At 42.6% G+C, this 285,253-nt stretch overlaps 10 protein-coding genes and 2 pseudogenes across 25 annotated transcripts in view; 6 read left to right on the top strand and 6 right to left on the bottom strand.

The window, feature by feature from the left end:
- Positions 1-11,331: 11,331 nt before the first annotated feature.
- On the top strand, positions 11,332-12,844 carry LOC103120561 (ubiquitin-ribosomal protein eS31 fusion protein-like; annotated as a pseudogene). Its single transcript, XR_001601676.1, has 4 exons — positions 11,332-11,391; positions 11,565-11,763; positions 12,092-12,159; positions 12,719-12,844. The product of XR_001601676.1 is annotated as a ubiquitin-ribosomal protein eS31 fusion protein-like (transcript).
- Positions 12,845-17,855: 5,011 nt separating this feature from the next.
- On the bottom strand, positions 17,856-22,222 carry CCDC163 (CCDC163 homolog). Of its 2 annotated transcripts, none has more exons than XM_016191640.2 (8): positions 21,801-22,222; positions 21,677-21,707; positions 21,333-21,523; positions 21,140-21,221; positions 20,786-20,972; positions 20,600-20,667; positions 20,252-20,319; positions 17,856-18,118 (listed from the first exon to the last, which is right to left on the bottom strand). In XM_016191640.2, the coding sequence occupies exons 1-8, from the start codon at positions 21,870-21,872 to the stop codon at positions 18,011-18,013; spliced, it is 807 nt and encodes a 268-aa protein (XP_016047126.1). In that variant the 5' UTR covers positions 21,873-22,222; the 3' UTR covers positions 17,856-18,010. The 2 variants fall into 2 exon arrangements, with proteins under 2 accessions (XP_016047126.1, XP_016047125.1); XM_016191639.2 differs by having other exon boundaries at positions 21,677-21,710; positions 21,801-22,220.
- Positions 22,223-22,331: 109 nt separating this feature from the next.
- MMACHC (metabolism of cobalamin associated C) lies at positions 22,332-31,751 on the top strand. 2 transcript variants are annotated; one of them, XM_016191638.2, is made up of 4 exons: positions 22,332-22,606; positions 26,455-26,649; positions 30,301-30,465; positions 31,242-31,751. In XM_016191638.2, exons 1-4 carry the CDS (start codon positions 22,526-22,528, stop codon positions 31,647-31,649), a joined length of 849 nt encoding a protein of 282 aa, XP_016047124.1. In that variant the 5' UTR covers positions 22,332-22,525; the 3' UTR covers positions 31,650-31,751. The 2 variants fall into 2 exon arrangements, with proteins under 2 accessions (XP_016047124.1, XP_007531057.1); XM_007530995.3 differs by having other exon boundaries at positions 22,351-22,606; positions 30,301-30,453.
- Positions 31,752-33,207: 1,456 nt separating this feature from the next.
- Positions 33,208-47,183, bottom strand: PRDX1 (peroxiredoxin 1). 2 transcript variants are annotated; one of them, XM_007530990.3, is made up of 6 exons: positions 47,063-47,183; positions 43,782-43,898; positions 38,865-39,018; positions 38,402-38,524; positions 37,538-37,668; positions 33,208-33,553 (listed from the first exon to the last, which is right to left on the bottom strand). In XM_007530990.3, the coding sequence occupies exons 2-6, from the start codon at positions 43,885-43,887 to the stop codon at positions 33,468-33,470; spliced, it is 600 nt and encodes a 199-aa protein (XP_007531052.1). In that variant the 5' UTR covers positions 43,888-43,898; positions 47,063-47,183; the 3' UTR covers positions 33,208-33,467. The 2 variants fall into 2 exon arrangements, with proteins under 2 accessions (XP_007531052.1, XP_060061988.1); XM_060206005.1 differs by lacking the exon at positions 47,063-47,183 and having other exon boundaries at positions 43,782-43,900.
- Positions 47,184-69,027: 21,844 nt separating this feature from the next.
- Positions 69,028-201,252, top strand: TMEM69 (transmembrane protein 69). Of its 7 annotated transcripts, none has more exons than XM_007538467.3 (4): positions 192,190-192,705; positions 192,931-193,097; positions 196,592-196,716; positions 200,191-201,252. In XM_007538467.3, the coding sequence occupies exons 3-4, from the start codon at positions 196,675-196,677 to the stop codon at positions 200,902-200,904; spliced, it is 756 nt and encodes a 251-aa protein (XP_007538529.1). In that variant the 5' UTR covers positions 192,190-192,705; positions 192,931-193,097; positions 196,592-196,674; the 3' UTR covers positions 200,905-201,252. The 7 variants fall into 7 exon arrangements, with proteins under 7 accessions (XP_060061984.1, XP_007538529.1, XP_060061980.1 ...); XM_060205997.1 differs by having other exon boundaries at positions 192,931-193,362; XM_060205996.1 differs by having other exon boundaries at positions 192,191-192,705; positions 192,931-193,291.
- On the top strand, positions 79,780-107,137 carry AKR1A1 (aldo-keto reductase family 1 member A1). Its single transcript, XM_007538460.3, has 9 exons — positions 79,780-79,945; positions 91,697-91,786; positions 98,191-98,310; positions 98,478-98,629; positions 99,599-99,794; positions 101,022-101,221; positions 101,474-101,546; positions 102,787-102,873; positions 106,987-107,137. The coding sequence occupies exons 2-9, from the start codon at positions 91,703-91,705 to the stop codon at positions 107,050-107,052; spliced, it is 978 nt and encodes a 325-aa protein (XP_007538522.1). The 5' UTR covers positions 79,780-79,945; positions 91,697-91,702; the 3' UTR covers positions 107,053-107,137.
- On the top strand, positions 115,782-140,698 carry NASP (nuclear autoantigenic sperm protein). 2 transcript variants are annotated; one of them, XM_007538462.3, is made up of 15 exons: positions 115,782-115,949; positions 120,408-120,458; positions 122,138-122,248; positions 124,798-124,878; positions 125,681-125,787; positions 126,433-127,410; positions 133,386-133,465; positions 134,923-135,005; positions 135,456-135,529; positions 136,327-136,515; positions 136,714-136,880; positions 137,641-137,697; positions 137,788-137,865; positions 139,160-139,303; positions 139,776-140,698. In XM_007538462.3, exons 1-15 carry the CDS (start codon positions 115,891-115,893, stop codon positions 139,854-139,856), a joined length of 2,340 nt encoding a protein of 779 aa, XP_007538524.1. In that variant the 5' UTR covers positions 115,782-115,890; the 3' UTR covers positions 139,857-140,698. The 2 variants fall into 2 exon arrangements, with proteins under 2 accessions (XP_007538524.1, XP_007538526.1); XM_007538464.3 differs by lacking the exon at positions 126,433-127,410 and having other exon boundaries at positions 115,784-115,949.
- On the bottom strand, positions 141,021-145,979 carry CCDC17 (coiled-coil domain containing 17). Of its 2 annotated transcripts, XM_060205964.1 has the most exons (13): positions 145,385-145,973; positions 145,204-145,278; positions 144,884-145,094; positions 144,622-144,787; positions 144,339-144,422; positions 144,133-144,251; positions 143,826-143,936; positions 142,825-142,964; positions 142,628-142,725; positions 142,278-142,481; positions 141,924-142,134; positions 141,742-141,852; positions 141,021-141,551 (listed from the first exon to the last, which is right to left on the bottom strand). In XM_060205964.1, the coding sequence occupies exons 1-13, from the start codon at positions 145,556-145,558 to the stop codon at positions 141,396-141,398; spliced, it is 1,860 nt and encodes a 619-aa protein (XP_060061947.1). In that variant the 5' UTR covers positions 145,559-145,973; the 3' UTR covers positions 141,021-141,395. The 2 variants fall into 2 exon arrangements, with proteins under 2 accessions (XP_060061947.1, XP_060061948.1); XM_060205965.1 differs by lacking the exon at positions 141,742-141,852 and having other exon boundaries at positions 145,385-145,979.
- On the bottom strand, positions 148,641-191,140 carry GPBP1L1 (GC-rich promoter binding protein 1 like 1). Of its 3 annotated transcripts, none has more exons than XM_060205981.1 (12): positions 191,064-191,140; positions 175,930-176,939; positions 172,713-172,827; positions 168,762-168,888; positions 166,345-166,631; positions 164,367-164,439; positions 161,342-161,535; positions 157,825-157,965; positions 153,952-154,110; positions 152,655-152,779; positions 151,752-151,854; positions 148,641-149,525 (listed from the first exon to the last, which is right to left on the bottom strand). In XM_060205981.1, the coding sequence occupies exons 3-12, from the start codon at positions 172,770-172,772 to the stop codon at positions 149,373-149,375; spliced, it is 1,422 nt and encodes a 473-aa protein (XP_060061964.1). In that variant the 5' UTR covers positions 172,773-172,827; positions 175,930-176,939; positions 191,064-191,140; the 3' UTR covers positions 148,641-149,372. The 3 variants fall into 3 exon arrangements, with proteins under 3 accessions (XP_060061964.1, XP_060061963.1, XP_007538523.1); XM_060205980.1 differs by having other exon boundaries at positions 190,994-191,127; XM_007538461.3 differs by lacking the exon at positions 191,064-191,140 and adding an exon at positions 190,458-190,616.
- A 10,071-nt stretch (positions 201,253-211,323) lies between the features above and the next one.
- IPP (intracisternal A particle-promoted polypeptide) overlaps positions 211,324-285,253 on the bottom strand; it is a 365,210-nt gene continuing 291,280 nt past the window's right edge. The window contains exons 2-11 of one of the 2 annotated variants that reach the window (XM_060205966.1): positions 267,330-267,465; positions 266,779-266,922; positions 260,665-261,006; positions 253,708-254,139; positions 233,908-234,063; positions 231,791-231,958; positions 230,002-230,139; positions 221,649-221,771; positions 216,247-216,467; positions 211,324-214,638 (exon numbers count right to left, since the gene is read on the bottom strand). In XM_060205966.1, coding sequence (XP_060061949.1) covers positions 214,414-214,638; positions 216,247-216,467; positions 221,649-221,771; positions 230,002-230,139; positions 231,791-231,958; positions 233,908-234,063; positions 253,708-254,139; positions 260,665-260,956 — 1,755 coding nt within the window. In that variant the 5' untranslated portion in view covers positions 260,957-261,006; positions 266,779-266,922; positions 267,330-267,465 and the 3' untranslated portion in view covers positions 211,324-214,413. Of the gene's footprint in view, positions 214,639-216,246; positions 216,468-221,648; positions 221,772-230,001; positions 230,140-231,790; positions 231,959-233,907; positions 234,064-253,707; positions 254,140-260,664; positions 261,007-266,778; positions 266,923-267,329; positions 267,527-285,253 lie in introns of those variants that run through there. The other variant, XM_007538465.3, reaches the window with a different exon arrangement.
- Positions 247,171-248,641, top strand: LOC132542528 (non-histone chromosomal protein HMG-17-like; annotated as a pseudogene).
- Positions 282,311-283,431, bottom strand: LOC103127568 (high mobility group protein B2-like). The gene is made up of 2 exons (XM_060205096.1): positions 283,400-283,431; positions 282,311-283,167 (listed from the first exon to the last, which is right to left on the bottom strand). The coding sequence occupies exons 1-2, from the start codon at positions 283,429-283,431 to the stop codon at positions 282,765-282,767; spliced, it is 435 nt and encodes a 144-aa protein (XP_060061079.1). The 3' UTR covers positions 282,311-282,764.

The raw sequence follows: 285,253 nt of genomic DNA, 5'->3' as shown, positions 1-285,253 counted from the left end.
GTCTAACAAGCAGTGAAGCAGTGTTGCAGGTGTCTCTGATTTCTCTCCTTCCCTTTCTCCCCCATATATATATAATGAATTCATCATGTAGGCACCAAACCCAGCAACAACCATGGTGCCAATAAGTAATAACAATAATAACTAGTGAATCTTTTATTTTTTATATTTTATTTATTTTGTATTTATTTGTTTTCCCTTTTGTTGCCCTTGTTGTTTAGCATTGTTGTGGTTGTTGACATCATTGTTGGATAGGACAGAGAGAAATGGAGAAAGGAGGGGAAGACAGAGAGGGGCAGAGAAAGACAGACACCTGCAGACCTGCTTCACCGCTTGTGAATCGACCGACTCCCCTGCAGATGGAGAGCCGGGGCTCAAACCAGTATCCTTACACGGGTCCTTGTGCACCACGTGAGCTTAACCCGCTGCGCCACCACCCAACTCCCAATATTTTATTTATTACTGAATAGAGACGAAGAGAAATTGAAAGGGGAGAGGGAGAGACAGAGAGGGAGACAGAGAGATACCTACAGCACTAACTCACCACTCGTGACGCTTTCCCCCTGCAGATGGCGACCAGGGGCTTGAACCTGGGTCCTTGTGCACTATAATGTGTGCACTTAACCAGGTGCACCACCACCTGGCCCCTGTGAATCTTTTATTTTATCACACTGACAGGAATCAAACCTGACTAGGACCTCTCACAAGCAAGTCCTAAGTACTACCACTATCCTACAGGCACTGCTTGTAAATTTTCCTCTCACGCTATGAAATTGTTTCACCTGTAGTGAAAAGAAAACTACACATGCCACTATGGAAAGAACACAGATTGCAGAGCCAGACAAACCTTGATCAAATGATGACCTAGTCTTCTCAACTGTAAAAAAAGAAATTTCTCAAACCACAGGTTGTTGTGATCTATAAAGCATCTTCTTAGTCACCACTTCTACTAGCTTTTCATCATGACCTGACTCCTATCACCACTGCACTACTACCTAAGGGGCTTTTTGAAGGAAACAAGTGATTGTTTCCTAGTGGCTAAATTCAGTGAATTCTTCATCCTCATTCTATTTGACCTGTGGAGCACCTGACATTGATGGCAACCACTTCCCTTCTTGAAACCCCATCTTGCTTTGTCTTCTATTACAAGTCATTCTGTTCTAGTTCTTGTCCCATCCCTTTAACCTCTCTTTCTCAGAGTCTATTAACCTTCAAACAATGATGTTTTTCCTGGTCCGTAGCCCTTTTCTTCTCTTCTTTCAGTACTGAAAGAAGGCTTCAAATGTCGGCACATAGTCACTGTTGACCCTGAGATTCATGTATTCAGCCCCAAACTCTTTCCCAATGTCAGACCCGTTTCCAGTTATCCATAGTAATACCTGGAAAAATGACATCTCAGAATGAACAAATTCATTACCTTCTCTTGTAATTGTTTCCTTTTAGTCGCGGCGGTTTTCATTAATGTTATCAGTTCATCCCATCAATGGAATCAGAAACCTCCCCCTTGAATCCTCTCAACTGTTTTGGGAATTCACAGAGTAGTTAGCAACCTCTTCATTTTCCTACCGCTATGCCAGGCCGTGCCCCGGCGACCAGTTTCCTGCCTAGCCAGGCTTTCTGCCTCCAGTCTTCACTTTCAATTAGTCCACATTTTCAGAGATAATCCTTACCAAAGGCCTGCTTACAAAACCTGCCCTGGCTCCGCATACCTACAGAATAAAGCCCAGATTCCCCAGCAAGGTTCCCTCTGAGGCGTGCAAAGAAAAGTTCTTTTTTTCTTAGTCAAACATGGATATCATTTCTAGCAAGATGTGAAGACTGGCTGAGCTTGGAGTCTCCAAAGTGTTGTCGTACAGGAGGGAGCGCCGAGGGGGAAAGGAGACAAGTGTCCCAGGCAAAGCAGGTCTGTCCCGGGGGCACAAGCGGACGTTTTGGAGGCACGAGCATGTTGCGGGGAGCCCAAGTCTCCGAGAAGGGAGGGCTCAGCGGGCTCAGAGGGCTCAGGAGCGAGTTTTTCCAGCAGATAAAGTTCCTGACCGAAAGGAACTTGTAAAAGGGATACCAGCCTCGGAGGCGAGGTGTGGTGGCTGCGGCTCTGTCCCGGGACCCCGAGGAGAGAGAAAGGGGGAGACGAGGGCTCGGAGCGCAGGGGGACCCCGGGTCGGTGCAGCCGCGCAGGCGGGCGGGCTGGCCGGGGTGCGGGGGTCGCGCCGCACGCGTTACCTGAGGCGGGACTGAGCAGCCGGAGGGGAGCCGGCCCGGGCGGGAGGGGCAGGCGGCGGCGGGGAGGGAGCATAGTCGCCCTCCAGCTCCGAGGCGGCAGCGGCTCCTTAGCCCGCACAGGCGACTGGAGTCCCTCGCGCAGAAGCGGGAGACTCTGCGGGGCGAGTGGCGGAGGAGGACGAGTAGACTACAGCCATGGCCCTGCCGTCAGGACGGCTTTCCCCGCCTTTCCCCGCCGGTGTGGCGGGGCCGAGAGGACCACTCGGCGGGCGAGCAGAGCGCCCTGGAAGCTCTGCAGGGCTCCCCTGTCTCTAGCGACTGAAACGCCTGCCCAGGCGGGCGGGGGGGGCGGGGTGCGGGGGGGCTGAGGGGCGGGGCTCCAACCGGTCAAGCCCTTCTCAAGCCAGCCCCTCGGAGCAGCCAATCAGAAATCAACGCTTGATAAACGAGTTGATAGGATCGCCCAATTAGCGTTAAGTGTACCACGTGGTATGAGATTGGCACAATGGGCGTCCAGGAGAGCCAATCAACAATCCTAGGCGCCAACTCCAGAGGACCAAGTCAACAAATCGGAAGAAAGGAGAGGTAAAACAGAAGAGGCTGTGTGTTAGAAAGACGGAACCGAGGGGAGAATACACCTGGGGGGAAACCCTAGTCCTGCAGCTTCTTAGAGGGCGGGACAGTAAACACGAAATGGACCAACCCAAATGTCAAATGTATAAACGAATCTAAGTCAAGGCAACAGAAAATGGGTTCTCCAGGCGCGGCTTTTGGGTTAGTGAAAGTATAGCTGAATAAGAACTTATCTGAAGATGATAATGTCACGTGAATGCAGCTGTCCGGCAAGATTCCAGGAAGGGGGGGTGGCAATAAGGTGGGTGGTAAATTTCTAATCTATTTAAGAGCAATGGGGGGGGGGGACCGCGCGGTGGCGCAGCAGGTTAAGCGCACATGGCGGAAAGCATACAGACCGGCATCAGGATCCTGGTTCTAGCGCCAGGATCCCCACCTGCAGGGGGGGGTCACTTCGTAGGCGGTGAAGCAGGTCAGTAGGTGTCTTTCTCTCCCCCCTCTGTCTTCCCCTCCTCTCTCCATTTCTCTGTCCTACCCAACAATAACGACAGAAATAACAATAACGACGACGACGATAAACAACAAGAGCAACAAAAGGAAAAAAATTTAAATAAAGTTTCTTAAAAAAAAAAAAAGTAATGAGGGACTCGGGTGGTGACGCACATGGTTGAGCGCATGTATTACAATGCGCAAGCAGCAGGGTTCGAGGCCCCGGTCCCCACCTGCAGGGGGAAAGCTTTACGAGTGATGAAGCAGAGCTGCAGGTCTCTCTCTCTCTCTCTTTCTCTCCTTCTCTGTCACCCTCCTCCCTATGATTTCTGACTGTCTCCAATAAATAAAGATAATAATAAATTTTAAAAATATTTTAAAAAGTAGGGGAGAATACAGATCCATGAAAGATGATGAATGACATAGTGGGGGTTGTATTGTTAAATGGGAATCTGGGGAATGTTATGCATGTACAAACTATTGTATTTACTGTTGAATGTAAAACATTAATTCCCCAATAAAGAAATAAATTATTTAAAAATATATATATATTTTTTAAAAAGTAGTTTAAAAAAGTAATGTGTTAGGTGTTAAACAGTGCTAAAATAATTTATCACACAAAGCGCAAGGACTGGCTTAAAGATCCCCGTTTGAGCCCCAGGCTCCCCACCTGTAGAAGGGTCTCTTCACAAGCTGTGAAGCAGGTCTGTAGGTGTCTGTCTTTCTCTCCCCCTCTGTCTTCCCTTCCTCTCTGTTTCTCTCTATCCTATCCTACAATGACAGCAATGATAACGATAACAATAACAACAACAACGATAAAACAACAAAGGCAACAAAAGGAAAAAAAATAGCCTCCAGGAGCAGTCGATTCGAGGTGGAGGCACCAAGCCCCAGCAATAACCCTGGAGGCAAAATAAATAAATAAATGAAAGAAAATAATAATAGTAATTTATCTACATATGAAATTCAAGAAAGTGGATGCTTCCTTCGAACTGGCTTGAAAAATAGTATTTTAGGCAACAAAATGGAATAAATACATATTTTAAAAATGGTTTGCACAACCATTAAAAAAAAAAAAAGAAAGAGAGGGGGAGTCGGGCTGTAGCACAGCGGGTTAAGCGCAAGTGGCGCAAAGCACAAGGACCGGCATAAGGATCCCGGTTCGAACCCCGGCTCCCCACTTGCAGGGGAGTCACTTCACAGGCGGTGAAGCAGGTCTGCAGGTGTCTATCTTTCTCTCCTCCTCTCTGTCTTCCCCTCCTCTCTCCATTTCTCTCTGTCCTATCCAACAACGACAACAACAATAATAACTACAACAATAAAACAACAAGGGCAATAAATTAAAAAAAAAAGAGAAAATTAAAGAGACCACTGAAGCTTTCTTCAATGGCAAAGCAGTGACTATCCAAGTCAGCTATTTTATTGTCCCCAATAAACATTTTTTTAATTTCATTTAAAAAAAAAAGAAAGAAAAATAGTATTTTAGGGGGTCAGACGGTAGCGCGGCAGGTTAAGAGCACAAGGCGGGAAGCACAAGGACCCACGTAAGGATCTCAGTTCTAGCCCTCGGCTCCTCACCTGGAGGGGAGTCGCTTCACAGGTGGTGAAACAGGTCTGCAAGTGTCTTCCTCTCCCCCTCTCTGTCTTCCCCTCCTCTCTCGATTTATATCTGTCCTATCCAACAACAACGACAGCAATAACAACAATAATAATAACCACAACAATAAAACAACAAAGGCAACAGAAAGGGGGGAAAAAATAGCCTCCAGGAGCAATGGATTTTTGGTGCAGGAACCAAACCCCAGCAATAACCCTAGGGCAAATATATACATGTATATGTATATATGTATATATATAGTATTTAAAATTTTTTTTACTTTTTTTATATTTATTTTCCCTTTTGTTGCCCTTGTTTTTTACTGTTGTTGTTGATGATGTCGTTGTTAGATAGGACAGAGAGAAATGGAAAGAGGAGGGGAAGACAGAGAGGGGAAGAGAAAGATAGACACCTGCAGACCTGCTTCACCGCCTGTGAAGACTCTCCTGTAAGTGGGGAGACAGGGGCTCGAACCAGGATCCTTACACCGGTCCTTGCACTTTGCGCCACGTGTGCTTAACCTGCTACGCTATCACCCGACTCCCAGTATTTAAATTTTTTAATATTTATTTATTTCCTTTTTGTTGCCCTTGTTTCCATTGTTGTTGTAGTTATTGTTGTTATTGATGCCATCATTGTTGGATAGGACAGAGAGAAATGAAGAGAGGAGGGGAAGACAGAGAAGAGGAGAGAAAGACAGACACCTGCAGACCTGCTTCACCGCCTGTGAAGTGACTCCCCTGCAGGTGGAGAGCTGGGGGCTCAACCAGGACCCTTATGCTGGTATTTTAAAAATTTATTTATGAAAAAGAAAAAGAAGAGAACCAGAGCACCACCCTAATAAATGTGATGGTAGAGAGAGATGCTTGAGAACTTAATGCTTAATACTTATTGTGCCACCTCAATGGCCACTAAAAACATTTTCAAAGGAATACAAATTTGATTTAGCAGTGTGGCTAAGTGGGTAGAGTACAAAACTTGCATGCCAGAGAACCTGGTTTGATTCTTGACAACTTATATGCCTGACTGTTGTGGTTTCTCTTTCTCAAAATAAAATGAAAACTAAGACAATGCTTGAGAAAATAGCTTTTTTTTTTTTTTAATCTCCAGGGTTATCACTGGGGCTCAGTACCTGCACTAGGAATCCACTGCTCCTGCAGGCCATTTTTTTCCCTTGTTGTTTATCGTTGTTGTTGTTGCTGTTGTTATTGTTGGATAGGACAGAGAAATGGAGGAGAGGAAGACAGAGAGAGGGAGAGAAAGATAGATACCTGCAGACCTGCCTTGCAGCTTATGAAGCTCCCCTTCTCTACAGGTGGGGACCAGTGGCTCAAACCCAGATTCTGGTGTAGGTCCTTGCACTTAGTGCAGTTAGTCAGGTGCACCACAGCCCAGCCCCCTCCCCCAATTTCTCTCTGTCCTGTCGAATAAAATAAATAAATGAATTGAAAGAAAAACTATTCAGCAGGCATATATTTCCTCATACTTTCAGTATGCCAGGAACTTCTGGATCTCAGGAGCTCATAGTCTCATGGCTGAATAGTTTGGAACAGCACCAGGGTTTTGAAAGTAAGGGCATACAAAGAAACAGTACAATATGGACCTTCTTGTACCAGTTCTTCTGGTATCTTTACTTGTCTCCTAATATATCTTGACAAGTAAATAAGATTTGAAGAGTCAGAATGTAGGTGGTATGTATTCCTCATGGCAAATCATTATTATTATTATTATTATTATTATTATTGGATAGTGACAGAGAGAAACTGAGGTGGCGGGAGACAGAGAAAGAGACAGAAAGACACTTGCATCTTGCTTTACTGTTCATGAAGCTTCCCCTTGCTTGGTGGGGGCCAAGGGCTTGATTGAATCTAGGACTTTTGAGTTTTTTGGGGGGGTTTTTTTGCAGGTGTTGGATGGTGGCTTGAGAACACACATTACCATGCTCAAGGATCTGAGTTCAAGTCCCCAGTCACCACTTGCAGGAGGAAAGCTTCACAAGAGATAAAGTACTGCTGCAGGTGTTATCTCTTTCTCACTCCCTCTCTCTCTCTCCTTTCCCTTTCAATTTATCTCTAGCTCTATCTAATAAAATAAATTACTTTAAAAAAATTTTTTTGCATAACTACTATGCTATCTCCCTAGCCCAAGAAATGTCTTCCTATGGTATACAGGCTATTTCAGAACTCTGAAAATGTAATGGCGAATTAATTAGTAAGTTGGTAATAGATTGGATGGACTAATATTTATTTCTAGTCAATTAATACAGAGATTCCAAAATATAGACATCCCTAATATAACCTGTTCATTGGAATTACTGGGTTGTCAAAAAAGTCATGACATATTTTTTGTTTTTCTTTCCAAAAATATGCCGATTTTTCCAACAACCCAATATAATACTGTAAAATCTAGTTTTCATCAAAAAGAGAGGCCAGGCTTTCCACCAAAAATAAGTTAATCCTGAACTGTTGAAAAAAAAAGTTTTATTTTTTACTTTAAATGATTTAGTTAAGAGAAAGAAAGTAGGAGGGAGAGAGAGAGAGAAACCAGAGCATGACTGACATGCAACACCAAGGACCAAATTTAGGACCACATGCTTAAGAGTCTAGTGCTTTAACCATTGGAACACCTCCCAGATCTCAGTAAATTTTTTTTTTTTGCCTCCAGGGTTATTGCTGGGGCTCAGTGCCTGCACCACAAATCCACTGCTCCTGGAGGCTATTTTCCCCCATTTTGTTGCCCTTGTTGTTTCATCTTTGTTGTGGTTATTATTATTGTTGTTATTGATGTCATTGTTGGATAGGACAGAGAGAAATGGAAAGAGGAGGGGAAGACAGAGAAGGGGAGAGAAAGATAGACATTTGGAGACCTGCTTCAACACTCATGAAGCGACTCCCTACAGGTGGGGAGTGGGGGACTCAAACTGGGATCCTTACACCCATCCTTGTGCTTTGCACCATGTGCACTTAACCCATTGTGCTACCTCCTGAACCCCTAGTAATTATTTTTAATATTTATTTATTCCCTTTTGTTGCCCTTGCTGTTTTTTTTTAAATTTTTATTATTTATTTTCCCTTTCGTTGCTCTTGTTGTTTTATTGTTGTAGTTATTATTGTTGTTGTTGATGTCATTGTTGGATAGGAGACAAATGGAGAGAAGAGGGGAAGACAGAGAGGGGGAGAGAAAGATAGACACCTGCAGACCTGCTTCACGGCCTGTGAAGCGACTCCCCTGCTGGTGGGGAGCAGGGGGGATCGAACCGGGATCTTTACACCGGTCCTTGTGTTTTGTGCCATGTGCGCTTAACCCACTGCACCACCGCCTGACCCCCTGTCCTTGTTGTTTTATTGTTGTTATTGAAGTCGTCATTATTGGATAGGACAGAGAGAAATGGAGAGAGGAGGGGAAGACAGAGAGGGGGAGAGAAAGATACACACCTGCAGACCTGCTTCACCACCTGTGAAGTGACTCCCCTACACGTGGGAAGCTAGGGGCTCGAACCAGGATCCTTCAGCCGGTCCTTGTGTTTTGCACCACATGCACTTAACCTGCTGCGCTATCGCCCAACTCCTAATACATACATTTTTTTTTTAAGACATGTGGTAGAGTGCAGGAGAAGATAGTGTAATTGTTATGTAGAGAGACTCTCATGCCTGAGTCTGAAGTTCCAGGTTCAAACAAAAAAAAAATTTTTTTAAGATTCTACTGGGCTAGAGAGATAGCATAATAGTTATGCAAAAGATTCTCATATATGAGACTCCAAGGTCCCAGGTCAATCCCTAGCACCACAAGCCAGAGCTGATCAGTACCCTGGTAAAAATTAGCTAATTGATTAATTAAAAATATTTTATTTATAAATTAATGAGTAAGAGAGAAAACATCACTCTGGCACACACAATGTCAGGAATTAAACTCAGGACTTCATGACTGAGAGACCAATATTTTATCCACTACTGGGTTGCTAAACTTCCTTGAGCAGATGAGGAACTTGAACAGGAACTGTCTTTTTTTTTTTAATAGGGAAGGGTTTTTTTAAATATTTTATTTATTAATAAGAAAGGAGGGGAGAGAGAAAGAACCAGACATCACTCTGTACATGTGCTGCTGGGGATTGAACTAGGGACCTCATGCTTGAGAGTCCAGTGCTTTATCCACTGTGCCATCTCCCGGAGCACAGAAACTGTCTTAAAAAGGGGAGGGGGGGCGGTAGCGCAGAGGGTTAAACGCACATGGCTCAAAGTGCAAGGACCAGCGTAAGGGTCCTGGTTCAAGTCCCCAGCTCCCTACCTGCAAGGGGGTCACCTCACAAGTGGTGAAGCAGGTCTGCAGGTGTCTATCTTTCTCTCTCTGTCTTCTCTTCCTCTTGATTTCACTCTGTCCTATACAACAACGACTTCAATAACAATAATAACCACAACAACGATAAAACAATAAGGACAACAAAAGGGAAAATAAATAAATATTTTAAAAGTTTTTTTAAAAACAGGTTATAGCATACAGAGTTAAGTGAACATAGTGTGAAGCGCAAGGACCTACACAAGGATCCTGCTTTGAGCCCCCGTCACCTACCTGCAGGGGGGCTGCTTCTTAAGTGGTGAAGAGGGTCTACAGGTGTCTCTCTCCCCCTCTGTCTTCCCTTCCTCTCTCAATTTCTCTCTGTCCTATCGAACAACAATAACAGTAGCAGCAGCAACAACAACAATGGTACAAAGATGGCCACCAGGAGCACTGGATTCATATGTAGTACAGGCGCGGAGCCCCAGTGATAACCCTGGAGGAATATAAGTAAACAAATAGATGAACTGTAAGGGACAGATGGTGGTGCACTCAGTTAAGTGCACAGGTTAAAATGCACAAAGACCCAGGTTCAAGCTCCCATCCCTACCTGCAGGGAGGACTCTTCTCCAGCAATCAAGCAAGTCTGCAGGTGTCTTATCTTTCTCCCTATCAGAGAGAGAGAAAGGAAGTAAGGAAAAAAAGAAGAAAGAGAGAGAGAGAAAGAAAAAGAAAGAAAGAAAATGAGAGAGAGAGAGAAAAAAAAAAAAAGGAAAAGATCAACTGTAGAGGTTGGGCAGTAACAGTGTACACATTACCATGCACAAGGACCCAGGCCCCATCTGCAGGTGAGAAGTTTCATAAGTGGTAAAGCAGACTCTTTCTCTCACTCACAACCTGCCCAGCCCCTCTCAATTTCTCGCCTATCAAAAAAAAAAAAAAGAGAGAGGTAAAGAATGGTTGCCAGGAGCTGTGGATTCATTATGCAGGCAGTGAGCCCTAGAGATAAACCTATTGGCAATAGATAGATAAATAAATATTTAAAAAATAAATATAAAAAAATTGTGTGGCGTGCAAGGACTGGTGTAAGGATCCCGGTTTGAGCCCCCGGCTCCCCACCTGCAGGGGAGTCGTTTCACAGATGGTGAAGCAGGTCTGCAGGTGTCTCTCTTTCTTTCCCTTTCTATCTTCTCCTTCTCTCTCCATTTCTCTCTGTCCTATCCAGCAAATATGACATCAATAACAACAACAATAACTATAACAATAAAACAACAAGGGCAACAAAAGGGAATAAATAAATATTTTTTAAAAATTGTGGGAGTCAGGTGGTAGCACAGCAGGTTAAGCTCAGGTGGCGAAAAACGCAAGGACCGGCTTAAGGATCCCGGTTCGAGCCCCCGGCTCCCCACCTGCAGGGGATTTGCTTCAAAAGCTGTGAAGCAGGTTTGCAGGTGTCTATCTTTCTCTCCCCTTCTCTGTCTCCCCTCCTCTCTCCATTTCTCTCTGTCCTATCCAACAACAACGACATCATCAACAACAATAACTACAACAATAAAAACAATAAGGGCAACAAAAAGGAATAAATAAATATGTTTTAAAAACTGTGTGGCTTAGTGATGCAGTGGATAAAGCAGTGGACTGTCTAGCATAAGGTCAAAAGTTTGACCCCTGGCATCACATGTGACAGGATGATATTCTGGTTCTCTCTAACCCTTTCATTAATAAATAAATATTAAGAGAAATGATTAACTGGGGCTTAAGCCCCTGATCCCCACCTGCAGGGGAAAATTGTCATGATCAATGAAGCAGTGCTGCAGGTGTCTCTCTTTATCCCTATCTCCCCTTGCCCTCAATTCCTTTCTGTCTTATCCAATAAATTGAAAAAATACATTTAAAAATGATTAATGGGGGTGACCCAGTGGGTGACACACTAGACCTACAAGCATGCTATATCTGACGTAGCATTTTCCAGTGGCTCAGTGGTAAAGTACTTTTCTTACATGCATGAGTCCTTGGGTTCAATTTCAGGAACATGGAAGCAATAAAAACAAAACTGTATAATCCATGGATGATGGAGAGTGGGTTTTACACATTGTTATCTCACTAGTTCATAAAAAAAATTAAAAATTTTGCCTTCCCATCCTCCATCTGAGGTAGACCTGCCACCAAGATATAGTTTTATGAAAACCCTCAAGAAGACTATCACACTTGGGTTGAGCCTTCAGATACCATAGAAAATGTAGCCCTAAAGCAAAGAGCTCTTGGGGTAGGGGATTTCAGATCCTAAAGTACAATGGTGGAGGAGGACCTGGGTTGGGAGTAAGTGTTTTGCAGAAAAATTGAGAAATTTTACCCATGTATCAACAACTATATTTACTGTAAACCATTAACCCCAATTTAAAAAATGCAAATATAAAAGCCAAGGTCCAAGATAAAGAAGGAATTCCTCCTGATCAGCCAAGATTAAATTTTGCTGGCAGACCTCTAGAAGATGGGCGTACTTTGTCTGACTACAAGACTCAAAAGGAGTCCACACTTCACCTTGTTTTGAGACTCATGTTGGTTCTAAGGAAAGGAAGAAGTCCTATACCACTCCTAAGAAAAATAAGCACAAAAACAACAAGGGCAACAAAAGGGAATAAATAAATGAATAAATATTTTTTAAAAGAATAAGCATAAAAGAAAAAAGGCTAGGGGAGTCGGGTGGTAGCACAGTGGGCTAAGCGCAGGTGGCGCAAGGACCAACGTAAGGATCTTGGTTTGAGCTCCCGGCTCCCCACCTGGAGAGGAATCGCTTCACAAGCTGTGAAGCGGGTCTGCAGGTGTATATCTTTCTCTCCCCCCTCCATTTCTTTCTGTCCTATCCAACAACAATGACATCAATAATAACTACAATAATAAAACAACAAGGGCAACAAAAGGGAATCAATAAATATTTAAAAAAGAAAAAAGGCTAAACTGGTGGTCCTGAAATACTATCAGGTAGATAAGAATGGCAAAAGTAGGGAGTCGGGCAGTAGCACAGCGAGTTAAGTGCAGGTGGCACAAAGCCCAAGGACCTGCGTAAGGATCCCTGTTCAAGCCCCTGGCTCTCCACCTGCAGGGGAGTTACTTCACAGGCACTAAAGTAGGTCTGAAGGTGTCTTTCTCTCCCCCCTCTCTCTCTTCCCCTCCTCCCTCCATTTCTCTCTCTGTCCTAACAACAACAATAATAACTACAACAGTAAAAAAAAAAAGGACAACAAAAGAGTAAATAAATAAATATTAATTTTTTTAAAATATTTTTTATATTTATTCCCTTTTGTTGTCCTTGTTTTATTGTAGTTATTATTGCAGTCATTGTTGTCGGATAGGACAGAGAGAAATGGAAAGAGGAGGGGAAGACAGAGAGGGGGAGATAGACACCTGCAGACTTGCTTCACCACTTGTGAAGCGACTCCCCTGCAGGTGAGGAGCCGGGGGCTTGAACCGGGATCCTTATGCCGGTCCTTGCGCTTTGCGCCACGTGTGCTTAACCAGCTGTGCTACTGCCGGACTCCCTAAAAAAAATTTTTTTAATGGCAAAAGTAGTTGCCTTCATCAGGAGTATCCTTCAGATGAAGGCGGTGCTGGAGATTTTATGGCCATTCACTTTAGCAGACATTATTGTAGCAAATATTGTCTGATTGTTTCAACATGCCAGGAGACAAGTAATTGTGTATGAGTAAAAGGCCATGAGATAGCAGTAACAGGGAGTTGGGCTGTAGTGCAGCGGGTTAACGCACCTGGTGAGATAACAGTAACAACAGTATGAATTATACAAATTTAAAAATAGGGTCAGTAGCTCAGTAGTAGAGTACACAAATGAGTAAAGATTAATTGTAAGTCCTTTTATAGATTATTTGGGGGTTGGGGAAATAGCATAGTGGTTATCCAAGTCTTTCAGCTCAAGGATCCCAAGTTCAATCTCTGAGCAGTACCCTGGCTATAAAGAAAAAAATAAAATAGAAAAGAAAAGAAAAGGGAAGGAAACAAAAAAGAAAAAGATTAGGAGGATCCCTAGAGAGCTGGGGTGGGGGGACACCCAGAGAAGTCCTCTTGGCCCAAAGTCTTTTCTGTTTCATTCTGGTAACAAATCATGTGCTGCCACCTGGTGACAGTTTAGATACCACTGTTCTACACTGCTTCAGTATAAAACCTTTATTTTTTTTTTTTATCTTTTTTTTATATTTTGCTTTTCCCCCTTTTTTTGCCCTTGTTGTTTTATTGTTGTTGTTATTATTGTTGTTGTTACTGATGTTGTCCTTGTTGGAAAGGACAGAGAGAAATGGAGAGAGGAGGGGAAGACAGAGGGGGAGAGAAAGACACCTGCACATCTGCTTCACCGCCTGAGGAAGAGATTCCAGGTGGGGAGCGGGGGGGCTCAACCCCAGATCCTTACACGGGTCCTTGTGCTTTGCACCACGTGCGCTTAACCCACTGTGCTACCACTGGACCCCCTCTTTCTTTCTTCCTCTCTCCCTCCCTCCTTTCTTTCTTTCTTCTTTCTTCCTTTCTTTCTTTCTCTCCTTTCTTTCTGCCATGGTTATGGCTAGGAATCAGTGCCAGCACTATGAATCTACCAATCCTGGCAGCCATTTCTTTTTCTTTCTCTCTTTCTTTTTTCTTTGATAGGTCAGAGAGAAATGGAGAAAGGTATGGACCGGCATCAGGATCCTGGTTCAAGCCTCTGGCTCCCCACCTGCAGGAGGTTTGCTTCATAGGTAGTGAAAGCAGGTCTACAGGTGTTGGGACTTCAGAGCTTCTCCCCATCTCTGTTTTCCCCTCCTCTCTCCATTTCTCTCTGTCCTATCCAACAACAATGACAGCAATAATAACAATGATAAACAAGAGCAACAAAAGGAAAAAATTTAAAAATAATAATAATAAAAGAAATTGAGAAAGGAAGGGGAGACAGAGGAGAGAGATAGACACCAGCAGACCTGCTTCACTGACCATGCAGCATCCTTTCTGCAGGTGGGGAGTTTAACATTTCTTTTGCCAGAGCCCTTATATGTTGTAGGCCTGTCTTCCAGAGAGACTGATAAATAAATAAGTGAAGCACTGACAGCAAGTGGAACTAAACAATGTGACCATTGCAGATGTATCACCTGCTCAATAGAAGATGTAAAAGGTTCAATTCCCTGCACCACCATAAACCAGAGCTGAGCAGTGCTCTGGTAAAAAGTAAAAAATAAAATAAAAAGAAGAAGTTATGGTACATACATTCAGTGTAAAACTACTCTGCAATCAAGAAAAGATACTGGAGTGGTCTGGGAGGTGGCACAGTGGATAAAGCATTAGACTCTCAAGCATGAGGTCCTGAGTTCAATCCCTGGCAGCACATGTCCCAGAGTGATGTCTGGTTCTTTCTCTCTCTCCTACTTTCTCATTATCAAATAGATAAAATCTTAAAAAGAAGAAGGGGAGTCGGGTGGTAGCACAGCAGGTTAAGCGCAGGTGGCACAAAGCGCAAGGACTGGCATAAGGATCCCAGTTCGAGCCCCCAGCTCCCCACCTGCAGGGGAGTCGCTTTACAAGTGGTGAAGCAGGTCTGCAGGTGTCTATCTTTCTCTCCTCCTCTCTGTTTTCCCCTCCCTTCTCCATTTCTCTCTGTCCTATCCAACAACAACGACATCAATAACAACAATAAAACAACAAGGGCAACAAAAGAGAATAAATATTTAAAAAAAAAAGAAGAGGAAGAAGAAAAAAGAAAGAAAAGGAAGGAAAGAAGGGAGGAGAGAAGGAAGGAAGAAAGAAAGGGAGGTCAGGTGGGAGAAAGAAAGGGAGGCACAGCGGGTTAAGCACACATGGCACCAACCACAAGAACCAGCGTTAAGGATTCCAGTTCGAGCCCCCAGCTCTCCACCAGCAGGGGAGTCGATTCACAGGCAGTGAAGCAGGTCTGCAGGTGTCTATCTTTCTCTCCTCCTCTGCCTTCCCCTCCTCTCTCCATTTCTCTCTGTCCTATCCAACAACAATGACATCAATAACAGCAACAATAAAAAAAAAAAGAAGAAAGGAAGAAAAGAAAAAATATCAAGGCCAGGTGGTGGCACATCTGGCTAAATGCTCACATTACAGTGCGCAAGGACCCAGGTTCAATCCTCTGGTTCCTACCTGCAATGGGAAAGCTTCACAAGTGGTGGAGTAGGGCTGCAGGTGTCTCTCTGTCTCTTTCCCTTTCTATCTCTCCCCTTTCAATTTCTCCCTCCCCTCTCAATTATTCTCTCTATCCAATAATAAATAAAGAAAAGAAAATATGATATTTTGTCCTGTATGATAAAATGGATGGAAATGTAAGTGACTATATTTAATGAAGTAAACAAGGAAGTTAAAGAAAACTAAAAAATGGTTTTGTTCATATGTGGAATAGAGAATTGAAACTCATGAACTTGCAAAAAAAGTGAAACTTCAAGATTCTATGAAAACTATGGTGGTTATCATTGGGGGTGGGAGGATACAGAACTTTGGTGATGAGTGCAGTGTGAAAACTATACACCTATAATCTCATAATCTTGTAAACCATTATTAAATCATTAGTTTTTTTTTTCACTTCTACAAATTCTCCTCTTCCAGTAAATTCTTTTTTTTTTTTAATTTAAGAAAGGAGACATTAACAAAACCATAGTCTAAGAGGGGTACAATTCTGCACAATTCCCATAACCCGATCTACATATCCTATTAGTTTTTTTTAAAACTGAAAAGCATCGGGTTAGGAGCAGAGGTACTGGGTGCCACAGGAGGAGGTGTAGTAGATGAGCTACAGAATCTGATCCCCGGCATTGCATATCCCAGAGTTACACTTTGGTTCTCTCTCACTCTCTCCACCTCTCTCATTAATGAATAATTAAATCTTGGACCAAGCAGATAGCATAATAATTATGAAAAAAAGGCTTCTTTCATGCTTGAGGCTCTGAGATTTCAGGTTCAATCACTAACACTACCATAAGCCACAGCTGAGCAGTGCTCTGGGAAATAAACAGATTTAATTATTTTTTTAGTTGTCCAGGAGGTGGCGCAGTGGCTAAGGCACTAGACTGTCAAGCATGAGGTCCTGAGTTCGATCCCTGGCAGCACATGTACCAGAGTGATGGCTGGTTCTTTCTCTTGTCCTATCTTTCTCATGAATAAATAAATAAATTCTAAAAAAAATTTATTTTTTTAAATGTTGTTTATTATATTTATTGGATAGAGACAGCCAGAAGTCAAGAGGGAAGGGGGTAAGAGGGAGGAAGACAGGGAGTTGGGTGGTAGCAGACTGGGTTAATCGCACATAATATGATGTGCAAGGATCCCAGTTCAAGCCCCTGCCTCCCCACCTACAGGGGGGTTGCTTCACAAGTGGTGAAGCAGGTCTAAAGATGTCTTTCTCTCTCTCTCTTTTTTAAAATATTTATTCCTTTTTTTGTTGTTTTTGTAATTATTATCGTTGTTGTTATTGATGTCATTGTTGTTGGATAGGACAGAGAGAAATGGAGAGAGGGGGGAAGATAGAGAAGGGGAGAGAAAGATACACACCTGCAGACCTGCTTCTCCGCCTGTGAAGTGACTCCCCTACACGTGGGAAGCTGGGGGCTCGAACCAGGATCCTTCAGCTGGTCCTTGTGCTTTGCACCACCAGCACTTAACCCACTGCACTACCGCCCAAATCCTCCTTTCTCTCCCTCTCTATCTTCCCCTACTCTGCCAATTTCTCTCTGTCCTAGCCAATTAAAAAAATTAGAATAAATAAATATTTTTTAAAAAAGAGATAGAGAGACAGAGAGACACTTGCAACACTGCTTCACCACTCATAAAGCTCCCCCCCACACACAGGTGGGGACCGGGGGCTCAAACCCAGGTCCTTGTACACTGTAACATGTGTGCTCAACCAGGTGCACTACCACCTGGCCCGATTTAATTATTAAAAAGAAGAAGGAGGGGGGAAGAAGAAGAAGGAGGAGAATGACGACAAAGATGATGATGACAACAGGAAAAGAAGCAGAGGGAGTTGGGCGGTAGCGCAGCGGGTTAAGCGCACGTGGCGCCAGACACAAGGACCAGCCTAAGGATCCCGGTTAGATCCCCTGGCTCCCCACCTGCAGGGGAGTGGCTTCACAAGCGATGAAGCAGGTCTGCAGGTGTCTGTCTCCCCCTCTCTGTCTTCCCCTCCTCTCTCCATTTCTCTCTGTCCTATCCAAAAACAACATCAATCATAACTACAACAATAAAAAACAACAAGGGCAACAAAAGGGAATAAATAATAATAAAAAAATATTTTTTAAAAGCAGCAGCAGAGATACTGAAGGAAGAGACCAGAGACTGATACATAAATGCAGGCTGGGCTGAGACTGAAAGGGCTGGAGTGAGTCTCAAGAGGCAAAAGCCAGAGATGAGAGGAAGCTCCAATTGCCCCAGTGTAGGACTCACCAAAATGTTTCACCCACCCCTGCAGCTCCACAGCAGTACTGATCCCAAAGTACTAACCTCAGGAAGTAAGGTATACCTACTTCATTCTACCCACCAGAACAAGACTTCCCATCTTTTTCTAAGTTCCACTGAGAACAGGGCTTATAGAAGGTAGATCTGTGTCTATGAGTTTAGACTTCAGAGACAGATATGACAGGAAGCAGTCAGATAAAAGAAGGTACAGCTAAGACTATGCCCTGTAAGTGCTGATTCACAAAAAAGAAAAAAATAATCAGGAAAAGCCAAGTCATTTTATTGCAGTTGGTGAACAGAAATTGGGGAGAATAGATACCAGTTATATGGGGAACCCAGAAATGGGAACTTATATGGAAAAGTGAGCAAAGATTTCATTCTTCTACTCTTACTCTTACAGGTATTACTTGTCACTCAGGAGCATCTTGGGTTCCTTAAAGGACAGGTACTCCTTCTCAAGGTTCTGGATCTTGAGCTGTAAGATACTGGGCTCCAGGTTAGAAAGGGTGCTCCACTGGAAATCTAAGAGGGAAAGAGAAGAAGAAAAAAAAATCAGCAAATGCTGATGTATATAGAACCAGGTCCTGGACTTTCCTTATGGATGCTGTGATGGTCGTGCTGGAATACAGGCCTAACTTGAGATAAATAATTCAAAGTTCAGCAACTTCACAAAGAGGTTCCATTCAACCCAGTTCCAAACAATTAGTTGACATTCACGTATCATTCAGATTCAAATTCTCCTGCACCCTCACTCCCCACTGAGGCATATCAATTTACTCCCACTTAGCTTCTTTAAAAGTGCCCAGCTGTGGGCCTGTGGTGCACCTGGTTAAGCATACACATTAATATGAATAAGGATCTGGGTTAAAGCCCCCGCTCCCCACCTGAGCTGTGAAGCAAGTACTGCAGGTGTCTGTCTCTCTCTCCTACTATATCTCCCCTCCCCCTTTTAATTGCTCTTTGTCCTGTCAAATAAAGAAAATGGGGAGGGGGGCTGGAGGATAGCACAGTGAGTTAAGCACACACGGCACAAAGCCAAGGACTGGCGTAAAGATTCCGGTTCGAGCCCCAAGCCCCCCACCTGCAGGGGAGGTTGCTTCACAAGTGGTGAAGCAGGTCTGCAGGTGTCTATCTTTCTCTTCCACTCCTCTCTCCATTTCTCTCTGTCCCATCCAACAACAACAACAGCTATAACAACAATAGCAATCACAACAAGGGCAACAAAGATGGGAAAAACAGCCTCCAGGAGCAGTGGATTCGAAAAAGGGCCACTAGCAGTAGTAAATTCACTGTGCAGGCACCAAGCACTAAAGATAACCCTGGTTCAGGAAAAATGCCCAGCTACTATTATTATCTAGAAGGTTGACTTTAGAGCTAAATGAAATAGATATGGGAAAGGTGCAGTGAGAGACAACTTAGATTGGAAGACATGAATGAAAGTCCTAGAAAGAGAAACAGAATCAGAAGCAGAGACAGTAATGTTGAGTCAAGGGGACTTTGCCATCATAGAAGTGCTCTCTTGGGAGTCAGGCGGTAGTGCAGCGGGTTAAGTGCAGGTGGCTAGAAGCACAAGGACCGGCTTAAGGATCCCAGTTCAAGCCCCAGGCTCCCCACCTGCAGGAGAGTCTCTTCACAAGCGGTGAAGCAGGTCTGCAGGTGTCTGACTTTCTTTCCCACTTCTGTCTTCCCCTCCTCTCTGCATTTCTCTCTGTCCTATCTAACAACGACAACAACTACAATAAAAATAACTACAACAACAATGAAAAACAAGGGCAACAAAAGGGAAAATAAATTTTTTATAAAAAAAAAGTGCCCTCTTTCTCAGATCAGGTTCCAGTTCCTTCTCCCTTTGTGCTCCAAATACACACACATACTTTTGCATCCCCATATCAAGTAAAGAATGTGTGGGGCCAAGTGGTGTCACAGCTGGTTAAGTGCACACATTATAGTGTGCAAGGACCCAAGTTCAAGTCCCTGGTCCCCATCTGCAGGGGGTAGGCTTCATGAGTGGTGAAGCTGGTCTGTAGATGTCTCTCTACCTCTCTCCCTCTCTATCTTCCCCCTCAATTTCTGTCTCCATCCAATAATTAGTTAATTAAAATATTTTAAGAAAAAATAAAAATCAAGTAGAGAATGCCCAGTACTGCCATTATGAACTATAACCAAGATACTCCTATCAGGTGAACTTTTTTTTCCCCTGATGCCTGGCATCTGTGAGACAAAACCCCTCCAATGCCATGGCACCCATATCTGCTGACCCAAAGAGGTTGTTCTCCTGTAGGGATCCTGGGCCTTTGTCCTGATAGCCTCTAGGATTCCAATGTGATCACTGGTCTCTTGGCCATATTTCGGCTGCTCCAACATCTGCTAAGCCATGAACCCAGGTAGGACCAAACCTCTCCCTTTCCAGGAGGGACACTCCCCTCCCCATGACACTCCCCTCCTGGTATCCTCATATGGACAAGAACAATTTCTAATGGCCTAGAGTAGAGAGAGTTGGAAGAAGTTTGCAGAGAAGTAAAGTCAGTTCAGGAAAAAGAAGAAAAGACATAGAGGTGGGAGAGGACATCCTGGCCTGCCCATTGAACCAGACAAACTGAGAAAAAGGGGTCTCTACAAAGAGACTTGAAGAGGTAGGCTGGATCCTTGTCCTACCTTCCAGTTGCAGGCCTGAGTCTGTCGACCTTCAGTCATCTGTTTCAGCAGCAGCTCTTGGTGCTGGCCTGGAGATGAAAGAAAGTGTAAAGGAGCTGTCTCCAACTTCTTTACTTTCCTGATCTTGTAAATCACTTGCTACTCAAAACTGAAGTAGATACATTCTCATTCTGCTGGTGGAAGTTCCCATGCTAAAAGAGGAGACTCTACTAGACTTTGGGAGGAAGAACAAGACAAAATATTTGGTCAGAGTTCTGCAAAGTAGTCAAAGCTATGGCCATACAGTGGGTGAGCAAGAAGGCTTTCCAGAAAAGATGAACTCATACCCAGCCCCAATCTTTTACTCACTCAGCTGGTCTTGAAGCAACTTCAGTTCCTCTCGCAGAACCTCTGACTCCTCCCATAGCAGCTGCTGCCTGCACAAGTAACAACCGTGTCATTCTGGAGCCAACGAACAAGCCCAGAGGAGGCCACCAGCTTCCCAGAGAACCAGTAGCACAGAGGCCTGAAGAAGTGGTCTTGCCCCTCACTTACTCATTCTGAAACTCTTGGTGAAGAACACTAGGAGTACTGCACTTTCTAGGACGTGTTTGTATTTGAGCTTGGCACTGTTCTTGCACCTGGCTTCGAAGGCTCTGTAGTTCCTTTCTCATCCTCTCCAGTCTTTGCTCCAGGAGAAGGGTCCTCCTCTCTGGGCCCCTCTGTAGCAACCTTACTGATGCTGTAGTGGGAAAGTTCAGGGTCAACCCCTCTAGGAACTTCATATATGAGCCTATAGAGACTCTAATTGCAAATGAAGAAACATGTGCACACATCAAGCTTATGAAGAAAATTGTGTGCATACTACATGTGATGTTGCGTGTATGAAGAAAAGAAGTGGCCAGATACCTTCCAAGGAGCAGATCTGGTGCTTTTGCTGCTCTTGATCTTCTAGAAGATCCTGCACAGTCTGCCTCAGTGTCTCCACTGCCTGCCCAGGCAGAAAAACCCTATGAGCTATTGTGAAATGGGCTTCCCCAACTCTTAGTACCCCCATCTCACACAAACAGTACACAGACATGGCCAGGGCTCCACACTTCACCTGAGTCTGGGATTGAAGCTGGGTTTGGAGAATAAGCACTTCATCTTGGAGAGGAGATGCAGTGTGGGTCTTGGCCCAGCTCAGCCTCCCTGGGGCAGTGAGAGTCTCTAGAGCCCAAGGTCCTGGAGTTTGGGCTCCTGGCTGGGGAGGCAAGTGGTGAGGGGAAATCCAGGTCCCAATCAAGTCTCTGGCTGAAGGAATAAGGGAAGGTCAGATAAAAGCCTTGGTTGAGGAACAGGCAAAGGACGGAATGCATGTTCAGGAACGCTTAGGCCAGGAAGTGTTGGGATTTGGAAAAAGACATACTAGGGAAAACTAGGGAGTATAAAGGGGGCAACATTCACCTGCGGTGGAAACTCCAAGGGGATAGAGCCGCTGCTACAAAAGAAACAAGTCGCAGCAAGTCAACCAGCTTTTCTCACAGTCCTTTAACCCACACCCTCTAATCGGACCTGGGCGCCCCTTCACCTTAATCCGGGCCACATTTCCGTCAGTAGCACTGAGAAGCTCATCGAGCCGCTCAGACCAGCTGCTATGCATAGCCTGAGGCAGGGGAATGGCCCTTAGGCTTTCTGTGTCTTTGCTCTTGCAGCCCGGTACATCCGAGGCACCCACAGCTTCAATGTCAGATCAGATCCAACAAAGGGGAGGCGGGAAACAGTATCAAATCAAACATGCGTCTCTGGGAAGAGTCAGGGGTATAGCGTTTTTAGGGAACTGGTGGGAAAACGCGATACCATACGCAGGTATCAGGTGAGAATTGAAGATACGAGTCTTGGTCAAGACCTCCGGAGAGGCAGCGAACCTGCGCCATCTCGCCGCCACCCGGGGCAAACCATCGCTTAGGCCAGGAAAGTGCAACCGACTGCCGCAGTGCCACTTGGGAAACTGAGTTTGCCTCTCACAGACACTAGCGGTGTTGGAGACTGCTGACCTCAGGTTCCCTGGCTGCAACACGTGTTCTCACACCCCCATCGTGAAGCTTGCCGGGAAACCGAGTCTTTCTGATTCTGTAGTGGTTGACTCCAATTAGTATATGAACTACATATCCCAGGATGCCTCAGGCAGTCAACTGAGAGGCCAACGGCGTTTTCAGTGGTCTGGGAAATGGAGTCCAAACTACCTTGAATCTTAATAACCTAGTTTATCCTTGAGACTCTATTCCCCAGCAAGCTCAGCGTGTAGCGTGCGTTATGGAGCCGCAAGCCGCCGAACTGAAGTTGAAGATTGAGGACACGTTGTGCCCTTTTGGCTTTGAGGTTTATCCCTTCCAGGTTTGTTTATCCTTCCTGAGACTGCAAGCGTCTAATTAGCGTAGGTACTAGTGGAGTAAGATCGAGTGTCTTCAGGTCCTTTCCAACTCTGCGGCCCAGAGCTCTGACCTGCCGGGACCTAATGTCAGGGGGGACTTGGGTTAAAAAGGTAGAAGAGGGAATCGGGCGGTAGCGCAGCGGGTTAAGCGCAGTTGGGACAAAGGACTGGATTACGAATCCCGGTTCGAGCCCCCGGCTCCCCACCTGCAGGGGAGTCGCTTCACAAGCGGTGAAGCAGGTCTGCAGGTGTCTGTCTTTCTCTCCCCCTCTCTGTCTTCCCTTCCTCTCTCCATTTCTTTCTGTCGAACAACGACATCAATAACAACAATAAGAACTACGACAATAAAACAAGGGCAAGAAAAAAAGGGAATTAATAAATATTTTTAAAAGATATATATAGTAGGAGAGCAGTTGCGGGGCGAGGGAGATACCATAGTGGTTATGCAGAGACTCTCATGCCTGAGTCCCAGGTTCAATACCCTGCACCACCATAAGCCAGAGCTGAGCAGTGCTCTGGTAAAAAAAAAAAAAAAGAAGAAGAAGAAGAAGAAAAGAAAAGCAGTCGCAAGTTTTCTTTTTTCTTCGACCCATATCATGACGTATTAATAAGTGGGAGTTGGTATATGATCGAGTAACCTCCAGTCACATTACATAAAAGGGCTTATGAGAGCAGAATGGTTCTTAGAAGCTCCTATAAAGAATTAGGAGAAGGCAAGGTCGGGAAAGTGTGCATGACTAGAATTTAGATCATGTGAGGAGAGAAAGGCATTCCTGGTGTTGAGCAAGCAAACAATTGACTGCTTTGTTTCCTCTACTAACAGAAGGTTAATTCATGATATTGCCAGTCACCAGTGCTGGGTTGGATACAGAAACCTTTCTGACACAGAAGTCTGGCACCACCACCTCCCCTTGTTTACATAGGTTCATTTCCTCCTTATCTATGTCCACTTCTGAATCAACTCAACTTAAACCCAGATGCCTTATCCTTAAAGGGCAGTGCATTCCCACTCAGAGGCCCACAGTCCTGCCTAGAAAGGATACAGAGGAATAGATTGAGGGCTGGAGAAACAGCAGAATGGTTATGCAACAAGACTTTCAAGCTTGAGGTTCTGAGATTCCAGGTTCAACCCCCAGCCCCACCATAAGCCAGAGCTGAGCAGTGCTCTCATTAAAAAGAAAAAAAAATGTGGTCTGGGAAATGGCCCCAGTCCCCACCTGCAGGGGAAAGCTTCACAAGTGATGAAGCAGGGCTGCCGGTGTCTTTCTGCCTTTCTATCTCTCCCTTCCTCTCAATTTCTCCCTATCTCTATTCAATAAATAAATAAAGATAATAGAAAAAATTTAAATATTAAAAATAAATAAAAAGAGAGAGAGATACATACAGAGAGCTAGCAGGCCACTGCTCAGCTCTGGCTTATGGTGGTCCTTGGACTTGAACCTGAGACTTTAGAGCCTCAGGCATTGAAGTCTTTTGTTTGTTTATTTGTTTTTGCATAACACTATCCTGTCTTCCCCACCCCAAGACACGGTTTCCAAAAAGCATTTGATAATTTTCAGGGAATACCCACCTGGTTCTGTCACTGTACTAGTCAAAGTGCAAACATTTCCTTTTTTTGTTTTTAGATTTTCTTCTTTTCTTTTGTGTATTTATTATTAGAGAGAAATTGAGAAAGGAGGAGGAGGTAGGGACAGAGACAAAGAGACACCTGCAACCCTACTTCACCACTCATGAAGCTTCTCCCCTACAGGTAGGGGCCAAGGGCTTGCTTGAACCTGGGTCCTTGTGCACTGTAATGTGTGTGCTTTTATGATAAGTCAGAATACTGCTCCATCATGTGCGATGTCAGGCATAGGAAGCATGTGCTATACCCACTAAGCCACCTCCCAGCTGCACAATCTCCTTGTTATTTATTCATGAATTCTTCTCTTCATTTACTTACATGTTTTGTTTTATTGTCATTAGGGCTATTGCTGGAGTTTCGTGCCTACATGATGAATCAACTGGTCCTGGTGGCTTTTTCTAGGAAGGAGGGTCTATCACCCTTCCTGCAGGAGGACCAGCGATTTTTTTTTTATATTTATGTATTCCCTTTTGTTGCCCTTGTTGTTTTATTCTTGTAGTTATTATTGTTTTTGTTATTGATGTCGTTGTTGGATAGAACAGGGAGAAATGGAGAGAGGAGGGGAAGGCAGAGGGGGAGAGAAAGAAAGACACCTGCAGACCTGCTTCACCACCTATGAAGCAACTCCCTTGCAGGTGGGGAGCCAGGGGCTCAAACTGGGATCCTTACACTGGTCCTTGGGCTTTGCACCACCTGCACTTGTGCTTAACTCGCTGTTCTACTGCCCGACTCATGAGGACCAGGGATTTTAACCTGGGTCCTTGTGCATGGTAATTTGTGCACTCTACTGGGTGTGTCATCATCCAGCCCCATATTTATTTATTTATTTATTGCTTCCAGAGTTATTGCTGAGACTCAGTGCCTGCACATAAATCCACTGTTCCAGCAGTCTTTTTTTTTTTTTTTCTCTCGATATTTTGGATAGGACACAGAAATTGAGAGAGATAGCTAAGACAGAGAGGGGGAGAGAAAGATAGATAGCTGAAGACCTGCTTCACCACTTGTGAAGCAGCCTCCCATCCCCCACAGGTGAGGAGCCAGTGGCTTGAACCGGTATCCTTTGAACTATGAGTGCTTAACCTGGCCCCCAATTTATTTTTACCGGAGCACTGCTCAGCTCTGGCTTATGGTGGTACAGTGATTGAACCTGGGACTTTGGCGCCTCAGGCATGAGACTCTCTTTACATAACCATTATGCTATCTATCCCTACCCCTTTATTTACATTTTATATAGATACAGAGTCAGAGAGAGTGAGAGAGACCACAGCACCCTTGAAGTTTCCTTTAATGCAGTGGGGATCAGGTTCAAACCTGGGTTGCACATTTGACAAAGTAGCACAGTATCCAGAAGTGAACTATTTCACCAGCCCTATTCTGCCTCTTCTAAACACCCTGTCTGCAGCCAGGGTAATAGCTAGGTTGGTAAACAGGAAATACATGCTTGAAGTTCACAGTTCAATGCCCAGCACCATATCTACCAGAGTGTTCTTTCTTTTCGCTCAAGAAATTATCTCTTGTGGAATAAAACAAACCCCATAACAATTTCAGACAAGTTATGAATAAAGAAGTATCATTATATCATCAGTGAAAATTCATTGGGAGTCTGGTGGTAGTGCAGCAGGTTAAGCGCACATGGCACAAAAGCACAAGGACCCCGGTTCGAGCCCCCCGGTTTCCCACCTGCAATGGAGTCGCTTCACAGGTGGTGAAACTGGTCTGCAGGTGTCTATCTTTCTCTCCCCCTCTGTCTTCCCTCCTCTCTCCATTTCTCTCTGTCCTATCCAATGACGACATCAATAACATCAACAATAAGAACAACAAGGGCAACAAAAGGGAATAAATAAATTAATTTAAAAAAAAAGAAAATTCATTGAATGAGCAGCCAGGCAGTGGTGCAACTGGTTGAGTGCACATTACAATGTGCAAGGACCTAGGTTCAAGCCCCCCAGTCCCCATCTGCAGAGGAAAAGCTTTGCGAGTTGTGAAACAGTGCTGCAGGTATCTGTCTCTTTTCTTCTCTGTCACCCCTTTCCCTTTTCATTTGTCTTTATGCAATAAATAGATAAAAATAAATTTTAAAAATTCACTGAATGAATGAGATACAAGCTGGGGAAAGATGTGAGAATATGAATGCTAGGTTTTATAAGATTTCTGACCCTTCAACACAGCCTTAATTTTCTGTTCTAGGTGGCATGGTACAACACACTCCTGCCTCCAGCCTTCCACCTACCCCTGCCAGGATCAACGCTGGCCTTCCTCGTCCTCAGCACACCAGCTATGTTTGACCAAGCCCTCAAACCATTCCTGAAGAGCTCTCACCTCAGAGAACTGACTGACCCTGTGGACCAGTGTGTGGCTTACCACCTGAACCGTGTTAAGCAGGTGAACAGGGTTCATGAATCTTCCCATCCCCACCCCCATCTTCCAAACCTGAAGCTACTTCAGGTTCCTCCAAGTTCAGTGGGGATTTTTTTTTTTTTCTGTACAGCCTTGGTTTATAGTGCTAGAGATTGAACCTGGGAATTCAGAGCTTCAGGCATAAAAGTCTTGCATAACCATCATGCCATCTCCCCTCCCCTCGTAAGTGCAGCTTTGTTTTTTCTTTGAGATTAATGGTTTACTATTGACAGTAAAATACAGTAGCTTGTACATCTGTAACATTTCTCAGTTTTCCATATGACAATCTAACCCCCTCTCCCCCCCTCCCATCACTATGTTCCAGTACCTGAACACTCCGTATCCCCCACTCCAGAATCTTTGACTTTGGTGCACTACACCAACTCCAGTCCTAGTTCTGCTTTGTGTTTTCCCTTCTGTTCTTATTTTTCAACTTCTGAGTGAGATCTATTGATTTTTTGCCTCTATGATTATCACTGGGGCTTGGTACCTGCACTGTGAATCCACTACTCCTAGAGGCTATTTTATCCCTTTTGTTATCCTTGTTGTTTGTCATCGTTGTTGTTACTATTGTTATTGCTATTATTGTTGTTGGATAGGACAGAGAGAAATTGAGAGAGGAGGGGAGGACAGAGAAGGGGAGAGAAAGACACTTGCAGACCTGCTTTACCACATGTGATGCGACCCCTCCTGCAGGTGGGGAGCCCAGGGCTCAAACCAGAATCTTACACTGGTCCTTGTGATGTGAGCCATGTGCGCTTAACCCAGTGCACTACCACCCAACCCCCGAGACTTTTTTTTTTTAACCAGAGCACTGCTCAGCTTTTTGGAATATTGTGGTGCAGGAATTGAACCTGGGACCTTGAAGTCTCAGGAATGTAAGTTTTTTGTATAACCATTATGCTATCTCCCTAATGCTTCATCTTGACCTACCTGTCATAAAATTAGGAGCCACCTAATGGGATAGAAGGATGTTCGCAGGAAGTTGGGTGGTAGCACAGCAGGTTAAGCTCAGGTGGCACGAAGCACAAGGACCGGGTAAGGATCCCAGTTCAAGCTCCCGGCTCCCCACCTGCATGGGAGTCACTTCACAAGCAGTGAAGCAGGCCTACAGGTGTCTTTCTCTCCCTGTCTGTCTTCCCCTCCTCTCTCCATTTCTCTCTGAACTATCTAACAATGATGACAATTAATAACAACAACAATAATAACTACAAGAATAATGAAAAACAACAAGGACAAAAGGGAAAATTTTTAAAAAAGGATGTTCTCATGCCAACCCTTGTGTTCTTTTTTAAACCAGAGCAATACTCAGCTCTGGTTTATGGTGGTGCTGGGAACTAAACCTGACTTTGGAACCTCAGGTGTGAAAGTTGTTCGCATTATATTATCTACTTAAGCCCTCCTTCTGCTTTTTTTTTTTTAAAAGATTTTATTTATTTATTTATGAGAAAGATAGGAGAGAGAAGGAACAAGATATCACTCTGGCACTTGTGCTGCCAGGGATTGAACTCAGGACCTCATGCTTGAGAGTCCAAAGCTTTATCACTGCGCCATCTCCCAGACCACTGCTTTTTTTTTTTATAACTTTTTTTATATTTATTTATTTTCCCTCTTGTTGCCTTTGTCTTTTTTTATTGTTGTTAGAGTTATTGATGTTGTCATTGTTAGGACAGAGAAATGGAGAGAGGAGGGGAACACAGAGAGGGGGAGAGAAAGATAGACACCTGCAGACCTGTTTTACCACCCGTGAAGTGACTCCCCTGCAGGTGGGAGAGCCAGGGGCTCCAACTGGGATCCTTACACTGGTCCTTGGGCTTTGCATCACTTGCGCTTAACCCACTGCACTACTGACTGACTCCCCTCCTTCTGCTTTCTTATGCCAGGTTCTACCACCTTCATCTAAAAGCTCACAGGTCTAACATGAATATGATTCTGTAATGGATGGGCAACTTTACGACCCCCAGATTAGTCTGTGAAATAGAAATAACCCAAGACCCCCAGATATTTTTCCTGTTTCCTTCATGCTTGGGGTTTCATCTTTTTTTTTTTTTTGAGACAGAAATTGAGAGGTAAAGAGAGATAGATACCTGCAGCACTACTTCTTCAGTTAGTAAAATTTTCCCAGGCAGGTGTGAACCAAGAACTTGAACCTAGGTCTTTGTGCATTTTAACATGTGCACTCAACCCAGCCCCCACACTCATATACACACACAGTTCCCACTCAAATATACACATATACATTGGGACTCTGGAGGGCAGACTCAAGTCATCTCTCCTAATGGAGATTTTTGAGCAAGATTGTATTTCCCTTCAAATTAAAAAAAAAATTTTTTCCCTTTTGTTTCCCTTGTTTTTTCATTGTTGTAGTTGTTGTTGTTATTGATGTCGTTGTTAGATAGGACAGAGAGAAAAGGAGAGAGGAGGGGAAGACAGAGGGGGAGACACCTGCAGACCTGCTTCACCACCTGTGAAGCAACTCCGCTGCAGGTGGGGAGCCGGGGGTTCGAACTGGGATCCTTACACCAGTTCTTGCACTTCACACCATGTGCGCTTAACCCACTGCACTACTGCCTGACACCCTTCCCTTCAAATTTTAAGGCCCCAAGGTCCCAGGTTCTATCCCCCACATCACCAGTGCTGTGGTTAAAAAAATAATCACTTCGTGGCATAAGGATCCTGGTTCAAGCCCCCAGATCCCCACCTACAGGGGGGTCACTTCACAGACGGTGAATCAGGTCTGCAGGTGTCTATCTCTACCCCTCTGTTTTCCCCTCCTCTCTCCATTTCTCACTGTCCTATCTAACGACGATGACACCAATAACAACAATAACAACAATTAAAAAGAGACAACAGGAGTCGGGCGGTAGCGCAGTGGGTTAAGCGCACGTGGCGCAAAGCACAAGGACGGATGTAAGGATCCCGGTTCGAGCCCCTGGCTCTCCTTCTGCAGGGGAGTTGCTTCACGGGTGGTGAAGCAGGTCTGCAGGTGTCTTTCTCTCCCCCTCTGTCTTCCCTTCATCTCTCCATTTCTCTCTGTCCTATCTAACAACGACATCAATAACAACAACAATAATAACTACAAGGGAACAAAAGGGAATAAAGATTTCAAAAAAGACAACAAGGGCAACAAAAGGGAAAATAAATATTTAAAAAATAATAATCATCACTTCAGGAGCCTAGCTGAGCGAGCACATTACAGTTTCACAAAGATCTAAGTTCAAGCCCCAGCTCCCTACCTGCAGAAAGCTTCAGAAGTGGTAAAACTGCTAGTTGTCTCCCACTCTTCCCTTTCCTTCTCAATTTCTCTAACGTAAATAAAGCCCTGCTTCACCACTTATGAAGTTTTCCCACTGCAGATAAGGCACCAGGGGCTTGAACCTGCATCCTTGCGCACTGTAATCTGAGCATTTAACCAGGTGCGCCACCACCTGACCTCTAGAAATATATAATTTTAAATCCCTTTAAACTTTAGCCCTCCTGGACAGAATAGTCTTCCTTACTCTAGAAGCCCCTGTATTTCCCTCCCCCTCCAAGGTTTTTTATCCTTTGAATGAAGTTTGAAGACCAAGAACTAGAACCTTTAAGAAAAAGGTCAATTCTTTATACCATGCTTAAAGGAGACATTTTCTTTCCCAGAGCCTCCCAGAGCTACAGGTGGAAATCATTGCTGACTATGAGGTTCACCCCAACCGGCGCCCCAAGATTCTGGCCCAGACAGCAGCCCATGTGGCAGGGGCTGCTTACTACTACCAACGACAGGATGTGGAAGCTGACCCCTGGGGAACCCAGGTCAGATGGCAGGTCTGAATGAATAAGAACAGAGAAAATGGTAGATAATCTCAGGCTACAAGGTCTCAAGTTACTATACCTCCCTTGGATGAAATTGCTAGTAAAAAAAAAAATACCCTGGGGCTGAAGATAGCATAATGGTATCAAAAATTCCCAGGTTTAATCCTCAGTACCACCATTAAAAAAAAATTACATATGTATTGTTTTTTTTTATTTTTTTTTAAATATTTATTTTATTTATTTATTCCCTTTTGTTGCCCTTGTTGTTTTATTGTTGTAGTTATTATTGTTGTTGTCGTTGTTGGATACGACAGAGAGAAATGGAGAGAGGAGGGGAAGACAGAGAGGAGGAAAGACAGACACCTGCAGACCTGCTTCACCACCTGTGAAGCGACTCCCCTGCAGGTGGGGAGCCGGGGTTCGAACCGGGATCCTTATGCCGGTCCTTGTGCTTTGCGCCACCTGCGCTTAACCCGACTCCCTATATATGTATTTTTTTTTTTTACTCTGCGTGCTTTCTGAAACTTGAAGATATATCAAATCAGAACTTCATCTTAAACCCCTATCTTACAAGTCTGAGGGTGCAAAGACCAGTGGTAATACTGAGGAAGTTGAGGCTTAGCTTAAAACCCTCAAGTCAAGATTGAGTTCCTAAGAGTTATCCAGAAGGGGACGGAGGCAAGTCTTGTAGGATTACTGTACAGAGTAAGCTGTGACCAAGCCTCACTTTGTTGGATTTGGTGTCAGGGTGCCCTCCATAACTTGACTTTCCTTTACCCTCTCTCCAGCACATAGCAGGTGTGTGTATACACCCTCAGTTTGGGGGCTGGTTTGCCATCCGAGGAGTTGTGCTGCTGCCAGGAATAGAAGTGCCGGATCTACCACCCACAAAGCCCCTTGATTGTGTACCTAAAAGAGCTGACCGAATTACCCTGCTTGAAGGTTTCAACTTCCACTGGCGTGACTGGACTTACCGGGATGTGGTGACACCCCAGGAGCGCTACTCTGAAGAACAGAAAGCCTACTTTTCCACTCCACCAGCCCAACGTTTGGCCTTGTTGGGCTTGGCCCAGAAGTCTGAGCCTTGCTCTGCTCCCCTGGAGTTTCCATTCACAGCACTCACACCCAAGAATTCCAATAGAGCCTGGGGCTGGCTGAACTCTGATGTTTCACCACTTAAATCCGCTAGTCCTTGATGGCCTACCTACCTTGGTGATCCTTATTTATTTATAAACAGTGGTACGCTAGGCCTTGATTTTGGCAAGGAAAGAGAACTGAGTAAAAGATGACTATTTTTTTCCCTTTTGTTGCCCTCATTTTTTATTGCTGTAGTTCCTGTTGCTGTTATTGATGTCTGTCGTTAGATAGGACAGAGAAAAATGGAAAGAGGGGAAGACAGAGAGGGGGAGAGAAGTAACGCCCCTGCTGTGAAGCAACACCACTCAGGACCAGGGCTTGAACCGGGACCCTTATGCCGGTCCACCTACAACTATTTTTTTTTTTAAAGTATATAGTAAAGCTCTTCAGTGAAGATAAATATTCAGCTTAGTCAAGACAAGAGGCAGATTTAGAATCCCCTACCTGGGACTGAGACTATTTCTATGCATTGTTTGAATACTGTTGACTCAGGAATTGACCATCCCTAAACAATAACATTAGCTTAATTGCAGTGGCAACTTAATAAACACTAATAGGCCTTATTTCCATACTGTAGTCAAAGGTGAGTCCTTGGAACATCTCCTTCAAGCTACTTTGCCAAGTTCCAAAGATAGCTTCTAACTTCTGTGCTCTGAGCACTAGGTAAAAAAGGTTTGCTTATGAAAAGTTCCTGTTTTTATAGTATTTTAATGTTTGTGTATCAGAGTGATGAGTTCACACACCTTAATGTCACTGGTAGCAAGTCCATCTATGGGGAGAAATATATATATGTATTTTTTTTAAAGATTTTATTTATGAGACAGGAGAAAGAACCAGAAATCACTCTGGTATGTGTGCTACTCCCAGACCACCCCAGTGTATTTCTTTAACATGCTAAAAAAACAAAGGCAAAGTGTTATGTGTGGCGAGGAAGGACCCAAAGACATCTCATCCACTTTACTATATGCAAGAGCCTAGGCTCAAACCTCCATGGGAAGCTTCATGAGAAGGAGTAGTTTTGTTATCACCCTCTACTAAAAAGTCCACCAGGGACACAGGTAGTTCCAAGGATAACCTTGTCACCAAGAAAGTACATGATACACAGGAACCCTGAGTTCTAAACCTGTATTAGCCTAAAGATCCTGAGAGGCTACCTCAGAACAGTGAGTGAAGGTTGTAACTACTCTCAAATCAAGAACAGAACCCGAAGATGAGACATGCCCAATACTGTGCACTTTCCCAAGTCCACAAGCCCTCCTTTCCCTCTGCCCTTCGGTGCCAAGATAACAGAAGTCTGTATTTTACAGTAGAGTCAATACTGAGTATAAGAAAAAGTCAAGCAAGTCTCTTGTCATGCAATCCGCCTCCCTATACTAAAAGGTAGTAATTGTCCACTGGGGTCTTGGCCTGCACAGCCTATACCATGAATTGTAGTGCCTTGGATATATATATATATATCTTGCTCTTGTCTCCCAGACAGTCTCTATGTCTATTTCCCCTCAATATAATTTCTAGTTTCTAAACAGCTTTTACTTTGCATTTTCACCTAGAGGGGAAAACAAAAAGTAAATTCTTCTTAAAAATAAAAGATAACAGTGCCCAATAAAACAGAACCAATATGGTCTCAGTTCAAGTTTAATAGAAACTACAAAAGATCAGAAGTAATGTCCCACAATAAACACCAGTTGGCCTGCCCTACAGCATACAGAGGCCATTCTCTCCAGGGGAAGAAAGACTGGTCCTCCCTAACCAGTGAAGGAAAGGTCTGTGCCAACCCCACACCACATTTGGGCTAAGTCTAAAATCTTAAGTATGACAATAATAAGCTTTATTTCTATGACTGCTCTTTGTAGCCTGGTCCTAAATTGGCCCAGGGATCACTTCTGCTTAGAGAAATATTCTTTGCTCTTCTGGACATCAGGCTTGATGGTATCACTACCAGGCTTCCAGCCAGCTGGGCACACTATAAAAGAAAAATACCGCTGATTAATAACCAGCTCAGAGATGAACTCTACCCTCCTCCCATGAACTGATGCCTCAAAATCAAATCTGAAATCAAACCGAATCTCTTCAAAAATGTGTATATATAGTAAAATACTAGCTTAACAGTAGGAAGTAAATAGATATTTCATGTTCCTTAATTTTTTTTTTTAACCAGAGCACTGCTCACCTCTGGCTTATGGTGGTGCAGGGATTGAACCTGGTACTTCATAGACTCAAGCATGAAAGTCACTTTGCATAACAACTATGCTATCTATCCCTGCCCCATATTCTTTATTTTTTATTGTCACTGGGGCTTCACAGCCCCCGGCTGACATAAATAAGAGCACTGCTCAGTTTTGGCTTACAGTGGTACTGGGGACTGAACCTGAGACCTTTGGTGCCTCAAGCATAAAAGTCATCTTGTGGGAGCCGGGTGGTAACGCAGAGGGTTAAGCACAGGTGGTGCAAAGCGCAAGGACCGGCATAAGGATCCCGGTTCTAGCCCCAGGCTCCCCACCTGCAGGGGAATCACTTCACAAGTGGTGAAACAGGTCTGCAGGTGTCTTTCTCTACCCCTATGTCTTCCCCTCCTCTCTCCATTTCTCTGTCCTATCTAACAATGATGACATCAACAATAACTACAACAACAATAAAACAAGGGTAACAAAAGGGAAAATATATATATATTAAAAAAAGTCATCTTGTATAACCATTATGCTGTTTTACCGGTCCTTAGTACTATTAAAAAAAAAAAACACTTTTATTTTCTACTTTATTTGATAGGACAGGGAAATTAACAGGAGAGGAGAAAGCAACTTCTGCAGACCTCTTTCATCGCTTGTGAAATGCCCCTCCCCCACCGCAGGTGGGGAGCAGGGGCTTGAACCAGGGTCCTTCTGTGTGGTATTGTGTGCATTCAACTGGGTGCATCACCACCCACCTTTCCCACCTTAATACATTATTCATAATGTTGGTACATAGCCCCAATGATAACCCTGGTGGCAATAAAAAAACAAACTGTAATGAGGTTGTACCTATGTGTTCACAACTGCACTATAAACCATTAACACCCCCCCCACCACCAATAAATTGTGTGTGTTTGTGGCGGGGGGGAGGTGTTTGGGAGAGAAGAAATAGCCAGACCTGCGTGTCAAAGGATCTCAAGTTCCAGCCCACTCATCCACCCACACTACCACAAGCCAGAGCTGGGCAGTGTTCTGGTAAAAAATTTTAAAACTGGGTTAAGTACATGTGGCACAAAGTGCAAAGACCAAAGTAAGGATCTTGGTTTGAGCCCCCAGCTGCCACCTGCAGGGGAGTCACTTCACAAGTGGTGAAGCAGGTCTGCAGGTGTCTTATCTTTTCCCCCCGTCTCCCCCTCCTCTCTCCATTTCTCTCTATCCTATCCAACAGCTATGACATCAATAACAACAATAATAATAACCACAACAATGATAAAACAACAAGGGCAACAATATGGAAAAAAAAGAGCCTCCTGGAGCAGTGGCACTGAGCCCCAGTGATAACCCTGGAGGCAGAATAAACTGTTGGGAACAGTGCTGCAGGTGTTTCCCTTTCTCCCTCTTCCCCACTCCCTGTCTTTATCAAATACTAAAGGGGAAGACTGAAGACACAGCATAATAGTTATGCAAGACTCAAATGCCTGAGGCTCTGAGGTCTCAGGCCCAACAGTCAGGAGTACCAACATAAGCCAGAGCTATGTGGTGCTCTGGTCTTTCTCCCTCCTTAAAAGTTGAGAAATTTTAAGGGGGGGGGGAGAATCAGGAAATAAATCATCTGCAGGAGCAATGGATTCTTTGTATAGGCACTAAGCCTGAGAATAACCTTGGTTGCAAAAAATGAAAAAAAATTTATGGGGCTAGGAGGTAGCACAGAAGGTTAAATACACATGGCACAAAGCACAAGGACTGGCGTACAGATCCCAGTTCGAGCTCCTGGCTCCCCATCTGCAGTGGGATAGCTTTCCCTACCTCTTGATTTCTCTGTCTTATCCAAAAACAAAAACAAGGGGAACAAAATGGAAAAACATGGCCTCCAGGAGCAATGGATTCATAGTGCTGGCACCAAGCCCCAGCAATAACCCTGGAGGCAAAATAACAACAACAATAATGATAATAATATAAAGTAATTGTAAACGGTAATGGAGGGGCTGAGTGGTGACACTCCTGATTGAATGCACCTTCCTTTTTTTTTGCTAAAGAATTTATTTATTCATGAGAAAGGAGAGAAAGAACCAGACATCACTCTGGTACATATGCTGCCAGGGATTGAACTCGGGACCTCATGGTTGAGAATCCAATGCTTTATCCACTGCGCCACCTCCCAGACCACAAGAATGCATGTTTCAATGCACAAGGGCCCCAGGTTCAAGTCCCCAGTCCCTACCTACAAGAGGGAAAGCTTTGTGAATGGTAAAGCAGTGTTGCAGGTATCTGTCTCTCTCCCTCTGTCACCCCCTTCCCTCTTGATTTCTGGCTGTCTCTGTCCAATTAATAAATAAAAACAATAGAAATTTTAAAAGGGAGGGGGCAATGGAGTTATTTGTCAAACAACAAATTTTATAAAGTACCTAATTTAGAGTGTTTGGTAGCCATCATGCAACACTTAAGAGGCTACACACAGAAATCCATGACTGTTTTAGTGAGATGGGGGAAAAGAGACCTATGTTTCACAGAAACATGAAGGTCTAGGTCTCAAGAGACTGGCCAAAGTTATAGGAGAGTTGACTATACTAGCCCTTGGCTTCTTGTCATTGTACTGTTCATCATTTCCCACCAGGGGGCAGTGGCAGAAAAAATGTCTCCCTAGCAAGGTGAAGCCCATACATTCCCATACATTTGATCCTACTTCTCTGGGGAAAAAAAAAGTTGCTTAAGGGGGAAAGAGGGAGGTATAGCCCATCTGTAGTTGAGCAAAGCCCTGGGTTCAAGCCCTCAGTTGCCATCCATGAGGGTAAGCTTCACCAAGTGGTCACCACTCCACAATGACTTATTCAAATAGAGAAAGAGGCAGAGTAAGAGACCATAAACATTCAAGGCTCCTCCAATATGGTAGAGGCCACAGATATTTTGTTGGCCTCTGATCACGACAATGTGTTTCATCTGGTACCCTCTGGTCATAACTCCACTCCTCAAAAAACATTTTTACATTAAACTTCCATGGAATTTGGTATTTAATAAGCATGTTTATACTCAAGCACCACCATAAGCAAGAACTGAGCAGTCTCCTAAGGTTTCTCACTAAAATAAGAGAACATGTCAAAGATTTCCAGTTAAGCCCTGGTGCCATGTGTATAGTGATAATGGTGATCTGGCTTCTCTAATAAATCTTAAGAAAGAGGGGGTGCGATGGAGAAGATCAGAGCTAATACTTGAAGACAAGACACCTACAACACTGCTTCACCACTGCAAAGATTTCCCCCTGCAGGTGGGGTCCAGGGGATTGAACCTGGGTCCTTGCATATTGTAACATGTGTGCTCAACCAGGTGCAACACCACCCAGCCCCCATAATCATTCTTTTTTTTCCCCTTTTGCCTCCAGGGTTATTGTTGGGTTTTAGTGCCTACATCATGAATCCACTGCTCCTAGAGGCCATCCTTTTCCCCTTTTGTTGCCCTTGTTGTAGCCTTGTTGTGGTTATTATTGTTGTTCATTGTTGGATAGGACAGAGAGAAATGGAGAGAGGAGGGGAAGACAGAGAGGGGGAGAGAAAGACAGACACCCACAGACCTGCTTCACCACCTGTGAAGCGACTCCCCTGCAGGTGGGGAGCTGGGGGCTTGAACCGGGGTCCCTTGCCAGTCCTTGCGCTTTGCACCACGTGTACTTAACCTGCTGCGCTACTGCCCAACCCCCAATCATTCTTTTCTTATTTGGTAGACTTTGGTGCTATCATTTTTCCCTCTTGCCACAATTCTAGTGTCCTGTTATCAGACTAACTTACCTTCACCATGTTTGTCAGTGAACTGGAAGGCCTGAACTAGTCTCAGAGTCTCATCCACAGAGCGACCAACAGGGAGGTCATTTACAGTGATTTGGCGAAGGATGCCCTTATCATCGATGATAAAAAGGCCTCTGCAAAAACAAACAAACAAACAAAAGACTGAGGTTTTGGGGACGAGGTAGAAATTTGGAAATTGCTTTGTGCAAGAGATACTACAAGACAAAACCTTACGATCTTTTTTTTTCTTTCAATGTTTTTTTATTATTGTAGTTATTGATGTCGTTGTTGTTGGATAGGACAGAGAGAAATGGAGAGAGGAGGGGAAGACAGAGAGGAGAGAAAGATAGACACCTGCAGTCCTGTTTCACCGCCTGTGAAGAGACTCCCCTGCAGGTGGGGAGCCGGGGGCTCGAACCAGGATTCTTATGCCAGTCCTTGCACTTTGCACCACGTGTGCTTAGCCTACTGTGCTACTGCCTGACCGTACGGATCTTTTAACAAGAAATACAGATACTCAAGTGGAAGGCAGGAGAATCAATAAGGTTGGGGGCCTCCACTGTTTTCCTGAAGTGGATGATGACTTGTTTAGTGGAGGGTGAGGTATGCTGACACCCATACTGGAAGATGTAGAATTGTACCCCTGTATTAATAACCCTGTACAGCACTATTTCCTCAATTAAGTTATTAGAATATAAACATCTTTGCTAAAGCAGCTAGAACAGAAATGGTCTTATCTCCCAGGCTTGTACTGGCCCTTCCCTTGGTGACTAAGGCCCCTAAAAAAATGAAAAGGTAATAGTTTTACTTTTCTCCAAATAAAAAAAGAGCCCTCAGCCAATCAATGATCTTGATGAGTGTATATACCTGAAAGAGATGCCTTCATCAGCCTTTAAGACCCCATAATCCTGAGCAATGGTGCGCTTGGGATCTGATATCAAAGGAATGTTCATGGGTCCCAGACCTCCTTGTTTTTTAGGTGTGTTGATCCTAGGGGAAAAAGGAAAAAAGCACGCCACACTCATTCAACTCTTGTGTAAATAAAAAAGTATTAATGTTATTCTTTCCCCTTTTCAATATTCCTGATCTATCTTCTCAAACAAACAAGAAACTCTAACCTTTGTTCAGAAGTGAAATGAAGTTAATCACTGTTAAGATCAGGAGAGTTGGCTCAGCCACAACCCAAGCTGCTGCTCTGCTGCCAGACAATGAAAGCAAATCAGAGCCTTTGCATCCCACTCCCAGGAAAAGCCAAAGCAAATAATTGAGTCTATTTCACCACCAAAGCCAACCAGTTACTGCTTAAAAAGTTTATATATGTGATTTTTACCATGCCAAGTGACAGAAGTGAGAATCCACAGAAGCACCAATCACTTGGCAGTTTAGTTTCTTAAATTCTTCTGCTCTATCACTGAAAGCAATGATCTCCGTGGGGCACACAAAAGTGAAGTCAAGAGGGTAAAAGAAAAATACGATGTATTTTCCTGGAAACAAAAAAAAGGGCATAGTTAAAAAAAAGGGAACAGGAGAGTCAGCATCATAATCAGGCAAAAAGACTTTCACACCCAAGGCTGCAAAGTCCCAGGTTCAATCCCCAACACCACCAAAAGTCAGAGTTCAGCAGTGCTCTGAACATCATTAAAATGAAAAGTTGAAGATATTTACCTACCTCCTAGGTGGCTAAAAATACTTTATGAAAATGAAGTCTTTTTAACTTGAAGGTAGATACAACAAACTGCTAAATGCCCAGGTGCTCAATAGAATATCTGAGCAGCTACTATTAAAAGAAACCTGTTGGCACCAGGAAAGCAGCTTAAGAGGTGTAGCATGTGCTTTGTATGTCTGACCCTAGTGGAATGGTATTCTGATATGTCTCATGTGCTGATGGGGATTGAACTTGGGACCTCATAAAGAAAACTAAAATTAGGGGGCTGGGCAGTAGTGCAGCAGGTTAAGCACACATGGCACAAAGCTCAAGGACCAGAGTAAGGATCCTAGTTCAAGCCCCCGGCTCCCCATCTGCAGGGGGGGTCACTTCACAAGTGGTGAAGCAGGTCTGCAGGTATCTATCTTTCTCTCCCCGTCTTCCCCTACTCTCTTGATTTCTTTCTGTCCTATCCAGCAACAACAGCAATAACAATGGTAAACAAGGCAAGAGCAACAAAAGGGGAAAAGATGGCCTCCAGAAGCAGTGGATATGTAATGTAGGCACTGAGCCCCAGCAATAACCCTGGAGGCAAAAAAAGAGAGAGAGAGAGAGAAAGGAAAGTAAAATAACCACAGAAATGTGGATGAGTAAAGTTTAAGATCACCTAAACCACGATCCAGAGGTGGCGCAGTGGATAAAGCATTGGATTCTCAACCATGAGGTCCCAAGTTCAATCCCCATCAGCACATGTACCAGAGTGATGCCTGGTACTCTCTCTCCTATCATTTTCATGAATGAATAAATAAATTAAAAAAAAAAAAAAATCACCTGAATCACAAACATGTTTTTTAAAAAAAGATTTTATTATTATGAGAAAAGGAAGAGCCAGAGCATCACTCTAGCTCATGAAATGCCAGGGAGCAGGGACTAAACTCAGGAACTCATGCGTATTGAGTCCAACACTTTTAACTACCGCACTGCACCACCCCTCAGGACCCCACAAACATGTTTCTAACAAGCCTGATTGGACAAAAAGCCAACCCCCCCTTTTTTTAGTTGAGAGACTGAAAGTGAAAGATAGCATCAAAGCTTTCTTCAGAGCTGGGCTTGAATCAGTATGCACTGGCAAGTCAGTGTACTAACCAGCTATTCCAAAGGCAGGCAAAAATTCTGTCTATAATTGGACTTCTAGTTGGAATTTTACTGGTCACTCATATCAAAGTGCATCCTCAACTATTTAAGCAATCTTTCACCATATTTAATAACTGTTAGTTCATTTGCAACAATTCCAAATGTCATGTGATGCCTTGTCTCAAACTAGGAACCTCAAGGCTTGAGAATTCAAAATGTCAAGGCTGGGCAGTTACCCACCCAGTTAAGAGCACATAGACACATGTGCAAGGACCCAGGCTCAAGACCCCACTCCCTACCTGCAGGGAGGATGCTTTACAAGGATAAAGCAGGTCTGCAGGTGTCTATCCTTCTCTTTCCCCCTCCTCTCTCAATTTATTTGTCCTATCCAATCAAATAGGAAGAAAGATTGGCAGTGCTGGCGTGGTGCCCTAGTTATAACCCTGGTGACAATTAAAATAATAAAATTAAATTAAATTTGAATTCAACATAGCACTTCCTTGTCCAGATCTCTCACCATTCACTTTGAAAATAAAAATCAATAAGAACTCTTATCTAGGGAGTTGGGATGTAGCGCAGCAGGTTAAGCGCATGTGGCGAGAAGCACAAGGACCAGGGTGAGGACGCCAGTTTGAGCCCCCGGCTCCCCACCTGCAGGGGAGTCACTTCACAGGTGGTGAAGCAGGTCTGCAGGGGTCTGTCTTTCTCTTCTGTCTTCCCCTCCTCTCTCCATTTCTCTCTGTCCTATATAACAACATTGATGACATCAATAACAATAATAACTACAACAACAATGAAAAACAAGGGCAGCCAAAGGGAAAATAAATAAATAAATAAAAATTAAAACTCGTACCTAAAGAACCTTTCCAAGGCTTTCCTAACAAGTACTTTAAAGCTGCAGTAAATCATGCACTAAAGGACAGAACAGCTACGCCTAAACTTCATGCCATTACCCTTGGGGTCAGGGTCACCTCCCTACAGTACAGTGCTTCTTACCTTGTTTGTCAGTTTTCCTCCACAGGGCTCTACTTATTTGATTTCACAATACATTTAACAAGTATGAATTGACTCACAGATTCCACCCCAAGAACTGACACCAGAAATTAATACTACACTAAAAGTACATACAGTATTTTTAAGAGTCAAATTTTAAGGAATTTATACCCTCAATTGTCCCAGGAGACTCATCTGCTCCAGGAAGAAAGATAAAGGAAAGCAGGGCCTCATTAAAACTTGCACACCTATCTACTATAATAGAAGACTATAATAGAAGAGATGTTCCAACTATGACATCAACTCTTCTCAGGGGGCTGAACAGTCATGGGACTGTGGCTAAGCACCCTAATAATAAAGCAACAATACACATATTGCAAAAACTAATGTGAATGAACAGTGTCATAACTCCAAAAGACTAAAATTGTGAAGGCAATAGTTAGTAATTTGGTATTGCAAACTTAAAAGATTAAGAGGCTGTAATGATCATATTGCAACGAATGCAAAGGTCAAATCACCTAAAATTCACGTAATTCTGTGTGAGTTAATGGTTGAGGATTTTTTTTTTGGTTTTGTTTTTTTGTAAAGACTTTATTAATGAGACAGGAAGAGAAAGAGAATGTGTACAAATTACTATGCTTGGGCAACTCTGGCCCACATGTGTAAGCTTCATGAGTTGTGGAACAGTACTCCATGTATCTCTCCTCTCTCCAAAAGTACAAACAGAAAAAATGGCCACTAAGAGTTGCCATTTTTTATCTCAAGCTTGAGATAACCCTGTTGGCAAAAAATACAGTAATAAAAAAAAATAAATCCAGGCACAAAGAAGCATGTGCATTCTTCAGAAGTGATCTGGAACTAGGATATCTACCTTGACTGTTTTTTTTTTAACCACAGCACTTCTCAGCTCCACCTTATAGGGGTGTTGGGGACTGAGACCTTTGGTGCCTCAAGCATGAAAGGCTTGTGGTATAACCAGTCTCTTATCTCCCCAGTCCTACCATATGACCACTTGTTGATAAATCATCACTTCACCATGAAGGTAGTAAATGCCTGAACCCTAGATTTTGACCTACATCTTAGAATCAAGCATAACAAAAATATAACAATCTAACAATATAGAAATCTAACAATCTAATATAGAAATCTAACAATCCATGCCTACATTACAAAATAATTCCATCTTTTTTTTTTTTTTTTTTGCCTCCAGGGTTATTGCTGGGGCTCGCTGCCTACACCATGAATACACTGCTCCTGGAGGTCATTTTTTTCCCCTTTAGTTGCCCTTGTTGTTGTAGCCTTGTTGTGGTTATTATTGTTATTATTGATGTTGTTCGTTTTTGGATAGGACAGAGAGAAATGGAGAGGAGGGGAAGACAGAAAGGGGGAGAGAAAGACCTGTTTCACTGTCTGTGAAGCGACTCCCCCTGCAGGTGGGGAGCTGGGGGCTCGAACAGGGATCCTTATGCCAAACCAGGATCCTTATGCTTTGCGCCACGTGCACTTAACCAGCTGCATTACCACCCAACCCCCGATAATAGCATCTTAATGAGTACTTTCAAAAATATATATACAAGGGAGTCGGGCTGTAGCGCAGCGGGTTAAGCACAGGTGGCACAAAGCACAAGGACCGGCATAAGGATCCCGGTTCGAACCCCGGCTCCCCACCTGCAGGGGAGTCGCTTCACAGGTGGTGAAGCAGGTCTGCAGGTGTCTATCTTTCTCTCCTCCTCTCTGTCTTCCCCTCCTCTCTCCATTTCTCTCTGTCCTATCCAACAACGACAACAACAATAATAACTACAACAATAAAACAACAAGGGCAACAAAAGGAATAAATAAATTAAATAAATATTTAAAATATATATATATATATACACACAAGATTTTATTTATTTATGAATGAATTTGGGAGTGAGGCAGTAGCGCAGTGGGTTAAGTACAGGTGGCACAAAGCACAAGGACCGGCATAATAAGGATTCCAGTTCGAGCCCCCGCTCCCCATATGTAGGGGAGCTGCTTCACAGGTGATGAAGCAGGTCTGCAGGTGTCTTATATTTCTTTTATTTATTTATTTATTTATTTGGGAATTAATGTTTTACATTCGATAGTAAATACAATAGTTTGTACATGCATAACATTTTTCAGTTTTCCATATAACAATACAACCCCCACTAGGTCCTCTGCCATCCTCCTTGGACCTCAGGCGTCTATTTCTTTCCCCTCCTCCATTTCTCTCTGTCCTATCCAACAACGATGACATCAATGGCAACAACAATAATAACTGCAACAATAAAATAAGGGCAATAAAAGGGAATATATGTAAAAAAAATTCCCTAAAATGAATGAATTTATGAGAAAACAGGAAAAGAGAGACCTAGAGCATCAATGCTGCATGTGAGGCCAGAGATTGGCAAAGAGATCCCATGCTTGAGAGTCCAATATTTTATCCACCAGGTCCCTCTAATGTACTCTTACCTTTGTAGTCAGACAGGCTGATATCTTTGAACTGACCATCTGGCATAACAGCTGTGGCTTTGAAGTTGGGGGCAGGATGCCCAATTTTGGCATTTCCTGAAGACATCTTGTTATTACCTGAAAGAGATACAAGTAGAAATAAGTTAGAATTAAGTCTTATTTTTCCAGGTAATCAGCAGCCTTCACCTATATTCTTAAGAATACAAAAATGTCCAGTGGCCCTGAATATATACACTAAATTTTACTGTGATAAGAAAGCGGAAGCTGAGACAGAATATGGTTATGAGCAAGGACTGGTGGAAGGATCTTTGGATCTCAAAATGTTTGTATTAAGGTAGTTTTTTTTTTTAATGAGTTACGTTTATCCTTTTTTTCCTGAAGAGGGGGAGATGGCACACACTCATTCTAAACCCAAATGTACAATGCCTAACTCCCTAACGTACTCATATTAGTACTGCTGTGGTAAATGTCTCTAAAGCACTTTTTACAGGTAATCTGCCTTAAAGAACAATCTTAAATCCCATCCAATTTTTCGAGGCAAAACCAGGATTTTGAACTTTGCTTAATTTCAAAGCACTGCTTGCTGTGTTTAAGGTCTCATTAAGTCTAGAAAGTATTTGGTGGGGGGTCGGGCGGGTGGCGCAGCGGGTTAAGCGGACGCGGTACAAAGCACAAGGACAGGCATAAGGATCCCGGTTTGAGCCCCTGGCTCCCCAAATGCAGGGGAATCGCTTCACAGGCGGTGAAGCAGTTCTGCAGGTGTCTGTCTTCCCCTCCTCTCTCCATTTCTCTGTCCTATCCAACAAACGACATCAACAATAACAATAATAACCACAACAAGGCTACAACAAGGGCAACAAAAGCGGGAAAAATGGCGTCCAGGAGCAGTGGATTTACCAGGCACTGAGCCCCAGCAATCACCCTGGAGGCAAAAAAAAATATATATATATATATATATATTTGGTGGCGCACCCAGTATACATCATCAACTGCAAAGACCTGGGATCAAGGGCCCACTCCACGTCTAGAGGGGAAGTTTCACCAGTGGTGAAGCAATGTTGCAGGTGTCTCTCTTTTCCACTATCTTTCTCTCCAATTTCTCTGTCCTATGAAAGTTAAAGGCTTTCAAGCCTGAGACACCACCAAGAAGTAAAAAGTTTCTGGGAGATGAGCGGTGGCATAGGTGATTAAGAGTGCATGTTACAATGTGCAAGGACCTGACCTCAAGGCCCCAGTCCCCACCTATAGTGAGGGAGGCTTTTGGAGTGGTGAGCCGGTGGTGCTGACAGGTGTCTCTTTCTCTCTACACCTTCCCTATTCCCTCTTAACTTGTTTCTTCTCAATAAATAAAATGCTTGTGTATTTTATTTCTAACCTCGAAACTAGAATTCTGGACAATAGTAAGCAGAGTTAATTCATAGCTCTAAAGCAACGTTGCATTGGATTCACCAAGGCCAACCAGGAGTCAAGTTAACCAAGCTGCACTAAATCTAGGAAATTGTCTATCACGGTTATGCATAGGTTCAATCCCTGACACCATCATAAACTAGAGCTAAATAGTGCCCCAGTTAAATACTTAAAGCACCACCAGTATGGTGCACTGCAACTTGGCGGCAAACCAAAGGGTGTGACCTCTAATAATAAGTCTTCCCATATAAACTTTTTTTTAAACCAGAGCACTGCTCAGCACTGGCTTATGGTGGTGTGGAAACTGAACCTGGGGCTTTGGAGCCTCAGGACCGAGTCTCTTTAAATAACCATAATGCCATCTGCCCCGCCCTAAACTTTGCTTTTCTGGTTACTTCTACATCCATTAAACTTGAGGAAAAGGCTGCTGGACTTCAGGAGGCTCTCTCAGGGGAAATGGGCTCACAATTTCCCTTGAGGAGGCCCCGCCCTAACTCCACTTCAAGTCCCACCTACCACTCCTGCCACCCCCACGGCTGCTTTACAAAGGCAGGCAGGGGCGAGGCCCCACAAGTTGCAGGTTCAACTCCCAACCACCATGAACCCGAGCTCAGTTCGGTTCTGACCCTCATGCTCTCTCCCAATCTTTTTTTTTTTTGTCGTAGCCCCAGCTTCACCACTCGACTTTTTCAGATAGAGGGAAAGAAGTCATAGCACTGAAGCTTTTTCTCCACCGCGGTGGGGGTCTGGCTCGACCCCGGGCGGCAGGCATGGCCAAGCAGGCACAGACATCGAAGATGTATAAATTAACATTTAAAAGGCGGAGGGGGAGGCAGACAGCACACTGGTTATGCAAACAACTCTCAAGCCTGAAGGTCCGGAAGTCCCAGATTCAATCCCCGCAAGCCTTAAACCGGAGCTGAGCAGGGCTTTTATAAAAAGTTAATAGTCTTTAAAAAGCATCAGAGGGATAGACAGCATAATGGCTATGCAAATAAACTCTCATGCCTGAGGCCCTGAAGTCCCAGGTTCAATCCCTCTAAATTATTTTTAGGGTGAGGGTAGATACCATAATGGTTATGTAAAGGGACTCTCATGCCTGAGGCTTCAAAGTCCAAACTTTAATCCCCTGCACCACCATAAACCAGAGCTGACCAGTGCTTTGGTAAAAATAAATAAAAATAAAAAGCATCATCAGAACGTGCAGCCTTCACTGAGGGCTTGAGATCACCAGAAACCCCGTATGGAAGATGGAAAAATAAAGATGGGAAGGGGCTGGCGGCGGCGCACCCCCACAAAGCTCCCACACGGCAGTCAGTGTGCGAGGACCACGGGGAGCCTCACAAGAGGTGAAGCAGTGCCTAGGTGTCTGTCCCTCCCAATTTCCATAAACAGAGGGAAAGAACCAAGGAGAGAATATAGTTGTATCTGAAGCTCCACAGCAATCACGGCTCGGCATGGTCTTTACCCCGACCACGCGAAGGCTGGGGTAGCTGTCGTCAGCTTCCAGGTCCATTCTAGAAGTTTCCCGAACCCGCCCCGCAGGAGGCTAGTTCAGGAACTTGCACCTCCACCTGCTCCACGCCTGCTGCTCAGGTTTGCCGCAGGGGGGGCGCGGCAGTCTCGGGGAGCAGCCCAGTCCTCCGCCCCTCCGTCATCTGAGACCGAGGGAAACAAATGGGGGTACGCGAGCCACCTAGTACTCCTCGGTGCTAGTGCCGGGCCTCGCCCACCTGCCCAGTCCCGGAATGCCCAGCAAAGCCAGGAAGGCCCCAAGGAGCTAGGAAGAAAAAAAAAAAAAAAAAAGAGGAAAAGGCCACAAATGGAGTTCGGCGCGTTTCACACTCCCGAGGCCTCGTAGCCCAAGTACTCACCAGCGACAGCGCAATCAGACCAGAACTCGGCAGGAAGCAGACGCGAAACGAGCGCGGGGCGCTGCCTTTATAACCTGTAGGGCTCTCGCGAGAATCCGAGCGGGTCGGGGGTGCGAGCGGGGAAGAAAAGGGGGGGGGTCTGGCCCCAGCCCCGCCCCGCCGCGACCCAACTCTGCGGGCCGGAATGACTCAGCGCTTTCCCTCGATTGGGGGCGGCTGTGGGCGAGGCAAGTTCCAGACCCTCGTCCTGGCGCCCTACTGTGCGGGTCTCGGAGTGAGACACCCTCCTGACCAACCCCAAACCCAAACGCCTCTGAGAATGTGGGAGTCTCGCGGGGCTTGGGGAGAGGCGATGTGCTGAGACCCTCCAGGCCAAGCAGGACGAGGGTGCTTGCTGCCTGCTGCCCGCGATGAGCGCGTCTAACTACTCCATCCCGGAGAGCTGCCTCTCCTAGTCTTTCTCCAGCATTCCGCCTGGTGCCCGCAGCCTCTGCCCTAGTGCCGACCCGCTGCAGCTCACACTGCATAGATGACCTTCTTCATTGTTCTGCATGAGGCTGCCGTTTTCCATCTCCCACCCAAGCGGTCCACTGCGAGTGAAAGGAATCATTGTGAAGCCTGAGTGCGTTACTGCTCCATTTTGGGGACCGAGAAAAGGCAGCCTCCATAGTTAATTGAGTTAAAAGTCCTCACTATCTGGTGTGGACTTCAGACCAGAGTTTTAATCCCATTAGCCTTAACTTTTCTCACCTGCGAAATGGAACTCTAGCCTAACACAGTAAGGAGTTCTTAAAAATGCTAGCTAGTATTTTTTTTTTTTTAGTATAATTCTAACTTGCTCCTTGAATTTAGCTGGTACAAGCCCTTAGGCTTTTTGTTCAAGCCTGGAGAACCTGTTCCCTTACCTAAAGAAAAACCTCTTTAAAGATAACTGAAGCGATACTACCTCTGAAACTATTATGACTTTCGCCAAGAAGTGACCTTCCTTTCTTTTGTGCCCAAAGGATGCCTGTATTGGTAAAAGTAAAAAAATAAATATTAAAAACAAACAAAAGAAACATTTATTTTTATATCTGTTTTTCCTTGCTAGGCGACTTTCTGGAAATTAAGACTTGGGTCACATTCATCTATCTGAGTCACGCCAGAGCACTAGATAGCAAATACAGGCACTGAATAGTATATTCCTGTTTCTGGCTCCTTCCCCCACTATCCTACTAACCTTACAGTAGGATAGGAAATGGGGAAAATACTGTGTCATGCTGGCTGAGCATCTCAGCTTTTTTTTTTTTTTTCCATTTTTGCCTAAGACTGAATAGCTACAAAATTTGGTCATTATTTCTTTTCTTTTTCAGGAAGCAAGGGAGATAAAGATGCTCAGAACATAGCAGTGGGCGGTTATTGCTATGAGCAAGTTAAACTAATGGCACATGGATCTACTTCAGCCAGAAGACAATCATAGGGTCTCATAGGGTCTGGGAGGCAGCATAATGGTTATGCAAAAGACTTTCACGACACAGGCTCTGAAGACTCAGGTTTTATCCCTGGCACCATCATAAACCAGAGCTGAGCAGTGCTCTGGTTTGTTATCATTAAATTTAAAAAGAGAGTGGTCCAGGAGGTGGCGCAATGGATAAAGCACTGATTCTCAACCATGAGGTCCTGAGTTCAGTCCCCGGCAGCACATGTACCAGAGTGATTCTGGTTATTTCTCTCTCCTGTCTTTCTCATGAATAAATAAATTCTTAAAAAAGAGAGAGAGAGACTTGTCATGTAAAAAAATCAGAACTTGTTATCCTAAACCAGGAAATATTAACAACCTACCTATATAGAAATATAAAAATGAAATAGTACAGTTCTGAAAGCAGAAAATCTGAGATCAGGAAATAGTTCACAGAAAACCTGAGGTCAGGAAATTGCTGATAGAGCACACACCTTATCATGATCATGGACAAGGATCAGGGTTCCAGTTTCAGCACTACATGGAAGCACCATGATAGCACCAGAGGAGTTCCATGGACGGTGGAGCAGTGTTATAGAATCTGTCCATCCAGGGGCCAGGCAGTAGTGCACCTGGTTAAGGACTCACATTACAGTGCGCAAGGACTCAGGTTCAAGCCCCTGGTACCAACATATAGGGGGAAAGCTTCACAAGTGGTAAAGCAGGGCTGTAGGTGTCTCTGTCTCTCTCCTTATCTAACCCTTCCTCTCAATTTCTCTCTACCCAATTATAGATAAAAAATATTTTTAAATTGATTTATTTTAAAAAAAATCTATCTCCCCCCCTTAAGAATTTAAGATGTGCACTGGGGAGGCAGCATAATAGTTAATGCAAAATGACATCTCTGCTTAGAGATCTGAACTCCTATGCTCCCAATCAATCCCCAGCACCACCATAAGCCAGAGCTGAGCAGCATATAAATCAATAAAAAAGTTTAAAAGTTAAGAACATGGGGAGGGGGTGGGATACAGAGATCTGGTGGTTGGAATTGTATGGAGTTGTACCCCTCTTATCCTATGGTTTTGTTAATGTCTCCTTATTTTAAATTAAAAATAAAAATAAAAGAATAAATATCCACAGCAATTCCAGAATGTCATCTGATATGTGTGGTTATTATGTCCAGCTGTGTCCCAGAGGCAAAACACAGACCCTAGAAGTCCTCAGGCATTTCTTCAGAGGCAATTTGCCCATAAAAAAAAAAAAATACATGGGAGTCGGGCAGTAGTGTAGCGGGTTAGTAGACTTATTTCTCTCTGTCCTATCCAGCAACAAAGATATCAATAACAACAACAATAAATACAACAAGGGCAACAATAAAACAACAAGGGCAACAAAAGGGAATAAATAAATATTAAAAAAAGAAAGCTAAAAAATACATTAAAATTTTTAATTATTTAACCTTCATTCAAAAATTCAGTTTTGTTTTTTAAATTTTTAAAAAATATTTATTTACTTCCTTTTGTTGCCCTTGTTTTTATTGTTGTTGTTATTGGATAGGACAGGGAGAAATGGAGAGAGGAGGGGAAGACAGAGAGGAAGAGAGAAAGATAGACACCTGCAGATCTGCTTCACCGCCTATGAAGCGACTTCCCTGCAGGTAGGGAGCCAAGGGCTTCAACCAGGATCTTTACACCAGTCCTTGTGCTTTGCACCACCTGTGCTTAACCTGCTGCACTACCAAGAGACTCCCTTGTTTTGTTTTTTAACCAAAGCACTGCTCTGTTTTGGCTTATAGTGGTGCTATGGATTGAACCTAGGACTTTGGAGTTTCAGGCAGTAGAGTCTCTTTGCATAACCATAAAGCTATCTCCCTAACCTCAATTTAAACATTTTAGTAGCTCATCCCAGAATTCAATATTGAAAATAACTAAAAATTAGCATTATTATTAGTTGTTTTTGTTTGTTTGTTTGTTAGTTTACCAGAGCACTGCTCAGCTCTGGCTAATGGTAGTGTACAGAACTGAGCCTGGAACTTTATAGCCACAGGCATGAGAATCTCTTTGCATAACTGTTATGCTATCTATTCCCACCCACTAAAAATAATTTTTATTTTTTATTAGTTTTTAAAAATGTTTTACTTGTTTATTTATTTTTTTAAATATTTATTTATTCCCTTTTGTTGCCCTTGTTGTTTTATTGTTGTAGTTATTATTGATATTGTTGTTGGATAGGACACAGAGAAATAGAGAGAGGAAGGGAAGACAGAGACAGGGAGAGAAAGACAAACACCTGCAGACCCGCTTAACCGCTTGTGAAGCGACTCCCTTGCAGGTGGTGAACTGGGAGGTTGAACTGGGAATCTTACGCTGGTCATTGCGCTTTGCGCCACCTGCACTTAACCTGCTGCGCTACCACCCGACTCCCTTATTTATTTTTTTAACCAGACCACTGTCCAGCTCTGGTTTATGGTGATGCAGGGGATTAAAGTTTGGACTTTGAAGCCTCAGGCATGAGAGTCCCTTTACATAACATTATGGTATCTACCCTCACCCTAAAAATAATTTTTAAAAGTCCTTGCTCACACACACATTATCAGGGTTCCAGTCCTCACTCCCAACCTGCAGGGAGGACACTTCACAGTGAAGCAGGTCTGCAGGTGTCTATCTTCCTCTCTCCCTCTATATTTCCCTCTCACTTCTTCAGTTTCTCTCTGTCCTATCAGATAAAATAGAAAAAAAAAAAAAAAGGAAAAAAAAGACTGCTGGGAGCAATGGATATGTAGCTGTCATCAAGCCCCAGTGATAATCCCGATGGAAAAAAAAAAATCTTGTTAATTACAGTCAGCATTTCTGCTACTGAACATTTGCAAGCTGAAATACAGAAGATGAATATGGTCCCAATGCATACCTATGCTACCTATATCCTGTGATGATGACTCAGTTATGCCAACTTTCTCTGTGAGACAAGCATGAAATCTTTGTTCATACAGGATTATTTGATATTATTTCACTTTCTTTTAATAACCAGTAGTCACATCACTACAGTAATTTGCTGATTTGCAGTTAGATGACTCATCAGCAGTCATTGGCCCTTTTTTATAGTTAACTAGACACAACAAGTAAGACAATTCAATGTGAATACAAAGCATCTGTTCTAGAACAGTGATCATTTTAATATTAGGGTCTGTTAAACTAATAGCAGTCTACCATAAACTTACAAATCATTAAGAGTAGACTTATAAACCATTAAAGCTAAACCTATAAACCAGTAAAGTGAAATATTTTCACATAAATGTAACAAATGCAATAATGGAAATAAATATCACAGCAGCACTCAAGTTTGAAGTCACCTAGATATTTCAGAATCTGTTTATATTATTATTTGCTTTGTTATTTTTTAATTGCCACCAGAGTTATTGCTGGGGCTCAGCACTGGCACTACAAAGCCACTGCTACTAGCGGCCTTTTTTTTCTATTTTTTTATTGTTTGTTTTTCTTTCTACTTTATTTTTATAGAGCAGAGGAAAATTGAGAGGAGAGGGAAAGAGGAAGATAGACCCTCTGCAGGTGGCGAACAGGGCTCAAACTCAGGTCCTTGTGCATGGTAACATGGGCATTCAACCACGCGTGCCACTATTCTGCCCCATTAATTTTTTTTAAAAATGTTTTATTTAGGGATCCAGGTGATGGTGCACCTGGTTCCTTGCTCAAGGCATGGGAGGAGTCACTTTACATAGCAGTGAAGCAGTGCCACAGGTCTTTCTCTCTCTCTCTCTCTCTTTCTCTCTGTCTTTGTCTCTTTATTGCTGTCAAGGTTATTGCTGGGAGCCTGGACTACAAATCCACCACTCCTGGTAGCCATATTTTTCTTTTTTATATTTATTTATTTATTTTTGCCTCCAGGGTTATCGCTGGGGCTCGGTGCCTGCACTGGGGATCCACTGCTTCTGGAGGCTATTTTTTTTCCCCCTTTTGTTGCTCTTGTTGTTTTATTGTTGTTGTGGTTATTACTATTGTTGTTATTGATGTCATTGTTGTTGGATAGGACAGAGAGAAATGGAGAGAGGAGTGGAAGACAGAGAGGAAGAGAGAAAGATAAACACCTACAGACCTGCTTCACTGCCTGTGAAGCAACCCCCCTTACAGGTGGGGAGCCGCGGCCTTGAACTGGCATCCTTACACAGGTCTTTGCATTTAGAGCCATGTGCTTAACCTGCTGCACTACCTCCCGACCCCCTTTTTTATTTTCTTTCTAAATCTTGTTAGATAGGATCAAGAGAAGTCGAGGGGCTGGGGAATAGAAAAGGGAGAGAAAGACAGACACCTGCTGACCTGCTTCACTGCTCATGAAGCAGGCCCCCTGCAGATAGAGAGTGAGGGCTCAAACCCAGGTCCTTAGCTTGGTAATGTGTGTGCTTAACCAGGTGTACCATCTCCTGGTCCCTTCACCAGAGCACTGCACAGCTCTGGCTTATGGTGGGGCAGAGGACTGAACCTGGGACTTTCAAGCCGCAGGCATGAGAGTATCTTTGCATAACCATTATGCTATCTACCCCTGCCCTCCCTCTCCTTTTCCCCTCTAAATTTCTGTCTCTACCAAACAATTTAAATTAAATTAGATTTCTTTCTTTTTTATTTATTTATTGGGGAATTAATGTTTTACATTTAACAGTAAATACAATAGTTTGTACATGCATAACATTCCCCAGTTTCCCATATAACAATACAACCCCCCACTAGGTCCTCTGTCATCCTTCTTGGATCTGTATTCTCCCCACCCACCCCAGAGTCTTTTACTTTGCTGCAATACGCCAATTCCAGTTCAGGTTCTACTTGTGTTTTCTTTTCTGATCTTGTTTTTCAACTTCTGCCTTCTCAGGCATCATCCCATACTAATCCTTCTGTTTCTGACTTATTTCACTTAACATGAATTTTTCAAGGTCTATCCAAGATCAGCTGAAAATGGTGAAGTCACCATTTTTATAGCTGAGTAATTACATATATATATACCACAACCTGCTCAGCCACTCATCTGTTGTTGGACACCTGTGTGGGACTATGTGAAAGCTTGGTAGAGCTTAGGGGGCTGCCCCCATCTTCACGGATGGAGGTCTGAAAAGACACTCCTCTTGTTAGCCTCTTTCCATAGAGATGAGCCAAGAGGGAAAAGTCTATCAGACTCAGCTTGCCCTTTATAAGACTCCCAAATTCACAAAAAGCCTACATCCTCTCTCACTTAGTTCCCCTGCTGGCAGCCAAATGGTTGCCTGCTTTAGGATTCACTCACTCAAGTTCACACATTCCACTTCACCTTTTGATCACAAAGGAAGAACACATCCTGTCACACACCAGACAAGTGAAAAGCCCCCAAAACCTTATTTCCTGGAGCCCTTTTGATATCCTTAAAGCCTTGTTCTTCCTTCTCTATCTCACCTTACTGGTTCAACCCCTATTCTTCTCTCAAATGCCTTTGGATAATTAAATGCCTGCATCAGGAGACTGATTGTTATGAACTTTGTGTATCACATCAACTCTTGTTATACCAACCCCCTACCATAGGGGCATGCTGACCTTTAAGAAACCTGTGAATTCTGACGTATGTGAAAACTGTTCTTTGTCTAACCTTCTATATTAACTGAAACCTACTCCCCCAATAAACGAGTGCCTTCATACCAGAATCCTCCCCTAGTCTCTTTCTTTATCACGCAGTCCCTTGAGCTGGTGATAGAGCCTCGGTAAGCTGATCTTCCTGGCTGAGAGACACCCCTACATGAGCCCCAGCACACCTGGGTTGCTTCCAGATTTTGGCTATTACAAATTGTGCTGCCAAGAACATATGTGTACACAGATCTTTTTGGATGGATGTGTTGGGTTCCTTAGGATATATCCCCAGGAAAGGAATTGCAGGGTCATAGGGTAGGTCCATTTCTAGCCTTCTGAGAGTTCTCCAGACTGTTCTCCACAGAGGTTGGACCAATTGACATTCCCACCAGCAGTGTAGGAGGGTTCCTTTGACCCCACAACCTCTCCAGCATTTGCTGCTGTTACCCTTTCTGATGTATGACATTCTCACAGGAGTGAAGTGGTATCTCGTTGTTGTCTTTATTTGCATTTCTCTGACAATCAGAGACTAGGAGCATTTTTTCATGTGTTTCTCAGCCTTTTGGATCTCTTCTGTGGTGAATATTCTGTCCAAGTCCTCCCCCCATTTTTGGATGGGGTTATTTGTTTTCTTGTTGTTGAGATTTGCAAATTCTTTATATATTCTGGTTATTAGCCTCTTGTCTGATGTATGGCATATAAAAATCTTCTCCCATTCTGTGAGAGGTCTCTTGGTTTGGGTAGTAGTTCCTTTTGCTGTGCAGAAGGTTTTTAATTTGATGTAGTCCCATATGTTTATGCTTGTCTTAGTCTTCTTTGTAATTGGATTCGTTTCATTGAAGATGTCTTTAAAATGTATGCAGAAAAGAGTTTTGCCAATATTTTCCTCTAAGTATCTGATAGTTTGTGGTCTAACATCCAAGTCCTTGATCCACTTGGAATTTACTTTTGTATTTGGTGAAATATAGTGGTTCAGTTTCATTCTTCTGCATGTTTCAGCCCATTGTTTCCAACACCATTTATTGAAGACACTCTGCTTTCCCCATTTAATAGTCTGGGCACCTTTGCCAAGGATTAGATGTTCATAGGTGATTTATTTCTTTATTGACTAGAGGAAAAGAGAGAGCAAACCAAAATATCATTCTGGCACATGAGATGCTGAGTACTGAATCTAGGATGTCATGCTTGTGTTCAAATCTTTATCCATTGTGCCACCTTCCACATTACTACATTAATTTTTGAAATTATCACTGAAAGAACACTACTTTGATTTTAAGTTCAAGTTTCCACTGTCCCACTAGAAATATTGTGTTGATTTTTCTTCTCTTCTTTCTCCCTACTTCTCTTCAATTTAAGGAGAGCTGGAATGAATACAGAAGTATAATGCAAAGGAGAGCAGTAAGTGCTTAAGTGCCTGAACTGGTTCAGCCATGACATGCTTGTAAACTAGACTAACGGGAGACATTCTAATTAGTCAGTTGTTTATTTCTAGCTACCTAATGCCTCAGGAAATAACATTCAAAATCCTTCCCCCTATTATTATCATATCCTTACATCATCACAGGATTTACCAGTTATTTTTCAATCTCAGCTCTATCAGGATTTTGATCTGATAAGTCTTCTTTTGGGGGAAGGATGTTGTCCTATACATAATAAGTTGTTTAGTAGTATCATGCTTTCTATGCAATAGCACCTTATACACACACACACACACACACACACACACACACACACACATCAAATGTCCCCTGAGAAACAAAATTGTCTCTGGCTGATGACTGTTGAACTAGAGAAAGTTAGGTTTCTTGAGTTGAGAAAGGAGATTTGAGGAAGCCTATGTAGGCTTCTGATCTATTTGTTCTGGTAGGGTTTTCTTTTTTCTTTTTAATCTTTTTATTTATTTATTAGATACAGACAGAGATAAAAATTAAGAGGTTTGGGGGAAGAGGGTGGGGAAGAAACAGAGAGACACTTGCAGCCCTGCTTCACTACTCATGAGGCTTTCCCCCTGCAGGTGGAGACCAGGGGCTCGAACCTGGGTCCTAGCACACTATAATGTGTGTGCTTAACCCGGAGTGCCGCCATCTGCCCCTTCTGGTAGGGCTTTCTGTGCTTGGAATCAGAGAAAAAAAATTCTTATTTTATGTACTCATAACTTATTTGTTTAACATTTTATTTTTTTATTTTTTATTTATTTATTTTTTCCTCCAGGGTTATTGCTGGGCTCGGTGCCTGCACCATGAATCCACCGCTCCTGGAGGCCTTTTTTCCCCCTTTTTTGTTGCCCTAGTTGTTGCAGCCTCGTTGCGGTTATTATTGCCATTGTTGACGTTGCTTTGTTGTTGGATAGGACAGAGAGAAATGGAGAGAGGAGGGGAAGACAGAGAGAGAGGGGAGAGAAAGATAGACACCTGCAGACCTGCTTCACCGCCCGTGAAGCGACTCCCCTGCAGGTGGGGAGCCGGGGGCTCGAACCGGGATCCTTACGCCGGTCCCTGAACTTTACGCCACGTGCGCTTAATAACATTTTATTTTTATGTATGCCATATTAGACATTTTCATAAGGGAGAGGGAGGGGGGGAGAGAGAGAGAGAGAGAGAGAGAGAGAGAGAGAAATGCCTGAACACCACTAGAACAAATGCAACACTGGGATCTGAAGCAGGGATCCTCAGGCATGTTAGTCCTGCACTCTACCAGTTGAACTATCTCCTTGGCCTCATATTATGCATTTATACTTTTAGATGTCTTTCCAAACTTTCAGAAGACTGTTTTGCTTGTCAGAAACACTACAATTAGGGGAATGATGGTATTGTGACTGGAAAGACTCACACCCATTGTAAAGAATGACTGGTTATTCCTCTGATGGCCACTGCCTAGACATAGGGGAGGAAAAAGGAAGACAAAGGACAGATGAGTCTAAGAAAAAAAAATAGAGATGGAAAAAAAGAGCTTTACTTTTGGCAAGAAGATTTCACTATGATTCATTTGTAGGCTCAACCACACCTCTAACCACAAGTTAGGATCCTACCTTTCATGACAGCATTAGTCATATTCTACTGGCCTTCTACAAACCATAATTCTGCATCTAGAAGCATTGCCACACACTCTACCTTCTCAAGAGTAGCATTAGAACTGACAAGTAGGGGACTGAAGGAGGGTAAGATAGCATAATGGTTATGCAAAAAGACTTTCATGCCTAAGGTTCCAAAGCCCCACATTCAGTTCCTGGCACCACAATAAACCAGAGCTGAGCAGTGCTCTGGTCCTTCTCTCAGTATCTCTTTTTGCTCACTAAAAAGAAAATAATCGGTCTGGATGGGATACACCTGTTGAGCACACATGTTATACTGCACTTCAAGTCCTAATCTGCAGGGGGAAAGCTTTAAGAGTGGTAAAGCAGTGTTGCAGATATCATCTCTTTCTTCCTCCCTCTCTACCTCGCATTTCTCTCTCAACTTCTCTGTCTCAATCCAATAAATAAGAATATTTAAAATAAATAAATAAGAACTGACAAGTGAACTCTAACCTGTTACCTCTAAGACAGGAATAGAATAGTATGTGGTGCCATCCCATTTGATTAAACCGTTTGCTCACCAGAGGCACTTTGGTAATCTGTCCCTACCTAACCTGAGCACTATGTGTTTCGCCAAGCCAGCAGAAAAGTTGCTCTAATTCTGAGGTAACATGGAACTAAAATCTATTTAAAACCAACGTTTTCGCCTCCTAGTCTTTCCTCCTTCAACTTAAACTGCTCCACTTCACCAATTGTTCATTATGTGACATGATTTTCAAGGTCCCTTACTGATATATCTCCCCATTCACATTTAGCTTAGCACACTGTTCAGCCTCCTTCTTAAGCTGACACATAGGGATGCCTTGTTTCTGTTGCCTCTCTTACAACTCATGCTGATAGCAGAAGCCTTAAAATGCAAGTTGCAATCCTCAGAGTATATCAAAATTTCACTGATCTCCCACATTCCGTTCACTGACTCTTCTTTGTCTGACTCTTGCTTATCAAAATTTGTTTCAAAGCAGAGAGTGAAATAGACCACAGCATAGACACTTCTTTCAATGCTACGGAGGCTGGGCTTAAACCTGGGTTACACACAGAGCAAAGCAGACCACTGTCCAAGTGAGTTACTTTGTCAGCCCTGAGAAATATTTTTTAATTTAATTAATTTATTTTGATAGGACAGAGAGAAATGGATAGGGGATTGGGGGCAATAGAGAGGGAGAGAGAAAGTGCTGGGGGCCAACCCCAGCGAAAGTTATTAGGGTCCCTGAAAGGAAAAGGGGCTTCAGTGAGATAAAGAAGTGAGAGACACATCAGCTGCTTCAAGTGCAGCAGAGAGGCACCTTTGTTTTTCTCTCTGCCGGACTTTTATTTTTAAACAATTTTTACCGGATATAGTTGACATCATGTAAGACTGTTTTCATTAACATCAAGGATACAGTTGACACTATGCATGATTGTTTTTATTAACATCAAGAATAACCTTAAAAAACATTATTATTATTTTAGGTATGTTTTCTTTAGAAAGTTTCCTTGGTCTGGGGCATTCTAATCTCTCCTTGAAAGTTCCCTTGGTCTGGGGTAGCCTAAATCTTCCCTTGAAAGTTCCCTCGGAATGACCACCTGTGTTTTGACCATCTCCCTGTTTTGATCTCTGTATGAATTAACATTCTTCCCTGTAACTCAGTCTAATAGCTTTTCTTCTTAACCCATTCTTGGATGGATCTAAGTAAGTCTATCACTTATCTAACACTTTTCTAATATCTAGCAAACTGTCTACCTAAAGAAATCTTTTTTTGTAAAGTAAGCACACATCATGGGGACTCTCTTCTGGCTAACATTTGCATATAAGAAAGTTTACTGTGGGGGATTCCCGGAAGATGGTGGACTGAGAAGCTGCTAGTGGCTTGAGCTCTGACCACATCTCCTGGAACCGTCGCCAGGTTCCAGATGCCATCAGGATGCCTGCCAGGCTTCCCTGGACTGAAGACCCCACCAATGTGTCCTGGAGATCCGCTTCCCCAGAGACCCACCCTACTAGGGAAAAAGAGAGGCAGACTGGGAGTATGGACCGACCAGTCAACGCCCATGTTCAGCGGGGTAACAATTACAGAAGCCAGACCTTCCACCTTCTACAACCCACAATGACCCTGGGTCCATGCTCCCAGGGGGATAGAGAGTGGGGAAGCTATCAGGGGAGGGGGTGGGATATGGAGATTGGGTGGTGGGAATTGTGTGGAGTTGTACCCCTCCTACCCTATGGTTCTGTTAATTTATCCTTTCTTAAATAAAAAAGAAAGAAAGAAAGAAAAAGAGAAAGAAAGAAAGAAAGAAAGAAAGAAAGAAAGAAAGAAAGAAAGAAAGAAAGGAAGTTTACTGTGACCCGGGAGGTGGTGCAGTGGATTCAGCGTTGGGCTCTCAAGAATGAGGTCCTGAGTTCAATCCCCGGCAGCACATGTACCACAGTGATGTCTGGTTCTTTCTCTCTCTCCTCCTATCTTTCTCATGAATAAATAAATAAATAAATTCTTTTAAAAAAAGTTTACTAACTTCTATCCATATACCCTTACATTTAACTACACAACCTCTATATTCATCATAGATACCTGTAAGTGGAAGCAGGGGGGTCTGTGGGTGAGGGTAAGTAATAGGGTCTTTTTATATCTAGATGGAGACCACAGTCTACCACTCATACTATAAGCCACCCATAGTTCTTTTTTTTTTATTAATTTATTTCTTTATTTGGGAATTAATGTTTTAAATTCAACAGTAAATACAATAGTTTGTACATGTATAACATTCCCCAGTTTCCCATTTAACAATACAACCCTCACTATGTCATTTATCATCCTTCATGGACCTGTATTCTCCCCACCCACCCACCCCAGAGTCTTTTACTTTGGTGCAATACGCCAATTCCATTTCAGGTTCTACTTGTGTTTTCTTTTCTGATCTTGTTTTTCTTTTTTTCTTTTATTTTTTTTTTATTTAAGAAAGGATTAATTAACAAAACCATAGGGTAGGAGGGGTACAACTCCACACAATTCCCACTGCCCAATCTCCATATCCCACCCCCTCCCCCGATAGCTTTCCCATTCTCTATCCCTCTGGGAGCATGGACCCAGGGTCATTGTGGGTTGCAGAAGGTAGAAGGTCTGGCTTCTGTAATTGCTTCCTCGCTGAACATGGGCGTTGACTGGTCGGTCCATACTCCCAGTCTGCCTCTCTCTTTCCCTAGTAGGATGGGTCTCTGGGGAAGCTGAGCTCCAGGACACATTGGTGGGGTCTTCAATCCAGGGAAGTCTGGCCGGCATCCTGATGACACCTGGAACCTGGTGACTGAAAAGAGAGTTAACATACAAAGCCAAACAAATTGTTGAGCAATCATGGACCCAAAGCTTGGAAAAGTGGAGAGGAAGTATTAGGGAGGTACCCACTGCAAACTCTAGTATACTTCTGCTTTCTTACTTTGGTGCCATACTCCAAACTCAGACAATTTCTGCTTTGCGTTTCTACTTCTTTTTTTTTTTTTACATGCATAACATTCCCCAGATTCCCATTTAGCAATACAACCCCCACTATTTCATTCATCATTTTTCATGGACCTGTATTCTCCCCACCCACCCACCCACCCCAGAGTCTTTTACTTTGGTGCAATATGCCAATTCCATTTCAGGTTCTACGTGTGTTTTCTTTTCTGATCTTGTTTTTCAACTTCTGCCTGAGAGTGAGATCATCCCATATTCATCCTTCTGTTTCTGACTTATTTCACTCAACATGATTTTTTTCAAGGTCCATCCAAGATGGGCTGAAAATGGTGAAGTCACCATTTTTTTACAGCTGAGTAGTATTCCATTGTGTATATATACCACAACCTGCTCAGCCACTCATCTGTTGTTGGACACCTGGGTTGCTTCCAGGTTTTGGCTATTACAAATTGTGCTGCCAAAAACATATGTGTACACAGATCTTTTTGGATGGATGTGTTGAGTTCCTTAGGATACATCCCCAGGAGAGAAATTGCAGGGTCATAGGGTAGGTCCATTTCTAGCCTTCTGAGAGTTCTCCAGACTGTTCTCCACAGAGGTTGGACCAATTGACATTCCCACCAGCAGTGTAGGAGGGTTCCTTTGACCCCACAACCTCTCCAGCATTTGCTGCTGTTACCCTTTCTGATGTATGACATTCTCACAGGAGTGAAGTGATATCTCATTGTTGTCTTTATTTGCATTTCTCTGACAATCAGAGACTTGGAGCATTTTTTCATGTGTTTCTCAGCCTTTTGGATCTCTTCTGTGGTGAATATTCTGTCCAAGTCCTCCCCCCATTTTTGGATGGGGTTATTTGTTGTCTTGTTGTTGAGTTTGGCAAGCTCTTTATATATGTTGGTTATTAAACTCTTATCTGATGTATGGCATGTAAAGATCTTCTCCCATTCTGTGAGGGGTCTCTTGGTTTGGGTAGTGGTCTCTTTTGCTGTGAAGAAGCTTTTTAATTTGATGTAGTCCCATCAAATTGCCTTAGTCTTCTTTGTAATTGGATTCGTTTCATTGAAAATGTCTTTAAATTTTATGCGGAAAAGAGTTCTGCCAGTATTTTCCTCTAAGTATCTGATAGTTTGTGGTCTAACATCCAAGTCCTTGATCCATTTGGAATTTACTTTTGTATTTGGTGAAATACAGTGATTCAGTTTCATTCTTCTGCATGTTTCAACCCATTGTTTCCAACACCATTTGTTGAAGAGACTCTGCTTTCCCCATTTAATAGTCTGGGCACCTTTGCCAAAGATTAGATGTCCATAGCCACCCATAGTTCTTGTTTTTGGTCTGAGTCCAGCTAACAGAGAAGCTGTAGTGGTGACAAATAGCTCCTTTTCTGAAAGCCTCTAAATGGGTACAGCAGTTTCAGCTCCTAGGCCATTTTCAGTCGTGTTATAATCACTGCCATAATTGTTTCACAATGTACTTCCCTAGGTATCTCTATTTATTGTCCCCAGGTATTATTTGTGCATTTCCAGAATAGCCAATAAGTCCTCAAATAACCTATGTAATTGGAAACAAAAGCATGAATAACTTCAGTTTAGTCTAGGACTTCCTGCTTTGCAGTTGGTCCTGGCCTGCTGGAGACTATACCATACAGCAAACTTGACTTCGCCTCCGCCAAGAAAGAGAAACACCTGTAGTACTGCTTCACTGATCATGAAGCTTCCACCATGTAGGTGGGGACTAGGTGCTTGAACCCAGGTCTTTAAACATAGTAATGTATGCACTCAACCAGGTTGGAAATGCTTGGCCAAAATTTTTTTTTCTTTTAGATAAAGACATCGAGGTGGTGGGTGTCGGGAGAGAGAGAGAGAAGCTGGGTAGTGGCTCACCTGGTTGAGCACCTGTTACAAAGAGCAAGGACCCGGGTTTGAGGTCCCCAGTCCCCACCTAGAGGGGAAAGCTTTATGAGTGGTGAAGCATTACTGCAGGTGTCTCTCTGCTTTTCTCCCTCTCTATCTCCCTCTACCCTCTAGATTTCTGGCTGTCTTTGTCCAAATAAATAAATAAACATAATTTAAAAAAATGTTAAAGTCTGAACCTGGGTCACATGCAGAGCAAAGCAGAACACTATTAAATGAGCTATTTCACCAACCCACAAGATATATTTTTTAAACTTTTTGTTTATTTATTTATTCCCTTTTGTTGTCCTTTTGTTTTATTGTTATAGTTATTATTGTTGTCATCTTTGTTGGATAGGACAGACATAAATGGAGAGAGGAGGGGAAGACAGAGAGGAGGAGAGAAAGATAGACACCTGCAGACCTGCTTCACTGCCTGTGAAGTGACTCCCCTACAGGTGGGGAGCTGGGGCTCGAACCGGGACCCTGACGCCAGACCTTGTGCTTTGCGCCACCTGTGTTTAATCCGCTGTACTACCACAAGTACCACTACTCCCCACAAGATTTTTTTTTAGATTATTTTTTTATAAATAAATAAATTAAAATATTTATTTGCCCTTGTTGTTTTATTGTTGTAGTTATTATTGTTGTAATTGATGTCGTTGTTGTTGAATAGGACAGAGAGAAATGGAGAGAGGAGGGGATGACAGAGAGGGGGAGAGAAAGACAGACACCTGCAGACCTGCTTCACTGCTTGTGAAGTGACTCCTCTGGAAGTGGGGAACTCGGGGCTCGAACCGGGATCCTTATGCCAGTCCTTGTGCTTTGTGCCATGTGCACTTAACCTGCTGTGCTACCACTGGACTCCCTCCCCACAAGATATTTTTAAGTGGTAAGAGGGAAGAAGTGGGGAAACAGAGTTATGGTTGTGCAAAAGATTTTCATACCAGAGGCTCTGAGGTCCCAGATTCAATCCCCAGCACCATCATAAACCAGAGCTGAGCAGTGTTCAATGCTCTGTTCTCTCTCTCTCATTAAAATAAATAATAAAATAAAATAAAAATTGAGTCCACCTGCAACTCATCTCCTGGGGATATATCCTAAGGAACCAAGCATACCCATCCCAAAAGATTTGTGTATACTTATGTTCATAGCAGGACAATTTGTAATAGCCAAAACCTGGAAATAACTCAGATGTCCAACAATAGATGAGGGGCTGAGAAAGTTGCGGTCTATATATACAATGGAATACTACTCAGCTATTAAAAATAGTGATTTCACCTTTTTCACCCCATCTTAGATGGAGCTTATAGGAATCATGTTAAGTGAGATAAGTCAGAAACAGAAGGATGAATGTGGGATGATCTCACCCTCAGGCAGAAGTTGAAAAACAAGATCAGAAGAGAAAACACAAGTAGAACCTGAACTGGAGTTGGTGTATTGCACCAAAATAAAAGACTCTGGAGTGGGGTGGGGGAAAGTACAGGTCCACAAAGGATGGCAGAGGACCTAGTTGGGGTTGTATTGTTATGTGGAAAACTGGGACATGTTATGCATGTATAAGCTATTGTGTTTTACTGTCAACTGTAAAACATTAATCCCTCAATAAAGAATTAAAAAAAAAAAACTGAGTTCTGAGTTTCTTAAGTAAGACAAGTCATTGTGCAGATTTTTACTGGATAATGATTTTGATTAGTAAGTGTTATAAACTGGATTTTCTGCTTCAATCCCAAGAGAGTTTCTATATGAGTCCTTTCCAGGGAGTTCCAGAGCTCTAATTAGCTGTTAATTGGCCGTTTAAGTAATAAATAATTATTAGCTGTCCGACGTTCAGGTCCCAATGCATCTCACTTCATGAAGAAGCTATTTTATGGGGCTGGTGGTGGCACACCTGGTTGAGTGCATATGTAACGGGGCTCAAGGACCCAGGTTTGAGCCCCTGGTCTCCACCTTTAAGGGGAAAGCTTCATGAGTGGTGAAGTAGTGCTGCAGGTGTCTGTCTGTCTCTCCCTCTCTACTTCTCCATTCCTCTCAATTTCTGGCTGTCTCTCTCCAATAAAAAATAAAGATATTGGGCTGGGTGGTGGTGGGCATGGTTGAGTGCACACGTTATAGTGCTCAAGGACCTGGGTTCAAGACCCTGGTCCCCACCTGCAGGGGAGGGCTTTGCAAGTGGTGAAGCAGGGCTGCAGGTATCTGTCTGTCTCTCTCACTCTCTATCTCCTCCTTCCCTCTCAATTTCTGGCTATCTCTATGCAATAAATAAATAAAGATAATTAAAAATATAAATAAATAAATAAATAAATAAATGGCAGTCTGGTGGTAGCACAGCAGGTTAAGCACACGTGGCACAAAGTGCAAGGACCGGCACAAGGACCCCAGTTCGAGCCCCTAGCTCCCCACCTGCAGGGAAGTTGCTTCACAGGTGGTGAAGCAGGTCTGCAAGAGTCTATCTTTCTCTCCCCCCTTTGTCTTCCCCTCCTCTCTCCATTTCTCTCTGTCCTATCCAACAACAATGACATCAATAACAACAAAATAATAACTACAATAATAAAACAACAAAGGCAACAAAAGGGAATAAATAAATAAATAAAATTTAATTTTTTAATTTATAAGAAATAAATATATAAAATTTAAAAAATAAAAAAGAAGTTATTTTACTCCTTCACATCTTACGGGAAGTTCAGGCTTATGTAAACTATCAAGTATCTACCATTTTATTTCTGGGGATCATGAAAACTCCCAGCACATGGCCAAGATGGCCTATAATGAAAAGGAAAGCCTTATAACAAAAAGACAGAGAAATTGAGAAGGGAGAGGGAGATAGAGAGGGAAAGAGACAGAGAGACACCTGCAGCCCTACTTCACCATTTATGAAGCTTTCCCTCTGCAGGTGTGGATCAGGAGCCTGAACCTGGTCCTTGTGCACCGTAATGTGTGTGCTTAACCAGGTGTTCCACAACCTGACCCCTCTAAGTTACTTTAAAAAGGGAAATTAGATTACCAATATCCACCACCAGTAGCATGTAGAGAAGTCCGAATATCACCCTATATTATACTAAGGGCACTAGTAGTTACCCAGCCAGAGCGTTGACCCTCACTCATGTTCTATCCTGAGAAGGAAAGTCATTGTAGAGATCTGGCTTCTGGGCTCTGTTCTGATGTGGCAGAACTAGAGAAGAAATCCCCACCCCCACAGGCTGGGCTAATGGCCAGCCTCCTCCCTCATCTTGCACAACCTTGACCAAGGGGCAGAAGCTGGCACCTTGGCCTTCTGAAGCCCTAAGACTTTGATCTCTTTGCAGCTGAATGGTCTGAGCACAGCTGATGCCAGGCCTAAATTTTGGTAAACTCTTTTTTGATTTTTTTTTTCAAGTTCTGCTCTTACCCACTGAGCATTTTCTACCATGCTCCCCCACCAATTTAACAACATATCATGGGAATTTATTTATTTTATTTTAATGAGTAAGTGATATCTAGAGAAAGGCACACACAGAGAAAAACCAGGATAGTGGTCCAGGAGGTGACATGGTGGATAAAGCATTGGACTCTCAAGCATGAGGTTCTGAGTTCAATTCCCAGCAGCACACATACCAGAGTGATGTCTTTCTCTCTCTCCTCCTATCTTTCTCTTTCCTTTTTTTTTTTTTTTTTTAACCAGAGCACTGCTCAGCTCTGGCTTATGGTGGTACAGGGGATTGAACCTGGGACTTTGGAATCTCAGGCATGAAAGTCTCTTTGCATAACCATTATGCTATCTACCCCTGCCCCCCCCTTTTTTAAAGAGTGTATTTATTTATTCCTAAGAAAAGATAGGAGGAGAGAAACAACCAGACAAGACATCACTCTGGTATATGGGCTGCCAGGGATTGAACTCAGGACCTCACACTTGAGAGTCCAATGTCTTATCCACTGCACCACCGCCCAGGCACTCCTCTTATCATTCTTATTAATAAACAAATTTTAAAAAGAGAGAGAAAGAAGAGAATACTGCTCAGCTCTAGCTTAGTGTGGTGCGGGGGATTGAACCTGGGACCTTGGAGCCTCAGCCATGGAAATCTTTTGCATAATCATTAAGCTGTCTCCCCAGTCCTATTTATTTATTTTATTTTATTAAAGATTTTTTTTTTTGCAGTGGAGCGGTAGTGCAGTAGGTTAAGCACACGTGGCGCAAAAAGCGCACGTGGTGCAAAGCCCAAGGGCCGGCATAAGAATACAGGTTGGAACCTCCAGCTCCCCACCTGCAGGGGAGTTGCTTCACAGGCAGTGAAACAGGTCTCAGGTGTCTATCTTTCTCTCCCCCCTCTGTCTTCCCCTCCTCTCTGCATTTCTCTCTGTCCTATCCAACAACGATGACATCAACAAAAACAATAACAATTATAACAAAAGAGAGAAAACTGTCTCCAATTTCATCTCCCACTTTTCTCCCCAGAACTGTATGCTCTATTCTTATCATATATATTTAATTCCTTCTTTCTGCTGCAAATTGGCACAATTTTTCCTCTTCCCAGAATGTCCTGCCCTAGCTCCCTTTACCTCCCTGACCAAAAACTGCTTATCCTTCTGGAAAATTCCAGATACAATGGTAGACATCACTGAATGTTGACCAAATGAACAAACCAATCACGTCTACCCACTTTAAGCAGGAAGCAGACTCTGTGTGTGACATGTGCAATAGAAGGATGCAAAATTGGGAAATGAATGAAGTTCAGATGGGAAACCCACAGTGCCGTATGACTTTGTCTGCTTCCTGCTGTGGTTCCATCCTTGTTTTGCCATCCATGCCACACCACTCCTACCTTTTCTCCCTTCTTGGCCAGACCAATAGTTTCAGTTTGCTGTAGTCCTTTCACTAGTTTTTTTTTTTTTTTTTTTTTTTAAGATTTCATTTAGGGAGTCGGGCGGTAGCGCAGCAGGCTAAGTGCACTTTTTTTTTTTTTTAATAGAAGGTGAGATAAGGAGAGACAGACATCTGCAGCACTGCTCCACCTACATGGTATGTGTGTGCTTACTAGGTGAGCCACCATCAGGCCCTCATTCTGCTACTTTTTAAAAAAATCCCCTCTTGGGTGGGGAAAGACAGCATAATGGTTCTGCAAAAAACAAAAACAAACAAAAAAAAACTTTCTTGCCTAAGGATCAAAAGTCCCAAATTCAATTTCCCTCACCAACAAAATCTAGTGATGAGCAGTGCACTGGGCCCTCTCTTTCTCTTCCTCTCATTAAAATAAAACTTAATTTTTTCTTTCTTTTTTTAAAATTTTTTTGTATCCAAGGTTTTTGCTGGGGCTTGGTGCCTGCACTACAAATCCACTGCTCTTGGAGGCCATTTTTCCCATTTTGTTGTCCTTGTTGCTCTTGTTGTTGTTATTGTTGCCATTGCTGTTGTTATTGTTGGATAAGACTGAGAGAAATCTAGAGAGGAGAGAAAGACAGAGAGGTGGAGAGAAAGATAGACACCTGCAGACCTGCTTCGTCGCTTGTGAATCGACCCCCCTGAAGGTGGGAAGCCTGGGCTCAAACCAGCATCCTTAGGCCAGTCTGTGCACTTTCTTAACCAGATGCACTACTGCCTGACCCCCAAAACATGTAATTTTTAAAACTCACATTGTGACTTTTTCTTTCTTTTTTATTTGGACAGCAGCTGTAGGACAAAGAAAAATAGAGAGGGGAGGCAAGATAGAGAGGGAGAAATAGACATCTGCTTCACGGCTGCTTATGAAGATTCCTACCTGCAGATGGGGAGCAGTGGCTCAAACCCGGGTCCTAAGAACCCAGTTCAACTGGGTCTATTACCAGAGGGTCCCCCACTTTGTGACTTTAAGATTAACATTTGTGAAATGATTCTACACAAAGAGCCCTGTATGATGCAATCATTTCATAAGCACTGCTCCACGAAATTCAAGACTTCATGAAAAACATATTCTAAACTGATATTTGACTAATACCACCATTAGCTCTCTAGTTTGCCAGGTTCACTTAACCTAAAATGTAGTTAACATGTGTTGCACAAGTAGTAATAACTTACTTCAGCTTCAGGGAAAATTGCTTCTTACATTTTATTAGTGAGAGCACATTTCTTGACATCCAAAGCAGCTTGTTTTATTCTGGAAAAAACAAACAAAACAAAAAATACCTTAATTTTTCCTTTTTGTTCCTTTCACTTCCTTCTTCTTCTCCTTCTCCTTCTTCTTCTCCTTCTTCTTCTTTTTGCCTCCAGGGTTATCGCTGGGGCTTGGTGCCTTCAGTATGAATCCACTGTTCCTGTAGCCATTTTTTAATAAAAGATTTTATTTATTAATTAATGAGAAAGACAGGAAGAGTGAGAAAGAACCAGATATCACTCTGGCACATGTACGGCGGGGGATTGAACTCAGAACCTCATGCTTGAGAGTCCAGTGCTTTATCCGTTGTGCCACCTCCCAGATTTTTTTTGGGGGGGGGGATAGGACAGAGAGAAATTGAGAGGGGGGAGGGGAGGAAAAAGATAGAGAGGAAGAGAGAAAGACACCTACAGACCTGCTTCACCCTTTGTGAAGCTATCCCCCTGCAGGTGGAGAGCCAGGGGCTCCAACCAGAATTTTTACATGGGCCCTATGTGCGCTTAACCCAGTGCGCCCCTACCCGGCCTTCTGTCCCCTTTACTTTCAATCACTTTTATTTTATTTTTAAAAAATATTTTTTAAATTTATTTATTTTTATTTTTTATTTTTAGCAGAGCACTGCTCAGTTCTGGTTTATAATGATACAGGGGATTGATCCTGAGACTTTAGCTCTGTCACAACTCTCCAGTGTTAAGCTCTGACATAGCGAAGAACCAGACTGAGGCCATGTGGAGGACAGGGAGCAGACATTACTCTGGTACATGTGCAGCCATGGATCAAACTCGGGACCCCATGCTTGAGAGTCTAAGGCTTTATCCACTGCACTACCTCCTGGACCACACTCTAGTAGTGTTCTTAGCTCAGCTATTTCAGCTTTAAGCTCTCTAATAACTTTGAGATAATTCGTGTTTTCTTCCAGAGTCTCATTTGTTGTTTCTGCATTTCTGATGACAATTCTTTCAAACTCTTTATTCACTCCTGTGATTATTCCCTTAACTAGCATTTGGATATTGACCTCATTTTTCTGTGCTTCAACCTTTGGGGGGATTTTATCTGGGCTTTTGTCCTGGTTCATTTCTCCAATATTTCTTCTTGTTGGTTTAAAAATTCTATAGAATATGTTATGAGGTCCTTCTCTCAGTACTTTTCAAATTACTGACCACTCTTACCTAGATTGACTTGTGTCCAAGTAAGGTATTTAAAGAGTTCACAGTTGTGGAAATTAACATTTGTTTCAATATTATTTTAATCCCTGAGTTTGATCACAGTGGTTGTTAAAGCCTCCTTTGTTCTTTTTCTTCCCTGTAGGCTATGGGAGCCTGAGGGCTTTTTTTTTTTTTTTTTTTTTACTATATGTAAGCTTCTTAGCTTAATAACTCACTCCTGACCAAGAGGTAAAGCAGGGTGGGGGAGAGATAATACAGTGGTTATTCAAAGAGACTCCCACACCCCAAGGATCCAAAGCTCTGGGCTCAATTCAGCTTCTTTGCCAAGTCAGGCAGCACTGCTGGGCCCTGTGACTTTCTAAACAAGTCCTGTTTATAGTCTGTGGATCCTGAGGCCATTATTCACCATGTTCTCATCAGGAGAACAATGTGAAAAGGCTCCCACTTTACAGTCCCACTGCTGGGCCACTGGGGTGTCGATCTTCTCCTGAGTTTCCTGGTCAATTCTCTCCCCACCCAATGTCATCACAGGGCCTCCCCTCAGTTGCTCCAGTCTCTGAGGACAGTAGCAATGGAGACTCATAGTTGCATTTTCTAAGTCTTAGAGGAGTCCTCTCCTCCATTCAGCAGTCTTTTTGTTGGTAAAACAGACTGGAGGTGGGTCCTCAACTGGTAAACTGCCAGACTGTTATCAGCCGCTTGGGAGTAGAAATGGGCTTTAGCCCCAGGAATCTCTCCTTAGGCTCATCTCTGTCCATGAACCACATGTGTCTGCATTCACCAGTGATTTGGTGGTTTCCCAAAGTCATTCTATTCCTGTCTTGTGGTTCCAAGTGATCTTGTTTGGTATTCCTCAGATGTTAATATTTGTTTTTTTTTTTTATTTTTTATTTCTTCATTGGGAGGATTAATGTTTTACAGTCAATATCCCTTTATGATCAAACATTACAAAAATAGAAATAGATGGAAAATTCCTCATGACAGTGGAGTCCATATACAACAAACCTAGAGCCAAAATTATATTCAGTGGTGAAAAACTGGAAAAATTTTCCCTCAAATCAGGTACTAGACAGCCCACTATGACCATTATTATTCAACATAGTGTTGGAAGTTCTTGCTATAACAATTAGAGAGGAACAAGGAATTAAATGGATATAGAATACTTATTTATTTACTTTTTTGTTGCCCTTGTTTTATTGTAGTTATTTTTGTTGTTATTGATGCCAATGTTGTTGGCTAGGACAGAGAGAAATGGAGAGAGGAGGGGAAGACAGAGAGGGGGAAAGAAAGACACCTGCAGACCTGCTTCACCACTTGTGAAGTGACTCCCTTGAAGGTGGGGAGTGGGGGGCTCAAACTGGGATACTTATGCTGATCCTTACACTTTGCGCCACCTGCGATTAACCCGCTGTGCTACTGCCTGACTCCTGGGATACAGAAATTTTTTTAAAATGATAAAACAGGGAGCTTCTTTTTTACTTTATTCATGTTCATATTTGAAAATGGCATCTCTTATTTAATAAGAGACCAAAACACCACTCAACATGTATAGCATAAGATTTATAACTCAGGATCTTGCACATTGGAGTCTTGTATTCTGACACTTAGCCACCTTCTTGGGCTCAAAATGATTTTCTATGAAAGTTTTCTACTACCCACAGGATCAGGATTAGTTGACCTCAACATGCAATGGATTTCTTTTTTTTTTTTTTTTTTTGCTTTTTTAATTTTTATTTATTTTTTTATTTTTTTATTTAAGAAAGGATTAATTAACAAAACCATAGGGTAGGAGGGGTACAACTCCACACAATTCCCACCGCCCAATCTCCATATCCCACCCCCTCCCCCGATAGCTTTCCCATTCTCTATCCCTCTGGGAGCATGGACCCAGGGTCATTGAGGGTTGCAGAAGGTAGAAGGTCTGGCTTCTGTAATTGCTTCCTCGCTGAACATGGGCATTGACTGGTCGGTCCATACTCCCAGTCTAACATGCAATGGATTTCAACACACCCCCACTGTTGAACTGGAATCCTATATTATTCCAGGTAATTAGAAAAAGGGTGCATCAGGGTAACAAGTCTAGCAGATGGAGACTTGTCTCAAGTGGCCTCCCCCAGGGCTCTGTTCTGGCTCCTATGCTATTTAATATTTACATCAATGACCTTCCAGAAACTTCTTCAAGGAAGTTCATCTACGCCGATGACATCTGCTGTGCAACTCAGACATCCAAGTTTGACATCCTCGAGGTAACACTCATGAAAGACATGTCTCTGATACCTGATTACTGTAAAAAATGGCGACTAATCCCTAGCACTGCAAAAACGGTATCATCTGTTTTCCATCTACACCATGCCTCGACCTCGCGTGAGCTTAATGTGCAGCTTGGCGATACGAGAATCCGGCATGAAGCCCAGCCAGTCTATCTTGGCGTTACTCTCGATCGCACTCTGTCATTTCACAAACATCTCACAAAAACTGCAGCAAAGGTGGGCGCGAGGAATAACATCATTGCAAGACTGGCCAGCTCCTCATGGGGCGCGAGCGCTTCCACACTGCGATCATCATCTCTGGCATTATGCTATTCCACTGCAGAATACTATGCCCCAGTATGGTTCCGTAGCCCCCATGTCCACTTGGTCGATTCCAAATTATATTCCTCCATGAGGGTAATTTCTGGAACCATCCATTCCACCCCGGTTCCATGGCTGCCAGTTCTTAGCAACATCGCCCCGTCAGATATTCGTCAGGATGAGGCATCATCTAAGTTCATTTCCCACGTCTACGCTCGACCGGACCTGCCAATATACGCGGATATCTTCGCCCACCCTGTTCAACGCTTGATGTCTCGTCACCCAATCTGGTCCCCTACACCTACACTGAACTTGTCTGTTCCAGACTCTTGGAAACAGCTGGCAGTCAGCTGAGGTAAAGAACAAACACCTCATCACAGACCCCTGCAAGCGTCAACCCGGCTTTGACCTAGCACGTTATGATTGGGCCCTCCTCAATCGCTATCGAACAGGCCATGGCCATGGCCATGGCTGGTGCGCCGCTATGTTCCATCTCTGGGGAGCCAGAGACGACCCGAACTGCCCCTGCGGCTCCAGACAGACTATGACCCACATAGTCAACGACTGCCACCTCTCCAGATTCAAAGGAGGTCTCAAAACTTTACATCAGGCTCAACCTGACGCTGTTGACTGGCTACGGAAGAAGGGCAAACGCTAGAAGAAGAAGAACTGGGGTTTAGTGCCAGTACCACTAACCCACTGCTTCTGGAGGCTATCTTTTCCTCTTTTGTTGCCCTTGTTATTGTTGTTGCTGTCATTGTTGTTGGATAGGACAGAGAAAAATGGAGAGAGGAGGGAAATACAAAGAGGGAGAGATTAAGATAGATACCTGCAGACCTGCTTCACTGCTTGCAAAGCCACCCCCCTGCAGGTGGGGAGCTGGGGGCTCGAACTAGTATCCTTGAATCGATCCTTGCACTTCATGTCATGTGTTCTTAACTCGTTGCTACTGCCGGCCCCCTTCCTTCTCCATTTCTATATCACTATTTCCCTTTCCCTCTCAACATTTGTCTCTATCCAGAATAAAGAATTAATGAAATAAAACAAGGTTTTTGAGGCTCAGGAGTGGTGCAGTGGATTAAATGTTGGACTGACAAGCATAAAACCCAAAATTTTATCCATGACAAGACATGTGCTAGAGTGATGCTCTGGTTCTCCCCCACCCTCACCCCACAGTAAATAAGTAAATAAATCTTAAAAAAAGAAAAAGCAAAAGCGCAAGGACTGGCGTAAGGATCCTGGTTTGAGCCCCGGGCTCCCCACCTGCAGGGGAGTCGCTTCACAGGCGGTGAAGCAGGTCTGCAGGTGTCTTTCTCTCCCCAGTCTGTCTTCCCCTCCTCTCTCCATTTCTCTCTGTCCTATCCAACAACAGCAACATCTACAACAATAATAATAATAACTACAACAATAATAATAACTACAACAATAAAAAAACAAGGAAATAAAATAAATAAATATTTTAAAAAAGAACAGAAAGGGGGAACACTTTCTGGACTGGGTTTCATGTATTGCGCCAAACTAAAGGACTCTGGGAGCTGTTGGGAACTAGAACAGAGGCTTTCAGTTCCTGCTACATGATGGTGGAGGAGGAACTGGGCTGGGATGAGAGTGTTCTACATTAAACTGAGAAATGTTACATGTGTATCAACAACTGTATTTACTGTAAACCACTAACCCTGCCCCAATTAAAAAAAAAAAAAGGCCCTTGGGAGTAAGGCGATATGCAGGTTAAGTGCAGGTGGCGTAAAGCGCAAGGACCTTTGTAAAGCGCAAGGACTGGCTTAAGGATTCTGGTTTGAGCCCTGGCTCCCCACCTGCAGGGGAGTCATTTCACAAATGGTGAAGCAGGTCTGCAGGTGTCTATCTTTCTCTCCCTCCCTCTGTCGTCCCCTCCTCTCTGCATTTCTCTCTGTCCTACCCAACAGCAACGACATCAATAACAACAACAATAATAACCACAACAATGATAAAACAACAAGGGCAACAAAAGGGAATAAGGAAAGAAAGAAAGAAAGAAAGAAAGAAAGAGAGAAAGAGAGAAAGAAAGAAAGAAAGAAAGAAAGAAAGAAAGAAAGAAAGAAAGAAAAATGGCCCATACCATAAGACATGATGCTACTATCCAAAAGCAAGGACAAGGAAGAAATATTGTAGGCTGCTAGGGAGAGGAAGAATCTGACATACAGAGGTAGAATCATCAGGCTTTCTCATCACTAACCTTAGAGGCAAGAAGGGAGTGGAATGACATATTCATAATATTAAAAGATAAAATTTGCCAGCCATGCATACTTTAGCCTGCCAAATAATCCTTCAAGTATGAAGGAGCAACTAAAATATTTTTAAATGTCATTTTGTTTTTGTTTTTCATTTTTTAGTTATCTTTATTTATTTACTAGGTAGAGATCGCCAGAAATGGGGGCCAGGTGATGACACACCTGGTTAAGTGCTCATAGTACTAAGCACAAGGACCTAAGCAAGGATCCAGATTCGAGGCCCAGGTTCCCCACCTGCTAGAGGGGGATGCTTCACAAGCAGCGAGGCAGTTCTGTAGGTATCTGTTTCTCTCTCTCTCTCTGCATCTCTCCCTTCTTTCTTAATTTCTTTCTTTCTTTTTTTTACATTTTTTAAAATTGAATAGGACATAGAGAAAAAGATAGATGGGGAACTGGGGGGTTGAACCAGGATCCTTTTTTCCCCCTTTAGTGGGAATGTTTTATAGTCAACAGTAGATACAATAGTTTAATATTCTATTTATCTTAATGAGAGAGAGAATAGAGCACTCAGCTCTGGCTTATGGGGTGCTGGATATTGATCCTGGGACCTTGGAGCCTCAGGCATGAAAGTCTTTTTGCAGAGCCATTTGACAATCTTCCCAGCCCCTATTAGACTTTTTGTAAGAAAGGAGGCAAGCATCAACCTCACAAAGTGATATAGTGCAAGAAAGGCAAGGATGCTCTGCATGCCCAGGTAAAGCAACAGCCTTTATGGCAGGAAGCATAGTGGCTACAGTGGACAGACTAGGCCAATTTTCAGAAAGAAAGCTAAAACAACACAGAAGATTGTACTAAGGCTCGACTGCATTGAGTCCACCAGCACATCTAAGAAAATGTTGGGAGCCGGGCAGTGGCACAGCAGGTTAAGCGCACATGGCAGAAAGAGCACAGACCAGACCGGCACAGGATCCTGGTTTGAGCCCCCCTCCCCTACCTGTAGGGGAGTCACTTCACAGGCAGTGAAGCAGATCTGCAGGTGTCTATCTTTATCTCCCCCCTGTCTTCCCCTCCTTTCTCGATTTCTCATTGTCCTATCTAACAACAATTCCAGCAATAACAACAACAATAAACAACAAGGGCAACAAAAGGGAAAAATTTTAAAAAGAAAGAAAGAAAGAGAGAGAGAGAAAGGAAGGAAGGAAGGAAGGAAGGAAGGAAGGAAGGAAGGAAGGAAGGAAGGAAATGTTGGCTCTTGGGTGCAGAAATGTGCTCCACTGGTCCCAGAGACTGAGATCTCCACTCAGGCTAACTCAAAGTTACTCAAACAAGGAAGACTATTATAAAACTTAAGTTTATTCTAAGAAAGTCCAGTGTGGTAACACCCTTCTATCTGAAGGAGACAGAAGTGTGCAACTCTAACAAAGAATAGTCCATCTTTTTATAGGCTTGGAACAAATTCTACAGAAAGCTTACATTAGCAAAGGGCATAATGAGTACATCTGGAAAAGAATTTGGGGTCACAGCAAAGACATAGGTTACATAGGGTAAATATGAGTTATCTTAGGACAACTACAATATTTTCACAATTCTACTAATCTCATATGGTATTGAGGTAGGTAATGTCTCTGAAGGTTAACATAGTTTCCCATCAGTTCTGGAATGATTGCTTTGGCAGAGGGGGAAGGCTTTGGCTTCTCCCAACACCCACTGGCCTCTGGAAATCCATAGAGTTGTCAGCCTTACAGAGTGATTGATGAAATCATAGTTTGTGCAAATCTAAAACATGCATAAATCCAGAATATTAAGATGTATATATTGTACTAGACATTCCCCAACAATTGGACTTGGAGAGACAGCATAATGGTTATGCAAAAAAGTTTTCATGTCTGAGGCACCAAGAGTCCCTGGTTCAATCCCCAGCACCACCATAAGGCAGAGATGACATTGCTCAGGGTGTCTTTGTCTCCCCCTCTTTCTCTGTACCTTTCTCTCTTTATCTCTTTCATTAAAATAAATAAGAGTCCAGGTAGCACATCTGGTTAAGTTCACACACTACACTGCAAAAGGACCGAGGTTCAAGCCCCTGGTCCCCACCTGCAGGGGGAAAACTTCAAGAGCAGAGAGGTATTTCTATTTTGTTGTTTATAAGCCCTGTCACTGAAGTATAGATTCCATATAGAAACATGCAGATACTGGTGGTGGGAACTGTGTGGAGTTGTACCCCTCTTATCCTATGGTTTAGTCGTGTTTCCTTTTTATAAATAAAACATTTTTAAAAAAAGAAAAGAAACATACAGATAAAGAGACAGAAGGGGAGTGGGGGGTTAGCCCAGCAGGTTAAGCGCATATGGTGCAAAGCACAAGGATGGGAGGTGTAAGGATCTGGGTTTGAGCCCCCAGCTCCCCACCTGCAGGGGGAGGTCACTTCATGGGCGATGAAGCAGGTCTGCAGGCGTCTATCTTTCTCTCCTCCTCTCTGTCTTCCCCTCCTCTTTCCATCTCTCTGTCCTATCCAACAACGACAACATCATTAACAACAACAACAATAACCACACAATTAAAAAAAAAAACTAGGGCAACAAAAGGGAAAAAAATATCCTCCAGGAGCAGTGGATTCATGGTGCAGACACTGAGCCCCAGCAATAACCCTGGAGGCAAAAAAAAAAAATAAGAGAGAGAGAGAGAGACAGAAGTTGCCAACACACTGCAAGGAAAGTCATGTTCCATTATACAGGATGGACAGGCTAAGCTATTTATTTATTACTATTGAAGTAAACATAGCATCAAAGATTTTGTCTTCGTAATAAACCATATATGAAATTAAAATTGGACTACTTGGTCCTTTCTCGTCTTATCTCCTCCCAATTCAAACTGCTTACATTTCTTAATAGCTAACATTTTCTTTTTTATTTATTTTTTATTTTATTTTATTTTCTAACCAGAGCACTTATCAGCTCTGGCTTATGGTGATTCAGGAGTCTGAACCTGGGACTTTGGACCCTCAGGCATGAGAGTTTCTTTGTATAACCATTAAGTTATCTATGCCCTGCCCAATAGCCAATATTCTCTTTTTTATTTTATTTAATTTTAAATATGTATTTTTATTTATTATTGAATAGAGACAGAGAGAAATTGAGGGGGAAGGGCAAGATAGAGGGAGAGAGACAGAGACACCTGCAGCTCTACTTTACCACTCATGAAGCTTCTCCCCTTGCAGGTGGGGACCAGGGGCTTAAACCTGGGTCCTTGTGCACTGCAGTGCGTGTGCTTAACCAGGTGTGCCACTGCCTGGCCCATATATATATTTAAAACATTTTAAAAGAGGGTCGGGCAGTGGCTCACCAGGTTAAGCGCACATAGTACAAAGCACAAGGATTCCGGTTCCAGCCCCTGGCTTCCCACCTGTAGCAGGGGGAGGGGCGGTCGCTTTATAAGCAGTGAAGCAGATCTGCAGGTTTATCTTTCTCTCCCCTTGTCCATTTCCCCCTCCTCTCTCAATTTCTCTCTGTCCTATGCAATAAAATGGAAGGGAAAAAAAAAAAAGGCCACCAGGAGCAGTGGATTTGTAGTGCCAGCACCAAGCCCCAGCGATAACCTTGGAAGCAATATATATAATTTTTATTTGTTTATTATTGGATAGAGACAGAAATTGAGAGGGGAGGGGGAGGGAGAGAGGGAGAGAGACAGAGAGACACTTGCAGTCCTGCTTCACCACTCCTGAAGCTTTCTCCCTGCATATGGAGACCAGGGGCTTGAAGTCAGGTCCCTGAGCACTGTAGTGTGTGTGTTTAATCAGGTGTACCACCACCTGCCCCGTTTCTCTCCTTCTGTGCAGAAAAGAAAAAGGAGGAAGAAGAAAGAAAGAAAGGAAGGAAGGAAATTAGAAAGGAAGAAGTTGACTTACTTCTGAAGCCCAGTAAAGACAGAAAAAAAAAAAATCTAGCACAGAGCTTGGCATCATTACACACGAAGCCAGGGCCCACGGTACAAATAAGTAAAATTAATATTTTTTACTTTATTATTTACTTATTATTGCCACCAGAGTTATTGCTGGGGCTCGGTGCCTGCACTATGAATCCACTGCTCCTGGCGGCCATTTATTTCTCTTTTTTTCTTTTTAGATAGAGACTGAAAAGAATTGAGAGGAAAGGGAGAAAATAAAGAGAAAGATCTGAAGAACTAATTCCCCGTACGTTAAACTTCCCTTCTACGAGTGAGGACTGGGGAACTCAGGACCTTGTGAATGTTTATTTTTATTTTAAAATTTTTGATTATTGATTTAACATGCTTTTAAAATATATTAAATATTTTTACTTGGTAGAGACAGCCAGAAGGGGGATATAAAGAGGGAGACAGAGACACCTGCAGCCCTGCTTCATCATTCGTGAAGCAGGTGGGGACCAGGCGTTTGAACCCTGGTCCTTGAGCACTGTAACATGTGAGTTCAACTAGGTGCGCCTCCACTTAGCCTCTATTTTTATTTTTTACCAGAGCACTGTTCAGCTCTGGCTTATTTTGGAGCCAGGGTTTGCACCTGGGGCTTTGGAACTTCAGGCATGAAAAGTTTTGAATAATCATTATGCTGCCTTTCTTTCTTAAAATGCTTATTTACTTACTTATGCTATTTTTACCAGAGCACTGCTCAACTCTGGCTTATGATGGTGCAGGCGACTGAATCTGGGATTTGTTGCCTCAGGCAGGAGAATCTTTTTGTATAACAATTATGCTATATTCCTCACTTTCTTCCTCCCTCCCTCCCTTCCTTCTTTCTTAAGTAATTGAAATCTTAAATTTGCTCTCTCCTTAGCATTCTGTTGCGTTCCGGTTTCCCCGGCTAAACAAAGGCAGCGCAGGTAAACTCTGGGAGGGCATAGGGCGCGTAAGCAATCTGGCAGGAGGGCTGACAAACCCAGCAAGCTGCCCGGGCAGCCCGCCAGCCCTTAGCAGGAGGAACCCCTCGCAGCGTGGCGGGCGCGCGGTGCACTGTGGGGCAGGGGCAGGGGCAGGGCCAGGGCCAGGGCCAGGGCAGAGCCCGCCACGTGGCTCGCAGCGCATGCTTCCCTCTGCTGGCGCTTTCTGCAAACCGGCTGGGCAGAGTGTGTCCTCCTGTGTTCAGTCTACCCCTAGCACCCAGGGGGCGTGGGTGTTGCATTCTCTCAACTTGGGCTTGGCTCGTCTGCTCCTTCCGGAGGACAAAGGGCGGTGCCCGCCGCTGCGCGTGATGCTGAATGTCCGGCCCCCCTCCCCACCTCCGGGAGGAGCTTCCTCTTCGCCACTAGACTTAAGTAAGGTTCTTGCTTACTGTTCTCTAATCTTGGGAGCTGAACCCTCGTCAGATTGGCAGCGGAGCACAGAAGTGAGATCACTCTACCCTGTCCGCTCTGTGTGTCTGTGCAGAGGTGAGTTTCTCCTGCTGTCCCTTCCTTCTCAGAGGGGATGTGGTCTGGAACCGTCACTCCAGCGGTGTCGGTCTCCCGGCTTAGCTCTGGACACCGAGGCTCGCTCTGGAGGCTTCCAGATTGGGTTTTGGATTTGAATGCTTTTTCCAATTGGTTGTGTGATCTTCTAGGTTTCTCTAGATCTTAGTTTCCCCATCAGTAAAATGAATTCTTACGTTAGAGCTGTGGCAAGAATTAAGGAAGATAAAACTCTTAAAGTGCCTGGCAAATGGTAGGTGCTCAGTTTTCATTTCATTTTACTTATTTTAATGAAATAGATAATAGAAAGGTACACAGAAAGAAAAAAATCAGAGTACTGCTCAGCTCTGGTTTATGGTGGTGCTGGGGATTGAACCTGCGACCTCAGAGTCTCAGGCATTAAAGTCTTTTGCATAACCGTTATGCTGTCTTCCCAGTCACTATGAGGCAAGTGCCTGGCAGATTATGCTATTTTTCCACCCCTCAGTCAGTTTTAATTGCCTTATTCTTTTTCTTTGCTCACATATACTTTTTCCTGGAGCTCTGAATTTTCCTTTTTTTTAAATAAATCTTTTTTTATTTTTATTTATTCCCTTATGTTGCCCTTGTTGTTTTATTGTTGTAGTTATTATTGCTCTTGTTACTGATGTCGTCGTCGTTGTTAGATAGGACAGAGAGAAATGGAGAGAGGAGGGGAAGACAGAGGGGGAGAGAAAGACAGACACCTGCAGACCTGCTTCACCGCCTGTGAAGCGACTCCCCTGCAGGTGGGGAGCCGGGGGCTAGAACCGGGATCCTTAGGCGCCAGTCCATTAACGCCAGGTGCGCTTAACCCGCTGCGCTACCGCCCGACTCCCGGAGCTCTGAATTTTCTATAGAATCTGAGACATCCTTCTCAGAAATGGCAGGAGAGAGTAGAATTTGCTTCTGTAGGCACCTGCAGTGGGTTTGGAATAGCCGGGACATTTGCCCCAAAACTTTAAGTGAGACTCAGATCAAAAGCTTGCCATACTAAGAACTACAGGACCTTCAAAAATCCCTGATGGTTCTTTCTCTTCTTTTTCCTACACCCCCCCTCTTATTTTATGTTTATTTGAGAGAGGGGACCTGGTGGTGACACACCTAGTTGAGCGCACATGTTACAGTGCACAAGGACCTAGGTTCGAACCATCAGTCCTCATCTCCAGGGGAAAAGTTTTGCAAGTGGTGAAGCAGGGGTGCAGGTGTTTCTCTGTCTCTCTCCCTCTACCCTCTCAATAGAAATCTGTTTCTATCCAATAAATAAAGATGATAATAATAGTAATAATAATAAAAAAAGAGACAGAGAGAAAACCAGTGCACCACTGTGACCTCATGCTTATTCACTGTGCCACCTTCTGGGTAGTGCCTTCTTCCTTTATCAGAGCACACTGGTTTATGGTGATTCTGGGTGTTGAATCTAGGGCTTCCCACCCTCAGGCATTAGTCTGGCATATGTAGTGCTGGAGATCAAATTCAGAATCTCATGATTGCAGATTCTGCACTCCAACACCAAGCCACCTTCTGGGCTGCAGTATTGAATTTTTTACACTCAGCCAAACAGACTAGATCCAGGCCACCATTATATATTTTAGGTGGTTTTCCTTGCTGAGTTCTTCAAAGTACAGAAGATATACTCCGTTCCCATCACTTGTTAAAACTGTAATCTGGTAATACTTGAAAATGCTACACATTGAACAGAAATGGTGAGGAGGTGAAAGAAGAAGAAGAAGGAGAAGAAGGAGGAGGAGGAGGAGGAAGGAGAAAAAAATATATATACATATATATGTGTTTAGTTAGAGAAGTAGAGAGGCAGAGAGAGACCATCACACCAAAGCTTCCTTCAGTGCAGTGGGGGTGGACTGGAACCTGGGTTGTACACATGGCAAAGCAGCAGCAGCACACTTACCAAGTGACCCATTTTGCCAGCTGTATGTTTTAAATACATAAGGTCCTTGGTTCAATCCCTGGCACCTCATAAAAAAAAGAAGAAAGAAATTGAGGGGCCTGGGAGGTGGCACAGAGAAGAAAACCTTGGAATCCCAAGCATGAGGTCTAGAGTTGGACCCAGACAGGGATAGAGGGAAAGGGGAGAGACACCACAGTACTGAAACTTCCTCTAATATGGAGGAGGCTGGGCTTGCACCTAGATTATTTGCATGGATAACAGGCACCCTCCCAGGAGAGCTATGTTGCTTCCCCTCCCCTTTTTTGAAATTTTTTGTTTGTTTTTGTTGTTGCTGTCTGTTTGTTTTAGTTATTGCTGTCTTTACCACTCCAAACCAACTTTTTTTTTTTTTTTTGCCTCCAGGGTCATGGTTGGGTCTCAGTGCCTGCACCACGAATCTACTGCTCCTGGAGGCCATTTTGTCCCCCATTTTGTTGCCCCGATTGTTGCTATTATTGTTATATGTTTTTTTAATATTTATTTCCTTTTGTTGCCCTTGTTTTTATTGTTGTAGTTATTATTGTTATTGATGTCATAGTTAGACAGGACAGAGAGAAATGGAGATAGGAAGGGAAGACAGAGGAGGAGGGAAAGACACCTGCAGACCTGCTTCACCTGCTTGTGAAGCGACTTCACTGCAGGTGGGGATCCATGGCTTGAACCAGGATGCTTACGCTGGTCCTTGGGCTTTAAAGCGCCACATGCGCTTAACCCGTTTTGTTGCCGCCGGACTGACTCCCTGTTGCTGTTATTGTTATTGCTGCTGTTGTTGATAGGACAGAGAGAAATCGAGAGAGGAGGAGAAGACAGAGAGGGGAAGACAGAGACCTACAGCCCTGCTTCACCGCTTGTGAAGCTACTCCCCTGCAAGTGGGTAGTCGGGCTCGAATTGGGATCCTTGAGCTGATCCTTGCGCTTCACGCCACGTGCACTTGTCTTTCTGCGCTACCGCCGCCCCGCCCCCAAGCCAGCTTTTTATTATTTCTTTTTTCTCCCAAAAAGAAAGAGATAGTGGGGGCCAAACTTGGACCTGGGTTGTGTGTATGACAAAGCAAATACACTGTCCAGATGAACTGTCTTACTAGCTTTCTCTTTTAAGGTTTATTTTATTTTTTTTGCCTCCAGAGTTATCACTGGGGCTCCGTGCCTACACTACAAATCCACTGCTCCTGGAGGTTATTATTTCCCTTTTTGTTGCTTGTCCTCGTCGTTGTTGTTATTATTGTTCTTATTGCTGTCGTTGTTGTTGGATAGGACAGAGAGAAATGGAGAGAAGAGGGGAAGACAGAGAGGAGGAGAGAAAGAGACACCAGCAGACCTGCTTCACCACTTGTGAAGCGAATCCCATGCAGGTGGGGAGCCAGGGCTCGAACTGGGATCCCTGAGCCGGTCCTTGCACTTTGCACCATGTGCGCTTAACCCGCTGCGCTACCGTTTATTTTATTTTATTTTTTCCGGTTTATTTTATTTTATGAAAGAAAGTGAGACTAGAGCTTATGGCATTGAATATATATGATGCTGGGACTGAATCCTGTACCTTCACACTTGCAAGTCCTGCATTTTATCTGCTGAGTCACCTCCTGCTGCTAAAGTACTTTGATTTTTAAATTTTTAAAAAAATTTTTATCCCTTTTTTATTGTTGTCGTGGTTATTGTTGTTGTTGATGTTGTCGTTGTTGGATAGGACAGAGTGAAATGGAGCTAGGAAGAAAGACAAGGGGGAGAGAAAGATAGACACCAGCAGACCTGCTTCACCGCCTGTGAAGCGACTCCCCTGCAGGTGGAGGGGGGGGGGGGCTTGAACCAGGATTCTTAAGTCAGTCCTTGCACTTTGTGCCATGTGTGCTTAACTCTATGCTCTACCACCCGACTCCCGATTTTTTAAATTTTTTTAAAAATTTATTTATTATTGGATAGAGACAGAAAATGAGAAGGGGAGTTGAGTTGTAGCACAGCGGGTTACACGCACATGGCGCAAAGCGCAAAGACTGGCATCAGGATCCCAGTTCGAGCCCCCAGCTCCCCATTTGCAGGGGAGTCGCTTCACAGGCGGTGAAGCAGGTCTGCAGGTGTCTATCTTTCTCTGCCCCTCTCTGTCTTCCCCTCCTCTCTCCATTTCTCTCTGTCCTATTCAACAATGACGACATCAATAACAACAATAACTACAACAATAAAACAGCAAGGGCAACAAAAGGAATAAATAAATATCAAAAAACAAAGAAAAAGAAAATAAGAGGGGAGAGGGAGAGAGAAAGAGAGCCATCTGCAGCCCTGCTTCATCACTTGTGAAGCATTCCCCCTGCAAATAGGGACCAGGAGCTTGAACCCAGGTCCTAGCATACTATACTGTGTGTGCTTAATTAGGTGCACCACCACCTGGCTCCTAAAATACTTTTATTTCTTAAAAGGTTTTGTTGTTGTTGGGGGTCGGGTGGTGGCACACCAGGTTAAACACACATAGTAAGTACATAGCACAAAGACCCACACTATGATCCCACCCAGTTCCAGCCCCTGGTCTCCCACCTGCAGGGGGGCCGCTTAACAAGCTGTGAAGCAGGTCTGCAGGTGTCTTTCTTTCTTTCTTTCATTTATTTATTTTTTTAGATTTTATTTATTAATGAGAAAGATAGGAGAGAGAGAAAGAAACAGACATTAGTCTGGTACATGTGCTGCCAGGAATTGAACTTGGGACCTCATGCCTGAGAGTCCAATGCTTTATCCACTGCGCTGCCTCCTGGACCACTGCAGGTGTCTTTCATTCCCCCTCTCTGTTTTCCCCTTCCTTCTAATTTCTCTTTGGTCTCCCAGAGCAGTGGATTCATAGTGCAAGCATTGAGCCCCAGTGATAATCCTGGAGGCAAAGAAAAAAACAACAGTTTTTTTGTTGATTACACATGATAAAAAGAGCTTCACATGAGGCAGAGAGAAAGAAGAATAAGAAATGAACACATTCTGGTATGTGCAGTGCTGGGAACCTCAGACATAGAAGCCCAAGGCATGATGTCTCTATGTCAGTCACCACTAAAATACTTTCTTTAGATGTATTTTTTATTTAAAGACACCATGTTTTTTTTTTCCTTCAGGGTATTCCTGTTCCTGGAGACCATTTTTTCCCCTGTTGTTGCCCTTGTTGTTTTGACACCATGTTTTATACTGTGAACATGTCTGGTGTGCTTGGATACTTGTTATGCTGGCACTTGAGTCCCTGGTGAGATAGAAAATACAGAAAGAAAATCATCATGGGTCAAATCTAAAACACTGGACAAAGAGCTTTAGATACTGTATTTCTCCAAAACAGTGCAGCTGAAATTCAAACTTGTGCAACTCTAGAGCGTTAACACTTTCTTTTGAATTCTTTTGCTGGATTTCATGAGCATAGTTTTGGATATGTTGAGTCACAGAAGCCTGAAGGACATACTGGTGCACATGCTCAGAGGGAGTAGAGCATACCAATCTGGAGTGAGAAGCATCTCCAGTGGAAAAAAAATAAATAATGGGCCGGGTGGTGGTGCACATGGTTGAGTGCAGAAGTTATAGTGTGCCAAGGACCTGGGTTTGAGCCCACAGTCCCCACCTGCAGAGGGAAAGTTTCACAAATGGTGAAGCAATACTGAGGCGTCTCTCTGTCTCCCTCTCTATCATCCCCTTCCCTCTCAATTTCTGGCTGTGTCTATCCAATAGATAAATGTAGATAATGAAAAAAGTTTAATAAAAAAAGAGAATTACAGGAGTCGGGCGGTAGCACAGCAGGTTAAGCGCAGGTGGCGCAAAGCACAAGGATCCCGGTTAAGCCCCTGGCTCCCCACCTGCAGGGGAGTCGCTTCACAAGTGGTGAAGCAGGTCTGCAGGTGTCTATCTTTCTCTCTCCTTGTCTTCCCCTCCTCTCTCCATTTCTCTCTGTCCTATCCAACAACAACGATATCAACAACAATAATAACTACAACAAGGGCAACAAAAGGGAATAAATAAATAAAGAGAGTTACCTTAAATAAATAAATAAATGACATTAGTTCAACTCTGGAGTGAGAAGAAGACCTGACCAGAACCTCTAGGGATCCATACTTTATGGCAGGCAAAGGAAAGTCCCATGCAGCCAGAGAAAACGCTCAAACACTGCTTGCTCTTTTCCCTGTTTTTGAATTCCCTGCATCCAGTCAGCAACCATATAGAGTCCTCCTCTGAGAAAGGAGTACTGAGCCCCAAGGAGAAGGAACCTAGGTCTTGAGCTGGGAATAATAAAATCTGACTCTTGATACTGCCCAGCCCCCATACACAATACAGCTTCCTGCTTTTACATCTGCAACCTCTTCCAAGGTAATGTGAGTTTTTCAGTGCTGCAGGGTCTACCTACGCAGTTCCTGAGAAATTCAGCTTGTAATGCAGTGCTAGTCAGGAAAGTTGTCTTAGGCAGAAGATGATTTTCTTTCTTTTTTAAGGATTTTATTTATTTATTTATATTTATTTATTCCCTTTTGTTGCCCTTGTTTTATTGCAGTTATTACTATTGTTGTTATTGATGTTGTCATTGTTGAATAGGACATAGAGAAATGGAGAGAGATGGGGAGAAGACAGAAAGGGGGAGAGAAAGAGACAAATGCAGACCTGCTTGTAAAGCAACTCCCCTACAGGTGGGGAACTGAGGGCCAAGCTGGGGTCCTTATGCCCGTCCTAGCGCTTTGCACCACTTGCGCTTAGCCCACTGCGCTACCGACCGACTCCTTTATTTATTTATTCATTTATTTATGAGAAAGGAGGAGAGAGAGAAAGAACCAGACATCACTCTGTTTCATGTGCTGCCTGGGATTCAACTCGGGACCTTATGCTTGAGAGTCCAATGCTTCATCTACTGTACCACATCCCGGGTCACACCCAAGGTGATTTTCCATCCTAAAGAAAAATAGTTGTCGTGGTGTGGGAGGTGGTGCAATGGTAAAGCACTGGACTCTCAACTATGAGGTCTCCAGTTCAATCCCCAGCAGAACATGTACCAGATTGATGCCTGGTTCTTTATCTCTCTCCTCCTATCATTCTCATTAATAAATACAATATTTTTTAATATTTATTTAATTTATTCCCTTTTGTTGCCCTTGTTGTTTTATTGTTGTAGTTATTATTGTTGTTGTTGTTGGATAGGACAGAGAGAAATGGAGAGAGGAGGGGAAGACAGAGAGGAGGAGAGAAAGATAGACACCTGCAGACCTGCTTCACCGCCTGTGAAGCAACTCCCCTACAGTTGGGGAGCCGGGGTTCGAACCGGGATCCTTATGCTGGTCCTTGTGCTTTGCGCCACCTGCGCTTAACCCGCTGCGCTACAGTCGGACTCCCAATAAAATGTTTTAAAAAGAAAAATAGTTGTCTTCTTTTGTGATCCCTCTCTTCTCTCCTTTGAGCTCTTTGCAGATCTTTCTTCTGTGTTTTTATCTCTCTGACCCTTGCCCCTCCAGCCTTAGTCCTTTTGGTTTTTAATTTCACCAGCAAAAGAAAGGGAGAAGCAAGCATCAGGTTTCTTCTTCCTTCTCCCACTGGCCAGGTATTGGTTCAAGCTCTCAAGATAGATGTAATTTCAGAGTCTTTTTATATATATGCTGGGGAAAGTGGGAGGCCAACGGGTTCTTTGTTTGGGGACCAAGCCCAGGAAAACAGCTGCAGAACCTGGTGGCAGTGGTGTCCACAGACCCCGGTGGCTAGTGGTGAAGTCCAGACATGCCTGATTCCTGGGAGCTTTGTGGCCCTATGAAGTTTAGTTACAAAGAGTAATTACCCTCAGCTGTCTGTGATTTGATGCTCAGATTGAAAGTTTTATTTTTATTTTAACAGAAAAGAGGGGTTTCCATAATCAAGTACTAAACTAGAAAAACAAAAATTCTTACTGGGGGGCCGGGTGGTGGCTCACCCAGTTAAGCATATAAAGTTGGAAGCACAAGGACCAGCGCAAGGATCCGGATTCGAGTCTCCCAGGTCCCCACCTGCAGTGGGTTCACTTTACAAGTAGCGAAACAGTGTCTATATCTCTCTCTCACTCTATCTTCCCCTCCACTCTCAATTTCTGATATATATATTAGGAAAAACAATTTTATTGTGCTGACTTTATAAGACAACTTTTTTTATTACTTGTTTTACCGTTATTCTTTTTTTCTACACGCCTTTAAAATGTGTATTTTCTTCTTTTTTTCTGCCTTTATTTTGTTTCAATAAAAGCTTGTCTCTCTAAGGGGAAAATATTGATCTTAATAATGGTTATGCAAAGAGACTCTCATGCCTGAGGCTTCAAAGTCCCAGGTTCAATCCCCTGTACCACCATCAGCCAGAGCTGAGCAGTGCTCTGGTGTTTCTCTATGTGTGTGTCTCCTTCTGCATCTCTCTCAAAAATAAAATTAATAAAAAAGAATTTAAAAAAAAAGAAAGTGTTACACGAGACAGAAAGAGGCCATTGTACTACTCTAGTACACATAATACTGGAACCTGGGTCCTTGTGAACAGTCACTTGTGCACTAAACCTGTGTGCTACTCCCCGACCCCTCATGCAGGTCTATACGTGTTGTTTTTGTTGCTCTCTTGTTGTGGCAGGGATGGAACTCAAGACATCCAACCTCAGGCATGAAAGACTTTTTGCATAGCCACTATCTGTCTCCCCAGCACTTTTACCCTTCTTTTATTTGATAGGAGAGAGGAATTGAGAAGGGAGGAGAGGGAAATAGAGTGAGAAAAAGAGAGACACCTATGGCAGTGTTTCACCACTTGTGAAGCTTCCCCCTGCAGGTGGGGACTGGGAGCTTGATCCTGGATCCTTGAGCAGATGGATAACCACCTAGCCCCAGACCTGGGTCCTTTAACATCTGTTACACACTCAACTGGGTGTGCCACCACCAAGCACCCACCTATCCCCAAAGAGAGGGTGAAAAGCATACAGGGAGAGACAGAGAAGCAAGAGGGACACCACAGCACTGCTTCACAGCTTATGAAACTTTTCCTTTGTGTGGTGTTCCCATGTGGTCACCAGGGGCTCAAGCAAAGATCCTTGTACTTCTCCCAGTACCACTCTCTATCTTTTTAAATATTAGATTTAGTGACCTAGGTGGTGGTGCAGTCCATAAAGCGTTGGACTGTCCAGACCTGAGATCCTGGGTTTGCTTCCCAGCAGCACAATATTACCAGAGTGATATTCTGGCCTCTCTCCCTCTTTTTCTCATAAATTTGTCTCCTTCACACTTTTCCTTTTTAAAGATTTTATTTATTCATCAATAAGAGAGAACCAGTGCATCACTCTGGCACATGTGATGCCAGGGATCAAACTCAGGCCCTCATGTTTGAGACCAGAATAGCACTCTGCCATATTTGGTGCTGAAAATTGAAGCTGGGACTGCATGTTTTCAAGTCCAAAACTCTGCCACTGTGCCACCTCCTGGTCTGAAATCCTTTTTTTTTTTGCCTCCAGGGTTATCACTGGGGCTTGGTGCCTGCACTACAAATCCACTGCTCCTGGAGACCATCCTTCCCATTTTGTTGCCCTAGTTATTGTTGTTATTGCTGCTGCTGCTGTTATTATTGGATAGAATAGAGAGAAATCGAGAGAGGAGGGAAAGACAGAGCAAGAGAGAAAGATGGACACCAGCAGACCTATTTCACCATTTGTGAAGCGATGCTCCTGCAGGCTGGGGAGCCGGGGACTGGAACTGGGATCCTTGAGCCTGTCCTTGAGCTTTGCACCGCATGCACTTAACCCATTGCACTATTGCCCCGCCCCTGAAACCCAATTAAAAAAAATTATTGATTTATATTTATGATTTTAAAAATATTTATTTTAATGAGAGAAATACAAAAGACCAGAGCACTGCTCGGCTCTGGCTTGTTATGGTGCTGGGAATTGAATCTGGGACCTTTGGGCTCTTGGGCATGAGAGTCATTTTGCAGAACCATTATGCTGTCTTCCAAGCCCTATTTAGTTATTTTATTTTATTATTTAAAAAAATATTTATTTTTAATATTTATTTATTCCCTTTTGTTGTCCTTGTTTTATTGTTGTAGTTATTATTGATGTTGTTGTTGGATAGGACAGAGAGAAATGAGAGAGGAGGGGAGGCAAGAGAGGGGGAGAGAAAGACAGACACCTACAGACCTGCTTCCCCGCCTGTGAAGTGACTCCCCTTGCAGGTGGGGAGCCAGAGGCTCGAACCGGGATCCTTATGACGGTCCTTGGGCTTTGCACCACGTGCACATAACCTGCTGCGCTACCACCTATCTCCCTATTTATTTATTTTAAAACAAATGTGTTTACTTATTTATTTATTTAGTAGTAAGAACCAGAACATTACTCTGGCACAAGCAGTATCTGGAATTGAATTTAGGACCCCATGCTTGAAAGCCCAGTGCTTTATCTATTACCCCATTTTCCAGTCCTGAAATCCAATTAATTTTTTTAATTTTATTTATTTATTTATTTTCCCTTTTATTGCCCTTGTTGTTTTTCATTGTTGTTATAGTTATTATTGTAGTTGTTATTGATGTCGTTGTTGGATAGGACAGAGAGAAATGGAGAGAGGAGGGGAAGACAGAGAGGGGGAGCGAAAAATAGACACCTGCAGACCTGCTTCACCACCTGTGATGCAACTCCCCTGCAGGTGGGGAGCCAGGGGCTCGAACCGGGATTCTTAGGCCGATCCTTGGGCTTTGCACCATGTGCGCTTAACCCACTGCACTACCACCTGACTCCCCATACTATGTCTTCTGTGAGGCATCACTTTTTTTTTTCCTGGAGTACTGCCCAGCTCTGATTTATGGAGGTTCCAGGGACTGAATTAGGAACTTCTGGTGCCTCAGGCATGAAATCTGTGTATACTGGCCTAGAACATTTTTTCCCCCAGCACATCTATTTATTTTAAGGCTGTCTTCTCTTTTTACTTAAATTTATTTATTTATTTATTTATTTTATTTAGATAGAAACAGAGATAAATTGTGAGGGAAAGGGGAGATAGAGAGACACCTGCAGCACTGTGAAGCTTTGCCCCTGCAGGTGGGGACCAGAGGCTTAAACCTGGGTCCTTGCACACTATAACGTGCACTCAACCAGGTGCGCCACCAGCTGGCCCCACATCCTATTTTATAGATCTGTTTTTACATGCCTTTTTCTTTCCTTTTTTCCATTAGTTCCTCTTTGGTTCCTTGGCTTTGCCATATTTTGTTTATTTGGTGTAAGTAACTTTCTTCTCTGAGCTCATTTTCTCGTCTAAATAGGGTATACTTGTCTTCTAAGAGTCTGCTTAGGCCTAACAACATGATTGATCAGACCTCTATGAGAGGTACTCAGGGAATTTCTATAGCTCTGACAACTTCCTGAGAACATTCATTTTGTCCTCAGAAAAAAGGATCCCCTTTCTGGGCCAATTCTGTTACTTAGCCTACTTTGTCTTATAATGACCTTTACTTAGCTTACACTGGCTAGAGTCTTTATTTAGTCAAAGGTGAGTATTTTTGAGAGCTAACTCACCTTTGTTTTTAGATATTGGAGTTCTTTACAGGGACCTTTAGCCTGAAAGGGCATTAGAAAGGGTATTAGAAAGGGCAGCCTGTGTAGTGATCCGGTTAATGTTTGTTCAGCAGCTAACTACTGCTGGCTGTCTCTGGGCATTCACAGGCATACCACACACAACCATGTGTTTGTTCTTCTACAAGTTCTATGCCTTCTTTTTCACCCATGTTTTTCAGGAGACTAAAAGAGTAGGCCAAACAACAGCATTGTCCCTCATATTCTGTTCCCGTCTCTATTTCAGGAGACAATGACAGCTTCCTGTGTCCTGCTGCACACTGGGCAGAAGATGCCCCTGATTGGACTAGGCACCTGGAAGAGTGAGCCTGGCCAGGTAAGGGGTAGGGAATAAGAAGAAAGACTTCTGGTACTTCTTCTGGGGAAGATACTATTGGGGGGGGGCATTTTCTCTAGCAACTCCACTCCTACACTCTACTTCTGATGCTATGAGCCTGAAGAACACTGGGACGAAATAAGGGAAGAAGCAATTAGCATTGAGCCCTGGGCTTTCCCAGATGACTCCAAAGGAGGAACTAAGAAGCCAGCAAGGCAGAGGAAGGAACCCTTTCCATAACTGAATCAGTACTGGGTGCTATAGTAAATGTGAAACCTCTCTATGCCTGGCCCAGTCCTGACCCCACTATGGTATTCAACACTTATTGCTGTGATCATGTCACTCCCACATGGGTTCCTAAAGGTTCAACTTTTCCCTAGGGCTTAGTCCAAAGTTAGGCCACCTAGCAGGTGTCAGGGTTTGAAGAATAACTAGGCTGGTCCTTCAGACCAAAGGTGAGAAACTTTCTTAAAGAACCTGACAGTTAATAATTGAGATTTTAACTGGTGAGTTGCAAACTAGAGGTGATTATATCATTTAAAAGTGTAAAAAGTGTTCTTAGGGGAGTTGGGTGGTAGCACAGCCCCCTAAGTGCACGTGGTTAAGTGCACATGGTGCGAAGTGCAAGGACCAGCATAAGGATCCCGGTTGGAGCCCCTGGCTCCCCACCTGCAGGGGATTTGCTTCACAAGCGGTGAAGCAGGTCTGCAGGTGTCTATCTTTCTCTTCCCCTCTCTGTCTTCCCCATCTCTCTCCATTTCTTTCTATCCTAACAACAACATCAATAACAACAACAGGAATAATTACAACAACAATAAAAACAAGGGCAACAAAAGGGGAAATAAATAAATAAAATATATATTAAAAAATTGTTCTGGGAGTCAGACAGTAGTGCAGCGGTTTAAGCGCACGTGGCTCAAAGCACAAGGACTGGCATAATGATCCCAATTTAAGCCCCCGGCTCCCCACCTGCAGGGGAGTCGCTTCACAGGTGGTGAAGCAGGTCTGCAGGTGTCTGTCTTTCTCTCCCCCTCTCAGTCTTCCCCTCCTCTCTCCATTTTCTCTCTGTCCTATCCAACAATAACATCAATAACAACAATAATAACTACAACAACAGTGAAAAAGCAACAAAGGGCAACAAAAAGGAAAATAAATAAATAAATATTTTTTTAAAATTGTTCTGTGGTCTGGGAGATGGCACAGTGGATAAAGTATTAGACTCTCAAGCATGAGGTCCTGAGTTCAATTGCCAGCAGCACATGTACCAGAGTGATGTCTGGTTCTTTCTCTCTCTTATCTTTCTCATGAATAAATAAATAAAATCTTTAAAAAAAATTGTTCTTAGCTGAAGATCTGGAAAGAAAAGGGGGAGGCCGGGTGATGGCGCATCAGTTTGAGCACACATGTTACAATGTGCAAGGACCCGGATTCAAGCCTGGAGTCCCCACCTGCAGGGGGAAAGTTTCACGAGTGGTGAAGCAGGTCTGCAGGTGTCTCTCTGTCTCTCTCCCTCTCTATCTCCCCCTTCCCTCTTGATTTCTGACTGTTTTTTATCCAATAAGTAAAGATAATTAAAAATTTTTTAAATAATAAAAAGTGATGTATAAAAACAAAAAACCAGAAAAGGAAATTTCTAGCGAATTTAACCACCCTTGGCATAGGCCCTTCCAGCCTAGGAATGGATACCTGCTTTCCTAGGGTTGACTCAGCTAGGTATTCAGCTAGTCAGCTCCTACTTGAGGTGGGGCTTCTCCCCAGAGCTTTTTCCTTGTTCCTTGGAAATCTGAGTTTAGAGAAGCTTCTCTAAGAGCCTTTAACAGGGGGAATAGCCTCTTCTCTAGGATTTAGGCTGGTCTTATGTAGTATGGTTGGGTACCATCTGACTTTTTTCCTTTTCCTTTTTCCCTGTGGCTGTCTAGGATCCTAGAAGTCCAGGAACTAAGTGATGGCAAACTGGTGGAGGCAAGAGCCAGGGCTGAGACAGGGGCATGAAGTAGAGAACAGAATTAGGGTCAGGGGAGTGCATTTGGTGGGCTGTAAGAGCTGTTGAGCTGTACCTACATAGGAATCCTGAATGACAAGGGCCTGACTCTTTTGGTTCTACTTCTGATGCCGTCTCCAATTTTTTTTTTTTGTCATTACTGGGGCTTTGCTGCTTTGGGTTGACTTTTTCCAATAGAGAAAGAGGGAGACACCACAGCACCAACACTTTCCCCAGTGCTGTGGGGGCCAGTCCTGGAACCTGGGCTGTGCACTTGGTAAAGCAGGCATGTTCCCAGGTCAACTGTCTCACTGACCTTTTAGTGTAGTTTTTAGTAGATTGACAGACCCACTCCCCTAGTTGGTGTTATCTTCTTCTTCTTTTTTAAATTTAAAATATTTTTTTAATTCATTTATTCCTTTTTGATGCCCTTGTTGTTTTATTGTTGCAGTTGTTATTGATGTCATCATTGTTGGATAGGACAGAAAGAAATGGAGAGAGGAGGAGAAGACAGAGTGGAAGAGAAAGATAGACACCTGCAGACCTGCTTCACCGCTTGTGAAGCGACTTCCCTGCAAGTGGGGACCTGGGGGCTTGAACCGGGATCCTTATGCCAGTCCTTGTGCTTTGCGCCACAAACGCTTAACCCACCGTGCTACCGCCAGACTCCCTATCTTTTTCTTCTTCTCCTCCTCCTCCTTCTTTTTTCAAGATTTTGTCTATTTATTAATGAGAAAGATAGGAGGAGAAAGAAAGAACTAGACATCAACCTGGTACATGTGCTGCTGGGTCTTGAACTCAGGACCTCATGCTTGAGAGTTCAGTGTTTTATCCACTGAGCCATCTCTCCCAGACCACAAGTTGGTGCTATCTTCTGTCCTGGCTGTGGGGCCAACTTTTTTTTTTCTTTGTCTCCAGGGTTATTACTGGGGCTCGGTGCCTGCTCTATGAATCCACTGTTCCTGGAGGCTATCTTTTTCCCTTTTGTCTTTGTTGTTTATCATTGTTATTATTACTGCTTTTGTCATTGTTGGATAGGACAGAAATGGAAAGAAGAGGGGAAGACAGAGAGGGGGACAGAAAAATAGACACCTGTAGACCTACTTCATCACCTGTGAAGCGACCCTCCTGCAGGTGGGGAGCTGGGATCCTTATGCAGTCCTTGCACTTTGCACTATGTGTGCATAAACCACTGCGCTACCACCTGGCCCCCGGGACCAACTTTTATCTCACTTTTTTTTTTCTTTTTTTTTTTTAATATTTATTTATTTATTTATTCCCTTTTGTTGCCCTTGTTGTTTTGTTGTAGTTATTGTTGTTGTTGTTGTTGTTGTTGGATAGGACAGAGAGAAATGGAGAGAGGAGGGGAAGACAGAGAGGGGGAGAGAAAGATAGACACCTGCAGACCTGCTTCACCGCCTGTGAAGCGACGCCCCTGCAGGTGGGGAGCCGGGGTTCGAACCGGGATCCTTATGCCGATCCTTGTGCTTTGCGCCACCTGCGCTTAACCCGCTGCGCTACAGCCCGACTCCCTTATCTCACTTCTTTGCCTTAAGTTTCTTCCTCCTCCCCCTCCTTCTTCTCTTGTTCTCCTTTTTTTAAAAAATTTTTTTATATTTATTTATTCCCTTTTTTGTTGCCCTTGTTGTTTTATTGTTGTAGTTATTATTGATGTCATTGCTGGATAGGACAGAGAGAAATGAAGAGAGGAGGGGAAGACAGAGAGGAGGAGAGAAAGATAGACACCTGTAGACGTGCTTCACCCCCTGTGAAGCGACTCCCCTGCAGGTGGGGAGCCGGGGGTTCGAACCGAGATCCTTAAGCCGGTCCTTACGCTTTGCGCCACCTGCGCTTAACCTGCTGCGCTACCGCCTGACTCCCTTCTCCTTCTCATTTTTCTTTTTCTTCTTCTCCGCCTCCCCCTCCCCCTCCCCCTCCCCCTCCTCCTCCTCCTCCTCCGGTTAATCACTGGAGTTCGGTGCCTGCACTACAAATCCACTGCTCCTGGCAGCCATTTTTTCCATTTGTTGTTCTTATTGCTGTTATTGTTGTTGGATAGAACAGAGAGAAATTAAGAGAAGAGGGGAAGATAAGAGTGAGAAAAATAGACACCTGTAGACCTGTTTCACCATTTGTGAAGCGCCCCCCACAGGTGGGAAGCCAGGGGCTCAAACTGGGATCCCTGTGCAGGTCTTTGTGCTTCACACTATGTGTGCTTAACCTGGTGTGCCATCAGCCAGACCTCTTTTTATTTATTTATTATTGAATAGAGACAGAGAAATTGAGTGGCAAGGGGAAGACAGAGAGGGAGAGAGGGACAGAGATACCTGCAGCCCTGCTTTACCACTTGTGAAGCTTTCTTCCTGCAGGTGGGGACCAGGGGCTTGAACCTGGGTCCTTGCACACTGTAATGTGTGTGCTTAATGAGTTGTACCACTACACTACCTGGCCCTGCCTTCCTTAATTTTCTGTCGTTTTTTTTTTTTCTTGCCTCCAGGGTTATTGCTGGGGCTCAGTGCCTGTACTACGAATCCACTGCTCCTGGAAACAATTTTTCCCATTTTGTTGCCCTTGTTGTAGTTGTTATTGTTGTTATAGCTGTTGTTGGATAGGAAAGAGAGAAATCTAGAGAGGGGAAGAGAAAGATAGACACCTGCAGACCTGTTTCACCACTTGTGAATCGACCCCCTGAAGGTGAGGTGCTGGGGGCTCGAACTGGGATTCTTACGCTGGCCCTTGCATTTTGCACCATGTGCACTTAACCCGCTGCTACCGCCCAGCCCTCTCCCCCCCACTTTTTTTTTCTTTTTACTTATTTTATTATTTTGCCACTAGGGTTATTCCTGGGACATGGTGTTTGTACCATGAGAGTCTCTTTGTATAAACATTATGCTATCCACCCCCACCCTAGGGACCTGTCTTTTTTTTTTTTTTTTTTTTATTAAAGAAAGGATTAATTAACAAAACCATAGGGTAGGAGGGGTACAACTCCACAGAATTCCCGCCACCCAATCTCCATAACCCACCCCCTCCCCTGATAGCTTTCCCATTCTCTATCTCTCTGGGAGCATGGACCCAGGGTCATTGAGGGTTGCAGAAGGTAGAAGGTCTGGCTTCTGTAATTGCTTCCTCGCTGAACATGGGCGTTGACTGGTCGGGGACCTGTCTTTATAACCTATATTTCTTTTTTTATTTCCCCATTTATTGGAGTAATTAATGGTTTACAGTTGACAGTAAAATACAGTAGTTGGTATATGTGTAACATTTCCCAGTTTTCCATATAACACTCTAACCCCCCACATAGTTCTTCTTCCACCATGATCTATATTTCTGTTGTCAAGTCAGCTATACTTCCTATTAAAACTAGTATTTATAAAAGTGTTTGTGCTAGGTGCTGGGAACTCATTGTTAGTTTTTTTGCTGGGATGACTGAGATGATAGGTAAAGACCTTGAAAGTTAGTGTGGTGGGGGGCCAAGTGGTAGTGTGTAGCAGGTTAAGCGCACATGGGGCAAAGTGCACGGACAGGCTTAAGGATTCCAGTTTAAGCCCCTGCTCCCCACCTGCAGGGGTGGTCAATTCACAAGCAGTGAAGCAGTTCTACAGGTATCTCTCTCTCCCCCCTCTCTGTCTTCTCCTCCTCTCTCAATTTCTCTCTTTCCTATCCAACAACAATGACAATAATAATAATAACAACAACAATAAAACAAGGCCAATAAAAGGGAAGCAAACAGCCTCCAGGAACAGTGGATTCATAGTCCTGGCACTGAGCCCCAATGATAACCCTAAAGATAAAAAAAAAAAAAAAAGGAGGAGTCAGGTGGTTGTGCAGTGGGTTAAGCACACGTGACGTAAAGCTCAAGGACCAGTGCAAGGATTCCTGTTCAAGCCTCAGGCTCCCCACCTGCAGCCCCACCTGCATGGAGTTGCTTCACAGGCGGTGAAGCAGGTCTGCAGGTGTCTATCTTTCTCTCCCCCTCTGTCTTCCCCTCCTCTCTCCATTTCTCTCTGTCCTATCTAACAACAACGACATCAATAACAACAATAACTACAACAACAATAAAAAAAACAAGGGCAACAAAAGGGAAAATAAATTTTTAAAAAGTTAAAAAATTAAATTAAAAATAAATAAATAAAAGAAAGTTAGTTTGGTGAAGGCAGAGGGATTTGGGATATCTTAAGAGGCTTGTAGACCTTGGAGAACAATGCAGTGATAAGGTATTAGACTCTCATGCATGGGGCCTCGGCTTCAATTCCAGTATCCCATGTGCTAGAGTGATGTTCTCTTTCTCTCTTCTAAACATAACCTCTACCCTCTCATTCCCACAACTTGAGTGGCTGTCCCCCACCCCTATCAGTGACCCTCAGGTAGGCAGTTTCTGGCCCACTCCAACAGAGCTGAAATCTCTTATCTCACCTGGCAGCTAAAAACAGCTATTAAGTATGCTCTGAGTGTCGGCTACCGCCACATCGACTGCGCTGCTATCTATGGCAATGAGCCAGAGATCGGAGAGGCCCTGAAAGAGAATGTTGGACCCGGCAAGGTGAGGACTGGGGCTGCCGAGGGGTGGTGTGAGACAGCTCAAGAGACTAGAGCTGAGGCCTGCCTGCAGGGATCTGGCATCATTCCTTCTAGAGGAAGTAAGAGGAATGATGGATAAGGTCAGGTTCCCATGGGTCTCCTCACTGTGGGCCCTGCCTCCTTCCTCAGGCACTGACTCGGGAGGAAATATTTGTGACATCCAAGCTGTGGAACACGAAACACCACCCTGAGGATGTGGAGCCTGCCCTTCGGAAGACACTGGCTGACCTTCAACTGGAGTATTTGGACCTGTACCTGATACACTGGCCTTATGCCTTTGAGTGAGCTTTGCCAGGGTCTTCATCCAGGGCATTGGGGAGTAGGGGGAAGTCGTAATAATTTATTGTACATCAGAGTAGCAGAACAAGAGAGGAGTGAGTGTTCACCTGTGTGGCCAGTTAAAGAGATTTTTGAAATCTTAGCTTTTTCTGACACAGCAACTAGCTACCCCAAAAAAGTATAGTTTCACATGGTGTGTCTTCCTAATGTATGTTTGAGTGGTCCCTCTCCCTCCTGTTTCCTTTTTCTTTTTTTAATATATTTTTTATATTTATTTTCCCTTTTGTTGCCCTTGTTGTTTTTTATTGTTGTAGTTATTATTGCTGTTGTTGTCATCAGTGTTGGATAGGACAGAGAGAAATGGAGAGAGGAGGGGAAGACAGAGAGGGGGAGAGAAAGATAGACACCTGCAGACCTGCTTCACCGCCTGTGAAGCGACTCCCCTGCAGGTAGGGAGTGGGGGGCTTGAACCGGGATCCTTACGCTGGTCCTTGTGCTTTGTGCCACCTGCACTTAACCCACTGCGCTACCGCCCGACTCCCTCCTGCTTCCTTTTTCATTCTGAAACAGTATACAAACTTCTGCTGAGGTTGGCTCTGGGGTTGCAGTACAGAATAAGCTCCAGCAGAGGGTGTGAGAAGATCCCACCGTCCATTCTGCTGTGCTGGAAAAAGGCTACAAGGGCATGAAGAGGAAGGAGTGGGAAACTTTTCAGGGGAAGAGATGTATTCTGTGTCTGGGAATACAAAAGATGAGGAGGGGCCTTCTGTATAGAGTTAACATCTGGGTCATGAATTCACGAATTGGGTGGAATGAAAAAATACTTTTTATTTGAAAAAATACTTTCTTTTTTAAATCTTTTATCATTCTGCCCTCTGGGCTGAGAGTCTGAGATGTAGAGTGGCTGGATGGGCAGGTGAGGGAATACCCTGGCATTTATGCCCACATTTGGGGGACTGTCTCTTCCTCAGGCAGGGAGACAATCCCTTCCCTAAGAATGATGATGGAACTATCCGTTATGATTCCATCCACTACAAGGAGACCTGGAAGGCCATGGAGGCTTTGGTGGCCAAGGGACTAGTGCGGGCACTGGGCCTGTCCAACTTCAGCAGCCGACAGATTGATGATGTGCTTAGTGTGGCCTCTGTGCGCCCAGCTGTCCTTCAGGTGAGTATAGCAAAATAGAGCACTTGGGTTGGGGTATGAATGCACAGGGTGTGACTGGGCTCCTTCCCAGAAATGATGGGATGGGCTCACAAGTTGTCAACAGTGTTGCTGCTGAAATGTTCCTTATGAGAAAGAACAGTGGGGTAGGGGAGATAGCATATGGCTATGTCAAATGACTTCCATGCCTGAGGCTCCCAGGTTTCAGGTTCAATCCACTATACCACCATGAGCCAGAGCTGAATAGTACTGATTAGTACTGTCTATCTGTCTGTCTACCTACCTACCTACGTATCTCTATCCCATTATACCTCTTTCCTTTTCTCATTCAAAAGAGTTAAATATTAAAAAAAGGTGGGGCACTGAAGTGGGCCAGGCAGTGGTACACCCAGTAGAACATACACGTTATAATGCACAAGAACCCAGATTTAAGCCTCTGGTCACACGTGGTCAAACAGTGCTACAGATACCTTTCTTTTTCTTAAAAATTTTTTTTTGTAATTATCTTTATTTACTGGATAGTAACAGCCAGAAATCGAGAGGGAATGAGGTGATAGAGAGGGAGAGACAGGGAGTTGGGCGGTAGCACAGTGGGTCAAGCGCACGTGGTTAAGAAGCACAAGGACCAGCGTAAGGATCCCGGTTTGAGCCCCCGGCTCCCCACCTGCAGGGGCATCACTTTACAGGTGGTGAAGCAGTGCTGCTGGTGTCTGTCTTTCTTTTCCCCTTTCTGTCTTCCTCTCCTCTCTCCATTTCTCTCTGTCCTATTCAACAACAACTACATCAAGAACAACAACAACTACAGCAACAATAAAAAGACAAGGGCAACAAAAGAGAAAATAAATAAATAATTTTTAAAAAGAGAGGGAGAGACAGAGAGACACCTGCAGCACTGCTTCATCACTTATAAAGCTTTCCCCCTGCAAGTGGGGACTAGGCTTGAACCCAGTTCCTTGTAGACTATAACATGTGCACTTAACCAGGTGTGCCACCACCAGGTCCCCAGATATCTCTTTTCTCTCTCTGCTTCTATTTCCCTCTTTCCTCTCAACATCTGTCTACCCAGTAAATAAATAAATGTAAAGAGAAGAAAAAGGGCATTAAATTGTGGGGAGAGAATGGAATGGATAATAGGAGTGGACTGAGGAGAAGTGGTGGTGAGCCAAGCTGGGTGGTCAGGGTATGCCTGGGTGTGGCCACCTTATGGTTCTGGGTTGTTTCTTGGCACAGGTGGAATGCCACCCATACCTGGCTCAAAATGAGCTGATTGCCCACTGTCAAGCACGCGGCCTGGAGGTGACTGCTTACAGCCCTCTGGGGTCTCCTGATCGTGCTTGGCGAGATCCTAAGGAGCCTGTCCTGCTTGAGGAGCCAGTGGTCTTGGCATTGGCTGAGAAGTATGGACGGTCCCCAGCTCAGATCTTGCTCAGGTGCGAGCAGTCTTGGGGGAAATATTGCTAATCATATTGAGGAGAGGACTTCTGGGTTGGGAAATGAGGGTGGAAGAGAGTCATTATCCAAATACTTAAATAGGGTTAAGAATTTTGCCGTGTGATCTGAGGGAGGTCCCTCTGAGGTGTGTTCCTCATTCCATTGAGGTTCAGGGGGTCCAGGAACTTAGGACAAAAACAGTGCTTATGAGTATTGACTCCCCTTTCTCATCTACTTCATTTCTCTACCAGGTGGCAGGTCCAGCGGAAAGTGATCTGCATCCCCAAGAGTGTCACACCTTCCCGTATCCTTCAGAACATCCAGGTACTTGTTATTTGCTCCTTTATTTTATTTTATTTTTTAAACAGAGCACTGCTTGGCTTACGGTGGTACAGGTGACTGAACCTAGGACCTCAGCCTCAAGCAAGGGAGTCTGTTTGCATAGCCATTATGCTATCTACTCTCACCCATTCCTATTTTTTCTTCCTTTCTTTCTTCCTTTTTTTTTTTTTTAAATGGATTACCAGTTTATTATAAAAAGATGAAGTAAAGGATACAAAGAAGCATCCAGGGGAGTCGGGTGGTAGTGCAGCAGGTTAAGTGCACATAGCGTGAAGCACAAGGACCGGCATAAGGATCCCAGTTCGAGCCCCCGGCTCCCCACCTGCAAGGGAATTGCTACACAAGCGGTGAAGCAGGTCGGCAGGTGTCTGTCTGTCTTTCTCTCCCCCTCTCTGTCTTTCCCTCCTTTTTCTATTTCTCTCTATCCTATCCAACGACGACAACAATAATAACTACAACAATAAAACAACAAGGGCAACAAAAGGGAAAATAAATATTAAAAAAAATTTTTAAAAAAGAAGCATCTAACTGGAAAAGATACACGGGGAAAAGGACATGGAGCTTCCATGCTCTCTCTGAGCATAGATAGCATGCTTCTTGTATCTCCTCATGCTCACTAATCCTGAAGTTCCCACCCTGTTTTCCTTAGCCCACTGGGACACATTCTTGTGTGTGTGTGTGTGTGTGTGTGTGTGTGTGTGTGTTACAAGACTGTAAGATTACAGTGTATAGTTCCACACCATCATACTCACAAGTTCTGTGTCCCCACCCGCCTACCTCCCAGAGATACCCACCATAGTCCCCACAAGACTTAGAAACAAATTGCAGGTTCAGGCTGTAGTGCAGCAGGTTAAGCGCAGGTGGCGCAAAGCTCAAGGACCAGCATAAGGATCCCGGTTAGAGCCCCCGGCTCCCCACCTGCAGGGGAGTCACTTCATAGGCGGCGAAACAGGTCTGCAGGTATCTCTCTTTCTCTTCCCCTCTCTGTCTTCCTTTCCTCTCTCCATTTCTCTCTGTCCTATCCAACAACAACGACAGCAGACAACAAGGGCAACAAAAGGGAAAAAAATAATAAAATTAAAAAAAAAGAAAAAGAAACAAATTGCTTGCTTCTGCTTCCCCCACCCCAAACCCTCCATTTGTCTGACTAAAGAAGTCAGGTTCCAGCTTCTGCTCACAAAGCTAGCTGTGCTGACCCCCACTCTCCATTCCTATTCCCTAGGTGTTTGAATTTACCTTTACTTCAGAAGAGATGAAGAAAATTGATGCCCTGAATAAAAATTGGAGATACATCGTGCCCATGCTTACAGTGAGTGTAACACACACACACACACACACAAACACACACACACACACACACACACACACACCCTCGCAATCCGAGAATGTCACATTTGGGGTAGAAGTCTAGCCCAGACCTCGCCTCAGGCTCACTTGTCAGAAGAGGGACAGGCTGCTGTTGGTAAGATTGCTGTCCTGGGCACAAAGCACAAGGACCGGCGTAAGGATCCTGGTTCGCGCCCCGGCTCCCCACCTGCAGGGGAGTCTTTTCACAGGCGGTGAAGCAGGTCTGCTGGTGTCTATCTTTCTCTCCCCCTCTCTGTCTTCCCCTCCTCTCTCCATTTCTCTCTGTCCTATCTAGCAACAACAACATCAATAACTACAACAATAAAACAAGGGCAACAAAAGGGAATAAATAAATAAATATAAAAAAAAAAAGATTGCTGTCCTGGACAACAGTGGGTTTTATGTTCTCTTTACTGTGCTCAGGGAAGTTTGTATGGTTCAGGAATAAAGAATATAGTCTGTCAGTCCCAGCCCTGCTTCTAGATCTTTTAACCTTGAAGAAATTGTTTGACTTCTCTAAGCCTCAGTTTCTCCTTTTATTGTTTCTTCTTATTTTTTAAAGATTTTATTTATTTATTTTTCTTTATTGGGGAATTAATGTTTTACATTCAACAGTAAATACAGTAGCTTGTACATGTATGACACTCCCCAGTTTCCCATTTAACAATACAACTCCCACTAGGTCCTCTGTCATCCTTCATGGACCTGTATTCTCCCCCCCACCCACCCCAGAGTCTTTTACTTTGGTGCGATACGCCAATTTCATTTCCAATTTCTGCCTGAGAGTGAGATCATCCCATATTCATCCTTCTGTTTCTGACTTATTTCACTCAACATGATTTTTTCAAGGTCCGTCCAAGATCGGTTGAAAACGGTGAAGTCACCATTTTTTACAGCTGAGTAGTATTCTATTGTGTATATATACCACACCTTGCTCAGCCACTCATCTGTTGTTGGACACCTGGGTTGCTTCCGGGTTTTGGCTATTACAAATTGTGCTGCCAAGAACATATGTGTACATAGATCTTTTTGGATGGATGTGTTGGGTTCCTTAGGATATATCCCCAGGAGGGGAATTGCAGGGTCATAGGGTAGGTCCATTTTTAGCCTTCTGAGAGTTCTCCAGACTGTTTTCCACAGAGATTGGACCAATTGACATTCCCACCAGCAGTGTAGGAGGGTTCCTTTGACCCCACACCCTCTCCAGCATTTGCTGCTATTATCCTTTCTGATGTATGACATTCTCACAGGAGTGAAGTGGTATCTCATTGTTGTCTCTTCTTATTTTTTTAAGATTTTATTTTAATGAGAAAGTAGAAGGAGAGAGGGAGAAAGAATTAGACATCACTCTGATACTGTGCTGCCGGGGATTGAATTAGACATCACTCTGATACTGTGCTGCCGGGGACTTCATGGTTGAGAGTCTAATGCTTTATCCACTGTGCCACCTCTCGAACGTCCTCCTCTTATTGTTTAGATTATTTATTTATTTATTATTTATTATTTATAAATAATGTGGTTGCTGGGGCTCAGTGCCAATACTATGAATCTACCACATTGTCAGGCATTTTCTCTCTTTTTTTCTTCTCTAATTTTCACTAGGACAGAGAAAAATGGGGAGATAGAAGAAAAGAAAAATAGAAATCTGCAGACCTGCTTCATTACTTGTAAAGCATCCCCCTGCATGCAGGAAGCAGAGGCTCAAACCCAAGTCCTTATGCTTTTTTAGTGTTTGCACTTAACTGGGTATGCCACTACCCGGCCCTAAGTAAATCTTTTCTTTCTTTCTCTCTCCCTTTCTTTCTCTCTCATTTTTTTTATTGGATAGGACAGAGAGAAAAGAGGGTAGGGAGGGAGAGAAAGTGAGACACTTGCAGAACTATTTCTCACTCTTGAAAAGTGTCCTACCTGAAGTTAGAAAGTAGGAGCTCAACCTAGGTCCTTGCACATGGTAACATGTGCACTAAACCCAGTGAACCACCACCCAGCCCCCTAAAATAAATCTTTTATTGGGGGCCGTGCGGTGGCACAACAGGTTAAGCACACATAGCATGAAGCGCAAGGACCAGTGTAAGGATCCCAATTTGAGCCCCCAGCTCCCCACCTGCAGGGGGATCACTTCACAGGCAGTGAGGCAGGTCTGCAAGTGTCTGTCTTTCTTTCCCCTCCTCTGTCTTCCTCTCCTCTCTCCATTTCTCTCTGTCCTATCCAACAACAACAGCAATAGCAACAATGACAATAACAACAACAAGGGCAACAAAAATGGGGGGTGGCCTCCAGGAGCAGTGGATTTGTGGTACAGGCACCAAGCCCCACCGATAACCCTGGAGGCAAAAACAAATAAATAAATCTTTTATTATTTTAACTATTATTTTTCTTTTTTTAATATTTATTCCCTTTTGTTGCCCTTGTTGTTTTATTGTTGTTGTTATTGATGTCGTTGTTGTTGGATAGGACAGAGAGAAATGGAGAGAGGAGGGGAAGACAGAGAGGGGGAGAGAAAGATAGGCACCTGCAGACCTGCTTCACCACCTGTGAAGCGACTCCCCTGCAGGTGGGGAGCCGGGGGCTCGAACCAGGATCCTTACGCAGGTCCTTGTGCTTTGTACCATGTGTGCTTAACCCGATGCACTACCGCCTGACTCCCTACTATTATTTTTCTTACATTTGATGGGACAGAAAGAAATTGAGAGGGGCGGGGAAAGAGAGAGGAAGAGAGCAGGAGACATCTGTAGCACTGCTTCACTGCTACTACAGGTAGGAACCAAGGTCTTAAACCCAGGTCCTTGTGCATGGTTAATGTGTTTGCTCAACCACACCACCTGGCCCCAAGCCTCAGCTTCTTGAATGTAAGACAATCCCATTTTCTGATATGTAGTAAGTTCTCTGTAAATTATGTAAATGAGGAGAGCTGAGAAAACATTCTCAAGCTTGTTAGAGGGAGTAAGGTTGGATTGATACCTTTTTCACATAGGAAAATAGTTTCTTTATTCTTTTTTTTTATTTAAAAATTTAAAGAAATTCCTATATTTATTTATTGGATACACAGAAAATGAGTGGGAAGGGGGAAATAGAGAGGAAAAGAGACAGAGAGACACCTGTAGCCCTGCCTCACCACTTACAGAGCTTTCCCCTTACAGGTGGGGAATAGGGGTTTGAACCTGGGTCCCTTGCAGTATGTGTGCTCAACCAGCTACACCACCACTCAGCCCCAGCAAATAGTTTCCTTTTTTTAAATTTTTTAATATTTATTTATTTTCCCTTTTGTTGCCCTTGTTTTTTATTGTTGTTGTAGCTATTATTGTTGTTATTGATGTCCTCTTTGTTAGATAGGACAGAGAGAAATGGAGAGAGGAGGGGAAGACACAGAAGGGGAGAGAAAGATAGACACCTGCAGACCAGCTTCACCGCTTGTGAAGCGACGCCCCTGCAGGTGGGGAGCCGGGGACTCGAGCTGGGATCCTTACACCAGTCCTTGTGCTTTGCGTCACGTGCACTTAACCCACTGCGCCACCGCCTGACTCCCAGCAAATAGTTTCTTATCCTAGCAAAGACTGAAAAATCATAGAGGAAAGGGTAGCTCCATACCAGGCTATGGGTTTGGTAGCAGAATTTTATTGATACTGTGACTTTCTCATCTCTGACACTGGAGTCCTGGCACTACCATCTGGAATAATGCTGAAATTTTGGGGAAAGATACCCTGCCATTGAAAAGTCACTACCGGGAGTCACACACGGTCCTTGCACAGTGGGTTAAGCACACATGGCGCCAAGTGCAAGGACTGGCGCAAGGATCCCAGTTCGAGCCCCTGGCTCCCCACCTGCAGGGGAGTCACTTCACAGGAGGTGAAGCAGATCTGCAGGTGTCTGTCTTTCTCCCCTCCTCTCTCCATTTCTCTCTGTCCTATCCAACAAAGACATCAATAGCAATAACTGCAACAACAATAAGAAAGCAACAAGGGAACAAAATGGGGGGGGAGAACTGATTTTAAAAAATAAATAAAGTAAAATAAAAAGTTCTTTAAAAAAAAGTCACTACCTGCTAATGGAGTCATTTGTCCATCTTTCTTTCTAGGTGGATGGGAAGAGAGTTCCAAGAGATGCTGGGCACCTTCTGTATCCTTTTAATGACCCATACTGAGACTGCAGCTTCATTTCCAGCACTCCAGTGACAAGATACTGCCACCCCCAGAAAGAGAAAGTTAATAAATCCATTGGAACATCCATACTGCTTGTTTGCCTTACTTGACTAAGTTTTGAATGAACACTAAGGAATGTCAGTCCCAGAGATGATCAGTGTGACTTGCTGTGAGCCCAAACTTCACTTCTTTTTTTTTTTCTTTAAAAAAAACATTTTATTTATTTGTTAATGAGAAAGGGAGGAGGAGAGAAAGAACCAGACATCTTTCTGGTACATGTGCTGCTGGGGATCAAACTTAGGACCTCATGCTTGAGAGTCCAATGCTTTATCCACTGCGCCGCCTCTGGGACCACCAAACTAAACTTTTTTTTTTTTTTTCAAACTTCACTTTTTGAAGAAGCAAGATGGACCTGAATTTTTGATAAATTGAGCAGCTTAATGGAGGAGGGCCATCTAGTGGTAGCTCCTAATATTGCAGGCTATCCCAGAGTTGTCCAAAATCTCCAAATTTGTTGGCACCTCAGTATTGAGATCAGGGCAGTGAGACTCTTAGTTTCGTGGCATTGCTGGTTATTGATCTTGAGTTTTCATCTTGATCATTACCTATATTTATCAATATGAAGTACAAAATAGGGGCGGGGAGATTAATCACCAGATAAAGTGTGCACCTTTCCCTGTGAGTTTGATCCTTGGCATCAGGGGAATCTCCTTGAATAGGGGAGTGATGCTGTGATCTCTCTCTCTGTTTCTCCCTCAAGATGAAAACTCAAGATCAATAACCAGCAATGCTCCTCCTCTTCCTCCTTCTCCTCCTCCTCTATCTTTCTCTTCCACTCTCTGTCTTCCCCTCCTCTCTCCATTTCTTTCTGTCCTATCCAACAATGATGACATCAATAACAACAATAATAACTGCAACAATAAAACAACAAGGGCATCAAAAAGGAATAAATGAATTAAAAAAATTTTTAAAAAGAAGAAGAAGATAACACCAACTAGGGGAGTGGGTCTGTCAATCTACTAAAAACTACACTAAAAGGTCAGTGAGACAGTTGACCTGGGAACATGCCTGCTTTACCATGTGCACAGCCCAGGTTCCAGGACTGGCCCCCACAGCACTGGGGGAAGTGTTGGTGCTGTGGTGTCTCCCTCTTTCTCTATTGGAAAAAGTCAACCCAAAGCAGCAAAGCCCCAGTAATGACAAAAAAAAAAAAAATTGGAGACGGCATCAGAAGTAGAACCAAAAGAGTCAGGCCTTTGTCATTCAGGATTCCTATGGAGGAGGAGGAGGAGGAGGAGGAGGAGGGGGGGGGAAGAAGAGAAGAGAGGGAGAGGCAGAGAGAGAGATGAGAGGCACCACAGCATCACTCCCCTATTCAAAGAGAGGAGGAGGGGGAGGGGGAGGGGGGAAGGAGGAGGAGAAGGCCAGACCAGGAGGAAGCCCAGGAGGAAGCCAGACCTTCCACCTTCTGTACCCCACAATGACCCTGGGTCCATACTCCCCAAGGGATAAAGAATAGGAAAGCTATCGGGAGGGGAGAGGATACGAAGTTCTGGTGGTGGGAATTGTGTAGAGTTGTACCTCTCTTATGGTTTTGTCAGTGTTTCCTTTTTATAAAAAGTCTCACTCTATCCCCAAGGTCTGGTCTCATAGTCCCATCACAGGCTACTGGTCCAGGTTTGACCAGGCTTTGGGGAAAATCTCTGTAACCTACTTGAATTTTCTTTTTTTCTTTTTTCTTTTCTCTCTTTATTTTTTGCCTCCAGGATTATTGCTGGGGCTTGGTCCCTGTAGTACAAATCCACTGCTCCTGGAGGCTATATTTTCCCCTTTTGTTGCCCTTGTTATTGCTGTCGTTGGATAGAACAGAGAGAAATCGAGAGAGAAGGGGAAGGCAGTGAGGGAAGAGAAAGACACCTGCAGATCTGCTTCACCTGAAGCGATTCCCCCCCTGCAGGTGGGGTTGGAGTGCTCAAACCGGGATCCTTGAGCTAGTCCTTGCGCTTTGCCCCATGTGTACTTAACCCATTATGCTACTGCCTTGCCACTACTTGAGCTTTCTACTCCAATCACTGCTCTTCACCAGCTATTTATTGGGTATTTATGAGCTAGGCACAATGCTAGACCCTGGGGATATAGGCACAACCAAGACACACAGGTCCCTACAGTCTTATTTGAGACAGACTTTAAAGTAATTGCATAATTAGTTTAATTACAGTTGAAGGAAGTGCTATAAAAAACTAGCGAAAAGCATGCTGATTTAATCAGCTGAAATCTGATATGATGATAGAAAATAATTAGTTAAAAAAGATGAGAGTGGGAGGGACAGATGGTGGCACGCCGGGTTGAGGGCTCATAGAACGAAACATAAGGATGCTGGCTGGAGCCCCCGGCTCTCCACCTGCAGGGAGGTTGCTTAACAAGTGGTGAAGCAGGTCTGCAGGTGTCTGTCTTTCTCTACCTCTGTCTTCCCCTCCGCTTTCAATTTCTCTCTGTCCTTTCCAAGTCGGAAAAAAAAAAAAAGACTGCCAGAAGCAGTGGATTCATAGTGCAGACACTGAGCCCCAGAGAGAACCCTGGAGGCAAAAAAAGAAAAATAGGTGAGAGTGAGAATAGTGTTTCACACAAATTGGATAGACAACTGACAGAATCCCTTGAAATAGGTTAAAAAAAAAAAAAAGGGAGGGTAGATAGCACAATGGTTCTGCAAAGAGACTCACATGCTTGAGGCTCCAAAGTCCCAGGTTCAATCCCCTGTACCACCATAAGCCAGAGCTGAACAGTGCTCTAGTTAAAAAAACAAAAACTAAGGGCCAGGTGGTAGCGCAGTGGGTTAAGTGCACATGGCGCAAGGACTGGCTAAGGATCCCAGTTGGAGCCCCCTGCTCCCCACTTGCAGAGGAGTCATTTCACAAGCAGTGAAGCAGGTCTGCAGGTATCTTTCTCTCCCCCTCTGTCTTCCCCTCCTCTCTCAATTTCTCTCTGTCCTATCCAATAACAATAGCAATGGCAACAATAACATCAAGGGGAACAAAATGGGAAAAATGGCCTCCAGGAACAGTGGATTTGTAGTGCAGACACCGAGCCCCAGAGATAAAAACTTTGACAATCAGAAGGATAGCTTGTTTTTTTTTTTTAATAATTTATTTCTTTATTGGGGAATTAATGCTTTACATTCAACAGTAAATACAATAGTTTGTACATGCATAACATTCCCCAGATTCCCATTTAACAATACAACCCCCACTATTTCATTCATCATTTTTCATGGACCTGTATTCTCCCCACCCACCCACTCACCCCAGAGTCTTTTACTTGGGTGCAATACTCCAATTCCATTTCAGGTTCGACTTGTGTTTTCTTTTCTAATCTTGTTTTTCAACTTCGGCCTGAGAGTGAGATCATCCCATATTCATCCTTCTGTTTCTGACTTATTTCACTCAACATGATTTTTTCAAGGTCCATCCAAAAAGGATAGCTTGTTTTAAAGAAGCTGAAAACAAGGAGTGAGGGTGAAGTGGTATAAGTGATGCTGGAATTAGGGGCTCAGTGAGGGAGGCCTAGAAGACTGGGTAAGGGTTTTATTTTATTATTATTTTTCCTCAGGGGTTATCTTGGGCTCAGTGCCTGCACTACGAATCCACCACTCCTGGTAGCCATTTTCTTTCTTTTTTATTTATTTATTTTTTTCTATTTTACTAGACAGAAATTGAGAGGAGAGGGGAGACAAGGAAGAAAAGAGAAAGATATCTATAGACCTACTTCACTGCTCATGAAGTGTCCCCAGTGATACTGGTGGGAAGTGGGACTTGAACCCAGCTCCTTGCTCAGGTCTTTGAGCATGGTACTATGTGCACTTAACTGGTAAGCTACTTCCCAGCCCGAATTTTTTTTTTTTTTTTTAAATAAAATGTTTAAACTTTGTGGTCCGGGAGGTGGCGCAGTGGCTAAGGCACTAGACTCAAGCATGAAGTCCTGAGTTTAATTCCCAGCAACATGTACCAGAGTGATGTCTGGTTCTTTCTCTCCTCCTAACTTTCTGATTAATAAATAAAATCTCTTTAAAAAGTTTGAACTTTATTAATTAAATTTATTTTAATAAGATACAAGAAGAGAGAGAAAAACACCAGAGCACTGCTCAACTCTGGTTTATGGTAGTGCTGGAGACTGAACTTGGGAGCTTGGAGCCTCAGGCATTTGTCTTTTTTTTTCTTTCCTTTTTTGCTTTTGTTGTTATTATTGTTATTGCTGTCAATGTTGGATAGGACAGAGAGAAATCAAGAGAGGAAGGGAAGACACAGCAGTGCTCTGGTCTTTCTCTCTGTATCTCTCATTAAAATAAAGTAAATAAAGTTGTTTTATTTTTTTGTGCCTTCAGGGTTATTGTTGGAGTTCGGTGCCTGCACTACAAATCCACTGCTTCTGGAGGCTACTTTTTACCCCTCGTTGTTTATCGTTGTTATTGCTCTTGTCGTTGTTGTACAGGACAGAGAGAAATCGAGAGAAGACAGAGAGGAGAAGAGAAAGACAGACACCAGCAGACCTGCTTCACTGCCTGTGAAGCGACCCCCTGCAGGTGGGGAGCCAGGGGCTTGAACCAGACTCTTTACGCTGGTCCTTGTGCTTTGAGCCGTGTGCGCTTAGCCCGCTGAGCTATTTGCCAGGCCCCCAAATAAAGTTTTTTTTTCCTCCAGGGTTATTGCTGGGCCCGGTGCCTGCACCATGAATCCACCGCTCCTGGAGGCCATTTTTCCCCCTTTTTGTTGCCCTAGTTGTTGCAGCCTCGTTGAGGTTATTATTGCCATTGTTGACATTGCTTTGTTGTTGGATAGGACAGAGAGAAATGGAGAGAGGAGGGGAAGACAGAGAGAGGGGAGAGAAAGATAGATACCTGCAGACCTGCTTCACCGCCTGTGAAGCGACTCTCCTGCAGGTGGGGAGCCGGGGGCTCGAACCGGGATTCTTCGCCGGTCCCTGGGCATTGCGCCACGTGCGCTTAACCCACTGCGCCACCGCCCAACCCCCCCCCCAATAAAGTATTTTTAAAAACAAAAGCTCACTTACCTCTTTTTAAAAATATATTTATTTATTCCATTTTGTTACCCTTGTCGTTTTATTGTTGTAATTATTTTTTTTAATATTTATTTTCCCTTCTGTTGCCCTTGTTGTTTAACATTGTTGTGGTTATTGATGTCATCGTTGTTGGATAGGACAGAGAGAAATGGAGAGAGGAGGGGAAGACAGAGAGTGGGGAAGAAAGACAGACACCTGCAGACCTGCTTCACCGCCTGTGAAGCGACTCCTCTGCAGGTGGGGAGCCGGGGGCTCGAACCGGGATCTTTACGCTGGTCCTTGCGTTTTGCGCCAGGTGCGCTTAACCCGCTGCGCTACCGCCCGACTCCCACCTGCTTTCTATATAGAAATAAAGGAGGCAGCTGGGCGGTGGCACAGTGGGTTAAGCGCATGTGGCCTGAAGCACAAGGACCCAGTTGGAGCCCCCGGCTCCCTACTTGCAGGAGGGGTCGCTTCACAGGCAGTGAAGCAGGTCTGCAGGAGTTTATCTTTTGCTTCCCCATCTCTCTCTTCCCCTCTTCTCTGGATTTCTCTCTTTCCTATCCAACAACAATGACAGCAATAACAACAACAATAATAACAACAATGATAAACAACAAGGGCAACAAAAGGGAAAAAGAAGAAAAGAAATAAAGCAACATGGTAGTCTGAGAGGTGGTACGGGGCAAGAGCATTTAATTCTCAAGCATGAGGTCCTCAATTGGATTCTCAGCATTACATGTTCCAAAATGATGCTTTGCTTCTCTCTTCCATGTTAATAAACACATTTTTATTTTATTTTTTCCATTTTTTTTTTTCCTCCTCCAGGGTTATTGCTGGGCTCGGTGCCTGCACCATGAATCCACCGCTCCTGGAGGCCTTTTTTTTTTTTCCCTTTTGTTGCCCTTGTTGTAGCTTCGTTGTGGTTATTATTATTGCCCTTGTTGACGCAATTCCTTGTTGGATAGGACAGAGAGAAATGGAGAGAGGAGGGGAAGACAGAGAAGGGGAGAGAAAGACAGACACCTGCAGACCTGCTTCACCGCCTGTGAAGCGACTCCCCTGCAGGTGGGGAGCCGGGGGCTCGAACCTATTTTTTCCATTTTTTTACACTTGACTTAGATTTTAAAGAATATTTATTTATTAATGAGAAATTTAGGAGGAGAGAGAGAAAGAACCAGATATCACTCTGGTACATGTGCTGCCGAGGACTGAACTCAGGACCTCATGCTTGAGAATCCGATGCTTTATCTACTGCGCCACCTCCTGGACCACTTGACTTAGATTATTAGCTATTTCATTTTTTTCAGTAAAAGAAAATGTCAGCATTTAATAGCATAACTACAGATAATTTGCATAATTGTGAACTGTAAAATAAAATAGGGACAAACCAGGGCTTTACATCACGTGCTAAGGAACATAGGCATCGATAAAACAAGGAGGGTTTCGTTGAGGGATGTGGTGGCTTCAACTTCTCTGTAAAGGTAAAAAGATGATTTTTCTCAGCTAGAGATTTATCAGGCCGGGTGATGCCACATCTGGTTGAGTGCATATGTTATAAAATATAAGGACCTAGGTCTGAGGCCAAGGTCCTCACCTGCAGAGGGGAAGCAGTTATCTCTGTCTCTCTTCCTCTATATCTCTCCCTTCTTACTTGATTTCTGACTGTCTCTATCCAATAAATAAAGATAATAAAATATAATAAAAAAGATTTAGCCATTTAATTTATATTAATGTTGAACAGCCACATAAACTTGTGAATCTTACCCTTACAGGTGGGAACGAGGGGATTTAAGAAAAACAAACATGCCAGAGTACTGCTCAGCTTTTGATTATAGTGGTACTAGAGATTGAACCTGACACCTGGAAACCTCAAGCATAAGACCCTCTTGCATAATCACTATGCTATCCCCCCTCCACTTGGGAACAAAAAAACAGATCAGGAAGTAAACAAAATCAGAATATGGGGCAGCTCTGCCTATTAGTGATGTTGGAGACTGACCTCTTTGTATTCAAATCCTGCTTTACCGATGTACTCTATCTTGGACCCTGTCTTTGGGTCTATTTTTACCAAATCAAGCTGACCACACGGATATCACCAGTAGTGTTAAGATTAAATAGCTTTATGGGAGCTGGGTGCTGGAACTCCCAGTAAAGCACATGCTATCATGTGCGAGGACCAGGGTTCAAGGCCCCGTTCCCCACCTGCAGGTGGAGCAGGCTGCTTGGGTATTTTTCTGTTTCTATCATAAAAAGTAAAAATAAGGGCGAGGGTAGATACCATAATGGTTATGCAAAGATACTCTCATGCCTGATGTTCCAAAGTCCCAGGTTTAATCCCCCGTACCACTATAAGCCAGAGTTGATCAATGATCTTGTAAAAAAAATTAAAAATAAGTAACTAATTGGTAAGTCCCAGATCTGAGTAGATACTAAAAGAGATTAGAATAAAGAACTAGGGCAGTGGCGCACTTGGTTAAGTGCACATGGACCCAGGTTCAAGCCCCTGGCCCCCACCTGCAGGGGGAAAGCTTCATGAGTGGTGAAGCAGGGCTGTAGGTGTCTGTCTCTCTCCCAACTTCCCTTCCCCTCTCAATTTCTCTGTCTCTATCCAATAATAAATTAAAAAAAATTTTTTTTTAAAAGAAAGAAAAGAATAAAGAGCTAGCCAGATGTGGAGTGTGGGTAGGACCTATGCATACAGTGTTCGGGGGTCGGGCTGTAGCATAGCGGGTTAAGCACCCATGGCGAGAAGCCAAGGACCAGAGAAAGGATCCCAGTTCGAGCCCCCGTCTCCTCCACTCCAGGGGAGTTGCTTCACAGGCAGTGAAACAAGTCTACAGGTGTCTATCTTTCTCTCTCCCTCTCTGTCTTCCCCACTTCTCTCCATTTCTCTCTGTCCTATCCAACAACAACGACATCAATAACAACAATAATAGCCACAACAACAATAAAACAACAAGGGCAACAAAAGGGGGGAAAGTAGCCTCCAGGAGCAGTGGATTTGTGGTGCAGGCATCAAGCCCCAGCAATAACCCTGGAGGAAAAAAAAAAAAAAGTGCAGTGTCAGTGGATTGGGCCAGTACAAAGGAGCAGGTCTGGAGGGAGTGACTATCTGGGTCTAGCTGCAGCTCGGAGCTTTGAATAGACCGCGGTAGTTTCAGCCGCAGCCAATCCCAGAACGGCATTCTCTTGCGTCAGTTGTTGCTGAGGCTCAGAGCCACGCGTCTTCCTCTGGGGTCAGTTCTAGCCGTTGCTGCAGTACCTGTAGTCTGCTTCTGCGCTTCTATCCTTTATAACTGAGACGATTGAAAAAAAATCTCATTCACCTCCGTGAGTATGAGGACCTGGCAAGAGAGCCTCGGTTTCTCTCTCCAGATATACAGAGCAGCATCATGTTCCTCTTCTGTAGAAGCCGCTGACCCATCGATGCCCATTTAGGAGTTGTAGATTCCAGTTTTTCTTACGCGACTTCCTGAGGAAACAAAGTTGGTTTTGGGGGTGGGGTAAGGCCTAGAGGGAAAAGAATCCCTTAACACCAGGCTGGGAAGGCCTGGTGGGTTGTTCCTAGGTTAGAGTAGTGTTGAATTCTGGCCCTTTAAACGCGAGGGGGAGGGTCCGGAAGTGGATGGGTGGGACTACGGGCGTTCCTATATAAGAGGGCCCCAACCGCGCGGGGCCTCCAATCTGCCATTTTCTGTCGGTAGATAGGTGCCTTGCCTCTCAAGCTTCTTCTGTTTTCCTTATAGGATCTGTTCCGTCCATTGGTTCACCGCCTCAGGGCAACGATGGCCGCTGAGTCCACAGCCACTGCCGCCATTGCCGGAGAGCTGGTTTCCACCGACAAGTAAGCGAGACCACGGGGAGTTAGTGTTCGGGGAGGGGGTGCCGGACGGGACTCTACTGGAAGGCAGAAGCTGCTGGGCGGAAGGCTTGCCTCCCTCTGAGCTGTCGTTGGGGTCCGGCGAGGCCAGGGCGCTGGAGAAGCCCCCTTCTGGCGGGAAGCTTGGCGCACTGGCTGCGGCGCCGGCCGGCTGGCGCCCCCTGCCCCGCTTTTCGCGGCCGCCATCTTGCCGGGGGCAGCGGCAGCTGTCTGCCTAGTCTGCCCCTCGCCGGCCTTCCCGGGCCCGGGGCTGTCGCCGGGGAGGCGCGGTCCCAGGGCGCCGGTCTAGCTCCGCACCCTTACTGCCCCCCCACACTCCTGGCGCACTCCTTCGGGAGGCTGCCTCGACCACCTGGGGAATTAAGGAGATTTGGCGCCAAAAGAAAAAAAAACGCTTTGCACGAGGAAGGAGGCTGGGCCGGTGGGGTTGGCGCGGGCGGGAGGGCGGGGCGTTTGGGGGCGGGGCCTTGCGTGCGTCCGCGGCGGGGGGCGGGGCCCCGCGGAGGCGCGAAAACTCCATTGTTTATGGCTGGCAGGGGCTCGGGACGTCCCCGGCAAGCGGCCTGGGGCCTATACCTGCAGTGAGCTCGCTCACCTGGTGGCCTCCTACCTTGATCAAGAAGCCCGGCTGATCGGCCAGTGGTAGAGCTTCGTGCTTCTTGAGACTTGGGGGTGTTGCAGGCGTGAGAGATTTGCCTGCTTCAAAGGGACACAGTGAGTGGAACTTCCCTTAGGGCCGCTTGTGTGTGTGAAGTGTAGCAGAAGTACTGGAAGGGATGTGGAAGATGAGAATTGCCCTGATGGTTGCACACTGCCACTCATGTGTAAGGCATTTCTAAGTTCGAGGAAATAAATGCTCTTAACCAACTAGGAGGTGCAGCTTCACACCTTTCTCGTGTTTTTAAGTCCTAAGCTCTAGTCACTGGGCCATTTTTAAAGGGGCATTAATTTTTTCCATTTATAAGTTCGCTTTCTCTATAGAAGAGGTTGATGTGAAATTTTTGGTTGACCCACTAAAACTTTGCCCTTTGTCAAGTTAGCCAGATATTCACATATGCTATTTAGCTGCCTACCACTATTTTGGTCATTTCATAATGAGCTTCTGTTGTAATGGTTCTCAAATTACCCCAAGAATGTTTGGGAGTTAACAATTTAAACAAGATCAGGCTTTTGCCTGTTGATTTGGTAGGACCAGAATAGACTGGCTTGCCACAGTACAGATACAGAGCTCCTTATTTTGAAGTTGATGCTCACAAAACTGTTTTCGGTGCCCTACACAATGTCTAACAGTCATTCATTCCACTTAGAGGGCACCACATCTGCTACAATATTCAAGAAACACATTACAATATCTAATTGATTTATGAGAGAAAACCAGAGAGCATCACTTTGGCAGATGTGATACTGTGTTGAAGCACCCTCACTGTTGAAAAATAAGAACAGAAGGGAAAACACAAAGCAGAACTTGCACTGGAGTTAGTGTATTGCACCAAAGTAAAAGCCTCCGGGGAGGAGGGTTCAGGTCCTTGAACAGGATGGCAGAATGAATTGTTAGGTGGAAAACTGAGAAATGTTACACGTAAACAAGTTATTATATTTTACTGTTGACTGTAAACTATTAGTTCTCAAATAAATAATTAAAAACCCACCCTCGCCCCCATCAGATTTAATATTTTTAACCCCTTCACATATACCCAGATAGATTTGTGTAAGAGACCTCAGCATCTAAGCTTCCTTCAGTGTGTTGGAACTAGGCTTAAACCTGAGTCACACACATGGCAAAGCAGCAGTTTATTCAAAATAAAACTGCAGTGAGTATCTTTTGCATGTTTTCACATGTAATCTGTGGCTAGCCAAAATTAGCTTAACTTCCTCTAGTCTGTAGTTTACTGGCAGGTCCTTCTGGAAAATTAAATTCTTTAATTCTTTTTTTTTTTTTTTCAACCAGAGCACTGGTCAGCTCTGGCTGATGGTGATGCAGGAGATTGAACCTGGGACTTTGGAGCCTCAGGCATGAGTCTCTTTGCATAACCTTTATGCTATCTGCCCCTGCCCTTACATTTCTTCTACCATAAATTGTACATGAAAACTCAGCAGTCATATGTATTGAGTGCTATTTGGGCATCCTTTTGTTTTCACATGAGTATACAGTGACTTAATGAAGATAAGAATGGAGAAATAGTTTCTGTAAATGGCAATGTGGTATAAGCACTAGTATTTCAAGTTTTTATTCATTCTTAAGATCTAGTTTGCCAGACAGGAAATTGCAACAAAATATAATTTATTAAGGTAGCATTGGCATTCTTTAGTTAACCAAGTTGATGGGGCTGTTAAGAGGAAAACATGATATATAAAGGGAAGAGTAAAGAAAATGATTTGAGAAGCCCAGGAGATGGCAAAGTAGATAAAGAGATGGACTATATGCCAGGTTTGATCCCCAGCATCACATACAAAGAATGATCTCTGGCTCTATAATCTTTAAAAGACTTGAAGGACCAGGTGGCACATGTTACCATGCACCAGGGATTGATTTCAAGCCCATGTTTCCACCTGTAGTGGGAAACCAGGAGCACAGTAACAGTTTGTAGGTGCCTCTTTCTCAATTTCTCTCCCTCTTACTCTATCAAAACAAAGAGAGTGGGCAGGAGGCAACACCACTAGGAGTGGTGGAGTTGTGCAGGCACCAAGTCCCAGAAGTAACCCTGGTGGCAAAAAAGACGTGAGTTTAGTCATGACCTTGCAGGTGGTACAAGGACTAGAGCCTTATCCTTAAAAAAGTACTAGGTTCTTATCACACCAAAGTAAAAGACTGGGGTGGGTGGGTGGAGAGAAAACAGGTCCAAAAAGGATGACAGAGGACCTGGTGGGGTTGTATTGTTATATGGAAAACTGGGGAATGTTGTGCATATACAAACTATTGTATTTACTGTTGAATGTAAAACATTAATTCCCCAATAAAGAAATTTTAAAAAGTACTAGGTTCTAAGTTTGATCCCTGGCATTGCATGTACTAGGATGATGCTATTTTATTCTATATTACTCTATTGAAGGGACTTAAACATGGGACTAGGCAACAGAGCACACATATTACCATGTGTGAAGACCCTGGTTCAAGTTCCTTGGTACTTGCAGGAGAGATGTTTCAGGAGCAGTGGAGAAGTGCTGTGGGTGTCTCTCTCTCCCCTTTTTGTCCCTTTCAGTATAGAAGGGGGGGGAATAAAGAGATCATCAGGAATGTTGGAACCCTAGTGATAATCCTGGTGGTAAAACAAAATAAGATCAGAGACATGTAAAACATCCAAATGAATAATCAGGATAAAATAACTCAAAATTGATCCTTTCTCGCTAGCATTCTAGCTTTATTGAGAGAGAAGTGGGGAGAACTAGAGCATCACTTTGGCTACCAGAGCATCAAACTTGGGGTCTCATGCTTGAAAGTCCAACTCTATCGTACCACCTCCTAGACCACAGAGTTGATTTTCATTCTAGTTTTGCTTAAGTACTTTTGTTTTAGATTTATTCACTTATGAGAGAGAGGGACCTCCAGATAACAATACTGGGTTATTTTGTGGAAAGTTAGTTTGACTTGTGTACCCTCTAGCCATTTATTTTTACCCCAGAATTGCTCAACTCGGGCTTATGGTGCTTTACAGATTGAACCTAGCATCTCTGGTGCCTCAGGACTAAAGTGTTGCTTCACACATGGCACTGTCTCCCCCCCCCCCTTTATTTAAATAGTGATTGGCTTGGCTAAATGCTAAACCAACCAGTCCTTGTCATTGTTAGGTTTTTGTTTTTTTTTTATCGCTGAGGCTTGGTGCCTGCACTACAAATCCAATGCTCCTGGTAGCCTTTTTTTTTTGTGTGTGTGTGTGGTCAGTGTTACTGTATTTTTAGTGCTCTTATTGGATAAGACAAATTGAGAGAGATGGGGAAGAGAATGATAGATACCTGCAGACCTGCTTAACCTCTTGTGAAGCAACCCCCCTGCAGGTGGGGTGGTGGTGGGAGCGGGATTCTTTCATGGGCCTAGCACTTCACAGGCCCCGATGGTTAGCTTTTTTTTACTTAGTTCTTAAACTTGCTTTTTTTTCTTTTGTTAATGAAATATAGAGCAAAGTAGTTTGTACTATAGCCAGGAGAAAAAGAAGTGTTCATGGTAGTATGGCCAGCAAATAAGGTTTTTTGTCCCCCCCTTTAATACTCTGGTATTCAGTTGATGCTGGGGACTAAACCTGGAAACACCTGGGGCACAAAACATTTGCACATAACCATTATGCTTTTAAGAAATATTTGAATAGGATTGAATTTGGTGTTAGCAGATATTAAAATTGTAATATTATAGGGCACTTAGTGAATCTTTTCATGACTTTTTCTCCTTCCATTTTAAGTTTGTTGTCATGATTTTTTTTTTTATTATAGGACTGAAGAAGATGCCCCTGCTCCTTCTACCTCTGCAGATAAAATAGAGAGGTAAGATTATTTACACAGTACAATTAGATTTTTATCTGGAAGATAAAGTTTAATTAAGAGCTATGTAACTCGAGGGAAGTTAGTGCCATTGTTTTATTTATTGATAGAGACAGCCAGAAATTGAGAGGGTATGGGGAGATAGAGACACCTGCAGCCCTGCTTCACCACTTGAAAAGCTTTCCCTCTGCTGGTGGGAACTAGGCTTGAACCCAGGTCCTTGCACACTGTAAATGCACTCAACCAGATGTGCCACCACCTGGCCCCTGTATCACTATTTTTTTTATATTTTCCCTTTTGTTGCCCTTGTTTTTTATTGTTGTGGTTATTATTGTTATTGATGATGTCGTTGTTAGCACAGAAAAATGGAGAAAAGAGGGCAAGACGGGGAGAGGAAGGTAGACACCTGCAGACCTCTTCACTGCCTGAGAAGTGACTGCCCTGCAGGTGGGGGGGGCGGGGCCGGGGGGGGGGGTCCAACCTGAATCCTTATGCTGCTCCTTGGGTTTCAAGCCACCTGCGCTTAACCCACTGGGCTACGGCCTGACTCCCCCTGTATCACTCTTAAATATGTAACAACTAAGACTAAATTTACACTATTTACAATTTTAAAGTATGTATCCCTGATAATATCTTCAGATTAAAAAAAATTATTCCCTTTTGTTGCCCCCTTTTTTTTATTGTAGCTATTGTTATTGATGTCGTTGTTGGATAGGACAGAGAGAAATGGAGAGAGGAGGGGAAGACAGAGAGGGAGAGAAAGACACCTGCAGACCTGCTTCACTGCTTGTCAAGCGACTCCCCTGCAGGTGGGGAGCCGGGGAGCTCTAACCGGGATCCTTACCCTGGTCCTTGAGCTGTGCGCAATGTGCGCTTAACCCACTGCGCTACCGCTGGACTCACCAGATTATTTTTTATATTTTATTTTCCCTTTTTGTTGCCCTTGTTTTTTATTGTAGTTACTGTAGTTGTTATTGATGTTGTTGTTGGATAGGACAGAGAAATAGATAGAGTAGGGGGAGAGAAAGACACCTTGCAGACCTGCTTTACTTCCTGTAAAGCAACGCCTCTGTAGGTGGGAGCGGGGGCCTTGAACTGGGATCCTTATGCTGGTCCTTGCATTTTGTGCCACATGTGTTTAACCCACTGCACTACCCCCAACTCACTTCAGATTTTTTAAAAATAGTTTATTTATTCCCCTTTGTTGCCCTTGCTGTTGTATTGTAGTTATTATCGTTGTCATTGTTGTTGGATAGGACGGATAGAAATGGAGAGAAGAGGGAATACGGGGAGAGAAAGATAGACACCTGCAGATCTGCTTCACTGCCTGTGAAACCCACTCTCCTGCAGGTGTGGAGCTGGGGGCTCGACCCGGCACCCTTAAGCGGGTCCTTGGCGCTTTGCCTCAAGTGCACTTAACCCGCTGCGCAACCTCCCGACTCCCCAGATTTTTTTGTACTTGAATAAAATACTTGGACTGAAACTCACAATAATAGAACAATAATTACAACAATAAAACAAGGACAACAAAAGGGAATAAATATTTTTTTTAAAAGTTATTTACTTGTTGCCTGGGGCTTTACTGCTCCAGGATAACCTTTTCAGATAGAAAAGTAAATGTAGCTTGCACTTTAAAATGTGATTTTAAAAAATACTTGACATATTGAAAAACTTTCTTGCAGTGTGGATGTGGATAGTGAAGCAAAGAAATTACTGGGCTTGGGACAAAAAAACCTTGTGATGGGGGATATCCCAGCAGCTGTAAATGCATTCCAGGAAGCTGCTAGCCTTTTGTAAGTACTGTTTTACTGTGATGAACTTGTATAAACAGCTGTTACAGGAGGACTGGTGAACCAAGAGTAGTAGTTTTAAAATATTATTTATTATTTTTCATTTAGAAGTCTATTCCTGTAACAAACTATATAGTCTTAAGTGTCACTGAGCAATTTTAGTCTTTGATTTTCCTGAGTAATATAATTAGTTTTCCAGTTTTGAAACTTTTCCAATTTTAACACTGGAAGTTCTGTGTCCTTGAAAACTTTATTCTCAAAAAAGTCACAATGGTCTCTCTCCTATTAATGCTATTATTAGCACAGTCTTATTTATTTACTTATTTATCATTTTTCTCTGGGCTACCTTTTCCCGTCAATAAATTGAAAGGGAGAAATAAGGACTGAGACAGCGTAAACTTTTTATGCAAACTACTTTCCTACCTGAAATTTAAAAGAAAGTCATCAGAAAACAGATGCTTAGAGGACCAGAAGATAACTCATGAAATATAACATACATCATCATACACTTTTTTTTTTTTTTTTTACCAGAGCTCTGCTCAGCTCTGGTTTATGGTATTGCGAGGGATTGAACCTGGGACTTTGGAGCCTCGGACATGAGAGTCTTTTGTATAACTGTCATGCTATCTACCCTCCACCCCATCACCATACTTTTTTAAAACTTAAAAAAAAATTTTTTTTATGAGCTTAACCCTCTGCGCTACCACCCGAGTCCCTTAAAACTTTTTTAAAGAATATTTAAGTTACCTATTTATATCTTTAGAGGCAGAAAGAGTGAAAGATCCAGTGTGGGCTGGACTTCACTTTGCTTTACATGGTAAAGAAGCACACCACTCAGCTCTGGCTTTTTTTTTTTTTTCTTCTTCTTTACTGGAGGATTAATGATTTATAGTCGACAGTAAAATACAATAGTTTGTACATAAAATTTCCCAATTTTCCACATAACAATTCAAACCCCCCCCCCCCCCCCCGTCAGCTCTAGCTTATAGTGGTACTGGGGATTAAACTTGGAAAGTCTTGCCATGACCATTATGCTATATATACCTGGCTCTATTAATGACAGCAAGGAGAGAGGGCACACTAGAGCACTAGTCTGGCACATGGGATGTAGGGGTCAAACTTATGATGTCATGCTTAAAAGTCCAACGCTTTAGCTACCCCATCACCTTAGGACTGCTGGTACAAAATTTCTTTTGTGATGAGAACTAAAAATTATTGTTTTCTTTTTTTTTTTTTTTGCCTCCAGAGTTATCACTGGGGCTTGGTGCTAGTTGTGAATCCACTGCTCCTGTGGACTTTTTTTTTTTTTTTTTTAATATTTTTGCATAGACAGAGAAATTAAGAGAGGAAGACAGAGAAGGGGTGAGAAAGATAGACACCTGCAGACCTACTTCACTGCTTCTGCAGGTGGGGAGCCAGAGTGTATTTTGCTCTTTTTTTTTTCTTTACTTTTTATTTATAAAATGGAAATATTGATAAGACCGTAGGATAAGAAACGTACTATTCCCACCACCAGAATTCTGTATCCAATCTCCTCCCTTGATAGCTTCCCTATTCTTTATCCCTCTGGGAATATGGACCCAGGGTCATTATGGGGTGCAGAAAGAGGGGCGGTCTGTCTTCTGTAATTGTTTCCCTGCTGAAGATGGGTATTGACAGGTCAGTTCATACTCCCAGTCTGTCTCTTTTCTTAATGGGGTAGGGGTCTGGGCTCCAGGACACATTGATGGGGTTGTCTGCCCAGGGAAGTCAGGTTGGCATCATGTATCATCTGGAACCTGGCGACTGAAGTTATTATCTGGGAAGATGGTGTCAGTTGAAAAAAGGACTAGAAAGCTGGATCAGGGAAGAGAGTAGCTCCCAAATATGGGGAAAGTATATAAATATTTTTTACTGTAAACCCCATCGATTTGATCTGGGGCCCATATTCATCACAGGAGCCTATGTAACCTCCGCATCCCTGTAGATCTGAGCTCACATTCTGTGGTCATGGCTAGGAACATTCCAGGCTGCACTAATTATTTAACTATATCCTTAGCTATTGCAGTGCTGTTCTAGATGCCATCTAGAAAACTATATACAAACATAAATATGCTTTGATTTTTTTTTAAGTCCCCTTTTTAGTTAAAATAATTTTTTTATTGCCACTAGGGTTATCACTGGAACTTGGTGCCAACACCACTAATCTACCTCTCCTAGTGGCTCCTCCCTCCCTCCCTTCTTTCCTTCCTTTCTTCCTTCTTTCCTACCTTCCTTTCTCTTTTGATAGGTCAAAGAAATTGAGAGGTATAGGGAGAAAGAGACACCTGCAGACCTACTTCACTACTTGTGAAGTGGTGTCTTCCTCCTCACCTCCCCACCCTCACAGGTGGAGAGTGGGGATTATAATTAATGAAGTAGAAATAGACAGGGCAGTGCTTTAGCTGGGAGAGTGCGTTAGGCCCTCCTTTCAGTTTCCAGCACTGCATGTGCTGGAACTGTGCCCTAGTCTTAGAAATAAATCCTGTACATTAGATGTTAATTCAGATTTTAGTGGTTTATTCTTTTTGTAGAGGTAAGAAGTATGGAGAGACGGCTAATGAGTGTGGAGAAGCCTTCTTTTTCTATGGGAAATCACTTCTGGAGCTGGCAAGGTATGTCTTTCAAGCTGCAGTTTTTAAGTAGGATGTTTCATATCATCTTTGTTACCTACTTAGAAACCTAAATGTGTTTGCTTATATCATTAGCTTTGACATTTCAGATGAGCGATGTGAGATAGGTTTTTAGTTGGAATGAGGATGGGTGTAGAAGCATGAAACTGATGAATGATAGGTAGGTACAGCACTTGATGTAAAGAGTAAAATTCAGATTTTGATTTTTGGGGTTATTAGAAAACTTCCTACTAGTTGGAAAGTTGTTGGCATGTTTGCTACTTGAATTTATTAGCCAGAAGAGTATACTGGCAATCTGGTATGTTTAATGTCAGTTCTGTTAATTTTCTGATTGTCTAATAAAAAATATTCTGGCGACCTGGCGCAAAAAAAATTGACAGCATGTTCTCAGAATATAGAGATTTGGTTGGATGTGAACTTTGAGAAATTCAAGAGACATTGGGCTGAGAAGATAGCAAAATGGTTATGCAAAAATACTTTTAATGCCTGAGGCTCCAAAGTCCCAGGTCCAATCCTTGGCACCACCATAAACCATAATTGTGTAGTGCTTTGGTTAAAGCAAAAACCTGTACAGATAAGTCATCATTGTTTTTCAAGGAGCTTGATGAAAGGATATACTTATTTCCTTTATGGCTTAGTTTACATTAAAGGTTTTGGTTATTAATTTCTATGAGTATTTAGACTTAGTCTCTTTTTACTTTTACGATAGAGGACTACATATTGTAGAAAATTTGTTAGGTTCTAGCCATTATATCTTTGGTGCTTTCTCCTTTTGTTCTCCTAGAATGGAGAATGGTGTGTTGGGAAATGCCCTGGAAGGTGTGCATGTAGAAGAGGAGGAAGGAGAAAAAACAGAAGATGAATCCCTGGTAGAAAATAATAATGTAGATGGTATGTGGAGTTGCATGTGACTTTCAAGAGATGCAACATTTATTTCTGTGCATAAGTGGTGGAAATAGTGCTCTGTGTCCTCAATGTTCTCATAAGATACCTGCAGTGTCACCTGGATCCCTGCATCTGTTGAAGACTGCAGTGGATGTAATTTGTTACTGAAACTGACAGCAAACTATAAAAGGACAACTAAATTTCCAACATAAATAGTTATTTAAATTGGCATTACAGTGATTACAATAATCTGAAATATTTTGGTGCAAAACTTTAAATGTGTGCAGGTCAGTTATTTTAATAGCAGTGCTTTTGGAGATGTTTATATTTGTTGTGTCTAAAAAAGTTTAATTTTTAAAATGCATTATTTAAGGAGAATGAATAAACTTGACATCTCTTACCTAACTGATAATCAGGATGCTCAAGTCAAATAGTCTCTTAAGAGCTTGTGTTTCTTTTGCAATATATTGCTCTGTTACCTGTGGCTTTGCCTTTGCATTTCTCAAGGGGGCAGAGAATTCTTAGGCCATCTGTTAAAAGTTAAATCAGGCTATTTGAGGGCTTAAAAGGGAATATATTTTTAGTTTCCATTTATGCCTTTATTATTAAACTCGAAGACATGTTTGTTCTTCATGTTCTTTAACCATGTAGAGGAAGCAAGGGAAGAGTTGAGAGAACAGGTTTATGACGCCATGGGAGAAAAAGCAGCAAAAAAAATAGAAGACAAGTCTATTGTAAAGCCTGAACCTGATAAAGAACAGGAGACTGAAATGGAGAAGGGAGAACAAGAAGATATGGATATAAGTGAGCCTTCCACAGAACTACAGGAAAAAGTTGAGTCAAATCTGGATCAGTTAACTGAAACTACTGAAGAGGCAAAAGGAACAGCAGAAGCAGGACTAAATGATGCTGAAGTCACTTCTGGGAAGTCAGAACAGGAAGTACCAGATGCTGAGGAAGGAAAATTAGTTTCTAGCATAGATGTCCAAGAAGAGTGCACAGAAAAAAGAGTTCAGGAAAAGCAGGGAGAAGTCATTGTGAGCATAGAGGAGAAGCCGAAAGAAACATCAGAAGAGCAGTCTGTTGTGACCCTAGAAAATAAGAGTATGACAATGGAAGTAGAAGCAGAGCCTGTAGCTCCAACAGAAAAGACAGTGGAAGTGGGTGGGCATGACTCAAAGGCAGAGGCCTCTGAAAATGAGCCAGGAAAGGCTATTGTTGAGCAGCTGGTAGGGCAAGAAATGCTTCCTACTAAAAAGTCACCAAAGGTGACAGCAGAGGCTCCGGAAGCCTTAGCTGGAGAAGCTGGTTCAGATGTCTCTGGGGATTTGGGGCAGGAAGCCACTGTTCTTAAGGATGGTGCAGTCAATGGACTGTCAGCTGCAGATCTGACTCCTGTTGAGCCACAGACTTCTGCAGAAGGACTGGCAGAAACAAAAGATGGCTCAGAACTAGAAGTCAGGGCAGAGTTGGTTCCTAGCCAAGAGACTAAGCTGCCTATAGAAGAGTCTGAGGCAGCTGGAGATGAGGTTGTGACCAAGTTAGCCCAGGAAGCTACTGAGAAATCGGAAGACAAAGTTAAGGTAGCTGCTAATGAAGAGACAGAAGAACAGATGAAAGAGGGTGAAGGTAAATGGGGATATGCAAGAGCTGTAGTGGGTGGAGTACTTTCTGGATTTGACTCACTAATCATGGGTAAAAGTCAGCCTTCCATTCAGGATTTTCCGTCTGCCTTGGATTAGGAAAGATCCAGCTATGGGTATAGTTAAAGAAGCTTATGTGTTAAATCAAAAGTAGGTCTTTTAGGTGGCTTATAAACTAACACTTTCACTAGCTGCAAAATAGGCCTATATGATTCCTGAGACTTGGCTAGCAGTCAGTAAATTGTTACACCATACTAGCCAATAAAAGAAAATAAAGCTAGGTGAATGAGGGGTGGGATAAATAGGGAGTAGAGAACCAGGCAGGCAGAGAATGCTGAATGGACATTCACTTGCATGCATCTGGATATCTTTTACTACTGTTTACATCACTACTTTAAAAAGCAAGATAAGAGTAGTAGAATCCACTGAATTGGTACACTTAAACAGGCATGCCATTTAGATGAATGTTCTACTACCAGAGTGTAAGAATTCTGGTGTGCTCTTTTAGTCTTCGGGAAGTATTTAGAGGCTTATTCACATTGGTGAGTAATCTCCAAAAGATAATAAAAGTATAACCGTTAGCCTGCTTGCTGCTTTCTCCCTTCATTTCATGCTTGCTTTGGCTGCTAAACTGAATTTTTTGTTACTTGGGACATTAAAAAATGTGAATACTTTATATAATGTTACTCCTAATTGTAATTCAGTGTCATCAAAGCCTGTAAGCCTCGAACCAGAACTTAGAACGTAATTGGCACGTCTGACTTGAGTTGTGCTATCAATTGAGGATTCTACTCTATAAGGTTTATCTAACATTAATGATAACCACTGGCATATTCCAATGAATCATTAATAATCATAAATGCCAGACTGTTTGAAAATCTATGTCTTAGATTTCCAAAGAGCCCTTAGCAGTATCTGCAGGATATTCTGATAAAATCCCTTCTAGCCAGCACAGGCATGGTAACCAGAAGTGGGCTGGTTAAATGGTAATGCCATCGGGATGCATGTTGGGTTTTAAAAGTTCTTTGTAAAATGCAGAGCTGAACTTCTCATTTACTGTTATTATTTATTTCTACCAGAGTACTGCTCAGCTCTGGCTTATATTGGTAGGCATTGAATTAGCGATTTTGGAGCCTTAGTTATGAGAGTTCCTTTGCATGACCATTATGCTATCTTCCCCACCCACTTTCTTGTTTTTTAATGATAGTGAACAAAGTAGTAATATTAGTACACTCAGATAAAATTACTTAAAAATATGTGTGTATCCTTACTGCTTTTTTTTTCCCATGAGAAATAGACTCCCAGAGTACCACTCAGTTCTGTCTTATGGTGGTTCTGGGAATTGAACCTGGGACTATCTCCCTAGCTCAATAAGGTTACTAAAAAAAAAAAAAAAAAAAAAAAGAATTCTGGCACATGCACTGCCACAGATTGATTGGGTTTATGGCCTTGCATTTGAGTGTCCAAAACTTTACCCATTGTGCCACTTGCAGGCTGCATAATGTCACTTTTGATTCCAAAAAAATAGTATGTAGCAAGCAGTTAACTCTAGTTGGGGCTTTGGGATCTAGTTGACTTATTTAGGGTCAAATATAGCCCAATAATCATAGATTGAGTTGAATGTATTCTTCTAAACTACCTCACCAGTGGGGAAAAAGGCAAATTTTCTCTACTGCTTTAACCCACATCATATCTGAAATTTCCTGGTGATGTTAAAAAAATTGCGATTTAAAGATTAATTAGTTAATGTGCTGGGGTACCAGAGGGTCACTCTGTCACATGTGGGATCTCATGTTTGAGAGTCCGTGTGTGTGTGTGTGTGTGTGTGTGTGTGTGTGTTTGTTTTACCAGATTACTGCTTAGCTCTGGTATCACACCTGGGTGCTCAGAACTTCATGCTTAATTGTTTGCATAAGCAACTTAGGCTGTCTCTCCAGTCTCTAAGAATTTAATTCACAAGAAAGAAAACCAGAGTACTACTCTGCTATATGCAATTCAGGGACTGAATATAGAAATAAAATTCCTCATATCACTTATTATAGAAATCCCAGGAACCATACGTTGAGTGTATATGTAGGTACTATTTATTGCAGTTTCTCATGTTTTATAAATGACGAAATTACAGAAAATAGGCAATTTGCCTGTCACATAACCAGTAAGGGGAGGGCAGTTTACTCTTAAAAAAATTTTTTTTTAAAGTATTTTATTTATTTATTCCCTTTTGTTGCCCTTGTTTTATTGTTGTAGTTATTATTGTTGTCATTGTTGTTGGATAGGACAGAGAGAAATGGAGACAGGAGAAGATAGAGGGGGAGAGAAAGACACCTGCAGAACTGCTTCACCGCCTGTGAAGTGACTCCCCTGCAGGTGGGGAGCCGGGGGCTCCAACCAGGATCCTTATGCCGGTCCTTGCGCTTTGCGCCACCTGCGCTTCACCCACTGCACTACCGCCCAACTCCCGGGATTTTACTCTTAAAGACCAAGCCTGTGACTGACTCATTTGGTAGAGCACATTCTTTACATGTATGAGGTCCTGGTTTCATTCCTAGTACTGCTATGATCTCTGACTTTCTGGAGCATTTTTTCCTCTCCTGAGCATTAAAAATATTTTTAAGAATATATATTTTTTATTTATATTTTACTTCCAGGGTTATCGCTGGAACTCATTGCCTACACCATGAATCCACTGCTCCTGGAGGCCATTTTTCCATTGTGCTACCCTAGTTGTTATTACTATTGTTGTTACTGTATAGGACAGAAGTTGAGAGAGGAGGGGGAGAGAAAGAGACACCTGCAGACCTGGGCAGGATGTCTTTACATCTTTAGAAGTCAGTTTTTAAAAAATAGCCAGAGTAACACTGGCTCAGACAGTGTTGGAGATAAAGCTCAGGACGTCATGCTTGAGAGTATAACACTTTATTTACTCCCATACCACATTTACAAGTCATTCTTAGGGTTTATACCACTTTCTGTCCATACTGATAAAAGAAATGGTATCAAATAGTATTTCTTTTTCCTTTAAACAATAACATTCCATTTTTTAAAACTCAGCACAGTAAAGCATTCTTAATTTATTATTATTTTTAAATCTATTATTGGGTAGAGACAAATTGAGAGAGGAAGGACACCTGCAGCCCTGCTTCACCACTTGTGAAGCTTTCCCCCTGCAGCTGGGGGCCAGGGGCTTAAATCTGGGTCCTTGCACACTTGTGCACTTAACCAGGTGCACCCCTACCTGGCTGCATTTATTATCTTTATTTACTGGAGACAACCAGAAATGGAGAATGAAGGGAGAAGAGAAAGGAAGAGAACACTGCAACACTGCTTAACCACTCAAAGAAAACTCCCTATGTATCCGTGCACATAACATGTACTCAACCAGATGCACCACCACCTGGCCCAGAGCACTCATTTTTATCTGAAGATAGGTTATCAGGTTAGGAAGTGTTTTAATTTCTCTTTTTAAAAAATATTTTCCCTTTTGTTGCCCCTACCCCTTTTGTAGTTATTGTTGATGTTGTTGGGTAGGACAGAGAGAAAATGGGCTTGAACTGTTCTGTGCAGTGTAACATGCACTTAATTGGGTATGCTACTGCCTAGCCCTGCTTAACACACTTTTTAAAAATATTTATTTATTTCCTTTTTGTTGCCTTTTTTGTTGTTGTTGTTGATGTTATTGTTGGACAGGACAGAGAGAAATGGAGAGAGGAGGGGAAGACAGAGAGGAGTGAAGCGACCCCCCTGCAGGTAGGGAGCTCAGGCCGGTCTTTGCACTTTGCGCCACATGTACTTAACCTGCTGTGCTACTGCCCGACTCCCTTGACACACTTATAATTGATATAAGTCCACATAATTTTAGTTACTGTATTATAATAATTGTCCAAATAACTAGTTTTTTTTTTTTTTGAAAAAAACACTGCTCAGCTCTGTCTTATGGTGGTGTAGGGGATTGAACCTGGGACTTTGGAGCCTTAGGCATGAGTCTCGTTGCATAACCATTATGCTATGTCTCCCTACCCAGTAATTAGGTTTGTTTTATATTTCTTTTATTTTTATTTATTGGATAGAGACAATCAGAAATTGAAAGGGGAGGGGAGACAGACAAGACACTTGCAACACTGCTTCACCACTTGCAAAACTTTCCCCTTGTAGGAGGGCACCGGGCCTCAAACCTGGGTCCTCACACATTGTAACATGTGCGGCTCTGCCAGGTGCACCACTACACCAGTCCCTGATTAGGTTTTTTTTTTTTTTTTTTTTCTTAGTTACTGCTTTAGTATGAAGTGGAACAGATACCAGATTATTAAAGATACAGAATGTGACCTGGGAGGTGGCATCAAGATAACATCATCTTGTGACCATGTCATCCTCATAACACTAGAGCGCCATACAAGCATGAGTTCCTGAGCTCTATCGTTCCTGAGCTCTATCCTTCTCCAGTACCACATGTACCTGGACAACACTCGGGTTCTCTTACCTTTAGCACACATCTTTTTTTTTAATTAATTTTTTAATTTCTTTATTGGGAGATTAATGTTTTACAGTAGACAGTAAATAACAATAGTTTGTATATACATAACATTTCTCAGTTTTCCATATAACAGTACAACCCCCACTAGGTCCTCTACCATCCTGGTCCAGGATGTGTACTCTACCCAGCACCTAACCCCAGAGTGTTTTACTTTGGTGCAGTATAGCACAAATCTTTTTAAAGAATCTTGTAAAGGAATATATGGTGGCCTGGCAGTGTTGCAGTGCACATTACAGTGTGTAAGGACCCAGATTCAAGCCTCAAAAACCTGTCTAGTATAAAATGAAGAAAGTATGTAAACCTATTAGAAGTATAGACATAAAGGGCTGGCAAACTAGCTTACTTGGATAACTCACCCAGGTTTAAAGGAAGCGTTGGTGTAGTAGTCTCTCTTCACTATCTCTGTGTGAAAGAAAGGGAGGAATAGAAAGATAGGATGTGTGGTTGTTTGGATGTTTGTTGATGGCTCAAAACCACTATGTTAAATAGTCAGCAGGAGGAAAGGGTAAAGCAGGATTTGTTTGTATTGAAGTTAATTAACTTATAACTGACCCCTTTTGGGGAACTTGGAGTTTGTTTCACTTATGTAATGTACAGCAATACCCATGCCATGCAGTTCACACATGAAAGTAAAATTGCTAGATAAAAGTCTTTTTTTTTTTTTTTTTTTTTTTTTGATAAAAGTCCTTTAACGTGGCTTCGTTGCTCTTAGGTCTCATGCCATAGCCTCTGAGTGTAGGAGAGATCATCTTTGTTAAAGATGCTTAGTGGCCTGGAAGGTAGTACAGTAGACTTTCAGGAGTGAGAACTTGAGTTTGATCCACTGATGCTGCATGTGCCAGAATAGTGCTCTGGTTCCCTCTTTTCCCACTAAATAAAGTTTTTAAAAAGATGCTTAACGAGGGCCAGTGAAAGTTTACCTGGATAGTGTGCCTTCTATGCCATGCATACTACCCCACTTAAAATCTGGCCTTTGCCCCACTGTAGGAAGTTTTGGTATGCCACCTATCTTTCCCTCTATCTCTGTTATGTCTGCAAAAGTCAGCCCAAAGTAGTAAGGCTCTGGTAACAACAGTCCAATAGAAATTAGAAATAAGCGAAGGCCAGGTAAATGTAGTATAACACATAGGTAGCTAGAGGCTCCGAGTTCAAATCCCCAACATACCCAAATCTGAGCAGTACTGTGGTCAAAACAAAAAATGCATACTAGAAGATGGCAAGGTAGCAATATCCTACCCAATTTAAATATTGACGGTTTACACTTTGTGCTTTAGCTAATTATCCTGTCCTTATAAGCAGTTGATCACTGTAAATAACTGGTTATGTATGGTACCTGGCTGGCCAACTTCAGAATAAAGGCTATTTGACAAATGTTAGTATCTCTAACTAGTTAGAAGATATCTTCAATATTGAAGAATATTTACTTACAGAAACTGAAGGTTCAGAAGAAGATGAAAAAGGAAATGACAAGGCTGAAGAAACACCAAATGACCCAGTTCTTGAAAACAAGGTGAATTTTGTTCCATATCTTTACTTTTTCACTATAGTGACATTTAGTATTGTGGATACTGGGGTAGACATGGTGAAAGATATTTTTTTCCCCCTTGGGTAGAGGTTGGGATACCCATTTATTCATACATAGAATAGACAGAACTGTTTGATTCCAGGAATCCTGTTAGAGTAGGGCCCAACATACATCACTGTTAAAAATCACTGAAGACTTTTGAGTTTTGAACCCTATGCCCTTGTGTTCTGTTTCTATCTCTGGTTTTTTTAAAAAATATATATATATTTATTGATTTATTCCCTTTTGCTGCCCTTGTTGTTTTATTGATGTCGTTGTTGTTGTATAGGACAGAGAGATGGAGAGAGATGGGGAAGACAGGAAGAGAGAAAGACACCTGTAGACCTGCTTCACCGCCTGTGAAGCGATTCCCCTGCAAGTGGGGAGCCAGGGACTCGAATCCGGGATCCTTACTCTGATCCTTGTGCTTTGGGCCATGTGTACTTAACCCACTGCGCTACCACCCAACTTCCTTTTTAAATCTTGATTAGATAGAGATAGCCAGAAATCAAGAGGGAAGTGAATGATAGATAAGGGAGAGATAGACACCTGCATCACGGCTTCACCACTTGCAAAGCTTTCCCCCTGTAGGTGAGGAATAGGTGCACCACCATGTGGCCCCTGAGGTTTTTTTTTTTTTCCTCCAGGATTATTGCTGGGCTTGTGCCTACACTAATCCACTGCTCTTGGAGGCTATTACTTTCTCTTTTGTTGCCCTTGTTTGTTGTTGGATAGGACAGAGAGGGGGAGAGAAAGATAGACATCTGCAGACCTGTTTGACCGCCTGTGAAGTGACCGCCCTGCAGGTGGAGACCCCGGGGCTAGAACTGGGATCCTTATATCATTCCTTCCACTTTGTGCCATGTGTGCTTAACTGACTGTGCTACCGCCCAGCTCCCAGTCCCGTTTTTTTTTTAAATATTTATTTATTTATTCATTTTCCCTTTTTGTTGCCCTTGTTGTTTTGTTTTTTAATGAAAGACCAGAGTACTGCTCAGCTCTGGCTTTTGGTAGTACTGGGGGATTGAACCTGAGACCTCAGAGCCTCTGATATGAAAGACTTTTGCATGCCTATTATGCTATCTTCCAAGCCTGCACCTTCATTTATTATTTTTTACTTATTACTGGTTAGAGACAGAGAAATTGAGATGGGAGAGACAGAAAGTGAAAGACACATGTAGCCCTGCCTCACCACTCATGAAGCTTTTCCTCTGCTGGTGGGGATCAGGGGCTTGAACATGAACCCTTGCACACTGTAATATGAGCACTTAACCAGGTGTGCCACCGCCTGGCACCTTATACTTTTTTTTTTTAATCCATACTAAATTAATACATCTAAGGTTGTAATAGAAAGATGCCTGTTTGTACTTCTTGCCTAATACAATAATTTGGATGTATTCAAGTCTCAAGAAAATGAAGAGGAGGAAATCGGGAACCTAGAACTTGCCTGGGACATGCTGGATTTAGCAAAGATAATTTTTAAGAGGTAAGCTTTTCTAGGAATAGATTGAGAACCAAATGGTGGTGGTCTGGGAGGTGGCGCAGTGGATAATACACTGGACTCTCAAGCATGAGGTTCTAAGTTTGATCCCTGGCAGCACATCTACCAGAGTGATGTCTGGTTTTTTGTTTGTTTGTTTTTCTGTTTTTCATTAATAAAATGTTTTTTTTTAATGGTGTGCATGCCTCACATGCTTGAAGGATCTAGCTCCAATCCTCTGTTCCCTACCTGCAGGCAGGAAGATTCATGAGCTAGTGCAGCAGTGCTGCAGGTATTTATGTCTCTTTCTATCAGAAAAAGAAAAAAAGATGGCCATGATCATAGAGTTGCCCTGCAGTGATAACCCTAGTGGCCAGAAATAAATAAATAAATGATTAAATAAATAAACAAACATGAAAAGGACAAACACTATTGAGATATCTTTTTTCTTTTTAGGCAAGAAACAAAAGAAGCTCAGCTTTATGCTGCACAGGCACATCTTAAACTTGGAGAAGTTAGTGTTGAATCTGGTAATACATTTTTTTCATTCCTCTAATCTTTTTTTTTTTTTAATTTCTTTATTGGGGAATTAATGGTTTACATTTGACAGTAAATACAGTAGTTTGTACATGCATAACATTTCTCAGTTTTCTATGTAACAATACAACCCCCACTAGGTCCTCTGAAGTCATTCCTCTAATCTTAATGTGTAAGATGCACACCTTACTGTGTGTGTGGCCCTTGGTTTGATGCCTGTTGTCACATAGGAACATCATACATAGTGCCAGTGCCAGGGGACCTCTATTGATTGTGGGGCAGTGTTTTATTTGTCTCTAGCTCAGGGCGTAGAATGAAAAATATTGGAGCCCCACCTGGAGGAATAAAAAAAAAATTGGATGTGGGCACCTAGCAGTATTGTACATGTATATGTAAGACCCTCACTTCTTGTTGCATTAATAACTTTAAAAAAAAAACAAAAAAAACAGGTAGGCCAGAAGCTAGCTCAACTGATAGAGCACACTCATGGCCATGTGTGAGGACTGGTGTGCTAGGAGTGGTGAAATCATGCAGGGGCAGAGCCCAGATGCAAATAAATAAATAAATCCTAGCCTAATCTGTTACGAGTGGTTGGTTTGGAAAGGACAGTGAATTAGGGTCCCTACAGTTAAAATGATACTGTGAAAAAGGACTTTTAAAAAGTCTTAATTTGACTATAGTCTTGCCTGCTACATAGAAAAAGGAAGTGACTTAGTGAATAGTTTGAGCTTTAGGAGAACTGTATTAAATGATGTCCTTGCCTTGCTTTCTGTTTCTTTCTCTTCACTAGAGAATTATGTCCAGGCTATAGAGGAGTTCCAGTCTTGCTTAAACCTCCAAGAGCAATACCTGGAAGCCCATGACCGTCTCCTTGCAGAGACCCACTACCAGCTTGGCTTGGCCCATGGATACAATTCTCAGTATGATGAGGCAGTAGCACAGTTCAGCAAGTCTATCGAAGTCATTGAGAAGAGAGTAGGTGAGTAAACACCAGCTCTTTCACGGTAATTTATTATTTTAATCAGAGCACTGCTCAGTTCTGTCTTATGGTGTGGTATAAGTAATTGGAGCCTCAGGGATGAGAGTCTGTTTGCCATAACCATTATGCAGTCTGCCTGGTCCCCCTTGGATCCTTTTGTGGTGACTATTACTGACCATTTTGGCCTGTTCTTTGTAGCCGTTTTAAGCGATCAGATGAAGGAGGCAGAAGGATCCCCTACTGAATATGAGAAAGAAATTGAGGAGCTGAAAGATCTGCTACCTGAAATTAAAGAGAAGATAGAAGATGCCAAAGAGTCTCAGCGGAGTGGGAATGTAGCTGAATTGGCTCTGAAAGCAACTCTGGTTAGTTTGTTTCCCTTTTAAAGTTTTGGATAATAGCATGTTATCAAAGGCGTCTTCATAGTTAGGACAGGACACATGGCTGGAGTGGAGCAGGGAACAAGATAAAGGCTATTTAGTCCTAATGGTATAACATTTAAGTGTATATGATCTACATTAGAGCCAGACTATTGGGATATGAATTCAACCTTAACTATTTACTGTCAACATTTTCTTTAACAACGATGCCTTAATTGACTCATGTAAAATGGAAATATATGGAATATTTTTGACAGTATAAATAGTATTTATTTAACCAGTGTGAGGTATTTAAAGCTATCCCAGATTACCTATTTTGGGCTGCTAGAATGTTAAAAGAATATGTGCTTTTTTTAAATGTAGAGACAGAAATTGAGAGAGAAGGGGGAGATAGGGAGCGAGAGACACCTGCTGCACTGCTTCACCACTTGTGAGGCTTCGCCCTGCAGATGGGGACCAGGAATTGAATGTCCTTGCACATCATAATTTGTGTACTCTATCAGATGCACCACCATGACTTATAAAAGCTTTCTATAGGCTAAGGAGAGTTTAATATAAACAAACACTCTTTTCTTTGCCCTTGGCTGGGTAGCAGGTATTGGTAGAGAAGATAAATGATTTTGCTGCTGTGTGAGAGACCTCTAGTAATTGGGGTCATAATCTGCGTAAATGGTAGGGATAACGGCTATGGGTGACTCATGGGCTCTCTGCAGGGGGCCATTTGGGTTTGTCATCTCTCACACAGGTGGAAAGCTCTACTTCAGGCTTCACTCCCAGTGGAACAGGTGCCTCAGTCTCCATGGTGGGTAATTCTGGCGATTTTTGTCACTTAATATTTGACTTCAGCATTTGTCTGATAGGCTGAGAAACTCACAGACTTCCCTTTCACCAGATTGCCAGTAGAAAGTCAACAGATGGTGCTTCCTCGTCAAACCATGTGACTGACATTTCTCACCTTGTCAGAAAGAAGGTAAATCTACATGCAGTCGTTCTTTTTCTTTTTAAATAATATTTATGTGTTCCCTTTTTGTTGCCCTTGTTTTATTGTTGTAGTTATTGTTGTTATTAATGTCATTTGTTGTTGGATAGGACAGAGAGAAATGGAGAAAGGAGGGAAGACAGAAGGGGAGAGAAAGACAGACACCTGCAGACCTGCTTGTGAAGCGATTCCCCTGCAGGTGGGGAACTGGGGGCTCGAACCGGGATCCTTATGCCGGTCCTTGTGTTTTGCACTATGTGTGCTTAACCTGCTGCGCTACCCCGACTCCCCTCTTTTTTTTTTCTTAAAGCTTTTTTTAAAAAAATATTTATTTTATTTATTCCCTTTTGTTGCCCTTGTTGTTTTATTGTTGTAGTTATTACTGTTGTTGGATAGGACAGAGAGAAATGGAGAGAGGAGGGGAAGACAGAGAGAAATGGAGAGAGGAGGGGAAGACAGAGAGGAGGAGAGAAAGATAGACACCTGCAGACCTGCTTCACCGCCTGTGAAGCGACTCCCCTGCAGGTGGGGAGCCGGGGTTCGAACCGGGATCCTTATGCCGGTCCTTGTGCTTTGCGCCACCTGCGCTTAACCCGCTGTGCTACAGCCCGACTCCCTCCCCTCTTTTTCTTAAAGCAGTGCTGGGACCTCACCCATGTATGCCACCTCTGCTCTTGGATCTTTGATTGTAGAGAGAGAGAAGAGCACTTTCATCATCCTTACAGCTCCCTTTGCTGCAGTGCTGGGCCTCCATTCTAGGGCTTTGTGCATCAGGCCCATACTCCCTTGCAGCACTCTGAGGAGACTTCCAAAAGATGGTTACTATGATTCTTTTTTAAATTGTTATTATTAAACATTTTTTATATTTTTATTGTAGTAGTAGTTGTTTTTGAATAGGACAGGGAAGACGGGGGGGGGGGGAGAAAGACAGACACCTGCAGACCTGCTTCACCACCTGTGAAGCTACTTCCCTGCAGGTGGGGAGCCGGGGGCTCAAACCAGAATCCTTATGCCAGTTCTTGTGTTCTGTGCCTCCTGCACTTAACCCGCTACGCTACCACCAGACTCCCAATTCTGTTTTTCTGCCATGTAATTGCCACGTTTTTTTCCTCTTCTGAGGAAGCCTTATCTACAAAACATGGAAGAGAATAAGTTGGCATTTGTCTCCTGTGGCAACTGTGGATCCTAGTGTTTGTACACATGGTGGGAGAAACAAAGAGGGATGTGTGTTGCCTTGTTGGAAAAACACTAAGCACATCTTAATCTTCTATAATTGTATCTTTAGAGAAAACCAGAGGAAGATAGCCCTCAGAAAGATGATGCAAAGAAAGCCAAACAAGAACCAGAGGTGAATGGAGACAACGGAGATGCTGTCTCCAGTGGAGATGCTGTCTCCAGTGGAAATGAAGTTTCCGAAAACATGGAGGAGGTGGGCAGTTAAACTGGGTTTGGTTTTTTTGTTTCATTTCCCCTTGTTCTCAGGGCCCAGGGAAACCATTCCTCCCAAGTGCATGTTCTCACTTTGAGCCTGTTAGAACTGATTGTGTGCAGCGATCATTTAAAAACAAGAATTGTTATGGAGACAGTTTGGTATGGAGTTTAGGATGTTACAGTGACAAATGGAACATAAATATATTCAGATCCACCTAATGAGTGTATGAGAGGCATTTAATTGGCAAGACCACTGGGTTTTTTCTGCTTGCTCCTTTCTTTGTAATATGAGTCCCAACTTTGTCTGCTCTATTTCAGAGAATTAAGAAAAAGCTGTAATTTGTTTATAATATAGGGAGCAAAGCAGAATTTGTTGAGAATGTGTTTTACTGCTGAATGAGCCTCAGTTGTATAAGGTGAAATGACTTGGATTAGGGTTGCTTATGCCCAGGCTCCTGTTTATCTTCCAGGGTAAGAATCAGGCTGAGAGCCTGGCAGCAGTGGAGGGGACAGTGGAGGCCGGAGCTACAGTTGCAAGCACTGCATGTTAAGAGAGGGAGCATAGCCTTCCTCCTGAGGGAAAGTGTTTTGTATATAATGTATTTTTTCACTTTTGGGGGAATTCTTTTTGTATAACTTCAATAAAGATTGTAAGCAAAGGTTGAGACTTGAATGGTTTTTTCCCCCCTTAAATATTGACTAACTCTGTGCCTTGGAGCACTCCAGATTTTATATTGTGGTCAAACTCAGTCCCATCCTCCAATTCTGTACTGCTCTGTTGGGGGTTATAAGCTATTTCTATCCATCTAATATTTCTATCCATCTAATATGGATATGAATTTCTATCCATCTAATATGGAGGTGGTCAAATAAGCATTGGCTCTGGGCCCTTTATTTTTCAATGGTGCTATCTAATTTTTCCATTTTATATACATGACTGAACATAGTTGTTACATAACTTTCACTGGTGCTGTCTCTTGATGGGGGCTATAAAAACAAGATTTGGTAAAGATCTTGCTCTGGTGCTGAGTATCTTTTAGACTTTGTAAGCCTCTATGCCAGGCCTTAAGGTAGTTACATTTATCTATTTAGTCTTCACCTAGAGCCAAGATTCTGTTGTGTGTGGGGGGGAAGCTGAAGAAAATTAGGGGGACGACTTGATCAGTGTGGAAAACTGGTGTGCTGAACTTTCTGATCTGAAAATAGCTAAGTCACTCTCAAAGACACTTTAGTTATGGTTGGAAGGATTGGGGCTGGGAATGGTTAAGTTCCATTTGTTATTCTCTTGTGTAGAAAATTGAACTATGCTAATACTTGGAATTGTTAATCCCAATTGCAGTTTTGACTTCTCTAAATAAAGATACAAAAAAAAAAGAAAAAAAGAAAAATGGGGTCTGGACTTGTGTTTAAAGATCTCACAGTGGGACCATGGGATGCTGGGGTTGAGAGGAGGAAAACTGCCAGTCATTGTGGCCGTCCAGTCCAAGCGACTGGCTAGTGCTGAAGGCACTGGTTCCAAAACCATCTCAGAAGAACAATTTTGAGCTAGAATTCGGCACTGGAACCTACGGGGCATGGTTACTCTGTTCACGGGAACAGCTTTTTGAAGGTAAATGGCCAAGGGAAAAAAATCAGTGTAGTGCGGCAATATGTTGGCACAAGCAAAGTACAAATGAATTTATCTAGTTCCATTAGCTAGAATTGAGGGACCCGTGTCACCTTTCAAAGAACTTTAATATTGCAAATACTTAGAGTTCATTTCTCACATTGATCTGTATTAAAAAAACAACCCAACAGAGTTAGAGGGCTGGAGGAGATAGCATGATGGTATGCAAAAGTATTTTCATGCCTGAAATTCAGAAGTCCCAGGTTCAATTCCCCACATCACCATTAGCCAGAGCTAATACATACATACAGATAGAGAAAGGCTATATGCACAGTGTTATAGATATGATTGGCAGTTACTATTCTTTGTGCTTGGATCTTTTTGCTTCTAGATCCTGTGTCAAAACATGGAGTTGTAATGATGCCTGTCTAAGAATAGGCCTCAATGTAGGCTTTATGCCTGAAGCTACTCTTCCACATTCATTTTAGGATGTCTGTGGTGATGGGTCGAAACTTTGGGAACTCAGATCATCTTTATCCATAACTCTGCCATCACCAGACTCAGCTGCAGCAGGAGGTGGGTCGACAAAGCCAGCTATTGGGGCAAGTGAGCTGGGTTCCAGTGAAGATGAGCTGGACACCTGTGGAAGAGGGGTGAGGTAGATAAATAATAAGGGCTATCTAGAGATTAGCACAAGTTCTAGAGTCTACTATGACTGTAAGCCAAGTTGATACTTGGTTACCTGATAGAATGTGTAAAGATGCCATGAGCATTTAGTGGGTTTTTCAACAATCAGGCCATACCAGCCACACTTTTATTTAGGCCCTTACCGGAGGTGGGTACTGGTACTCATGGGCATTTGCTGGGTTGACCTCTGTTAGAGTCTGGACACCTGCATCTCTTGCATTCACCAGCCGTAGAAAGAGTTCAGCCTGAGCTATCTGGTGAGAGTCAAAATGATTTTGTATCTACCGCTGAGGATTAAGACCTGGTTTCCACCCTCAACTCTTACCTGGGGAATTCCATTCAGCTGCCCTGGGGTAAGACTGGTGTCCAGTGGAAGGGCCCGAAGTGGGAGACGCCAGCGACCACTCAACAACCTCTGATGCTGGTCAAATAGCAGTAATGAGGCCCAGGCCTTTGGCTGTGGTGCCCTAGACCATGCCAGCCCCTGCCAGGCCTGCAACTCACAAACCAAGGATACTGATGGCGAAGGTGGCAGTCTAGAATGAGAAGTGTCACGCCAGAATTGGGTGTTATCTCTAGGAGTTAGCTTTTAGAGCCTATGGTCCTATATACCAATTAAAAACAAAACCCTCAAACTATAGGACAAATTTGTGGCAGTTGTTCATCCCTGCCTACTGACCTGGGTACAGGCTGCCTGCTGGCAAGGATAGCACAGTTGCCCATGGGTCCAGGAGTTGGAGGTGGTGGCAAGCAAAGGGATGGTGACAATACTGTGGTCCCTCCTGTATCCCGTCCATCTCTGGCCAAGCCAGTTATTAGTTGCACCCAAATCCAAGAAGCCTCAAGACCTCGCAGGAAGTCATAGAAAATGAACAGGCCAGCCCTGTAGAATACAATGCACACTTCGAACCAACTCTTTCTTCCCAATTCCTAGCCAGTTCTTCCTAATGTTAACTGGCCCTCAGAAGTAGCCTTAACAAGCAGTGGAAAGCACATTACGTAGGGTGTCAAAGATGGGGCAGGCCTCACCCTGGGTCATAAGGTGCAGGGCCCAGAACATCAGATGTGGGCAGAAGAAACTGTGGATCCAGGCCTACATTCGCAGTCTTGGTTTCAGGAAACTTGAGCTGTAGAGGAAGAGTTGACTCCTCCAGAAAGCTTCCTCAGTCTCTGCTTACCCAACTGCTCAAAGCAGAACAGGCCCCACCTATCCCCTGGGTCCTCACAGCCTTTTCTGTTCCACCCAAGAGGAAACCTGGAGGAGGTAGATGAGGTGGCAGTGGAGGAGCCACTGGTGGTGGGAGGAGTGGAGCATCTCTCCTCAAGCCTGGACTGGGATCTGCCACAAGTTGAGTCTGTCGGGAGCCTAGAAACAAAAAGAAATAAGGAATCCCTGAATCGAACTCAACCTCATGCTTCAGAGTCCAATACTGTCCACTGCACCACTTCTTGGACCACTTTTTCTTTTTTTTTTACCAGAGCTCTGTTCAGCTCTGATTTACGGTGGTTCAAGGGATTGAGCCTGGGAGCCTCAGGCAGGAGAGTTTTTTGCATAACCATTGTACTATCTACCCCTGTGTGTGTGTGTTTCAATATTTTTAAAAAATATTTACTTCCTTTTGTTGCCCTTGTTTTATTGTTGTAGTTACTGATGTCGTTGTTGGATAGGACAGAGAGAAATGGAGAGAGGAGGGGAAGACAGGTGGAGAAAAACAGACACACCTGCAGACCTGCTTCACCACCTGTGAAGCATCTCCCCTGCAGGTGGGGAGCTGGGGGCTCGAACCAGGATCCTTACACTGGTCCTTGCCCTTTGCGCCACGTGTGCTTAACCTGCTGGGCTACCGCCCGACTCCCGGTGTTTTAATACTTATTTTGAATAGAGACAAATTGAGGGAGAGGGAAGAGACACACCTGCAGACCTACTTCACTAGCATGAAGCATCCCACCTTGCAGGTAGGGGCATGGGCTTGAACCCTGATCCTTGCACATTGGTTTGTGCTCAACCAGATGCGCTGCCACCCAGCCCTACATTGCATGGACCCTCTAACCAGTTCTATTTTATGAGAGGAAGAATAGATTTTACTTGCACTGGGACTAAACTCATAGCCTCATGCTTAAGAAAGTTCAACACTTAATCCACTGGGCCTCCTCCTGGGCTCTTTAACCCTTCTTAGAGCCAGGTCTGCAGCAAATAAGAAGAGGTCGGTTTGGAGTGCTTACTGACCCCAAAAATGCCGGCCTGTGGCCCTTTGCATGGCCAAGACTTCTGCCTCCAGGCGATGGTTTTCAGCCTCCATTAGTAGAAGTTCCCCCTTTGCAACACCCGCCTGTTTTCCTGCAATGAACAAGTCACCTCTGACCTCTGGTTCATAACAGGACCCTCTGGACAAGGCTGTTAACTTTCTAGCCAATGCCAGACAAACCATCTCCTATCTCCCAGCTGTTGCTCAAGTGGTTTCCATGCCAAAGACACCTACTACCCCCACCCTCCTTCCAGGACTAAGATCACCGCTCTGGCTGCTCCTTTTCACCCCTGCGATTGCGTGACCGCTGCAGCTCTAGTGCTGACGCCTCCACTTGTAACTGCCATATCTGCCCCAGAACGCCAGGGTCCCGGCCGCCTCCCCGAATGTAGGCCTGACGCAGGGCTCTGTGCAGCAGAGGGACAGAAGGCAGCGCTCAGTGTTGCAGGACTGCTCAGCACTGACCATTCCCGTCCTCCAGGCCCTGACCTCACCCGATCTCAGCTGCCAGAGTCCCCGGGTTTGTTGATAGCGACGGAAAACAAATTTCTGCCTCTCGCAAGGCGTAGGACTGGGCCCTGGGGTCCGAAGGGAGAGGGCGGCACATGCACATCCCAGGCTTCCTGCAGCCCCGTGGCTTCCAGAGTTTCTCACACCGCCTGCCCTCGTGCTCCTGGGGGGCGCCTCGCGCGCTCGGTCCCGCCCCCACGGCCCAGGCTAAGGCCACGCCCCCACCGGCTGGGCCCCGCCGCGCTCCCGGCTGCCGCTCCAGCTCACCCGGGCGCGGGCTGTAACTGCACAACCTGCGCGCCTAAGGCCTCCACAGCAACCCGCGTGCGCCCTGCCTCCGCTCGGAGTTCTCGAAGTTCTTGTTCCACGCCGAATAGGCGTGACATTCCTTGATACTCCCGACGGGCCAAGCCTTGGAGACGCCGACTCAATTCTGAGGGGTGAGGGCTGGAGTGGGAACAAGTCCAACCAGCCTACAGCCCGGGACTCCGGGCTCAGCCCGCTCCTGTCCCGCCTCCTCCCCGCGCACCCTCGCCGCGTCGCCGCAGGGCCCGGCCCTGTGCCTCTGTCTCCGCCAGGCGCCGGGCGTGTGTTCCGTGTAGTGTTTGCAGCCGCTCGGCCGGGCCGCCTGCGGTGCCCTGAGACAGGGCCTCTGGCCTCCGCGACCCATCAGCCCCCCAAGGAACAGCTGTTGTTCGCCAGGGCCGCAGGTCCTGCAGGTACAGCCGTAGCCCTTGCACCTGGGAATGACAGTGACACGCTGAAGCGGGGTAATCTGACCGGTCCAGGATCTGCAGGCTTGGAGGGCAAACTCCAGACCTTGGAACCCTAGGGGGGGACCTGGCATACTTCCTCCGTTAGCCTCAGTAGAGCCGATTTGCTGGCCTCCTGGTCCGACTGGCCCAGTTGCTCTTGTGACACGACCTGAGGACAGAGTGTGTGTGGGGGGGAAGCATCTTCCTCTGGGTCGGTAACTTCAATTTCCCCACACCTTCACGCCCCCACCCCAAGTCAATGAAGAGGCCCTTACCGCGGGGCCCTGTGGCTCAATGGCTACTGAGGGCTGTGCTCCAAGTGTCACCTCCCGGCTCAGATGGCCAATGCAGAAGCGTTGAGTGTGGGCAGCCAACAAGGTCCGAGAGCGGAAAACCATGTCACAGGACCGGCAGGGCAGGAGCCCAGGCTCTTTGGTGCTGGAGGCCATGGGATGGGATTTCTTCCCTGACACCCCTTGAAACCTGCAGAAGTTAGAAGGCACGGGACTGAGAAAGGATAAAATAGAGGCAGAGGAAAGGCCAGTTTTGTTGGGCCCAACAAGATCAAGTTTCTGTTTGGAGAAGAGGCTTAGCAACTACAAGCCTGGGCAGATCTGGAGAATGGGTGGGGAGTACGTGGGAGGAGCTGGGGGTGGGCCAGGACAATAGCAAAAAAGTCTAGGGCCAGCAAGATATTGATCACTCATCTGGACTGTGCACCTGCTTTGCCATGTGCACAATCCAGCTTGGAACCTGGCCCCACCACAACTGAAGGCAGCTTCAGTGTGGTGGTCTTTCCCTCCCTGTCTCGCTCTATTTGGGGGGGAAGAAGTCAGTTCAGAGCAGTGAAGCTCAAGAGAACTCCTGGGCCACCACCTGCAGAAGGAAAGCTTCACAAATGGTGAAAATGTTGCTGGTGCCTTTCTCCATCGCTGTTCCCCTCCCCCCTCTTGATTTTGTCGTCTTTTGTCAAACGAATAAAATAAAAAGGAAATAAAGGAAATAAAAATTAAAAGGAGCCAGGTAGTGGTACAGTCAGTTGAGTGTATGCTTTATTTATTTTCCCTTTTGTTGCCCTTTTTTTTGTTGTTGTTGTTATTGATGTCGTTGTTGGGTAGGACAGAGAAATGGAGAAATGAGGGGAAGACAGGGAGAGAAAGATAGACACCTGCAGACCTGCTTCACTGTCTGTGAAGCAACTCGCCTGCAAGTGGGGAGCAGGGGGCTCGAACCAGGATCATTACACCGGTCCTTGCGCTTCGCGCCAGGTGCGCTTAACCTGCTGTGCTACCGACTCTAGTTTCTACCTTGTCTGGAACCCACATTAGTTATTTTTTTCTTTAAGATTATTAACGGGAGTCGGGCAGTAGCGCAGTGGGTTAAGCACAGGTGGCGCAAAGCGCAAGGACCGGCATAAGGATCCTGGTTGGAACCCCCGGCTCCCCACCTGTAGGGAAGTCGCTTCACAGGCGGTGAAGCAGGTCTGCAGGTGTCTATCTTTCTCTCCCCCTCTGTCTTCCCCTCCTGTCTCCACTTCTCTCTGTCCTATCCAACAACATCAATCATAACTACAACAATAAAACAAGGGCAACAAAAAGGAATAAATAGTAAACATTTAAATAAATAAAAGATTATTAACAAGAAGGGGGAGAAAAGGGTGGATATGTTCCTGGGAGTGAGAACCAGGGCATTATTTTGGCACATGTAAAACATGGGATCCAACTTGGGACTTGATGAGAATCTAATTGTACCTTTGCTGTAGTTTTCCTTCCTTTTAAAAAATATTTGATAGGAAAGAGACATTGAGAGGGGACAGCTAATAGGGAGAAAGACACCTGCAGCACTGTATAACATTTGTTAAGCTTTCTCCTTGGCAGCTGGGGACTAAGGGCTTAAACCCAGGTCCTTTTGCATGGTAACTTGTATGCTCTTCAGGTGCACCACTGCCCAGCCCTAGGTTGTTTTTTTTTTCCCCCCGATAGTGCAGAAATCGAGGAGATATTGGTAGAAAGCCACCCACAGACCTGCTTCACTACTTGTGAAGCTTTCCACTTGCAGGTGAGGTGTGGGGGCTCAAGCTGCATCGTGAAGTGTCCACCCTGTAGGTGGGCATCAGGGGCTCAAACCCTGGTCCACGTGCATGGTAATGTTGTAAGCACTCAACTGGGTGGACCACCTTCTTGCCCCTAGTTATTTTTTTTTTATTATTCCCTTTTGTTACCCTTGTTTTTTATTTTTATTTTTGTAGTTATTGTTGATGTCGTTGGGACAGGACAGAAAGAAGTGGAGAGGAGGGGAAGACAGAAATGGGGAGAGAAAGACAGACACCTGCAGACCTGCTTCACCGCCTGTGAAGCGACTCCCCTGCAGCTGGGGGATGGAACTGGGATCCTTATGCCAGTCCTTGCACTGTGCTACGTGCACTTAACCCACTGTGCTACTGCCTGACTCCCCCTACTTATCTTTTTTTAAGAAACATTGATTAATGAGAAAGATAGGAGGTATCACTCTGGTACATGTGCTGCTGGGGATTAAACTTGAGACTTCATGCTTGAGAGTTCACTGTCTTATCCACTGCACCATTTCCTAGACCACCCTAGTTATCTTTCTATGTGACTAAGCCTGTTACTCCTACTGCCTCTTAGAGTATGCATGGATTTCTATATCCATTAGAAACTATATACTATAGTTACTTAATTTCTACCTGTCTGTAAGAACATGGCTGAAAGATTCATCTGTTTTAAAATATTTTCCCTACTGGGCTCAGTTCTTGCATCCTCAGTCTGGAACACACAAGAACATGGGAAGTATATGTTAAATGAAAAAACACCCACCTCTTTGACTCAAATTACTTTGTATTATGTTTTGTTTTTTTGCCTCCAGGGTTATTGCTGGGGATCAGTGCCTGCACTACAAATCCACTGCTCCTGGAAGCTATCTTTTTCCCCATTGTTTGTTGCTGCTGTTATTGTTGTTGGATAGGACAGAGAGAAATTGAGAGGGGCGTGAAAGATAAAACGAGAAAGATAAGACACCTGTAGACCTGCTTCAGCAGGTGGGGAACTGGAGGCTCAAACTGGGATCCTTGAGCTGGTCCTTTCACTTTGTACTGTGTGCACTTAATCCAGTGCGCTACTGCCCAACCCCCATCTTTTTTTTTTTTTTTTCCAACCACAGTATTGCTTAGCTTTGACTTGTGGTGCCCGAGTTTGAACCTGGAGCTATTGTTATCTCCCCAGCCCCATCTTCTTATGTAGTAAGAAAATTGAGAAATATACCATCCTCAAAAACAAACAAACAAAACAACATTAGTAAATAAATTGGTAGAGTGAAGCAGTTTCAGAAAGGAAAGTTGGGTTTCTGATTTTATTATTATTGTTAATGTATTGCACAGGTTTCTGCATCAAGAAAGTATATTAGAGGGAGAAACAAGTTTGTCTGAATTCAGATTTCCCTTAGACTTAAAAGTATTTCCCTCCAAAGGAGTGCATTTTTCTAATTTTAAAGAAAATATACTTCTTACACAGACAATCCAAACTGATGCAAAATATTTATTCCAAGTTAGTTATTTTATGCAGTAGTTCCCCCCCAACAGACTTGTGATAACCACATCTTTTAAATCTGTAAATAATGTTATCAAAATAATCTTAATCTTTGAAATCTCACAAAAATTTATATTTTACAATACACCCTGAATATCAAGGCTGCAAGAATAACACATCTCCTATATCCAAATATTTTACAGTTGTACCCAAAAAGAAAAAGAGGAAAAAAAAAGAAAAAAACATATGCTTGGTTAAGGGCTAATGTTACCCGAGCAGCCAAAAATAAAATAAAATATCCAAATTATTAGCATTAATTTAATACAATTATAACTTCAACAGTCACTTTGTCATTGACAATGATTGTTTGAGCACAGGGGTAAGTGCCCCAAGGGCTGGTAGTAGAAGCTGTTGCTGAAGATCAGTGTCTCTTGTTCTGCATAACCAGCTCCTACCTGTGCATTGCCCCATAGATACTGTATGTGTGTGTATTTAAAAAAATCTTTCCCACCACACAATCTTCTATTAAGCAGGTAACAGGGGAAAAGAAGAAAAAAAGCTAAACAAGCTGATCACTCTTTGGGATATGATTATTTCCCTTGTGCATGAAGTACCAACAACCACTTAAGAAAAGGAAAAAGAATGATTTTTTTTCTTTTGTATATTCCCTAAATACACAACTTGAGTTTTCTAGGTCATATTTAACTGAGCATTTATAAGCCTACTTCCAGGCATCGTCATCTGATGTTTCACTGCTACTGGTTTCTGTGTCTGAATCCTCAAATTCCGCTTTACAAGTGCTTCTCCATGGGGAGAAGAGGCTGGAACTGCGGCTTTGCAAGAAGCCATTCTTCCCAAAGCCATTCCTTTTCAGCTGTGGTTAGCATGGGAAAGAAAAAACAAACAAAAGTCATTAATACTTAAGCTTTCAGTTGGATACTGTGATCTGGTTTATATTTTGAAATGGAGGAAAAGCAAACCCAACCTTAAGGGCCTTTTCACCCTCCATCCACTCTCTTTGCCTCTTCTCACCACTTCTTTTATGCTTTCATTTTTGTTTTTGAAATAAACTGGCAAAGGCCAGGACTTAATTCAAATCTAGATGAAATGGTAGTGAGGAGGCAGGGGCTATTTCTGGAGATTAAATATTATTTTGCTCCCACTATCTACTGCTAAGCCCCTAAAGAGTTAGAATCAGTTTACTGGAGAAAACAATGATTTATATGAATGATCGTCCCAAGTATAGTTTATTTCCTCAGGAACCCAGACATTTTATTTATTTTTATTTTTACCAGAGCACTGGTCAGCTCTGGTTTACAGTGGTATGGGGGGTTGAACCTGGGACTTTAAAGACTCAGACATGAGTCTCTTTGCATAACCATTATACTATCTACCCCAGCCTGACATTTTATTTTATTTTTTATTTTGCCTCCAAGGTTATTGCTGGGGCTCACTGACTACATTACAAATCCACTGCTCCTGGAGGCCATTTTTCCCATTTTGTTGCCCATGTTGTTATTATTGTTACTTTGACATTGCTGTTGTTTGATAGAACAGAGAGAAATGGAGAGTGGAGGGGAATATAGAGAGGAGGAAAGACTGACAACTGCAGACCTGCTTCACCTCCCCTGCAGGTGGGGAGCTGGAGGTTCGAAACAGGATCCTTACACCGGTCCTTGTGCTTCATGCCGTGTGTGCTTAACCCAGTACACTATTGCCTGGCCCTCATATTTTATTTTTTAAAGATATTTTGTTTATTAATAAAGAGAAAGGAGAGAAAGAGAACCTGACATCACTCTGGCACACTTGTTGCTGGGGCTCTAACTCTGGTGCTACAGCTTGAGATCCCAACAATTCATCCGCTGGCCACATACTGGTTTGCAAGATTCTAATTAGTCCTAGGCCTTTTGGCTCAAATCAAGTGCAAAAAATTTATATGATGATTTTATTTTGAATTATTATTTTTTTTTATTGCCACCAGGGCTGTCGCTGGGGCTCAGTGCTCACTTAGGAATCTAGCACTCCAGGTGGCCATTTCCCCCCACCTCTATTATACCTGATAGGACAGAGAGAAATTGGGGGGGGGGGAGACACTTGCAGATCTGCTTCATTACTCATGAAGCTTTGTCTCTGCAGGTGGGGAGTGCAGGCTTGAACCTGAGTCCTTGTGCATGGTAATATGTATGGTTAAACCAGGTGCACCACTGCCTCTATATGGTGCTTCTCAAGCTTTAATGTACTAATGAATTATCAGAGGATCATTAAAAAAATTTTTTTTTAAATTGCTGTAGTCGTTGTTGTTATTGATGTCGTCGTTATTGGATAAGACAGAGAAATTGAGAGAGGAGGTGGAGACAGAGAGGGGGAAAGATAAGACACCTGCAGACCTGTTTCACCGCCTGTGAAGCGACTCCCCTGCAGGTGGGGAGCTGGGGGCTTGAACAGGGATCCTTCCTCCGGTCCTTGCGCTTTACGCCACCTGCACTTAACTTGCTGTGCTATACAGCCCGACTCCCAGAGGATCATTTTAAAATGCTGATTCTGATTCAGTATGTTTTGGGCAAAATTTGAAACTCCTTATTTCTCCAAGTTCTCAGGTGAGAAGTAATTGGGGGAAGAGAATTCTGTATAGCAAAATCTTTTCTCTTATTACTATAAATCTTGGGATCTGCCAGTATTTTTACTCTGAAAAAGAATTCAATCATTTCTTGAGATTGATGGCACAGTCCACAACTTTGGAACCCACCCTTATGTTTCTGAAATATACTACTTTACCTGGTTTTTCTTATCTAACACATGAAATCCCTATTACCCAGTCAGAGTGATAAATGTTATTATTTATTTTACCAGAGCACTGATCAGCTCTGGCTTATAGTGGTACAGGGGATTGCGGCTGGGACTTCAGAGCCTCAGGCATATGTCTCTTTGCATAACCATTGTGTTATGTAGCCCTGCCCAACTTGTCTATTATGGTAGCTTACTTTCTATTTTCTTTTTCAAGGTTCTTTGTTCACACAAAACTAACATTCCATAAAGGCAAGGGCTCTTCCAATTCTTTTCTCTACTTGTTAACGGTCTCTAGGGAAGGTTTATGACATACCTGCTCTGTCTTCATGTGGAACTCTTTGAGTTCATCCTCTGTGAGGGGAAGGCAATTCTCATCATTTTCAGGATATTCTTGCCATCCCATTGCTTTCAGTAACCTGGTGGAGACAGTACAGGTAAAGAAAATGTGTATGATGGGAGGTGGAGCAGCAAAGCACTGGACTCATGAGCATGAGGCCCTGGGTCCAATCCTGGGCACACAAATGTCAGAGAGATGCTTAGGTCAGTCTCTTCCATTCCCACCATAAGTAAATTTAAAAACTATATATTTTTAAAGAGAGAGAAAGAAAAATGCACGACACCTTTAGGCATAAGTGGGCATCCACAGCTTTCAATAGAAAACTTCCTGGCCCAGAGTCAACTCTACCCACTTGGATGCTAGAAAAGAAACTTGGTTCTCTCCCTACTGGGTAAGGTACACTTATGTATTTGTAATTGTTTATCTGCCCCCCCCCATGGTAAAAAATTCTGCTCAGCTCTGGCATAAAATTATCTTGTGGGCAGGGGTAGATAGCATAATGGTTATGCAAAGAGACTCTCATTCCTGAGGCTCCAAAGTCCCAGGTCCAATCCCCTGTACCACGACGATAAGCCAGAGCTGAGCAGTGCTCTTGTTTAAAAAAAAAAAAAAAAAATCACTTTACATACACATATTCTTTCTAAACCAAAGCAACACTCAGTTCTGGTTCCTGGTGATGCTGAAGATTGAACCTGGGAACTTGGAGCATCATGAAAAAAGTTGGAAATTCTGAAAAGGAATGCCCAGTGAGTTAGTGGGTCAAGCCAGGACATACACAGAGTAAATGATGATGCTTATAGGCTAACCTCTATCCTATCTAAGATGTCTTCATAAGTATGTTCAGGCCATACATGGCATGGCCTATGATCCAACCCTCACCTGTGCTCTGCTTCCAGTGAGTGTGAGAGGACCTCCCCTTCCTCTTCTATGGGCAGAGCAAGACCATTTTGAAGACAGCCTTCCTCTCCATTTTCCTTTGGTTCAGGTGTGCTGTTGCCCTCCAACTGCAGGAAGAAAAGACAGGATAACACGCTCTGTTTAAGAATCCTTCATGGCAAGATTGTGTAATCTATAAGATTAAGGACTCAGAACTCAGGAAAGTGCTTTCCATAAGATGATCTCAACTCACAGATTTTCTCTGTTTAAAAATTAGAACTGGGAATCGGGCAGTGGCATGAAGCACAAAGACCGACGTAAGGATCCTGGTTCAAGCCCTCGGATCCCTACCTGCAGGGGAGTTGCTTCACAAACAGTGAAGCAGGTCTGCAGGTGTCTCTTTCTCTCCCCACTCTCCATTTCTCTCTATCCTATCTAACAACGATGACACTGAAAACAACAACAATAAAAAAAAAAACAGCAAGGGCAACAAAAGGGAAAATAAATTTTAAAAAAATGAGAGAACTTGCTCATCTTGTTAACATATCCAAGGATACCAAGTGACCATCTTACTTTTAGGTTATCTCAACTGTGGCAACAGCTAGTAGATGTCTAGTTAATATCAATTATTTTGTTTTCCTTTACTGACTTGGATTAAGGAATAAATATGTTCGGCCCTTTTTAAAATAAAATTCATTAAAAAAAAGTTTGGGGGGGGGACCGGTGGTAACGCAGCAGGTTAAGCACACATGGCAGGAAGCGCAAGGACCCACTCAAGGATCCCAGTTGGAACCCCGGCTCCCCACCCACAGGGGAGTCGCTTCACAAGTGGTGAAGCAGATCTGCAGGTGTCTATCCTTCTCTTTCCCTGTCTTCCCCATTTCTCTCGATTTCTCTCTGTCCTGTCCAACAAGAACAACAGCAATAACAAAAATGATATCAAGGACCCAGGTTCAAGCCCCTGCTCCCCACATGCAGGGTGGAAGCTTCATGAGTGGCGTAGTAGTAGTGCTACAGGTATTTCTCCATTAGCCCCTCTCCCCTTCATTTGCCTCTGTCCTATCCAAAAAATAAAGAGAGAGAGAAAAAAAACACACACGTGGTACGGGGAGGTGGTGCAGTGGATAAAGCACTGGATTCTCAAGCATGAGGTCCTCAGTTTAATCCCCAGCAGCACATGTACCAGAGTGATGTCTGGTTCTTTCTCTCTCTCCTCTTATCTTTCTCATTAATAAATTAAATCTTTTTAAAAAAAGAAAAGACACACTTCTATTGTCCCAGAAAAACCCTATACTCTTACATCTTCCAGCTTGTCACAGTCTCTGTTCTCTGAGAAGTCTCCATTCTGGTCATCCTTCAGAGTCTTTAGAAACTCGCTTTTCCTGTCGGTAGTACGGCGAGTCAACTTGGTCAGACGAGAGGAGCTGATCTCAATTGGAGGAGTGGTGCTGGAGGGACTCTGATATCACAAGTAGGTTATTCTTGACAGCCAAGAAGAACTAGATTCTTTAGGTTACTGCTACATAACTCAAAATCTGGTACCCTACTTTATCACCAAAAATTCTTTAAAAAAAAAAACAATTAAAAATTTTTTTCTTATTTTTATTTATTACTAAATAGAGACAGAGAAATTGAGAGGGGAAGGAGAGATAAAGAGACAGCGAGACACGTGCAGCATTGCTTCATCACTCATGAAGCTTTCCCCCTGCAGATGGGGACCAGGAGCTTGAACCTGGTTCCTTGTGTACTGTGAGTGCTTAACCAGGTGCACCACCACGTGGCCCCTAAAATCCCCCCCCCCCATAAGCAGAGTACTTACTGTTCAGCCTTGATTTATGGTGGTGCCAGGGATTAAATAATACTACAGAGCCTTAGGCATTAAAGTCTTACATAATCATTAGCTCCATCTCCCCAGATCAATCAAAGTCTTTTCCTTTAAAAAGACTTTAACTGTATACCTCTCCTGTGGGAGAGAAGCTTTAAGAACAGTGGGCTAGTGCTCCATGTGTCTTTTCCTCCCTATTTTAAAAAACAAAATCAATGGGGAGCCACCAGGAATGGTGGTGTTATGTAGGCATGAAGTGACAGCAATAACTCTGGTAGAGAAAACACACACACACACACCAAAAACAAGCTCCAGCTTGGGTTAGAACTTGGTGCATAGCACACTGGAGGAAGTTTTGGTGTGTCTGTTCCTCTCCTTCTTTCTGTCTGAAAAAAAGTGTGCCTGAATGATGACTCCCCAGTGACAATAAACAAAGCATTTCAATGTTTTATTCACTGGACTACTGCCCAGGCCACAACTGCACTGTGGAAATTTTAAAGTAAAAAAATAAAGAGCTGGGTTCATGCAATGGCACACGGGTTTAACTGCAAAAATTATCATGTGCAAAGAAAGACATGGGTTTGAAACCCCCACTCCCTACCTGCAGAAGGAAGCTTTGAGAGCAGCAAAGCAGGTCTGCAGGTGTCTCTACCTTCTCTCACCCTCTTTATCTCTCCACCCTTAATTTCTCTCTGCCCTATCAAATAAAAATGAAAAAGTGGGAGAGGAGGGGAATAGGAAAAAAATGGCCACTGGGAGCAGTGGGTTTGTAGTGCCGGTACTAAGTTCCAGCAACAACCCTTAAGGGGGGGGGGGTTTACTATCCCTGGAGGTGGAGAGATGAATAAAGCATTATATTTGTAAACCATGAGGTCACAAATTCGATTCCCAGCATTACATGTGCCAGAGTAATGCTCTGGTTGTAAAACAGAGCAAGGAAGATAGCATCTCTCATGCTTGAGGCTTTGAGGTCCCAGCTTCAATCCCCAGACCACAAGCCAAAGCTGAGCAGTGCTCTGGTACAAAATAAATTAATAAACAAATTAATAAATTAAAACAGGGCTGGGTGGTGGTGCATGTGCAAGGACACAGGGTCAAGCACCCAAACCCATCTGCGGGGGGTGTGTGTGTGTGTGTGTGTGTGTGTGTGTGTGTGTGTGTGTGTGTGTGTGTGTGTGTGTGTGTTACCAGAGTGAAGCAGTGCTGCAGGTGTCTTCTTTCTGTGTGTGTGTGTGTGTGTGTGTGTGTGTGTGTGTGTGTGTGTGTGTGTGTGTGTGTGTGTGTTACCAGAGTGAAGCAGTGCTGCAGGTGTCTTCTTTCTCTCCATCCCCCTTCTCAATCTCTCTTTCTCCAGGGTTATAGCTGGGACTTGTGCCAAAACTACAAATCCACTGTTGCTGGCAACTATTTTTTCCATTTTATTGCATAGGACAAAGGGAAATTGAGGGGGAGGGTAGACAGAGAGGGAGAGAGAAAGACAGACACTTGCAGACCTCCTTTACCCCCCGTGTATCATCCAGGACTTGAACCTGGATCCTTGTGCTTCTACTATGTGTACTTAATTGGCTGTGCTACCACCTGGCCCCCTCCCTTCTCAATCTCTATCCAAAAAAAGAAAAAGGAGTGGTGGATTTGTCATGCAGGCACTGAACCAAGTGAAAACCCTGGTAGGAATAAATAAAAATTAAAAATTGGTGCCAGGGGGTCGGGTGGTGGTGCACCTGGTTGAGTACACATGTTACAATGCTCAAGGAGCCAGGTTCAAGCCCCCAGTCCTCACCTACAGAGGGAAAGCTTTGCAAGTGGTGAAGTAGTGCTGCAGGTGTGTCTCTCTCCCTCTCTATCACGCCTTTCTTCTCCCGTAACTTCAGGCTGCCTCTTATCCAATAAATAAAGATAATTTAAAAAAAAATGTGGCCAAGCAGTGGCACACCTGGTTAAACACTCACATTACAATACGTAAGGACCCAGGTTCACGCCCCTGGTCCCCATCTGCAGGGGAAAAGCTTCACAAGCGGTGAAGCAGGGCTACAGGTGTCTCTGTTTTTCTCCTGCTTTATCTCCCCCTCCCTTCTCAATTTCTCTGACTTTATCCAATAATAAAAATATAGGGAGTCGGGCGGTAGTGCAGTGGGTTAAGCACACTTGGCACAAAGTACAAGGACCCATAAGAAACCTGGTTCACAGTCAACGCCCATGTTCAGCGGGGAAGCAATTACAGAAGCCAGACCTTCTACCTTCTGCAACTCACAGTGACCCTGGGTCCATGCTCCCAGAGAGATAGAGAATGGGAAAGCTACTAGGGAGGGGGTGGTATATGGAGATTGGGCGGGGGGAAGTGTGGAGTTGTACCCCTCCTACCCTATGGTTTTGTTAATTAATCCTTTCTTAAATAAAAAAATAAAAATAAATAAAAAAAAAAAGAAACCTGGTTTGAGCACCGGGTCCCCACCTGCAGAGGGGTCGCTTCATAGGCAGTGAAGCAGGTCTGCAGTTGTCTTATCTTTCTCTCCCCTTCCTCTCTCCATTTCTCTCTGTCCTATCCAACAATGATGGCATTAATAACAACAATAATAATAACTAAAACAAGGGCAATAAAAGGGGGAAATATAAAAAAAATTAAAACAAAGGGAAGGAGGGAGAGAAATAGCATAATGGTTATGCAAAGAAATTCATGCCTGAGGCTCCAAAGTCCCAGGTTTAATTCCTCACACCACCAGGTCTGAGCAGTGCTCTGGCAAATAAAGCTGAAAGCAAACAAATCAAAAACCTCTTATACAGCATTTCTCTTTCGACCTTTCTACAGGCACCAACAGAACTTAATATAGATTATCGCTGGTCTACTGTATAGCAATAGCAACTACCCACCCTGCTACTGCACATCTTTGAATGTTACTAGAAAGCCGCCCTGAACTAGTAAGTCCTGGTACTATGGAAATGGACACAGAGATGTACACGTACCCTTGATTATCTTTTTTTTTTTTTAATTTTTTAAATTTATTAATTTCCTTTTATTGCCCTTGTTGTTTTATTTGTTGTAGTTATTATTGTTGTTACTGATGTCGTCATTGTTGGATAGGACCGAGAGAAATGGAGAGAGGACGGAAGACAGAGAAGGGGAGAGAAAGACAGACACCTGCAGACCTGCTTCACCACCTGTGAAATGAACCCCCTACAGGTGGGGAGCCAGGGGCTCAAACTGGAATCCTTATGCCGGTCCTTGCACTTTGCACCACCTGTGCTTAACCCGCTGCACGCTACTGCCCGACTTCCACCCTTGACTATTTTAGTGTAATTAAGTGGGAAAGGCAAGTTTGAAAATAGCTGTTCAGCGTTATCCTTACTCACCTCTTTGGGAGAACTTAAAATTGTTCCACCAGCCAGTACTACTGGTTTGGTAACAGAGACTGGACTTGTAAAAGCAGAATCCCGATTTGAAGAAAAGGATCCTGATTTGTGTTCCATTCTATTAGCTTTCCATGCACTGGGCTACATGGGAAAAAAAGAAAAACAGAAAGTTAGAACAAACATGAAGACAGAAGCTAAGCTTCTAAGATGATAAAGAAAACTAGACAGCAATGATACTTGGGAGTATGTCTGGGCAGTATGCAACCTCATTCTGCAGTTGGGCACTAAGAAAATATCATAGGCAGGAGTCGGGGGGTAGCGTAGTGGATTAAGCGCTTGTGGCGTGAAGCACAAGGACCGGCATAAGGATTCCGGTTCAAGCCCCGGCTCCCCACCTGCAGGGGAGTCACTTCACAGATGTAGGAGGTTTGCAGGTGTCTATCTTTCTCTTCCCCTCCCCTCTTGATTTCTCTCTGTCCTATCCAACAACAATGACAGCAATAAGAACAGTAAAACAACAAGGGCAACAAAAGGAAATAAATATTAAAAAAAAAAAGAAGGGAGTCGGGCTGTAGCACAGCGGGTTAAGTGCAGGTGGCACGAAGCACAAGGACCAGCGTTAAGGATCCCAGTTCAAGCCCCCAGCTCCCCACCTGCAGGGGAGTCACTTCACAAGCGGTGAAGCAGGTCTGCAGCTGTCTATCTTTCTCTCCCCCCCTCTGTCTTCCCCTCCTCTCTCCAATTCACTCTGTCCTATCCAACAACGACGACAACAATAATAACTACAAAAATAAAACAGTAAGGGCAACAAAAAGGAAATAAATATTAAAAATATAATAAAGAAATGTCATAGGCTATCATGTATTTTTCTCAAAAAGAATTCTAGTTCAATAAATCTGAGAGGTGCTGAGATGCTGAGTAATGTTCAATAGTTTCCTTTAATGTGCTACTTTTTAAAAATGTTTATTTATTCCCTTTTGTTGCCCTTGTTGTTTTATTGTTATAGTTATTATTGTTGTTGTCATTGATGTTGTTGTTGGAAAGGACAGACAGGAGGGGAAGACAGAGAGGGGGGAGAGAAAGACACCTGTAGATTTGCTTAACTGCTTGTAAAGTGACTCCCTTGCAGGTGGGGAGTGGGGGGGGGGGGCGCCTCAAACCAGGATCCTTAAACTGGTCCTTGCACTTCGCCACCTGCACTTAACGCAGTGAGCTACCACCCAACTCCCTCATGTGCTACTTCTTAAGAGTGCTTAACTATACTTAAAGGCAGGTATAACAGGGCACTTCCAAACTTACTTGCTCCTAGCATGTTTCTTTTTTAATCAAAGCTCTGGTTTATGGCGGTGGTGGAGAGTAAATGTTGGACCTTTGGTGCCTTGGGCTTGAAACTTTTTGTATGACAATTATGCTATCTCTCCAGCCCTGAAATGCTAACGTTTTATTATAGGGTGTATTTGCTAACCTATTATATATTCCGCATAGCCTTAATACACACACACACACACACACACACACACACACACACACACACACACACACACACCCATCCACCCCAGAAAAATATTGTTTTCTGGGGATTTTGATGGCAGAAGGCTAGTTCTAACTTGGGGTGGGCAATGTAAATGGATGATCAATCTTGGTTTAGTACAGACGTGGCCTATTCTGTCATTGGCCCTAGTCCAAACGAAGACAGCAGATAGCAGATGTTGCACTTATAAATATCTGGAGATGGGGAGTCCGGCGGTAGCGCAGCGGGTTAAGCTCACATGGCGCAAAGTGCAAGGACTGGAGTAAGGATCCCAGTTCGAGCCCCCGGCTCCCCACCTGCAGGGGAGTTGCTTCACAAGCGGTAAAGCAGGTGTACAGGTGTCTTTCTCTCCCCATCTTTGTCTTCCCCTCCTCTTTCCATTTCTCTGTCTTATCCAACAACAATGACATTAATAACAACAATAATAACTAACAATAAAACAAAAAGGGCAACAAAAAGGAATAAGTAAGTAAGTAAATAAATAAATAAATGGAGATGAGGTGGTGGCATACCCAGTTAAATGCACATATTACCAAACACAAGGTACTGGATTTGAGCCCCTGGTCTCCACCTTCCAGGGAGAAGTTTTACAAATGGTGAAGCAGGGCTGCAGGTGTCCCCCTCTCTCTCTATTTCACCCTTACCCTAAGAGTTTCTGAAGCTTTCCTCCTGCAGGTAGGTACCAGGGGTTTGAACTCAGGTCCCTGAGCATTTTACAGGGCACTTAACCAGCTGTGCCACCACCTGTACAATACTCAGGTTTTGTGTCGTCCTTCAATGCATTGGGGTCCAGGATCAAACCTAGGTTTACCCACATGGCAAGGCAGCGCACTATTTAAGTGGGTTGTTTTGGCTGAGGAAAAATAATCCTTTTAACTTCACATTTTGAAATTCAGTGCCCTGCTTGCTCATGGTGCCACCTCCTGGGTCCAATTTATCTTTTATATATTTATTTATTTTCATTACCAGAGCACTGTTCAGCTCTGGCTTATGGTGTTAGGGAGCTTGAATCTGGGACTTTGGAGCCTCAGGCATGAGAGTCTGTTTGCATAACTATTATGCTATCCTCCACCCATATTTATTTATTTTTAAAGATTTATTTAATAGGGACAAGGAATCAGAGAATCACTCTAGTATAGCTGGAACCGGGGATCAAACTTGGGATATCACAGTTTAAATGCAATACTTTACCAATGAACTATTTCCCAGTTGCAACAAAAAATAGATCTTAAAATTTCCCATCACAAGGAAAATATGATTATTTAATAATATACAGATATCAAATCATGCTGCACACCTGGAATGAATATAAAATTACATGTCAAACACACCTCAATTTCTAAAAAATGAATATATAATGAAGACCATATGTCATATATGAACACAAAATCTGAAATGTTTATCTTTTCCTCTACTAAAAGTTTACCAACTCCTGCTGTTTTTGAGAAATTGAGGGTACTAAAGTGGGGACAAAAGAAGAAACTGATTAGATTAGCTAGCTCAGGATAATCATTCTGGCAGTTCTGTGAAAGATGAAAACAGGATATACTATAAATTTGAGATGAGAAAGGCATGGGAAGTCAGAGTTAATAACTTACATAGAGTTTTTGTAATTGGTAGAGAAGAATAAGTAAGGAGGAAGAGGACAGAAGTCAAGATATCCAGTTGAATGATCAGATGGATACTAACGCTATTACAGAAAATAGCAGCCTAGGAGGTGGCCCAGTGGATAAAGTGTTAGACTGTCAAGCATGAAGTCAGGAGTTTGATTCTTGGTATCGCATACACTAGATTGTTTGGGTTCCCTCCAATTAATAATTTTTAATAAACAAAACAAATAAATAATTTTTAACAAACAAAACAGATAAACAAAAAGCAGACCAGAACAAAGTTTTATGTGAGGCTAACTAAATTATTAGATATACATATCTGACTTCATGTCAAATCCCTACTGTACAAGTCTATTACACTGACTCTAAATTATACCTTGGAAGGAGGTGGTGCAGGCTTAGGAACCAGGTTCTTATAGACACTTGGAACCATGGTTGATGACTTGTTCCCATTTGCATGGTGAGATCCTGATGAGGTGAATGCAGCAGAGAAGGCAGCAGCAGGATCTTCTTTGGAAACTTTTTTGATGACTAGCATCTTGGAGGGTTGCTTGGCACTAGGTGGGTTTTCTGTGAAATACAACCATAGAGAGATGAATGTTAAGCCTATTAACACAAAGCATAATTTTTATGAAGGCTTTACTTCCTTTAAAAAATATTTTTTTATTGGACAGAGAAAAGTTGAGAGGGGAAGAGTGAGACAGAGAACAGTCAGCACATATGTTGCCAGGTACCTCAGACACCAAAGTCCCATGCTCTCTACTGGTTGAGTCATTTACACTACACTAACATTTACTCCTCCTCTCTTGCTTTGATGAAGATATACTTACTTTAATTAAAGACAGGGAGAAAGAAAAAGAATGTATTAGAGCACCTGGCACATGTGATGCCGGGGATAAAACCCTGGACCTTATGCTTGGGAGTCTAATGCTTTACCTGCTGTGGACACCTCCAAGAATATTTCGACAGCAGGATGCCTACAGAATATTTCTAAAGTAGGATGGGAAAGTCAAATTCATAAATATCAAAAATTTCAAAGGCACATAAATAAGTCATGGTTTGAAATACACTGGTTCGTGGGATAGGTGGTGGCTCACCCAGTCAAGTGCATGTTGTCATTAGCAAGGACTCAAACTCAAGCCCCTGCTCCCTACCTGCAGGGTGAAAGTTTCACAAAGAATGAAGTAATACTGCAGCACCCCCAATATATTTGGAATGAAATAAATATACTGGGTTTTTAAATTTTTTTAAATATATTTATTCCCTTTTGTTGCCCTTTTTTTTAATTGTTGTAGCTATTATTGATGTTGTCGTTGCTGGATAGGACAGAGAGAAATGGAGAGAAGGGAAGACAGAGAAGGGGAGAGAAAGACAGACACTTGCAGACCTGCTTCACTGCTTGTGAAGCGACTCCTCTGCAGATGGGGAGCCGGTGGTTCAAACTGGGATCCTTAATCTGGTCCTTGTGATTTGCGCCACATGCGCTTAACCTGTTGCGCTACTGCCCAACTCCCGTTTTTTAAAATGGTTATAAGGTTAGTTATTCTCAACATACACATATAAACTTTTTAAATTTTCCCCCCTTCTCTTATACAGTAAGTATCATTTAATTGTCAAAATGGAGAAAAAAAAATACCAAAAGGGTAGTGGCACACCTGGTTGAGTAAACATGTTATAGTAAGCTGTCATATGCTTTACATTGGTTTGTTCTAGCCCTCCCCCGCCAAGAGAATTGGATGAGTCCTGTTAATTTCGCCGGCCTGTTTGGCCCCGCCCCAAGGAACCCCGAGAGAGGGTTCCTGAGTTCGAGAGTTTCAGGGTTACAGAGTAAGAGAGAGTTCCAGTGTGCCAGAGTTTCAGAGGGCTCTCAAGTACGAGAGTTCCAGAGTGCCAGAGTTGGAGAGTTCCTGAGTTCCAGAGTAAGAGAGAGAGTGCTTGCGCCGCCGCAAAGAGACAACAGAGTTCTGTTTGGTGATTAGTTTGTCTTAGTTTGTGAATCGTTGTTCCTGAATAAAGAAATACAGCTTCCCTGCCCAGCCGTTGTCTCTGCGTCACTGTTACCCGCTGTGAAGCTATCCCAGCCAGCAAGAGCCTCCGAAAATTTTAACAACAGTGAGCAATGACCCAGGTTCAAGCCCCTGCTCCCCACCTGCAGGGGGAAAACTTTGGAAGTGGTGAAGAAGTGCTACAGCTCACTGTCTCCCCTCCTCCTATCATCCCTTTCCCTCTCGGAAAAAAACAAAAAAGAAAAATCAAACCAAATCCACAGGATATGGTTTAATGAGTATTTAGTAACCTGCAAGGAAACTTAGAATACATTACTTATACATGTATAACGAAACTTAAGAGGAACTTTAACACGTAAAAATTAATTATTTTAAATTAACAACAGTAATTAAATTGCTATTACATTGGTTATCACTGGGTCTTGGGGTTTACATGAGGAATCCAGGAATCCTAGGATCATTCTCACCACTACCCCCCACCCCTTTTTGATAGAGACACAGAGAAACAAAGTGAAGAAAGGGATGAAGAGGGAGAAACAGACAAAGCTGCAGCATAAGTCCACCACTCAGTAAGTTCTACCCTACAGTTGAGGACTGGGATTTCACCAATTGGCCACTAAATATTTTTTTTATTTATTTGATAAAGCATGAAACAGAGAAATAGAACAAGAGCTCCAAAGAAAAGGAAAGATACTTGAAGTATTGCTCCTAAGGCCTCCTCATTACAGGTGGGGACCAGGGGCCTGAACCTGTTTACTTGCATATAATAACTTGTGCACTTTACTATCTGTGCACTACCTGGCTCTGAAAGGAGTACCTTTCAAGCTTGGTGTTACTCTCCCCTTATTTAAATAAATTATACTTCCAAAATAGGGCATTTATCAACACTCAGATGTCTGTATCCTGACATCACTTCAATACAGTTCAATGGGGGAGGGAGTGTAGGTGTAGTAAGAGCTAAGGTGTCACCATTTACAAGTGGCTGAAATGACAAAAGATAAAGGAACAACAACAAAAATTTTTTTTGATATTTATTTTCCCTTTTGTTGCCCTTGTTTTTTAATTGTTGTTGTAGTTATTATTGTTGTTATTGATGTTGCTGTTGTTAGATAGTACAGAGAGAAATGGAGAGAGGAGGGGAAGAGAGACAGGGAAAGAGAAAGATAGACACCTGTAGACCTGTTTCACTGCTTGTGAAGTGACTCCCCTGCAGTTGGGGAGCCAGGGGCTCGAACTGGGATCCTTAAGCTGGTCCTTGTGTTTCACACCATATGCGCTTAACCCACTGCGCTACCGCCCGACTCCACAACAACAAAAAACTTAAAAGGATTCTTGCTACTTTCTCTGCTACGAAAAAATTTAAAATACGCCTTTAAAATAGCAAAATCTACCTACCCCACACTCCAGAAGGGGTCCCAATAGGTCTGCATGGCTGATTCTGTTTGCCAGCTTCTGGATTCAAAGAAGGCTAGGAAGGAAAAAAAAAGTTATCAATGGTTGATACAGAAAACTAATAAGTATTTTGGCACTTTTTGCAAAGTAGCCACCACTATGGAATCTATCATATAATTTATCAGCAGCACATATTTAATATTGTACTAAAAAATAACATAAGATGTTGAAGTGCAAAATAAATCTTTTATCTTAGGCTTTGTATTTTTATTTTTAGAAAAGATTTGTTTATTAATGAGAGGGAGAGAGAACCAGAAGTTCACTCTGGCGCATGACATGCTGGGGATCAGACTTAGGACCAGTGCTTTTTCCACTGTGCCACCTCCTAAGCTACTTCTTTCCTTTAATAAGGGTTGAACAGGGCAGGAAAGGTAACACAATAGTTAGGCAAAAGGATTTTTATGTATGAAGTTCCAAAGTCCCAGGTTTGATCTCCTGAATCACCATAAACCCAGAGCTAAGCAGTCCTGTGGTAAAACAAACAAAAATACCTGGAGCATGATGGCAGAAGAGGACCTAGTGGGGGTTGAATAGTAATGTGGAAAACTGAGAAATACTATACACGTACAAACTATTTTATGTTACTGTTGACTATAAACCATTAATCTGCCAATAAAGAAATTTAAAAAAAAAAAAAAAAAGGAAGAACAAAAGAAAGAAAACCTTGGGAGTCGGGTGGTAGCACAGCGGGTTAAGTGCATGTGGTGCAAAGCACAAGGACCGACATAAGGATCCCAGTTCGAGCCCCTGGCTCCCCACCTGCAGGGGAGTCGCTTCACAGGCAGTGAAGCAGGTCTGCAGGTGTCTGTCTTTCTCTCCCCGTCTTCCCTTCTCTTCTCTCTCTCCATTTCTCTCTGTCCTATCCAACAACGACAAGAACAATAATAACTATAACAATAAAAAACAAGGGCAACAAAAAGGAATAAATAAAAAGAAAAAGAAAACCTCATTTACCTATAAGGTAGCATAGTGAAATAGGGGGCCAAGCAATATCACACCGGGTTAAGCACACATGGCATGAAGTGCAAGGACCGGCGTAAAGATCCTGGTTCTAACCCCCACCTCCCCACCTGCAGGAGAGGTGAAGTAGGCCTGCAGGTGTCTGTCTTTCTTTCCCCCTCTCTGTCCTATCCAACAGCAGCAGCAATGGCAACAACAAGGGCAACAAAATGGGAAAAATGGCCTCCAGGAGCAGTGGATTTGTAGTGCAAGCACTGAGCCCCAGCAATAACCCTGGAAGCAGGGAAAAAAAATCCTAAATAAACAGTTGTTTATTTAGGATTTTTTTCCCCCTGCTTCCTGGGTTTCTAGAAGGAAGTAGATTATTGAGAAGTTAATGACTATAATTCCTACTGCATATATATAATTTATTAATGAGAGGAATAGGAGGAGAGAGAACCAGATCTCATTTTGGTACATGGGCTGCCAGGGATTGAATCTAGAATTTCATGCTTGAGAGTCCAATGCCTTATCCAATTTTTTTTTTTTTTTTTTTGCCTCTAGGGTTATTGCTGGGGCTCAGTGCCAGCACTACAAATCCACTGCTTTTGTGGCCATTTTTTTCAATATTTTGGATAGGACAGGAAATTGAGAGGGGAGAGGAAGACAGATAGACACCTGCAGACCTGCTTCACTACTTGTGAAGTGACCCCCCTGCAGGTGGAGAGCTGGGAGCTCAAAATGGCATCTTTGTGCTTCATATTATGTGCACTTAACTCGGTGTGCCCAACCCCCCCTCTTTTAAACAGCTTTATTGTGGGCTGGCTGGTGGCACATGCAGTTAAGTGCACATATTATCACTTGCAAGGAAAACAAAAACCTAACTCCACATTTAGTAATATTTAAAATGTTTCCATTGCCAACATGTCATACCTAAGACTATGTTAGGTTTCAATTATACATTTAAACTATCATTACTTACAAAGTCTTCCTCTTCAAACTGCAATTTCTCCATCTTGTCTTCTTTCTTTTCCTCCTTAATGTCTGCTGGTGCCTTTTCCTGAAAGGCACAACCTTTCCGGGAGTGAAAGCTGCCATTCCAGTGGCGATGGTTCCCTATGCCACCCCCACTACGTTGGTTCATGCTATCATGACCTCGGGAAGAGCCATGCCAACCAGATAGGTTCCCTGCAATTCCAGCATATGCTCCCTTACAGACTCCAGAGTCCACAGATTCATGGCGGAACAAGGAAGGTTGGTGCCAGGAATCTAGAACAATAAGGAAAAGTAACCCATCAACTTTTGCATCCTAGAAATTCAGAAACATATGGGTCAGATGCTTCCTGATCTGGTGTATGGTACTACAGAAAGCCTTTAAAGTGCTTTTTTTTCCCCCCCTTTTGCAGTGTTGTGGACTTACTGCAAGCAAACTTCCCTTTAAAAAAAAATAAAATTAAAAGAATACCTATTTATTCCCTTTTGTTGCCCTTGTTTTATTGTTGTTGTTATTGATGTCATTGTGTTGGATAGGACAGAGAGAAATGGAGAGAGGAGGGGAAGAGAAAGAGACACCTGCAGACCTGCTTCACCACTTGTGAAGCGACTCGCCTGCAGGTGGAGAGCTGGGGGCTTGAATCAGAATCCTTACACAGGTCCTTGTGCTTTGCGCCACGTGCATTTAACACGCTGTGCTACTGCCTGACTCCGCATGCAAACTTCCTTTCCTTCCTTCTCTCTTCTTTTTTTGTTAACTCACAAATAAAGAGTGATAAACATCATGGGAGGAATACCTTTCCCTGGTGTTGTGGTACTTCCTGTTGATGCTAGGGCTCAAACTTGGGCAAGGCATGTGCCCTAACATGAGAACTATCTCAAGTGAGGAAACCCTTTAAACAAAGCATTAAATACACACACACACACACACACACACACACACACACACACACACACACACACACACGCTGGGGTTCAGTGCCTGCACTACGAATCCACTGCTTCTGGAAGCTATTTTTTGTTTTGTTTGCTCAATTGGACAGGACAGAAATTGAGAGAGGAGGGGGAGCTACAGAGGGAGAAAGATACACACCTGCAGACCTGTTTCACCACTTGTGAAACGATCCCCCTACAGGTGCAGAGCCAGGAGCTAGAACTGGAATCCTTGTGTGGGTCCTGCACTTCATACTATGTGCACTTAACCCAGTGTGCTACCACTCAGCCCACTTAAAGGTTTATTTTAATGGGAGAAAATGATAGAGAGATCCAACACACCACTCTGACATATGTAGTAGTGGGAATTAAACTGGGAACCTCACATTTAAATCTGGAGTTTAACTGCTGAGCTATCTTTCCAGTTGTCATTTCTTTCCTCCTAAAACTCATAGTTTTATATGAGTTCCTGAGTTAGATCCCCAGCTCAAACCAGGGTCAGCAAAGACAAAAACAAAAACAGTAAAGTGGTGTTTCGGTGTCTTTTTCTCCATATCTCTAAATTATAGAATAAAAATTGGGCTGGGAAAGATGGGTCAGTGGTATCATGCATGTGCCAATACCCAGTTTAATTCTCCAGCAACACGCTGGGTTGTTGGACAAAGAAAAAGAAGTAAAACCAGTGTACTTTACGGACCAGGTGGTGGTGAAGCTGGTTAAGTCCCTGGTCCCCACCTGCAGGAGGAAAGCTTCACAAGTGGTGAAGCAGGGCTGCAGGTGTCTCTGTCTCTCTCCTTCTCCTCTCAATTTCTCTGTCTCTATTCAATAAAAATTAAGTAAGTAAACAGAAAATATTTTTAAAAATGTATTCTGAATAATGACTACTGGTAGAGCTGAGAATTGTTTTTATGGACCTGGGTTCAAGCCCCTGGTCCCCATCCGCAGGGGGAAAACTTCACGGGTGGTGAAGCAGGGCTGCAGGTGTCTCTCTGTCTCTCTCCCTCTCTATTGCCCCCTTGCCTCCAATATCTCAATCTCTGTAAAATAAATAAAAAGTTAATATTTAAACATTTAAAAAAAAAATCATTACTGGGAGTCGGGTGGTAGCACAGAGGGTTAAGCACACGTGGCACAAAGCGCAGGGTCGGCTTAAAGATCCCGGTTCGAGCCCCCTGCTCCGCACCTGCAGGGGAGTCACTTCACAGGCGGTGAAGCAGGTCTGGATTAGGTGTCTATCTTTCTCTCCCTCCTCTGTCTTCCCCTCCTCTCACCATTTCTCTCTGTCCTATCTAACAACGATGACATCAATAACAACAACAATAATAACTACAACAATAAAACAAGGGCAACAAAAGGGAAAATAAATTAGAAAGGCAGTGGCGCACCTGGTTAAGTGCACACATTACAGCACGCAAGGACCCCCCCACACACACACATACATATATGTAGTCATTGAAGGTGGGCACAGCTTACCTCCTGTAGTTCGTAGAGGTCCATTGTTAAAAAAGCCATCAGTGGAATTATGTCGACGTCGACTTACTCCAAATCTGCCATCTCTAGATAGTTGTTCTCCTTGTTTTTCAAAGGTGGTTGCAGATGACTAAGACAATAGTAAAACAGAAAAATGGGTATCAACTTCTCTATAATTTTAGGTTGTACAAACGTTTTTAGAAAAAATAATGGTAGCATAATTTCCCACTTAAAGAGATTGGCAGGGCCAGGCAGTGGCACACCTCGTTAAGTGTAGATTACAGTGCACGCAGACTCAGGTTCAAGACTCTGGTCACCACTCGAAAGGAGTAAGCTTTGTAAGTGATGAAGCAGGGCTGCAGGTATCTGTCTCTCTCCCCATGTGCCCCTCCCCTCTCAATTTATCTGTCTCTGACTAAATATATATATATATATATATATATATATATATATATATATATATATATATATGAAAGAAAGAAAGAAAAGGGTACTAGGTGAGGAAGATAGCATAATGGTTTGGAGCCTGAGGCTCCAAAGTCCCAGGTTCAATCCCTGTACCACCATAAGCCAGAGCTAGGTAGTGCTCTGGTAAAATAAATAGATATAAATAAATAATGAATATACTGACAAACCTCTGAGAAGTATTAGGTAACATATTCAATTATAAACTCCTTTTCTTTATCCCTGAAGGGGAAAAAAAAGACAGCTACTTCAAGTGTTTCTAAGAGACAGAAAAACAAAAACTGCCAATATTTGTAAAATGCTCGCTAGGAGGTAGGTCAGTAAGTAGTATGTACTGTGCTTAAGGTCTTCAGTTTCAAATCTGGCACTACTGGGAACAACAAAGACAGTGTCTGAGAAGCCACCACTGACGTTGTAATATAGTGTTGGTGTATCTTCCTCTTTTTAGGCTGTTTGTTGCTATCACCTTAAAAATATATAATTTAAAAAAAATGGACTGGGTGGGCCAGCAAAGCAGCTCACTAGGATAGTGTGCTGCTAAGCTAGGTTCAAGTCCAGCCCCCACTTCCAGCTATCTTTCTCTCTCCCAAAAAGGCTGAAGAGGTGGTATGATGTATGCAAGGCTCTTAATTTCCTATTATTGCATTAAAAACATTTTTTTACCCCAGCAATAACCCTGGAGGAAAAAACAACAAAAACCCGTTTTTTAAAATACCTATTTTATTAGATAGGACAGAGAAACTGGGAAGCGAGGTAGGGGAGATGAAGAGGGAGCATGGCTTCACTACTCATGAAACTTCCTCAGTACAGGTGGGGACAAGGGCCTTGAACCCTGGTTCTTGTGTGCTCAAACAGGTGTGCCATTGCCTGTCCCTGCTTTTTGTGGGGGTCTGGCGATAGAGCACTGAGCTAAGCACACTTAGTACAAAGCACAAGTATCTGCACAAGAATCCCAGTTCAAACCTCCAGCTCCCTACCTGCGGGGGTGGGGTAGGGTGGGGGGGGCAGGTGTCCCCTCTCAATTTCTCTCTGTCCTGTCCAATAAAATGGAAAAAATGGCCGCCAGGAGCAATGGATTAGTAGTGCTAGCACTGAGCCCCAGCAATGCCTCTGGAGGCAAAAAAAAAAAAAAAATGTCACCACTGGAACTCAACTGGGATGACATATTCAGATACATACACACACACACACAGAAAACAAAGTAAGGGGAGCCAGGCAGTGGTGCGGTGGGTTTAATGCATATGGTGCGAAGCTCAAGGACCAGCATAAGGGTCCCGGTTTGAGCCCCTCAGCTCCCCACCTGCAGGGGGGGTCGCTTCACAAGTGGTGAAACAGGTCCGCAGGTGTCTTTCTCTCCCCCTTTATCTTCCCCTCCATTTCTCTGTCCTAGCCAACAACAATGACAGCAATAACAACAATGACGATAAACAAGGGCAACAAAAGGGAAAATAATAATAAGTAGGATGTTTTAAAATTCTAGACCAATTTACTGCTTATTAAATACTCTAGAAATGTAGCTGGAGAAACAGCTCAACTGACAGAGTGTTGTACTTGTATACCTGAGACTACCAGTTCAATCTTAGCACTGTTATGTACTGAGTGGAGCTCTTTCTCGCTTTCTCTCTCTCAAAAACCTGTCATTTGTATAAATAAAATATTTTTTTAAAATTGCTCTAGAATTGGAGGTAGGAATGGTTTAAATATTACCTTCATAGGCCAGAGAATGGTTTTTATCAAATACTCATTGAGGGGGGCAGTCCATTGTCTTTTCTTTCTAGCTAATAAATAAAAAACTAGGGAGGGTAGGCCTTTTTTTACTTTGGTCAGACTACATATCAACTTTATACCTCTTCTATTAGTTGGCAAATTGGAGAGCATTTTCAAGTTTACTAGTTTCCACAAAGTTTCCTTTACTAATATTTTAGGCAGTTCTGTGTGCTATAACTAGGGCTACTTTAATCTATTTCCCAATTAGAGGGGGGGAAAATGCAGCTCTCAGCCATCACTCATTTAATTTGACATAAAACCACTCTTTGAAGCTGAAGCAAATCATACTTTTCAATGTGAAAACAAAAAACTTTTCCTGAAGTAAGCTAAGAGGTGGCATACTGGACAGGGTCTTGGACTCTCAGGTCAGAGGTCCTGGATTTGAGCCCAGCATCTGATATGCCAGTGACACTCTGTTTTTTTTCTCACTCCCCACCTCTTTCTCATTAAATCTTAAACACTGTTTATGGAGTTATTTCTAAATAAAACCTCTGTCTCTAGTCCTAATTTAACAGAAAGGTATGTAATAAAATCTGTATCTTTTCAGTTTTTTAAATGTTTATGTAATAAAAGGGGCGGGAGTAGGTAACATGTTTATGCAAAGAGATTCTGAGGCTCCCAAGTCCCAGGTTGAATGCCCCTGCACCATAAGCCAGAACTAACCAGTGCTGCTCTGGTAAAAAAAAAAAAAAAAAAAAAAAGTAATAAAAGCAAGAACTTTTGTGGAAAACTTACCAACTTTCAGGGTTATGTTAGGACTGTAAGCCAGGAGTTATTTGACAGAAAATAGGAAATGGGTTAATCTATTTGAATTGATTGTTCTGTTTCAAAGAATTAACTTATATAGCAGAAAGCCTCTCTCTTTTTTCTTCCTCTACATCTACTATTATAAATAAACGTGCATCCATTCCCAAGTTCTATCTCCCTTCAAATCAACAATCTTTTACTGCTACCCTTTTGTTCTCAACAAAAGGCTAGAAAAGAAGGTATGTTTTAGTTCAGCAGTGTGCTGTAGCCAAAATAAAGGCTTTTTTTTTTTGGGGGGGAAGGGGTTTACTGTCAACAGTAAAATACAGTAGTTTGTACATGTGGAACATTGCTCAGTTTTCCACATTAACACTTCAACCCTCTAGGCCCTCCTACCATTTTTTTTAAACAAGAGCACTGTTTAGCTCTGGATTATGATGGTGAACCTGAGACATCAGAGCCTCAGGCAAAAAAGATAATTTGCATAAATATGCTATCCCCTCTCAGTCTTGAGCATGCCACCTAGTGAGAACTTAGCATGTGATGGGAAAAAAACAGACAAAAAACAAACAGCAGGGTACAAACTATTTTGACTATATCCTCTTAGAAGAAAGGTAGTAGGGGCAGAATGATACTGCACTGGGTTAAACACACATAGTATAAAACACAAGGTCCAGAGGGTTTGATTCCCCACCTTCACGGGGGTGGCTTCACAAGTGGTGAAGCTCATCTGCAGGTGTTTATTTCTATCTCCCCTAGTCTCTCAATTTCTCTCTGTCCTGTTCAATTTTAAAAAATGAGAAAAATGGCCACTAGGAGCAGCAACTTCATAGTGTAGGCACCAAGCCCCAGAAATAACCCTGTATGCAAAATAAAAAAAGAAGGCAGTTAAATCTATGGAAACATATTCAAATCCTCAGGCAACAGAGAATGTCTAGTTTATCTGCTACAGTATAGAAAGTAAGGGAACAGTACCTTAGCAGACTGTGGTGTTGAGAAATTTAGCCAAGCAGGAACAAAGTCATGTTGCGCCATTTAGGTCCAGTGTGTCTTTTCAGCAAGGTGAGGCATCCAACCTCATGGCTAGGATCTAAAAGTGAGAAATCTCAATTCACTTATGTTTGCAAAAGCCTATTAACTGTTTAATCCCTAGTACCATAATATGCAGACATGAGCAGTCCAAATGATCTCTCTTATTCCATCCTACTAAATAAAAATGAAATATATATGGGGTCGGGCAGTAGCGCAGCGGGTTAAGCGCACGTAGTGCAAAGCTCGAGACCCGCCTTAAGGATCCCGGGTCGAGCCCCTGGCTCCCCATCTGCAGGGGTGTTGCTTCACGGGCAGGTCTGCAGGTGTCTATCTTTCTCTCTCCCTCTGTCTTCCCCTCCTCTCTCCATTTCTCTGTCCTATCCTACAACGAACAACATCAACGGCAACAATAATAACCACAACAAGGGCAACAAAGGGGGGGGGGATGGCCTCCAGGAGCAGTGGATTCATGGTGCAGACACTGAGCCTGAACAATAACCCTGGAGGCCAACAAAAAAAGAAAAAAAATATATATATATATATATGGCCTAGAGGTGTCTTTCTCCCTATCTCCTCCTCTCAAGTTCTCTCTCTCCATATATTAATATATAGTATATTAATTATTAATTATAATATATTAATTATATTATTGATTAGTTATTATATTATTAATTATATATAATAAGTAAATTAATATATAGTATATATTAATATATGGTATTAATGTGTAAAGTGTCTACAGGGGGTTGTGCACATATTACCATGTGTAAGCTCTCACTCCCTGGCTATAGAGGAGAAGTTTCATGATCACTGAAGCAGTCTGCAGGTGTCTCTAATCTATAAAACAAAACAAAATAAAAAACTGAGAAGTGTCGATCTGGGAGGTGGCGCAGTGATAAAGCTTTGGACTCTCAAGCATGAGGTCCTGAGTTTCATCCCCGACAGCACATGTGCCAGAGTGATGTCTTTCTCCTATCTTTTTCATTAATAAATAAATAAAATCTAAAAAAAAAAAAACTGAGAAGGAAGGGAAAGATAGAGAAGACTGGGAGGGCAGAGGGTAGACAGCATAATGGTTATGTGGAGACTCTTGTGTCAGAGGCCCCAAAGTTCCAGGTTCAATCCCCTGCACCACCATAAGCCAGAGATAAGCAGGGCTCTAGTAAAAACAAACAAAAACAGGGAAGATACCTGCAATACTGCTTCACTGCATATGAAGCCCCCAACCTGTCTGCAGCCCCAAGAGGACTAGGGGCTTGAACCTGTGTCCCTGACCATGGTAACACGTGAGATTTACCTAATGCAACTCTGCCTGGCCCCCATTCTTCCTTGCTCATAAAAATTAATCTTTGTAGCCAGAGGCTAGCTTTAGCCAGTAGAGGGCACATATTACCATGCCACCAGGAGCTGGTTTCAAGTTTGGGAATATGAAATGGTACCACTAATACAGGGGAAGCATCAGAAGAGGTGAAGCTGTCTTAAAAACAAAACAAACAAGAGTTTGCTGGGAGCCGTGGAATTATGCAGGCTCAAAGCCCCGTGTATTACCTCAAATCCAAAACAAAAAAGCTATCCACTTGTCACCCCACCTTCACACAAATAAACATCTACTGTAAGTCGGGCAGTAGCACAGTGGGTTAAGCGCACGTGGCGTAAAGCACAAGGACCGGCTTAAGGGTCCTGGTTCGAGCCCCTGGCTCCCCACCTGCAGGGGAGTCGCTTCACAAACAGTGAAGCAGGTCTGCAGGTGTTTATCTTTCTCCCCCGTCTTCCCCATCCCTCTCCGACGACATCAATAAGAATAATAAAAACTACAACAATAAAAAACCACGAGCAACAAAAGGGAATAAAAATATTTTAAAAAAATAAGAATACACATCTACTTAAAAATATGGGTACTGGGAATGAGGTGTTAGTGCAGCAGGTTAAGCATACATGGCACAAAGCACAAGGACCAGTGTAAGGATCCCAGTTTGAGCCCCCGGCTCTCTACCCTCAGGGGAGTCGCTTCACAAGTAGCAAAACAGGTCTGTGGGTGTCTTTCTCCACGCCCACCCCCGTGTTCCCCTCCTCTCTCCATTTCTCTCTGTCCTATCCAACAACAACATCAATAATAATAACAACGATAAAACAAGGGCAACAAAAGGGGGAAAATAGCCTCTAGGAGCAGTGCCTTCATGGTGCAGGCACTGAGCCCCAGGAATAACCCTAGAGGCAAATATATATATAGGTACTATAGCCAAGAAGATAATTCAACTGCAAGAACGTGGAATTCATATTGGCATGGCATCACAATGCTCTGGTTTTTCTCTCAGTGTAAAACTTTGCCTAATACAAATTGAAAAACAAATGAAACAGAAACAAAAACCAGGCAGTGACACACCTAGTAATAGAGTGGGGGGGGGGGGGGAGGACACCAGGGCTCAAGTCCCAGTGTGATACTATGGCTCCTTCTCCTTTTATGCTAATGAAAACACACATACCCCTATATTTAGAGAGATTTATTTGCTTTAGGTAGAAAAGATCTTCCTAGAGAAGGAAGATAAAACTTTTTTAAAAAGAGTTTTGTGTTTTTAATTTTCTTTATTGGATATACAGAAATGTAGTGAAGGAAAGAGACGGAAAGAGACACCTGTAGCACTGCTTCACTGCTTGAGAAGGCTCCCCTCCCATCCTCTTCCCCTCCTGGGGATGAGGCTTGAACCCAGGTCTTCGTTAATTGTATCATTTATGCTCGCTCAACCAAGTGCACTACACCTGGGCCCAAGAGTTTTTCTATTTAGGTCACATTATTTACTCACTCCACCAGTATTCTCCAAAATTAAATACTTTAGAAAACAGCAAATGTGTTCCACATATAATCTTTTTTTAAAAAAAAATTTTAATATTTATTTTCCCTTTTGTTGCCCATTATTTTTTGTTGTTGTTACTGATGCCGTCATTGTTAGGATAGAGAGAAATGAAAAGAGGAGGGGAAGACAGAGATGGGGAGAGAAAGACAGACACCTGCAGACCTGCTTCACCACTTGTGAAGCGACTCCCCTGCAGGTGGGGAGCCAGGGGCTCGAATTGGGATCCTTACGCCAGTCCTTGTGATTTGCGCCATGTGCACTTCACACATATAATCTTATTACAAAATTAGACCTAGGATAATACTCACCCCAGTGTAACCTCTGTGGTCCCGTTTCCTGAATTCCTTTGTGTCTGATAGATGAATTTCCCGTCAGGCTCTTACTGAGAGTGCTTAATTAGGCTGGCCAGCAGCAAGCCTTATGATGAAGCACAAAGAAGCCAGGCTCTATGTAGATCGCTCTCAGTTCCCTCAACTGCTCATCTTATATTATATTATCTATTTCCCAATATGTTTCCAAAAAGGGGGAAAGGGGAAAGGGGGAGGGGAAGGGGAACATAAAAAGTATTTGTTACATTTAAAAAATGGGGGGAAGGGGAAAGAGCTATGTCTACGTTCACCTCATGCAACTTCCTTCAGTGATGGCACTATGATATTGCTTAAATAGATAATACATGGACATTTGCACAATCAGTGCAAACACTGTCTCATAACAAAGTCATAGTGAGACAGACAGATTCATGTAACGTCATCAAAGTGATAGGTCAAAAATATTAATAGCTACAAAAAAATCTCCTGAGCAGTTAACTCCAATAGCAAAACATTTATACAACAAAGCCCTTAATTACAACTCTCTTTATTCTTATAGTCACTAAAAAATAGTGCTGATGTCTATGTAGTTGTGTTATTCTTCAAAATCTAAGGATAAAGAAATCTTGTTTAAGACAAGAAAAAAAATCAAACAAGAACTCAGTATAGTTTCCACTCTATAGAAAAGCAGTTTTCGAGACAAATTCCTTGGTATAAAGTTCCTAAATATATCTTCTATTTCTTTGGTCTTCACTCTAAATTTAGAGCAAAATTTAAACCAGTAGAAAGGAAGGGTTATTGAAATAGTCAAAAAAGAACTACAGCTCCAAAGTTAAGCTTTCTTCCCTTCAGTCTTCTGTATTTCACTTGGTCTTGCACCTTTCTGAAGAGTGAATGGAGTAACTGGAAGATGATATGAAGAATCTTCTACTTCAGCAGAGAAGACACTTATAATTTCAGATCCATTTCCATCATTATTCAATCATTTAAAGGGCCATAGTAATCTAGAGCTATAAGTGAAGCAAACAAACAACTTAGCATCACATGAAGTAAAGTCATTATCATATAAAATTGTCATATCATATATATTCAAATGCTCAAATAAATAATAGCACTAGGAGCCAAAACTCTTACATCCCCAATTTGAGTGGACATTTATTTAATGTGTTACCACCTATAGCAATAACATAACTTTATTTTTGGGTGTGGTGGGAGTGGTACAGTGTCACAGATAAAAATCCAGGGTGTCTCATACATGTGAGATATCATGAACTTACATTTCTAGTTCCAACATTTTTTTCTTTTTTGCCAACGTTTCACTGGGTCTTTGAGACTGCATGATTCCACCACTTTAAGCAGACTCTTTAAATTTGTCTTCTAGATACAGGGTGAGAGACAGAGGAAAAGAGACACTATACCACTTTTCCATCATCAAACACAAGAAAGGTCGCTGGGAATGATGATGGTGCTGTGCAGCAATCCCCAACCATAACCCTGGTGGCAAAAATGGAGAGGCAGACAGCATGAGAGGGAGAGCCGATTTTAGGTTCTTATGCTGGACAGAGACATAAACAGTGAAGGAGATGGGGCCGGGCGGTGCCACACTGGGTTAAGTGTACACAGTAGGAATCGCTCAAGGATCCTGGTTCAAGCTCCTGGTTTACCACCTGCAGGGGCGTAGCTTTCATAAGCGGTGAAGGTCTGCAGGTGTTTATCTTTCTCTCCCCCTCTCTATCTCCCCCCAATTCCTTTCTGTTCTACCCCCCACCCCCAAAAAAAATGGCTGCAGGAACTCTTGTTCTCTCTGTGAAGCGGCAAAGAAAAGTTGGAAGAATTCTCTGGGATCATGTCCCCTTCTCCATGACTTATCTATCCCAATGTAAGCAAGCGCAGGGACCATTTTCTGAAAATTCTATCAAGTTAAAGGAGGAATTTCAGATACATTTCCTAGAATTCTAATTGGGACACAACCACTTTATTTATGTGTCATACCCCAGAAAAGATGTACTGTTTCTGAACAGAAGCACAGGCCCATGCAGCAAGGAAGTCACCAGAGAAAAGAATGAAAATCCAGCTCTTGCTCTTTTCTAAAAGCAGTTTGAAGTCTTCAGGAAGTACAGCAATACAAATCCTATCACACGAGGTTAAAGTACAGTAGGCAAGTCATTTTATCAGTCTGTGCCCAGTATCAGGAAAAATATTTAAAAACTAACTTTGGGATCTCAAACTCCAATGAGCCAAATGCTAGATGAGGATTTTAAGGGTTTTAACAGGGATTTGGAATGGGAGGTGACCAGACCCAGAGAGACTACCAGCAAGCCCATAAGCAGCCTCAACTTGTAATCATTTATGGAGATAACCTGCAACCTTAGGATTATCCAAGATGCCACAGAAGCCAGGAGCCTAGAAAAGTAGTAACTCGGGAGTCGGGCGGTAGCGCAGCGGGTTAAGCGCAGGTGGCGCAAAGCACAAGGACTGGCATAAGGATCCCGGTTCGAACCCCGGCTCCCCACCTGCAGGGGAGTCGCTTCACAGGCGGTGAAGCAGGTCTGCAGGTGTCTATCTTTCTCTCCTCCTCTCTGTCTTCCCCTCCTCTCTCCATTTCTCTCTGTCCTATCCAACAACGACAACAACAATAATAACTACAATAATAAAACAACAAGGGCAACAAAAGGGAATAAATAAATAAAATAAATATTAAAAAAAAAAAAAAAAAAAAAAAAGTAGTAACTCAGCAAACATGTGCTAAAAGTTTCAAGTACTGTAACACTACCTACACAGAACTTTGGATAGTCTTGACTTGGTGGATAAGAATGTGAACTTTAAAAAAAAAAAAGTATTATATATGTTTATTTCATTGTTACTGACACTTGACAAGATCAGAAGATCACAGAAGCTCTGGTCCACACTGCACTCACCACCACCGTTTTGTGACCCTCCTCAAACACGTTTGTTTTTTATTATTTATTTCCTTTTGTTGCCCTTGTTGTTTTATTTTTGTAGTTATTATTGTTGTTGATTTTGTTGGATAGGACAGAGAGAAATGGAGAGAGGAAGGGAAGACAGAGAGGGGTAGAGAAAGACAGACACCTGCAGACCTGCTTCACCGCCTGTGAAGCAACTCCCCTGAAGGTGGGGAGCCAGGGGCTTGAACCAGGATCCTTATGCTGGTCTTTGCGCTTTGCGCTATGTGCGCTTGACCCTCTGTGCTACCGCCCGACTCTTGTGAACTTTTTTTATTAAAAAAAAAAAAGGTTTTACTTATTAACAAGAGGGGGAGAGAGGAAGGGAGAGGGAGGGAGGGAACAGGAACCAGTTATCACTTTGGTACATGAGCTACTGGGGACTGAACCTCATACTTGGAAGTCCAACACTATTCCTTGTGCCACTTCTGGAATCACAAGAACATTAATTTTTAAAAAAGTGTGCATGGGGGGGGGGTCACCGGACAGTGGCACACCTGGTTTAAGTACAAGGATCTTGACTTGAGCTGCAAGGGTGAAGGGGGGTCGTGGGGGCGGGGTCCCACTTCACAAATGCTGAAGCAGGTCTGCAGGTCTCTCTCTGCCTCTTTATCTCCCTCCCCTCTCAATTTCTCTTTGTCCCATCCAATAAAAAAAATAAAATAAAATAAAAAATGGCCACCAGGAACAGTGGATTCTAGTGCCGGCAACAAGCCCCAGAAATAACCACGGAGGCAGCAAAAAAAAAAAAAAAAAAAAAACCCACACAAACAGTGAACACACAGTGGTCTGGGAGGTGGCACAGTGGATAAAGCATTGGATTCAACCATGAGGTCCTGAGTTCAATCCCTAGCAACTCATCCCTACCAGAGCGATGTCTGGTTCCTTCTCTCTCTTATCTTTCTCATGAATAAATAAACAGTTAAAAACAAACACACAGATATATCAATCAAAAGCCATTTACTCTGTACTAGTGAATCATTCCAAGCTCTTGTCCTCTAGAAACTATATGAATCCAATCAATGAGATTCCTAAATCTAGATCATTCATTCTGCCTTTCCCTTATAAACTACATTTTATAGTAATCCGTAAATTTTTAGTCATGCCAGAATATACCACCCCTCTTTTGGTACAAATTTTTTGGATCCTATAGGAAGGAGCCACCCCATGTCGCTTCCAGTCTAAGAATCAGTTTTTAAAAAAAAATATTTGTTTATTACCTTTTGTTACCCTCGTTTTATTGTAGTTATTATTATTGTTGTTGTTATAGATGTCATCATTGTTGGATAGGACAGAGAGAAATGGAGAGAGGAGAGGAAGACATAGAGGGGGAAAGATAGACACTTGCAGACCTGCTTCACCGCCTGTGAAGCGACTCCCCTGCAGGTGGGGAGCCGGGGACTCAAACTGGTATCCTTACACTGGTCCTTTCGTTTTGCGCCATGTGAGCTTAACTGACTGCACTACCTAGAATTTTTACATCAGGTAGATTCTACAGTAAATGCTAGTTCTCAGAGAAAAGCTCTCAAGGACCCAAAGAAAATTACCTGTAATTGTCAATACCCCATATATCCAGAGATTACCAAACCACAGGAAAGAGGCTATTTTAATGGCTACTCTCTCTAAAACAGAGAAGTGGCTTACAGCCTACTTAGGTATAGCAGAATATTGTAGAACGTGAACCCTTGGGTGTGGGCTTACAGTCAAGTCTCTATATCAAATGGTGAAGGAATCAAGAAAAAAAAAAAGAGAAGGGCTGGGCCATAGCGCAGATGGCACTAAGTACAATGACCAGTGTAAGAATCCTGGTTGAAGCCTCTGGCTCCCCACTTGCAGGGGGTTCGCTTCAGACTTGCAAGTCTGCAGGTGTCTATCTTTCTCTCCCCCTCTCAGTTTCTCTCTGTCCTAACAACAACAACAACAATAACAACAACAACAAGAGCAACAAAAATGGGGAAAATGGCCTCCCAGAGCAGTGGATTCTACTGAGCCCCAACAATAACCCTGGAGGCAAAAAAAAAAAAAAAAGAGAGAGAGAAAGAAAGAAAGAAAAGAAATGGACAAAGTAATACAAACAAACAAACAGTCATGAAACCCCTACTAAGCTTCAACTTTTTGGTTCAAGAAGTCACCAAATTAGCTGAGACAAGTATAAAGAGCCCTAAGTATTAGTCCTTCCTCCAATTCTGGAGGTATCTTCACAGACCTAGAACTTATTAAAATGCGGAAAGGTAGCCTTGGATGATCTGGGAGGTGGTGCAGTGGATAAGACATTGGACTATCAAGCATGAGGTTCTGAGTTCAATTCCTGGCAGCACCTGTACCAAAGTGATGTCTGGTTCTCCCTCTCCTAGCATTTCTCATAAATAAATAAAACCTAAAAAAAAAAGTGGCCTGGGAGTTGGTGCAATGGAGAATACAACGTAGAACTCTCTCAAGCATGAGATCATAAGTTTGAGCCACAACACTGCCAAAAGAAATAACTGGGCCCAGGTGGTAACACACATGACTAAGCATAAATGTTAACATGCACAAGGACCCAGGTTTGAACCCCTGCATCCCACATGCAGGGGGAAGTTTCACTAGTGGTGAAATGGGTTTGTAAGTGTCTTTCTCTCTATTCCACCTCCCCTTTCAAATCCTCTGTTCCAGGAGCAGTGTCAGCACCAAGCTACCAGCAATAACCCTGGTGAGAGAGAGAGAGAGAGAGGAGAAAGAGGGAAGATGGGGGAGTCAGGCGGTAGCGCAGCAGGTTAAGTGCACATAGCGCAAAGCGCAAGGACCGGCATAAGGATCCCAGTTCAAGCCCCTAGCTCCCCACCTGCAGGGGAGTCACTTCACAGGCGGCGAAGCAGGTCTGCAGGTGTCTTTCTCTCCCCCTCTCTGCCTTCCCCTCTTCTCTCCATTTCTCTCTGTGCTATCCAACAATGATAACAACAACAAAAACAACAAAGGCAACAAAAGGGAAAATAAATATTAAAAAAAAATTTAAAAAGAGGGAGGATGGATGGATGGATGGAGGGGACAGACACCTGCAGCAACGCTTGTGCACGGTAACATATGCACTCTACCAGGTAAGCCAAGACCTGCCCCTGCAACCTTAAGATTCAAATATGCATCAATGCAATGAGTACCACCTCCATATGCTTCACTTCAGACTGTGTCCAGAGACGTCAGGTGTAGAATGTCAACCCCTCAGCCTCATTACTCAGGTGAGACCTTTCCTTTCACAGGATTCTCTAATTCCATTCCAGGTGGTTCACTTCCTAACAAAGTCCCAAAACCTAGATATAGACCAGGTCCCATGAGATAGGGCATATGTTCACATGTATCCATAAATTAGGGCAAAATATATACCCAAAAGCCAAAGTGCACAATAGTCTACAGTGAGTCAGTATGAAGTTCATAATGAAAATAGTGTCTACTTAGACTTAGATACCCTCCTCACCTATTTCCTATTATACTTCCCTCACTCACTTTCAAGCTATCCTTACTAAAGCAAGGACTGCAAAAGCTGAGTAAGGGAAAGAGACTGGCATACTTTAATGATGACTCTTTAGCACTATCAGGCCACCCCATCAGCTGGGGCCCTCTTTGGGGAGTCCTGAGATTCTCAAACAGACATGATGGGCCTAGATCTTGAATGAATCCCTCTCTCCATTGTTACCGGTCATCTCTATCAGGAACAACACAATAGACCCCTTTGTGGGCCCCCACATAGGACCTTGCCCTCAACTTGGATCAACAATGGTAGACAATGTTCCATCCTCTGAAGGGAGGCTGGACAACATACTCTATGCTACACCTGAGGAAGATGGGTCCTGAAATTGGGGCAGCCTGGAACGTTCCTACTTATGACCAGAGAATGTGAGCTCAGATCTACAGGTATGCAAAGGTCACATAGACTCCTAAGCTGAATATGGGCCCCAGATCACATCAAATCAATGGGGTTCGCAAGGACCACATAAGGATCCCGGTTCGAGCCACCAGCTCCCCACCTGCAGGGGGTTGCTTCACAAGCGGTGAAGTAGGTCTGCAGGTGTCTATCTTCCTCTCCCCCGTCTTCCCCTCCTCTCTCTGTTTGGAAATTGTGCAGATGTGGTTGAGTTAGGCAGGACCCACAAACCACCATATTTCCATGCGAGTATTATTATATATTATCAATCTTCTGCTTTGTTTTAAAAATGACTCCTCTGCCACCACATTATCCCCTCAGGTTATTGCCTGTTCCCCGCCAGCAAAAACTATAGCAACCATAACTAAGGAAGTTCCCAGAATGCCTTTTTCCTTTCTCCACTCTTTTCCCTAGCCAATTCCATCCCAACTTGCCACTTCCATTTTTACCCTATAAAACCCACTGCTGTTCCTGGTTTTGCCCCTTTTTTCTCCTGACCTGGAGAAGGGCTAGCATGCATAGTGGGAGGTGGCCATTCTGCTAGCTCCACGTGGCCTAAACCCTCTGTACTCACACCTTGACTCTTGGGCGTCTGCATGAATAAAGATTTGCGTTCCGCTCCACCACGAGTTCCTGGTCTCTCTCCCGCAACGCAACCCCAACACTCTCTACATTTCTCTGTCCTATCCAACAACAATGACAACAACAATGATAACTACAACAATAAAACAACAATGGCAACAAAATGTAATAAATAAATATTTAAAAAAAAAATTGATGGGGTTTACAGTCAACAATTCCATCCATGAAATCATCTCCCCAGACAATAACTTGGATCCACCTGCATATCATTTTCAGGCTCAGGGGGAAAAATGAAAACAACAACAACAACAAAAAAAACTAGTATAGCCACAGGCCCTTTGGAATATAACTAAAATATGCCTACTATCTATCTACAAAAGAGACACCCCCCCAACTCTTCATCTGTACTACTCCAGCCTTTAGGTTCATGATTAGTCAACAATTTTTTTGGCTTTGTATGTTAACTCTCTTTTCAGCCACCAGGTTCCAGATGCCAGCATGATGCCAACCAGACTTCCCTGGACAGACAACCCCACCAATATGTCCTGGAGCTCTGATTCCCCAGAACCTCATCCCACTAGGGAAAGAGAGAGGCAGGCTGGGAGTGTGGATTGACCTGCCAATGCCCACGTGCATCTGGGAAGCAATTATAGAAGACAGACCTTCCACCTTCTGCATCCCACAATGACCTTGGGCACATACTCTTAGAGGGTTAAAGAATAGGAAAACTATCAAGGGATGGGATGGGATACAGAATTCTGGTGGTAGGAATTGTATGGAGTTGTACCCTTCTTATCCTATGGTTTTGTTAGTGTTCGCCCACCCCTTTTGTTGCCCTTGTTGTTGTAGCCTTGTTGTGGTTATTATTGTTGATGTTGATGTTGTTTGTTGTTGGACAGGACAGAGAGAAATGGAGAAAGGAGGGGAAGACAGAGAAGGGGAGAGAAAGACACCTGCAGACCTACTTCACCGCCTGTGAAGTGATTCTCCTGCAGTTGGGGAGCCGGGGGCTCTAACCAGGATCCTTAAGCCAGTCCTTGCACTTCACACCATGTGTGCTTAACCCGCTGTGCTACCGCCTGACCCCCCAGTGTTTCCTTTTTATAAATTAAATTTTAAAAGATTCAAATGTGCATAACAGCAAATTAAACGCACAATTTTACAAGCATAGTGAAGAAGGCTAAATAACTTATATTTTATGCTGATCAATAGAGAAGTCAGAGCAGGGGTAGATAGCATAATGGTTATTCAAACAAGACTCTCATGACTGAGTCCCCAAAGCCCCAGGTTCAATCCCCGGCACCACCACAAGTCAGAACTGAACAGTGCTTTGGTAAAAAAAAAAAGAAAAGAAAAGAAAGAAAGAAAGAAAGAAAGAAAAAAAGAAACATAAATAAAAGGGGGGTTTGTCAGGCGATGGCACACTGGGTTAAGTGCACATGGTGTGAAGTGCAAGGATCAGCTTAAAGATTTTGGTTCCAGCCCCCAGCTCCCCACCTGCAGGGAGGTCACTTCACAAGCAGTGAAGCAGGTCTGCAGGTGTCTATCTTTCTCTGCCCCATCTTTTTCGATCTCTCTCTGTCCTATCCAACAACAGCAGCAATAGCAATAGCCAACAATAACAATAAGGCCACAATAAGGGCAACAAAAATGGGAAAAAAAGGCCTCTAGGAGCAGTGGATTCATTGTGCAGGCACCAAGCCCCAGTGATAACCCTGGAGGCAAGGAGAGAGAGAAATCATAAGAAATTGATATAGATGAAAACCAATTAACATGGGTAAGAGAGATAACATAGTAGTTATGCAAAGAGACTCTCATGCCTGAGGTTTCAAAGTCCCAGGTTCAACCCCCTACACCACCAGAAGCCAGAGCTGAGCACTGTTAAAAGAAAAGAAAGCAGAGGGGAGGAAAGCCCCAAACCAATGAACAAGCAAGAGTGGGAAGTCTTCTCACTCTCCCCCACCCCAGAAAAGAAAGAAAACCTCAATCTACGCTTCTATACCTAACCATCAATTTGCAGGGAATGAGGAAAACGTAGAATGTGGACAACTGCAGGACAAATATCCTGATTTCTCTAATAAAATGCAAGGCAAAACAAATAGGTGAAATAAACACTTGAGAGGGTTTGAAGCACATATGAAGTACACTTTACCATGCATGAGGTACCACAGCACCAAATGAAGTATGCTTCATGAATGCTGGAGTGGTTCTGTTGGTGTTTCTCACACGCCACTATGCACTCCCTCTATCTGAAGTTAAATGGGTGGGGGGTAGGGAAGGAGTCAGGGGGGAGCTGTGGAATCACTCAGGCAGGAAGCCCCAAAGCCAAGAAAAAAGAACAGAAGACTTGACTGCTAAAGAGCACAGTGACAGTAGCATGCAGGACTCGACATTCCACAAGTCCTAGGTTTGATCCCCAGAGCTGAAGGTGCCTGAGGATCCATCATCCCAGGTTCAATCCCTAGCACCACCATAAGCCTGAGCTGAGTTGTGTCCTTCTGCATCTCTCTCATAAAGAAAAAGAAATAAAGAAAGCTGCCAGAATCCCCACCTAAGTATGAATGCAAATTATGGCAGTTCCTGGAGCTACTATACATTCTCACATAGAAGAGCTACTATCTAGTTTAAATAAGCATTTAAAGCAATAATGAAATTACATATATTGGACTCTACTATAGCCTGTATAAGCTTATGAAGTCACAATAAATGTTTCCCACCATACCTGGTGAGACTAATTAAAAACCAGAGTTAGTAATTTATAAACACATAGCAGGAACACTGATATAGCTCTACCTTTTAATTAGCTAGCCAGTGTCCCCAAACCAACTTTTCAACATACTTACAAACTTCAGGAATAGAAATAATTCTGAGAATAATTTTTATATAATGAAATTTAAATTCACAACAGAAAGTATGCAATCTAAATTTCAGGTATAGCCAAACTTGGGGCTAGATGGGTGGCTCTGAAGTACAGCATGTACCCTGACTGCATGAGGCCCTGAATTCAATCCCCAGCATATGTATGGCAAATTCTCTCCAGCTCTTAAATAAGCATAGCCGAATCTAAATGAGCTCATTTTCCCCCCACCAAGATCGCTGGGGCTTCACATCTGCCTCACTCTATCACTCCTGATATTCTTTGTTTCAGGAAAATACAGAGAGGAGAGACACCCTACCACTGCTCCACTGCTCATGAAGCGTCCCCCTTTCCATGAGCTCCCAGATGATGATGACCAAAAGCATGAACCCCAGCGATCCTGTGTGTGGGGGGGGATGAGTTTATTTAGGTTTGGCTATACTTATTTATTTAAGAGCTGGAGAGAATTTGTCATACATATGCTGGGGATTCAATTTTGGGCCTCATGCAGTCAGGGTACATGCTGTACTTTTTTCTAATTAACAGGACAGAGAAATTGAGAGGGGAAGGGAGACAGACACCTACAGACCTGCTTCACCACTCCTAAAGTGCCCCCCCAGCAAGTGGGGAGTAAGGCTCAAACCGTGGTCCTTGCGTATGGTAATGTGTGCGCTTAACCAGGCACACCACTGCTGGCCCCCTTTCTCTTCCTCTTTCTTCCTTTTCCTTCCTCATTTTCCCTTTGGTCATCACTAGGACTTCACTACTCCAGTTGATTTTTTTTTTTTTTTTTTTAGATATAAAGACATCAATCACATCATAACAGAGGCTAGATAGCATAATGGTTATGCAAACAGACTCATGCCTGAGGCTCCAGAGTCCCAGGTTCAATGCCCCGCACCACCATAAGCAAGAGCTGAACAGTGATCTGGTTAAAAAAATAAATAAAATAAAATAAAATAAATAAATTAAAAAAAAAAAAGACATCACAGTATCAAAGCTCCCCTCAGAGTGGTGGGGACTCAAATCTGGGCTGTGCCCTTGACAAAGGAAGCACACATCCAAGTGGACCATCTTGCCCGCCCAGTTCTGGCATTTCTTGAAAGAATGACTGAAAATCAGGAGATGCTCACTTGGTAAGGCGTACATTTTTATTAGGCAAGGTGTTGGATTCACAAGGGGGTTGGCCCCAAGTTGGATCGCTGACACTGCATGTGCCACAGTAATGCTGACTCTCGGCCTCTTCTCATTAATAACTCAAGAAATTATTGATGACCTAGTAGTGGCACACCCAGTTGAGCATACACATTACCATGTGCAAGGGACCTGGGTTCAAACCCCTGATCCCCCATTTATGGGGGGAAGAGTTTCATGAGTGATGAAGCAGCACTGCAGGTATCTCTTTTTCTTCCTCTTCCCTCTCAATTTCTTTAGGTGTTATCAAAAAGAAAAGAGGGAAATATCAAAATGTACAAACTCTTTTGAGTGTGCATGTGTGGGCTGGGGAACAAGAGTAAGATTTTTATGGGGGTAGACTGCATAATAGTATGCAAAAAGACTCATCCCTGAGACTTTGAGATACCATAGGTTCAATATCCAATAGCATAAGCCAGAGATGATCAATGCAATGAAAAAAAAACACCACCACCACCACAACAGCAAAAACCTCACATATGTTTACAGGCCCAGTAGGTCCCAAATATAAATCAACTGACTTGTAAGTTCTACAAAGTATTTAAATGTTTTTGCTGTAAAAACCCCAAAGTTATTTAACTTACTTTTTTTTTTCCCTCCAGGGTTATTGCTGGGGGGTGCCTACACTACAAATCCACTGTTCCTGGAGGCCATTTTTCCCATTTTGTTGCCCTTGTTATTATTATCATTGCTGTTGTTGGATAGGACAGAGAAATCAAGAAAGGAGGGGAGACAGAAGGGGAAAGACACCTGCAGACCTGCTTCACCGTCAGTGAAGTGACCCCCTTGCAGGTGGGGAGACGGGGATCAAACCAGGATCCATATGCCAGTTCCTGCACTTAACCTTACCACTGTGCAACTGCATGACCCCCTTAATTTACCTTTTTTTTAGATTTTATTTATTTATTTATTGAGAAAGATAGGACAGAGAGAAAGAACCAATCATCACTCTGGTACATGTGCTGCTGGGACTGAACTCCAATGCTTTATCTGTTGTGCCACCTCCAGGACCACTCTTTTCTCTCTTTTAAACCAGAGCACTACTCAGCTCTGGCTTGTGTGTGTGGGGGGGTTGAACCTGGGACTATGGAGCCTCAGGTGCAACAATCTGTTTGCATAGCCATTATGCTATCTACCCCCACCCTATTTTATTTTATTCCTTAATGTATCAAGTTTTCTACTTTATTTATTATTGGATAAAGACAGAGAGAAATTGAGAGGGATGGAAGAGATAGCGAGAGAGACAGAGACACCTGCAGCCCTACTTCACCACTCCTGGAGCTTTCCTCCTACCCAGGACCTTGTACACTGTAATGTGTGCACTTAACCAGGTGCACCAGCACCTGCCCGCCCTCCCATTTTATTTTTTATTAGTGATTTAACATTGATTTACAAAATTCCCCGAGGTTATTTTAAAGGTGAAAAAATTCTAGATGAATTGTCAAAATAAACTTTCGCATTGAAAAATGTGAAAAAGCAAACTAAAACTTACTCTATATGGATGATGCCATTTTTATTAATTCCAAGTTTCTCATTCACAATTGGCATTAATTTATCTTTCAGACAGCAGTTTGAAATCCACTTTGCAAATACTGAGGCTGTTTTCAGTTTCCATTCTATGTGGCTTGCTCTTTTTTTTTTTTTTTTTTAACCAGAGCACCTTACTGCTGAGCTCTGGCTTACAGTGGTGCTGGGGATTGAACCTGGGACTTGGAGCCTCAAGCATGAGTCTCTTTGCATACTCATTATGCTATCTACTTCCACCCCATGTCTTCTTGTTTTCAGTTAATCTTTTACACTTTTTAAGCTAAAGGTTTAAAGTTAAAAGCAAACAAAAGTCTTTTATTTGAAAGAGTACAATTTAGCACTTCAAAACTATTTTTTTCTTGATATCTTGCACTCCTCTAATATTGCCCCAAATTTAACATCACTCTGTATCAAGTATTACATATAAAGTCTTTATTTATGGATGACTACCAATCACTTTACTTTTAGAACGGATTTACACCAAAGCATTTTTCCCCTAGTAAGTAATTAACTACCCAACCACAAAAAGAGATGATAAAACACCTCCGCACAACTTCAAAAACTATAGAAGCTACCAAAAGCAAACAAACAAAAAGAACCAGCAAAACAAAACAAAAACTCCCAAACCCCCACCACACCCATCCTTATGCAAACTTTTGCAGTAAGCAAACTTCTTTAGTCTCACCTTTGTTTTCGCTTAGCAAGGAGATAGGACACCAACAGTAAGGCCAAGAGATCAAAAGATTCATTTCGTTCCCATGGGAGAAACGACAAATTTTTTTTTTTCCCCAAGAGAAGTTTAAGTATTTAAGTTCAAGAAGCGCAGGGCACTTCCTCATGCTACAGCCATTTTAGATTCAGGCTTTCTTCTGAATTTCACAGGAGTGGAGAGGTAGATTAAGAACAGGAAAAAAAAAAAAAAAAGCTCATCAAAACACTTGAAATTGACCAGCTTTTTTTTTTTCCGGAGAAGGGAGGGGCCGAGAAGTTCAGGATATACTTAATCTAAATAATAACACCTTGCAAAGGGAGGATCCGGAGCGCTGGAGGTTAAAGTCCCCCCATCCCTAACCACACAAACAGATACCCAACTCTGGACTTTAAAAATTCGCCTCCTCCTTAGTTTCTAACTCATTTAGAAAGCTCTTAATTGAAGAAAAAGAAAACGAAACCAGAAAACCAAGTCACTCCACCACCACCCCGCCGGATCGCCTGGAGAGGAGCCAGAGAGCCGCAGGTGAGCGCTCCGACCCGAGACCAAAGTTGGAGGAGGAGCCCGAGGCGGCGCTGCGGTGCCAAGTTACCACTCGCGGGGGCCTGGGGCCCGTCCCGACCCCGACCCCGACCCCGCGCCCGCCGGGCTCCGCTCCCCGCGCCGCACCAACCTACAACCACCTGTGTGAGAGCCCCAACTACTTTCAACAGCCCGGCGCTCGGGCAGCGGGCGGCGTCCCGCGCTGGAATGACTCGAGATTCCCCTGCTGCCTGGTTGTCAGGGACTCCCACTCACCGGGCAGCAGCGGGATACAGTTAAGGACCAGATGCCGAGTCTGGGGGAGCGTCCTCAGCTTCCAGATCCCGCAGAGGTAGGTAGTCTACAACCATAACAAAGCTCTTCCCAAAATGGCTGCCCGGCCCACACGGCCCAGGAGGGGCAGAGCGGGCAGAGGGGGAGGAGCCACGCTCGGCCTGGCCCCGCCCCTACCCCGCCCACACCCGCCCCGCCCACCGGAGCGCAGGCGCACGCGCAGGAGTCTCGTTTGGGTGACCCGGCCCACGTCCCACGCGGCTAACGTTCGGCCGCAAGAACTGCGGGCGGTTACTCACGGCCCCGCCCCCAGCTCGTTCCTCCGCCGCTCCTGGCGGTGCCGGTAGCCCCCGCCCCGCGGCAGAACTGAACTCTGCCTTTTTTCTCGGCAACTCGGTAGCGGAGTTTGCTACTTCCCCCACCAACCCAACATTGGGACCTGGGCGCATGTGAGTGGATGGGTGTGTGTTTGTGTCCGCTTTCCCCGCCCCTCCACTCTTCACCCTCCTACACCCCACCTTTCAGCACCCGTCCCCAAACTGGCAAAGCGGCTTCGTGCGAGAGTTTTGAGTGCCGACCACTTCCCACCTTCCGCTTCTTCCTTCACGTGTGCACCTCGAGACTCCAGCACCCAGCGGGACACACGGCCGAGCGCGCGCTGCCTGCTGGGAGTTGTAGTCCCGCCCTACGGCCCGTAACACACCTCGCCCGCCCAGCCGGGGCGGGTCGTAGGACTGGGCCGACTGCTACTCCCGAACGTAGACTCAAAGCCTCATTGGGCAGAGCAAGACGGGAAGGGGCGGAGCTGCCATGACTGAGAAGGAAATGTGAGTGAAAGCCAAGGTACCCAGCGGTCAAGATTTGGAAGAACTCGCTGCGAGCCCATCCTCACGGCAGTTAAATCATATGATGGCCGGCCAGCAGGAAGCCAGGCTATCTAGAATCTGCAGGAGTGGAGAAACTGACCAGCGTGGACTCCTTAAGCTCATCTACGACTCGTCCTCTGCAAGAAGCTCAAATTGTCCCGTGCTATTTCCTCTGACAGGCCGTGAATGGAGGCCCAGAGAAGGGAAGGGACGTGCTCAAGGTCACCTACACACTTTAACCCAAGTTAAAGTTCTGGGTGACCAAAAGAATGAACTAACTTAGTGGACCACTCCCAAGCCCGAGGCCCTCATTACCCTGCATTTCATGGAAATGAAAATCCTACTTCTTGTTTTTTTTAAAAAATTATTTATTTTTTTAAATTATTCCCTTTTGTTGCCCTTGTTTTATTGTTGTAGTAGTTGTTGTTATAGATGTTGTTGTTTGATAGGACAGAAAGAAATGGAGAGAGGAAGGGAAAACAGAGGGGGAGAGAAAGACACCTGCAGACCTGCTTCACCGCTTGTGAAGCGACTCCCCTGCAGGTGGGAAGCCGGTGGCTCGAACCGGGATCCTTATGCCGGTCCTTGAGCTTTGCGCCACCTGCACTTAACCCGCTACTGACTCCCCTTTTGTTTTTTTTTAAGTGAAGTTTCTTGGTCCCAGAAGAGATAATGGAAGTAGAAATAGGCTTTTCTATTAAGGGTGGGGAAAATAGCTCTACACCAACATGCATTCCTCAGAGGCCACAAGTACAATCCCCAGCTCCATCTTATAGCAAAGCTGAGCAGTGCTCTGTTCTTTCCCTTTCCCTCTTCTGTCTCTTTCATTGAAATAAATTTTTTAATAGTTTTTGAATAACATTAATAGTTCAGGGCCCTAATGCGGAGTGGAATGTACCCCTTGCGTCCTAGAAAGCCTATTGTTTTGCAAAGTGAGAGTGAGTACTAGAGATGGCTAGCAATTGGATTAATCCACACTAGCTAGACACCAAATCTCTTACCTTCTATCACAATCATCGGTTACTTAAGTAATTGCGCTCTTTCGGAATTTTGGGAGACAGATTCTTTTGGCTGGGAACCTGGGAAAGAAGCAAGGGCTATTCATATTCCCTACAGACGTGAAGGTCTACTAGAATTAAACATTTACAATGAATTACCCATAAAGGAAAGTCGGGTTTGGGAACTACTTACCTCGGGTTTAGTTTCTACCCGGAAGCATTTTTTTTTCGGGTCTGAGGAAGTGGGAGGTGGCTTACCCCACTTGCCGGAAGTGTCTTTCCTTAGATGTCTGACTGTTCTTGAAACTCTGCTGTCTGCTGGCGCAACGTTGTCAAATGAACTTATGATTGCTGCATCAAATGCAGGTTGGCACCTGGTATACCAGGGGTTGGGAGTAAATAAGAACCTGGGACATTGTCAGGCTGTTTCCCGGGGCATTCTTGCATTTAAATGCCAATTCCACCCCTACTTCACCTCCCTTTCCTCCATTGTGAGACTTGCAATTTGCAACTATTTCACTGGGGGTAATGGAAGTATTGGTGTTTGAAATTGGAGAGAATAATTAACCCTTTTTTTTTTTTTGCCTACAGTGTTATTGCTGGGGCACGGTGTCTGCACTACGAATCCACTGCTGGAGGCTTTTGTTGTTGCCCTTGTTGCTTATCGGTGTTCTTATTCTTGAATAGGACAGAGAGGGGGAGAGAAAGACAGACGCCTACAGACCTGCTTCACCGCCTTTGAAGGAACTCCCCGGCAGGTGGGGAGCCGGGGGCTCCAACCGGGATCCTTCCGCCGGTCCTTGCGCTTTGCTCCACGTGCGCTTAACCCGCTGCGCTACCGCCGGACTCCCGGGTTTTTTGTTTGTTTGTTTACTTGTTTCCCTCGCCAGTTGCTGCTCCCAGGCCTTTTAATATGCTTGGGTTGGACACCACGTGTCACAGAGTTCCAAAGGTGAAGGGGATGAAATTTTGAGCTGTGTGTGAATGATCTGAGATTCCTTATACAGATGATTTAGAGCAAAGGTGTGTTTGGGACTTGGGTTGTGTCTATGATGTGTCATCCGGTCTACTCAAGGGGACCACACTATCTTAACTTTCTTTATTCTTCATTTATAGAATAAAAACATTGCACTATAATCCAGTGCTAAGCAATGCTTTGGTATTTAAAAAAAAAAAAAAGTTCGTAGTGAATGGTTCAAGTTCCCGGTCCCTAACTGCAGGGGGAAAGCTTCACCGTGGGTAAGCTGGGCTGCAGGTGTGTCTGTCTCTTTCCCTTTTTATCGCCTACTCTCTCGATTTCTGGCTGTCTCTATCCAATAATAGATGTAATAAATTTTTTTAATCCAAAAAAAATAATTTTCTAATTAAGCAGCTTTTGTAGTCCTTTATCTGAAGAGGTTAGACTTTCTCCCAGTTGTCATTCAGTGTCACTTGTTGTATCCAGGAGATTTTTGTTTTGTTTTTCCCTTTTGTTGCCCTTGTTTTTTTTTTTCTTTATTGTTGTCATAGTTATTATTGTTGTGATTGTTGGATAGGGCAGAGAGAAATGGAGAGAAGAGGGGAAAACAGAGGGGGGAGAGAAAGATAGACACCTGCAGACCTGCTTCACCGCCTGTGAAGCGACTCCCCTGCAGGTGGGGAGCCGGGGGATAGAACCAGAATCTCACAGTAAGTACAATAGTTTGTACATGCATAACATTCCCCAGTTTCCCTACAACCCCCAAGAACCGGAATCTTTAATGGTGGTTCTTGCGCTTCGTGCCACGTGCACTTAACCTGCTGCGCTACTGCCCAACCCCCTCCAGTAGGCTTTTTTTTAAAAAGGTTATTTATTTATTCGTGAAGAATTATAGGAGGAGAGAGAGAGAATTCAGGACCTCATCCTTAAGAGTCCAGTGCTTTATCCACTGTGCTACCTCCCAGACCATCAATAAACTTTTAAAAAATGTTTATTTATTCCCTTTTGTTGCCCTTTTTTTTTGTTGTAGTTGTTGTTATTGATGTTGTCGTTTCTGGATAGGACAGAGAGAAATGGAGAGAGGAGGGGAAGATAGACACCTGCAGACCTGCTTCACTGCTTGTGAAGCAACCCCCCTGCAGGTGGGGAGCCAGGGAATCAAACCAGGTTCCTTATGCAGGTCCTTGTGCTTTGCACCACCTGTGCTTAACCCACTGTGCTACCTACCGCCTGACTCCCAATAAACTTTTTTTTTTAAAAAAGATTTTATTTATTTATTAATGAGAAAGATAGGAGAGAGAAAGAGAGAAAGAGCCAAACATCAGTCTGGCATATGTGCTGCTGGGGATTGCACTCAGGACCTCGTGCTTGAGTCTAGTGTCTTAGCCACTGCGCCACCTCCCAGACCACATAAACTTTTTTTTAGGCTAGTATTTTGAGGTTCGTACTTTGTGTCAGATATAGTTCTAAGTTTTGTTTGTTTTTTTTTTACCTTTATTTTATTTATTGGATAGAGACTGCCAGAAATTAAATGTGAAGAGGGAGATAGTGAGAGAGACAGATACCTGCAACCCTGCTCCACCACTCTTGGAACTTTCCCCCTACAGGTGGGGATCAGGGACTCAAACTTGGATCCTTGCGCATTGTAATATAAACAATGAGCCTGTGAGGTAGACATTGTACAAAGGAGTGAATTAAGGACTGTGGTAGATAGCATAATGGTTATGCAAAGAGACTCATGCCTGAAGATCCAAAGTCCCAGGTTCAATCCCATGCACCACTGTAATCCAGAGCTGAGCAGTGCTCTGGTTAAAAAAAAAAAAAAAAGTGAATTGTACCAATAACAAAGTTAAAAAGTTACTCAAGTGGGTCTGGGAGGTAGCACAGTGGATAAAGCACTGGACTCTTAAGGGTGAGGTCCTGAGTTCAATCCCTGGCAGCGTGTGTACCAGAATAATGTTTGGTTCTTTCTCTCTCTTCTGTCTTTCTCATGAATAAATAAATAAAATCTTTTAAAAAAAAAAAGTTAGTCTCTCCCCTCTCTGTCTTCCTGTCCTCTCTCAATTTCTTTCTGTCCTATCCAACAACAATAACAAAAAAAACAGCAATAATAGCAGTAAGTGCAACAAAAATGGAGGGGGGTAAAAGATTTATTTTTAAAAAAAAGTTACTCAAAATCATTTAGTTAACAAATGAATCCACTGAATCCAAAGTCTCCTCTAACTTAATACTTTCTCTAATGTTGATCGGGTTATTGTATTGAGTTAGTGCATATAAAACATAATTCAGTATCTGATTCATACCTAGATTGTATTGACTGCTACTATCCTTTTGAGCTGTAAAAACCTGAACACCAGAATAGATAACTAAAGGGAAAGGAGGAGATGAGTTTTAAATATGAAAGAGGAACTGAAGAGAGAGTTTACCATGGTAAGACGCCTGTTTTGATATGTGCAGCCTAGATTTGAGCCCCAGGGAGTCGGGCTGTAGCGCAGCGGGTTAAGTGCAGGTGGCGCAAAGCACAAGGACCGGCATAAGGATCCCGGTTCGAACCCCGGCTCCCCACCTGCAGGGGAGTCGCTTCACAGGCAGTGAAGCAGGTCTGCAGGTGTCTATCTTTCTCTCCTCCTCTCTGTCTTCCCCTCCTCTCTCCATTTCTCTCTGTCCTATCCAACAACGACAACAACAATAATAACTACAACAATAAAACAACAAGGGCAACAAAAGGGAATAAATAAATAAAAATAAATATTAAAAAAAAAAAGATTTGAGCCCCAGCATATGACGGGGAGAGAAAGATACCTGCAGACCTGCTTCACCGCCTGTGAAGCAACTCCTCTGCAGGTGGGGAGCCGGGGGCTCGAATTGGGATCCTTATGTTGGTCCTTGCACTTTGCGCCATGTGCGCTTAACCCGCTGTGCTACTGCCCGACCCCCTTTTTTTTTTTTAATTTTATCTCCTTTTGTTGCCCTTATTGTTTTATTGTTGTTATTGATGTCGTTGTTGGTTGGATAGGACAGAGAGAAATGGAGAGAGGAGGGGGAGAGAAAGAGAGACACCTGCAGATCAGTTTCACTGCTTATGAAGCGATTCCCCTGCAGGTGGGGAGCCAGGGTCTCAAACCGGTCTCTGTCCTATCCAATGACGACGACATCAATAACAACAACAATAACTACAACAATAAACAAGGGCAACAAAAGGGAAAATAAATATCAAAAAATAATAAAAACATTTATAAGTTTTGTATACATAAACAATTAAGAAAATTAAGTGACGTTTTCTTTCTTACATAGCAACATCCTTCCATTACATGTGAAAAAACCTTAATGAAAACTGCCTGGCATCTTCCTGAGCAAGACTTTGAAAAAGGCACAATATGTTTCATTTCCTCCAGAAGTTTTCTCAAGCATCTTCAAAGGTTGGTTTATTTACAAAGTATTTGAGCACCTTTTACCAGGCACTACTTGGCTGGGACAGTAGCTATGCAAAAAACAAAATATTTATTGAGGTGATAGGAGGAAAGAATAGCAAAACACAGATGATTTAAACAGGTATGTCAAATGAGAAGTACTATAGAGTAGGGAATTGGAGTAGAATGTGCCAGTTGTAGATAGTCATAAATATTAGAATTGGCTATGCAGTTTCAGGTTAGGGAATATTCTAGACAAAAGGAAACATGGTAAAGTGTGTACTCTACCAGGTGAGCTGTCTCCTGACCCCAACCAGTACTTTTGAATTATTGTTAATCTGTTTGCTACTTGAGATGCTAGGGTGAACATAGAGCAGGGAATTGGAGTGCAGCACGTCACTGAATTATAGAATCAGGAAAAGTATGAGTTTCCCCATTTACCATAGCAGGCACTGGAGGTTGCATACATTTTTTTTTACTCTTACTTTAATGAAAGAGAGAGAGAAGTAGTGCTGGGGACTGAACCTCAGAGCCTTAGGTATGAAAGTCTTTTGTATAGTTATGCTATCTCCCCACTCCAATACATTCTTTTAGACCAGAGCACTATTCAGCTGTGGTTTATGGTGGTTCAGGGGATTGAACCTGGGAATTTGGAGCCTCTCGGCTGAAAGTTTCTTTGCATAACCATTATGCTATCTACCTCCACCTATACATTCACTTTTTTTTTTTTTAATACATTCACTTTTAATGAAAGAGAGAGAAAGGGACAGAGTGACAGACCAGAGAACTGCCAAACTCTGGTTTATGGTGATGCTGGTGATTAAACCTGAGGCTTTAGAGCCGCAGGCATGAAAGTCTTTTTTTTTTTTTTTTAATAGTAATGGGGGGAAAAAAGATGGCAGCCTAGGAAGGTGGTAGAGTGTTGGATTCTATTTATTTATTAGATTAAAAAAAAAAAAGCACTGAAGCTTTCTTAAACATGGTAGGAGGAGTCAGGCGGTAGCACAGCAGGTTAAGTGCACATGGCTCGAAGTTCAAGGACCGGCTTAAGGATCCCAGTTCAAGCCCCCGGCTCCCCACCTGCAGGGGAGTCGCTTCACAATCAGTGAAGCAAGTCTGTAGGTGTCTATCTTTCTCTCCCCCTCTCTGTCTCCCCCTCCTCTCTCCATTTCTCTCTGTCCTATCCAACAACGACTACAACAATGAAACAACAAGGGCAACAAAATGGAATAAATAAATAAATAAATATTGAAAAAAAAAACAAAAACATGGTAGGGACCTGGCTCAAACCTGGTAATAGGTGTGCACCACTACTAGTACATAAATAAGTTTTTTTAAAGAAAGCAGTGGACATAGTTTTTTAGTCTGCAGAATCAAATAAGTAAGCATGATCTTAATTTACTATAAGAAGAATTATGGAGCTGATCAGTGCTCTCGTAAGAAAAAAAAGAAGAATTATGATGGCAGTGTGTATAGGGTGCTACTTAATATAGGAGCATTAAGTCATTTGGCAAGGTTAAGGAAAACTTCAAGCTGAATTTTGAAAGATAAGTTCAGTAGAATAGTAGCTATTAAGTTGTCAGAAGAGTCATGACCTATTTCTATGCAGAATGCATCATAGTAAGCTGAAATTCTAGGTAGGGACATGTAGAAAGACATGGAGCTAAGAAAAAAAAGTGCAGTGTTTATTGACGGTAAATTTCTTGGGAGCTGGGCAGTGGCACAGCCGGTTAAGCGCACATGGTGTGAAGTACGAGGACCAGCATAAGGATCAAGGTTCAAGCGCCCCTGCAAGGAGGTTGCTTCACAAGCAGTGAAGCAGGTCTGTAGGTGTCTTATCTTTCTCTCCCCCCTCTGTCTTCCCCTCTTCTCTTGATTTCTGTCTGTCCTATGCAACAATGACAGCAGTAATAACAATAATAAACAACAAAGGCAACAAAAGGGGAAAAAACAGCCTCCAGGAGCAGTGGATTCGAAGTGCAAGCACCAAGCCCCAGCAATAACCCTGGAGACAAAAAAAAAAAAAATTAGGATAAATTTCTTTCCTGAATATAAATTAGTGTCTTCTCAGTAATTAGAAGTGGGACAGGGTAATGGTTATGCAAAGAAATTCTCATGCCTGAGGCTCCAAAGTCCCAGGTTCAATCCCCTACACCACCATAAGCCAGAGCTGAGCAGTGCTCTGGTGTTTCTCACTGTGTCTTTCTCTCTCTGCATCTGTCTCAAAAATAAAAATAAATAAATAAAATACTGGGAGTCAAGTGGTAGCGCAGTGGGTAAAAAGCAGGTGGCGCAAAGACTGGAGGAAGGATGCCACCTGCAGGGGCGGAGCCAGGGCTTGAACCAGGATCCTTATGCCGGTTCTTGCGCTTTGCGCCACATATGCTTAACCCACTGAGCTACCACCCAACTCCCATGGCTAGACTTTTTAAAAATATTTTTATTTATTTATTATTGGACAGAGACAGAGACAAATTTAAAAGAGAAGGGAAGAGAAAGATACCTGCAGCACTGCTTCACCACCCATGCAGCCTTCCCCCTGCTGGTGGGGTTAAGGGTTTGAACCTAGGTCCTTTCAAACTGTAATGTATGTACTTAACCAGGTGTGCCACCACTGTCCTATCTAACAACATTTCCCTCTGTCCTATCTAACAACAACGATATCAACAACAATAACAACAACAAAACAACAAGGGCAACAAAAGGGAAAATAATTTTTTTTTTTTAAATGGGAGTCGGGGGAGTCGGCCGGTGGTAAGTGCATGTGGCGCAAAGCGCAGGGACCGGCGTAAGGATCCCAGTTCGAGCCCCCGGCTCCCCACCTGCAGGGTAGTCGCTTCACGGGCGGTGAAGCAGGTCTGCAGGTGTCTATCTTTCTCTCCCCTCTCTCTCTGTCTTCCCCTCCTCTCTCCATTTCTCTCTGTCCTATCCAACAACAACAAAAAAAAAAAGCAACATCAACAATGGCAATAATAACCGCAACGAGGCTGCAACAACTAGGGCAACAAAAAGGGGGAAAAATGGCCTCCAGGAGCGGTGGATTCATGGTGCAGGCACCGAGCCCAGCAATAACCCTGGAGGAAAAAAAAAAAATGGGAGTCGGGTGGTAGAGCAGCGGGTTAAGCGCATGTGGTGCAGAGCAAAGACCAGCGTAAGGATCCCAGTTCGAGCTCCTGGCTCCCCACCTGCAGGGGAGTCGCTTCACAAGCGATGAAGTAGGTCTGCAGGTGTCTTTCTCTCCCCCATCTGTCTTCCCCTCCTGTCTCCATTTCTCTCTGTCCTATCCAACAATAAAACAAGGGCAACAAAAGGGAATAAATAAATATTTTTAAAAAGTAAAAAAAAAAATTTTTTAAAGAATTTGGTGTGCTCACATGAAGCAGATAGTTTGTTTATTGTTTCAGATTGGGATTAACTGTGACATTTGGTATTTTATATATTTTTTAAGTCTGTTTTTATTGTCTGGTACTTTTTTTTTTCTAGATACTGACTTCTCCTTTCACAGTCAAACTGAAAACAAGCAAAAGAATAAACACACTTACTCTCAAGACATGTCGTCAGCGGAACTTTTACCCTTTGTTTCCAAGACCTTGGCTTTTCTCATCATATCCAGTATGTATGAACCCTGCACGGTACTATCATACTTCTCCATCCAGCTTTAAGAAGAAGCAGAAGGAAGTATTACTTCCACCCAAGTCACCAAGCACCATCACTTATCTACCTGACAGCCCAAAGCCAGCATTATATGTAACTCTGGCAGGATTAATTCCTTTTGTTGCTCCACCTCTGGTCATGGTGATGACAAAGAGTTATATTCCTTTGTTAGCCTTTGTTCAGATGGCTTATGGAGCTAGTTTCCTTTCTTTCTTGGGAGGAATCAGATGGGGCTTTGCTTTGCCACAAGGTAGTCCAGCCAAACCAGACTACCTTAATTTAGCAAATAGTATAGCTCCTGTTATATTTTCATGGTTTGCCTTCCTTGCTTCTGAAAAAATCAGTGAAGCTATAGTCACAGTATTAATAGGTCTGGGGATTACATTACACGTTGAACTTTTTCTCTTGCCACATTATCCCAATTGGTTCAAAGCCCTGAGGATAGTGGTCACTTTGGTAGCTTTTTTTTCATATATAGTCACTTTAGTGGTTAAAAATTATTATCCAGAGAATGGACCCAAGAGAACTAGTCAAGTAGAATAAACACAAAACTACTTTGTAAATTATGTTAGCATATGTAGTCTCATAAGATTGTATTTCAGCATCACCTCATATTTTCTTTTTTTTTTTTCATCTAATAATGGTAGTTTATCTTCCACATTTTTTTTTTCTAGTTCATGGGAATTAAATATCAAGCAACAGCTTAAAAATCATGGCCCTCCTTCTGTACCACATAGAGAATTTTAGTATATATTCCCAGAGGGATAAAGAATAGAGAAGTTTCCAGTGGGGGACATGGAACATGGAACTCTGGTGGTCAGAACTATATGGAATTATCCCTGTTATCTTACAATCTTGATCACTAATAAAAAGTTTTTTTAAAAAATCATAGTTCTGTTTCATGTCATATTAAACTATAGTTGTCAGTGTTTTTATGAATTTTGTGGTCATGCACTTAAATATTTCGGTGTTTTAATTGTTTTGAAAAAAGATAAAGATAATAAAAAATGAAGACTCCTTTTTGCTAGATCGTTGAAAAATATACATACACCCTTCTCACTTCAAGAGGAAAACTTTTTACACATAATGCTTGAAAATAGGTTGTTACAGTGTGCTATTTTCATTGTACTTACTCCTGGGAATTACATTTTCAAGCTTGGTATAATCTAGTTTTATAGAGAAAAACTGAATAGGGGACCTGGTGTGACATACCTGGTTAAGTACACACAGTACTAAGCACAAGGATCTGGGTTTCCCCAATTGCAGGGGAAAAGCTTCAGGAACAAGTGGTGAAGCAGGTTTGCAGGTGTTTCTCTGTCTCTCTCCCTCTCTACCTTCCCACCCTTCCCCTATCAATTTCTCTGTCCTATCCAATAAAATGGCCATCAGAAACAGTGGATTTTGTAGTGCTAGCACCGAACCCCAGCAATAATGCTAGAGGAAAAAAAAAAGATACGTTTTCCAGTTTTTATCAGGATGGCTGGGAACGTATAAACCTTTTTTAAAAAAAGATTTTATCTATTCATGAAAAAGGCAGGAGAGAAAGAACCAGATAATCACTCTGATATATGTGCTGCGGGGATTGAACTGAGGTCCTCATGCTTGAAAGTCCAATGCTTTATCCATTGCGCTACCTCCTAGACAACTAAACTACTTCATTTCATCAACCAAACATAATACTTTTAGTCAGAAGTAAAGGAATAAAGCCACTATTGCGTGTAACTTGAAAAGGAAAAATTGGGAGTCAAGTGGTAGCACAGTAGGTTAAGCGCATGTGGCTCAAAGCACAAGGACCAGTGTAAGGATCCCAGTTTGAGCCCGGGCTCCCCCCCTGCAGTGGGGTCGCCTCTCAGGTGGTGAAGCAGGTCTGCAGGTGTCTCTCTTTCTCTCCCCCTCTCTGTCTTCCCCTCCTCTCTCCATTTCTCTGTTCTATAGAACAACGACATCAACAACAATAATAACTACAATAAAACAAGGGCAACAAAAGGGAATAAATATATAAAAAAGGGAAAAATCAAGTTGGCACCATCTTTTCTAAGGTATAGGGCTACCTAAATTCATCTTAACTTAGCAGCTTTTGTTTGTTTGTGTGTTTTTCTTAGTATTTTGACCTAAGCATTGCTCTACTCAGGTTGGTGGTATTAGGGATCAACCTGGGACTCTCCCACATAAGTCCTGTGCATCACCACTTTACTTTCTTCCCAGGCCAGAAGCAGCCTCTTCTAGTTCTTCCTCTTCTTCTTTTTTAATATTTTATTTTATTTTTTGCCTCCAGGGTTATTGCTGGGGCTCGGTGCCTGCACCATGAATACACTGCACCTGGAGATTATCTTTTCCCCTTTTATTGCCTTTGTTATGGTTGTTATTATTATTTTGTTGTTGGATAGGACAGAAAGAAATGGAGAGAGGAGGGGAAGACAGAGGGGGAGAGAAAGATAGACAACTGTTGACCTGCTTCACAGCTTGTGAAGCAAACCCCCTTCGGCTGGGGAGCTGGGGGCTCATACCAGGATCCTGATGCCGGTCTGTGTGCTTTCCGCCATGTGTGAAAACCTGCTAAGCTACTGCCTGGCCCCCAATGTTTTATTTATTAATGAGAAGGATAGGAGGAGAGAAAGAACCATATATCACTCTGATACATGTGCTGCTGGGGGTCAAACTCAGGATCTCCTGCTTGAGATTCCAATGCTTTATCTACTGTGCCACCTCCTGGACCAGAAGAAGCAGCCTCTTCTAACCTACCTCCCACTCAACTAGAATATTGCATATGTTTTCAGTTACTTTTTTCAAAAAAAAGGGGAAAAAAGCACCTTATATCTGGTTGAGCTCACATTTTACAAGAACCCGAGTTCAAGTCCCCAGTCAAAGGGTAGATGTGATAGCATTGGTGGTTATGCAAAGAGACTCTGGTTATGCAAAAAGACTGATGCCTAAGGCTCCAAGTTCCAGGTACAGTTCCCCACACCACCATAAGCCAAAACTGAGCAGTGCTTTGGTAAAAAATAAAACCTTTGGGAGTTGGGCGGTAGTGCAGCAGGTTAAGTGTACATGGTGCGAAATGCAAGGACCTGAGCAAGGATCTGGGTTCGAGCCTCTAACTCCTCCCCTGCAAGGGGGTCACTTCATAAGTAGTGCAGCAGGTCTGCAGGTGTTTATCTTTCTCTACCCCCTCTGTCTTCTCTTCCTTTCTCTATTTCTCTCTGTCCTATCCAACAACAGCAGCAGTGACAACAACAACAGGGGTAACAAAATGGGAAAAATAGGGAGAGGGGTGGAGCAGTGGGTTAAGTGCACCTGGTGCAAAGTGCAAGGACCAGTGGAAGGATCCCGATTCAAGCCCCGGCTCCCCACCTGCAGGGGAGTCGCTTCACAGGCGGTGAAGCAGGTCTGCAGGTGTCTATCTTTCTCTCCCCCTCTTTGTCTTCCCCTCCTCTCTCCATTTCTCTCTGTCCTATCCAACAACGACGACAGCAATAACAACAACGATGATAACAAGGGCAACAAAAGGGAAAAATAAAAAAATTTAAAATAATAAAAATTGTGTCACTGTTAAACCACACACACACACACACACACACAAAGGGAAAAATGGCCTCCAGGAGCAGTGGATTCATAGTGCAGGCATCAAGCCCAGCAATAACCCTGGAGGCAAAATAAAATAAAATAAAAATGAATAAATAAATAAAATTAAACCTTCAGCTTGGGCCAGTGAAATAGTTAATGCATCTTTTTGCCATGTTCATAACCCAGGTTGGGTCTGACCTCCACCACACTGGGGAGCTTGAGTGCTGTGGTCTCTATCTTTGCTTCTATGTAAAAACAAAATCTTCTTTATTAATATATTTAATTATTTTTATTGCCACCAGGATTATCACTAGAGCTCGGTGCCAGCACTATGAATTCACAGCACCTGGCAGTCTTTTTTTTTTCCCTTTTGTTGCTCTTGTTGTCTTTTTATTGTTGTTGTGGTTATTGATGTCATCGTTGTTAGATAGGACAGAGAGAAATGGAGAGAGGACGGAAGACAGAGAGGGGGAGAGAAAGACAGACACCTGCAGACCTGCTTCAGGGCCTGTGAAGGGACTCCCCTGCAGGTGGGGAGCTGGGGGCTCTAACACGGATCCGTAGGCTGGTTCTTGCGCTTTGCCACATGCGCTTTACCGCCGAATTCCCCGGCAGTCTTTTTTTCCCCCTACTTTATTTACTTATTTATTTATTTATTTATTTATTTGACAGGACTGAGAGAAATTGAAAGGGAAGCGGAGATAGAAAGTGAGAGAGGGTTAAGTGAAATAAGTCAGAAACGGAAGGGTGAATATGGGATGATCTCACTCTGATGCAGAAGTTGAAAAACAAGATCAGAAAAAAAAAACACATAAGTAGAACCTGAAATGGAATTGGCGTATTGCACCAAAGTAAAAGACTCTGGGGTGGGTGGGTGGATTGGTGGGGAGAATACAGGTCCAAGAAGGATGACAGAGGACCTAGTGGGGGTTGTATTGTTATATGGGAAACTGGGGAATGTTATGCATGTGCAAACTATTGTATTTACTGTTGAATGTAAAACATTAATTCCCCAATAAAGAAATTTTAAAAAAAAAGTGAGAGATGGGAGTCGGGCCGTAGCGCAGCGGTTTTAAGCACAGGTGGCACAAAGCTCAAGGACTGGCCTAAGGATCCGGGTTTGAGCCCCCGGCTCCCCACTTGCAGGGAAGTTGCTTCACAGGCGGTGAAGCAGGTCTCCAGGTGTCTTTCTCTCGCCCTCTGTCTTCCCCATCTCTCTCCATTTCTCTCTGTCCTATCTAGCAACGATGACATCAATAACAACAAGAATAATAACTATAACAACAATGAAAAAACAAGGGCAACAAAAGGGAAAATAAGATGAAAAAAAAATAACAGCTTTATAAAATAAATAAATAAGTGGTCCAGGAGGTGGCGCGGTTGCTAAGGCACTAGACTCTCAAGCATGAGGTCCTGAGGTCAATCCCCGGCAGCACATGTACCAGAGTGATGGCTGGTTCTTTCTCTCCTATCTTTCTCATGAATAAATAAATAAACTCTTAAAAAAAAAAAGTGAGAGAGAGGGAGTCAGGCTGTAGCGCAGTAGGTTAAGGGCAGGTAGTGCAAAGCGCAAGGACCCGCATAAGGAACCTGGTTCCAGCCCCTAACTCCCCACCTGAAGGGAAGTTGCTTTACAGGTGGTGAAGCAGGTCTCCAGGTGTCTATCTTTCTCTCTCCCTCTGTCTCCCCTCCTCTCTCTGTCCTATCCAACAATGATGACAACAATAATAACTACAACAATAAAACAACAAGGGCAACAAAAGGGAATAAATAAATAAATAAATAAATATTAAAAAAAAAAAAAGGAAGAAAGTGAGAGAGGTGTGGTCCGGAGGTGGCACAGTGGATAAAGCATTGGACTCTCAAGCGTGAGGTCCAGAGTTCAATCCCCGGCAGCACATGTACCAGAGTGGTGGCTGATTCATTCTCTCTCCTATCTTTCTCATTAATAAATAAATAAATAAAATCTTTAAAAAAAAAGTGAGAGAGAAAAATGGACACCTACAGACTTCTTTCACTGCTTGTGAAGCATCTTCCCTGCAAATGGGGAGTAGGGAGGGACTTAATCCCCAATTCTTGCTCATGATATGTGTCCTTAACTGGGTATGCCACCACCTGGCCTCTAAAACTTACTTAGTTATTATTTATTTATTTATTTATTTTTAAATAAGTTCAGGCATATAAAAGTGTGGGGGACTTAGGAGCCTCAGGCATGAGAGTGTTCTTTGCATAACCATTACTCAATCTAACCCCTTTAATATGGAGACTTTATTATAGTCTAGTGTGGAAGAGAATTCATACTTTTTAAATTGTTTCAGCAAGTGAATCAAATTCTTTGCTTCTTTTTAAAATTTTTTTTTAAATATTTATTTATTCCCTTTTGTTGCCCTTGTTGTTTTATTGTTGTAGTTATTATTGTTGTTGTCGTTGGATAGGACAGAGAGAAATGGAGAGAGGAGGGGAAGACAGGGAGGGAGAAAGATAGATACCTGCAGACCTGCTTCATCACCTGTGAAGTGACTCCCTTGCAGGTGGGGAACTGGAGACTTGAATTGGGATCCTTACACTGGTCCTTTTGCTTTACGCCACCTGCACTTAACCCGCTGCGCTACTGCCCGACTTCCCTATTCTTTTTTTTTAAATTATCTTTATTTCTCTATTGGATAGAGACAGCCAGAAATTGATAGGGGAGGGGGTGATAAAGAGGGAAAGAGACAGACACCTGCAACACTGCTTCACTACTTGCAAAGATTTCCCCCTGCAGGTGGGAACCAGAGCTCGAACCCAGGTCCTTATGCATTGTAACATGTATACTCAACCAGGTGTGCCACCACCCAGTTCCAATTATTTGCTTCTAATTTGCATGAGTACTATTCAGACTTAAAAGTTTATTGACTTTCAGAAAAGAGGTTAGTCATTTTTAGCACAATTTCCTAATGTTACTAAATAAATTCAGTGGACAGCAATGACAAACAATGGCAACAAAATGGGAAATATGGATTCACTAAGCCTTAAGGAGAACTCCAAGAACAATGAAAATAAAAAATAAATGACATCAAAAAAATTCAGACAAATGCATTTTGCAGATAAATCTTTTTTATTTATTTATTTATTTATTTATTAATGAGAAACATAGGAGGGGAGATAACAACCAGGCATCACCCTGGCACATGTGCTGCCGGGGATTGAACTCAAGACCTCATGCTTGAGAGTCCGATGCTTTATCCACTGCACCACCTCCCGGACCACTTTGCAGATAAATCTTAAAGAAACTGATTTTCCATGACAGAGGACCTAGTGGGGGTTGTATTGTTATATGGAAAACTAGGAAATGTTATGCATGCACAAACTATTGTATTTACTGTTGAATGTAAAACATTAATTCACCAATAAAGAAATTTTAAAAAGAAACTGATTTTCCATACTTTTTTCTTTCTTATTATATATCTTAATATATATATATATATATATATATATATATATATATATATATATATATATATAATTTTTTTTTTTTACCAGAGCACTGCTCAGCTCTGGCTCATGGTGATGCAGGGGAATTGAACCTGGAACTCTGGAACTTCAGACATGAGAGTCTCTTTGCATAACCATTATGTTATCTACCCCTTCTTTTTTTTCAATTAATTAATTAATCATGAAAGAGAATGACACACACACACACAGAGAACCAGAATACTGGGGAAGGGGTAGATAGTATAGTGTTTTATTTATTTATTCCCTTTTGTTGCCCTTGTTGTTTTATTGTAGTTATTGATGTCGTCATTGTTGGATAGGACAGAGAGAAATGGAGAGAGGAGGGGAAGACAAAGAGGAGGAGAGGAAGATAGACACGTGCAGACCTGCTTCACCACTTGTGAAGCAACTTCCCTGCGGGTGGGGAGCCAGGGGCTCGAACTGGGATCTTTACTCTGGTCCTTAGGCTTTGTGCCACATGCGCTTAATCCACTGCGTTACCTCCCAACTCCCAGCATAGTGGTTTTGCAAACAGACTCTCATGCTGAGGCTCCTTAGTCCCAGGTTAAATGCCCCACACCAGAGTTGAGCAGTGCTCTGGCAAAAAAAAAAAAAAAAAAATAGGGAGAGAGAGAGAGAGAGAGAGAGAGAGGGAGAAGGAATCAGAATACTGCTCAACTCTGGTTTATGGTGGTGTTGGTGATTAAACCTGGGATCTCTGGAGCCTCGGGTATAAAACTTGGCCAAGAGCTATTTCCCTGGCACTTGGTTGACTACCCATTGCCACAAGGGTTATCACTAGAGCTCAACACCTACATAAGGAATGGTTATGCTATCTACCCTCACTCATTTAAAAGAATATTAAGGACTGGGGAGTAGCATAGTAGCTATGTAAAAACACTCTTATGCCCAAGGCACCAAACAGTTCCAGGTTCAATCCTCAGCACCACCAAAAACAATAACTAAGCTAGTAAAAATAAATAAATAAATAAAAGCACATTGAGTGGGGCTGGGCGGAGGTGCACCTGGTTAAGTGCATATATTATAGTATACAAGGACCCAGGTTCAAGCCCCCAGTCTCTACCTGCAGGGGTAAAATTGAGTGGTGAAGTAATACTGCACGTCTCTCTCTTCCTCTCTCTCCCTATCTCTTCCTTCCCTCTTGAGTTTTCTGTCTCTATCCAATAAAACAAAATAATAGTGCACTAAATTATCAAATATTTTTTCAGGATATCACATTAATAGTTGGTCAGAGTGGTCCAGGAGTTGGCGCAGTCGATAAAGCTTTCGACTCTCAAGTGTGAGGTCCTGAGTTCAATCCCCGGCAACACACGTACCAGAGTGATGTCTGGTTCTTTCTCTCTCTCCTCCTATCTTTCTCATTTAATAAACAAATAAAGTATTTAAAAAATAGTTGGTCAGAAAATAGAGTAAATTGTAAAATTGAAAGTGCTGGTCCTTAAAACCAAAACACCCTAAAAAAGTCAGACTTTTTTTAGTTTAGTAAGACTTTTTTTTTTAATTTGGTAATCTAGAAATGTTGCTAATAAACTAATAAATAATACAAGGAAAAGCAGAAATCATGTTACTTTATTTTTTTTAATTATCTTTATCTGGCGGGAGTCGGGCTGTAGCGCAGCGGGTTAAGCGCAGGTGGCGCAAAGCACAAGGACCGGCATAAGGATCCCGGTTCGAACCCTGGCTCCCCACCTGCAGGGGAGTCGCTTCACAGGCGGTGAAGCAGGTCTGCAGGTGTCTATCTTTCTCTCCTCCTGTCTTCCCCTCCTCTCTCCATTTCTCTCTGTCCTATCCAACAACGACAACAATAATAATAACTACAACAATAAAACAACAAGGGCAACAAAAGGGAATAAATAAATAAAATAAATATTTAAAAAATATATATAAAAAAATTTTTAAAATTATCTTTATCTATTTATTGGATAGAGACAGGCAGAAATCGAGAGGGAAGGAGGAAATAGAGAGGGTGAGAGACAGAGAGAAACCTGCAGCACTGCTTCACCACTTGTGAAGCTTTTTTTGCAGGTGGGGACTGGGGGCCCAAACCTGGGTCCTTGCGCACTGTAACCTGTGTGCTCAACCAGGTGCACCACCAACCAGCCCACCATGTTACTTTATTAGTACATTCCATTTAAAACAAATTGTCACTACCTTGTAATAAACATACTTATGCACTTATTTTTCAGGAATCACTTGGGTACAGATACTGATTGTCTTGACATATTTCTACAAAAGAAGGACAAAATCCCTGCTTCACAGTGCCATTTTAGATTGGCAGGAGACAGTAGTGAGGATTAAACCATAGAAACATTACATAAATCTCTTAAATCAGTAGGCAGATTCTTTATAATAAAATTATAAAAAGGCACACAAGAGTTTACAATTTATCTTGATCCTTTATCTCTTGAAATCTTACAGTTCCTTACAGGGCATCTCTGAACCTTCCAACTGTGAGGATTCCCTAAAACACTGAAGATGGGAGATATTCACCTTACCATGTACAAAGTCCTGGGTTTGAGCTGCAGCACTACATGGAAGCACCAGGGATGACACTGTGAAATGGTGCTGCGGTGTCTCTATTCTCTCCCCATCCACCTCCCCCAAAAAAAGGGGGGAAAAAAGAAAGGAAGAATAGAACGTGGGCTGGGTGGTGGTGCACCTGGTTGAGCACACGTTATAGTGCGCAAGGACCCAGGTTTGAGCTCCCGGTCCCCACCTGCAGGGGGAAAGCTTCATAAGCAGTGAAGCAGGGTTGCAGGCCTCTCTCTCTCTCCCTCTTGATCACCCCCTTCCCTCTCAATTTCTGGCTGTCTCTATCCAATAAGCAAATAAACATACTTAAATTTTTTTTTTTAATTAGAAAATTTGGCCAGGGCTCAGTTATACTGTGCATCTGTAAGGACCTGTGCTCAGTCCTTACAGATGCATCTTTTTTGCTTTTTTTTTTTTTTAAAGAAAATAAGTTGCAGCTAGGAAGGTGGAACAGTGTGAAAGCTTTGGATTTAAAAGCATGAGTTCCCATATTTGTTCCACAGCAGCACATATGCCAGACTGCTGCTCTGGCCTCTTTCTATGCCCTCTCTCTGTTTATATATCTAATAGAATAAAATTAATCTCTTTTTTATTTATTTATTTTCCCTTTTGTTGCCCTTGTTGTTTTTGTTGTTGTAGTTATTATTGTTATGGATGTCACTGTTATTAAATAGGACAGAGAGAAATGAAGAGAGGAGAGGAAGACAGAGAGACACCTGCAGACCTGCTTCACCGCTTGTGAAGCGACTCCCCTGCAGGTGGGGAGCCGGGGCCCGAACTGTGATCCTTAAGCCAATCCTTGCGCTTTGTGCCACGTGCATTGAAGCCGCTGCGCTACCACCAGACTCCCCCAAAATAAATCTTAAAGTCAGCTTTCAGTCTTCATTTAAAATTTTTTTTATTTATTTATTTTTCCCTTTTGTTGCCCTTTTTTATTGTTGTAGTTATTATTGTTGTTGTTGTTGGATAGGACAGAGTGAAATGGAGAGAGGAGAGGAAGATAAAGAGGGGGAGAGAAAGACAAACATCTGCAGACCTGCTTCATTGCTTGTGAAGCAACTCCCCTGTAGGTGGGGAGTCGGGGGCTCGAACAAGGATCCTTACACAGGTCCTTGTGCTTTGCGCCCCCTGCGCTTAACCCGCTGTGACTCCTACTTTCAGTCTTAATTATATGAGCTTTTCTTAACGCATACTTATGCATTCCAATCTAAGTATTTTATATTAGTGTTATCTGAGTCTTGAATGTTTACCAAAGGTTTTTTATCTAAATAAATATGCTGCTGATATCTATAACAATATACCAAAAGGCCTTAATAAGGAAATAGGGAAATCAGGGATATACAAATCAGAATCAGCTAGAAAAACCCAGAATCATGTAAATAAACTTTAATGTATGCCATACTCTTAATACAGAAGGCTCTGACTGCTAGAAATAACATTAAAGTGATAGTCATACACATGAATAATTGTCTCAAAACTGGACAGAAGTATTTTTGTCAGGTGGGAGGGTTGATAGCTTTTGAGAAGAAATAAGAGATCTATTTAATTTACATGTATAAAATAAAAATTTCACAGCTGACCATAATTCTACCTTCTCTAAACCATGCAGTAAGTAGGAAGTTTATAACAGGCTTGTCCAAATACACATAAACATCACAAAATTGACAATAAAATCCCCTTATCTCAAATCCAAACATATTTTTTAAAAATATTTATTTATTTTCCCTTTCGTTGCCCTTGTTTTTTATTGTTGTAGTTATTATTGCTGTTGTTGTTGATGTCATCGTTGTTGGATAGGACAGAGAGAAATGGAGAGGGGAGGGAAAGACAGAGAGGGGGAGAGAAAGACAGACACCTGCAGACCTGCTTCACCGCCTGTGAAACGACTCCCCTGCAGGTGGGGAGACGGGGGCTCGAACCGGGATCCTTATGCAGGTCCTTGTGCTTAGCGCCACATGCGCTTAACCCACTGCGCCACCACCTGACTCCCTCAAACATATTTTTTAAAGATTTTATTTATTTTATTAATGAGAAAGATAGAAGGAGAGAGAGAAAGAGCCACATATAACTCTGGTACATGTGCTGCTGGGGACTGAATTCAAGACCTCATGCTTGAGAGTCTAGTTCCTTAGCCACTATGCCACCTCCCAGACCACCCAAACATATTTTTATGTGCATTTAGAAAACTGGGAAGAAATTTACTAAATGCATGCCCCTGCTTGGTAACCCACTGCACCAACCTATTGTAATAAAAGATCATCACTATTCCTCACCTGCTTTCTCAGCATTAAAACAAAAATTATGAGTGAACAAAAGCTTTTCTGAATGCTTGTTATTATAGGCAAAAAGTTATCTATCTATACATTTTCTTTTTTAAAATATTTTTTATATTTATTTATTTTCCCTTTTGTTGCCCTTGTTTTTCATTGTTGTTGTGGTTATTATTGTTGTTATTGATGTCGTCATTGTTAGGACAGAGAGAAATGGAGAGAGGAGGGGAAGACATAGAGAGGAAGAGAAAGATAGACACCTGCAGACCTGCTTCACTGCCTGTGAAGTGACTCCCTGCAGGTGGGGCGCCCGGGGCTCGAACCAGGATCCTTTGCTGGTCCTTGTGCTTTGTGCCATGTGCGCTTAACCTGCTGCACTACCGCCGGACTCCCACTTTCTATACATTTTCCACATGACCCTTCCAGTATATCTCTAATAAAGTTCTGGGGTTAATACAAATTCCAGTTGTGCTCTGAATGAATCACAGGCAGACAACTTTAACATGTAGCACTGATTTCTATTATTATATAAAGATCTTTTGGCTCTGTCCAAGATGGGTCAGAGACGGTGCTTCAGCTCAGACTGTGTCCAGAGACTTCAGGTGTGGAATGACAACCCTTCAGCTTCATTACTCGGGTGAGACCTTTCCTTTCATAGCATTCTCTAATTCCATCCCAGGTGGATCACTGTCTAACAAAGTCCCAAAACCTAGATATACACCAGGTTCTGTGAGAGAGAGCATATGTTCACACGTATCCATAAACAAGGGCAAAATATATACCTGAAAGCAGAAGTACACTAGAGATTGCAGTGAGTAACTCCCCAACACTTCCTCTCCACTATTCCAACCTTTGGGTCCATGATTGCTCAACAATTTGTTTGGCTTTGTATGTTAACTCTCTTTTCAGCCACCAGGTTCCAGATGCCATCAGGATGCCGGCCAGGCTTCCCTGGACTGAAGATCCCACCAATGTGTCCTGGAGCTCAGCTTCCCCAGAGACCCACCCTACTAGGGAAAGAGAGAGGCAGACTGGGAGTATGGACCGACCAGTCAACGTCCATGTTCAGCGGGGAAGCAATTACAGAAGCTAGACCTTCCACCTTCTGCAACCCACAACAACCCTGGGTCCATGCTCCCAGAGGGATAGAGAATGGGAAAGCTATCAGGGGAGAGGATGGGATATGAAGATTGGGTGGTGGGAATTATGTGGAGTTGTACCCCTTCTACCCTATGGTTTTGTTAATTTATCCTTTCTTAAATAAAAAATAAATTTAAATAAAAAAAAAATTAAAGATCTTTTGGGACAAAATGGATGGAACTGGAGGTAATTATGCTTAGCAAAGTAAGAGGTGATAGACAACTACTGGATGGTTTTACTCACATGTGGAATCTAGAGAACTGAAACATCCAAATTTGCAAAACAAAGAAAAGTAAACAAACTGTCTCTATTAAGACTTTGTGAGAACTATGGTGGTTATTGTTGGGGGGGGGGCAAAGAACTCTAGTGGTGAGCATAGTGTGAAACTAAAGGTCATGTTACATCTTGAATTGTATTGGAAAAGCAACTAAAAGGGCTTGTTAAGAATTTTCCATCCAAGATTTTCCAAGTCATTTTTACAAACAGAATTCTACTTTTTGCTGGACAATTCTAGAATAGAAGTGGCATTTTGGGTGTCGGGCTGTAGCGCAGCGGGTTAAGCGCAGGTGGCGCTAAGCTCAAGGACCGGCATCAGGATCCCGGTTCGAGCCCCCGGCTCCCCACCTGCAGGCATGTCCCTTCACAGGCGGTGAAGCAGGTCTGCAGGTGTCTGTCTTTCTCTTCCCCTCTCTGTCTTCCCCTCCTCTCTCCATTTCTCTCTGTCCTATCCAACAACAACGACATTAATAATAACTACAACAATAAAACAACAAGGGCAACAAAAGGGAATAAAAAAAAAAAACTTAAAAAACAAAAAAAGAAGTGGCAATTTTACTGGTAAGCCTTACAAATTTCTGTGGGCTCTTTATTAATTTAGGATATAACCTATATCCCCTCTAACATATATTCTTATAAAAATATTTTTAATCAATTATCAAATATGTGGAAAATTCAATAGGATCAGAGTTCTATCACCAAATAAATGCTTGATTTGCAAAAGTTCAGGTCCTGTATCTTGAAAAATTTCTTGTGTTCTCTAGTGCTTTGTATTTCATAGTACAGCAACGCCTCCTTCACAACGACTGGTGATCATGTTACCAATTTCTGTCCATGTATCTGTATGAGGATTGTAAACTTCAACTAAGTCCAAGGTACCTGGAGCCAAAAATTCCTGGCTGGAAGACCGACCTCCGGAAACATACAGAAGCCCATTGACTGCCACAACACACATGCCTGCTCTAGGCACATTCATCGAGGCAACTTCAACCCACTTTTCCTGAATAAGAGAAAAATAGCAGTATCAAAAAAATAGTAATAGAGAAAACTGCTGAAAAATAAGATAAGGTAATTCTCTTTTTACATGTTACATTTTAAACTCATAGTTTGGTCACATAAGTAGAGGTTATTTTAAGTGGACTTTCAAATAAGTATAGGCAGAACAGTGAATTTAGAGGAAAAATAATAATAAATATATGATTACAATTATAAATTAGGATCAGGAGGTGATCTGTAGAAATTCTATATAGTTCTCAGACATCACCATAAATCACAGCTGAGCAGCTTTAATAAAAAAAAAAAAAGGGGGGGGAGTGGAGGGAAGGAGGGCAGAGAGGACAAATACACCCTATGTTCATAGCTGCATTATTCATAATAGCCAAAAAGTAGACACAGCCTAAATGTCCATCAACAGATGACTTTATTAAAAAATTATGGGATATAAAGCTGGGGAGATAGCACAGTAGTTATACAAAGAACTTTCATGCCTTAGGCTCTGAAGTCCCAGGTTAAGTTCCTAGCACTATCATAAGCCAGAGCTGAGCTGGTCTCTCATTCTCTGTCTATATCTCTCTCATTAAGAAAAAAAAAGTTATGGGATATATACATAATGGAATACTACCTTGTGATCAAAACAGATGACACTGTCTTTGGGGACACAGTAGATGGAACTGGAGGTGATTTAGCTTAGAAAATAAGAGGTGATGGACAACTACTGGATGGTTTTACTCATTTTGGAGAATCTAAACTGAAACACCCAAATTTGCAAAGTAAATAAACAAACAAAAGCAAACATACTGTCTCTAAGACTTTTGTGAGAACTATGGTGGTTAATGTTGGGAAGGGGGCACACTGAACTGTGGTGTTGAGCACATTGCTAACCTCTGGCCTATGGTGGGGGACACTGTGGTGCTGACCACATTGCTAACCTCTGGCCTATGGTGGGGGGACACTGAACTGTGGTGCTGAGCACCTTGCTAACCTCTGGCTTATGGTGGGGGGACACTGAACTGTGGTGTTGAGCACATTGCCAACCTCTGGCCTATGGTGGGGGGACACTGAACTGTGGTGCTGAGCACATTGCTAACCTCTGGCCTACGGTGGTTTGGGGGACTGAACCTCCCTCCATCAACCTTCCTCTTTCATCCAATCTCATCATAAATAGATATTTAAAAAAAAATGAGTCGGGTGGTAGTGCAGCAGGCGCAGGTGGCATAAAGCACAAGGACCGGTGTAAGGATCCAGGTTCAAGCCTCTGGCATCCCACCTGCAGGGGAGTAGTTTCACAGGCGATGAAGCAGGTGTCTTTCTCTCCCCCTCTGTTTTCCCCTCCTCTCTCCATTTCTCCTGTCCTATCCAACAACGACAACATCAATAACAACAACAACAGTATTTAAAACAATAAGACAACAAGGGCAACAAAAGGAAATAAATATTTTTTTTAAAAGAAAGAAAATGATCAATAGGGGAAACTGATAACATCAACAGTGAACCCTTAAAAAGGAGGGAAAAACCTATGAATGATCAAAATCATAAATGAGAGGATGCACATTACTATAAGTCTTGAAAGAATGTGAGAATATTGAACATTTGAAATCGTCCAACTTACCTCTTCAAAGGAATATTTTTCTACAGTTTGAAGAGCATCTTGAGTTTCATTCCACCCTCCAACAGAATAGATGCAGTCATTGAGTGCAGCCACCCCAAGATAAGCTCTTCTAGTACCCATTGGTGGAAGTGGAGACCAACGTTTGGAAAGTGGGTCATAAACTTCGAAAGAATGAAGCTCTATTCCTTCATTGTTGATGCCCCCAACTACATAAATTAAACCTGAAATGGAAAATTTTTCGGAGTACTATAGAAAATAAAATGTAAGTAGTTATGAAAGTAGTAATTGTGATTTGTATTTGCAGTGTTTACAGACATACAGGGATTTAAAGTAGAAGGGAAAAAAATGACATACCATGCAAATACCAGCCACATTAATAGCAAAGGAAACTTCAGAACAAAGAATATTACTAGAGATAATTAAAAACATATCATGATTATAAAATTCAGGGAAAAATAATAATCTTTCTCTCTTTTTTTTGCCTCCAGGGTTATCACTAGGGCTCTGTGCCTGCACTACAAATCCATTGCTCCTGAAGGCCATTTCCCCCATTTTATTTGATAGGACAGAGAGGGGAGGAGAGAAAGAGAGGAAGAGAGGATAGACACCTGCAGACTTTCTTCACTGCTTATGAAGTGTTCTCCCTACAGGTGGGGAGCCGAGGGCTCAAACCTGTATCCTTGAGCTTTGTACTATATGTGCTTAACCAGGTGCGCCACTGCCTGGCCCCCAAGATATAATAATCTCCATATGTATAATCTTAATAAGAGATTCTGTTATTTTAGTGGCCCAGGAGGTGGTATAGTGGATAGGGCTTTGGAATCTCAAACATACAGTCCCAAGATTGATTCCCAAATTTTATCTGCAGTATCCCAAGTGTCAAGAGTGATACTTTGGTTCTCCTCCACCTTCTCATAAATACACAAATAAGTTAAGCTATAAATATAGCTACATTTAATGTAGCACATATAATATTCTCTGAAGAGAAAATAGATTTTTAAAAATTTTATTTTCCTTTTTTGTTGCCCTTGTTGTTTTTATCATTGTTGTGGTTATTATTATTGTTATTGATGTTGTTGTTGCCAGATAGGACAGAGAGAAATGGAGAGAGGAGGGGAAGACAGAGAGGAGAGAAAGATAGACACCTGCAGGTCTGCTTCACCGCTTATGAAGCAACTCACTGCTTGTGAAGCAACTAACCTGCAGGTGGGGAGCCGGGGGCTTGAACCATAATCCTTAACGACAGTTCTTGCGCTTCACACCATGTGCGCTTAACCCACTGAACTACCGCCTGACTCCCTGAATTTTTATCTTTTAAATAGTTATTTTTTAAAGATCTATTTATTTATTAGTTAATTAGAAACAGGAAAGGAGGGAGTCAAGTAGTAGCACAGTAGGTTAAGTGCATGAGGTGCCAAGCGCAAGGACCAGCGAAAGGATCCCGGTTCGAGCCCCGGCTCCCCACCTGTAGGGGACTCGCTTCACAGGCGGTGAAGCAGGTTTGCAGGTGTCTTTCTCTCCCCCTCTCTGTCTTCCCCTCCTCTCTCACTTCTCTCTGTCCTATCCAACAACGACAACATCAATAACAACAATAATAATAAAAAAGGGCAACAAAAGAGAAAATAAATAAATATTTAAAGAAAAAGGAAAGGAGAGAGAAGATAAAATATACAAGTCAACAAAAGGGGGAAAAAAAATAGCCTCCAAAACAGTGGATTCGTAATACAGACACCCAGCCCCATCAATAACCCTGGTGGCCAAAAAAAAAAAAAAAAAAAAAAATTGGAAACAGGTCTCTATTTCCCATCCCTTCTCAGTTTCTCTATGTTTCTGTCCAATAATAAATAAAATAAACCTTTAAAAGATTTATTTTATTATTACATTTGAGAGATAGAATTTCACCTGACTCTCACATAGTGAGAGGGAGAGAAGCCAGAGCATCACACTTGTTATAGGTGCTGCTGGAGATCAAATTGGGAACCTCAGACATATATATCTAGTACTCTCCTGGTTGAGCCACCTACCCAGTCAAATTCTCTGCTTTACTTTATGTTAATGTGAGCAATAGGTAGACTATCACTAAACATAACTGTATCATGTTTATTTTATTTATTTCTGTTGAGGTAAGAGTCAGAGAGAGGGGGAAGAGCACAGTACCAACTGTTCCTTCAATATTGAATCTAGCATATGACAACGCAACACACTATCCAAGTGAGCTATTTTGCTGGCCCAGGATTATGTCATTTATACTTTATTTATGTATTTAGTTATTTATTATTGGTTGTTGCTTTGGTATGCTGGGACATTATATTTGTTTGATTCCACTGCTCCTGAAAAACTTTTTCTTTTTAAATGTAAGATAGAGTGAGGGCCCAGAAGGTGGTACATTGAGTAGGGTGCTACACTTGGAAGATTAACGTCCTGAGTTCAATCCCCATCATCCCAAGTGTATTAATAATTTTTTTTTTTTTGCTGCCAGAGTTATTGTTGGGGCTCAGTGCCTGCACTACAAAATCCTCTGCTCCTGGCAGCCATTTTTTCCATTTTGTTGTTGTTGTTGGGTAGGAGAAAAGAAATTGAGAGGAGTGGGGAAAAAAAGACACCTGCAGAGCTGCTTCACTCACTGCTTGTGAAGTGACCCTCCTGCAGGTGGAGAGCCCCAGCACGAACCAGGATCCTTCTGTAGGTCCTTGTGCTTGGCACTACGCAAGCTTAACCCAGTGCACCACCACCCAGCCCCCTATACATAAAAATTTTAAAATAAATAAGTTTAAGATAGAGATAAAGAGAAATATAGGGCAGGGGTAGATAGCGTAATAGTTATGCAAAGTAGTCTCATGCCTGAAGCTCCAAAGTCCCAGGTTCAATCCCCATACCACCATAAACCAGAGTGGATAGGCGCTATACACCTGCCATGTATGGTGTATTTATATGGTGTCAGGGGCTAAAACCCAAATCTTCATACATGGTAAATTATGCATGCTACTATGTGAGTTATCTACAGGCACTGAGCCCCAGCAAAAACCCTGGAGGCAAAAAAATACTATCAAATAAAAAAGAAAACCAGTGAAGATTGCTTTTTGTGCTTTTTTAAGATGTATTTATTTTTTAAATTTTATTTTTAAATTTGATTGGCTAGAACAGAGAAGTTGAGAGGGGGTGGGGAGATAGAGAGAGAAAAAGACAGACACCCGAAACACTGCTTCACCACGAGTGAACCTTCCCTCCTACAGGTGGGGACTGAGGGCTTGAACCCAGGTCTTTGCACATGTTACCAAGTGTGCTCAACCAGGTGTGCCACCACCCAACCCCTTTTTAGATTTACTTATTAGCAGGAGAGGGAGAAAGAGAGAGAGAGAGAAAGAATCAGAGCACGACTCTGGCACATGTTATACAGGGATTTAGCTGCTGCACCACCTCCCAGACTAAAAGATTGTTTTTATATTCTCTCCTTACTTATGCCTAACTACTAAGGCCTGCATGGGAGTGAAAATGATAGTAATTGATGATAATCCATATGCCAGTTATTTTTATCTATCTGGAATTTTTTTATTTTTTTTCTTTTTTTGCCTCCAGGGTTATTGCTGGGGCTCAGTGCCTGCACTACGAATCCACTGCTCCTGGAGGCTACTTTTTCCCATTTTGTTGTCCTTGTTGTGCTTATTGTAGTTGTTATTGTTGTCATAGCTGTTGTTGGATAGAACAGAGAGAAATGAAGAGAGGAGGGGAAGACAGAGAGAGAGGGGGAGAGAAAGATAGACACCTGCAGACCTGCTTCACCGCCTGTGAAGCGACGCCCCTGCAGGTGGGGAGTGGGGGCTCGAACCGGGATCCTTATGCCGGCCCTTGCGCTTTGTGCTATGTGCGCTTAACCTATTTTTTCTTTTTCTTTGTTTTGCCTCCAGGGTTATCGCTGGGGCTCATTGCTCGCATCATGAATCCACTGCTCCTGAAGGCCGTTTTCCCCATTTTGTTACCCTTGTTGTTGTCATTATTATTTTTGTTATTGCTGTTGGATAGGACAGCGAGAAATCCACAGAGGAGACAGAGGGGGGAGAAAAAGATAGACACCTGCAGACCTGCTTCACCACCTGTGAAGCGACACCCCTGCAAGTGAGGAGCGGGGGACTCGAACCGGGATCCTTAAGCTGGTCCTTGCACTTCGTGCCAGGTGCACTTAACCCACTGAACTATCACCTGACCCCCTATCTAGAATTTTAATTCTAGTGTTGTTTGTTTTGGAAAAGTATTTTGGCAATATAGAAATAAAGATATAAAAGGTCAAAAGGTATGAAGTTTAAAGCAGAACTTTCTTACTGTTAGTATTAATCATTCAATATAATCTTGACACAAATGTACTTTTTTTTTTTTTCCTCCTCCAGGGTTATTGCTGGGCTCGGTGCCTGCACCATGAATTCACCGCTCCTGGAGGCCATTTTCCCCCCCTTTTGTTGCCCTTGTTGTAGCTTCGTTGTGGTTATTATTATTGCCCTTGTTGACGCAATTCGTTGTTAGATAGGACAGAGAGAAATGGAGAGAGGAGGGGAAGACAGAGAGGGGGAGAGAAAGACAGACACCTGCAGACCTGCTTCACTGCCTGTGAAGCGACTCCCCTGCAGGTGGGGAGCCGGGGGCTCGAACCGGGGTCCTTACTCCGGTCCCTGCGCTTTGCGCCACCTGCGCTTAACCCACTGCGCCACCGCCCGACCCCCAAATGTACTTTTTAAAAGACTTTTAAAAAATATGCATTTCCTTTTTGTTGCCCTTGTTGTTTTAATTGTTGTTGTAGTTACTATTGTTGTTGATGTTGCCATTATTGGATAGGACAGAGAAAAATGGAGAGAGGAGGGGGAGAGAAAGAGAGACACCTGCAAACCTGCTTCACCGCCTGTGAAGTGACTCCCCGGCAGGTGGGGAGCCAGGGGCTCGAACATGGATCCTTACGCCCGTCCTTGCGCTTTGCACCACGTGCACTTAACCCGCTGCGCTACCACCTGATTACCACAAATGTACTTTTTTTATACATGAAAATAAGGCCTCAGGAATCGGGCGATAGCGCAGCGGGTTAAGCGCACATGGCGCAAAGCGCAAGGACAGGTGTAAGGATCTTGGTTCGAGCCCTGGCTCCCCACCTGAAGGGGAGTCGCTTAAAAGGCGGTGAAGCAGGTCTGCAGGTGTCTTTCTCTCTCCCTCTCTGTCTTCCCCTCCTCTCTCCATTTCTCACTGTCCTATCCAACAACTATGACATCAATAACAACAACAACAACAGTAATTACAACAATAAAACAAGGGCAACAAATGGGAATAAATAAATATTTTTTAAAAACGAAAGAAAGAAAAAAAGAAAGCCTCAAGCTCAATTTCTGAAAGATATTTTCAGAAAAAATTCACAAAGCAGTTACCTTGCATTTCACAGCATCCAAAATAATAGCGTGGCACAGCCATATTGCCAACTACTTTCCATTTATTTTCATCAGGATCAAATTGTTCAATGGTGTTCCCTATCTCAGCTCCAACCCAGCCACCTGTAACCAAATAGAGAATGTTATTTCTGGGATAAAGGAAGCTTATACATGAGAAATAAAGTCCTTAGAAAATAATCTGCTCTAACAATTTCATATTATAAATGATCACTCCATGACCCAAAGGGATTATTTTGCCAAGATCATTTGAGAAGTTACAATTCAAGGATGGGGAAATAGCATTAGATTTACATGTCTGAGGCTTCCTGTTCAATACCTACCACCATTTGTACTGGAGTGTTGCTCTGGCTTCTCTTTCTTTTTTTAAAAAATTTTTATTGGGAGTCAGGCGGTAGCGCAGCAGTTTAGTATATGTGCTGCTGAAGCGAGCACGTGCGCAGCAGTTTAAGCACAGGTGGCGCAAAGTGCAAGGACCGCCATAAGGATCCCGGTTCTAGCCCCTGGCTCCCCACCTGCAGGGAAGTCACTTCACAGGCGGTGAAACAGTCTGTCTTTCTCTCCCCCTCTGTCTTCCCCTCCTCTATTTCTCTCTGTCTTATCCAACAACGATGACAACAATAACCACAACAATAAAACAAGGGCAAGAAAAGACTATATATATATATTTTTTTTAACCAGAGCACTAATCAGCTCTGGTTTATGGTGGTGCAGGGGATTGAACCTGGGACTTCAAAGCCTCAGGCATGACAGTCTGTTTGCATAACCATTATGCTATCTACCCCTGCCCAATAAATAAATATTTTTTAAAAGCTTTTTATTATATTTATTTATTTATTGAGTAGAGACAGCCAGAAATTGAGAGGAAGGGAGTGTGAGAGAGGGAGAGAGACAGAGAGACACCTGCAACCCTGCTTCACCCTTTGTGAAGCTTTCCCTCTGCAAGAGAGGGCCAGGGGCTTGAACCCTGGTCCTAATATGATATGTGCACTCAACGAGGTGCAGCACCACCTGGCCCTGCTTTTCTTTCTGTCTTACGTGAAACTCTCTCTTTCTTTAACATGTAATAAATATATATATATTTAAATGTTTATTTATTCCCTTTTATTGCCCTTGTTTTATTGTTGTAGTTATTATTGTTGTGGTTGTTGTTGGATAGGACAGAGAAAAATGGAAAGAGGAGGGTAAGACAGAGAGGGGGAGAGAAAGATAGACACCTGCAGACCTGCTTCACCGCCTGTGAAATGACTCCCCTTGCAGGTGGGGAGCTTGGGGCTTGAACCAGGATCCTTACGCAAGTCCTTGCATTTTGCGCCACCTGTGCTTAACCTGCTACGCTACCGCCCAACTCCCCAATAAATATATTTTAAGAAACGTTAAGAATTGGGAGTTGGGTGGTAGCGCAGCAGGTTAAGTGCACATGGTGCAAAGTTCAAGTAAGGATCCCGGTTCGAGCCCCCAGCTCCCCACCTGCAGGGGAGTCACTTCACAGGCGGTGAAGCAGGTCTGCAGGTGTCTGTCTTTCTCTCCCCCGTCTCCGTCTCCCCTCCTCTCTCCATTTCTCTCTGTCCTATCCAACAACGATGCCATCAACAACAATAATTATAAGGGCAACAAAAGGGAATAAGTAAATATTTAAAAATAAATAAATAAATAAATAAATAAATAAAAGTTAAGACTTGTAGTCTAGGAGGTAGCAGAGTGGATAAAGCCTGAGGTTCTCAAGTATGAGGTTCTAGTTCAATACCTGGCATCACATGTGCCAGAGTAATGTCTGTTTCTTTCTCTCTCCCTGTCTTTCTCATTAATTAATAAATAAAAACTAAAAAAGAAAAGGAAAAGGTTAAGACTTTAACTGGGGGAGTCGGGCTGTAGCGCAGCGGGTTAAGCGCAGGTGGCACAAAGCACAAGGACCGGCATAAGGATCCCGGTTCGAACCCAGCTCCCCACCTGCAGGGGAGTCACTTCACAGGCGGTGAAGCAGGTCTGCAGGTGTCTATCTTTCTCTCCTCTCTGTCTTCCCCTCCTCTCCCCATTTCTCTCTGTCCTATCCAACAACGACGACAACAACAATAATAACTACAACAATAAAACAACAAGGGCAACAAAAGGGAATAAATAAATAAAATAAAATATTAAAAAAATAATTAAAAAAAGACTTTAACTGGGTGGTCGGGCAGTAGCACCACCTCCTGGACCACTCTACATAGTTTCTGTTACAGAATTAAAACAATAAAAGCTTCACGCTGCATAGGAAATAGGTTATTTTGCAAAATTACCACTTAAAGCATTTCACATTTCAGAATGATTATTCTAATCATGAGCTTTCTTTTTTTAATTTTTAAATATTTATTTATTCCCCTTTTGTTGCCCTTGTTGTTTTGAGCTTTCTTTTTTTAATTACTATTTTTTTAGAAGATTTTATTTATTTATTTATTTTTTAAAAGATTTCATTTATTTATTAATGAGAAAGATAGGAGGAGAGAGAAAGAACCAGACATCACTCTGGCACATGTGCTGCTGGGGATCAAACTCCGGTCCTAATGCTTGAGAGTCCAAAGCCTTATCATTGCGGCACCTCCCGGACCACAAGATTTTATTTATTTATGAGAAAGATAGGAGGAGAGAGAAAGAATCAGATATCACTCTGGCACATGTGCTGCCGGGGATTGAACTCGGGACCTCATGCTTGAGAGTCCAAAGCTTTACCACTGCGCCATCTCCCGGATTACTTTTTAAAAATATTTATTTATTCCATTTTGTTGCCCTTGTTTTATTGTTGTTATTGATGTTGTCATTGTTGGATAGGACAGAGAGAAAATGGAGAGAGGAGAAGACAGAGAGGGGGAGAGAAAGACAGACACCTGCAGACCTGCTTCATCGCCTGTGAAGCGACTCCCCTGCAGGTGGGGAGCTGGGGGCTTGAACCAGGATTCTTACGCTGGTCCTAATCATGAGCTTTTATTAGACAATAAGTGCATCACTGGACATCTCATCTACATTTTGTCTCCACATGCTTTAGAAATGATTTATTTATTTATTTAACTTATTATTTATTGGACAGAGACAAAGAAATTGAGAGGAGAAAGAGAACAAGAGAGACCCCTGCAGCAATGCCTCTTCCTTTGCTGGTGGGGACAGGAGGCTTGAACCTAGATCCTTATACATTATAAGTATGTTTTACTAGGTTTGCCACCCTCTGATCCCTTTATTTCCATGTCCTACAAAGAACTCCATACTTGAAAAATTTCCAGTGATCTGGGAGGTGGAACAGTGGATAAAGCATTGGACTCTCAAGCATGAGGTCTTGCGTTCAACCCCCGGCAGCACACCAGAGTGATGTCTGGCTCTTTCTCTCTCTGCCTTTCTCATCAATAAATAAAATCTCAAGTGGTCAATGGAATACTACTCAGCTGTAAAAAATGGTGACTTCACCGTTTTCAGCCGATCTTGGATGGACCTTGAAAAAATCATGTTGAGTGAAATAAGTCAGAAACAGAAGGATGAATATGGGATGATCTCACTCTCAGGCCGAAGTTGAAAAACAAGATTAGAAAAGAAAACACAAGTCGAACCTGAAATGGAATTGGAGTATTAAACCAAAGTAAAAGACTCTGGGGTGGGTGGGTGGGTGGGGAGAATACAGGTCCATGAAAAATGATGAATGAAATAGTGGGGGTTGTATTGCTAAATGGGAATCTGGGGAATGTTATGCATGTAAAAAAAAAAAAAAAAAAAAGAAGTAGAAACGCAAAGCAGAAATTGACTGAGTTTGGAGTATGGCACCAAAGTAAGAAAGTAGAAGTATACTAGAGTTAGCAGTGAGTACCTCCCTAATACTTCCTCTCCACTTTTCCAAGCTTTGGGTCCATGATTGCTCAACAATTTGTTTGGCTTTGTATGTTAACTCTCTTTTCAGTCAACAGGTTCCAGGTGTCATCAGGATGCCGGCCAGACTTCCCTGGATTGAAGACACCACCAATATGTCCTGGAGCTCAGCTTCCCCAGAGACCCATCCTACTAGGGAAAGAGAGAGGCAGACTGGGAGTATGGACCGACCAGTCAACGCCCATGTTCAGCGAGGAAGCAATTACAGAAGCCAGACCTTCTACCTTCTGCAACCCTCAATGACCCTGGGTCCATGCTCCCAGAGGGATAGAGAATGGGAAAGCTATCGGGGGAGGGGGTGGGATATGGAGATTGGGTGGTGGGAATTGTGTGGAGTTGTACCCCTCCTACCCTATGGTTTTGTTAATTAATCCTTTCTTAAAAAAAAAAAAAAAAAAAAAATCTCAAGTGGTCCAGGAGGTAGCACAGTGGATAAAGTATTGGATTTGCGACCATGAGATTTCAACCCCTGGCAGCACATGTAGCAGAGTGATTTCCGGTTCTTCCTCTCTCTCTGCCTATCTTCATCATGAATAAATAAATTATTTTATTTTTTATTGTCTTTATATATTTATTGGATAGAGATAGCCAGAAATTGAGAAGGAAGGGATGACAGAGAGGGAAGGAGACAGAAAGATACCTGCAGCACTGCTTCACCACTTGTGAAGCTATCCCCCTGTAGGTGGGGACCAGGAGCTCAAACCTGGGTCCTTGCACACTGTTTTGTGTGCTCTCAACCAGGTGCGCCACCACCCAGCCCCCATAAATAAATAAATTATTTTTTAAAAAAAGCAACAGTTGAAAAAAGTAAATAAATAAAATATTAGAAGAACTTTTTTTAAAAAAAGGAAAAATTACCCCATTGCATTCTGGGAGGTGGTGCAATGAATAGAGCATAGGATTTGCATGTATGAGAGCCTGAGGTTGTTAGATTATTATATACAGGGGTACCACATATACTATAGTGATGCTCTGGTTCTCTTTCCCTCTCTTCCAAAGACAAATAAATAAATAAATAAATCTTTTGGGGGTCAGACGGTGGCACACCCAGTTAAGCACACATACCACCATGAGCAAGGACCCACTCCCTACCTGCAGGGGGAAGCTTCACAAAGAAGAGAAGCAAGTCTGCAGGTATCTATCTTCCTCTCTCTCTTGCTTTTGAATTTTCTTTCTTTCTTTTTCTTTCTTTCTCTTTTGGATTTTTTTTCTTTTTTCTTTATTTCCTTTTGTTGCCCTTGTTGTTTTATTGTTATAGTTATTATTGGTGTTGTCATCATTGTTGGATAGAACAGAGAGAAATGGAGAGAGATGGGGAAGACAGAGAGGGGGAGAGAAAGACAGACACCTGCAGACCTGCTTCACCACTTGTGAAGCGACTCCCCTGCAGGTGGGGAGCCGGGGGCTCAAACCGGGATCCTTGTGCCGGTCCCTGCGCTTAGCATCACCTGCGCTTAACCTGCTGCACTGCCGCCAGACTCCTTTTATTTATTTTTTAATGAGAAAGATGGGAGGAGAGAGAGAAGGAACCAGACATCACTCTGGTACATGTGCTGCCAGGGACTGAACTCAGGACCTCATGCTTGAGAGCCCAGTGCTTTATCCACTGTACCACCTCCCGGACCACCCTCTCTCCTCTCCCTATCTCCCTCCCCTTTCTGAATTTCTCTCTGTCCTGCCAAAAAAAAATTAAAAATTGAAAAACAATCTTTCCCTTTTGTTGCCCTTGTTGTTTATCGTCGTCGTTATTATTGTTGTCGTTGTTGGATAAGACAGAGAGAAATCGAGAAAGGAGGGGAAGACAAAGAGGGCGGAGAGAAAGATAGACACCTGCAGACCTGCTTTACCGCCTGTGAAGCAACCCCCCTGCAGGTGGGAGTCAGGGTCTCAAACAGGGATGCTTATGTGGGCCCTTGGCGCAATGTGCATTTAACCTATTGTGCCTGGCTCCCAGAAAAAATAATTTTTAAGGAAAGACTCAGAGCTGGGGAGCAGCGTATTCACAGTGCCAGCACTGAGCCCCAGCAATAACCCTGGTGGCAATTAAAATAACAATAAATAGGGAGTCGGGTGGTGGCGCAGTGGGTTAAGCGCATGTGGCGCAAAGCGCAGGGACCGGCGTAAGGATCCCGGTTCGAGCCCCCGGCTCCCCACCTGCAGGGGAGTCGCTTCACGGGCGGTGAAGCAGGTCTGCAGGTGTCTATCTTTCTCTCCCCCTCTCTCTCTGTCTTCCCCTCCTCTCTCCATTTCTCTCTGTCCTATCCAACAACAAAGCAACGTCAACAATGGCAATAATAACCGCAACGAGGCTGCAACAACTAGGGCAAGAAAAAGGGGGAAAAATGGCCTCCAGGAGCAGTGGATTCATGGTGCAGGCACCGAGCCCAGCAATAACCCTAGAGGAAAATAAATAAATAAAAATAAATAATGACAACAATAAATATTTTTTGTTTGTTTATTTGCCTCCAGGGTTATTTTCCCCAAGGAAAATAATTTTGAGAATAAGATTTTTTTTGTTTGTTTTTTTGCTTTGCTTTTGTTACCGGGGTTATCACTGGGGCTTGGTACCTGCACAATTTTTTCTCTTTAATTTATTTATTGATGAGAAAGATAGTTAGGTGCACACACTTAAGTGCATACTAGTACTACAGTGTGCAAGGACCCAGGTTCTTTTTTGTTTTTAATATTTATTTATTTATTCCCTTTTGTTGCCCTTGCTGTTGTTATTGATGTCGTTGTTGGATAGGACAGAGAGAAATGGAGAGATGAGGGGAAGACAGAGAGGGAAAAGAAAAACAGACACCTGCAATCCTGCTTCACCGCTTGTGAAGAGATTTCCCTGCAGATGGGAAGCCAGACACTCCAACTGGGATCCTTACTCAGGTCCTTGCACTTTGTGCCACCTTGCTTAACTCACTGTGCTACCACCCGGCTCCCAAAGACCCAGGTTCTAAGCCTCTTTCCTCACCTGCAGGGAGAAAGCTTTACCAATGGTGAGGCAGGGCTGCAGGTGTCTCTGTCTCTTTCCTCTCGCCCTTCACTCTCCATTTCTCTGTCTCTATCCAGTAATAAACAAACAAATAAATAAATAAAATTTCTCCATTTACTGCACATTCCCCCCCCCCCCTTTACTTTTCATCTGATAGAAGAGAGAGAAATCGAGAGGAGAGGGGAGGGGAAGATAGAGGCAGAGAAAGACAGACACCTGCAGACACTTGTCACATGACCCCCCTGCAGGTGGGGAGCCTATGTTTACTGAACCTGGTAAGCCACCGCCTGGCACCCTCTGCAAAACATTCTAACTTCCCACCTAGGTCCTCCTCCACTATCCTGCACCAGATCTGAAAACCCCCACTGCCCCTTTATTTAAATTTCTTTTTATTTGATAGGACGGACAAATATTGAGAGGGGCAGGGAGATAGGACACCTGAAGTTCTGCTTCAGCACTCATGGAGCTGATTGCCTGTAGGTGATGACTAGGGCTTGAACCCAGGTCTTCATGCATGGCAACATGACAACATGTGCACTTAACTGAGTGCCCTACAGTTAGCCATGAAAGGAAACATTTATAAAACTGAAAAGATGTGGTCTGGGAGGTGTCGCAGTGGTAAAGCTTTGGACTCTCAAGCATGAGGTCCTGAGTTCAATTGCTGGCAGCACATGTGCCAGAGTGATGTCTGGTTCTTTCTGTCTCCTCCTATCTTTCTCATTAATGAATAAAATTTTTAAAAAATTGAAAAGATACAAGTTCTTTTTTTCTTTCTCTCTTTTTAACTTTTATTCAGAGAAGGGGAGATAGAGAGTGAGAGAAAGATAGACCCTGCAGATCTAATTCAATGCTTGGTAGTATGTGTGCTTAACCACGTATGCCACTGCCTTGCCCCCAAGATACAAGTGTCTTATTGGAGGGAAGAAATATTTCTAAAGTAATTAGAATATGGTAACTGGGGAAATAGTTCAGCAGGTAGAAGCAGAGGCTCTTGGTTCTATCCTAAGTGCTGCATGTACCAGAATGATGTTGTTTTTTTTTTTTAACATTTATTTATCTATTTATTTCCCTTTTGTTGCCATGGTTGTTTTATTGTTGTAGCTATTATTGTTGTTATTGATGTCGTCATTGTTGGATAGGACAGAGAGAAATGGAGAGGAGGGGGAGAGAATGACACCTGTAGACCTGCTTCACCACCTATGAAGTGACTCCCCTGCAGGTGGGGATCCGGGGCTGGAACAGGGATTCTCACGCCAGTCCTTGTGCTTTGTGCCATGTGCCCTTAATCCGCTGCGCTACCGCCCGACTCCCACCAGAATGATGTTCTGACTTCTCACTTTCTCTCTACCATATGAAATTCTCTATCTCATATGAAATAAGAGGCATTTGAAAAGAGAGAAAATATGAAAAATGACTTAAATAATATTAGATATTCTTAAATTGAAGAGCACTAATTACCCAAGGCATAGATAGCCCCATAACACACACACACTCCTAAGCCACAGCGAGGATAATTCATTGAAGCCACAGTCGTCCACTGTTTAGTAACTGGATCATAGCATTCAGTATAGTCAAAAATCATTGAATCCTTTTCACCTAAGTTAATAAAAAGAAACAGAAAAGGTTTAGTAAAGATGGCAGAAAAAAAGCCACAATGCAATATTCAGCAACATTCCTTGTTAAAAATTCAACCATTATATCTGATTTTATATGATTCATTTGTCTAACATGTATTATTTTGAATTAATACCACTGTCATTTATTAAAATGTATGTAAAGGGCTCAGGAGATATCATAACAGTTATGCAAAAGACTTTCAACCTGAGGTTCTGAGGTTGCAGGTCCAATCCCCAGCATCACCATAAATCAGAGTTGAGCAGTGGCACTCTCTCTCTCTTTTTTACCAGAGCACTGTTCAGTGATGGCTTATGTTGGTGCAGGGGATTGAGCCTGGGACTTTGGAGCCTCAGGCATGAGAGTCTGTTTGCATAACCATTATGCTATCTACCCTCTGCCCCCTCTCTCTGTATCTTTCTCACTAAAATAAATAAAATTAAAAAAATAAAAATAAAGTGTATATAACAAGCAAAGACATAATTTTCCTATTACTATTGCTAATTACATCACACAAAAAATCCATGACATTTTAAGGATATAATGTTCTTTTTTTTTTTAATAATGTTCATTTTTAACATTCCTGTAGCTTGTATTTTTTTCATTTATTAGTTTGGATAGTCAAGCTTGGTACAATTTCAGCCTGTCTCTTTCCTTTCTTCTCCTTCCTTTCCTCTTTTCTTTCTTGCTGTCTTTTTCTTTCCAGTTATTTATTTATTTATTTACTTGCTAGAGAGAGAAAGAAATTGAGAGGGAAGGGTAAGATAGAGAAGGAGAGAGAGAAAGACCTTAGACCACCACCGTAAGAAAGAGAGACACCGGGAGTCGGGTAGAACCTGAAATGGAATTGGCGTATCGCACCAAAGTAAAAGACTCTGGGGTGGGTGGGTGGGGAGAATACAGGTCCAAGAAGGATTCAGAAGACCTAGTGGGGGTTGTATTGTTATATGGGAAACTAGGGGATGTTATGCATGTACAAACTATTGTACTTACTGTTGAATGTGAAATATTAATTCCCCAATAAAAAAAAAAAAAAGAAAAAAATGGGAATGCTATCAGGGGAGAGGATGGGATATAGAGATCTGGTGGTAGGAACTGTGTGGAGTTGTACCCCTCCTAGCGTACGGTTTTGTTAATGTCTCCTTTTTAAAAGAAAGAAAGAAAGAAAGACATTAACAACACTGCTTCACCACTTGCAAAGCTTTCACCCTATAGGTGGGGACTAGGGATTTGAACCTGGCTCCTCGTGCATTGTCATATGTGCACAAGTGAGCCACCACCCATCTTTCTCTGTTTTTCCTTCCTTCTCTCCCTTCTTCCCTCCCTCTTTCTTTCTCTTGTCTCTAGAGCTTCACCATTTGGGGTCAACTTTTTCAGAAAGAATCAGAGACAGAGAGGAAGGAAACCACAGCACCAAAGCTTCTTCCAGTGCAGTGGGGGCCAGGTTAGAAACCTTCTGGTCTGAAATGTTTAATATCTCAAATTTCCTTTTCTGGTTTCATTCATTTATTCAAGAAATATTTACTGCACACAACTATATCTATGGGACCTAGTAATAAATATAAGGTATATAAAAGTGTAACCAAATTACAGCTAGAGACTAGTAAGTGAAATAAAACATGTTCATTATTACCTCCAATAGCATAGACCATCCCTCCAAGAACTGCTACTCCTAGTCCACATCGAGCTTGGTGAAGCGAAGATACAGTAGTCCAGTACTGGCTAAAGGTATCAAAGCGTTCCACACAGCTGAGGGCTCTGCTGTCACTCCAACGACCTCCCTGCAATCGTGTATATCCACCTGAACGAAGGCAGGAAAGAAAATATACAACAAATCCTTTACTGCTAAATATGGAAACAGTTATAATAAGAAAAATCTAGCCCTTTATACCTAGACATCCATTGTAATACCTTAATAGCAAGAAATAAAATATGTTAGGACCTGCCACACATAAATCTTTAATTCTTGAATGTGCCAGCTCCTGAAAGGTTATGGCTTGGATTCAATAAGGCTAACCAATTTTTTTAAAAATATTTATTTATTTCCTTTTGTTGCCCTTGTTTTATTGTTGTAGTTATAATTTATGTCATTGTTGTTGGATACATTGTTGGATAGGACAGAGAGAAATGGAGCGAGGAGGGGAAGGGGGTTTAAGACACCTGCAGACCTGCCTCACCGCTTGTGAATCGACTCTCCTGCAGGTGAAACCAGTTCCTTTCACTTTGCACCATGTGTGCTTAACCTGCTGTGCTGCCGCACGACTCCTGAGGCTAACCAATTCTTACCCTCTGGTTCTGGCTGTGACAGAATGTTAGATAACGCATAAACCTAGAAGTTGGTTATCTGCCTGGTTAAGAAGTTTCATTATGGGAGTTGGGCAGTAGCGCAGCGGACTAAATGCAGGTGGTGCAAAGCGCAAGGACTGGCGTAAGGATTCCAGTTCGAGCCCCAGGCTCCCCACCTGCAGGAGAGTTGCTTCACAAGTGGTGAAGCAGGTCTACAAGTGTATCTCTTTCTCTCCCCCTGTCTTCCCCTCCTCTCTCCATTTCTCTCTGTCCTATCCAACAACAATGACATCAACAATAATTACAACAATTAAACAAACAAACAAAAAAAAAACAAGGACAACAAAAGGGAATAAATATTTTTTTAAAAGTTTCATTATGGGGGCCTGGCACAAAACCTAAGGACCAGCACAAGATCCCAGTCTGAGCCCCAGCTCCCCACCTGCAGGGGGTCACTTCACAAGTGGTGAAGCGGGTCTGCAGGTGTCTATCTTTCTCTCCCCCCTCTGTCTTCCCCTCCTCTCTCCATTTCTCTCTGTCCTATCCAACAACAACGACAGCAAGAACAACAGTGATAAACAACAAAGGTAACAGGGGAGTCGGGCGGTAGTGCAGTGGGTTAAGAGCGTGGTGCATCCCGTGAGTACCCATTCATTGGGGAAACTGACGATCCTTCCTAGCCGACTGAATCCACATGGATCCCAGTCACTTTCAAAGCCAGCAACAAGCAGCTCCTGATAGCTTTCAACCTGACGCTGTTGACTGGCTATGGAAGAAGGGCAAACGCTAGAAGAAGTGCAGGTGGCGCAAAGCACAAGGACTGGCCTAAGGATCCTGGTTCGAGCCCCCAGCTCCCCACCTGCAGGGGAGTTGCTTCATAGGTGGTGAAGCAGGTCTGTAGGTATCTTTCTCTCCCCTCTCTGTCTCTCCCCCCCCCCATTTCTCTCTGTCCTTTCCAACAACGACTACAATAAAACAAGGGCAACAAAAGGGAATAAATAAATAATATATATATCAAGGGTAACAAAAGGGAAAAAATAGCCTCCAGGCCCCAGCGATAATCTTGGAGGGAAAAAAAAAAGAAGTTTCATTATGGCTACTACTAGTCTCCTTTTCAATTAAAAACAGTATCTTGAGCAAATAAGTAGCTATTTATTTTTAAATGTGTCCACCTTAATACATAAATACTACTTATAAATCTGTAGCCTGTATGTTAAATTAAATAGGCCTATTTGACATAACTGCATATTCTGGTGTTTAGTAATAACAACAAAATATTAAATAAGGACAATTTCAAGCAGGAGAGAAAGCATAATGGTTATTCAAAGAGATTCTCATCCCTGAGGCTCCAAAGTTCCAGGTTCAATCCCCCACACCACCATAAGCCAGAGTGGGGAAATGCTGTTAAAAAATAATAATTAAAATAATTAAGACAATTTTTATTGCTTTTCTAAAGAATCTTACCTACTGCATACAGGTACTTTCTTGCTTTCTTCCGAGGTCGAACTTTAGATGTCTGCAGAAAACTACAAAATTTGTTTTCTTTGGAAGATTTGCGCACCTCACAGTACTCTTTCAAAAGTGTTTGCAATGCAACACGAAGATTAAAATCAGACACACCTAAGGGAATTTTTTTTTAAAAAAGTGTGTTAACAGCTTCTAAGTAGTATCAGCAAGACAAGTTTCCATAAAGATAAAGCACACTATAAAAATAATAATTCATCACCAAATAACTGTGTTTGTTCCCTACAGCACCAAATAATTTCTCATGGATACTAAATATATATATTTCCCTCAGTTCAAGCCCCCGGCTCCCCACCTGCAGGGGAGCTGCTTCACAAGTAGTGAAGAGGGTCTGAAGGTGTCTATCTTTCTCTCCCCCTCTGTCTTCCCCTCCTCTCTCCATTTCTCTCTGTCCTATCTAATAACAATGACATCAACAACAATAACTACAACAATAAAACAAGGGCAACAAAAGGGAATAAATCAATAAATAAATATTAAAATTATATATATATGTATGTATATATATATATATCCCTTAAATCAAAGATTGTTTTTCAGAGTTCAGGAGATAGTTCAGTGGGTAGAGAATACACCTTACCTATGCTTGAGGCCTATGGTTTGATCTCCACATGGAAGCACTGTGGGCAGCACTAAAGGGAACTCCTTGGATGATGAGCTGTGAATAGTGTTTCTCCCTCTCTCCTAGCTCTCTCTCTTCAAGCATATGTAATTTTAAAAAATGGGCCAAGGAGGGTTCTTGGTGGTATCAAGTATAAGCAAGGTATTTAGTTTGTTCCCTGGTATCACATATCAAAAAAAGAGATTGAAGCCAGGTAGTGGTGCACCTGGTAAAGTACACATTGCTATGCATAAGGACCCGGGTTTAAGCCCTCAGTCCTTATTTGCATTAGGGAAGCTTCAAAAGCAGTGAAGTAGTGCTGCAGGTGCCTCTCTTTATCTTTCCCATTCTATCTCTCCCTTTCCTCTCAATCCAAAATATAAAAAATAAATAAATAAAATGAAAAATAAGAGAATGGCCACCAGGAGCAGTGGATACATTGTGTGGGTACCAAGCCCCAGCAATAACCCTGGTGGCAATTAAAAAAAAAAAAAAAAAAGGGAGATTGGGAGTTGGGTGCTAGCGCAGCGGGTTAAGCGCAGGTGGCACAAAGTGCAAGGACGAGAGTAAGGATCCTGGTTGGAGCCCCTGGCTCCCCACCTGCAGGGGAGTCGATTCACAGGCAGTGAAGCAGGTCTGCAGGTGTCTCTCTTTCTGTCCCTCTGTCTTCCCCTCCTCTCTCCATTTCTCTCTGTCCTATCCAACAATGACGACATCAACAACAACCACAATAAAACAACAAGGGCAACGAAAGGGAATAAATATTTTTTTTAAAAAAGGAGATCGTTTTAAAAAAATATGCTCCATAATACCCAGCTTGAAAGCTCATGTTAGGGGGTCGGGCGGCGGCGCAGTGGGTTAAGCGCATGTGGCACAAAGCGCAGGGACCGGAGTAAGGACCCCGGTTCGAGCCCCCGGCTCCCCACCTGCAGGGGAGTCGCTTCACAGGCGGTGAAGCAGGTCTGCAGGTGTCTATCTTTCTCTCCCCTTCTCTGTCTTCCCCTCCTCTCTCCATTTCTCTCTGTCCTATTCAACAACGAATTGCGTCAACAAGGGCAATAATAATAACCACAACGAAGCTACAACAAGGGCAACAAAAGGGGGAAAAAAAAAAAAGGCCTCCAGGAGCGGTGGATTCATGGTGCAGGCACCGAGCCCAGCAATAACCCTGGAGGAGGAAAAAAAAAAAAAAGAAAAGAAAAAAAAGAAAGCTCATGTTAGAGAATTTCTAAAGATGTTAATGTGAAACAGGATAATTGACTAAAAGGAAAATGCAAAGAGCCCAATTATTTTGTGCTTACAATATATCAAAAATATATACATATGTTGGGGGTGTTGGGAAAGCCATAATATATATATATATATGAACTCTGCTCAGCTCTGGCTTGTGATGGTGCAGGGGATTGAAGCTGGGACTATGGAGCCTCAGGCATGAGAGTCTCTTTGCATAACCACTATGCTATCTACCCCTGTGATACATTTTTTTTGTTTGAAATACTTTATTCATATGTGTATATTACATTAAAAACTGAATTCTCACCCCATAGCAAGCATCAGCCAAAATGAAAAATTATAAACATAGAGATAAACTTCATGAACTCTGAAATTTAAAGTGCTTTATTTAATCAAGCTTAAGGGACTTCCATAGGACTTGACCTAACTACTTTAATTCTTTTATTTTTAGGTCTTAGATTTCCCTATTGTAATGATAAAAACACACTGAGTGTCGACTCTATGTTATGTCCTCAGGACCTGGGAATTCAGAAGATGAAGATAAGGCCTTTGTCTTCAGTGCACACTTTGTATTATGCTATTTATCCAATCCTTTAGGCCCAAAAGCAAGTTTCTATTTATTCATTTACTATTTGCTATTGCACAGGAGGCAATTTAATAAATTAAATTAACTAAGATAATAACTCAGAATTACATTTCCAGTTACCTGGCAATTTCCCGATGGAGTTTCTACTTAAATTTAAATCACCCAATGTTCAATACTGAAATTCAGTTTGGAAGCTGTGAGGCTAATCTTTAATCTAGTAACGCAAGTTCACTAGTTAGTAAAATCTAGTTTTTATTAACACAAGTTAACAAAGAAAAAAAGTTTTAACAATGCTCTTTAAATCACCACAATTGAACAGTAATCTTTAGTCTTTGATTTAACTAAGTATTGAAGACAACTTTAAATATCCCCATTATAAATGTTCTTCTATGTCTTTCTGAAAGCTTTCATTTTCAGATTTTTTCCTCTCCTCAAAACTGCCATCTTTCTAATTATATATATTATATATATACATATATATATACATATACACACATATATATCTATGTGACTGCAAATTTCCAGTTCTGCACTCCTAAACGCAACTTGATTTTCCCCCGTGATGTGATACATTTTTCTATGCAAAAATAAATCATGACTTTTCCAATAACCCAATATAATTATTATAAACTTAAAATTATGGGTAAAGCAAGAAATAAAATATTCTAATTGAATGATGTCTATCTTCTAAAAAAACTTTAAATATGAATGGGTAGAATGTCCCTACTTGAGAATTCTTAGCTGAGAAGGTGAATTAGGGATGAAAGTCAATTCAGGTCTCACTTGACAAACTGCCCAATCTGGCTCCTCTGAAAGGAAATTTTTCTAATTTGCAAAATGTTACTCTGCAGGGGCCAGGTAGTGGCATAGTCAGTTGAGCACATATGTCACAATGCTCAAGGACCTGGATTTAAGCCCCCAATCCCCACCTGCAGGGGAACACTTTACAAGTGATGAAGCAGGGCTGCAGGTGTCTCTCTGTCTCTCTCCCTCTCTCTCTATCCATCCCTCCCCTCTTGATATCTGGCTATCTCTATCAAATAAATAAAGGTAATAAAAATTAAAATTAAAAAAAGAATTATTTTAAAAAATGTTACTCTGGAAGCTAGTAAGGGACTGTCTCCAAATCTTATCTCTATATACAGAAGCAATATTGATGGACGGCCACCAAAATATTCAGAATTCTCAATAAAAATTTGGAGAAAGGTAGAATGAGCAGGTAAGTAGAAGAACTGAGAAGTCAAAGAACAGAATCATCTGAAGAAAAATCTTTTGTATGGGGCTGGGTGGTGGCATATCCAGTTGAGTGCACATGCTACAATGTGCAAGGACAGGGGTTTAAGTCCGTACCTGTAGGGAGAAAGCTTCCCAAGTGCTGCAGGTGTTTCTCTATTTCTCCCCCTACTCCTGTCTTGACTTCCCTCTCTCTTTATCCAAATAAATAAATAAATAAATATTTTTTAAAAACTCTTTTGTAGGATTATCAATTAAAGGTGAGAAGATCCACCAGAGTTTGCCACCTAACTGAGTACAGTTCTAGCTGAATTCCACATTAGCACTAGCCATCCATGGCTGGGTTAAGTCGTACATGATAGAAGATCAGAAACAGGATCGAGAGAGAGAGAGAGAGAACAGATTTTGGATTCCCAAGCAAAGTTTTCAACCTTAGTAAACTCTATTCTACTACCATCCTTATGTCAGGCCAGAAAGAAATGGTGAGAACACAGAATATAGTTCTCAAATTTCTGATGAAACAAACTAGTTACAGTGGGTAGAAAAAAATGACAAGGTTAACTAGTTCTTTTTTTTTTAATATTTATTTCCTTTAATAGTTATTTCCTATTTTACCCTTGTTGTTTTATTGTTGTTGTTATTGATGTCGTTGTTGTTGGACAGGACAGAGAGAAGTGGAGAAGAGAGGAGGGGAAGACAGAGTGAAGGAGAGAAAAACACTTGCAGACCTGCTTCACCATTTGTGAAGCGACTCCCTTGCAGGTGGGGAGGTGGGGCAGTGTTGAACCAGGATCTTTTCACTGGTCCTTGCTCTTCCCTTCACGTGCGCTTAACCCGCTGCGCTACCCCCAGACTCCCAAGGTTAACTAGCTCTATATTACTAGAGCAAACAAGTTTGAACATAATTGCCTCTGTATTTGCTTTTTAAGATTTTATTTATTTGTTAATGAGAAAGATAGGAGGAGAGAGAGAACCAGACATCACTCTGGCACATGTACTGCTGGGATTGAACTCAGGACCTGATGCTTGAGAGTCCAATGCTTTATCCACTATGCCATCTCCCTGAACACAGAATTGCCTGTTAAGCCTGAGCAATACACTAAGAAACAGAAATACTACTATTAAAGTATATCTTGAGAAAAGAAGTGAAAGAGATGGCAACGTTAAATCTGAAGGAAAACAACCACTGTAGAAACAGATTCCCTATAAATGTTTCTCAAGATAGAACTACTTAAGAATATATCAGGGAGTCGGGCAGTATCGTAGCGGGTTAAACGCTAAGCGCAAGGACCAGCGTAAGGATCCCGGTTCAAGGTCCTGGCTCCCCACCTGTTGGGGATTCGCTTCACAGACAGTGAAACAGGTCAGCAAGTGTCTTTCTCTCCCCCTCTCTGTCTTCCTCTCCTCTCTCCATTTCTCTCTGTCTTATGTAACAACGACAACATCAATAAGAACAATATTAACTACAACAACAATAAAACAAGGGGGACAAAAGGGAAAATAAATAAATAAATACTTAAAAATTTTAAAAAAGAATATATCAATAGGGGCCAAGTGGCCACACCTGGTTAAGCACACACATTACAGTGAGCATGGACCCAGGTTCAATCTCCTGGTCCCCACCTGGTGGGAAAGCTTCATGAGTGGTGCAGCAGAGCTGCAGGTGTCTCTCTGTCTCTCCCTATCTCCCCCTTCCTTCTCAATGTCTGTCTCTACCCAATAATAAATAAACAATAAAAAATTTAAAAATATACAAAAAGGAATATATCAATAGTTCCAAATTGCCAGGGAAATGGTTGAGTGGGTAGAGCACAATATTTGCATGCCATGAAGCCTTAGGTTTGATTCCCCAATAGTGTACACGCCATAGCAGTTTTCCAGCTTTTCTCCTGTGAATGTGCATACTACATTGTAAATAAACATTTAAAAAAATATATAGACCCACCACTAAAAGTAAAAAGTCAGAAGGAGAAAGGCAAATACAAATACTGATGATCTCTTTTTAATAAATTTTTTGTATTTATTTATTTTCCCTTTTGTTGCCCTTGTTTTTTTATTGTTGTTGTAATTACTGCTGTTGTTATCGTTGTTAGAAAAGACAGAGAGAAATGGAAAGAGGAGGGGAAGACAAAGAGGGGGAGAGAAAGACACCTGCTGACCTGCTTCACCACCTGTGAAGCGACTCCGCTGCAGGTGGGAAGCCAGGGGCTCAAACAGGGACTCTTTCGCTGGTCCTTGCGCTTTGCGCCTCCTGAACTTAACCACCCGACTCGCACTTTTATGGTAGCACTCACATTACAATGTATAAGAACCCAGATTCAAGCCCCCTCTCACCACCTGTAATGGGGAAGTGTCAGGAGCAGGGAGGTATCTCTCTCCCTTACTCTCTATCTTAAAAAAAAAGGGGGGGTGTTGGGCGGTAGCATAACGGATTAAGCACACATGGCGCCAGGCTCCAAGGACCGGCGTAAGGATCCCAGTTCGACCCCCCCACCCCCCCCACCTGCAGGGGAGTCGCTTCACAGACAGTGAAGTAGGTCTGCAGGTGTCTTTCTCTCCCCCTCTCTGTCTTCCCCTCCTCTCTCCATTTCTCTCTGTGCTATCCAACAACAGTGAGAGTAACAACAACAACAATAATAACGATAACAAGGGCAACAAAAGGGAAAAAATAGCCACCAGTAACAGTGGATTCATAGTGCAGGCACTGATTCCCAGCAATAACCCTGGAGGCAAAAAAAAAAAAAAAAAAAAAAGTAACCTGGAGGTGGCACAGTGGATAAAACATTGGATTCTAAAGCATGAGGTTACAAGTTTGAGTCGTAGGTCAAATGTACCAGAGTAATGCTCTGGCTTTTTCTCTCCTCAACATAAATCTATTTTTTTAATTATTTAATTATTTATTTAATTTTTTATCAGAGCACTGCTCATATCTGGTGTATGGTGGTGCAGGAGTTGAACCTGGAACTTTGTAGTCTCAGGCATGAGAGTATATTTGCATAACCATTATGCTGTCTACCCCTGCCCCATAAATATATATTATTATCATTATCTTTATTTATTTGATAGAGACAGTCAGAAATCAAGAAGGAAGAGGAAGATAGGGAGAAAGACAGAGATACTTGCAGCCCTGCTTCACCGCTTGTCAAGCGACGCCGCCCCCTGCAGGTGGGGAGACAGGGGCTTGAACCATGACCTTGCACCAGTCCTTATGCTTCCTGCCATGTGCACTACTGCCCATCTCCCTCCCCATAAATATTTTATTTTTTTAATTATTTATTTTCCCTTTTGTTGCCCTTGTTGTTTTATTGTTGTAGTTATTATTGTTGTTGCTGTTGTTGATGTCGTCGTTGTTGGATAGGACAGAAAGAAATGGAGAGAGGAGGGGAAGACGGGGAGAGAAAGAGAGACACCTGCAATAATTACCTATCATTTTCTTAACCCTAAGACAGCAGGAACCTCCCATTTCCTCTACAGAGCCTATATTTCCCCCAGTCCTGGAAACTCTAGGGTGGGGCTCACTTTCCTGCATGCTTCTCTCAATTCATATGTAATGATATTGCACCCGATGATTACAACCTAATCAACACAACGAGTACCACCTCAGCATGCTTCACTTCAGACTGTGTCCAGAGAAGTCAGGTGCGGAATGTCAACCCTTCAGCCTCATTACTCAGGTGAGACCTTTCCTTTCATAGTATTCTCTAATTCCATTCCAGGTGGTTCACTTTCTAGCAAAGTCCCAAAACCTAGATATAGACCAGCTCCCATGAGATAGGGCATATGTTCACATGTATCCATAAATTAGGGCAAAATATATACCCAAAAGCAAAAGTGCACAATAGTCTACAGTGAGTCAGTATGAAGTTCATAATGAAAATAGTGTCTACTTAGACTTAGATACTCTCCTCACCTATTTCCTATTATACTTCCCTCACTCACTTTCAAGCTATCCTTATTAAAGCAAGGACTGCAAAAGCTGAGTAAGGGCAAGAAACTGGCATACTTTAATGATGACTCTTTAGCACTATCAGGCCACCCCATCAGCTGGGGCCCTATTTGGGGAGTCCTGAGATTCCCAAACAGACATGATGGGCCTAGACCTCAAATAAATTCCTCTCTGGGAGTCCGGTGGTAGCGCAGCGGGTTAAGCGCACATGGCGCAAAGTGCAAGGACCTGCATAAGGATCTTGGTTCAAGCCCCGGCTCCCCACCTGCAGGGGAATCCCTTCACAGCGGTGAAGCAGGTCTGTAGGTGTCTATCTCTCTCTCCCCCTCTCTGTCTTCCCCTCCTCTCTCCATTTCTCTCTGTCCTATCCAACAACAATAAAACAAATAGCAAGGACAACAAAAAGGAATAAATAAATATTTAAAAATAAATAAATAAAATAAATCCCTCTCTCCATTGTTACCAGTCATCTCTATCAGAAACAACACAATAGATCCCTTTGTGGGCCCCCCATAGGACCTTGCCCTCAACTTGGATCAATAGCAGTAGAGAATGTTCCGTCCACCAAAGGGAGGATGGACAACATACTCTGTGCTACACCTGAGGAAGATGGGTTGATATTGGGGCAGCTTGGAATGACTCATGACCGCAGAATGTGAGCTCAGATCTACAGGGATGTAGAGGTCACATAGGCTCTTAAGCTGAATATGGGCCCCTGACCAAATCAAATCAATGGGGTTTACAGTCAACAATATTTATACCCCTTTCCTATATTAGGGAGCTACTCTTTTCCCTGATCCAGTTTTCTGTTCCTTTTCCAACCATGACATCATCTCCCCAGACAATAACTTGGAGCACCTGCATATCAGATTTCAGACTCAGGGGAAGAAAAAAAAAAAGTATAGCCACAGGCTCTTTGAAATATAACTAAAATATGCCTACTAGCTATCTACAAAATGGAGGACCCCCCAACTCTTCATCTGCACTATTCCAGCCTTTAGGTTCATAATTATTCAACAATTTGTTTGGCTTTGTATGTTAACTCTTTTGTCAACCACCAGGTTCCAGATGCTAGCATGATGCCGACCAGACTTCCCTGGACAGACAACCCCACCAATGTGCCTTGGAGCTCCACTTCCCTGGAGCTCCACTTCCCCAGAGCTCCAACCTACTAGGGAAAGAGAGAGGCAGGCTAGGAGTATGGATCGACCGACTAGTCCAATGCCCATGTTCAGCAGGGAAGCACTTACAGAAGCCAGACCTTCCACCTCCCACAATGACCTTGCGTCCATACTCCCAGAGGGTTAAAGAATAGGAAAGCTATCAGGAGAGAGGATGGGATATGGAGATCTGGTGGTGGGAATTGTGTGGAGTTGTACCCCTCTTATCCTATGGTTTTGTCAATGTTTCATATATATATTTATGCCCTTTTGTTGCCCTTGTTGTTTTATTGTTGTATTTACTATTGTTGTTATTGATGTCATTGTTGGCTAGGACAGAGAGAAATGGAGAGAAGAGGGGAAGACAGAGATGGGGAGAGAAAGACAGATACCTGCAGACCTGCTTCACCGCTTGTGAAGCGACTCCCCTGCAGGTGGGGAGCCGGGGACTCGAACTGGGATCCTTATGCTGGTCCTTGCGCTTTGCGCCACGTGCGCTTAACCTGCTGCGCTACCACCCGACTCCCCAATGTTTCCTTTTTTTATAAATTAAAAAAAAAAAGAGGGAGTTAGGTGGTAGCTCAGGGATTAAGCGCACATTGCGCAAAGCACAAGGACCAGCGTAAGGATCCTGGTTCGAGCCCTGGCTCCCCACTTGCAGGGGAGTTGCTTCACAAGTGGTGAAGCAGGTCTGCAGGTGTCTATCTTTCTCTCCCCGTCTGTTTTCCCCTCCTTTCTCCATTTCTCTCTGTCCTACCCAACTACAACGACATCAATAGCAACAATAATAACTACAACAATAAAACAAGGGCAACAAAAGGGAAAATAAATAAATATTAAAAAAAAAATAAACTGGGGGTCGGGTGGTGGCGCAGTGGGTTAAGCGCATGTGGCGCAAAGCGCAGGGACCGGAGTAAGGACCCCGGTTCGAGCCCCCGGCTCCCCACCCGCAGGGGAGTCGCTTCACAGGCGGTGAAGCAGGTCTGCAGGTGTCTATCTTTCTCTCCCCTTCTCTGTCTTCCCCTCCTCTCTCCATTTCTCTCTGTCCTATCCAACAACGAATTGCGTCAACAAGGGCAATAATAATAGCCACAACAAAGCTACAACAAGGGCAACAAAAGGGGGAAAAAAATGGCCTCCAGGAGCGGTGGATTCATGGTGCAGGCACCGAGCCCAGCAATAACCCTGGAGGAGGAAAAAATAATAATAATAAAATAAATAAATGGAATTGCCTGTCAAATTGGAATATGTCTAGGTCTACATTACCTCATGGAATAGCTTGCATTATCTTAAAATAAAATAAATAAAAGATTTCAAATAAAAAAAAAGAGAGACACCTGCAAACCTGCTTCACTGCTTGTTAAACAACTTCCCTGCAGGTGGGGAGCCACGGCTTGAACCGGATCCTTCCACCAGTCCTTGAGCTTTCACGCCATGTGCTCTTAACCCACTGCACTACCCCCCGACCCCCAGCCATAAATACTTTTAACAGAATAATAATTTTTAAAAAAAGATTGCTAGGACAGAGTAATTATGAAGGCATTGTGTTCCAGCATTAACCATGATGGCCAAAAACAAGCAAACAAAGAAACAAACAAAAAACTGTACATCTATATAAAATAAACTGATTTGGGTTCACTCAGTGGTAGAGTACAAACATGAGGCTCAGTATTCAATCCATGATACCACATAAAAATAAGAATACTTGGGTAGTCCACATCCTAACAAAGTCCCAAAACCTAGATATAGACCAGGTCCCATAAGATAGGGCATATGTTCACATATATCCACAAATTAGGGCAAAATATATACCTGAAAACAAAAGTGCACAATGTCTGCAGTGAGTCAGTATATGCAGCAAGCAAGCAGAAAGATCTAAATGACACCATATAGTTCTTAATGAAATAGTGTCTACTTAGACTTAGATACCTTCTTCACCTACTTCCTATTACACTTCCCTCAGTCACTCCAAAGTTAAACCTTATCAAAGTAAGGACTGCAAAAGCTGAGTAAGGGCAAGAGACTGGCATACTTTAATGATGACTCTTTAGCACTATTAGGCCACCCCATCAGCTGGGGCCCTATTCAGGGAGTCCTGAGATTCCCACACAGATATGATGGGCCTAGATCTCAAATAAATCCCTCTCTCTATTATTACCAGTCATCTCTATCAGGAACAAAAAAATAGACCCCTTTGTGGGCCCCCATAGGACCTTGCCCTACACATGGATCAACAACAGTAGAGAATGTTTCATCCTCCAAAGGGAGGCTGGACAACTACTCTATCTTCAACCTGAGGAAGATGGGTCCTGAAATTGGGGAAACTTGGAACGTTCCTACTCATGACCACCGAATGTGAGCTCAGACCTACAGGGATGCAGAGGTTACATAGGCTCCTAAGCTGAATATGGGCCTCAGACCACATCAGATTGATGGGGTTTACAGTCAACAATACTTATACTCCTTTACCATATTAGGGAGCTACTCTCTTCCCTGATCCAGCTTTCTGATCTTTTTTCCAGCCATGACATCATTTCCTCAGATGGATCTGCCTGCATATCAGATGTCAGGCTCAGGAAAAAAAAAAAAAGTATAGTCATGGGCCCTTTGGAATATAACTAAAATAGGCCTACTAACTATCTACAAAACAGAGACCCCAAATCTTCACCTGCAATAGTCTAGCCTTTAGGTTCATGATTAGTCAACAATTTGTTTGGCTTTATATGTTAACTCTTCTTTCAGCCAGGTTCTAGGTGCTACCATGATGCCAACCGGACTTCTCTGGGCAGATGACCCCACCAGTGTCCTGGAGCCCTGCTTCCCCATAGCCCCGCCTCACTAGGGAAAGAGAGAGACAGGTTGGGAGTATGGATCCCTGCCAAAGCCCATGTTCAGCAGGGAAGCAATTACAGAAGCCAGACCTTCCACCCTCTGCACCCCATAATGTCCCTTGGTCCATACTCCCAGAAGGTTAAAGAATAGGAAAGCTATCAGGAGAGGATGGGATACGGAATTCTGGTGGTGGGAATTATGTGGAGTTGTACCCCTCTTATCCTATGATTTTTTTTCAGTGTTTCCTTTTTTTAAATAAAAATTTAAAAAAATATGAATACACCATACTCCCAGATGGTTAAAGAATAAGAACGCTATCAGGGGAGGGGACGGGATATGGAATTCTGGTGGTGGGAATTGTGTGCAGTTGTACCCCTCCTATCCGATGGTTTTGTCAGTGTTTTCTTTTTATAAATAAAAATTTAAAAAATAGAAATAAAAAAGGAGAAAATATGAAAACAGAGCAAAAGACAAAACATTTAATTTTAATTTATATTTTTATTTATTGGTACTGAGAATGAACCAGGGTCTCACACCTATGCAATACCAATGAACAATCTCCTCAGCCCAATTTTCTATTCTTTATTATTTAGAGAAAGGAGAAAAGATACTACAAAAGAGAAAAGACACCACAGCATGACTCCACCCCCTATGGAGCTACCCATGGTGTACCTATATGTCAGAGTTTGAACCAAGGGTTGCTTATACAGCAGAGAACATGCTCTGCTCAATAAGCTCTATCTTAGCCCCAAGACAAAATGCTTTGACACTATAAGATGACAAATATGAAAAACAGTGGTCCAGAAGGTGGTGCAGTGGATAAGGCATTGAGCTTTCAAACATGAGGTCCCAAGTTCAATCCCCAGCAGCACATGTATGAGTGATGTCTGGGTCTTTCTCTCTTTCCTATCATTTCTCATGAATAAATAAATAAAATATTAAAAACAAAAATAATATAAAAGACATAGTTTTGTGGTCTGTAAAATAATGCAGTGTTAAAGCATTGGACTCTCTCTCAATCATGAGATCCTGAGTTCAATCCATAGAAGCATATGTACCAGAGTGATATATGGTTCTTCCTCAGAAATAAACAATTAGGCGGGGGAGACAGCATAATGGTTATGCAAACAGACTCTCATGCCTGAGGCTCCTAAGTCCCAGGTTCAATCCCCCGTACCACCATAAGCCTGAGCTGAGCAGTGCTCTGGCGTTTCTCTCTCTCTCTGCATCTCTCTCAAAAATAAAATTAATAAAAAAAATAATAATAATTAAAAAAAAAAAGAAATAAACAATTAAAAAACAAACAAGCAAACAAAAACAAAGTTTAAAAAAAGGATGAAGTCTAGCAAATGAAACATTAAAAGTATTTGGAAAAATTAATCTAAAATGAAGGCCAAAAAAAAAAAAACACCTTTAAAAGGAAAAGGTACTACTATGGTATAGTCTAAGGAAAAGCAACAAACTTTAACACAAATCAAGAGTAATAAAAGAGAATTCTTTAGATATTAAAGCAGAGGAAGCAAGTGATTATAAAAGCATTTTATGAAATTTGAGAGGGGGGTTAGAAGATTGCTCATCTCATAGGGCATGCCCCTTACCATGCATGAGGTCCTGGGTTTGAGCCCCAGCACAAGGGATCACCATGGATGGCACCGTGGGAGCTCCAAGGATGGTGGAGCAGTGCTGTGGTGTCTCTCCTCTCTCTCTCTGCTACTCCTTCTCTCTAAACAAAAAAAAAAACTTAACCAAAATTTGATAGGGGTAGGAAAGAATATTTATATACCTTTTAAAAATTAATCTAAATTGCTATTAATTTAAAAGTAACAGGGAAAATAAAAGCTTCAAATATGAAAATAAAAATAATTCAGGAAATATAGTAATCATAAGTCTTTCTTGGGGGAAAGAAAATGCTTGGTAGTACAATGCATATAGTCAAATAATTAATGAATAGGAACAGTGTGAAGAAGAGGCAAGGACCATCCCAGACTGACTACAGGGGATGTGGTGGCACGTCTCCATGCTCAGCGCCCATCTTCCACCACTGTTACCACCATGCCCAAGAGGAAGGCCAAAGGGGATGCTAAAGGAGATAAAGCCAAGGTGAAGGAAGAACCATAGAGAAGATCTGCAAGGTTATCTGCTAAACCTGCACACCAAAGTCAGAGCCCAAGCCTAAAAAGGCACCTGAAAAAAGAGAGAGAAGGTACCCAAAGGGAAAGAAGGATGAGAATAACCCTGCAGAAAATGGAGATGTCAAAACAGGCCAGGCACAAAGAGCTGAAGGTGCTGGAGATGCCAAATGAAATGTGTGCATTTTTGATAACTTTGTACTTCTGGTGACTATACAATTTGAAATACTGTTTTTATCAAGTTTTATGAAAATGCAGAATTTTGTTTTACTTTTTTTTTTTTTAAGCAATGTTGTTACCACACAGAACACTTCATTGTTTTTTTTGGGGAAGGGCATATGTCACTAAGAGTGCCTCCAAAGCTAGATTTTCACAGGGGAAAAACACCTTTCTCTTCTAGTTTTGTACTACGTGTGCTTACCCAGTTTGCTACCATCTGGTCCTTTCCCTTCTAGTTTTGAGAGATTTCCTCTGGTTTTCAGAAGGAGGAATTTCTTGATGTTGACACACATTAACCACCTTAGCCCAAATGCCTTATGGTGTGAAGAAACTAAAATTTATGTACTCTTCTCCCTCTCTCCCTTCAGCATAGACTTAACTCCCTTTAGCTCAGAGACCTGTTGAGTTCAGACTCAAAAAATTGGTTACCAATATGTCAAACAATCTGGACTTTACAGTGTCACCATTGAGATGGCATCCCTCAAAAGGGATTGTGATTTTTTTTTTTTTAGATTGTGGATCTTCAGATTGAATAATTCTACCATTTTCATTTAATTTTCTGAAAGTCAAGGTTGGCTTGTCAAAAGTTGATAAACAATATGCTAAATGTGAAATGTAAACCCTAACTCTAAACTTTCCTTGTTCAAAGCATCAGATGAAGATTTCTTCAGATTTTATAGTGGTTTTCTGATTTTGATATTCCACTGAAGAAGGGAGTTAGAAAGTTTTTTTATACTGTTAACAGTTGTCTGCGTAGGTCCTGCCTAAAATAATATGACTATTTATGAAAAATATCTTTAATAAAGCTGGTTACTAAAAAAAATAATGAATGAATCAAAGACAGAAAATTCAGGAATAAAAATACTATGAAATGGGCCTGGTGGTGGCCCACCTGGTTAGGCAAACATGTAGCAATGTTCAAGGAGCCAGGTTCAAGCCCCTGGTCCCCACCAGCAAGGGGAAAGCTTTGCAAGTGGTGAAGCAGTGCTGCAGGTATCTGTCTCTCTCCCTCTCTATCACCCCCTTCCCTCTTGATTTCTGGCTATCTCTATCCAATAAATAAATAAAGATAAAAAATACTTTGAAAAATTGCTAGAGAGGATCTATTCTACTTAAATATAAAGGAAAAAAGAACGGATTCCCTCTCTTTCTCTCTGCCTAGGTGAGCCTTCCAACATGTGAGTAAAGGCTGAGTGGCTTTCTCTCCCTCCTTCTCCCTCCCTGCTTTCCCTTTCTGCGAAACATGTGAATGTTCTCAATAAATTTTAAAATTCTTGAAAAAAAAGAAAAAGAAAAAAGAATGGAGTGAGGGAAATAAAGATTGAAGAAAATCTAAAGGCTCTAAGGGAGTAGTTAAAAAAAAAAAAAGAATGACTATGATTTCACTTTTTTTTTTTTTTTTTTTGCCTCCAGGATTATTGCTGGGGCTCGGTGCCAACACTACAAATCCACTGCGCTCCTGGAGGCCATTTTTTTCTTTTTGTGCTCTTGTTGTTTATCGTTGTTGTTACTGCTGTCGTTGTTGTTGGATAGGACAGAGAAAAATCGAGAGAGGCAGGGAAGACAGACACCTGCAGACCTGCTTCACTGCTTGTGAAGTGACCCCCTGCAGGTGGGGAACCAGTGGCTTGAGCCTGGTTCCTTGCACTGATCCCTGGGCTTTATGCCACATGTGCTTAACCCACTGCACTACCACCCTGCCCCGATTTCACCTTTTAATGATTTCCACCTTTTGTCCTTGATTTTATAAAAACCTTTAGAATGAATACTTATTGGTATAAAAAAGAAACCTTTACCTGAAATTTCAGTTCTAGCTTCAGTTTCTTCTAGTTAAATGTTAGTGAGGATAAAGTACATTTTTTGTTTGCAAATAGTATGTATAGAATGATGGCGGACCTGATACGATGCACATGTTACCATGCATAAGAACCCAAGTTAAAACCACTAGTCCCCAACTGCATGGGGGACATGTCACAAGTGGTGAAGCAGTGCATCAGGTGTCTCTCTTTATTTCTCCCTCTCAGTTTCCCCCTTTCCTCTCAATTTCTCTGTCCCATCAAAAAAAAAGAAAAAGTCACTCAGAGCAGTAGATTCTTTGTGCAGGTAGTTTTAAAACTACCCTGGTGCTAGTTTTAAAAATTTATAATAGGGGGTGGGGGTAGATAGCATAATGGTTATTCAAAGAGACTCACATGCCTAAGGCTCTGAAGTCCTAGGTTCAATCCCCCATACCACCAAAAGCCAGAGCTGTACAGTGCTCTGGTATTTCTCTCTGTGTCTTTCTCTCTCTGCATCTCTCTCAAAAATAAAACAAATAAAATATTAAAAAAAAAGGTTAAGCACACTTATTACCAAGCGCAAGGACCCACTTAAAGATCCTGGCTCAAGCACCCTGGCTCCCTACCTGCAGGGGGGTCACTTTACAAGTGGTGAAGCAGGTCTGCAGATTTCTATCTTCCTCTCCCCCTCTCTATCTTCCCCTCCTTTCTCAATTTCTCTTTATTTCTTTCTGTTGTATCCAAAAAAACAAAAACAAACTAACAACAACAACAAATGGCCGCCAGGGGCAGTGTATTCGTAGTGCCAGCACAGAACCCCATCGATACACCTGGAGGTAAAATAATAATAATAATAATAATAACTTTTTGAAAGAATGATTTTTATTCTTTTTTTTTTTCCACATCTATCCAGCCATACACACACCTTCCATTCATCCATTCATCTTATATAGAGACACTACAAGTTAAGTTTTTTATTATGAACCATAGCTAGCTGGTTAATTCTGAGTAGCATACATTTTTTTTTCTTTTTTTTTTAATACAATGGAGCCTTGAATACCTCAGGGTTCTGATAGGTAGGTTCCACTTCAGTTGATTCAATAACCTACATCTGTGGTCTAACACTCTAGCCACTGCACCACCTCCTAGGCTGACTAGTAGATCTTAAAAAAAAAAAAAAAAAAAAAAAAAGGTGGTCCAGGAGCTGGCATTGGACTCTCAAACATGAAGTCTCAAATTCAACCCCTGGCAGCACATGTACCGGAGTGATGTCTGGTTCTTTCTCTCTTTCCTCCAGTCTTTCTCACTAATAAATTAAAAAAATCTTTTTAAAAAATTTAGAAAAAGAAAGAATCTGTTTATCAGTAGACTTACATAGTTCAAACCCATTTTGTCCAAAGGTCAACTGTGTTATTTATTTATCATCGGATAGAGACAGAGAGGGAGGGGGAGAGAGAGAGAGGGAGAGAAACAGAGAGACACCTTCAGACCTGCTTCACCACTCATGTCCCCTTGCAGGTGGGGCCCAGGGGCTTGAACCTGGTCCTTGAGCACTGTAGTGTGAGTGCTTAACCAGGTGCGCCACTGCCTGGCCCCGTGCTTTTTTTTTTGCCTCCAGGGTTATTGCTGGGACTCAGTGCCAGCACTACAAATCCACTGCTCCTGTTCCTGGAGGCCATTTTTCCCATTGTGTTGCCCTTATTTTTATTGTTATTGTTGCCATTGTTGCTGTTGTTGGATAGGACAGAGAGAAACGGAGAGAGGAGGGGAAGACAGAGAAGGGGAGTGAAAGCTAGACACCTGCAGACCTGCTTCACCGCCTGTGAAGCGACCCTCCTACAGGTGGGGAGCCGGGGCTCAAACCAGTATCCTTATGCTGGTCCTTATGCTTTGCGCCACATGCGCTTAACCCGCTGCGCTACCGCCCAACCACGGGTCAACTGTGCTTTATCGCTTAAATATCCTTTTGTGAGAATCGTTAAGGGGTCGTGGCGCGAAGCACAAGGACCAGCGTAACGAACCCTGTATGAGACCCCGGCTCCCCACCTGCAGGGGAGTCACTTCACAAGCAGTAAAGCAGGTCTGCAGGTGTCTTTCTCTCCCCCTCTCTGTCTTCCCCTCCTCTCTCCATTTCTCTGGGTCCTATCTAACAACGACGACATCAATAACAACAATAATAACTACAACAAGAATAAAAAACAAGGGCAACAAAAGGGAAAATAAATAAATATATAAATATAAAAGTTTTTTAAAAATTTCCTTTTATAAAAGCATGTACATATCTCTCTCTCTCTCTCTCTGTTTTCCCTTCTAGGACTTTGTGCCTGCATGGTTTCACTGTTCCCAGCAATTTATCTCTCCCTCTTCATATATTTTTATTTATTTTAGAGAGAAAATGAAAGAGAGAGAGATCATAGCACTACTCAGCTCTGGTTTATGGTGGTGCTGGGGACTGAATCTGGGACTTCAGAGCCTCAGGCAGGAAACCTTTTACATAACCATTATACTATCTCCCCACCCTTCCCAGCAGATTCTTTTTTTAATTTTTTAAAAATTTTTATTTTTTCCCTTTTGTTGCCCTTATTGTTTATCATTGTTGTTGCTATTGCTGTCATCATTGTTAGACAGGACAGAGAGAAATGGAGAGAGGAGGGGAAGACAGAGAGGGGGAGAGAAAGAGAGACACCTGCAGACCTGCTTCACCGCTTGTGAAGCGACTACCCTACAGGTGGGGAGCCGGGGGCTCCAACCGGATCCTTAAGCTGGTGCGATTTGCGCCACGTGCCCTTAACCCGCTGCGCCACCGCCCGGCTCCCCCCACAGCAGATTTTTTAAATTTCCTTTTAATTTCAGACACAGAGAGAAAGAGAGTGACAGAGAAAGAGATACATGAAATCTCCTATGGTACAGGTGGCTTATGGAGGACATATGCATGTTAGATATCCTTCATTCAGGCATGAAGTGTTACACTATCGTTGGGGAGCTGGGCGGTAGCACACCTGGTTGAGTGCACATGTTACAGTGCACAAGAACCCAGGTTCAAGCCCCTAGTCCCCATCTGCAGGAAGAAAGTTTTGCGAGTGGTGAAGCAGTGCTGCAGGCGTCTCTCTGTCTCTCTTCCTCTTTATCAACCCCTTCCCTCTTGACCCTCTTTATTTCTGGCTGTCTCTCTATCCAATAAATAAATAAAAATCAATTTAAAAAATACTATCATTGGTTATACATTCACTGTTAATGAATCAATAATACACATTGTTTTTTAACAGAAACGCATATAAAATGAGGTTATATGTATTAACCAATTGACAATAATATGACCAGAGACTTATAAGAACTCTTTCTTTTTTCCCATTTGGGTTTCTTAACCTTCATCTTTCTTCTTTTCCTTTAAAAAAAAAATTTATAATCTTTATTCATTTCTTGATAGACACAGCCAGAAATTGAGAGTGGAGGGGAGATAAGGAGAGAGCCAGAGAGACACCTGCAGCACTGCTTCACCATTTGTGAAGCCTTCCCCTTACAGGTGGTGACTGGGGGCTTGAACCCAGCTCCTTATCATTGTAACGTGCACTCAGTTAGGTGTACCACCACCCAGCTCCTCATCCTTTATCTTTCTAGAGACTCAGAATTTATGGGAGCAGCTTAAAAAAAAAAGGAATTTACTCTAGGTTGGGGGTAGATAGCATAATGGTTATGCAAACAGACTCTCATGCCTGAAGCTCTAAAGTCCTTGGTTCAAACCCCACACCACCATAAACCAGAGCTGATAAGTACTCTGGTAGAAGAAGGAGGGGGAGGAGGAGGTGAAGAAGGAGAAAAATTTACCTATATTTCCCCTAGGAATAATAGTGCTAATTCTATATTCCCGGGAATTTTATAGAACAGAATACTGAAAACTAATAGTAGATAAAATTCCACATTATATATAATTCTTTCACAGAATTACATCTTCAATGCTAATAGTATATTTAATTCATAGAATCATTTGTAATTAACTAATTTGATATATGAAGAAAAACTTACCTTCTATATACTTTAAAAGCCTTTGAGGAGGTAATAAAGGGAAACGAACTGGATCTAGCACTTCCACCATATGTTTTCTTCTCTTCCCCAGATCTTTCAGAATCCATTGCATTGCAGCTAAGAAAACCTGGTATTCATCCTCAATACTAAGCTCTTCACTTCGCAAAATTTTGATTAGCTGATCTTTTGTAAGTGCCAAAAACTCTTCCCCACTATGAACTTCCAAGAAATGAACATGAATGTAGTTTTCTGTGAATTCCAAAAGATCATGGCAGGCAATTTGCTCAGAGAACTGAAAAATCCCAATGCAGTTCTGTGGATCAATTTGTCCTTTCAGAAACTCACAGCAAAGATTAACAACTTCAGTCAACTGTAGCATGTCTGCAGCAACAATCAACTCCTGGACATTATTCACACTTATGTTCACTACACCTAGGATGTAGGGAGACAAAACAATAAAGTGGAAAAAAAAAACATTTGATTTATATTTTAAAAAGCATTATAGATGAGTCTACTGATAGCTTAATGTTTGTAGAGTAGATGCTAAGTGAAAAAAAAGACATAGTAAATTCACAAAAATTAAATGACAGTGTTAAGTATTTATTTACTGGAATGCTGCTTAGTTCTGGCTATGGTGGTGTCAGGGATAGTACCTGGGACCTCAGAGATTCAGGCATGAAATTTTTTTTGTGTAACCATTTTTATAATCTCCCCAGCTGGTGATAGGTTTTATAACACAATAAACCACCCCAGTATTAATTGCTTTATATACTCACTTAACCCCGACTATAACTCCCCGAAGTACTTTTTCTCCTTCTAAACTGACTCTGTCTGGTCTGAGATTATAGTAGTTTGTTGGTGGAGTACACTTTTCTATCTGTGAAACCCTGGTAGTGATGGGAGGGGAAGTGGGATGGAGAAGGGCAGAAAAGAATGAGGTTTAAGTAACTTGTTCCCATGGTTGAGTGAATTGCAGGATAGGGACTAACAGTAAAGTCTATGCTTTTAACTTTAAGTTATATGCATCTAATAAAATTTTACTCAGGCACCAGAGAGTCAGTCAGGGTCCTTATTGTCAATTATGATAAAATGCCATACAAACTTTAATATTATGTATATCCAAGAGTCTATAACATCTGAAGAGTTATTAAATATCAAACATTGAAGTAACTAGATATTTCCCATTATGTTTACAAAGGTCTTCACTTATGTACACAATGGTTTTGGGAGGACATTACTCAATTTAATTTAGAAGGGGGATAAAAATACTAATAAACTCCTTGTTCAATCTTTTTAAAATATTTCATTTATTGGATAGAGACAGAAAGTGACAGAGGCAATAGAGAGGGAGAGAGAAAAAGATATCTGCAGCACTGCTTCACCACTTATGCAATTTCCCCCCTGTGAGTGGAGACCAGGGGTTTGGACCCAGGACCTTGAACTCTGTAACACATATGCTCTACGGGGTATACCACCACCTGGCTCCTTTATTTCATTTTATACTTTCCCTTATTTATTTATTTATTTATTTATTAATTACCAGAGTACTACTCAGCTCTGGCTTAAGGTGGTACTGGGGATTAAAGCTGGGACTTTTGATGCCTCAGACATAAAAAGCTTTTTGCCAGTGGGTTAAGTGCACATGGTACGAAGCACAAAGACTGGCTCAAGGATCCCGGTTCGAGCCCCTAGCTCCCCACCTGCACGGGGGTTGCTTCACAAGTGGTAAAGTAGGTCTGCAGGTGTCTTTCTCTCCCCCTCTCTCTGTCTTCCCCTCCTCTCTCAATTTCTCTCTGTCCCATCCAACAACGACATCAATAACAATGATAATAATAGCCACAACAATAAAAAAAAAAAAAAACAAGGGCAACGAAAGGGAAAAAATAGCCTCCAGTAACAGTGGATTTGTGGTGCAGGCACCAAGTCCCAACAATAACCCTGGAGGCAAAAATAGTGAAGCAGGGCTGCAGGTGTCTTTCTCCCTATCTCCCCCTTCCCTCTCAATTGCTCTCTGTCTCTATCCAATAATAAATAAATAAAACAAAAAGAAAGGAAGAAAAAGGAAGGAAGGAAGGAAGGAAGGAAGGAAGGAAGGAAGGAAGGAAGGAAGAAAGGAAGGAAAAGAAAAATAATCTACCAAGAGAGTAAATGGTAGGGGCTACAGAAAAATACTCTTGAGGCCCGGCAGTGGCACACCCAGTTAAGCGTACATAATACAAAGCGCAAGGACCTGCACAATGATCCCTATTCAAGTGGCTACAGGTGTCTTATCTTTTCTCTCTTCCTGTCTCCCTCTCCTCTCTCAATTTCTCTCAGTCCTATCCAATAAAAATGAAAAATGGCCACCAGGAGCAGTGGATTAGTAGTGCAGATATCAGCCCTAATGATAACCCTGGAGGCAAAAAAAAAGGGAAAAAACTCTTGAATGAAATGAGAATTTTCATGCACTGGACACAGTGAGCCTCCCCCTCCTCCTCCTAAGCCTCAGGTGGGTTTATAAACATATTATATCAGGAAGACAGAGACTATAGTAGAGATGTTTCCAAAAGAAATAAATGGAACTGACCTATTACCTATAAGACTTGATAATTATAAAATAAATTTCAGAGTTTAGAAAAACTCCTAGGAATGAATGAGCAACAGGTATATAGAAATCTAAGCAAAAATGAATACACGTGATAGGTAACTAATGAAAAAACAAACAAAAAAAGTAAGACTGTTCTATGTGAATAAAATAATAAAATTTGTATAATCGTAATAATCTAAACATATATATACACACACACACACGGAATGAGAATTCACTACATATTTAGAAAAGATAAGAGTAATGTAAGGTATGCTAACTAACTGGCAGCTACTGGATAAAGCCAATAATTATCTGAGGGTAATAAAAATAATGTACTACAAGTAATAAAATGTTAAAGATTATAAAAAGCACTTTTTGGAAAGATTTATTCACTTACTTGTATGAGAGAATGACCAGAGCACTGCTGACTACTGACATGTGATATCAGAGGCGTTTCAGAACCTGTGATTTCAAGCAAAAAGAAAAAAAAAAATTTGGGTGGAGGGTAGAGAGCAAAATGGCTATGCAGAGACTCTCATGCCTGAGGCTCTAAAGTCCCAGGTTCAACCCCCTGCACCACCATAAGCCAGAGCTGAGCAGTGCTCTGGTGTAAAAAAAAAAAAAAAAAATTGTATTTGGTAATATTTATCTCATTTAACTTTCACATTAAATATATATATTTTATATATTTTAGAGGAGATGCCTGCCATTCCACCTTTTTTTTTTTTTTTTGGCCTCCAGTTATTGCTGGAACTGGGTGCCGGCACTATGAATCCACTGCTCCTGGCAGAGGTTTTTTTTTTTTTTTCTTTATTTTTTTTTAATATTTTATTTATTTATTAATGAGAAAGATAAGAGAAGAGAGAGAAAGAACCAGATATCACACTGGTACATGTGCTGCCAGGGATTGAACTCAGGACCTCATGCTTGACAGTCCAATGCCTGATCCACTGCTCCACCTCCTGGACCACATTCTTTCTTTTTTTTTAATTGGATAGTACAGAGAGAAATTGAGAGAGGAGGTGCTTGTGAAGTAACCCCCTCCTCCCCTGCAGGTGGGGAGCTGGGGGCTCGAACCTAGATCCTTGCGTGGGTCTTTGTGCTTGGTATTATGTGCGCTTAATTTGGTGCGCTATTGCCCACCCCCAACCCCTCACATGAATTATAAAGAACTACTATTTTGGGACCAGGTGGTGGCCCAACAGGTTAAGGGCAACTAATAGCAGGTACAAGAACCCAAGTGCAGGGGGTAAGCTTCAGGAGCAGTGGAACAGTGGTGCAGGTGTCTCTATCACCTCTCTCCCTATTTCCTTCCCTCTCAATTTTTCGCTGGCTCTATCCAAAATAATAAAATAAAATAAAAATAAAGTGCATTATTCTGCAATATAATGAGAAATATGAGGCTCTCAAAAAATTTGATTCGGATTTGTTAACTATCTAGTCTGTTCTATTTATGAAACTGTTAAGGGATAGATTAAGACTGTATTGTTTGCTGTAATATCCCCAGCGTTCACTTAAAAAAAAGAATATTCAATTAATATCTGTTGAAAGAATAAAGAAACAGTAGGGCGGTGGTAGACAACATAATGATTTTGCAAAAAGACTCTCAAGCCTGAGGCTTCAAAGTCCCAGGTTCAATTCCCCATACCACTATAAACCAGAGATGAGCAGTGCTCTGGTAAAAAAAAAAAAAAGAAAGAAAAGAAAGAAAGAAGAAATAGTGACTAAAGTTAAACAAAGTGCCTTCTATTAGACAGTTAATGGCAGAGCTACGTCTACAAGGTCACTTGACTCCAAATAAAGTGTATAAAAATTCAAGGTGCAAAATATTCATTTAGGCCAAATGGAATTGCGCATGGTTAGTTTAAAAAAAAGAAAGTATAGACAAGTACAAAGTAAAGATCTACAGAATCAAACAGGTTTTAATGACCCCACCTCCCCAAAAAGGAAATACTATTGCAATGACAAAAAATATGGTCTTAAACTATGGATTTCCTTGTCCAGTAAATGCCGTACTATATATTTTATTTTCATCCTTATCAATTGAACATTACTTTTGTTGTGGTGGCATTTGTGTTCTGCTAAGATTTATATTTTTCCTCCTCCTTTGCAGATAGAAGTGAGAGTTTTGACTGCATTTGGTCAACAGGGATCACCTGACTGGTGGGACTATCAAAAAAAGCTTAAAAAAAGAAAGATTCAGCAGGTTCTTTTGCCTTTCTCTCTTCCTTCATTTACTGAGTGAAGTTTAGTGATCTAAAGATTAAAGCTACAAGCTGTAGGTGGTGGAGTAAAATATTGGAAGAATACTAGGAGTCACCAGAGTAGTCCAGAGATGCCTATGGTGGATTACTTTTCTGTAGAAAAATAAACTCTTGTCTTGTTAATAAGAAATTGTGTATATTTCACTAGCAGCTAAATGGTGTTCTCAATGGCTATATTAGTGTTAGCCCGAAATGCCAACACTCTGCAACGTCACTACTCCCCAGATATGTTCAGCAGCTTTTATTTCTCTGGGTTTTACTACTTTGATTCTAGTGCTGATCAGAAGTAGTACAGTGATGGTGCTATGAACATTCTCTTTTACTATTTCATGCTATTACTGTCAGGCAACCCAAGTAAAAAAGAGTCAACTTAATAGTATTTCTTTTGTATTCATGTAATTAAACACTAACTCCATTGGGTTAGTCTGTGTTAATTTATATAATTGCAAATAAGAGAAGCAGGGGCACTTATAAAGCAGTTTAATCAGCTCACACAGTAATTTAGAAAAGCAATCAAGCCCTTGTACATCAGAAAATAGGCAGAGCTGCATTGCTATCATTAGACAAATAAGTTATTTTCACAATACCCAAATTAATGTATCTTTCTGAAAAATTTCAAAAAGTAGTAAGTGAGAAAACACAAGATAAATCACCTTTTGTCATTTTCCAGGTTCCAAATTTATCATGCATCAGATAGATAATGTTCTGTAGACTGCATAATTAACTACAACTATGAACAGCAAATCCTCACTTAACATCATTGGTGAGTTTTTAGAAACTGTGACTTTAAGTGAAATGACGTATAACGAGACCAGGTCCTCTGTTGTGTTCAGCGTTGGAGGAAAATTTTTCTCTCATCAAAGTTATAATGAGATGATGTTGAATTGGACGTTACTTGAGGACCTGCTGTAGTTCCTTAAGGAATACACAATATATTCTCAAAACTAAAGAAAGCATTTTCTTTGTTTCCAGACATTTTTTTTTTACTCTAAGAGTAATATATATTCATTGTAGAACAAAACTTTAAGGCAGAAAAGCATAAAAAATAAAAATTACACATCTTTCTATACACAGACATACAATGTTATTAACACTTTAGTATACTGATTCCAAATCTTTTGTCATATATATATATATATATACATATATATATACACATATAGTTACATATTATATAAGACTTGTACAGTATAATTTTGTGTGCATTTTATATGTCTTCAAAAAGTTTTAAAAATAAGTTTTGATTAAACATGTTAATTATTAACATGTTGAGAGAAAAGGAGGGAAAATAACAATCTTCCATTTTTATCATGTAAGATTGACACTACCAAAATTGTGATTTTTAAAAATTTATTATTATTATTATTATTTTCCAGAGTTATCACTGGGGCCCAGTGTTGGCACTATGAATCCACTGCTCCTGAAGGCTATTTTTTCCATTTTATTGGATGGGACAGAGAGAAATAGAGGAGATACAGAGGGAAAGGGAAAGATAAGACACCTGCAGACCTCCTCACAACTTGTGAAGTGTCTCCTCTACAGGTGGGGAGCCAGGGGCTTGAACCCAGATCCTTGTGCAGGTCCTTGCGCTTAGTGCTATGTGCATTTAACTGGGTGTGCCACTGTCCAGACCCCTCAACATTCTGATTTTTTAATCTGTGCATAAATACATACAAATGATTTATTTATTTATTTTACAAACTTTGGGCCATAGTTATATCTGGATAGCTTTCACTTACTATATTGTAAACATTTCCATATTATGTATATGTATGTATGTAATATAATACTTATCATTTATAATGTCTAAAAATATCCCATTATATATATATATACATATCATCATTTATTTACACATATAACCTTCTGAGGGACAATTATATGGTGCTCAATAATATACTGTTTAAATAATGTTATCATAAACACCTTGGTACATAAATATTGGCCAGAAGTACTAATTAGTTTCTTAGGAATCTTATAAAAAGAATATTGGTTCAAAAGATAATGAACTTTTCAATGGATCATCATAACATGAATTTCCATAAAAATTAATTTATTTTCCCCTCACAGCACATGTATGATTACATCAGTCTTCATTTGAAGCAACAGGCTCACTTAACATACCTGTGTAAATGAAATCTAGAAGGACTCGGAAGATTCCAGCTTCAATTCCTAGAATCTGTACAACATCTTTTGAGGATTCTTTCATTCCTCCAGTGAACAAAGCTGCAAAGTAAGGACTACTGGCAGCCAAAACCAGCCGATGAACTTTAAAAGTTTCCTTTCCCACTTGCAATTGCACATCACAGAAATGCTGTCCGTTCCGCATTTTATTGATCTGGGCCAAGATGAGTTGGGCATGTTTATCTGTTGGGAATGGATTATCAGGAGCCTTGGAACACCTCTCACTAGCCATAATGATGATGAATTAATTAAAAGGATAACGGCCCATAGTCTGGTTCCAAACTGAAAAACAAAACAGAAAGAGATCATACAATATTTTTGTGTTTTAACATATTTTCTATTCATACACATCTGAATCATTTCCTATGCTCAAGAAGTTTGCAATCTACCTAGGACTATAAAACACAGATGAAATGAATATAGACTAAACCATGGAGTACCAACTCTAATAGGATTCAGAAATGGGAATAAGAAATAGGGGGTAAAATAATCAAGAGCCCCCCCCTAGCAAAAATGGAATCTGAACAAGATACTGAAAGAGTAACAGTATTAAGGTATGAGGAGAAGGCATAAAGCCCATCTAGGTGAATTGAAAAAAGTAAGGAAAGGGGTAGGGATAGACAGCATAATGGTTATGCAGAGACTCATGCTTGAGGCTCCAAAGCCCCAGGTTCAACCCCCTGGCACCACCACAAACAACAGCTGAGCAGTACACTGGTGGTGGTAATAATAATAATAATGGAAAGGCAAAAAGAAGTTTTTGTGCACTGCAAGTAAGAAAGCACACAATGCAGCCAGAATGAATTTTCAAAAAGTGACCCAATGAGGGGGCCGAGCGGTAGTGCTGGGGGTTAAGCACACATGGTACAAAGAACAAGGACCAGTGTAAGGATCCTGGTGCAAGCCCGGGGCTCAGGGATCAGTGCAAGGATCCGGGCTCAAGCCCCCAGTTCCCCACCTGCAGGGGGGTCACTGCACAAGCAGTGAAGCAGGTCTGCAGGTGTCTTTCTTTCCTCCTCTTTGTCGTCCGCTCCTCTCGATCTCTCTATCCTACCCAACAACGACAGCAATAACAACAACAACAATAATAATAACAACAAGGGCAACAAAAGGGGAAAAAATAGCCTCCAGGAGCAGTGGATTCATAATGCAGGCAATGAGCCCCAGATATAACCCTGGAGGAAAAAAAAAAAGAGAGCGATACCCAATGAAGCCCACTATCTGCTTAAAATCCTTCAATTTTACCAGAGTCCTTCAAATCGCATCCCTGTATATCTATCCAATTCTATGCTCTAAATTCCTCTTTGAAATGAATCCTTCAACAAAACCTAACCATTTGCAGTTCTCTTAAAGTGTTTCTTTCAAATGTTAACCCTCCCCACTTCTTTCTGTATCTTGTTATAATTCAAGACTGTTCAAATATAATTTCCTCCTGGAATTTTTGTTTCACTTTCATCTTGGTTTGGTGTTTACTCTAAAATTTACCTACTATTTTACAGTCTATATTACATTCGACCTTATCAGACCTACTACCAACCCAGAAAGTCTTTTTGCATAACCATTATGCTATCTCCCCATCCAGAGAGAAAACTTCTTCAAAGATAGTCCCATAAGGGCAAGAGCTGTCTATCATTGCTATTGCACCAGCATCTGACATATAATTGGCTTATAAATCTTTGTGAAATGAATGAGTACATAGAAAATTAACAGGGAGTCGGGCTGTAGTACAACGAGCTAAGCGCAGGTGGCGCAAAGCACAAGGACTGGCATAAGGATCCCGGTTCGAACCCCGGCTCCCCACCTGCAGGGGAGTCGCTTCACAGGCAGTGAAGCAGGTCTGCTGGTGTCTATCTTTCTTTCCTCCTCTCTGTCTTCCCCTCCTCTCTCCATTTCTCTCTGTCCTATCCAACAACGACAACAACAATAATAGCTAAAACAAAAAAAATAAATAACAAGGGCAACAAAAGGGAATAAATAAATAAAAATAAATTTAAAAAAAATTAACAATAAGTGGTTCAGGGAGGTGGTGCAGCGGATAAAGCACTGGACTCTCAAGCACGAGGTCCTTAGTTCAATCCCTAGCAGCACATATATTAGAATGATGTCTGATTCTTTCTCTCTGCCTATCTCTTCATGAATAAATAAAAAAGTAAATGAAATCTTGAGAGAGAATTAACAGTAATAGCTTAGGTTGTTTTTTCTTATTTAAATCTAACAGCTTTTTCACACATTGCTACTTTTTTTTTTAGTTTTTTTTTATTTCTTTATTGGGGAATTAATGTTTTACATTCAACAGTAAATACAATAGTTTGCACATGCATAACATTCCCCAGTTTCCCATATAACAATACAACCCCCACTAGGTCCTCTATCATCCTTCATGGACCTGTATTCTCCCCACCCACCCACCCCAGAGTCTTTTACTTTGGTGCGATATGTCAAATCCATTTCAGGTTCTACTTGTGTTTTCTTTTTTTTTTTTTAATTTATTTATTAGGGAATTAATATTTTACATTCAACAGTAAATACAATAGTTTGTACATGCATAACATTCCCCAGTTTCCCATTTAACAATATAACCCCCACTAGGTCTTCTGAATCCTTCTTGGACCTGTATTCTCCCCACCCACCCACCCGAGCCTTTTACTTTGGTGCGATACGCCAATTCCATTTCAGGTTCTACTTATGTTTTCTTTTCTGATCTTGTTTTTCAACTTCTGCCTGAGAGTGAGGTCATCCCATATTCATCCTTCTGTTTCTGACTTATTTCACTTAACATGAATTTTTCAAGGTCCATCCAAGATCGGCTAAAAACGGTGAAGTCACCATTTTTTACAGCTGAGTAGTATTCCATTGTGTATATATACCACAACTTGCTCAGACACTTATCTGTTGTTGGACACCTGGGTTGCTTCCAAGTCTTGGCTATTACAAATTGTGCTGCCAAGAACATATGTGTACACAGATCTTTTTGGATAGATGTGTTGGGTTCCTTAGGATCTATCCCCAGGAGAGGAATTGCAGGGTCATAGGGTAGGTCCATTTCTAGCCTTCTGAGAGTTCTCCAGACTGTTCTCCACAGAGGTTGGACTAATTGACATTCCCATCAGCAGTGTAGGAGGGTTCCTTTGACCCCACACCCTCTCCAGCATTTGCTGCTGTTACCTTTTCTGATGTATGACATTCTCACAGGAGTGAAGTGAAATCTAATTGTTGTGTTTATTTGCATTTCTCTGACAATCAGAGACTTGGAGTATTTTTTCATGTGTTTCTCAGCCTTTTGGATCTCTTCTGTGGTGAATATTCTGTCCAAGTCCTCCCCCCATTTTTGGATGAGGTTATTTGTTGTCTTGTTGTTGAGTTTGGCAAGCTCTTTATATATGTTGGTTATTAAACTCTTATCTGATGTATGTCATGTAAAGATCTTCTCCCATTCTGTGAGGGGTCTCTTGGTTTGGTTAGTGGTTTCTTTAGCTGTGCAGAAGCTTTTTAATTTGATGTAGTCCCATAGGTTTATACTTGCCTTAGTCTTCTTTGTAATTGGATTAATTTCATGGAAGATGTCTTTAAAATTTATGCGGAAAAGAGTTCTGCCAATATTTTCCTCACTACAACTTTAATTCTCACAATAATTAAAAGAGAAAGATGGGGCTGAGTAGTGGTGCACCCGCTTAAGTGCACTATGTGCAAGGACCTGGGTTGGAGCCCCTGATCCCTACCTGCAGGGGAGATGCTTCATGAGATGTTGAAGCAGGTTTGCAGGTGTCTCTCTACACGAATATAGGACTATTCTAATTCCTGGGTTTTTCCCACTCTATCACATGCATACTTTTTATAAACTCATGTTACCAAGAAAGGGCTGTGAAATGCAAGCACTGATCCTTTATATATTCATTTATATAATGAATATATTTTATATATATTCATGCAGTTATGTTTCAGAACAGTTATTTGAACCTGGGGAGTGAAGGGGCATTAGGTAAGAGGTAACAAAGTTCTAGCAAACAGTCTTACAGAGTTAACAAAAAGAATAAATCCATGTTACTTTTTCAAAAAGAAATCATGGCACTCAGTAGTATAAGAAATACGGAGATGGGGTGGGGGAGACAGCATAATGGTTATGCAAATAGACTCTCATGCCTGAGGCTCCTAAGTCCCAGGTTCAATCCCCCACCCCACCATAAGCCAGAGCTGAGCAGTGTTCTGGTGTGTGTGTGTGTGTGTGTGTGTGTGTGTCTGCATCTCTCTAAAAAATAAAATTAATAAAAAAATTTAAAAAAAAAGAAATACGGAGATGAAGATTACTAAGGTTTTGTAATTTAAGCATCAGGGAGAATCTGACAAAAACCGTTAAGGCCTAATGTTAGAAAAAAGTGGTTGTTTACAGCATACAACCAAATGTACCAAAAGAAAAATAACAAGGGAGGCTATTAAAGAATTAAACAATTGCATTTTTTTTAAATTTCCTTTTATTAGATAGAGAAAGAGAAAGCAACAGGCAGAGAGAGTGATAAGGACCATAGCACCAAAGCTTCCTTCAGTGCTGTAGAGGTTGGGCTTGCACCTGGGTCGCACACATGCCAAAACAGCACACTGGGAAATTTCAAGTTTGTTTATCAAAACTATACATCAGGGGGTTTGGCGGTTGCTCAGGGGGCTAAGCGCAGATAGTGCAAAGCGCAAGGATCAGCTCAAGGATCCCGGTTCAAGCCCTCAGTTCCCATCTGCAGGGGGAGTCACTTCTATGCGGTGAAGCAGGTCTTTCTCTCCCCCTCTGCTTTCCCCTCCTCTCTGTTTCTCTCTATCCTATCCAACAGCAACAATGGAAAAAAGATGGCTGCTAGGTGCAGTGGATTAGTAGTGTAGGCACTGAACCCCTGGAGGGTGATATCCCTGGAGGCAAAAAAAAACCTTTACATAAACATCTACAGAATAATGTGTAGTATACCAACTATTACACTTAATTGGTATGTAAAAGCAAACAGTATATTGTTTCTACATAAAAATCTGGCCTGCAGGAACCAGCGGTGGCAAACTCATTGACTGCACATGTTACAGTGCACAAGGACCCAGGTTCAAGTCACAGCATTCCCGCCTGCAGACAGAGCAGCTTTGGAGAGGTGAAGCAGTGCTGCAGGTGTCCTGTCTTTGTCTCCCTATTTCCCCCCTCCCTTCTTGATTTCTCTGTCTCTAACCAATAAATAAATAATGCTTTTAAAAAACTGAAAAAGAAATCTGGCTAGCAGATATTATTAAACATGGCATGACCTGGAAGCAACCCAAGTGTCCAAAAACAGATGAGTGGCTGAGCAGGTTGTGGTATATATATATGAATACTACTCAGCTGTAAAAAATGGTGACTTCACCGTTTTCAGCCGATCTTGGATGGACCTTGAAAAATTCATGTTAAGTGAAATAAGTCAGAAACAGAAGGATGAATATGGGATGACCTCACTCTCAGGCAGAAGTTGAAAAACAAGATCAGAAAAGAAAACATAAGTAGAACCTGAAATGGAATTGGTGTATCGCACCTAAGTAAAAGACTCGGGTGGGTGGGTGGAGAGAATACAGGTCCAAGAAGGATTCAGAAGACCTAGTGGGGGTTGTATTGTTAAATGGGAAACTGGGGAATGTTATGCATGTACAAACTATTGTATTTACTGTTGAATGTAAAACATTAATTCCCCAATGAATAAATTTTAAAAATGCATATACTAAAAAAAAAAAAAGAAACATGGCATGACTGTCAGGTTTTTTCTTCCTATGAGCAGATTTTGGACTCCAGCTGTTTAATTACAAGGCACCTCCTGTGTTCCCAATTTCATGGTATCAAGTACAGTTACTAAACAAAAATGTTGCATCCTGCTTTGAAAAAGAGTTCACTGAATACCCACCTCAGTAGTCCTAAGGATACCATGCTTCTCAGTAACTATTGATACTACACCAGTCACCAGGGCACTTCACTTAACAAGTGAACTTAACTTGATGTGAGCAATTTTTCCAAAAAGAAAGAGCACGATTTCACGACATCGCAAAGGGATAGAAGGGCCATACCTCAAGAGATCCAAACTTGAGAGGCAGATTTGGAAATGCCCAGAGGAAGTAAAAAGGACCTATGTTTGGTGGTCTTTGAACTCTTTGCCGAGACCATCAGAAAGCTGTTTCCGCAAATGGTGTCAGAAAGAATCCCAGGACGAGCTAGCATCCAAAGCAATAAATAATGAGTTAATAATAGTGATAACAACAACAGTGCAGTTTGTGTTTGGGTTGGGGGCTGAAACAGGAAAACAACCCCTAAGCTGCTGCGACTCGACAAGTGGATAAACACCTGCGAAGGCATCTCGGGCAAATATGGGGACAGCAGACAGGCCTGGGGCTCCCAGTGGGGGCGGGGAGAGGAGCGGGAGGCGCAATCCCAACTACAAGGGAGCTCCGAAGAATGCAGGCAATTTTGGCTATTAGAGGCACTCCAGGACGGCAGGAGGCAGTAGGTTCCCGGGCTCCTCTTATTCTTTTCCCTCAGGATCCCCCAAGACCCCCAGGCCGGAGGGAGAAGAGGAAATTCTCACCCCCATAAATGCACCCGAGCCGCAGGCCCTCCTTACCCGCCGCTTCCCCTTCCCGCCGGCGCCGGCTCAAGCTCTGCGCGCGCAGTCGCGACCAACACCAGCGCGGAGACGGCGGCGGACAGCCGGCCCGGGTGACTAAGTGGGGTGAGCGGGCGGCGCGGTCTGCAGAAGGCTGGCGGTCGGCCCGGGCGGAAGCTCGGGGCCTTTTGCGTCCAATCGGCCGGGGTCTGCTCTGCGCGTGCGCAGTGTTCTCCATTTGCCAGTAGCTGCCGCTGGGCAACCGCGCTGCAGGAGTCTCGGATTTGCGTGACGTGCCAACCCGCCCAGCCAGCCTACTAGCTGGCCGGCTGCAACACTAAGCTCCTGCCTGTTGGGCCAGACCCGTTCTCCCCTTACACTCCAGTTTTTGTGGCGTTCAGGGCAGCCAGAGCAACTCCAGTTGGACATTTCTCTCTGCTCTTTGCCATTCAGTCAGATTATGCCTAGGTCGACTGAGCAATGGACTGTGAGAAGATGCCTATTTTAAGGGAAGGGAGAACTCAATACAGCCACTTAGTTCACTGTGTAATCTCTTAATAATGTCATATTAGAAGTTTTCAAATTTTCTTACCTTAGACCAGCCAAAAGAAACGTTGTACATTACTGTTTTTCATGGAAGAATAAAGACTTGAGAGAGTGCCAGCAGGTGACTCACCCACTAGAACGCACGTTACATGCTCAAGTACCTGGGTTCGAGTTCTGGGACCACTATATGGGAGTGCCTGCAGGGGGAAAAACCTCATGAGTGGTGGAGCAGTGCTGTGGTCTGTCTTCTGTCTCTTTCTCCCTCTCCCCTTTCTTTCATTTTATATCTAGAGGAAAGAAAGCATGGCAGCAGAAGCTTGGAGTCTGTGGGCATTGAGCACCAACTATAACCCTGGTGAAAAAAAGTCTAAAAAAGTTGTTTTCAATTAAACAACTTACTTCACCAGGAAGTAAACCAAGTTTACTAATTAGAAGTTCATTGTTTTTGCGTGTTTTTGATTTTATCGTTTTAAGGCACGCTAGTTAAACACTTTGCCTCTAAATTTTCATTTATTTATTTATTTATTTATTTTAAAGTTTGTTAGGGCCGGGTAGTGGTGCATCTGGTTAAGTGCACACATAACAGTGTGCAGGGATCTGAGTTCAAGCCCCCGTCCCAACTTAAGAGGGAAAAAGCTTCACAAATGGTCAAGAAAGTCTGCAGGTATCTCTCTGTCTCTCTCCCAACATCCCTCTACCCTTGAAATTTCTCTCTGTCTTTTCAAGTAAAATAAATTTTAAGAATATAAAACTTTGGGGAGCTGGGTGGTGGCACACCTGGTTGAGTGCATAAAGACCCAGGTTTGGGCTCCCAGTCCCCACTTACAGGGGGAAAACTTTATGAGTGGTGAAGCAATGTTGCAGCTGTCTCTCTGTCTCTCTCCCTCTCTATCCCCTTCCCTCTCGATTTCTGGCTGTCTCTATCCAGTAAACAAATAAAGATAATTAAAAAATTAAAAAGAAAAAGTTTCGCTTATTAGTGAAAATGAGAAGAGAGAAAGAGAACCAGAGCATCACAAGCATATGAGTTGCTGGGCTCAAATTCAATACCTCATGTTTGAGGGTCCAATATTTATTATTATTATTGAGACAGTGAAGGACACAGAGGAGAAACAGAAGTTCTCTCTCTCTCTCTCTCTCTCTCTCTTTGCTTCCAGGGTTATCACTGGGGCTCAACACCAGCACTACGAATCCACTGCTCCTGGCGGCCATTGTTTCCATTTTATTGGATAGGACAAAGAGAGAGATTGAGAGAGGAGGGGGAGACAGAGGGGAGAGAGAAAGATAGAAACCTGCTTCTGGGAGTAGGGCGGTAGTGCAGCAAGTTAAGCGCAGGTAGCACAAAGCGGAGGGACCAGGGTGAGGATCCTGGCTCGAGCCCACAGCTCCCCACCTGGAAGGTGGTCGCTTCACAAGCGGAGAAGCAGGTGTCTATCTTTCTCTCCTCCTCTTTGTCTTCCTCTCCTCTCTACATTTCTCTCTGTCCTATCCAACAACAACAACATCACTAACAACAACAATAATAACTACAACAATAAAACAAGGGCAACAAGAGGAAATTAAAAAAAAAAAAACCCTGCTCCTCTGCTTCACCATTTGTGAGGCCAATCCCCTGCAGGTAGAGAGCTGGGGGGCTTGAACCAGGATCCTTGAGTGTTTTTTTTTTAAAGGTTTTTAAATTTATTTATGAGAAAGATAGGAGGAGAGAGAGAGAGAGAAAGTACCAGACATCACTCTGGTACATGTGCTGCCAGGGACCCAACTCAGGACCTCATGCTTGAGAGTCCAATGCTTTATCCACTGTGCCACCTCTCGGACCACTCTTGAGTGGGTTTTTGCTCTTTGTACTATGTGCACTTAACTGGGTCCGTCAACCCACCCGCCCCACCTGCGAAACAGAAGCTTTCTCAAGCTTTTCTAGGGGAAATATTTATATATGTATGCAAGTATGTGTATATGTATGTATGTATGTATTCTTTTAAAAATATTTTTATATTTATTTATTTATTCCCTTTTGTTGCCCTTATTATTTTATTGTAGTCATCGTTGGATAGGACAGAGAGAAATGGAGAGAGGAAAGGAAGACAGAGAGGGGGAGAGAAAGACACCTGCAGACCTGCTTCACCACTTGTGAAGCAACTCCCCTGCAGGTGGGGAGCAGGGGTTTGAACTGTGATCCTTATGCCTGACCTTGCACTTAGCGCTACGTGCGCTTAACCCACTGTGCTACTGCCTGACTCTCCTATGTATGTATTCTTATTGCCACCAGGGCTTTTGCTGGGCCTCAGTGCCTAAATGACAAATCCACTGCTCTTGGTGACTAACTTTTCCTTTCTTTTTTTCTTTTCTTCCTTTCTATTCTTTTTTACTTTTTCTTTTCTTTCTTTTTTTTTTTAAATTTATTTCCTTATTGGGGAATTAATGTTTTACAATCAACAGTAAATACAATAGTTTGTACATGCATAACATTCCCCAGTTTCCCATTTAACAATACAACCCCCACGATGTCATTTATCATCCTTCATGGACCTGTATTCTCCCCACCCACCAACCCCAGAGTCTTTTACTTTGGTACAATACGCCAATTCCATTTCAGGTTCTACTTATGTTTTCTTTTCTGATCTTGTTTTTCAACTTCTGCCTGAGAGTGAGATCATCACATATTCATCCTTCTGTTTCTGACTTATTTCACTCAACATGATTTTTTCAAGGTCCATCCAAGATCGGCTGAAAACGGTGAAGTCACCATTTTTTACAGCTGAGTAGTATTCCATTGTGTATATATACCACAACTTGCTCAGACACTCATCTGTTGTTGGACACCTGGGTTGCTTCCAGGTTTTGGCTATTACAAATTGTGCTGCCAAGAACATATGTGTACACAGATCTTTTTGGATGGATGTGTTGGGTTCCTTAGGATATATCCCCAGGAGAGGAATTGCAGGGTCATAGGGTAGGTCCATTTCTAGCCTTCTGAGAGTTCTCCAGACTGTTCTCCATAGAGGTTGGACCAATTGACATTCCCACCAGCAGTGCAGGAGGGTTCCTTTGACCCCACACCCTTTCCAGCATTTGCTGCTGTTACCTTTTCTCATGTATGACATTCTCACAGGAGTGAAGTGATATCTCATTGTTGTCTTGATTTGCATTTCTCTGACAATCAGAGACTTGGAGCATTTTTTCATGTGTTTCTCAGCCTTTTGGATCTCTTCTGTGGTGAATATTCTGTCCAAGTCCTCCCCCCATTTTTGGATGGGGTTATTTGTTGTCTTGTTGTTGAGTCTGGCAAGCTCTTTATATATGTTGGTTATTAAACTCTTATCTGATGTATGTCATGTAAAGATCTTCTCCCATTCTGTGAGGGGTCTCTTGGTTTGGGTAGTGGTTTCTTTTGCTGTGCAGAAGCTTTTTAATTTGATGTAGTCCCATAGGTTTATACTTGCCTTAGTCTTCTTTGTAATTGGATTCGTTTCATTGAAAATCTCTTTAAAATTTATGCAGAAAAAAGTTCTGCCAATATTTTCCTCTAAGTATTTGATAGTTTGTGGTCTAACATCCAAGTCCTTGATCCACTTGGAATTTACTTTGAAATACAGTGATTTACTTTGAAATACAGTGATTTACTTTGAAATACAGTGATTCAGTTTCATTCTTCTGCATATTTCAACCCATTGTTTCCAACACCATTTGTTGAAGAAACTCTGCTTTCCCCATGTAATAGTCTGGGCCCCTTTGTCAAAGATTACATGTCCATAGGTGTGGGGCCTCATTTCTGGGCTCTTAATTCTATTCCACTGGTCAGTGTGTCTATTCATGTTCCAGTACCAAACAGTTTTGATGACAATGACCCTATAATACAGTTTGAGATCTGGGAGTGTGATGCCTCCGGTTCTGTTCTTTTTTCTCAAGATTGTTTTGGCAATTCTAGGTCTTTTCTGGTTCCAGATAAACATTTGTAGCATTTTTTCTATTCTCCTAAAAAATGTGCTTGGGATCTTGATGGGGATAGCATTAAATTTGTAGATGGCTCTGGGTAATATATTCATTTTGATGATGTTAATTCTTCCAACCCATGAACATGGAATATCTTTCCACTTCTTTGTGTCTTTTTCAATTTCTTTGAGTAGTGACTCATAATTTTCAGTATACAAGACTTTCACTTCCTTGGTTAGATTTACTCCTAGATATTTTAATTGTTTTTGTTGCTATAGTAAAAGGAATTGATTTCTGGATTTCAATTTCTTCTAACTTAGTGTTTGCATAGAGGAATGCCACTGACTTTTGAATGTTAATTTTGTAGCCTGACACCTTACTGTATTGCCTGATGATTTCCAAAAGCTTCTTGCTGGAGTCCTTAAGTTTTTTTTTTTTTTTCCTCCAGGGTTATTGCTGCGCTTGGTGCATGCACCATGAATCCACTGCTCTTGGAGGCCATTTTTTCCCCTTTTTGTTGCCCTAGTTGTTGCAGCCTTGTTGCGGTCATTATTGCCAATGTTGACGTTGCTTTGTTGTTGGATAGGACAGAGAGAAATGGAGAGAGGAGGGGAAGACAGAGAGGAGGAGAGAAAGATAGACACCTACAGACCTGCTTCACTGCCTGTGAGGCGACTCCCCTGCAGGTGGGGAGCCGGGGGCTCGAACCGGGATCCTTCCGCCGGTCCCTGCGCTTTGTGCCACATGCGCTTAACCCACTGCGCCACCGCCCGACTCCCGAGTCCTTAGGTTTTTCCATGAATACTATCATGTCATCTGCAAATAAGGAGAGTTTGACTTCTTCTCTTCCAATCTGTATGCCTTTAATTCCTTGCTCCTGCCTGATTGCTATGGCAAGAACTTCCAACACTATGTTGAATAGTAATGGTGATAGTGGGCATCCCTGTCTAGTACCTGATCTGAGGGTAAATGCTTCCAGTTTTTCACCATTGAGTATGATGTTGGCTGTAGGTTTGCTATATATAGACTCCACTATCTTCAGGAATTTTCCATCTATTCCCATTTTTTGTAGTGTTTTGATCATAAAGGGATGTTGTATTTTGTCAAAGGCTTTCTCTGCATCTATTGATATGACCATGTGGTTTTTGGTCTTGCTTTTGTTGATGTGGTGGATCACATTGATTGATTTACGTATATTAAACCAACCTTGCATGCCTGGGATAAACCCCACTTGGTCATGATGAACAATCTTTTTGATATACTGCTGTATCCGGTTGGCTAGAATTTTGTTCAATATTTTCGCATCTGTGTTCATCAGAGATATTGGTCTGTAGTTTTCTTTTTTGGCTGTGTCCCTGTCTGATTTTGGTATCAGGGTGATGTTGGCTTCATAGAAGCTGGCAGGGAGTATTCCAGTGTCTTCAATCTTCTGGAAGACTTTTAAAAGTAGAGGTATTAGTTCTTCTTTGAAGGTTTTGTAGAATTCATTTGTAAAACCATCTGGTCCAGGACTTTTATTTTTGGGGAGATTTTTGATAACTGTTTCAATTTCATTAGCTGTGATGGGCCTGTTCATGTTATCCACTTCCTCTTTACTTAGTTTTGGAAGTTATTAGGTATCTAGGAAACTGTCCATTTCTTCCAGGTTCTCTAGCTTGGTGGCATATAGTTGTTCATAGAAGCCTCGCATGATATGTTGAATTTCTGCAGTGTCTGTTGTGATATCTCCTCTTTCAATTAGTATCCAATTTATTTGGGTCTTCTCCCTTTTTTGTTTTGTGAGTCTGGCTAAAGGTTTGTCCATTTTGTTTATTCTTTCGAAGAACCAACATTTACTTTTGTTGATCTTTTGTATGGTTTTTCTATTCTCAATGTTATTTATTTCTGCCCTAACTTTAGTGATTTCTGTCCTTCTGGTTGCTTTAGGGTTCCTTTGTTGTTGTTCTTCTAGGTCTTTAAGATGTGCAATCAGGCTGTTTATTTGTGCTTTTTCTTGTTTCCTAATGTGTGCTTGTATAGCTATGAACTTCCCTCTTAGTACTGCTTTAGCTGTGTCCCAAGAATTTTGATAGCTTGTGTCTTCATTTTCATTGAACTCTCGAAACATTTTGATTTCTTCTTTGATTTCCTCTTTGACCCAGAAGTTGTTAAGAAGTGTACTGTTGGGGGTCGGGCGGTAGCACAGTGGGTTAAGCGCATGTGGCGCAAAGTGCAGGGACCAGCGTAAGGATCCCGGTTTGAGCCCCCGGCTCCCCACCTGCAGGGGAGTCGCTTCACAGGCGGTGAAGCAGGTCTGCAAGTGTCTATCTTTCTCTCCCCTTCTCTGTCTTCCCCTCCTCTCTCCATTTCTCTCTGTCCTATCCAACAACGAATTGTGTCAACAAGGGCAATAATAATAACCACAACGAAGCTACAAGGGCAACAAAAGGTGAAAAAAAAATGGCCTCCAGGAGTGGTGGATTCATGGTGCAGGCACCGAGCCCAGCAATAACCCTGGAGGAGGAAAAAAAAAAAAAGTGTACTGTTGAGCTTCCACATTTTGGGACTATTACTAATCTTTTGTTGATTGTTAAGTGTTAGTTTAATTCCACTGTGGTCTGAGAAGATGCTTGGGATGATTTCAATTCTCTTGAATTGGCTGATGCTGTCTTTGTGGCCTAACATATGGTCTATCCTTGAGAATGACCCATGTGGATTTGAGTAAAATGTGTATTCCAGTTTCTTGGGATGAATGACTCTGAAAATGTCCAATAGTTCTAGTTTATCTATCTCTTCATTTAGATCCCTTATGTCTTTATTGATTTTCTGCCTGGATGATCTGTCAAGTTGAGAGAGTGGGGTGTTGAAGTCCCCTCCTATGATTGTGTTACTGTTAATATATTGCTGTAGCTCTTTCAGTAGAAGTTTGATGTATTTAGATGGCTTCTCATTGGGTGCATAGATGTTAATAATAGTTAAGGCCCCTTGATTGACTGATCCTCTGAGCATTAAGTAGTGTCCATTCCTATCTTTTTTAATCTTATCTATTTTAAAGTCTATCATGTCAGATGTGAGAATAGCTGTTCCTGCCCTTTTTTGTGGGCCATTGGCTTGTATGATAGTTTTCCATCCTTTCACTTTAAGTCCGTGTTTGTCTTGTTGAGTTCGGTGGGTTTCCTGTAGACAGCATATTGTTGGGTTGTGTTTTCTGATCCATCTTCCTACTCTGTGTCTTTTAATAGGTGAATTCAGGCCATTGACATTTATTGATATCAAAGATTGAAGATATTTTAACGCCATTCTTGTAGAGTTTTAAGAGTGTTTTGATATATGTCCTATTTGTGGTGGTCTCATTGTTTATAGGAGACCTTTCAGAACTTCTTTCAGGGCAGGCTTGGTGATGGTTGATTCCTTCAACTGTTGCTTGTCTGAGAAGGTTTTGATGCCTCCATCTAGTCTGAATGACAGTCTAGCAGGATATAGTATTCTTGGCTGAAAGCCTTTCTCATTGAGCACTCGATAGATATCTTGCCATTCTCTTCTGTAGTGTTTGTGTGGAGAAGTCTGCTGCTAATCTTATGGGTTTTCCTTTGTAGGTGACTCTTTGTTTTTCTCTTGCAGCCTTCAGGATCCTTTCTTTATCCTTATTCCTTTCCATTCTAAGTATGATATGTCTTGGTGTCTTTAGGTCTGGGTTAATTCTGTTTGGGACTCTCTGGGCTTCTTGAATCTTTATGTCTTTGATGTTGTCTAGACTAGGGAAGTTTTCAGCTACTATGGCCTGGAAAATGCTTTCTTCCTCTCCTTGTCTTTCTTCCTCTGGTATGCCAATAATGCATATATTGTTTCTTTTGAAGTCATCCCATAGGACTCTGTTGTTGTTTTCAGCATCCCTTAATCTCTTTTTGAGATCTCTTACTTCTTTTTTAGTTGTCTCTAATTCATCCTCAATCTTGCTAATTCTGTCTTCAGACTCATAGATTCTATTCTCTCTGCCTTCTACTGTTTTCTGGAGTTCCTCTATTTTGTTGCCCTGCTCTGATACTGTTTTAGCTTGTGCTGCTAGTTGCATTCTTAGCTCAGCGATTTCAGCTTTCAGCTCTCTAATAACCATGAGATAATTAGTATTTTCTTCCATATTCTCATTTGTTGTTCCTGATTTTCTTTTTTTTTTTACGCCAAATTTATTTATTTATTTATTTATTTTAGTTTTTTTTTTAATTTAAGAAAGGATTAATTAACAAAACCATAGGGTAGGAGGGGTACAACTCCACACAATTCCCACCACCCAATCTCCATATCCCACCCCCTCCCCTGATAGCTTTCGCATTCTCTATCCCTCTGGGAGCATGGACCCAGGGTCATTGAGGGTTGCAGAAGGTAGAAGGTCTGGCTTCTGTAATTGCTTCCCCACTGAACATGGGCGTTGACTGGTCGGTCCATACTCCCAGTCTGCCTCTCTCTTTCCCTAATAGGGTGGGTCTCTGGGGAAGCTGAGCTCCAGGACATATTGGTGGGGTCTTCAATCCAGGGAAGTCTGGTGTTCCTGATTTTCTGATTATAATTTTTTCAAATTCTTTACTCACTCCTGTTATTATTTCCTTAGCTAATGTTTGGTTGTTGAACTCGTTATTTTGTGCTTCACCCTCTGGAGGACTTTTAGCTGGACTCTTGTCCTGGTTCGATTCTCCAATATTTCTTCTTGTTGTTTTAACCATTTTATATATTATGTTATGAGTTATCATAACAGTACTTTATCAGTACTTTTCAAATTACTCATCACTATTGTCTGGATTGACTTGTGTCTAAGTATGTTAATTAAAGTGTTTACAGTGGTGGAAATTAACAGTTGTTTCAATCCCTGAGTTGGAGCTCAGTGGTTTAAAAGCCTCTTTCTTTTTTTTTTTCCTTCCCTGTTGGCTATGGGAGCCTGAGGGCTTTTAAACTATCAATAGGCTTCTTAGCTTAATCACTGACTCCTGACCAAGAGATAAAGCAGGGTGTGCCAGAGATAATCCAGTGGTTATGCAAAGAGACTTTCACAGCCCCTCAGCTATGCCACCAAGTTATAGGTCTTCTCCTGAGTTTCCTGGTTAGATCTCTGTCCCCTGGTTTCCCTCCCTGTCGCAGCTCCAGATTCTGAGGGTAGTAACAATGGAGACTCAGAGTTGCACTTGGTGAGTCTCTGGGGAGTCCTCTCCTCCCTTAAGCTGTCCCCTTGTTGGTGTAGCAGACTGGAGGTGGTGTCTCCACTGATAAACTGCTGAACTGTTAGCAGTCACTTAATCTCTCCTTAGGCTCCTCTCTCCTCTCTGTCACCAGCCACACGTGTTTGTACTCATGGGTGATTTACTGGGTTTCTGTGGTCATTCTAGTCCTGTCTTGTTTCGGTCCCGGGTGGTCTCCTTTGTTATTCCTAGTTGTTCTGGGAAAGGAGAGGAGAAGAGAGGAGAGGAAAGGAGAGAAGAGGAGAGGAGAGGAGAGGAGAGGAGAGGAGAGGAGAGGAGAGAAGAGGAGAGAAAGTGATCTGCTGCTCGTAGCTTCGCCTCTGGAAGTTTAATCTCTCTCTCTCTTTTTTTTTTTTTTTTTGATAGGACAGAGAAAAATTAAGAGGCATGGAGGAGATTGAGATGGAATGAGAAAGAGACACTTATGGCACTGCTTCACTCATCACTCATGAAGCTTCCTCCTTCCAGATGAGGACAGGGGCTTGAATTCAGGTCCTCATGCATAGTAATATGTACACTTAAACAAGTGCACCACCATCACTGGTTCCTAAATTTGTATTTCATATCTGGAAATTCTTTATTTGTATTTTTATTATCTTTATTTATTTGATAGAGACATCCAGAAATTGAATGGGAAGGGGTGATATATATAGAGAGAGACAGAGATACACCTGCAGCCCTGCTTCACTACTCGTGAAGCTTTCCCCCTGCAGGTGGGGACTGGGGGCTCAAACCTGGGACCTTGTGCACTATAACTAACATGTACATTCAACCAGGTGCGCCACAACCTGGCCCCCATATATCTAGAAATTGTTATCCCAATTTTCTGGAAAGAACCTACAAGTATCCAACTACAATGTCACCTGGGAAATAATAGTTTGGGTTACAATAGGGAGGAAACATCATTTGATAGATTCTGCTTTTAAGTTTGAATATAAAACTTGCTGTTGAATTAGCAGTGACAGAGACAAATATAATTTATTTTATTAACCAAAGAAATATATGAACCTGAAATATATAGAAGGTAGTCAATAATGTAGTAGTTTCTTTAGGAAGAGGATTCTGGAAGGAAAGGAGCTTCAGGAAATTATATGAAGTATCCATGACTAGTTTTTGGTTCCTATCCCAGAAATACTCAGTTATCCTGTAGTCATTATATAAACTAATTTGGCAAGCAAGTCAACAGAAAACCAAGGTCATTTATTTACACATCAAAAGCAGAACTGAACTCAAAATTCACAGTCCACCATTGTTCTTACTTCCCTCATAATTTAAAATGCCTTGAACCTTCTTGGTTGAGAACCACTTTGTAGCTAAAACATGTTTTGATTTTGACCTTTATTTAATACTTATTGCTTTATTTTGGCTAAGAGAAGAGATGAATGCTGGCTGGACATCTTGTGATCTGGATTATATTTCCTCTGGGGGTCAGTTTCAGGGCTTCCAGGAGCTGGGTTTAGTCAGAGAATTATACCTCAGACAGGATGTTTTTTCCAACTGGGTCTTTTTTCACAAAGTACATTTGCAAAGACAGTTGCTTGTATCAAAGGCTGTAGTTCTTAATCCTGGCTACACAGTAGAATCACCTGAGTTTTTAAACAATACCTTGCCTACCCCCCAGAGATGATGACTGAATTTATTTGAAAATAGCTCAAATAGCCTAGGTACTTGAGTGTTGGTTTGGGTAGTACAGTGAATAAAGTGTTGGATATTGTGATATAAGGTTCTGAGGTCAATCCCTGGTATTGCACGTGCTAGAGTGGTTCTATCTCTTACTCTCTCAATCTCATTAATAAATAAAACATTTTTTAAAGCGATTAAACACTTTTTACATAAAAAATTGGTTTGATGGGACCAGGCAATAGTGCACCTGGTTGAGCACACAAGTTACCATGCACAAGGACCCATGTTCAAGCCCCCGGTCTCCACCTACAGGAGGGGGATGTTTCATAAGTGATAAACATCAGTTATCTGAAAATCTCAGAGAATGAGGAATCTGGATATAATTTAGTTGGATCCCCTCATCTCAGGGTTTCACAAAGTTATAATCATCTGAGACTCAACTGGAAAGTGATCTGATTCCAAGTTCATGTAGTTGTTGGCAGCAGTCATTTCCTTGTTGGATTGAGGTTCTCTGTTTCTTCCTGTCAATAAGAAGCCACACTCAACTGTTCTCCAAATGTCTCCTTCCATGACACAGCTCACAATATGGCAGTTTGTTTCTTTCTAGGTAGTAATAGATAGTCTTATTTGTTTTATACTTCATTTTATTTGAGAGAGAAAGAACAAGAGAGACCAGAGCACTGCTCAACTCTGGGTTATGGGGGGTGGTGGTGGCAGTTGGGGAGGGTAGAGAGAGAAAAAGACTAGAGCACTGCTCAATTCTGGATTATGGTGGGGCTGGGGATTGAACCTGGGACCTCATTGCCTCAAGAATGAGAGTCTTTTTGCATAACCATTATGCTGTGTCTCTAGCCCTAGGAGATAACCTCTTAGCCAGACACATTAGTTCTAAATAAACTAAAATAATAGATGAAAAATAAATACTTTATCCTTTTGTTCTATACCTTTCTATTTTTTTTCCACTTAATATGCCAAGGATACTATACTGTAAAGTAAATATAGTTTATCCTATGGTCCGGAAGGTGACACAGTGGATAAAGCATTGGACTTTCAAGCGTGAGGTCCCAAGCTCAATCCCTGGTAGCACATGTACCAGAGTGATATTCTTTCTCCCTCTCCTCCTATCTTTCTCATTAATAAATAAATAAAACCTTTAAAATATTTTATCCTCAATTAAAAAAATTTAGATTTATTTTAATGAGAGAGACAGATGCAAGGGCACTATTCAGCTCTGGTTTATAATGGTGTTATGGATTGAACCTGAAACTTTGGAGTCTCAGGCATAGAAGTCTTTTTGCATAATCATTATGCTATTTCCCCAGCCTCTCTTCTCATTTTTAAAAATAATTTTATTTGGGGGCCGAGCGGTGGCGCAGAGGGATAGGCACAGCGGGTTAAGCGCACGTGAAGCACAAGGACCGGTGTAAAGATCCTGGTTCGAGCCCCTGGCTCCCCACCTGCAGGGGAATCACTTCACAGGTGGTGAAGCAGGTCTTCGGTGTCTATCTTTCTCTCCCCCTCTCTCTTTCCCTCCTCTCTCCATTTCTCTCTATCCTATCCAGCAATGATGACATCAATAACAACAACAACAATAACAACAACAATGGCAACAAACAGGAAAATAAAAATAAATATATATAAAAAATTTTAAAAATACTTTTATTTATTTATTATTGGATAGAGACAGAGAGAAATTGAGAGGGGAGGAGGAGACAGAGAAGTAGAGAGACAGAGAGACACCTGTATCCCTGTTTCACCACTCATTTAAACTCTTCTAAAATGCACAATTCTATGCCATTAAGTACTCTTACATGATTTTAATGTATCTCTAGTACTTGGTAGTCCTGCTCAAGTGAAATTCTGTACTCATTCTTCTCCCTACCAACTCTTGGTAACTATCATTATACTTAGTCTCTGAAGCAGCTGACTACTCTAGGTACACACACACACACACACACACACACACACACACACACACACACACAACTTATTTGAAGTGGCAAGTGGGAAAAGGAAATGGCTAGGAGAGGGGGTGGAGAAAAGAGCGTGAAGGTAGAAAGCAACCATAGCAGCTGTTGCGAAGGTTTTAACCGGTGGGATAAATTAATACCCCGCAGACAGGGCGGGTATCAGGCAAAATAATGATTATGTAAATAGACCATAGTATCAGCGATGGAGCAGAGCAGGGGGGCTGCCTGACAGGGCATCACTCTGGCACATGTGATGCCAGGGATCTAATTTGGAACCTCATGTTGCAGAGTCCAACGCTTTATCCACTGCACAACCTCTTGAACTATTAATCCAGGCAACTTACGTAAGTAGAATCAGTCAATATGTGACCCTTGTGACTGACTTTATTTCACTTAAAATAGTGCCAAGTTTCATCTGTATTATAGTATGTTCCAGAACTTCCTTCCTTTCAAAGATTAAATAATAATCCATTGCATGTGCTTGACTATTTACAGCTTTTGTCTAATGCTGCTTTATACATGTGTCTACATACAAGTTCTGGCTTTCAATTCACTTGCATATATATCCAGAAGTGGAGTTGCTAGGTTATTCTCATTCTTGTTTGTTTTTGTTTTTAAATAGCAAAGGGTATCTTGTTGGGGTGGTGGTGGAAGTACACTTTGTTCAAACACTCTCCCTTGATTATATTTTAGATTTTTCTATATTTTTTGCCTTTATAAATAATACCACAAGAAAAATAACTGTGAGGGGGTCTGGGTGGTGGAGTATCCACTTAGGCGCACATAGTACTAAGCACATAAGGACCCAGGTTCAAGGCCCTGGCTCCCCACCTGCAGGGGGGAAGCTTCACAACTGGTGAAGCAGGTCTGCAAGTGCCTACCTTTCTCTCTCCCTTTCTATCTCTCCTCTCCCCTATTGATTTCTCTCTGTCCTACTGGAAAAGAAAGACAGACAACGAAGAAATGGCCAAGAGCAGTGGATTCATAGTGTTGGGTAAGCTCCAGCAATAATCCTAGAGGCAAGAAAGAAAGAAACTGTGTGTATGTTATCTATATGTTGTTTTATACCTGTGGAGGTCTGTGGATCACTATTGAGTCACTTATTCCAATCACCTGCTCCCATTAGGTTAGCTCTTTAATATCAGGCTTAAACTCCATTTAAGACCTAAAAATCATTCTGTTTCTCTTTTAACTTGCTGGAGTCGTAGAGATGGGGTTTTTCTGGAACTATTTGATATTTCTATGCATTTCTTGTTCCTTTTATTTTTTTTAAATATACATAATTTTATAACAAAATTTTTTTCTTAAAAAACCCAAAATTTACTACTGATACTAATTCTTACAAGTTTGCTGTGGTAGCATATACAAGTCAAGAAATTAAAGAAACTACTAAATATTTGGAAACACTCAACATCAAAAGCTTTAGAATCTAAATGTAGTAGCCCCCCAAAAAGCTACAACCTGCATTTTTATAAAAAATATTTTCTCAGGAGTCGGGCAGTAGTGCAGTGGATTAAGCGCACATGGCGCAAAGTGCAAGGACCGGCTTAAGGATCCCGGTTCCAGCCTCCCGCTCCCCACCTGTAGGAGAGTCGCTTCACAGGTGGTGAAGCAGGTCTGCAGGTGTCTCTCTTTCTCTTCCCCCTCTATCCTTCCCTCCTCTCTCCATTTCTCTCTGTCCTGTCAAACAACGACGACATCAATAACAACAATTAAAAAAGAGCAACAAGGGAGTCGGGCTGTAGCGCAGCGGGTTAAGCGCAGGTGGCGCAAAGCACAGGGACCGGCATAAGGATCCCGGTTCGAACCCCGGCTCCCCACCAGTAGGGGAGTCGTTTCACAGGCGGTGAAGCAGGTCTGCAGGTGTCTATCTTTCTCTCCTCCTCTCTGTCTTCCCCTCCTCTCTCCATTTCTCTCTGTCCTATCCAACAACGACAACAACAATAATAACTACAACAATAAAACAACAAGGGCAACAAAAGGGAATAAATAAAATAAATATTAAAAAAGAGCAACAAAAGGAAATAAATAAATATAAAAAAGTATTTTCTCTACAAAGAATTTTAGCTATACAAAAATCTGTACAGTTTTTATATTGAAGCTAATATTGAACTGCACTTGAATTCATATTCTTAGCAAAACAGTTGCCTGAGCACACATGCATGATTCACACATCAACACAGGATAACCTCTTGTTCTTCGTCTTCCTCCTCTTCCTCATCATCTTCATCTTCTTCCTCCTCTTCCTCATAGTCTGGCTCATTCTTTGAGCCTGCTGGCCTGCCAGGACTCTTCTTTCCTGCTTCATTTTTGCCCTTGGCACAGTATGCAGCATTATCCTTTTCAGATTTTTCGTTTAGTTTAGCTGCTTTCTGCTCAGATGGCTGTTTATCTTTAGCTAACTGTTTAGACCACATTACACCCAGCTTTTTTGCAGTATCCCCAATGGATAGGCCAGGGTGTTCACTTTTTATCTTTGGGCGATGTTCAGAGCAAAACAGGAAGAAAGCAGATGGAGGCCTTCTAGGAACATTGGGATCCTTTTTCTTTCCTTTCCCTCCCTTCTGTTGCCCCCCCCTTATCGTTTTGTGGTTATTATTGTTGTTGTTATTGATGATGTTGTTGTTGGAAAAGACAGAGAGAAATCGAGAGAGGAGGGGAAGAAAAAGACAGACACCTGCAGACCTGCTTCCCTGCCTGTGAAGCGACCCCCCTGCAGGTGGGGAGCTAGGGGGTTCAAACTGGGATCCTTATGCCGGTCCTTCCACTTTGCGCCATGTGCGCTTAACCCGCTGCGCTACCGTCCAACCCCCTAATTAATAATTTAATGGGCCAGGTCATGATGCAACAGGTTAAGTGATCACATTACAGTATGCAAGGACCCAGGTTCAAGCCCCTGGTCCCCACTGCAGGGGGAATGCTTCACGAGTGGTGAAATAGGGCTACAGGTGTCTTTCTGTCTCTCTCTTTCTCCCTCTCCCCTCCTCCTCCTCTTCTCTCAATTTCTCTCAGTCTCTATCCAATAATAAATAAATATATATTTTTTAAGGTGCAGGGTTGGTAGCATAATGGTTATGCAAAGAGACTCTTATGCCTGAGGCTCCAAAGTCCTAGGTTCAATCCCTACACCACTATAACCAGAGCTGAGCAGTGCTCTGGGAAAAATAAATAAATAAATAAATAAATAGAAATATTAATCTTTTAAAAATATTTATTTATTCTCTTTTGTTGCCCTTGTTTTTATTATTGTAGTTATTATTGTTGTTGTTATTGATGTCATTGTTGTTGGATAGGGCAGAGAGAAATGGAGAGAGGAGGGGAAGACAGAGAGGAAGAGAGAAAGATAGATACCTGCAGACCTATTTCACTGCCTGTGAAGTAACTTCCCTGCAGGTGGGGAGCCAGGGGCGAACCGGGACCCTTATGCCGGCCCTTGCACTTTGCGTCACCTGCGCTTAACCAGCTGCGCTACCACCCAACTCCCAAGCAATATTAATCTTACAGTAAGATTGAAAAGAAAATACAGAGAAATATCATATAACTCTTGAGCCCAATGTATCACCCAGGTCTCTTGCTAGGGATGTAGTAGGATTTATATCCTGATTTTTTTTTCTCTTTTCTTTCTTTTTTTTAATCAGAGCACTGCTCAGCTCTTGTTTATGATGGTGTGGTGTGGTGCTGGTTTTTGAACCTGGAACTTTAGAGCCTCAGGCATGAGAGTCTCTTTGCATAACCATTATGCTATCTACTCCCGCCCTTCTCTCTCATTTGTCCATGGGGTTGTCACGGGAGTTTGGTGTCTGCACAATGAATCCAATACATCTGGCAGGATTTTTTTTTTAATAGGACAGAGAGAAATTGAGAGGGAAGAGAGAAAAAGAGATGGAGAGAGACACAGAGACATCTGCAGTACTTACTTCACCACTTATGAAGTTTCCCCTCTTTAGGTGGGGAGGAGGGGCTTGAACCCTGGTCCAGTGCATGGTAATGTGTGCACTCAACCAGGAGCACCATCATCACCCAGCTCCCAGTATTCTGATTCTTTTTTTTTGCCTCCAGGGTTATTGCTAGGACTCGGTGCTGGCACTGCAAATCCACTGCTACTGGAGGCTATTTTTCCCCCCATTTTTTGTTGCTCTTGTTATTATTGTTGTTACTGTTGTTATTAATGCCTTTGCTGTTGGATAGAACAGAGAAATAGAGAGAGGAAGGGAAGACAGAGAAGGGGAGAGAAAGATAGACACCTGCAGACCTGCTTCACTGCCTGTGAAGCGACTCCCCTGCAGGTGGGGAGCCAGGGGCTCGAACTGAGATCCTTACGCTGGTCCTTGTGCTTCTCACCACATGTGCTTAACCTGCTGCGCTACCACCCCGACTCCCAGTATCCTGATTCTTAATGGAAGAACCCTAGAGTGTTTCTGCCTTTCTTTGCTCTGAGCAGAGCCAGACCCAACTGATTTCATCTAGTAAAGTGTCTTGTCCTTTCTTGTTTTTCAATGTATGTTGATATATATGGAGAAAGGGAGAGGGGATGCGAGCAAGAGAGAGGCTAGAGTATCACTCTGGAACATAGGATGCATGACAAGGATTGAACTCAATATCTCATGCTTGAGAGTCCAACACTTCACCAACTGTGCCACCTTCTATGCAGCAAGGTTTCTAA

Source organism: Erinaceus europaeus, chromosome 13 (assembly GCF_950295315.1).
Source record: "Erinaceus europaeus chromosome 13, mEriEur2.1, whole genome shotgun sequence".
In the NCBI taxonomy this organism is placed as follows: Eukaryota; Metazoa; Chordata; class Mammalia; order Eulipotyphla; family Erinaceidae; genus Erinaceus; species Erinaceus europaeus.
The sequence above is the reverse complement of the archived record's forward strand: the minus strand, read 5'-3'. Positions and strand labels throughout refer to the sequence as shown.

Coding starts and splice junctions, on each gene's coding strand:
- CCDC163 (XM_016191639.2), bottom strand. CDS start 21,872: ATGCATAGCAGCTGGTCTGAGCGGCTCGATGAGCTTCTCAGTGCTACT. Junction 21,524..21,676: donor CCTTGGAGTTTCCACCGCAG/GTGAATGTTGCC, acceptor TTATTCCTTCAG/CCAGAGACTTGATTGGGACC. Junction 21,222..21,332: donor AGCTTCAATCCCAGACTCAG/GTGAAGTGTGGA, acceptor CTGCCTGGGCAG/GCAGTGGAGACACTGAGGCA.
- MMACHC (XM_016191638.2), top strand. CDS start 22,526: ATGGAGCCGCAAGCCGCCGAACTGAAGTTGAAGATTGAGGACACGTTG. Junction 22,607..26,454: donor TTGAGGTTTATCCCTTCCAG/GTTTGTTTATCC, acceptor TTTCTGTTCTAG/GTGGCATGGTACAACACACT. Junction 26,650..30,300: donor ACCTGAACCGTGTTAAGCAG/GTGAACAGGGTT, acceptor TTTCTTTCCCAG/AGCCTCCCAGAGCTACAGGT.
- PRDX1 (XM_007530990.3), bottom strand. CDS start 43,887: ATGTCTTCAGGAAATGCCAAAATTGGGCATCCTGCCCCCAACTTCAAA. Junction 37,669..38,401: donor GATGAAGGCATCTCTTTCAG/GTATATACACTC, acceptor TTGTTTTTGCAG/AGGCCTTTTTATCATCGATG. Junction 33,554..37,537: donor CACTGACAAACATGGTGAAG/GTAAGTTAGTCT, acceptor TTTCTTTTATAG/TGTGCCCAGCTGGCTGGAAG.
- AKR1A1 (XM_007538460.3), top strand. CDS start 91,703: ATGACAGCTTCCTGTGTCCTGCTGCACACTGGGCAGAAGATGCCCCTG. Junction 98,630..99,598: donor CACTGGCCTTATGCCTTTGA/GTGAGCTTTGCC, acceptor TCTCTTCCTCAG/GCAGGGAGACAATCCCTTCC. Junction 101,547..102,786: donor GTATCCTTCAGAACATCCAG/GTACTTGTTATT, acceptor CCTATTCCCTAG/GTGTTTGAATTTACCTTTAC.
- NASP (XM_007538462.3), top strand. CDS start 115,891: ATGGCCGCTGAGTCCACAGCCACTGCCGCCATTGCCGGAGAGCTGGTT. Junction 137,698..137,787: donor CAGGTGCCTCAGTCTCCATG/GTGGGTAATTCT, acceptor CCCTTTCACCAG/ATTGCCAGTAGAAAGTCAAC. Junction 137,866..139,159: donor CTCACCTTGTCAGAAAGAAG/GTAAATCTACAT, acceptor TTGTATCTTTAG/AGAAAACCAGAGGAAGATAG.
- CCDC17 (XM_060205964.1), bottom strand. CDS start 145,558: ATGGCCTCCAGCACCAAAGAGCCTGGGCTCCTGCCCTGCCGGTCCTGT. Junction 144,252..144,338: donor ACTCTGGCAGCTGAGATCGG/GTGAGGTCAGGG, acceptor TCTGCTGCACAG/AGCCCTGCGTCAGGCCTACA. Junction 141,552..141,741: donor AGTACCAGTACCCACCTCCG/GTAAGGGCCTAA, acceptor CCTCTTCCACAG/GTGTCCAGCTCATCTTCACT.
- GPBP1L1 (XM_060205981.1), bottom strand. CDS start 172,772: ATGGCGCAACATGACTTTGTTCCTGCTTGGCTAAATTTCTCAACACCA. Junction 166,632..168,761: donor ACCTCTACGAACTACAGGAG/GTAAGCTGTGCC, acceptor TTATTGTTCTAG/ATTCCTGGCACCAACCTTCC. Junction 151,855..152,654: donor TCACTGGAAGCAGAGCACAG/GTGAGGGTTGGA, acceptor TGTCTCCACCAG/GTTACTGAAAGCAATGGGAT.
- TMEM69 (XM_060206001.1), top strand. CDS start 196,675: ATGTTTCATTTCCTCCAGAAGTTTTCTCAAGCATCTTCAAAG. Junction 196,717..200,190: donor TTTCTCAAGCATCTTCAAAG/GTTGGTTTATTT, acceptor TTTTTTTTCTAG/ATACTGACTTCTCCTTTCAC.
- LOC103127568 (XM_060205096.1), bottom strand. CDS start 283,431: ATGACCTGGCCCATTAAATTATTAATTAGGGG. Junction 283,168..283,399: donor ATTAAATTATTAATTAGGGG/GTTGGACGGTAG, acceptor CAAAACGATAAG/GGGGGGGCAACAGAAGGGAG.